Source organism: Lepidochelys kempii, chromosome 10 (assembly GCF_965140285.1).
Source record: "Lepidochelys kempii isolate rLepKem1 chromosome 10, rLepKem1.hap1, whole genome shotgun sequence".
In the NCBI taxonomy this organism is placed as follows: Eukaryota; Metazoa; Chordata; order Testudines; family Cheloniidae; genus Lepidochelys; species Lepidochelys kempii.
In genome coordinates, this window is record NC_136389.1 from 7,123,691 (window position 1) to 7,353,576 (window position 229,886).

The 229,886-nt window shown below is 51.0% G+C and overlaps 8 protein-coding genes across 18 annotated transcripts; 3 read left to right on the forward strand and 5 right to left on the reverse strand.

Moving 5' to 3' along the window:
- Positions 1-4,317: 4,317 nt before the first annotated feature.
- Positions 4,318-38,053, reverse strand: PRPSAP2 (phosphoribosyl pyrophosphate synthetase associated protein 2). 2 transcript variants are annotated; one of them, XM_073361794.2, is made up of 12 exons: positions 37,928-38,053; positions 27,921-28,040; positions 27,132-27,283; positions 25,563-25,615; positions 24,864-24,930; positions 23,696-23,868; positions 22,507-22,622; positions 18,283-18,338; positions 14,098-14,246; positions 8,032-8,102; positions 5,645-5,791; positions 4,319-4,995 (listed from the first exon to the last, which is right to left on the reverse strand). In XM_073361794.2, the coding sequence occupies exons 3-12, from the start codon at positions 27,248-27,250 to the stop codon at positions 4,837-4,839; spliced, it is 1,110 nt and encodes a 369-aa protein (XP_073217895.1). In that variant the 5' UTR covers positions 27,251-27,283; positions 27,921-28,040; positions 37,928-38,053; the 3' UTR covers positions 4,319-4,836. The 2 variants fall into 2 exon arrangements, with proteins under 2 accessions (XP_078710648.1, XP_073217895.1); XM_078854522.1 differs by lacking the exons at positions 27,921-28,040; positions 37,928-38,053 and having other exon boundaries at positions 4,318-4,995; positions 27,132-27,253.
- A 17,823-nt stretch (positions 38,054-55,876) lies between these two features.
- Positions 55,877-61,739, reverse strand: LOC140918112 (chemerin-like receptor 1). 2 transcript variants are annotated; one of them, XM_073361804.1, is made up of 2 exons: positions 61,511-61,739; positions 55,877-58,690 (listed from the first exon to the last, which is right to left on the reverse strand). In XM_073361804.1, the coding sequence occupies exon 2, from the start codon at positions 58,674-58,676 to the stop codon at positions 57,591-57,593; it is 1,086 nt and encodes a 361-aa protein (XP_073217905.1). In that variant the 5' UTR covers positions 58,677-58,690; positions 61,511-61,739; the 3' UTR covers positions 55,877-57,590. The 2 variants fall into 2 exon arrangements, with proteins under 2 accessions (XP_073217905.1, XP_073217904.1); XM_073361803.1 differs by having other exon boundaries at positions 60,412-61,739.
- Positions 61,740-61,894: 155 nt separating this feature from the next.
- On the forward strand, positions 61,895-76,976 carry SHMT1 (serine hydroxymethyltransferase 1). Of its 2 annotated transcripts, none has more exons than XM_073361800.2 (12): positions 61,895-62,043; positions 64,785-64,920; positions 66,059-66,204; positions 66,611-66,726; positions 66,969-67,129; positions 68,554-68,635; positions 69,332-69,544; positions 70,513-70,629; positions 71,908-72,030; positions 72,637-72,753; positions 74,881-74,991; positions 75,656-76,976. In XM_073361800.2, exons 2-12 carry the CDS (start codon positions 64,819-64,821, stop codon positions 75,826-75,828), a joined length of 1,461 nt encoding a protein of 486 aa, XP_073217901.2. In that variant the 5' UTR covers positions 61,895-62,043; positions 64,785-64,818; the 3' UTR covers positions 75,829-76,976. The 2 variants fall into 2 exon arrangements, with proteins under 2 accessions (XP_073217901.2, XP_073217900.2); XM_073361799.2 differs by having other exon boundaries at positions 61,906-62,015.
- On the reverse strand, positions 74,251-88,912 carry SMCR8 (SMCR8-C9orf72 complex subunit). Of its 2 annotated transcripts, XR_013636384.1 has the most exons (3): positions 85,842-88,912; positions 81,498-82,367; positions 74,251-74,509 (listed from the first exon to the last, which is right to left on the reverse strand). XR_013636384.1 is itself a non-coding variant. In XM_073361798.2 (2 exons), exons 1-2 carry the CDS (start codon positions 88,187-88,189, stop codon positions 81,914-81,916), a joined length of 2,802 nt encoding a protein of 933 aa, XP_073217899.1. In that variant the 5' UTR covers positions 88,190-88,912; the 3' UTR covers positions 76,834-81,913. The 2 variants fall into 2 exon arrangements, 1 of the variants encoding a protein (XP_073217899.1); XM_073361798.2 differs by lacking the exon at positions 74,251-74,509 and having other exon boundaries at positions 76,834-82,367.
- A 1,142-nt stretch (positions 88,913-90,054) lies between these two features.
- TOP3A (DNA topoisomerase III alpha) lies at positions 90,055-105,715 on the forward strand. 3 transcript variants are annotated; one of them, XM_073361795.2, is made up of 19 exons: positions 90,055-90,642; positions 92,684-92,743; positions 93,456-93,529; positions 93,827-93,902; positions 94,873-94,981; positions 96,015-96,158; positions 96,666-96,836; positions 97,143-97,243; positions 97,415-97,489; positions 97,616-97,698; positions 97,844-98,051; positions 98,937-99,122; positions 100,057-100,186; positions 100,700-100,813; positions 100,895-101,060; positions 101,485-101,628; positions 102,028-102,150; positions 102,431-103,155; positions 104,584-105,715. In XM_073361795.2, exons 1-19 carry the CDS (start codon positions 90,457-90,459, stop codon positions 104,766-104,768), a joined length of 3,060 nt encoding a protein of 1,019 aa, XP_073217896.2. In that variant the 5' UTR covers positions 90,055-90,456; the 3' UTR covers positions 104,769-105,715. The 3 variants fall into 3 exon arrangements, with proteins under 3 accessions (XP_073217896.2, XP_073217898.2, XP_073217897.2); XM_073361797.2 differs by having other exon boundaries at positions 98,997-99,122; XM_073361796.2 differs by lacking the exon at positions 92,684-92,743.
- Positions 100,194-118,684, reverse strand: MIEF2 (mitochondrial elongation factor 2). Of its 4 annotated transcripts, XM_078854524.1 has the most exons (6): positions 115,995-117,443; positions 114,514-114,667; positions 112,109-112,289; positions 108,184-110,074; positions 106,122-106,328; positions 100,194-100,338 (listed from the first exon to the last, which is right to left on the reverse strand). In XM_078854524.1, coding segments are annotated over exons 1-4 (1,407 nt in total). In that variant the 5' UTR covers positions 115,997-117,443; the 3' UTR covers positions 100,194-100,338; positions 106,122-106,328; positions 108,184-109,004. The 4 variants fall into 4 exon arrangements, with proteins under 4 accessions (XP_078710650.1, XP_073217903.1, XP_078710649.1 ...); XM_073361802.2 differs by lacking the exons at positions 100,194-100,338; positions 115,995-117,443 and adding an exon at positions 118,452-118,684 and having other exon boundaries at positions 105,951-106,328; XM_078854523.1 differs by lacking the exon at positions 100,194-100,338 and having other exon boundaries at positions 105,951-106,328.
- A 1,677-nt stretch (positions 118,685-120,361) lies between these two features.
- Positions 120,362-149,026, forward strand: FLII (FLII actin remodeling protein). Of its 2 annotated transcripts, XM_073361808.2 has the most exons (30): positions 120,362-120,512; positions 123,249-123,359; positions 125,481-125,552; positions 127,134-127,214; positions 129,161-129,246; positions 130,036-130,197; positions 131,023-131,126; positions 132,008-132,183; positions 132,678-132,835; positions 133,686-133,770; positions 134,844-134,991; positions 135,287-135,423; positions 136,153-136,365; positions 137,951-138,130; positions 138,404-138,486; positions 138,918-138,992; positions 139,650-139,733; positions 140,276-140,447; positions 140,571-140,675; positions 141,346-141,537; positions 141,794-141,982; positions 142,774-142,913; positions 143,137-143,383; positions 144,130-144,284; positions 144,414-144,474; positions 145,312-145,440; positions 145,676-145,782; positions 146,191-146,296; positions 146,648-146,713; positions 147,156-149,026. In XM_073361808.2, exons 1-30 carry the CDS (start codon positions 120,450-120,452, stop codon positions 147,288-147,290), a joined length of 3,822 nt encoding a protein of 1,273 aa, XP_073217909.1. In that variant the 5' UTR covers positions 120,362-120,449; the 3' UTR covers positions 147,291-149,026. The 2 variants fall into 2 exon arrangements, with proteins under 2 accessions (XP_073217909.1, XP_078710651.1); XM_078854525.1 differs by lacking the exons at positions 120,362-120,512; positions 123,249-123,359; positions 125,481-125,552; positions 129,161-129,246 and having other exon boundaries at positions 127,133-127,214.
- Positions 149,027-150,710: 1,684 nt separating this feature from the next.
- On the reverse strand, positions 150,711-223,437 carry LLGL1 (LLGL scribble cell polarity complex component 1). Its single transcript, XM_073361811.2, has 23 exons — positions 223,205-223,437; positions 208,187-208,284; positions 181,553-181,634; positions 180,911-181,041; positions 176,165-176,323; positions 175,163-175,325; positions 174,465-174,600; positions 173,260-173,314; positions 171,261-171,415; positions 170,965-171,182; positions 170,579-170,646; positions 168,140-168,293; positions 165,679-165,783; positions 164,515-164,807; positions 162,762-162,915; positions 161,960-162,113; positions 160,850-161,133; positions 159,867-160,131; positions 159,392-159,506; positions 158,947-159,041; positions 158,045-158,165; positions 156,739-156,818; positions 150,711-153,800 (listed from the first exon to the last, which is right to left on the reverse strand). The coding sequence occupies exons 1-22, from the start codon at positions 223,283-223,285 to the stop codon at positions 156,740-156,742; spliced, it is 3,165 nt and encodes a 1,054-aa protein (XP_073217912.1). The 5' UTR covers positions 223,286-223,437; the 3' UTR covers positions 150,711-153,800; position 156,739.
- Between the last annotated feature and the right edge of the window lie 6,449 nt (positions 223,438-229,886).

Sequence of the window (229,886 nt, forward strand, 5' to 3'; positions counted from 1 at the left end):
CAGGGAGTTAGGCAGTTGTTGAGCTGTGAACATGATTTCTGGCTATCTGCAATCAACAGAACGTAAACTGGCTCCACTTATGTCCACTTGAATTGCGATGCCCTGAGAGCGATAATCTTGGAGGCATGTTCCTCAGGTATTTAACCATGGGCTTTACTTTGCTGTTTCTCAAGGCAGAGCAAGATTTAGTCATTCTCTCCTTCTTCACGGTTTCCAAGGGGAGGAGGAAAGCTTATGTGAAAGAACAAAGGAGGTATTACAAGCAGCAATGACCTTATCTAAACGTGCCCTACTTTAGCTTTAGATCACTGGATCTGACATTGTGGTCCCGTTGACATACAGAATGAAACATTCTGGGCTGCTATGGGGAGCCGTAGGTCTCTGAGAGCATCTCACACAAAGTGATCCACAGAACAATAAAGTTTGAAACACAAAGTAGATAGAAAGGTTCCTGGCCAGAAGAGCAATGGCACTGGAACAACCAACCATCAAGGGTTTTGTCGAAGACTCATTTTTCAATGGGAACATTTCTGCTGATGAGCTAATCCCCTCCAGGGTATGATTGTGGGAGAATAAGTGTGCTAAGGCCAACATTTTCAAATTTCGGTGCCAACAGCTAAGCCTCTAAATAAATAGGCTGAATGTTATGGAGGTGGAGAACCTCTAGTTTGAAAACTTTGCTCTGTGTTCTGGGACCACACATTTCCCTCCAGCATTACATTCCGTGATTGTAAGATTTACCATGGGAGTAATTTTGATATCACAAAGGGCTAAAAGGTGAAACCAGCAGCAGCTGCAAAGACAACTTCTCTTCGCTCACAACACCCTGGCAATTGGCCATGGTAGGAAAGCAATACCACACATATTTCATGTGTGTCATAATTTCACTTGAAGATAATAAGGCCCTGAAGTCAAACTCTGTGGATTCCTTTGTCATAAAAGAGGGACAGCCAAAACAAAGCCAAGGGACCAGACACCCTAACAGATTCCTGAAGTCCAGTCTCCAGCCATCTTCAATTCTACTACAGAGCTGCAGCTTGAAGACACTATAAATGCCAGACACACACACACACCACTCCGTCTCCATTCTGCTCAGAGAGCTGATCAACTAGATTTCTGTGCCTCTTCTCCACTCCAGCTACTTTCCCCCAAGAGGATGGGGCTCCAAATACCAGTTGCTGTATTAAAAGGACCAGTCTTTCCATTTGATTCACCTTGAGCCTCATAAATGCATACAGTATTTTTCACTTCCTCCCCTGAACTGTTGACTACCACATTGCTGTGCACAGGAATTACTCATATAGGTGACTATAGTTTAGTGCTGAGGAATGCCCATAGATAGGGCTGCAAGATTATTAAGAGAAATGCTTGCTTTCCTAAATGTGTAATAACACTTATTAATCAAACTGTTTTATGCTTTGAATGCTTAGCCAACCTACTCCATTTTATTTAAGATAGTGCTATACATTATAATCACATATTTTAGGGTTTAATTAATAAAATGTAGAGCAGTTACTCATCTGAACAGATTATCAACCTGTCTTTCCAACATTTTGACATAGTCACTGAAGTCCCTAGGGTATTTGTGTCTCACTTCTGTAAATGTTTGTGTACGTGCTCTTCCTGTTGGACTAAATTTTAACAGGCCATACCCTTGCTGGCCAATTACTATATAACCTGCATTAATACACTTGGAGCCCATGTAAGTGTTACTATGTCAACTTGGTGTAACTAGTAACACCGCTAAATTGCTTAATAATCTATTTTTGTTAAAGTATAACCCAGGTACAATGCTGTATTTTGACATCTGCCAAATATTTCTGGACAGGAAATACAGAAGGTAACAACCTTATGAAAGATAACCTCACAGGGTTATCACTGATTGCAGTAATATTTGACACAAAGGGATTTCCAAGTTTAAAAGCAAATAGAATTTGGCTTTATATTGCATCTCATCTACTCAATATACCTTACAAGGCAAATGGTGATGGACTGACTGCTTGCAAATACAGAATTCTGACCTCAGCAAAGGCTCATTCATGCCCTTTGATGTTAGGAACGCATCTCTCTCTTTGCTGGAGTGAAACAGTGACAGCAAAGATGATCTTTCACTTCTCTCTGGCGTTGCCAAAGATTGTTTGCAGCCATTTGCAAGGCATAATAAATTAGAGATTGACCTGCAACAAAACCCCAGATTCCAAACTCATTCTTCTCTTACTGGTCAAAACAAGTCCCTAGATGCAAAAACAACTAACTTGGGAGCTCAAAATCCAGATCCAAATCCAAAATTTACCACCGCAGGTAAATCTATTATAGGAGGGCTGGTAGCACCACCTATTAGGATTGCCTGACACTTCCCATTATAAATCCCTATTTTTGGTTGGTTGGAAAGATTAGATTTTTATCACTAAATGTTGATAAATGTCAAGTTCACTGTAAACACACAAACCAATGAAAAAATCTCTTCTTAGATAACCATCATAATTAATAGACAGGCAAAGAAAGAAAAATGATGCCTGAGAACTTATTAGTGAGTTTAAGGATAGTTACTTTGTATATTTTGATGTGATGTTGACAATTTGTGTTTTAACAGTTCTAAAGCTTGAACTTTTTGAATCTCAATGTCTACTGTCATTATTGTCTGACCCCAGTGGTCTGATCTCCCCATAATTTCCCACAACTGCGAAAACTCAGATCAATAAAATTAGGAAAAAATGCTTTAAAATAAACAGGTATCTGTGGACATTATAAAACAATAAAAACTAAATTCTGATACTAATAATTTGGGCTGAAATTTTCCATGACTGTTTTTTGTAAGTTTCAGCCATAGCAGTTCAGCTGTTTGAGAACAAGGCTAGGGATGTTTATATTTTGCCCATGGTAAAAAATTCTTGAGAACTTTTCTTTCAAATGTTCTAGCATTCCTGTGCTTTGGAGCAGGGGCCTGAAGTTCGGTAAGGAGTGGCCTTTATGTCAGGGATGTGCCTTTTCCATCCCCATGAAAACCCACCTAAATTTGGCCAAGTTATAAGCTTTTTTAAAAAAAAATGCAGTTTGTACATACTCAGTAGAGACTTTAACAAGTCTCTGAAGATTGTCCTCACTGAGCATGTTCAAGCCTCTTACAGCGCCTGCGTGGAACAGGACTGAGCATGCTCCATCCCTTGGGGAAAAAAGACAGTATGTGATCATGTAATTAGTGACTATTATAATGCTTACCCACAAGGGGGCTTAATTAAGATTGCACAGGCAACCTTCATTCTGGCATTTCCTAATTTTTGAATACTTACCTTTCTAACTTGAATTATCTTGCAATGTAGTTTATTCCTGTGTAACTACAGACAAGAGTTTGAGCTGGGAACACATATCCAAAACTGGATCAAGTTTTCAAAGAGGTTATGGTCTTAATTCCCTCCTTGCCAGAACCAGTGGGGTCCTTTAAGCTCCATGACTCTCATACATTGTCTAAACTGACTGTGTATAAACTCGCCACTATCTTCCCTCCAGAGTATGCCAAACTTGCTCAAGGCTCCTGGTACCAGCACAATTCAAGGGCTTGGTGATTTAAGCAGTGGTAGAGGCCTGTGTTTCTATTCCATAACATAAATGGTCTGAAACCTAAGATTGAACCCAGTGCTGTTGCTTTGCGTGCCTGTCTCTGGTCCAACCCTCCTAGCACACTTGCAGGCTGGAAAAAACCCAAGGAAGCACTATTTTATTGCTTTTGACACGACTCATCCCTAATGAAGCAGAACAATATTTATTTGCCATTGCCTGTAAACAGCATTCAAAAAGCATACTCAGCAAATGAATGGCTCCAGACTGATCTAACGAAGCATGTGTGAAAAACACACATGTGGGTAATGGATGTTAAGGAAGGCCAAGCCTTCCAAGTTACAAACAGTTTGGTCAACAGCAAGACACGGAGCAGAAATTGATACCATGATAGTGAATAATAAATAATGTAAAAAATTATGATAGATGAGCCCTGTCTACTTGTCTGTAAAGTGCCTCGCACACCTCTGTTGCCAAATAAAACTACATACTATTGTTTGTCTATACAATTAGTGAAGTACGGCAGTTCAACCAAAAAGTGGTAAAATATTTGTTTCCTTCCTCCCCACCCCCTTTGTTCTTTTACAGTAAAGCAGCAACAATATAAAGCCAATTACCTTCCCTAACGTGTATGCTCGCTCAGCTTATATTAGTAAGGAAAATGTACCAAACCTTACAACTTTGTTCAACATCACACCTCCCGCAAATGGCAATTTTTGATAGGGCCACATTCTAAAATGCAAGTAACTTCTGAATAAACATTTTTTAAAAAGCTCACACAAAACAAATCTTTATTCTTTGTTGCAGAAAATAAATACAGGTGCATATTTCATATGCTTTTCTATAAAAGCACTTCTACAAAATGTCACTTAACTGCATACAACAGTACAACCTTTTTGGCTTTTAAAATGCAAATATTATACAGTCACTTCATTTTATCAACTTTTTAAAGCACTTGTAGCAAGCAGCTTTGGGGAAGGAATGTTTAGTTTATGAGCTAAATTCTTGCTTCAAGTGTTTGTTTTCCACACATAGTGCAACTAACCTAAAAGCAACTAGAACAACTTTTTTTTTTCTTTTTGGAAAACTTTTGGGTCTTTTTCAAAAACTGCAAAGAAAAATAGATCTTGAAATCTGGTCTACCTTCAAATTTAAACCGAGAAAAACAACAAAACAGAAATGACTCAATTGAAATATTAAGGTAAGCATGATGCTTCACAGCTTGTTTTCTATACAATTCCAGTTTGGCCCTTGGTATTTCTTTAGAATAAAAAGAAAAGATTAATCATCTAGTCCTATATTTCTGAAAAGGTAAGACATGGACTCCCCGTTATGGATTCTGCGAATGGCTTCGGAGAGGATCATACTGATATCCACTGTCTTAATTTTGGGACACTGGAGTTTTTGTATTTCATGTGGAATCGTGTTGGTTACAACAACCTAGAGAGAGAAAAAGAGAGAAACTGTCACAGTACAAATGATTTTTCCCTGATCTTTTCCCTTCAGTTTCTGATCTGCACCCTATCACATCAGCGTCTGAAAAGGCAAGTTCTTCCCTCCAGATCCCGAGAAAGTTAAATGGTTGATGCACAGCAGGATCTCCTTTTGTGACTGTTTATGGACAGGATCATAGCCTTGTGAAAGGTTATTCATTGTGTTGGATGCCTACCTACTCACCTATCTATGAATGCTAAAGAAACAGTCCTTCCTTGCCTTTATCCTGTCAAACACACACAAGGGGATGCACTCACTACTCTTCACTTAAGGAGAATCTCCATATGTTGACAATCCTTTACTTAGGGTCTTATTATTATGCTGCACCCATCACTAAAGTATTCATGAAGACTTTAAAAAATGGAATAATTATATGTTAAAACCTTAATCTGTACTGAAAAGTGAAGCCAGGAACAAACAGCCACAGTATTGTTCCTGAAATTTGTAATTGATATTGTAATTAGTAAAAATCAATATTAAATATTTTAGGAGCCAAGTCAGTGGGGATTTTAAAGCTGGCTGAATTTTCTGAAAAGTTTTCATCATTTTGGTTTGCTTCTGAACTTTGAAGCTAGCCCATCCTGCCCACACTTACTTCATCAATAGCAGACTCTTCTATCAACCTGGGAGCATCTGAAGACAGCAGGCCGTGGGTCGCCATTACAAAAATCTTGTATGCTCCCCTTTCCTTGAGCGTCTCTGCTGCAGCGAGGAAGCTGTCAACATCATCTATAATGTCATCCTGTCAAAATAGGACCAGGCCAATGAAGACTCCACACTTCCTCAAACAGGCCATGCAACAGAGGCAGACAGATCTAGTGTAATTCTACTGGTGTCAAGGAAGTAGATTTCTCTAGTCTACATACAAACCACATTATTAATTTACTGATAGTAACCCTTACTATCCTATTTGGGGGCTCCAGGAACAGAGTGTGGGAGAGGAGAATTGCCATGGCTCTAAATATGACACCAAAGACTCCCCTATAGAAAAAGTTACTCCAAACATTAAGATCTCAAATTAATAACGTTTTATATTAAAACCCCAAAGAATAATGCAATTTCTCAAGCGTCCTTTAAGACAACATCAGCCTTTATGTCATTGGCACGTCTAGATCTGCAGTGTTAACATTCATGAAACTTTGTTTCTCTGAAATGATGCAACAGAGTCCAGCTACCAGGCTTTCACCTTACGAAAACTCTCTTGGACAGAGTTTCAGGCGACCCATTCAGTAGACACTATCAGGGCCAGATCCTGCTTTTCTGTGTCTATCATTGTGTATTTTGGAAAATTAATTGCAGTATTCTTCACTAAAGCACAAGAGGATTTTTAAAACCTATACAGCAAGATTCAGTCATGTAACCAGGAGGGTGCATGAGGGAAGAAACCAAGCATTTAATAAAATCCCAGAATGTATTTACTAATAAAACAGTAATAAATATTCCCATATATTCCAATATAATAAATAGGACAGTTAAAAACCTGGAATAATTTTTTATTTTTGAACTTTGAAATTCAACAAGGGATAAAACATTTGATTTTAAAAAGATGTGGAAAGACTTCAGTTAAAAGACAAAATGGCCATTAATTCAAGATGATGTACAGGGACCCCAAAACTTACAGTCATTATGAAAAGCTTTTCCAAATCACCTCAATCATTACCCAAAGTTTAGTTAATATGGCAAAGAAACTGGTCCATCCTTTCTTCCATTTTATTCTGACACATGCTCTTTAGTCCTTTAACATCTTGAATGCAGCCCTGTTAACATCTATTAGCTGTGGAAGATCATTTCTAACCAGCCCTTTTTTCTTCACTCTGCCTTCCCCAACACACTGACATCCTCCTTGCTTTTAATACAGGAGCAATGCCCTAAGAGTGTATTAAAGTACAAGGATTGGATTAACGGGTCAGTTTCAGAAGTTCCACCAGAAGTTTTCATCAGTAAATTACACTGGAAGAGAGAGTTGGCACCATCATCAAGAACTAAAACAGCACTTAAGTATTTTATTAAAAAATAAAAAGATTTCAGAGAGATAGAAGGGAGTGATCCATTTTACTTTTAAACTCCCTCAAATGTCAACCTGTGTGTAATTGTTATTAAAAATTCTCTTGGTCATTTAAATTATGAAAGTGGAAAGAAAATTGAAATTAATGGCCTTAAATGCAATTTTTCCATTAAGACTGAGCAGCTTGCCATTTTGCTCAGCTGATGAGCCACTACACACAATTACACCAATATTCTGAGCACAAGCTTCAGAGAAATCCAATGTATTTTAGCAACATCTTCTACTCAATTATCTTCAAGTTCTTTACTAACCTTAATTAACCTCTCTATTCATGTAAAGTAAGCTGCTAAACTCATTTTATTGAAGGGGCACAGAAATATTAAGTCCATAATCAAGGAGATTTATACTGCAATTTCGGATGCTCTCAGTTAATAGAGCCTGTCAAGGATATTAGGAAACCTCAGAGTCAACCTAAATGTCTTCCTTATGCGCTTAGAATGTTCGTGTAGTGAGCAAACATCCAAACAATTCATGTTTTTGCACTAGTTAAAAGTTTTAAATGCCAAATGCCAACAGCTCAGCATTTAATAATGACCCTTCAACTAGACACTGGCAAGATTTGTGGAAGGCCATTTCAAGCTTATTAAAAAGAGAGAGAACTAGAGTGTGATGGGATTTTTAAAAAAATAACCAAACAAGTTGTTTTCAAAGATTTCACTTATATTTGGAAATCAGGAAATTAATTTTTGAGATTGAAAACCAAGATAGGATCTTCCACTGAATTCTTGCCCTGTGTATCCTTAATTTAAGACTAGAGTGACCCCAAGCTCTCTTACATGTCAGGAGTTTGACAATTTTAGCTTAGATACAATAGGAAAACCTTCAAAATTAGCCCTACTTTAAAGGATACCCACAAATATACACACACATTCCGAAATTCAAAGCTATCAGAGTTTTGATCCAAAATATCCACTCACCACAATGATGGCTATTCTTCCTCCTACATCTCCAACAACTGTGATGGGTGGTTTTTCCTTTGGAATCAGCACTGATTAAAGGATAAAAAAAGAAGAAAAATTGCACATGCTAAAATGAATGAGGAAATTCTTGCTTTGCACTAGACATCGTTTCTCATTTTTTCCATAGATAAAAGCAAAGCAGCAACTGTCTCCACCATCATTGCTCTGCTTCCTTGGGCAGCAGAGTCTCACGCCCAGAGCACTGAGTCTTTCCACATAGGATATTAACTATAAATATTTAGGCCTCGATTCTGCAAGTTACTCTGTATGAGTAAACACCTGCACAGAATCCCTTTGAAATCAGAGGGGTTCCAGATGGGCACAGTGATCCACCCATAAAATAACTTGCAGGACTGGTGCCTTAAAGGCACATGTTTGCTGTCTGCTAACTCAAGCCATTAAGTCTTGTATGCAGTGCAATTTGTACAGTAAAATTTAAGAATGACATTCAGTTCCTAGGGAGGAACTGGGATTTCTGGGCTCAACAATGGTGTAAAATGCGTATGAAAAAACGGTTACTTTCCTGCACAGTAACTGTTGTTCTCTGAGATGCGTTGGCCACATAATCATTCCACTGTAGGTGCGTGCGTGCCCAATACACTGGAATCAGAGACTTTTGCCAGCAGTATCACTAGGTAGTGCCTGCGTCCCCGCTGTCCTCTTGCTCAGAGCCGAAGGGGACATGGCTGCCACCTCCCTTTCCATTCCTTCGTATCCCCATCCAATACCCAAAGCAGCGGGGAACGTGGGATGGCCATGGAATGTATATGTGCATGACATCTCAAAGAACAACAGTTACTGTACAGATAAGTAACTTTTTTCTCCTTAGAGTGATTGTGCATATATTCATTCCAATGTAGGTCACTCATAAACTGTTCTCGTAGAGGAAGTGCGACTTCAGATTACTTGAAGAGACTGCAGCACTGACTGGCTGAAATTCACACTGTCCCAGGAACCCTGAGTGAGAGCATGGTGTTTGGAAAAGTTATGTACTCATGTCTATGTAGCAGCCTTGCAAATGTCCACTATTGGTATGTTACTCAGGAAGGCTGATGAAGTGGAACAAGCCCTAGTTCAAAGGGCCATTATTCTCAGAGGAGACACAACCTTTACTAGATCATAGCAAAGCTTGATACAGTCAGACATCCAGTGAGATATATGATAAGATTAAAGGGCAGCCAGTTACAGCCTATCAGAAAAGGCTACAAAGAGTCTTGGAGATGACTTAAAAGACTGTTCAGGCTATATAAAAGGATAGAACCCTTTGAACATCCAAAATATGAAGCCTCTCCTCAGCTTTGCTACAGTGAGGCTTTGGAAAACATACTGGAAGAAGAATAGGTTTGTTGAGGTGGAGTGCAAATTCTACCTTAGGCATAAACTTACAGTGTGGCCTAAGAGAAACCTTGTCTTTGTGAAAGAAGGGTCCTGCTAACACCACCTGAACCTCTGACGTGCTTCTCACAGACACAATCGCTATCAAAAACACGGTATTGACTGATGGCAATTACAAGGAATTTGTTGCTAGAGGTTTGAAGAGGGAACCCATTAAACAGGACAAAACTAAATTCAGGTCCCATGAGTATATGTGTAAACGAGGCCTTTTAAAACCCTAGACACAAAGGATGCGAAAAAACCAAAACTCATCTACTGGAAGTTGTATCAGGAGATGGAGCCCAGATACACCCTTATAAAACAGATGGAGAGATCGGAAGATTTCAAATGTCCCTTTTAGCTCCATGATCACCCTCAGAATTAGGAGGATGGAGGAAACATATATGAGAAGACCTGACCAAAGGAGAAGGAAGGTGTCTGTCAAAGAACCTGGACTGTGACCTCTTCTGGAGCAAAACTTCCTGCATTTGTTGTTCAGGGTGGTTGCAAAGACAGTGCTAGCGTCAGTGCTTCCAACCACACCCTGACTCGGCAGCAGAGAATTTGTTTTTATGAGAAAAGAAGTGCAGCCTATCAGCCTCGGAAGGCTTTGAGCATGTCGAGGAGGCCATAGGCAAGGAAGAAGATCTCACACAAAGACTGCTTTGGAGCAGAGGCTGCTGAAGGGGCAATCCCTGGGAAGCAATTCTCTGCTCTCTTGTGGTCAGGGTCAGGCTCTAAAGAGGGATGCATTGCCTGTTCCATAAGAGGAACCATAAGGTGGAAATCCCCTTCTCAGTCCTCCTGGGGAATGAGGTACAGATAGGACATTTGTCCCTCATGTACCACTCACCTAAATGAATTAAACAACTTTTGTGCCTATCTGTGACAGGGATAACAGACCTGCACATGGCACACTGCTGTGGAGAAATCACCTGGATTTAAACCAAAATAACCCCTGAAAGACTATAAACTAACTAATTGAACTAACTACACATACAGGAGAAAAACGTGTCTAAGGTGGATAACCACAGGTCAAGAGCAACGGGGGAGCTCCAACGCTCATCACAAGCGATAAGAAGGAACTGAGAGGGAGGTGGTGGACACATCCCTTTTATGCCCTCAGCTCTGAGCATAAGGACAGCAGGGGCACATGCACCACTTAGGAGTACCGCTGGCAAAAATCTCCAACTCAAGTGCAGTACTAAAGTGGACTGTATATGTGCGCAATCACTCCAAGGAGAACTTTATCAACCCGCACCACCCCACACACACACACAAAATCAATACAATATGAGATGTTAAGACATTTTACTTGTTTCCTTCCAATGAACTGCTAACAGAAAAGTCCCCATCTAACGACCAAGTATGCATGAAGCATGCATTCATTAATAAAGCACAAGACTATTTGTTAGGACTCCATACCTAGTCATTGTTTGTACAGTGTAAATGTAAAGTGACCTGCAAACGCTTTCCCTTCTGGATTCTCTCACAAAGACTTGCAAGGCACCTTGGAAAAGTCTCTGCCTCAGTTTCCCTATCTGTAAAATTGAGTTAATTAAGCCTCCCAACATCCAGTGTTTTAATGTCTATAAAATGTTGTAAGAGCCTCAAATGAAAGAGGCTGAAGTAGTACAAAGCATCATAAAGCAATATTTCCACACAGCATCACTTGCCCTTTTCTTTAGCTGCTTGGTTCAGTTGAAATGTTAGCACCTTTGCATTCTCTTCAAAGTTCTTTTCTGGATGTCTGACAAGGTGTAAAGAGGGCTATATTTCTGATACAGGCACCTAATGCTAATGCATACTGACAGATCTCCAACTTCTAAATGGCCATCAATCCTATGCTGTGGTGAGCAGCATTTCTGGAAGCAATGACCCTGACAAGAAAAGCAAGTGCCACCTTCAGAAGAGTGGGCTCAGTGTGGCAAGAGCCAAGAGCCCTGCAGTGACTGAAAACCATGCTAACTTTTAAAGCTGGCAGTTTTAAATAAGGCTGCTGCTTTGCCTTAATTTATACCACTCGCCCTATTGCAAAGCAGCATGGTATGTTCTTATGACAATTACCCATCCTTCACACAGGGATCACAAGAATTGGGAAGACTACAAGAAGGAATTGCTACATTTGAGACAGAACAAACTGATATATAAAGGACAAACAGATGTATAAATAAAAGCTTTCAACAATTACAGGATCATACAGTCAAACGTACTCTAATCATATCTGGGATCTTTACTTTTGCCATTTTCTGCTCTGTACATTTATATTTCCCTAAAACTTTTAAATCTCACTGACAGCAGTGACACCTGTTGGTGAATAAGTTTACAGTCTATCCTTTTGCTAAATCATTCTCAGGTCCAACAACTAGCTGACATTAAAGGTTGTTAAGGAATAAAATTTATCCCACAAAAGCAAGAAAATTCAAAGTTTTTTAAAAAACTGACATCCTTCATCTACTCAGTGCATTTTCATTTTTATTTCCCACAATTACAAAGGGAAGGGGAAAACACAAGCTAAAATAAAAATACAAATGTTAAAGTTAAACCTTATCACAGTGCTGGTTATATTTGTTGTAATTTTGAAGATAATAATTGCTACTCCATAGTTAAAGTTCCATTCTGAGATTAGTTTAAAATGGAACATACGTTTCTGTTTTTCCTCTATATGAGGTGGCCTTTCAGTGTGAAATTTTCAATGTTAAAAAGCAAAAGGGCATAAATACTGTCATTTTTATCCACAGATGTATTTCAGACCAACTTCAATCTTACTTTTTTGACAACTGGTATATTTTTTTTTAAAATTGGTCTATCTACACAAAATTAAGAGAAGAATATTTACTAGATCTGTTACGTAAGATTTTTTGCTTTCGTTTTTTTAATACATTTTTAGCACTAAGGTCATTTTTTTGCCACTGTTCATCGTAACAGAAAGCTTATACACAGTAGGTGACCAATTGACAAAGTCTTCAGCATACACAAAATCCTCTGCACAGATAAAAATCTTTTTTTATCAGAAGCTATAATTTTTCTATCAGTTTTTAAGTGCCAAGAAAGCATAGATGTTAATGGAGAAAGTTGTATGCAATGTTGTAGCCATGTCAGTTGCAGGATATTAGAGACAAGGTGTGTGAGGTAACATCTTTTATTGGACCAAATTCTGTTCGGGAGAGAGACAAGCTTTCGAGCTTACACAGTGGTCTTCTTCAGGCCTGAAGCTCGAAAGCTTGTCTCTCTCACCAACAGAAGTTGGTCCAATGAAAAATATTACCTCAACCACCTTGTCCCTCTAATGGATAACGTTGTCATTAACCACTGCTCTAGTACGTTTCCAGGAACACCACACCCTGGAGGTCCACTAGCAACACCTTTCTCACAATCTTGCCCCTCCACCCCAACTAAAACATTAAAAAGCCTAGGAAATTAATACACAAAAAATGTTGTGGAACTGTTACAGTTGCTACACACACCATATGACAAAACTACTTCAGCAAAGAAATGAAAAGTTAAGCCACACCACTTTACAGTACATGCCTTCTACTCTTCAATCCACAGGGATGCACCTAACCACTACCACAGCTACCATACACACAACCATAACTGTACCCCAATATGGACGGCAGCCTTTATCACACACCTCATTTATTAAACTGCTACTCTAACAAATATCCACAACTTGTAAGTACTGGGAAGAGTTACTTTAGCAGAAAGGTGTGTGCAGAAAGAAGAGCTGAAGCGCAGAATTACGGATGTGGTCTGGGGTGTTCTCTTGCTTTTGTGGTTTTGAGTCTAATGCATGGTGTATATGTAGAAACCCTACCTGTTACACACAATTTTTATATGAAATTAGCTTATAAACAACAATATGGAGCACTCCTTGGGATTAATTCTTTTCAGCCAGCAATCTTTTTAGCCAGGAAAATATCCATCTCAGCTGTTTAGTTTTCTCTGCACTGTGTGGCAGTTAACAGATACTCTTCTCACCATGAAAAATTTCATTTAATTATATTTGACTCTTACATAGCATTTTAATGAAACGAATCATGAGTGGAACCTGAAGTAAATCACTTGCCCCAGATCATACAGCAGGTCAGTGGCAGACAGGAATAGAATCCAGGTTTCCTGACTCAGAGTTCAATGCTCTATCTGCTGGACGATGCTACTTTCCTAAATTGATGTATTTACCTCAAGTGGAGAAGGGAAGGGAGAAGAGTTTTTTTGGGGGGAGGTTTATATACTGTTAACACAAATGAAATATTTAAATAAATCAAACCTAAACAGCCTTACAGTAATGTGTAAGATATGAGGTAATGAAATGATGAGGCAGAGGAACTCACTTGTCTATTTACCCAGGTCAGTGCAGGTATTGCAAACTCATACAGGACACACAGTCAGACCTAAAGAAGAGCTCTGTGTAAGATCGAAAGCTTGTCTCTCTCAACAACAGAAGTTGGTCCAATAAAAGATACCTTACCCGCCTTGTCACTCAGCCACACAGTTTTGCACTGCTGCAAATCATAGGCACCATAGGAAAAAAGGTATCTGTAGTAATTCTTTGCTAGTGTATTTCTGACAGCCACCCCTTTTTAACATCCTCAAATGGGTTAGAAAAATCCAAAATATAAGCAGTTACACACACACAAACTTACTTACTGGGTATCTCCAAACTGGGATGAATAGCAGCTACACTTTTGGCTGTAGGAGGTGAATGTCGACCATCCACCAGGTCAGATTCAGCATCTTGAGCTTCCCCATGAATCACAGCAATTCCTAGCCTCAAGCGCTCAGCGAATGACTGTGCCCTGCAGGAAAGAATACATTAAAGTTAAAATAACCCAAACACTCAACACAAGCCTATTTTTAACTTCTGAAATAGAGGAAAAATTGAATGATTCCTACAACTGAGGAAAAGAAAGCAGGGACTACTTCTAGAAGACACCTTCTAATCACTGGGTTTAGAAAAGCTTGATAGTCCTGACAGCATTTGCACTGGTCTTGCCAAAGTGTTTCAAGCCTTTGCAAGTAATAGAACAAGTGTTAATCATTAAGTTCAGATTACCATCTTGCTTCTTCCATTTTTCAGCTGCAACATGAATTAAAAATCAACTGTTAAAATCATATAAGATTATTGTCTTACACTCTTCTACTTCACTTCTGGCATGAATTTAAAGGTGCCACAGCGCTATGACCCAATGTTGCTAGAAATTAAAGCTGTATACCATTTGAAAACTAGGGATCTCAAGTGAGCTTTTCCAACTGTATACATCCCTCATTTCTAGTCCTGCGGAAGCCTGAGATCTTGGGCCTTAAAACTGACACTGGTCTCTCAGACTAGCAGGGTTTTTGACAGTGGTCCACAACTGACTGCAGCAGATTCAAGACCTCAGATTAATTTGCATTCCCTGGGTAAAAACTTTTTCAAATGGGAATAAATACCCAATTTAAAATTAAGTATACGAACATAAGAGGTGGACTAAACCGCACAGAATAACCTAGACAGTCTGGTTTGCAACTGTGGATATCCTACAGGAATAACAAAACTCAAGTAATCAGCTATTTAACCTATTGCCGGATCACTGGTTGCAAGTCAAAACCAGTGTTTTAGTAAACTTCCAAAATGAAAAAAATCCCTTACCATACACCATTTCTTCAATTGCAATCTTGAATTACGTAAAGGGTCAATATCAAGGAGTTTAGGGTACAAATTTAGATGTGTTAAAAATAAAGTTTTCAATTAAATTTTAAAATATCAGTGAACTGTTTGATTGCACAGGGGAAGAAAAGAAGGGAAATATAATTTTTCCTGCAGTATTAGCATCTCAAATGCTGAGTGGAGGAGGATAGCAAGTGAAAAACTAGAACTGACAAGTCCAGTTTCATCGTACAAGCCAAGTGAAGTGCAATAAATAAGGAAAGAGCATCACTGGCAAGCTAGGTTGGATTTAAGAGTCTTTCACTTACAATCTTTGGAGTTAATAAGGATTTTTTTAAAGAAATATTTAAATACAGCATATGATTTTTATTCCAACCACCTGCTTTTTTAATTAAAAATTCCAATTCAACAAACAAGAGTTTTACAAAGTCTAACTGGCAAAATCAGGACACCACACTAAACTGAATAAAGCTCAGGCTGTATGCAAAATGACTTTTACCTGACTTGTGCAATGAGACCAGAAACTGAACAAACATTCTGAATGAAAAGAGACTAAGCCATCTCCTGTCAAAGATAGGCATTCAAAAGAAAAACTGTTTGAAGCTGACATTTGTCTTCCTTGGTTATTTTTTGTCAAGAATTTATCTCCCCTGCCCAAACAATTAATTTTCTTACAGAACACTTCAGCTCTCTCAGATTTACAAATGACTACTTAAGAAACAGTTGTAGGAACCAACATTTTGACTAACAGTTGCCTTCAATATTTTCTAGGCCATACTAATTAGGCCAAATTTTCAGCCACAGATGCACATACAGAAACAGGAGTACATGCAACCCCTCATATTTTCCTGTGCAAATCTGTGAATTGTGGATTTAGGTTCTCTATTTGCGTGCACAACTAACTGACATGCATGAGCAAATGCAAGGACTTATATTTGCATTTTGGAAGGTATGTATAAATATGTCCCAATAATATATCTAGGGAACGGGGGAAGAGGATGCAGACACCCACGCAGGAACTAGTTGCCTCAAGAGAAACAAAAAGGCAGACCTCCCACCTTTCCTCAGCACCAGACACTGGAGCCAGCCAGTTCAAGAGAAAATAGGCATCATGTATCTCCTTAAGGAGTATAGCTGATATACTCTACACCTGCATGCCCAAAAGCTCTGAAAGACCTTGTGCTTCCTTGATGCACAATGGCTACAGGAGCAACCATAACAGAAAGGCAGCTCTGCCCAGCCTCCAACACAAACCTGTGACTAACAGGCATGATTAAGCCACATGAAACACTAAGGGATCACTTTACTCATCACCAAAATGCAAGCAGTTCTGGAATGGAAGGCCAAAGACTAGACTGTCTTCAGGACAGAAAAATAATCTTTTATCCAATTGCACTGTTATAGCTTCACAGATTTAGATGCATACTTACAATTCAGATAATTAAGACATCAAATTGATGCCAGAAACAGAATTAATATTTCACTGTGCTCATGGGCCTTTATGTATGATTCACTACAGGCAATAAGGAGGTATTCCCAGAACAATAAAGACACTCTAACATTCAATAAAAAAGATCCTGCTAATATTATTGTCAACAAGAGTATGCAGCTAAGAGCTTATATGAAAAACAGTAAAATTCAGAAGTTGAATTACAAGACAGGGATGCAATTGGGGGCCAGAATGATTATTTATAAACAACTTCTATTTTAAAAAAATAAAGTGCACCCGCTTATATAGCATCAGTCACATGGAAGTCAGATTAAAGAGGTATTGAATACAAGTAGTGGAATATTTAGTTCATATGAAGAATACTGTTAGATAAAAAACATGAAAGAGTTTTTCCTAGTACTCTGCTACCAGTTAGAAACTGTTCTGATTTATTACAAAACAAACCTTTCCTACTAACAAAGTCATACTACCCGATATAAAAGTCTTGGTAACACTTCCATAAGTAATCAGTTGTGACTGCAAAAAAGCCACCCTTAATTCTTAAACTATCATCCAACTCCTTATCAGCTTCTTAAAGGAGTGAAATTCCATCAGAGAGCAGAGGGATAGATAGCCATAAATAAACAAAACCAGAAATCAAGGATGATTACTTAACAAGCATGTTAACATGATAAAATACTAATCTCAGTGAGAAGAGAAAGCTTGCCCTGGACCCTGCACACTTCAGCCAGACTAGAGAATAAACTCTCTATATTTAGGATTTGGCCAGTCACTTTCTAAATCATGATCACATTAAGCAACCATTTTGGACCAAAGTTGTCATATTTGCCTTGCCATTGTTCTTCGTCCATAGTTGAAATTTTAAACAATGGATATTTAAATATAAATACATATTTAAATGTAATAAATATTCCTAACATATTTTTAGAATGCTAAACACTCTTTGTTCTTCCATTGTTGGATTCACTTTTTCATGCTTTAAATTTTTAAAAGACCCTCTAAAACAGCAATGAAGTTATAATAAAACTGGAAGAAGCTGAAGACCATATCTTAAATATTACAACAAAGGTACTGAGATAATTTCATGAACATTCAACTGACTGCTTGCAATATTTAAAAAAAGAAGAAGAAAACAGAATGTCTGAGAAACAGCACTGTGCGTTAGGTAGTGGATCAGTTATTTTTGTCCATACTTTAGTAATCAGAAAAATATTTCATTCTACAGATTTGGCAGAAGATGGAGAAGCGATGTTTTTAGCCTGCCAACCTTGACAGTGTTCCTTTATTTATACTACTATGCTTCTATTTATCCCCCTCACGTTGACTTCAAGTCCCACATTAGGACAGAGATTCAGATGTAATAAACATATAGAAACAGTTTCTATATATTCATACATACACATACAGCTCCACACATACACACACATTGGTAAAATTTCAAATATTTTAAATAAAGCTTCACTGAAAATGAGTCATTAAGGCAACAATGATTTTCCAAGTAGTCTATGCCCACATGGATCCAATGTTAACTGCACAGTGCTGTAAATTATTAGTATCGGCAATACTGACTACTGAAACAATATGGAAAGTTTCATGTATAAATAAATTGGTTATCTGAGTCCTTCATTTTGAGTCTCTCATTTCATATGCCAGTGCCCTGAATTTAATGCTAAAATCAGGAACTGTGTTAGTTACATATTCCTTGCTCCAATCAAAGAGAGTAGATCTTACTCACCTCTTTGCAGATGCAGGCGATTTGGCCACAATCACAGCATTCCTGTAATCTGGGATCTGTAGCAAACAACAGAGATCAACTATGTCATATCTTTTATGGAAATTTAAGCTCATTAAATGCCACATATAATTTTAAGAATTTTAAAAAATATCTGAAGTATCAAATACTTCAAGTTTAAGCAAATAACACTAGCTTTGAATGCCTAGATTTTACAACCTTAAAAATGTTCTTTTAATGTTGTTTTCTGTGTGTAATTTCCTACATTTTTAAAAACAAACTGAAAAAAACCTCAAATTCCATCCTGTGGCATCATACTGACACCCATATGGATCATCAGCAGGGGTGCGCAGACCACTACCACTTGATCAAACAAAATAACTGATAGCAGTAGTAGGTTGTCATCATAGTGGACCGGCACTAAAGGGGGATGGGAATCTTAACGAGAGGGTTTCACAGTTATTTGCTGACAACAGAGGAATGGTGAGACTCAGGAATCTATTTCAGGTTCTGGAGGGGAGCGTGATCTAGTGGGCACAAATTCTTCCGTTCACTTCTCCCAAGCATGACTACTCTAACTTGCCCCAGTCTGGTCTCTTCCCACCCTTGGCTTCTCATGCGAGTTCCACTCTCCACACTTAGCCAGTTCCAGTTCCGCCCATTTGCGATCTCTTTCTTCCCCCTCTCCCCATATCCCTGTTCTCCATCCCCACGGGCTCCCTCCTCAGGCTCCTTGTCCAATCTCAGTGTTCTTACCCCCACCCATGGCTCCTTGTTCCAGTATCTTTCCCCAGCCAGTCCTGGTTCCTCCCCCAGTCATTGAGAGCACAGAGGCTCCCTGCCCCACAGTTCAGGTGCCCAGACACCTTTGCAAGGAAAGTCCTCCTCAGCCCCAAGCTAGAACATGTGGATGGGTGGGAAGCGTAGACATGGTATATCTTGACTTTAGTAAAGCTTTTGATACCGTCTCGCACGACCTTCTCGTAAATAAACTACAGAAATGCAACCTAGATCGAACTACTATAAGGTGGGCACAAAACTGGTTGGAAAACCATTCCCAGAGAGTAGTTATCAGTGGTTCACAGTCATGCTGGAAGGACACGATGAGTGGGGTCTCACAGGGATCAGTTCTGGGTCCGGTTCTGTTCAATATCTTCATCAATTATTTAGATAATGGCATAGAGAGTACCCTTATAAAGTTTGTGGATGATAATAAGCTGGGAGGGGTTGCAAGTGCTTTGGAGGACAGGAGTAAAATTCAAAATGATCTGGACAAACTAGAGAAATGGTCTGAAGTCAATAAGATGAAATTCAATAAGGACTCCACTGCAAAGTACTCCACGTAAGAATGAACAATCAGCTGCACTCATACAAAATGACTGTCTAGAAAGGAGTACTGCAGAAAGGGATCTGGAGTTCATAGTGGATCACAAGTACCTGCCGGTACGTCCCTCAGCCCGCGCCGCTTCCCACAGCCCCCACTGGCCTGCAGCGGCAAACCAAGCCAGTGGGAGCCGCGATCAGCTGAACCTGTGGATGAGGCAGGTAAACAAACTGGCCCGGCCCGCCAGGGGCTTTCCCTGAACAAGCAGCGTTCCAAATTTGGGAAACACTGGTCTAGATAATACTTAGTCCTGCCATGAGTGCAAGGGACTGGACTAGATGATCTCTCAAGGTGCCTTCCAGTCCTATGATTCTGTGCCCAGTGCAAGCAGAATTTTTGTGGAATTTAGCGGCTAAAATCCAAGAAGCCTCTACTAAATATATTTAAATTGATTTTTCAAAGGCTTACATTACAACTTGGCCAAATTTGGGTGGATTTTCATGGCACAGCAAAAGGCACATCCCTGACACCAAGGCCATCCCTTGCCACATGTCAAATTCCTGCTCCAAAGCATGGGGTGCTAGATAAAAGGTATCAAGGTTTTAATATGGGCAAAACAATGTATTCTTCCCTAGCCTTGTTTCTGAAACAATGATCCATTTTGGCTAAAAACTTCCAAATTATTCAGCTTGAGGCAGACACCCAGCATTGAAAATGTTAACCCAAACAGTTAAGTTTGGCAAAGTTCTAAGCAACAGAAGGCAGGGTCTGACAACGGGAAGCGTCAGGCAACATTAAAATAAATGAGACTACTAGCCCTGCTTATAATACAAGAAATATGACCGGGAAAAAAAAGTGCTGAAGTTTCCCTTTCCCCCCCATGTAATTGTGCTCCTTTAAAGACCATGTAAAATTAGATAGGCCATATGAAAGAGGCATACAGTGCAAGATACGGACAAGGTAGGGCATGCCATTTAACATATTGAAGGCTTTATTTCTGTTCAAACAGGATTGTCTCACTTTTAACTGCCAAATCTCCAAACATGATTTCCATTACTCAGTTCATGCAAAAGCAAAGTCAACAACCTGGAACTGTTCAACAATGCCCTTCAAAACTTAAAATATGGGCACTGGCAACTCCTAGCAGCAGAGAATTATGATAAGTCACTAACATCTAATGTGCACACTGTACAGTGTGTGAAGGTGATATGAAGTGTTCTCTAAATAAGCATGCTCAGACATATACACAAACATGAAGCCCATGAAGGCTTTATGCCACATAGTATCCAACTAATGGGTATCTTGGGGTGAAGAAAATCCAATTTCATCTTCGATTCTCAAAGGATCTGGGTGGGAAATTATCATGGAATGGGCACCAGCAGCTCTCAACCTTTACAATTTGGTTTAATGACAAGTTTCAGAGTAGCAGTCGTGTTAGTCTGTATTCGTAAAAAGAAAAGGAGTACTTGTGGCACCTTAGAGACTAACAAATTTATTTGTGCATAAGCTTTTGTGAGCTACATGCATCCGATGAAGTGAGCTGTAGCTCATGAAAGCTTTATGCTCAAATAAATTTGTTAGTCTCTAAGGTGCCACAAGTACTCCTTTTCAATTTGGTTTAAGTTCTTTGTAAATAATCTCCATTCTTTGCAAGTTGAACTTATTTCACACTAGTCAATACATCCTATTAAAGATACCAACAAACATTTAGCATGCTGTAGTATTCAAAATACATGACATCCAGAGCATATTTGGTAAATATGAAATGCAGATGATGTATTAAGTTATTCCTGATCAGCGTTACATGGCAATTTTATGAAGAGATACACATATAACATAGGCCTCTGGATTGGCTAGAAGGCACTAAGTTTGCCCAAATCCTGGGAAACTAAGTATGTAAGGTCCTTTTAGTTAGCTTACTTTCCTGTAAGTCATTCTGTGAAGCAGAGAAAAGATTAAGGAAGTGAAATAAGAAAAACCCCTTCTAAATATCCACCTGCCAAAGGAGTTTGCCAGCTTCCAAAAATCTGCAGATGAGTTTTATACTATTGCCATCTTAGCTAGAGAGAATTTTCTAATGCAAATATATATAACCAGCTAACCATTGGCTGAGAAAAAATCACTGCCATAAATTTGCCAACTTCCCCACACCAGTTTAAAATAACGTCATAACAAAAGTGCATCATGGAGTTTTTAGTACAGACGAAAGCTATACCTATATAAAACAATCCCCTAGGTTGAAGAGTGCCCTCCATTTGACAGGTAGCCATGTGTCCGTTTTAGGGTGGGAAGCATTCATGTTCTTCCAAAGCACTGGGCATTAACCAATGACAGAAGCATGATGTTACAATAAATATTTTTTACTAAAACAGCATTTGACATCCACAAGTCTCTTGGCACTTTATAAAAGAGAGCAATATCATTTTACAGGTGGAGAAACTGGGGTACAGAAGTTCAGGTTCCCAAGATCCCACACTCTTAAGTAGGTAGCAGATCAAGGTCTCTTGACTACAGGTCATCTGTTCTCACCATTAGACAATGCTGCCTAGGTGACCTCGAGTCTGATCTATTATAATTTTATTAAAATGTCCTCAATTAACATTTGCACAATGCTCTGTACATTTACACTTTCACAATTAAAGATCCCTACTCCCAACTTTTTATTTTGGTGTCTATAGAGTGGGAAGAATGTTGATGACAAGAGTAGGAAAAAACAAAAAACCTACCATTTTAAAACTCTCAAAAAAATGAGATTCCTCCTCTCTTCAACAGACTTTTTAAAAAATTACTAAATTTCACTTGATAGTATCTTTACTGATGTTCTAAACCCAACAAACGTAGGGATAACCTGAAATACAACATTGAAATGAAAACTCTCATACACAGTAGTAGGCCTTGCTCACCTCTTCTTGAATGTACTGAAGCAAGAATGGAGACGCTCTCAAATTATCAACTGGAATATTAAAGAACCCCTGTATTTCCTTCTGATGTAAATCCATTGTAATAAGGTGAGTTAGACCTTTGAAAAGAGAGTAACATTTAAAAGCCACTGTATGAAAAACAAGCAGGACAAACCTAAATATTGTCTGTAGATACCAAATTTACTCCTCCTGTAGTTTTCACTAAAGGCTGTTTAGAACATGAATATTCTGTTGCACTAGAACAAAATAATATTATGGTTTTTATTGCAGTATACATCGGAAATAAATTTCCCATTAAGATTATGGGGTATCAAATAAATAGGAGTACTTTGCATTTCTATGGTACCTTTTACCAAAGTCCTCAGAGCAATTTACAAAAATTAACTAAAATTCTCAACACCCCCATACCAGAGATAAGTGCCACCTTCTTTCCACATTTCAAGAAATTAAGGCAGAGACTCAGTCATTTGCCTACAGTCACACAGTAAGATTGTGACAGAGCTAAGATTACAACTCAGAACTCCTGACTCCCAATCTCAAATTCTAATTACTCCCACACTTCTTCCCACGAAATGAGAATCAATATTTAATTAAACCTACAAGACCAGACTGCACAATTACACAGCATATCTATGAAGTGTTCATTATAACCATCCACGTGCTCCCAGGACAGGTGCCATGGGAAAAAGCAGGCAGGTGATTGCCCTGGAGGAACCAGGGGAGTTTATTCCATTCTCAGATGCCACCTTAAAAGTAGGTGTAAGTGGGATCACCCAACAGAGAGGCAAGAGAGAAATTGACAGAAATACAACTACCCAAGAGAGTTAGGAAGGGAGAGAAGGGACCCAGCAGCAGTATCACAGGAAAGGAACCCCACCTTCCAGGATAGTAGGAATTCCAGCAGATTTATCTCACCAACTCAGCTTGGCATGGACTCTGCAATGGATGTTACAAAGACGTGCTCGTTTTTAATGCAGCGTTTCACTCACCACTTTGTATTGCTTTTACATTGGATTTTCCTCTCTAGGGTTTAAAATTTCCTCTTGCTAAAAATCTTTACAGCTATTTCTTATTGAAGTTCCCAGTTTAATGCACACAGCTGTCTAGAAGTTAAATATGACATCAGAAGCCCACCATGCCCTGATTATTTCACAACATCCTACATTCTTACCAGCTTTGCACATCATCGAAGCCAGTAATTTAGAGACAATGGAGCCCCTTTTCCTCATCTTGCACTGCTTGCTGTATGGGAAGTAGGGAATCACTCCAATAATGCTTTTGGCACAGGAGGTTTTACAAGCATACACCATGATCAGGAGTTCCATGATCGTAGTATTCACATCCCTGGAATGAGAAGTTTCTAGTTCTGTATCCACGCATAAATATCCTTTAGCTGAATTCAGTGTGATACCTACATCTGCTTCAAGGGACTTGAAGAAAAACTGGCAATTGAAATATCCCTATAAGAAATCCAAATATGCACCCTAGGGAGGCCACTGCACTTGACATACTATTTTAATTTCTCACTAGGACTATACTTCATAATTTCTTCTCCCATTGCCTGTTCAACAACCTCATTGTTTAGAAAGACATTTTCAGGACCATATCAGCACAACATGTTGCTGCAATAAGGCCTACATTGTAATTTGTCTCCCACATCTTTGCACCACAAGATAAAAACTGAATGAATATATTTTCACTACGGACAGGACTAACAGTTTTAGATTCCCACAATACATTCTCCTATTATTTTGGCCAAAAATAGGCCTTGGCCAACACTAGGCTTTAAATATTTAGCAACTAACATCCTATCTCCTGTCTCTAAACAAAAAGATTTAGTGGTATATATTAACATGGAAGGACTGATCAGGCAAATCAGCCCCATCATTTCTGCTGCTGTCAGAAACTAGAAGTATGCCTTTGAATTGTAGAGCTCTGTATGTTCTTGAGAACATACAATTATTATGTTGCTTAATGAGTCACATGAGCCATTTGCTTTGAAGAGAGCGCTCCCACTTTAAAAGCATTAAGTGGTGCTGCACTCAGGGTAGTCGATCACAACAAGATTTTAAAGAGAACAAAGTAAGGAACAGAGTGTACATTGCAAAAGAATGCAGAAACCCATAGAGCAAAATCCAGATTCATCTGAATATAAACAAAGTAAATGGTCAGATTATAAGTCCCACATACACACCTTTTAAATCACAGAGACCAACTGGCCCATCTGTGAATCTCTCATATGTACAAAAAAAGAAAACCTAAGACAAAAGAATTCTTAAAGATAAACCATGTCAGAAACTACTCTAGTTTCTTTAGAATATGTGTTAGTTGTTACTCACTTTGAAACTGTTTGGATGATAAAGACATCTTTTCCTCTCACAGACTCTTGAATCTGCACCCTTGTTTCTGCCAAGAAGAGAAACATACAAAGATTTAAGAAACATACAACAGGACTTCATGGAATTACTCCACGAGGTCGTCATACACTATAGACAAATCTAAAAAATAAATAATTTCTCCATCTTCAAACTGAAAGAGAATAGCCATATTGAAGACAATATTCATGGTCAAATTTACAGACTTGTGTGCATTAGGTGCACAACTCCCACTAATGATAACATGAGTCATGTGGTAAGTTCCCACATGAGGACTTGAAAATGTATCCTTTTGTATCTAAGGAAGGTGATGGTGGTGGCTACATACATGAACCCTCTGACCAATAATATTGCATGACAATACCAGCATTTAATGAGGATGAAGGAACAATATAAAAAAACTAATTGGAGAGAGATAACATACAAGAGTGTGTGTGAGAGAGAGATGTATGCTAGTGATCACATACATAAACAGGTGGTCTGGAAGAGTGACAGTCCTCAGAAGGCAGCAAGACAAGAGGTGAAAGTTCACGTGTATGAGAGAACACAAACGTTAGAAAGTGCTGCTTCGCTTTTCTGTAAATAAATTCTAAGGAGGGTTAGGTAATATACTGTCTCCCACAGAGGCAGAACGAGAGGTTTATTTAACCATTAAATGCTCACCTCTGTTTGGCTCCTGATAAACCTGAACTTTGCCCATCTCTACCCCCAACCGTCTGAAGAAAGAGAAAAGCAAGAATCAGTACATTACACCCAAGGGAATGGAGACCAGAATAAAGAAGAAGCCCAACCCAATGTTCATAACACTGTACAAATCTATACTTCATAAATCACAGGACAAATGTTTTACTATGAGATTTCTCACAACTCTACATTTTACAAGAGTTACATTACTGGTCGATCTAAGCCTGTCCACAAATAAAAACAATGTTAAAAAAAAATGAACAAGAACATTAAAATAATTCCAAATTATGAAATTATGCAACAAGTTTCTCATCATCATCTACATGGTGTCACAGATGTGCATGAGGCTTTACAAGACTGAGTTTAAATAGGTCCTTTCCCAGGGAAATTTCCAATCAAGACTGGATGAGAAATGAAATGAGGGCAAGAGCAGACAAAGCTATAGTTAATAAGCTTTTGAAGGTTAAACTATGGTTTAATATGTCTGTATTAGCATAGAAAAGCCAATTACTAAAAAGGAACCAATTGCATGAATGATGCACAAATATCCCCACATCCAAACACTGTGTAACCTCAGCCCTCCCTCAGCACCCTTCTTGTCTGTTCTTCCTAGGTCACGTCTAATTTAGACTGTAGGGAAGTGACCTGCCACGTCTGATATTTCTAAAAGCATCTTGCACGCCTATGGTCATGAAGTATGATCTAGATTTATTCAAGACATAATAGCTCTACCAAAGCTATTAGCGCACTTTATACTAAAAATCCTCAATATCTAAATAAATTTGTACTGAGCAGAAAAGACAAGCCTTGATAACTAACAAAGCCACAGTACATATGGAATGAGAAAACAAAGGATTTTTCTAACATAAAGGATTATTTATCACTATCCAAATAAAAACCTTTGTAAGTTATGTCTCCTAAACAATATTAATGTGGCCTTTCACAGTTTGCAAATGAACAGGCCAAGCATAAATGTTTTCTTTGTTATTTGGTGAATAAATTACACCGTATCTTTTCAAAATTCAGCTACTGTAAAGGTTTTAGGTGAGGTACTGACACTGACTACCTACCGCTGGAAATTGTGTTTTCTAATTTGCATGTCCCACAGTAATGAAAAAAGGCTTGTCAGGGTCCATACTACCCTACATGTAGTTGTTAAATGCTATGGATGCCAGGACAAGGTGATTCAACAACAAACCTCTCCCAGCTTGCTATACTGAGCGTCACGATTAACGCCTTTATTACATGTAATACAGTCTGCCCTGGGGCACAGTTCCCTAATTAGTTCTTTAAAATGATAGCTTAAAACAGACATCTATAATATTTATTTTCAGAGATGCAAGTTTAGTTGATTAGGAACAAAGATTTATTGTACTGACTGTGTACCTTGTAGGTAACTTTATTTTTCCAAACAATGGAGCAGTTTTACTAAGTAACTTTACAAAATATTCTTATCTGCTGAAGACTGATCTCTACTCCCAACCCACCTGGACCAATGTCCTACACTGCTGTGATGGCAGCACAGACTAACCACTGGATATTACTTACTCAGCAATTCTCCTTGATAGTTCCGTGCATGATGAATTGGAATTAGCTGAAAACAGCACCAGCCCACCCTTTGTTATATTCATGATGGCTCCTATTTCAGTTGATGCCACACAAAACATCAAAACCTACTTTGTTTTTCCACTTCTAAAATACTGCAAAAAAATAAAAGACATATTAAGCATTACAATATTTACTTTAGAAACAAGTTTCCTTTGGATATGGGCTGCAGACTAATTCATCCTCCTGGATCCTCATACACAATTGTTTAGTAAAAACATAAAGTAAGAACAATACTACAGAGATGAAATCCTTACAACACTCCTTTGTGCTACATAAGCATTACTCTTTTTAAAGATCTGGGCACCCAGCAACAAACCACAAGGAGTGTGAGTGGAGCCAGTCTTCTCTACCTCGTCTTGTCCTCAGCACTCATGGTAGCATCTAGCAGAAAGGCACCAAGAATGGTTTCTTCAAACTCCCGTCAGATCATATCACAAATTCTACAAAATTTTTAATCATCTTCCTCAGTTTACAGCTGACAGGGCAGATCGTTAGCCTACCATTTTTATCTGCTTGTCTAATTAACTTTCTGCCATTGTCATTCACCAGCTGGGAGAAAAAACAAAAATTAAGTGATTTTTCCAAGATTACACCATCAAATTGATGATAGGACTGTTATTAGAATGGAGTTCCCAGTTCTGTGCTAAATCCACTACAACAGCCTCTATATGTATATACTACACATGCACTGTATATGTTTGCTTATTTTGCAATAAATTATAAACTTACAAATAAGGGTTGAACTTAAGGAAGAGTCCAATAAAGTTGGCAGATGTAACTAATGCCCTCTTGTACAATGCATCCACTTGGTCACGTAGCTGCTGTCATTCTTCGACGCTAGAATTGCTCCTATGGAAACACCACAGAGAAAACAAACATCAAGAGACAATTTAGACACTTTTATTCAATAAAGGCATACACACACACACAAAATCAATGAATCACATCAGGGTTTCTCCATACTCTTTATTCCAGTTTGTAATATCACATTTTCATGCCACAAGGTAATAGAACACTTAAGTGACAGCATCATGCTGAACAGCAGCCACCATTGTAGACATAAAATAAGTACCATCTTAATTAACAAAGTGCTAAAAACTCAGCAACTTGCTTTTTTAATATATAAATACTCCAATACTTTCAACTTACTCAAAGAACTGAACATATCAATACCAGCAGCATAACTCAAACAAAGGACAGGTTTCAGAGTGGTAGCCGTGTTAGTCCGTATCAGCAAAAACAACGAGGCCTCGTGGCACCTTTGGGTATATCTACATTACGAAATTAGGCCGATTTTACAGAAGTCAATTTTTAGAAATCTATTTTCTACAGTCGATTGTGTATGTCCCCACTAAGTGCATTAAGTCGGCGGAGTGCGTCCTCAATACTGTGGCTAGCATCGACTTACGGAGCGGTGCACTGTGGGAAGCTATCCCACAGTTCCCGCAGTCTCTGCTGCCCATTGGAATTCTGGGTTAAGCTCCCAACGCCCGATGGGGCAAAAACACTGTTAAGGGTGGTTTTGGGTACATGTCATCAGTCGCCCCTCCCTTCCTCCCGCCCTTGTTTTGCGCCTTTTTTCCTGGGTTACCCATGCAGACACCATACCATGGCAAGCATGGAGCCCGCTCAGTTCACCATTACCGTTGTGAGCACTGTAAACACCTCGCGCATTATCCTGGATTATGTGCAGAACCGGGCTAAGAGCAACCAGCACAAGGACGATTGTGATGAGGACATGGACACAGACGTTCCTGAAAGCACAGGCTGTGGAAATTGGGACATCATGCCAGCAGTGGGGCTGGTTGATACAGTGGAAAGCCGATTCTGGGCCCGGCAAACAAGCACAGACTGGTGAGACCGCATAGTGTTGCGGGTATGGATGATTCACAGTGGCTGCGAAACTTTTGCATACATAAGGACACTTTCTTTGAACTTTGTGAGTTGCTTTCCCCCACCCCAAAGTGCAGGAATACCAAGATGAGAGCTGCCCTGACAGCTGAGAAGCGAGGGGCGATAGCCCTGTGGAAGCTTGCAAGGCCTGACTGCTACCAGTCAGTCGGGAATCAATTTGGAGTGGGCAAGTCTACTGTGGGGACTGCTGTGATCCAAGTAGCCAATGCAATCACTGACATTCTGTTATCAAGGGTAGTGACTCTGGGAAATGTGCAGGTCATACTGGATGGCTTTGCTGCAATGGGATTCCCTAACTGTGGTGGGGCGACAGACGGAACACATATTCCTATCTTGGCACCGGACCACCTTGCCAACCAGTACGTAACCCGCAAGGGGTACTTCTCAATGGTGCCGCAAGCACTGGTGGATCACAAGGGACGTTTCACCAACATCAACGTGGGATGGCCAGGAAAGGTGCATGACGCTCGCATCTTTAGTAACTCTGGGCTCTTCGAGCAGTTGCAAAAAGGACTTACTTCCCAGACCAGAAAATTACCATAGGGAATGTTGAAATATCAATAGTTATCCTTGGGGACCCAGGCTAGTCCTTGCTCCCATGGTTCATGAAGCCGTACACAGCCTGGACTGTAGTAAGGAGCAGTTCAACTGTAGGCTAAGCAAATGCAGAATGGTGATAGAATGTACCTTTGGATATTTAAAAGCTCACTGGCGCTGTTTGCTGACTAGGTTAGACCTCAGCGCAACCAACATTCCCATTGTTACTGCTGCTTGCTGTGTGTTCCATAATATCTGTGAGAGTAAGGAGGAGACATTTATGGTGGGGTGGGAGGTTGAGACAAATTGCCTGGCGGCCGATTTTGAGCAGCCAGACACCAGGGCGATTAGAAGAGCACAGCTAGGCACGCTGTGTATCAGAAAGGCTTTGAAAACCAGTTTCATGACTGGCCAGGCTACAGCATGACAGTTGTGTGTGTTTCTCCTTGCTGCAAACCCACCCCCTTTGTTGATTTTAATTCCCTGTAAGCCAACCACCCTCCCCCTCTTCGATCGCACCTGGCAAAGGAAATAAAGTAACTATTGTTTTGATACCATGCATTCTTTCTTTATTAATTAAAAAAAAAAAGAGTGAGATAACTGACAAGGTAACCCAGGTGGGGTGACGTGCGGGAGGAGGGAAGGACAAGGCCACATTTGATTTGTAGTGTGGCTACACTAAGCAAACTGTCTGAATGACAGCCTTCTGTTGCTTGGGCCATCCTCTGGAGTAGAGTGGCTGGGTGCCCAGAGCCTCTCCCCCCACGCTGCACATTCTTAGGCGTCTGGGTGAGGAGGATATAGAACTTCGGGAGGAGGGCAGGCGGTTATACAATGGATGCAGCAGGGGTCTGTGCTCTTTTTGCCTTTCCTGCAGCTCCAACAGACACTTCATCATGTCCATTTGCTCCCCCATTAGCCTCAGCATCGCTTCCTGCCTCTGCTCTTCGCGCTCACTTAATGCTTTCCTGGCCTCTGCCACTGAATGCTTCCATGCATTAAGCTGTGCCCTATCACTGCGGGAGGACTGTATGAGCTCAGAAAACATGTCATTGCAAGTGCGTTTTTTTCACCTTCTAATCTGCGATAACCTCAGGGACGGAGATGGTAGGGGGAGCATAGAAATATTTGCACCTGGGGGGTAGATAAAAAGGGAGAGTAAAATTTACGATGATACATTTCTGAGAACAAAAGGGAGACTCTTCCATAGTGAATCAAGCAATTGGCAGCAGACAGCACATGCGCTTTAGGTACAAGATCGCATTTTGCCTTTTATATCGAGCGCCTGCCAGTATGGTGACACATCACAAACGGCTGGGCATCAGAATTCAGCTTCCAGGCAGCCATAGTAAGCCTTTTGGTACATGGGGTTGGCTTCTTATGCCTTCATAACATGTGGGAATGGTTTCAAACTGCAGCGCCATCCTTTCCCATAGCAAGCAATGCCGGCTGGGTTTCATATTTAAAAGAAGGGGCTGCGGTTTTTGGGTGGATGTGCAGCACACTCCTCCCCCCACCCCGCCGCGTGGCTATTCTCCGGGATGATCCCTTCACTCCTCCCCCCACCCCGCCGCGTGGCTATTCTCCGGGATGATCCCCTCACTCCTCCCCCCACCCCGCCGCGTGGCTATTCTCCGGGATGATCCCCTCACTCCTCCCCCCACCCCGCCGCGTGGCTATTCTCCAGGATGATCCCTTTTAGCCAAGGGCAAACAACCCAGCATGAATGGAGTCCTTTTACTGTTCCCTTACAAAAATTCTCCTATTTCAACCAGGTGACCATGAATGATCTCACTCCCCTGAGGCTAACACAGAAAGACAGACCAAACATTGCTTGAATGCGACCAAAACCCAGAACCATTCGCTGCCATGCTTTGTGCTGCAATGATTCCATACTACTTGCTACTGGCTTGGCATGGTAAAGTGTCCTACCATGGAGAACAAAATAAGGCAGCCCTCCCCAGAACCCTTCTGCAAAGGCTTTCAGAGTACCTCCAGGAGAGCTTCATGGAGATGTCCCTGGAGGATTCCCACTCCATCCCAGACACATTAACAGACTTTTCCAGTAACTGTACTGGCTGCAAATGCATCCCAATTCTTCAGGGCAAATCAAACATTAAACACTATTGCTTTTAAACACCGTACTGTAGTTACAAATGTGCACTCACCAGAGCTGCCTTCTCCGGCTTCATGGTCAGGGATCCCGCCTTGGGAGGGTATTGGCTCCAGGGTGATGAAAAGGTCCTGGCTGCCAGGGAAAACGGATTCACTGCTTGCCTGCTGCACATTCTCCTCCTCTTCCTCATCCACAAAATCCTCCTCCCTGTTGCGTGAGAATCCCCCTTGCAGATGTCCACAGACAGTGGTGGGGTAGTAGTAGGGTCCCCCCCAGAATACCATGCAGCTGATGATAGAAGCAGCATGTATGGGGCTCCGACCCGGAGCGACCGTTTGCCTCCTTTGTCTTTTGGTAGGCTTGCCTGAGCTCCTTAACTTTCACGCAGCACTGCTGTGTGTCCCTATTGTAGCCTCTCTCCACCACGCCGTGTGCAAGTTTGGCATACAGTGGAGTCACATCTTATGCGGGGGATAGGTTCTAAAGTCAGCATGTAAGGCGAAAATCACATATAGTCAAAAAGAGAGAGAGACAGAAGAATGAAAGAATAAAAAAGGGAGAAAGACAACTTCAACGTCGTTATGCACAAACCGGAGTGTCTCAGAATGGCCAGGAGCATTGTCTATGATCAGCAACACTTTAAAGTCAAGTCCTTTCTCTTCGAGGTACCACTTGACCTCCAGAATAAAACACTTGTGGAACAAATCCAGAAATAATGCTGCTCTCACCCAAGCCTTTTTATTTGATTGCCATAACACAGGCAAGAGATTTTTGTTCTTGCCTTTTAGGGCACAGGGATTTGCAGCCCTGTAGAGCAAGCCTGGCTTTATTAAATGCCCAGCCACATTGCCACAAAACAACACAGTCACACGGTCCCTAGCTGCTTTGAAGCCAGGGACTTGTCTTTCTGATTTCGAAGTGTAAGTGCAGTTGGGCATTTTTTACCAGAAGAGCCCAATCTCATCGGCATTAAAAACTTTTTCCGGAAGATAGCCCTTTTCTTCTATGATTTTCTTTAATTGTTCGGGGTAGGCTTTTGCTGCCTCTTCATTGGCAGATGCAGCTTCACCAGTAGTCTGCACGTTTTTGAGGTTGAAGTGGTTCCTAAAACTGTTAAGCCAACCTTGGCTGGCTTTGAATTCCTTCTCAGCAGAAGGCTGTCCCTCTTCGGTGGGAGGTTTGAACAGCACGTAGAGGCTGAGAGCCTTTTCTCGCAACGTGTTGCCATCGATAGGCACACGTTTACAGTTCATGTCTTCCAGCCATAAGTTTAATGCCTTTTCAGTCTTCACTAAAGTCTTATCACGCACCTGGCTCATCACCTTAGCAGTTATTGACAGGTTTCAGAGTAACAGCCGTGTTAGTCTGTATTCGCAAAAAGAAAAGGAGTACTTGTGGCACCTTAGAGACTAACCAATTTATTTGAGCATGAGCTTTCGTGAGCTACAGCTCACTTCATCGGATGCATACTGTGGATGAAGTGAGCTGTAGCTCACGAAGGCTCATGCTCAAATAAATTGGTTAGTCTCTAAGGTGCCACAAGTACTCCTTTTCTTTTTGTGAATACAGACTGAGTACTTGTGGCACCTTAGAGACTAACCAATTTATTTGAGCATGAGCTTTCGTGAGCTACAGCTCACTTCATCGGATGCATACTGTGGATGAAGTGAGCTGTAGCTCACGAAGGCTCATGCTCAAATAAATTGGTTAGTCTCTAAGGTGCCACAAGTACTCCTTTTCTTTCAGCAGTTATTGGAGCACTTGACGCCACGGTTTGACGAATTTCTCTCTCTCAAATCTTGATGGCACGGATGCTAGATTTGTTATAGCCATATTTATGTGCCACGTTGGAGACCAACATACCGACTCTTAGTAAGTCCAACACAGCCAGTTTTTCCTCCAGCATTGGAACAGATCATCTGGTGCTCAACCGAAGAAACAGCGAAGTAGTTGGCTTGCGTTTGGGGGCCCATGTTGTATGAAAAATAAGTATCTTTAAACACTAGAATCACACTCAGAGCTACAAGATGCTTACTGGATCGGCGGGCAGCAATTGATCCAGCAGGGGTCGATTTATCGCGTCTAGACTAGACACGATAAATCCACCCCTGAGCGCTCTCCCATCGACTCCTGTACAGTACTCCACCGCCACAAGTTATTGTTATTTTTCTTTTTTTTTGCCGAGCTCGTATAGTTGAATTCGCATAAGTTAAATCCGCGTATGATGCGACTCCACTATATATATTAGCATTTCTTCTTTTTGATCGGAGTTTGGCCTGCACAGATTCTTCTCCCCATACAGCAATCAGATCCAGTGTCTCCCGTTCAGTCCATGCTGGAGCTCATTTGCGATTCTGGGGTGACTGCATGGGCATGGTCACCTGAGCTGCTGAGCTCGCCGCACTGACCAAACAGGAAATGAAATTCAAAATTTCCAGGGGCTTTTCCTGTGTACCTGGCTCGTGCATCGGAGTTCAAAGTGCTGTCCAGAGCAGTCACATTGGAGCACTCTGGGATAGCTCCCGGAGGCCAATACCGTCGAATTGCGTCTGCACTACCCCAAATGCGACCCAGCAAGGTCGATTTTTGCACTACCCCCTCGCTGTGGAGGAGTACAGAAGTCGGTTTTAAGAGCCTTTTAGGTCGACGGAACATTCATTTTAAAATCAACCTAACCCAGCTAAATTCAACTTAACCCCTTAGTGTAGACCAGGGCTTAGAGACTAACAAATTTATTTGGGCATAAGCCTTAGGCCAATGTCTCCATCTCACAAATGTTTCCCAAACAGAGATTGCAAGCATCTAGCAAAGGTACAGAATCCATTTTAGGACTGTTAGTACACCCTCTTATTAAGTACTCTAAAACAGCATCTACAAAAATGACTGTGTATTAGTCACATTTATGGAAGCAGCTGTTGGATTCAAACACGGGACGGCTATATTAAAGCTGTTTTACCAGCCTTTGCAACTAGACCTACTCTTACTCAGTTTGTCCAGGATGCAGAAGCTATATTTGGCTCATCAGCAGTTGAGAGCCAAGAAGAGGATGGGTATTTCCTACAAATAAAACACTCCACCACTGTGCAGCACTCTGCTCAGTTCCTGTGAACCAAAAAATGGCTCATGATACCACAGAAGCTTTTAATAGGGAGAGGTTGCAACAGGTACAACAATAGAGCAGACCCCAGGAGTGTGCCTCAATTCTAACCTTCAAAAACCACCTATACAGCTAATAAAACAGATCAGACCCCAGGTCCTTGCCCTCTGCTTAGTCTATCAACAAGGAAAACTATCAGGCTATGTCTACACCAGCACTTTTGTCAGTACATCAATGGCTCCATGTCTAGTTGGCAGCCGGTGTCAAGTGGAGTGCCCCAGGGGTCGGTCCTGGGGCCGGTTTTGTTCAATATCTTCATAAATGATCTGGAGGATGGTGTGGATTGCACTCTCAGCAAATTTGCGGATGATACTAAACTGGGAGGAGTGGTGGATACGCTGGAGGGGAGGGATAGGATACAGAAGGACCTAGACAAATTGGAGGATTGGGCCAAAAGAAATCTGATGAGGTTCAATAAGGATAAGTGCAGGGTCCTGCACTTAGGACGAAAGAACCCAGTGCACAGCTACAGACTAGGGACCGAATGGCTAGGCAGCAGTTCTGCGGAAAAGGACCTAGGGGTGACAGTGGACGAGAAGCTGGATATGAGTCAGCAGTGTGCCCTTGTTGCCAAGAAGGCCAATGGCATTTTGGGATGTATAAGTAGGGGCATAGCAAGCAGATCGAGGGACGTGATCGTTCCCCTCTATTCGACATTGGTGAGGCCTCATCTGGAGTACTGTGTCCAGTTTTGGGCCCCACACTTCAAGAAGGATGTGGATAAATTGGAGAGAGTCCAGCGAAGGGCAACAAAAATGATTAGGGGACTGGAACACATGACTTATGAGGAGAGGCTGAAGGAACTGGGATTGTTTAGCCTGCAGAAGAGAAGAATGAGGGGGGATTTGATAGCTGCTTTCAACTACCTGAAAGGGGGTTCCAAAGAGGATGGCTCTAGACTGTTCTCAATGGTAGCAGATGACAGAACGAGGAGTAATGGTCTCAAGTTGCAGTGGGGGAGGTTTAGATTGGATATTAGGAAAAACTTTTTCACTAAGAGGGTGGTGAAACACTGGAATGCGTTACCTAGGGAGGTGGTAGAATCTCCTTCCTTAGAGGTTTTTAAGGTCAGGCTTGACAAAGCCCTGGCTGGGATGATTTAACTGGGAATTGGTCCTGCTTCGAGCAGGGGGTTGGACTAGATGACCTTCTGGGGTCCCTTCCAACCCTGATATTCTATGATTCTATACAATGTACGTCACTCACGGCATGCCCCTCCCAATGACATAAGTTACACCAACAAAAGAGTCAGTGTGGACAGTCCTATGTCAGCAGGAGCTTCATAGTTTGGGGGTTCTCAATAAAATGAGCCTAAAAACAATAATACTTAATATTTGTGCTATGCTTTTCAAACTTTGGCCCTGTTCTTATCCACTTTTCATAGATGGGGAAACCCAGGCAGAAGAGTTAAGAGATTTTTCCCCAAGGTTATGAGTTCCTGGCTTCCAATTTATAGTTCAGATCACATCTCACTTTTCAGTGAGACAGGAACATTTTCATGAGTGATTTTGAAGCTCCAGTTCTGCAGGTCATAGAATCATAGAATATCAGGGTTGGAAGGGACCTCAGGAGATCATCTAGTCCAACCCCCTGCTCAAAGCAGGACCAATCCCCAATTTTTGCCCCAGATCCCTAAATGGCCCCCTCAAGGATTGAACTCACAACCCTGGGTTTAGCAGGAAGTATACTGCAGAGGTAACAACTGGGCTACAGTAGAGGAGCAAATGATAGGTATATGCATAATACAAGCTCCAGGATGGTAAATCCAGAGGTAACATTGACCTGGTCATCCTAAAACAGGTGTTGGGGTTACCGCCAGCTCATTAGGCAAAACGATGAGTAAAGTCATGGCCTCAAAACAAGTGCATATCTATGCACACACATAGCTCAATGGCTTTGTCCAGACTGACCTTCCAAGTTTGGATCAGGTTTGAGAAAAGAACATTTACCCCAGATTGTCTTCCCAGTACCATCATACCCTCCCCACCTCTCCCAAGCCCCCAGTTCCTATTGTGTTGCTTTGGCTATGAAGTCACATACCACAGCCACTCAGGTACATAAGGAAAATAACATTGTTGGATTGAATCCCAGTGAAAACTGGCCCCGATTCACAAAAGATTCTAGACCCCTAGGATTTCAGGGCCCTTTGATAGAAAGAAGGGAATGGAGACAGAAAACACCCAAATATATCACAGCTTCCAGGGCATAAAGGAGATGAGCCATTGCCACCAGGTTCCGCCCTCGTTGCTCCTACATACAGGATGATGGACAGAGATGAACTTCCCACTCCCACCTCACCCACCCCAGAGGAAGGCTGGAGATTAGTCCCTCCCCTCATACACACACTTCCCCTCCCCATTTGCAGTTGGAAATATTTATATTAGGCTAGAACCCAAAGGTCCCAGTTGGGACTGGGAACCCATTGCGTACAAATACACAAAGGAAACTATCTTCCCTGGAGGGCTTACAATTTATTTCCTATGTTAGGAAAGGAAACTCCCCCACCACAGGATTTCCCCTTGGGAGAAAGATAATGGTGATGAACCCATCCCCCACCCCACCCCTCTTGCCCCGTGGAGGAGCAGAGCCGGGGGGGGGGGGAGGGAACAGCAATGAACCCATCCCCCACCTTACCTGCCCTGAGGTGGGGGGGGGATAGCAATGAACTCATTCCGCACCCCACCCCTCCTTGCCCTGATGCTTGGGGGGGACAGGACAGCAATAAACCCATCCCCCACCCCACCCCACCCCTCCCCTCTTGCCCTGAGGAGCGGGGGGGAAGGGAGGAGATGGAATAGCAATGAACCCATCCCCCACCTTACCGGCCCGGGTGGGGGGAACCGCAATGAACCCACCCCCCGCCCCACGCCCCGAGGCGGGGACAGACTAGACCCAGCCGCCCCAGCGGTGCCCACCTCCCCGAGGCAGGGCGTACGTGATGGTGGCCCCCCTCCCGCGCCAGAGGATGGCGCGCGCCCCGGGCGGAGAGGGCGGCGTGGCCGAGCCCCTTACCTGCCGTTCAGCGCCACTCCGGCCCCCCCAGCTGCCGGGAGAAGGCGGCGGCCCAGCCGGCCGGCGGCGGGAGGGGAGGCGGCGGCTTGGCTCAGCCCCTCGCCGTCCGGCTGCAAAATGGCGGCGCCGTGCGCGGGGGAGGGGCAGGGGCAGCCGCGAGGCGCGCTACTCCCCTCCGCGCCCGGGTCGGGGGGTGGGCGGCCGCAGGGCGATGCTCCCCTCAGCGTCCCCCCAGCTCCTCGGGGTGGGGGGGCGTCTGTGGGGCACTACTGCCCTCAGCGTCCCCCAGCTCCTCGGGGTGGGGGGTGTCTGTGGGCACTACTGCCCTTAGCTCCTCGGGGTGGGGGGGCGTCTGTGGGGCACTACTGCCCTTAGCTCCTCGGGGTGGGGGGTGTCTGTGGGGCACTACTGCCCTCAGCGTCCCCCCCAGCTCCTCGGGGTGGGGGGGCGTCTGTGGGGCACTACTGCCCTTAGCTCCTCGGGGTGGGGGGGCGTCTGTGGGGCACTACTGCCCTCAGCGTCCCCCCCAGCTCCTCGGGGTGGGGGGGCGTCTGTGGGGCACTACTGCCCTTAGCTCCTCGGGGTGGGGGGGCGTCTGTGGGGCACTACTGCCCTTAGCTCCTCGGGGTGGGGGGGCGTCTGTGGGGCACTACTGCCCTCAGCGTCCCCCCCAGCTCCTCGGGGTGGGGGGGCGTCTGTGGGGCACTACTGCCCTCAGCGTCCCCCAGCTCCTCGGGGTGGGGGGTGTCTGTGGGCACTACTGCCCTTAGCTCCTCGGGGTGGGGGGGCGTCTGTGGGGCACTACTGCCCTTAGCTCCTCGGGGTGGGGGGTGTCTGTGGGGCACTACTGCCCTTAGCTCCTCGGGGTGGGGGGTGTCTGTGGGGCACTACTGCCCTCAGCGTCCCCCCCAGCTCCTCGGGGTGGGGGGAGTCTGTGGGGCACTACTGCCCTCAGCGTCCCCCAGCTCCTCGGGGTGGGGGGTGTCTGTGGGCACTACTGCCCTTAGCTCCTCGGGGTGGGGGGGCGTCTGTGGGGCACTACTGCCCTCAGCGTCCCCCCCAGCTCCTCGGGGTGGGGGGGCGTCTGTGGGGCACTACTGCCCTCAGCGTCCCCCCCAGCTCCTTGGGGTGGGTGGGGGGTGTCTGTGGGGCACTACTGCCCTCAGCGTCCCCCCAGCTCCTCGGGGTGGGTGGGGGGTGTCTGTGGGGCACTACTGCCCTCAGCGTCCCCCCAGCTCCTCGGGGTGGGGGGTGTCTGTGGGCACTACTGCCCTTAGCTCCTCGGGGTGGGGGGGCGTCTGTGGGGCACTACTGCCCTCAGCGTCCCCCCAGCTCCTCGGGGTGGGGGGTGTCTGTGGGGCACTACTGCCCTTAGCTCCTCGGGGTGGGGGGTGTCTGTGGGGCACTACTGCCCTCAGCGTCCCCCCCAGCTCCTCGGGGTGGGGGGAGTCTGTGGGGCACTACTGCCCTCAGCGTCCCCCAGCTCCTCGGGGTGGGGGGTGTCTGGGGGCACTACTGCCCTCAGCGTCCCCCAGCTCCTCGGGGTGGGGGTGTCTGTGGGGCACTACTGCCCTCAGCGTCCCCCCCAGCTCCTCGGGGTGGGGGGTGTCTGTGGGGCACTACTGCCCTCAGCGTCCCCCCCAGCTCCTCGGGGTGGGGGGTGTCTGTGGGGCACTACTGCCCTTAGCTCCTCGGGGTGGGGGGTGTCTGTGGGGCACTACTGCCCTCAGCGTCCCCCCAGCTCCTCGGGGTGGGGGGAGTCTGTGGGGCACTACTGCCCTCAGCGTCCCCCAGCTCCTCGGGGTGGGGGGTGTCTGTGGGGCACTACTGCCCTCAGCGTCCCCCCCAGCTCCTCGGGGTGGGGGGAGTCTGTGGGGCACTACTGCCCTCAGCGTCCCCCAGCTCCTCGGGGTGGGGGGAGTCTGTGGGGCACTACTGCCCTCAGCGTCCCCCAAGCTCCTCGGGGTGGGGGGGGTGTCTGTGGGGCACTACTGCCCTCAGCGTCCCCCAGCTCCTCGGGGGTGTGTGTCTGTGGGGCACTACTGCCCTCAGCGTCCCCCCCAGCTCCTCAGGGTGGGGGTGTCTGTGGGGCACTACTGCCCTCAGCGTCCCCCCAGCTCATGGGGGGGGGTCTGTGGGGCAGAGACACATGTTGAGGTGTGAGGTGGTATAGGAGCAGTGACAGGGTCCATGTGCAGGGGTAGATAGACGGGGGGTCCCTGAGCTGTGACTGCCTGGGGAGAAGAGGTGGGTGGTAGTAGATGGGTGTAAATAAGGGGGTGAAGGGCTTGTGCAGGGGGCAGATTTGAATAGGAGTCGGGGAGTGGATGGCAACAGAGGTAGCCGTAAGGGGCCAGGAGTCAGGGTAGAATCGATTGCACAAGGAGGGCAGTGTGTTGGAGGAACATTACACTGAATGGAAGAGCAAGTGTAGGAGAAACCAAAGTTGTGTATGGTACAACCCCCTGCGCAGTGATGGGGCCAAATAATACCACTATTACAAACCATTTCCTGGAAATAAGAAGCCTCCTCTCTAAGTCACACTTTGGCAAGTCAAAAACACAGGGCCTAGAATCATAGGATTAGAAGGGATCGCAAGGGTCATCTAGTCTGACCCCCTGCCAACATGCAGGATTTGTTGCATCTAAACCAGTGAATTTCAACCTTTTTTCATTTGTGTACCCCTAAAATTTCAAATGGAGGTGCAGGCACCTTTGGAAATCTTAGCCATAGTCTGCGGACCCCCAGGGGTCCACAGACAGTTTGAAAACCACTGGTATAAGTCATCTAAGGCTATGTCAACACAACAGACCTTACAGCTGCCGGTGTGGCTGTAAGGTCTCCTGTGTAGCTGTTCTTTGCTGGCAGGAGAGAGCTCTGCTGCTGGAGTAATTAAATCATCCCCCTAGCAGCGTTAGCTATGTCAGCAAGAGAGCCTCTCCTGCCCACATAGCACTGTCCACACCAGCACTTTTGTCAGTGAAACTTATGTCAGCCAAGGGGGTGGTTTCTTCACACCCCAACACCCCAATTTTCCACTGCATGCGTCCGATGAAGTGAGCTGTAGCTCATGAAAGCTTATGCTCAAATAAATTTGTTAGTCTCTAAGGTGCCACAAGTCCTCCTTTTTGCAGTTCCTTCAGCTTTTGTTTATATGGCTTGCATTTCACCCGTTTGATCATCTTTGTCACTCGCCTCTGGATCTTTCCAGTTTCTTTAGATCCTTTCTATACATTGGTGATCAAAATTGGACACAGTACTCTGGCGGAGGCCTAACCAGCGCCGACTAGAGTTGTACTATCACCTGCCGTGACTTGTATGCTATGCCTCTGTTAATGCAACCCAAAATTTTGTTTGCTTTTTTTTGCAACAGCATCACATTGCTGACTCATGTTGAGGTAAAAAGAAAAGGAGTACTTGTGGCACCTTAGAGACTAACCAATTTATTAGAGCATAAGCTTTCGTGAGCTACAGCTCACTTCCTCAGATGCATATCGTGGAAACTGCAGCAGGCTTTATATATACACAGAGAATATGAAACAATACCTACTCCCACCCCACTGTCCTGCTGGTAATAGCTTATCTAAAGTGATCATCAGGTGGGCCATTTCCAGCACAAATCCAGGTTTTCTCACCCTCCACCCCCCCACACAAATTCACTCTCCTGCTGGTGATAGCCCATCCAAAGTGACAACTCTTTACACAATGTGCATGATAATCAAGTTGGGCTATTTCCTGCACAAATCCAGGTTTTCTCACATCCCCCCCACCCCCATACACACACAAATTCACTCTCCTGCTGGTAATAGCTCATCCAAACTGACCACTCTTCAAGTTTAAATCCAAGTTAAACCAGAACATCTGGGGGGGGGGGGGGGGGGTAGGAAAAAACAAGAGGAAACAGGCTACCTTGCATAATGACTTAGTCACTCCCAGTCTCTATTTAAGCCTAAATTAATAGTATCCAATTTGCAAGTGAATTCCAATTCAGCAGTTTCTCGCTGGAGTCTGGATTTGAAGTTTTTTTGTTTTAAGATAGCGACCTTCATGTCTGTGATTGCGTGACCAGAGAGATTGAAGTGTTCTCCGACTGGTTTATGAATGTTATAATTCTTGACATCTGATTTGTGTCCATTTATTCTTTTACGTAGAGACTGTCCAGTTTGACCAATGTACATGGCAGAGGGGCATTGCTGGCACATGATGGCATATATCACATTGGTGGATGTGCAGGTGAACGAGCCTCTGATAGTGTGGCTGATGTTATTAGGCCCTGTGATGGTGTCCCCTGAATAGATATGTGGGCACAATTGGCAACGGGCTTTGTTGCAAGGATAAGTTCCTGGGTTACAGAGGAACAGCCGTGTTAGTCTGTATTCGCAAAAAGAAAAGGAGTACTTGTGGCACCTTAGAGACTAACCAATTTATTTGAGCATGAGCTTTCGTGAGCTACAGCTCACTTCATCAGATGTTTACCGTGGAAACTGCAGCAGACTGGGTTAGTGGTTCTGTTGTGTGGTATGTGGTTGTTGGTGAGTATTTGCTTCAGGTTGCGGGGCTGTCTGTAGGCAAGGACTGGCCTGTCTCCCAAGATTTGTGAGAGTGTTGGGTCATCCTTTAGGATAGGTTGTAGATCCTTAATAATGCGTTGGAGGGGTTTTAGTTGGGGGCTGAAGGTGACGGCTAGCGGCGTTCTGTTATTTTCTTTGTTAGGCCTGTCCTGTAGTAGTAGCACTACACTGAGGTAGTGATCCACTACAACTCCCAGATCCTTCTGAGCAGTCAGCTGCTGCCAAGTCAGTTATCCCCCATTCTGTATTTGTGCATTTGGTTTTTCTTCCCTAGGTGTAGCACTTTCCATTTGTCTTTGTTGAATTTCATTTTATTGTCTGTCTCCAATTCATCAAGATCCCTCTGAATTTTAGCTCTATCCTTCAAAGTGTTTGGCAATGCCCCCATCTTTATGTCATCTGCAAATTTGCCTGCCTGATTCGCTATAGCCTAGTACTGCCTTTACGCTGCTCTGGTTGCACAAAGAGGCCCTAAACCTGATGGATCCAACCCCTGGAAAATATCCTGGAGCAGAGGAAATTTTAATGTGGCATAGTCCACATCAAGCAAGCATAACACACCTACATTACCTGCCTTCATCATCCCAGCATAGAGGATATGGTAGGGGCATGAGTAGAGAAAGAGGTTGTGGATGGAATACTACTGCGCTCTGGCTTTTCTCAGCTCAAGAATGGTCCTTTGAGGGCTTGACAGGCCCCAGAATATGTGAAGGCCTGTAAAGGTGTGGCAAAGTCACCTTTGCCCCCGACCCCACTCTTTTTTAGTCACTTACACACAACATAGAATCATGTATCAGAGGGGTAGCTGTGTTAGTCTGTATCCACACAAACAATAATGAGTTTGGTGGCACCTTAAAGACTAACAGATTTATTTGGGCATAAGCTTTTGTGGGTAAAAATCCATTTCTTATGCCCAAATAAATCTCTTAGTCTTTAAGGTGCCACCGCACTTAACACAGAATCATAGAACTGGAAGGGACCTCAAGAGGTCATCGAGTTCAGTCCTGTGCACTCATGGCAAATCAAACACAATTGCACTTAATTTTGAGTTTCTTAGCAGGACCTCCTGCATTCTTTATCTAACATTGGCTGAAAAGGTAGTCGAAATCCCCAGCTGCTTTGCAGAAAGAGGCAGAGTTAGCCACTCTGTCTTTAAGGCTCTGTGTTTATCACAGCCATGATTTCAATGATTTTCAGATTTTTTTATTTTTTTTTTATAAAAGTCATGGTCTTTGTCATCCTGCACAGCCTGTAAAAAAGTAAGACTGCTATGAATTTTCACACATTTGGATTTGTATCTTATATGAGGGATGGTTTTCAGTTTTTAAATGAGTTTAAAACTTTTTATTGTAAAATGGAGGATACGTTAGTTTTTTCAGTTTCGCATGATAAACAATGTTAATTATAATCTGTTTTATAATCAATTTATTAATTATATTTATATTAATATAATTATATTATATATATAAATTATATAATTTAATAATTATAATCAATTTTAGCTTTTTTAAAAACCAAATTTTTGCCATGACAAAGCTGTTGTTTTTTCCATGACAAGCAGCCAACCTCTATTTTTCATTGTGTGGCTGCATATATCGTTACTTTACAGGGCTCCTAGGCAGATATTCATATCAGTACTGAACCCTCCCCCTCTCTTTCATCCTTCTGAGAGCCTAACATAAAAGGGGAAGGGAAGTCAAGTGATATCCATTGCCTCCTGTCAGGCAAGTGGTCCTGCATTCAGTTTCATATCTATAAATTTCAGTTTTCACTAGCATGAGCTGGATTATTTATTTTTAGTCTGCATATAGCACTTATCACTCTAGTATCTCATGATTGCTCATTTCACTTAGATTCCATAACCTTTGCTTATATTTTTAAAACTTACTTCCTTCCATCAACCAGTTTATCATCTCTCTTCATATTCTGGTAAAACTGAATGGAGCTTATTGATCCATTTAACATGGGAGCACAGAACAGATTCCAGATGGGAAAATGTCATTTTTTTTCTCCACATGTTCACGCAGAACTAAAGCATTTATTTCTGTGTGAACAAAATAAGTTACATACTGTGAGCTTGATTCAGTCACACATTTTCTATTCAAGTAACTCTGTTTATTTCTGTGGAGTTACTTCTGATTTACACTGGTAAGTGAAAGGAAAAAATCAAGCCCTGTAAATGTATTTCTCTGTAACCTGATAGGTGTTTCCCAAGCTCACTAAGCCCTCCATTTCTTTAACTATTTTTCAGCTTCTTGGGTTGACTCCCTCCCTGATGCAGCATTGATTTCGCACCTAGCAGGAGCATCCACTGTAGCACCTCACTTCTAGCTGGCAGGGCAGGTCTGAAATTTATTTCAGAAATGATGGCAATAAAATGTCTTGGAGCATTTGACCATTGACACAATTGGCAGCTTTCCCTAGAAACATTTAGCTACCTTAGGACACCCAGAATCTGCTGGTTGAGGGTCTGATCTGGACTGCATTGCCCCAGTTCCCTGACACTATTGTTATAGGTCCAGGCAAAGATAGCAGCATTGTCCTACCACAGGGCTGGGAACCAAGAACATCTGACTTCTGATCCCTGCTCTGACTCTAACTGCTTTCTGTCACTTTAAGCAAGTCACTTTACCTCTCTCTGTGCCTCCTTTTGCAAATCTGTAAAATGGGAATAATTAACTCCTAGGGAGAAGAGGATTAGTTAATTTTACAACGTGCTATACAAGTGCTAAGAATTACTAATACACCTGTGCCAAAGGATCAGGCGTGAGCATGGTTCTTTTTGTTTTTGTATTTTATAAAATATAATTATTCAGTTAACAGTCATTTGAAGGCCTATGCAAGATATCTCAGTTGGGACGCAGCCCTTGGTGTAACCCTACTACAGTTCATACTGACTCACGTAGGGAAGTTTCCTTTTGGCAGTTGTGACAGAACTGGTGCCCCCCTGAAGTCCCTATTTGTTTGATTCGTGGGAGCAGTAACATGCACCAGGATGGGGGATTCTGCTAATTGGTTAAGTCGCCTCTAGAACCTGGCCATAACATAGACACAACAGTTCCCTTCTAACACCTGTCGTCTAGTCCACAGTATCACCGACCCCAAATGTTCAAAAATCATGAGTCAGGCTCACCAATAATCAGGAGATTGGCTTCAAAGTCATGAGATTTATGTACAAATAATAAAGTTGTTGGTGGTCTTATTTGCCTTCTCTTTTTGAGCCTTAAGGGTGAACTAAGGTCACATTTTGAAGCTTTCTTCACAGCCACATGGGCTAGACATTTACTTTTTCTTAAAGAAAAGAATGAAGGCTGAAATCAGCACACCTCCACTTGACTCCAGGAGCTGGGGCTTTAAGGAAAACAATAATTTTCATAAGACTCATGACAAAATCATGAGAGTTGGCAACACTGAGTCCAATACTTCCCCCTCCCCTGGCTACTGTCACCCAGCTGTCTTCCACCCAGCAAAGCTCAGCTGCATGTCTTTAAAGCTTGTTTATTAAGCAATCTTTTGATTAAGACTGTTGGCAAGAATGGAATACTACTCGAGAACCACAGAGGTACTCAGATACTACGGCGATGGAGCCATATAAATAGGATTAGTCTTCCCCTGTAAACTGGAGTTCAACAATGCATAAACGCAGCCTCCATTACAATGCATTGTCTCCTAGAGCCTGTAAGAGTGCTCTGCACTGCTCAGATACTTTCACACGGATGGTAGTTTTCAAAAACCACCATCTCTGCTATGAGCCACTATCAGCCTCTCCCTCTTCGCTGCCTTGTAAGTAATGGACAAGAAGAGCTGTTCCCAAGTCAGTGTAGTGGGAGAGATGGACAGTAGCCAGCAAAGGAGGCAGAACATATCAATGAAGCTATAAATACTGTTACAAGTCTAAGGGGGAGTGCAGCCAATGGTGCAATTTCCTCTTTCCCTCCCCATACTTGAAAACATTGTGGGAAACAACATTTCCCACATTCTGATTCTTGACAACAGCCTGATTCGCTAGACGCATGGAGCAGGTCTTATCTATGCTATGTTAAGTGTCATGTAAACATTATATAAATATTTTGTCAACAACTACTGCCTTATGGTGACATAATAGCCTAAGAGAAATAGGCACCCCAGCTATTTGTTACAGTCTAGTTTCTTCAGGGTTGGGTGGCTTTTCACTGACAACAAACCTTTCAATCGTTGTTTTCCTGTTTGCAGGAGTTCTCAGCTTTAGGGTTAGTCTGAACTGACAAACAGATTTACCATGTTTGCAGGAATTAAAATGGCAGCATATGTTATGGGCACTTGGCTATTCCCCCCCATCAGGTTTCAAGTGTTCGTGAGGGATGAGGAGCTTGATAGAGTATCTAGTCTCTAACTACAGGTTTCAGAGTAGCAGCCGTGTTAGTCTGTATTCGCAAAAAGAAAAGGAGTACTTGTGGCACCTTAGAGACTAACCAATTTATTTGAGCATAAGCTTTCGTGAGCTACAGCTCACTTCATCGGATGCATGCCGTGGAAACTGCAGCAGACTTTATATACACAAAGAATATGAAAAAATACCTCCTCCCACCCCACTGTCCTGCTGGTAATAGCTTATCTAAAGTGATTATCAGGTGGGCCATTTCCAGCACAAATCCAGGTTTTCTCACCCTCCACCCCCCCACACAAATTCACTCTCCTGCTGGTGATAGCCCATCCAAAGTGACAACTCTTTACACAATGTGCATGATAATAAAGTTGGGCCATTTCCTGCACAAATCCAGGTTCTCTCACCCCCTCCCCCCCCTCCCAAAAACCACACACACAAACTCACTCTCCTGCTGGTAATAGCTCATCCAAACTGACCACTCTCCAAGTTTAAATCCAAGTTAAACCAGAACATCGGGGGGTGGGGGGGAGGAAAAAACAAGAGGAAATAGGCTACCTTGCATAATGACTTAGCCACTCCCAGTCTCTATTTAAGCCTAAATTAATAGTATCCAATTTGCAAATGAATTCCAATTCAGCAGTTTCTCGCTGGAGTCTGGATTTGAAGTTTTTTTGTTTTAAGATAGCGACCTTCATGTCTGTGATTGCGTGACCAGAGAGATTGAAGTGTTCTCTGACTGGTTTATTAATGTTATAATTCTTGACATCTGATTTGTGTCCATTTATTCTTTTACGTAGAGACTGTCCAGTTTGACCAATGTACATGGCAGAGGCGCATTGCTGGCACATGATGGCATATATCACATTGGTGGATGTGCAGGTGAACGAGCCTCTGATAGTGTGGCTGATGTTATTAGGCCCTGTGATGGTGTCCCCTGAATAGATATGTGGGCACAATTGGCAACGGGCTTTGTTGCAAGGATAAGTTCCTGGGTTAGTGGTTCTGTTGTGTGGTATGTGGTTGTTGGTGAGTATTTGCTTCAGGTTGCGGGGCTGTCTGTAGGCAAGGACTGGCCTGTCTCCCAAGATTTGTGAGAGTGTTGGGTCATCCTTTAGGATAGGTTGTAGATCCTTAATAATGCGTTGGAGGGGTTTTAGTTGGGGGCTGAAGGTGACGGCTAGTGGCGTTCTGTTATTTTCTTTGTTAGGCCTGTCCTGTACAGATCATTGTGCATGCACGCAGATACACACAATGTAAGTCTCACATCTAGAACGAGAGCTGGGAGAGAGAAAAGATGTGTTATAAGTGTTGCCTTAAAAGTACAACCTTTAGTGGCTTCTGTTTCCCTCTGAACTGACTGATACTTCCACCTGCCCAGCCCCAATTCTGTGATTTAGGGAGTCCTGTCATTCTGCAAAATTTTTCAGTAACATTCGTTCAATTTGCTATTTTACAGCCACTTGTTGCACTCAAACTCATTTACAAAAGAGGGAAGTTCAGCTGGGCAGATTCACTGGAGTTATCGCATTTTAGAATAGGGAAACTGAAAAGCTGAGTACTAGTAGTCAAATACCCAGGCACCACTTAGCACTTAATTTGCGTCCTGCAGTGCCTTACAGCCACTGCTTCACTAAAAATGAGAGCAGGCAGAGGTGGGCAAACTTTTTGGCCCAAGGGCCACATCTGGGTATGGAAATTGTATGGCGGGCCATGAATGCTCGTGAAATTGGGGGTTGAGGTATGGGAGGGGGTGAGGACTCCAGCGGGGGGTGCGGGCTTTGGGGGGTGCCAGAAATGAGGAATTTGGGGTGCGGTAGAGGGCTCCGGGCTGGGATAGGGGGTTGGGGTACAGGTGGCGGGGTGAGGGCTCTGGCTGATGGGGTGGGCTCTGGGGTGCAGGAGGGTGGCACAGGGATCAGGGCTGGGGTAGGGGCACTGGAGAGGGTCAGGGGTGCAGGCTCTGGGCGGTGTTTACCTCAAGCAGCTCCTGGGAGTAGCGGCATGTCCCTGCTCCGGTTCTACATGGAGGCACAGCCAGGTGGTTCGGCGCGCTGCCCGGTCCGCAGGCGCCGCCCCTGCAGCTCCCATTGGCCAATGGGAGCTGCAGGGGCGGTGCTTGGGGTGCTGGCAGTGTACGGAGCCCCCTGGCTGCCCCTACACATAGGAGCCGGAGAGCGGACTGCTGCTGCTTCCAGGAGATGTGCGGAGCAGGGCAAGCCCTGGGCCCTGTTCCCAGGGAGGAGCTCGAGGGCCGGATTAACATGTCTGAAGGGCCGGATGCAGCCCCCGGGCCATAGTTTCCCCACCCCTGGATTAGAGGGTTCAGTCAGTGTTATGCCCTGAGTAGGCATTTGGTCAGTAGCAGTAAGATTTTCTTTCATAGGCGTTGGCATGGAACAGGCTGTAATTACTGATGGATATGCTAATCCAGAACAGGTTTGTATCTCAGCACAGCAAGAATCTATACAGGGGCACGAAATTCACACAACACAGAAAAAAATTCTGTTCATAGCATATGTAGTTGCACAAGAGGCAGGGTGGGGAAAGCAGAGCATCATTTACTGTACATCTGGCTCCAGGATGGGTCAGGGCAACCTGCAGGAATTGCATTACTGGCTGCACTTGTCTGATCCTTATCGGAGCAGTCCGCATATGTTTTGGCCTCACCACTGAGCAGCAGGCCACACTTCCTGAGGCCATGATGCACTGGCAGGGTAAATAGACCCCTTCCCTGCTGCTTTTGAACACCGGGTGGGAATCCGACCCTTCGCTGCGCAAAGAGGCAGTGGAGCCGTTTACATTCATCAGCTTAGCACAGGTCAAGCTCTGCCTCTAAGATTGCTGGGACAAGGTCAACAATAGTCAGTACCCTGTGTTATGCAAACAGAGCCGGCCTTCCGACTAACTAGTCCTTCTCTAGCCCAGCAGTTCTCAACCAGGGTTCTGGGGCCCCTGGGGGAGAGGGGGGAGGGCTGCCGAAATCAACCAGAGGGCAGGGCCAGCGTTAGACTCCCTGGGACTCAGGGTAGAAAGCTGTAGTGTGGGGCTACGGACAGGTGCCCGGCTTGCTACCCCTTAACGCCAGCCCCGGCTTTGAATCTCCTGGGTAGGCAGAAACCCAGGTGCTGTGGCACAGGTGGGCCATGGAGGTTTTTGTAGCATGTTGGGCGGGGGCTCAGAAAGAAAAAGAACCCCTGGGCTAGGCTGTCTCATCTTCAAGTCTCGACCACATCTCACTCATGACAGGAAACTGTAAGTCTACATTTCCTGCCAAATCAGCAGGCTCTAAAGTATGCTCCCTTTCAGCTATTCTCCAAGTGCCTGCATACGATGCTTTGTTTGAACTCAGAGCTGGGCTACTCAACCAGTCCATTTCCCAACCTAGCAAGGAGACACTTATTTAAAAGATTGACTGACCTGGAAAGTCTCATAGGAGGCAGCCTCCTATCTCCATTGCCGGGGGGGGGGGGGGGGGGGGGGGGGGAGGAGGAGGAAGGGTATTAGGTTTCACAAGAGGTTCCTCATGTCTGAGTCACCAAACAGCTTGAACTTCCTCCCCTGTCACATTGCCTCCCTTCTCCTTCACTTCCCTGGCCCTTCCTGTTCCATGACATTCAGCCAGAGCACCTTGTTCTCACCTTCAAGGCTCTGTGTAACTCCTCCCCTGCTTTCATCTTGGCTCTCAGTTCCTCTTATACCCTCTCTGGCTTCCTCTTACCTGTTCTGTGTCCCCCTCTACGCTTAGCTTCATTCCTTTCATGGATAGTCTCTGAAACTCATGAAGTAAATGCCCTCTCTCTCCTCCAAACCCACTTTTCACCATGCCTCCTTGATGGGTCTCCTCACTGATGCTCACACCTGCACAGTACCCTCATGCATCATCTTTGCCAGAGCTAGACTGGAAGCACTTGGGGCTAAAGACCCTGACTTAAGAGGTGTAGCACATCGTATACATTTGTGTCACTATAGCGCCATGATACATAAATAATAACCAACTGATGCTAAGAATATGTTTCACACTCCAACTTAGACCAGGCCTTAGCTTACCGGAAATCCCCTCACACCCTTCTCTTAGGTCCTGTCTTCATTACAGGAAGAAGCCCACTTACCCTACAGTTATCCGCCATCATGGTTATAATACCATTCTATTTTACAGTGTATGCCAGAGTGCTGGAGCTCTGCTCCGTCTCAGATTTTAGCACGGTTTAGGAAGACGGTTAGGCTCTGCCTGCAGTGCAAGATGTAGCTGTGTTTTAAATATGTCAGGACATAACTACGTTGTAACTGGACTCTTCGAGCCGTGCTTTTTTGCAACACAGGTCCAAAATCTACTCACTAGAGCCTGGCTTTGTAACAACATTCCTCCAGGTCTACAGTGGCCAATGAAACCGCAGTTGTTACCCTGCCCTCAAGAACCACACTCAAACATGGCTCAAGCTAACATAATTCCTGCCTAGAGGCTCACCATACACGTCTGACTCTACAGTGACCCTTCCGGCAAGAGTCACCGTGCAGCTATCTCCCTCACCAAGCTGCTTTTAATACTCTATTTGCCTTACTCAGTTCACCAAACGCTAACAGCTTTGCCAGATCCACCTCTCTGCTGCTAATCCATACTAAGGGGTCTTGCCTATTAAAACCCTAATTTATTCTTCCCATCCCCTGCAGAGGCTCATCCCTCACTCAGACCATTCCTAGCAATACTGCTTGCTCGTAGCCTCCTACAAGCCCCTTGAGCGATTTTACACAGAGATTTAACCCTCCACTTTGATCAAATGAGCTGCCTCATCACAGGAACCAATCAGGTTTTCATATCGGTGGGGAGAGCAGATTTAACACATTTTTCAGCTACTGCAAACAGTCAGGAGGAGCTCTCAGCCCTTTCTGAGAACACCTCCTTCTTCCCCTCCCCCCACCTGATTAAATTTAAAATCACCTTGAAAGTACAAGTGTATCAGTGGGAAGAAGAGGGGGGTCTATTGCCTGGACTCACTGGTCAGCTTTGAAGGAGTTTTATGGTTTTGGGGACTATTTTATGCTTTTTTCATAATTAACCTTTTCAAATGTTGTACCAATAAAATAAAAACCAGCAGGATCTTATTAAAGGGAAAAAGGCAAAATACCACATTTATTGTGAATACAGAAAGAATCATAGTAAGCAGTTAGTTATAGTTATAACATTCCATTCAATCTCAAATTTATTCTCACATTCATTCATACAAACACACACACACACACACACACAGGTTCTGCAAGGTTGTTATCATAGTTACCAGCCTTAGAGTTGCCCATGCCAAGCCACTGGCCAGGTGGCCTGGACATGAGGAGGGAGCAGGGCCTTGTCAGATGCTCATCTGATGCTCCTGGAAGTTGGTTTGCAGAATCAGACCCCAAAGTTCTCACTTTTTAGAGTCTATTTTTATAGGAATTTCTTCCTATGCCAGTCTATGGGAATTGCTTCATCATGCTGTTGCTGAATCAATCAGCAGATAGCACATTCCTGACGGCTCCAAGATGTTATCTTGTTCTTTGGTTCTCCCATTCTTGAGGCTGTTGGGCGGATTCCAGTCTGCCCTCCGGGGGTCCTCTGGTTATTTCCACTTGACGCCTTCTTCAGCCGATGGACACTGGATTCTTAGGCTGGCACCTCCCTGATCATTCAGTTATTATCCACACCCAGCATCCATCCACATACATCCTCTATCTCTATTTTAATCACAATGGTTAATACAACAAAAGGGCGGGGAGTCTCTGGGTGCTGTTTCTGTTGTTAGAGTATTGCTTTGAGTCTCTCTCTCTGTGAATTGCTTTGAGAACAGACTCTGTCTTAGAATGTACTAACACAGTTAGCAGCTTGCAAGTTTCACACATAGAGGGAGAGAAACAGCACCAAAAACCAAGAGACCTCTTAATTAGTAATACCCTGGAATTTAAACTCTGGGGAATCAAACTCATTTGTGATTTTAATACAGAACTTCTTTAATATGATCCAACACCAATAAGAGAGTGACAACTAAAGTGGACATGGAAGAAAATCAGTGGTCTTCCTTTGGTTACAAATGAGAGACCCTGTGATAGTGAGAGGGTCTGACATGGGAGGACTCCGCACAAAGGAAGATTTATGTTGGGACTGATCCTGTCTCCAGCTTCAGCTGCATTGATGTTACTGGGGTGTTCGGTTGCGTAAGGCCTATGGGATCAGACTATGATAGCACCTGTTCTGTCTCCAGAGTGTTCATTAACAGAGCCATGACGGTGAGCAGTTAATTACTTTTGTTAAAAAAAATCGTTAGTGCCCTTTCTGTGTGTGGGACACTGGCCTCAGGAGAGGGCAGTATATAATGGACGAGGGAGGGGACATGAGGGTGCTCAGCACCTATGAACAATCCTGGCACGTGGATATTATCACTGGTACGCTGTGCAGAACACGTGGTTTTTTGGAAGTTATTTAAAGATGGGGCACCTGGCAGGCATTATGGGGAAGCTTTCTGGGGCATACAGGGAGGCCTGAAAGAAGGCACCAAGTTCAGGGTGGGATGAATTGACAAAGAGGTCTGTAAGGAGGCATGTTTAGGCAGAGGACAGAGTGAGTGGGGGTTAATGAGGGCAAGAAAGGAGGTGGGTCAAGTGGGGACATAGAACTGGTAGGTAGAATTCCAGGATTCTATTCCTGACTCTGTGTGACCTTGGAGCATTAAAACCTTTCTGTGCCTCAGTTTACCCTTAAGATTTTAGTCTGCTATAGGATTTTCTATAATGCCTAACATTAACATCTAAGTTCCCGGGGGTAATAATACCTACCACACAGGGGTATTGTAGGGCTTGATTTACTAACATTTGCACACTGTTTAGAGACACACTGTATTTTCTTTCTTTCTGGGCACTATTGCATTACAAATAATAACTAAGCCTGACGACACCCCTGAGACGTGCTGCAGGGTACATATTATCCCCATTTTACAGGTATGGAAACCGAGGCATAGAGCTGTTGAGTCCTACATTTTCATATTTGGGCAACAAAGTTAGGCACCTGAATAAGTAGCCTGAATTTCAAAGGCACTGGGCACCTGCTGCTCCCACTGAAATTAATACAAATCTAGGCAATTAATTTTAGGTACCCACGGCTGCACAGTTTGACTGAAGCCATTTTCTCTCTGTCAGCTGGAGTCTGTGGTTCATAAAGGCTGCTTTGTGGTTGTGCCACGCCGTGGGACAAAGGGCTGTTGTGGGGGGCACCCAGAACCCTGCTGCCTAAATGCCCTCTGAAGTCTGCTCCCTTTTATGATGGGGACTCGGTCAGGGCCCAGAGGCCTTGGGATTGGGGCCTCCTCCTCTGGATTTCTGCCAAACGTAGTTTAGCTGGTCCAGAGAATCTGGGTCAGAGTCAGGATCAGAAGTGCCAAGGTCTGTGCTGTGAGAGCCACTCCTCTATAGGAATTACATGGACTTTGCAAACATAAGTAAAAAGCAGGGAGGTCAAAGGCTGGTCTGAACAACCTTGATACTGCAGTTCACCTCTGGGAATAAGTAAATACCCCCTCAGCTGCATGCTGCCGAACAAACAGTGCCCTGGTTGGGTGCAGTTTGATCTGGAGAACAGACAGCAATTTCTGGCAAAGGTCAACTCTCTCTGGTAAGCCCTGCAAGCGCTTACCGGAGTGCTTGACTTTGTGAACAGTCCCACTGAGTTCAGTGTGGTAGCTGTGTTCGTCTGTGTCAGCAAAAGCAACGAGGAGTCCTTGTGGCCAAACAATTTTGTTAGTCTCTAAGGTGCCCCAAGGGCTCCTCGTTGTTTTTACTGAGTTCAATGGAATTACTCACATGCCTAAAGTTAAACACCTATGTGGTACTGGAACGATCAATGTCTACATTAATTCTGTTAAATACTGCATGGGCCAATGGACCCCTACTGGCTCCCTACATGTATGTGAATAGGGTGACCAGATGTCCCAGTTTTATAGGGACAGTCCCGTTTTTGGGGACTTTTTCTTATACAGGTGCCTATTACCCCTCACCCCTGTCCCGTTTTTTCACAGTTGCTGTCTGGTCACCCTATATGTGAGTGACAGTTCTCATTCCATACAGCCACACAGTGTGTTCATATGTATGCGAACCGTACTGACAAGCAGGGGGAGCAGAGCAGATATAATTTATGCTCTTAGCTGGGCTTTTTTTTCTCACTTAGATTAACAGACTGGTATTGAACACTGGGTTTTCCAAACCTGCTAGGTGAAGGGCAAGGCAGCAGAGGACAAGTTACACAAGGACAGAAAGAAGAGAATGACAGTCTCCTATAACAGGTTTCAGAGTAACAGCCATGTTAGTCTGTATTCGCAAAAAGAAAAGGAGGACTTGTGGCACCTTAGAGACTAGCCAATTTATTTGGGCATAAGCTTTCGTGAGCTACAGCTCACTTCATTGGATGCATACTGCGGAAAGTACAGAAGATCTTTTTATACACACAAACCATGAAAAAATGGGTGTTTACCACTACAAAACATTTTCTCTCCCCCCACCCCACTCTCCTATAACAGCATCTCACTCTACGCTGAAATGCCTTTCCTGATCACACAGGTTTTCTCTTCTAAAAAAATAAACCTGGCCAAAGACTGATTGCTCTTGCTGAACAAAACCAAAATCCTCATCCGGAACAGCTTCCAATCTGACGCTCAAGCAGATACAGCCTGGAGGCATACGGGGGGTATTATTTCATCATTCTCAACCAACTGGTTTTCCAATGTATTAAAAGCACTGAGATTGACTCATAAGGTAGGAACCCAGTCTTGCAATTGGATCCACATGCACAGAACCCTGAGCCCAGGCTGGAGCCCCATTTACTTCAGTTTTGGCCCTAACTCCAGTGGTCTCTGAATTCCGGATTGTTTGGCTGTTTTGGTTAGTTGTCCCATTGCCCCAGGGGAACTAGCATGGTCAGTTGTGATCATTGAGTATTTCCATGTATTTTAGCACACAGTGACACGGCAGTAATTAGATCCACAGGCTGTGTGTTTTGAAATGTTTTTATTGATTTTTAACATTCATTACGTGAAGTACAAACTGTCAGGTCTCAGCTATTTGAGAGACAGTAAAATGTCCAACATTGAGAGCTGCCAGTCAGAAAAATGTGTATTTTATATCAAACTTGAGTAACAGGGCGCAGCTATTAGTCCATGTCCCAGTATATAGTGGGAGGAAAATTATATAGTTTTACTACCTAGAGTCCTGATCCTGCAAAAACACATCACCTTACTCACATGAGTTGTCCCATTAACTCAAAAGGGATTACTCCTGGGAGTAAAGTTATGCTGTCATTACACCCACTGAAGGCAAGGGAAGCCTTTCTATCGACTTCAGTACATTTTGGAGCAAGCCCCATACACAATAGCATCAACGAGGATAAGGACACAATGTGAAGAGGATCAATAACCCTTGTGGATCCTACAGTGTCTTCCAGCCACCTTTTTGCTGAGCAGGTTATTTTCTCCTAAGCCTCTCGTTCACTAGGACCAGTGCACCAGACATGAAAAAGGATCTGCACATCTGCTGGTCTAACTTATTTGTAATCAGGATTTATCAGAATAGCTTCCCCCTTTCTCCTCTTGTGTGTGCACATATATATATATATATAGGAGCAGCAATGCACCATGTTACCATTTAGTGGTGCTCAAGCATTTTGGAACCTCTGCAAAGAGCAGTTTGCAGCACACATGGCAACTGCTACAGCTATGCTCCTGCCACCTGATGGAAGTCAGGTGAAGTCAATGAGGCTACACAGCTGTAAATATAAGTGGGGTTTGGCCCTGGGTGTGTTGCATCAGAATCCACAAGGTCACCCCTGAGGTTACCCTGAATAGAAGACATTTGTTAAATGAGTCACTGTGGAGAGGATCCTAATACTTCTTTATGGGGAACCCTAGAAAGATAAGGAAGGTGCCGGGAGACCTGTCAGCGGATCAACAAAATAACGTAGTGCACAAGCCATTAGGCCTAAAGGGTTTGCTCTTCAGGTGCTGGATGTTTATACAGAAGGTGAGCAACGCTGAACTGATTACTGGTACGGTTTGACTGCTAGTAAAGGAAATCTGAAATGGCATCTTAATATTTTAAACATGGATATTGGGGAACACATTTTGCTAAGCACATATTAGGTTTTTTCCAAGGGAACGCTGCAGCGGGTATCAGTCAAGGCAGGGCAATAAAACAGACAAGCTACATCTCGAAATAACGGGCCAACTGCAGACTGGGTTTAACCCGGCTGGCATTAAATTCTCTGGGCCACATTCAGTGCTTATGTTTCAAGTTAAAAATGAGCAGAATGGCACAAACAGAGTAATTTGCACTGATCTGGTCCTCCGTGGGTGTGTCAAAATGAGTGCGACTTACACTGAGGGAAATGAAAAAGGTGGAAATAGCAGGAAAAGCAACAAATAGGAGAGTGTAAAGTGTACATGGCAGGGAATTGTTACTTTATTTAACAACCCTCTGTCAGTTGCTTTTCATTCTACAGCCCCACTCCATCCAGCTGTTTCACCTCCTTGGTGTGTAAGTCACCCTGGGTTTTGCACATCCAAACTGGAGCAAATCACACTTCTTTATCACCCAGAGCCCATTTCTGCCTTCAGTGACACAATACGACTCTGATTGAAATCCACAGGAACTGCACTGGCAGAGGACAGAACTGGGTCTCCTGTAACTTAACACTAAAATTTGGGCCATTAGCTACTGATTAAACCCCTGGAATTTCTGCTTCAGAAGTGGCTCTGGATTTTCTCTTGCTGGCCAGGGTGTTCAGGATGGAGTCCTCACTGAAGGCCCCCTCGAAGGCAGAGAGAATGGACTGTCGGAACTTCTCCTTGAAGTCCTGCCCCACAAAGACATAGAGGATGGGGTTGATACAGCTGTTGAAGAAGGCAAGACTGGAAACCAAGGGGATCCCTATGTAAAGGGCCATTTTCAGCTCCTGATTGGAAGAGTTTTTAGACATTTCAAGCAAGCAGAAGACATGGTACGGAAAATAGCAGAGGAAAAACGACACTGTGACAGCAACAATGATCCTGAAAGGCTTAGTGGATCTGGCTAGATGGCTCCTTTTCATCCTGACAACAATGATGCTGTAGCAGACGAGGATCACAGTGAAGGGGATGAGGAACCCACATAAGAATCTGGTTACGATCATAGCTTTGTGCCTCATTTTCCACAGCCGCCGTGTCTCCTCAGATTTATAGTCATCAGACAGGGCAAAGTTATTGTAACAGCTGGTAACGTTCTTCGAATTAGTAGCAGTGTCTCGAAAAACAAGATACGGAGAGCTGATGATGAAGGCTAGGACCCATGTGACCAGGGCAATGTTGGAAGCCAACTTTGGTGTCCGGTGGTTACGAGACCACACAGGACAGATCACCGAAATGCATCGGTCTATGCTGATCACCATTAGGAGGAAGACGCTAGCAAACATATTGAGGAAGGCAATGGTGCTGTTCAATTTGCACAGGAGCTTCCCAAATGGCCAGTGAAAGCCCAGGGCAGTGTAGGCAATGCTGAAGGGCAGAAAAAAGGTGAAGATGAAATCGGCAACAGCCAGGTTTAGAAACCACACGGCATTAACTGTCTTCTTCATCTTGAAGCCAGCGATCCAGATGACAAGGCCATTGCCTGTCACCCCCAGCAGACACGCAATGCTGTAGACCACCATGGAAAGGATATGCATGCTCTTTTGGAGGCCAGAGAAGTAACTGGACACAGTGGAGTTTTCATGCTGAGTGGTGGAGCTGGTCGAGAACAGTGAAGAGGAAGAGATGTTCTCCATCACCATCTGGGCTCCTGAAACTAGACAAGCACACTTCTGCTAGTATTTGCATCACATTTGCAAAGGTGAGAATCTTTGCCAACAACAGCGCACCAACAACCCATCAGACCCTGAATCTGGGAAATAACTAACATTTAGTATTGACAATGCTTATCTAGAGCTTTTCATCTGAGATTCTCAACAACAGTTTACAAAGGCAGACCTACGTTACAGATGGGGAAAGTGAGGCATAAGGCATTTGAGTACCTTGGCCCAGATCCCAGCAAGACAGTGCCACAGCTAGGCGTAGGGAAGAGCTGTGTGTGAATATTAGAGGGCGGAAACTGGTCCTAAATGAGCCCTGTATCTGGTGCCTGATTTTGTCCAGCAGTTAAAGTAAGATATTCAGGCGTAAGCCCAGCCGCCTTTGGAGCACCTCAGAGTCCCACTACTATAAATGGAAACTCTGAAATCCGTCAAGACAAAAATAATTGATGCAAAGACTCCAGAATGCCTAGAAAGCACAATACCCAACTCACAGGGAGAATCGCACCGGGATGCTTTTCTCCTCTAACAGAAAAAAGAAAAGGAGGACTCTTGGCACCTTAGAGACTAACAAATTTATTTGAGCATAAGCTTTTGTGAGCTACAGCTCACTTCATCGGATGCATTCAGTGGAAAATACAGTGGGGAGATTTATATACACAGAGAACATGAAACAATGGGTGTCACAATACACACTGTAACAAGAGAGTGATCACTTAAGGTGAGCTATTACCAACAGGAGAGAAGGGGGGGAGGGGGGAGAACCTTTTGTAGTGATAATCAAGGTGGGCCATTTCCAGCAGTTGACAAGAAAGTCTGAGGAACAGCGGGGGGGGGGCGTAGGGGGGTGAAGGGGGGGAATAAACATGGGAAAATAGTTTTACTTTGTGTAATGACACATCCACTCCCAGTCTCTATTCAAGCCTAAGTTAATTGTATCCAGTTTGCAAATTAATTCCAATTCAGCAGTCTGTCGTTGGAGTCTGTTTTTGAAGTTTTTTTGTTGAAGAATTGCAACTTTTAGGTCTGTAATCGAGTGACCAAAGAGAGTGGACTGTTCTCCAACTGGTTTTTGAATGTTACAATTCTTGACGTCTGATTTGTGTCCATTTATTCTTTTACGTAGAGACTGTCCAGTTTGACCAATGTACATGGCAGAGGGGCATTGCTGGCACATATCACATTGGTAGATGTGCAGGTGAACGAGCCTCTGATAGCGTGGCTGATGTGATTAGGCCCTATGATGATGTCCCCTGAATAGATATGTGGACACAGTTGGCAACAGTTCAGCCATTGAATGCGTCCGATGAAGTGAGCTGTAGCTCACGAAAGCTTATGCTCAAATAAATTGGTTAGTCTCTAAGGTGCCACAAGTCCTCCTGTTCTTTTTGCGAATACAGACTAACACGGCTGCTACTCTGAAAGTAGCAAAAAAGAAGAAAGCCACACACAAAAAGTCTCTATTTCCCTCCAAGCACAGTTGCCAACTTTCTGTTGCCAACTTGCTGTTACCTGGTGCTTTATGATTGAATTCTGTTTCAGCAAAGTGCCTTTTGGGATACATTTTAAGTATAATAATTTATTATAATCTAGTAGGACAGATTTTCTCCCATTTACAAGCAAATCCCCCTTTGAAGTCCCAGCCACCTCCTGCTTTTTTCACGGCCTCTCACCCCCATTTAATTCCTGGCACTCGGATTCACTTGGGAGCACTCACCGCTGCTGTATGCTTCTCACCGCTTCTCTGCTCTCAGCTTCTGGGCACAGCGAGCAGTGCAGCCGCTGGGCTTATGGTCAAGAAGCTTCTGAGACAGTGAGTGGCTCTGAGAATGATTCAGGTTCGCTTGTTTGGTCTTTCCATGGCCTGAATTCATGGGGAATTTACGGGGTATCATTTATTCCAACCTCTTGTTCCTCAATTTACAGGGAGTAGAATTTAACCCGTTGGCATCTCTGGCCATAGCCTGTCCTGAGATGTTGTCCTAAGCAATCACTGTGGTTGGCAGAATGAAAGACGTCTCAAAGGTGCAGCTGTGAAAATGTGCCAAGTGACCCAACCCCATCCCAAGTGGAAGCTGTAATGCTGGGGACATGTGGCCCAAATTCACTATTGTATTAGGATCACAAGTCAAAGAGAATTCCCCAAGAGGATCACAAAGGGACAGATGCCTTGAGAGACCCTCTGAGGTGAGCACAATCTGCCCAGAATGAGGCTTCACATTGTATTTGGGGGTTGATCCTCAGTGTCTATTCCTGTCCCGGGGTAAGATTGCCCCTGAGTGCTGAAGAAGTTTTCCACATCAGGGGAAGTCCACATCAGGGGAAGTTTTTTCTCCTGGCTTTTTAATTTGTACTGAGAACAGGAGGGAACCTGCTCTTACTGCTTTCGATCTCGCTCTGTCCTCTGCCATGTGAGGCGCACGGGCGCCTGCAGAAGTTGTGCCCCCTTCTAGGAGTCATTAATTCAAAATTACATCCTTAATGTTGTGTGTCCGCTTCCCTCTTGGCTGATACACTGGGGACTGAACCATTGACCTGCACAGCTATACAGCCTGTGCAACTGCAGCCTGAGCTACAGAGCAACCATTGCACCTGGGCTGTGCAGTGCCGATCCGAGCCCACTGGGGGCCCTAAACGAGCATATCCCCCCACCCCACATACTAATAATTAATAGGAGGTGGGGGGCAGGTGCTTGAGCTGCTCAGGGCCCTAAGCAGTTGCTTAGCCTGCTTATGCCTAGCGCCAGCTCTGGCTGTAATGACTCCTAGTCTCTGTGGACTGGCACAGGGGAGGGGGAGTCTGTAACAAACACTCACCAGTGGGTCACCGTTGCAGTAACGCAGGTGCCTACTGGGGGGAAGGCGAAGCCATGCACTGCGAGGACCCGGATAGTAAAGAGCTCTGGGTGTGAGCCAGGCCCCCAGAGGCAAAGCGCTCTCCCTTCCTCAGCCCGCTCCTGGCAGCTGGTGGGAGACCCCCCCTTGCCTCCCTCCGGGGGCGGATTTCCCCCGCTCCTGCCGGCGGCCATGCTCCCCTCCCGCTGGGCATCGGGCCCCTCGTCCTCCCTCCCACCCACGTGCTGCTCCGGGACAGGTAAGACCCAGCTGGCCGGCGAGCTCGGCCTGGGCCAATAGCGTGGGGCAGAGGGCGGGACGGATCGCACTCGTGCCTCCGATTGGTTGAGGCGATTCCGAGGGTTCCATGCGCGGGGACCGGCGGCAGCTCGAGCGAGGCGGGGCGAGTCTGAACGTTCCAGTCCCGGGGCTGCCCTAGGTGCGAGTGGATCGAGTCTGCTGCCGCCCCCGGCGCGCCGGGAGCCTGGTAAGGGCGGTGGGTTCCCGTCGGGGCTGTAAGTCTAGAGTAGCCCCTGGGCCAGGTTCACTGGGATCCGGGTAAATTTCTGCCGGGGGCGACCTCAGTTAGCTTTAGCTCCAGCACGTGGGTTGGGGGGGGGGGGCGCTGTCTCTCGCCCCATCTGCTGAACGGTATGGGCTTTGTGCCTTGGCTGGGCTGAGCTGAGCTGAAAGGAGTTTAGCAGCAGCTGCCTCTGCCTTTTGCATTGGGGGCTGGGAAAGCAACAGGAAGTTGGAGCCAGGATCTTGATGCTACTATTTTGGGGATCCCTAGAATCATAAAATATCAGGGTTGGAAGGGACCTCAGGATCTAGTCCAACCCCCAGCTCAAAGCAAGGCCAACACCAACTAAATCATCCCAGCCAGGGCTTTATCAAGCCGGGTCTTAAAAACCTCTAAGGATGGAGATTCCACCACCTCCCTAGGTAACCCATTACAGAATGCCTGCCTGTCTCTTGTATGCCCCTAGCACCTCGCTGGCTGGGGTGGCAGAACTGAAGTTGGAGGTAACATAGCAGAGGCTGAAGCAAAATCACTGTTGAGACGGAAAGTGATTTCCTCCCTCTTTTGCAGCAGGACACACAGATCTGGGGTTGTTGGGAAAGTGGGTTTCAAATGCAATCTAAATTTCCTCTTAAATCAGTGACTGAAAGTAGTTAAAGTTCTTGAAGTGGGAGGAAATAGTTTCTATACTCCCCTTCTATCTAAAACAATCTTTTCTCTGAGGCCTACTGCAGATGCATAGGAAAATTATAATTATTTTACTGATTGTAATATTTTATAATTTGAATGGTAGCTGTCTCCAGCCAAAATGTATAACACAGACGCTAGCTGAAGGGCACAAAGTGAACTACATAGTGCTTTTCCTGAAGCATCAGGTGTTGGCTACTGCCAAAGTTGAGATACAGGATCTGATGGACCGGTGGGTCAGATATGATCCTTGGATCAGGGACTGTATCTTGTTTCCTGTATAGCACTGAATAAATGATAAGCTCTTAACAGATAGCATGGTCCAGTGGTTAGGGCCCTAGAATGGGAGGGAGGGAGACACTCAATTCTGTACACCGGCTTCCATTTCTGCCACTTTCTTTGTGAATGTTGGCAATTTGCTTAACCTTGGTTTCCCCATCGGTGAAGTGGAGAGAACAGTACTTGTCCACCCACCTTCTGTAAAGTACTTGAGGATATACCAGTGAAAAATGCTATACAAGAGCTTATTTATTCATTAATGATGATCTGGTCTGGCGGGAGCTGGGATATCAGCCGGGATGGAATGGCCAATCCTACTTTTCCACTCTAAGCAACATCTCATTCTGACTCCATTTTTGCAATTCAGCATTTCTGATATGCAGAATTTACAGTGCCACAAAGAGGTAACAGCAGATTCATGGGGAAATGAAGGTACATTTAGAATTGCAGGGGGGAGGAGCTCTTCTAACCAGCTGTTCCTTTCCAAGCCAGGGCAGACAGATTTCCAAATGGACTTTAGTTATTTGGCATGAGCAAACAAATGCGATTGCCTAATTAGCTGTACATGACCTTTCACTAGCCTTGAGGAGTTAATGTTTAAAAGGAGTTTTTGTTTTTGACTAAGACAGAGGCTGTTCTGTCCCTTCATGACTCGTTGAGAGTTTATGCTTGTTAGCTTATGATCTCCATAGAAGTCACAGTGATGGACTTCGATTAGTGGATGCTTAGCTTTTTGCATTGTCAGGCCTGATTGTCATGTTTACTGTAAATATGGAGCTTGGCATGGATCCAGTGTTCCAAAGTGCTACTCAAAGTGGTGGTCCACAGACCGGTGCTGGTCCACGAGCCATTGGCTGCCAGTCTGTGCACACATTGGAAAAAAAAACTGCCAGTCCCCCACATCAGATAGCTTGAGAAGCGTAGCACATGCTCTGGGCCTTCGACCTGCTCTGCAACCTGTATTCATATTGATCAGGGCCTTGCTCATATGAGAAATCCTGTGGTCTCATATGGGACTACTCCTGCACGCAAGATGCTACTTGTAAATAAGGGTGCCAGAGACATTTATCAGACATGCTGAATTTAATATCTCTTGTATGTATCAAGCAGACTGTCCCTTTAAGTAGAGCAGCTATTAAAAAACAACATACCTCTGTCCAAAAATGTTTTTACTAACTACTGTTACAAGTAGTTCTTAAAATTTCTAGAACTAAGAGTTTGGAGGAAAAACAATGCTTTTCTCTCTTCAGTGTGATTTTAATCACACCGAGTGCTGGCAAATGCCCAGTTTTGCTATTTCCTGTGTAGAGTCAGGTCAACAGTTTCCCCGGTTGTATGTGTGGATCTCTGACCCAGGAACAAGCGAAAGAAAAAACAGCTAAAATAAAGTGATTGTAGAACCACAGCAATTGGCAGGGGCAGGGATAGTCCTGAAATGACACACTTTAAAAAGAAAAAAAAAAAGGACTAGATTTTAAATGGATGGGGTCTCTAAGAATTGTAGGGTTTTCATTATCAGCTTGGTCCAAACCGCACTGAAATACTTTCTTTCCATGGATTTGGATCAGGCCCTGTATTCATAGATTTACTGGGTCTTATAATTTATAAAACTTAATTCACTGCAGGCTGCAAACTGGAACATCAGATCACAGCCTGGGAAGGAATCTATTTAAAAACAATACAGGAGTGCTACAGGGAGCGTTCACCTCTGGTGGGTGGCTGTTTTTAACAGTGCTCTACAAACTGTCCCACTCTGTTCGTTTTCAGACCACGTTACACCAAGCAAGCAACCGCCCCCGGCATGGCTCACTTAACCAATGTCAATGGAGAGCTCCCCAGTGCTGAACTCTGGGTGTCCCATAACAAGATGGTCGTGGAGCCACTTGATGCCAGTGACCCAGAGGTGAGAAGGCTTTTTTCCAGTTTTTGTGGTGGGGAAAGGGTTGCGTGTGTTTTGGCCAAGGGGAAACCCAAGCAATCGCAGCAGGAGATCTTGATTCATCTTCCCAGCTCTGGGACCCATGCAGCCAAAGGGATGTTGATCTTCCTGAGGCAATGACTCGGGATGGCAGGTCAGTCCAAGTTTGGTCATCCAGTCCTGGGTTGCCACTTGCCTCCACTCACCTCATTTCCCATTCCCTCTGCCACATGCTGCAGCCCCAAGGGGGGTGGCAAAGGAGAATGCTTGGTAGCTCTCCTCACCAGTGTCTGGGAGCATCACCTCCATGGTATTCCCAGCCCCTGCTGCCGTGAGTCTGAAGGTCCCTCAAAACCCAACACTCCCACATGGTGGCCTATAGCTGTGCCACATAATAGGTCTATTCAGTGTCTCATCCCAGATTTCTCAGGCCCAGGGTCTCTTTCCTCTGTGGGATCGGATATTATTTATATGGAAATGAGCGTAGTGGTGGCCGTTGCATCTAGCACATTGTTACATGACAATGGAGCAAACGAGAAGGGGCGATCTATAGCCATTAGAAATTTAGATGAGCTGTTACGTTGTCTGTTTCTTTCTTCCAGCCAATTTTCACTGCCATAGTGCCTTGCTCTGTTCAATTTACATGTTCCTCTAAGTGCTCATTTTTGGGAAACATCTAACATGCAGGCTAATGTGTCCTTAATTTCATCGTGTTAGGCCTAGGTTATTCCCCCTGGCACCGCCCTAAATAACTTCTCCTGATCCTGCATATTTACATCTTTCCAGTATTTGTAGATTTGTCTCCGCCTTGTCTACATTCCCCTAGCCAAGTTCTATTTTTAACTGCAGAGAGTCAGCCTCCCTCCCCGGGTCTCTCCTTGCTCTTCTCTGCACTCGCTCCAGTTTGTCAGTATCTTTCTGATAGAATGATGCCCAGAACTGAGTCCAGGGTTCCAAGTTCAGAGCCACAGGAGAAAGGATTCTTGCCTCCCTTGTCCATGGCGGGATGTGTCTGTATTTTTCCATTCTACCATCTGTTGCTTTTTTGCCTTAGAGAGAGTGCCTCCCAGCATCTGATGCTCTGTACAGAACTGATAAGGATGGGGCTTCTTCTCTCTTAAAGGTGTACGACCTCATCAAGAAAGAGAAGCAGCGCCAGAGGCTTGGGTTGGAGCTGATTGCATCCGAGAACTTCGCAAGTCGAGCGGTTCTGGAGGCCTTGGGCTCCTGCATGAACAATAAATACTCGGAAGGGTACCCAGGACAGAGGTGTGGAATGTGGGGGAGATTCACATCCAAAGGGTGTTCTCTGTGGGTGGGAGAAAGTCCAACCCTCCCTGGCTTGGCTCACTGTCCTCGAGGAAGTGATTGCTACTCCATTACGGGTCCAAGCAGCCACCGGCTGTAAATTGTTCCTTTCCCAAGGCAGGAACAGACGCACTGCACTTCGCTCCTTGTAGAGTGAGGCCAATGTGGGCTGTCGCCCTGCAGCTTCCCGCGGTTCCTGCTAGGACTGTCACTGCCGAGCCTGAGGAGCATCAGGCGGATCTTCCACAGACCCCTGGGAGAGGGAAGAGGGGTCTGGTTAGCTCTTACTCTGCCACTGGCATTGGGGATGGAAACTTGTGGCATCGCTGATGTGGTAAGACTCCTGCTTTTCTCGTCCGTGTCGTAGGTACTACGGCGGGACAGAGTTTGTGGATGAGCTGGAGATCCTCTGCCAGAAGAGAGCTCTGGAGGCTTACAGGCTGGACGCGCAGAAATGGGGGGTCAATGTCCAGCCATACTCAGGTAACAAAGCCCAGATCCTCCCTGGGAGTAGGAGAAAGGGGATGGCAGAGCCATTGGGACCCCTGCATTCCCTAACTCAGTCATCTCTCCCTGGACTGGGTAGAAGTGTGAGTGCTCAACAGAGGGGACTGCTTTAAAAACCCCTTCCCAAGGTCACAGCCCGGACTCTTCCCCCCCCCCCCACCTCCGAGAGCAGCGGTACCAAGTACTCTGTGTGCTCAGGGGGCTGCCTTTCGTTGTAGGCTCCCCCGCTAACTTTGCGGTGTACACGGCCCTGGTGGAGCCCCATGGCAGGATCATGGGTCTGGACTTGCCTGATGGGGGGCACCTGACACATGGCTTCATGACGGACAAGAAGAAAATCTCAGCTACCTCAATTTTCTTTGAATCCATGCCCTACAAGGTAAGGGGACGCCACCCGGCTGATTGTGGGGAGATCAGTGGAGGCCAGCAATTGTCACCCCTCTTCCATGCAAGCGACTTACGCTGGCTTCATGCTCTGCCTGAGATACTGGGATTTCTTAGTGTGCCCCGTATTAGCAAAGAGAGGGTGTGCTATGATGGTGGATACCGAAAGGTTAAATAGTCTTCCTAAGACAAATGGTGATGCTGGAGGCTGATGGGCCACAGCACGAACACTCAGGGCCTGATCCAGGGCCCATTGAAGGTGGGCGTGGGGGGACGGGACACGTGTCTTTCTATTGGCTTCGATAGACATTAGCTCAGGGCCTTAACTCTCCAGAGCTCTAATGGCCTATCCAGCGTGTGCCAGCTCTACTGAGCCCTGAATAGGGCTCCGGTCTCAAGTTGGAGGAAGGAGGCATGCAGCGTTCCAACTCTGTGGCCATTGTCCCAAAGCGGAAATAGAACAGAAGCTGGGCCAGACTCTGATGGGTGGGTTAAGCCAGTGTTTGCACTAAGAACCCAGCTGACATGGGTGAAAACTTCTGCTGCAATTGCCCAAACTTCTCCCAGTAGCTTCCTCAGTGAGTTGGAGCTGCATCAGCAATGACTGCAGGATTATTTCAGCAGAGATGGAGCCCCTGATGAAACCAGCACTCACCTGGGTGGAAGTACGAATTAGCCAGGATCTTGCTAAGCTCACATTTATATTCCAATCACAAGGGCTGTGTGAGCTGAGCCTCCGCCCAGGACTCAAGAGATCTGATTTCTGTTGCCAGCTCCGCCAGTGATTCAGTGGGTGACCCTGGGTTAGTCACTTCAATACCTCAGTTTCCCCATCAAATGGGAACAGTGATATTTACCTTTCACAGGTTGGTTCCCAAACTGTGTTAACGTCTTTGACCCGCTCTGTAAAGGTTCCCTCTTATTAAACATGGCAAATTCTCTAGCTGGTGTGGTATTAGGGCTGCCATATTGAGCCTGAATGCCCATTTTGTTACTGTTCAGTAACAAATAGTAATAGTTACTAGGCTATTAATGACTGACCTTGGGCTCTGTGTTCTCAGAGAACAGATGGGGGCCAGTTGCTCCCTCCCGCACTTGGTAACGACTTGCTGGGTGAAGTCACGGGGTCCAACAGCTGACTCGACCTGTGGTTCTTTAATGGAGGATGCCAGGGAGATCAGACCATGGCTGTGCAGAAAGCCAAGCAGGAGATTCTCTGACAACCCCAGGGAGCAGGGAATAGCCACTGCAGACCTGTCATGGAGCCACCGTCATTAACCCTTTAACTCTACGAGGGCTTCACGGGAGAGCTGGGGTGGGCAGTGCTGCAGAGCGAGATGTAGCGGTCTCTCCTCTAAGGCTAGAGAGACATCACATGGTGCTTACCCTTCATGTCTCTTCTTGTTGCTCCCTTACCAGGTCAGTCCCAACACTGGCTATATCGACTACGACCAGCTGGAGGAGAACGCCCGTTTATTCCACCCAAAGTTGATCATAGCAGGTAAGCGGCTGGGGAAGGAAAAGCAGCTGTCGGAGGCTCTGGGCAGCAGGTAGAATCTGTTCAAAATCCTTTCCTCTAGGCTATTGAAAGATCCCAGCCACAGGGCTTAGTCACTGGCTAGACACTCGGGAGCAGTGTGGCAAATTTCAGCAAACACGCAGCATCCTGCCTTATGTTCCGAGCTGCCTCTGTCCTGATACTGCGGCGACTTGGGGAGGGGGCCTTGTAGTTAGAAGAGGGGACTAGGAATCAGGATTCCTGTATTCTGCCACCACCAGCGCATTGCGTGGCCACCAGCAAGCCACTCACCCCTCTCCTCCGCAGGGATGCACTGGTTTGGATCAGTGAGCCCAAGGACTCTGAGGGGCAGTTCAGCAGCTGCTATGTTGGTGACCCAGTGTCTGTCTCTCCCTAATGGGCAGTCAGGCTTTTCCTGCCACTTGTCTCACCCTGGCCTCTTACAGCCAAATCCTGGGCCCCGCCATGGTCTGGCTCCTGGACTTCAAAATATTTCCTCCGTGTGGTCTTGTGCTAGGAGAGCTGCCTGACTAATTACCCAGGCTTTGGGTGGGTTGTACAGCCATGCTGCCGCAGCTACGCCATTACTGATGCATAAGTTAGCTCCATTAGAACTAACTCAGGGGTGTCAATCACACAGTAGACACACCCTGAGGCTGGTGTTTTCTCCTGGCCTAGGCGTCAGCTGTTACTCGCGTAACCTGGACTACGCCCGCATGAGGAAGATCGCGGATGAGAACGGAGCTTACCTCCTGGCCGACATGGCCCACATCAGCGGCTTGGTGGCAGCTGGTGTGGTGCCGTCACCATTTGAACACTGTGACGTTGTGTCAACCACAACTCACAAGACGCTGAGAGGCTGCCGGGCCGGCATGATCTTCTATAGGAAAGGTTTGGGCCATGGAGCGAGCAGAGGATGAAAGGCTCCGGGCTGGGCCGGGTGGGCCATTGGGGACCTTTGAGCTAGTGCGGAATAGGAGCCAAGGCTGGTGCCTCTTCCCTCTGGCTGGCAGGAACCATGGAAGCAAAGCTTGCAGCTTTCAGAGAACGGGAAAAAGGGCTTGTCCTTCCCATTGCTGTATTAGATCCCCAAACGGATTTAACGAAGTCCCAGGCTGCATGTGGTTAGTGATGCTCCCAGGGTGGAGCTGGACAGATTTATCATCACCCTCTCGCAAAGCTTCTCAGTCTGGGTTCCTCGGCTCTGCCCAGCCAGGCTTCCCTCTCTGCTCTCTCTTCCCTCCACCCTGAGCCTGGCTTTGCCAATGAATCCCAATTTGCCATTCCCTTGAGATCTCTTCCATGCTGCCCCCTGCCTGGCCCTCCCTGCCTAGGCCAGCTCAGTTCCCTGTATGGGGCTGGGTCAGGGGCAGCAAGGATTGAACCGGGGGCTGTGGATTTTAAGGCTTGAGCCTCTATTGCCTGAGCTAAAAGATCTACCTTCGTCCGGCAAGGCTGTCGCAGGCTCATCAGGCTCAGGCTGTGGCCCCCGTCACCCCTTAAAGGGGCCAGAGCACCAAAGAGTGGGTTACACATTCACCTTTCCTCATTCAAATCCCTCCTCAGCTCACTCCTTCTGCCAAGCCCACCACCTTCCTCTCCCACTCCTGCCTACCACCAAGCTGGTGCCCACCTATTCTGGTGCGCTTTGAGTTTGCAAGTTCCACAGGCCATAGCAGGCTCTGCACAGCTCCAAGCACACTGCTGGGGCACAGTGTTGTGCTGTCCTGACTCCAGCCACGACAGAGTTAAAACGAGACTGATTAAACCCACCCAGGTATAGAACATGGGGGAAGTCGCATGAAGAACAACGAGTGAGTTAGGCCCCATAGACAGTGACCATCCCCCTTCCCTCCTAGGAGCTCGCAGCGTGGATCCCAAGACTGGCAAGGAAATTCCATACAACCTGGAAAGCCCCATCAACCAGGCCGTCTTCCCAGGGCTTCAGGGAGGGCCTCACAACCATGCCATTGCAGGTAGGGGCCCCGGAGGGCTGCTCAGTGGCTGAACTTTAGCGCTGCACCACCACGCAGGGCCGGGGGGTTTCTAGTTCCAGCCAAAGTTGCGGGGCTTGAAGCAGGAGAAAATGCACTTTTTGCTTAACAGTGCTCCCTGCAGCTGATGGCCAAAGGGATATTTGGCTCCATGTGGGAGTCCCAGCCGGGTCACACAAGCAGGGGAGGCAGGGCCCAGTGCAGGGTCCCATGGATGAAGTGTTAAGGATGAGTTTACAGCCCCCCTGGGACCAGCACCCAGACAAGAGTTTGGAGCCGCCCTGCTGCCCAATATTCTGCTGGTCTCTAGTACTGCCTCTTACCTTGTACCATCTGGGAGCTAAAACTCCAGTATTGAAGGTGATCAAGGCTGCTGGCAGTGCATGGGGATATGAAGGTCAAGGGCTGGCAACCCAGGGCTGACCTTACTTCCATAGGCAGGCCTCAGCATGAGAGTGGGGAGCCCGGACTTCCTGTCATTCTGGGTCAGATACCTCTCTGCCTCTTTCCTCAGCTGTACCATGGTCCCACAGTTCAGAGGGAGGGAGGATTAGTCAGTTTGCAGCGAGCTTTGAGATCCTCTGATAGCCAGCACTGAAGAACAGCAGAGTATCATCCTCTGGCTGGAACCCTTCTCCCCTGGCCGAACCCCTCCTGTTAATCAGCAAGAGCAGCTTTTTCTCTGTGGATTCCCACATTCCTGTCCCTATTGATAGAAATAGGCAGCAGGTGATTTTCCTTCAATTGGGAGAGTCCAGATCCACGTCTTGGTATTCAATGCTGAGGTGGGGGAAAGATACCACACATTCGAACCCTCTGGCCACTGCGCTGGAGAAATCTGAAATCCCACTGTAGAAACATCCCCCGGCAGTGGGCCCGTGACTCTGACCCATCAGACCACTGAAAGCTAGTGAGATTTTGGCAGCTGTATAATGGAATTAAATTCCACCGTGGGGTTCACAAGCCCTTGTGCCTCTCACTAGAACTCCTCGTAAGACACAGCTAGCGTAAACGTGGACTGTGCAGCACTGACGGCCAACAGGCGCTTTGTGTGGCGAAGAACAGCTCTGGGACATTGCATTGCTGTGTCTTTAAAGCCTTCTAGCCGTTATTCTAGGCCTGACTTGGGAAGGATCGTTCCTCAGCTTTCCAGGCCAGGGTTTCGTTGTCAATGCTCCAGGTCACTGCTGAGCCCAGGCACGGAGCAGCCTGGCTTCTTGATGCTAGCATAGAGACGTAACGCTTTTCCTTTCTGCCCAGGAATCGCTGTCACTTTGAAGCAAGCCATGACCCCGGAATTCAAAGCCTATCAACGGCAGGTTGTCGCAAACTGCCAGGCACTGTCTGCCACTATGATCGCACTGGGCTACCATGTCGTCACTGGTAAGGACAACTACTAGGCATCCACTGCATTTCCTCCTGAAAATGAGGCTGTTTCTGTTGCCTAGGGCCCGATCCCAACCCTAGTGAAGGCCACAGACTCCCGCTGACTCCAGCTCAGGCTGGATTGGGATGGTTATAGAAAGGGCCGGAGCTCTGTTATAACACAGCCTTTTAGGATACAAGTGCAGGGAGATCTTCCTCCGGCCACCCATCTGGGGAGAGTTTGAGCGCAGAGCTTGGCACGCAGAAATGATACAGGCGTCTAATACGTTGTTGTGGCCCAAGCCATAGACACAGCAGCAAACCTCAAGCCAATAAGGAGGACACATTAGCTACTAGGCCTGTTTCCTTTAGACTCCGGATAGTTCCTGTTCTCCTAGCCCTCCCTGTGCTGGAGCACTTCCCTGCCCCATGGCAGGCTGCTCCACCACCCTGTGGCCCAACTCTTGCTCCCCGCAGTCCCGGGCAGCATTGTGGTTGTAACGGCAATGGTCAGTGGGAGTAGGACTGAGCCTAAGCGCTTAACTTCCAATATCCCAGCCTCAGCGCCTTGACTTCCAACGCACTAGATTGTGTCCATTTCACGTCCTTGTATTCCTCTCCCAGGTGGGTCTGACAACCACTTGATCCTCGTGGACCTGCGCAACAGAGGGACAGATGGCGGGAGGGCTGAGCGGGTGCTGGAAGTCTGTTCCATCGCCTGTAACAAGAACACCTGTCCTGGTGAGGAGGTCCTCTCTCAACTGACTGCTTAGCCAAGTTTGTAGTTTCACACAGGTTGCAGCCTGCTTCAGGGCAGCACCCAGAGAGCTGGGGTTGCTCAGGATCCCTGGGGAAACGGGGCCACTTTGCTAAGTGCCAAAAGACAGATTTAGGAGCCTTATCTTTAGGGCTGCAGATCTGAGCGTCTTGGCTGACAATTGAGTGTTGCTGGCTTGGCAAGCTGTGTTTGGCCCCCGAGTGGCCACACTTAGAACTGTTTTAATCAGTGAGGGGAAGAGACTTCATTGAAGGAAGAGGTAGGGTCAAGTCAGACAAACCTCCTCTCACTTAAGAAACTGCCCTTGGTGGCGGGGCCAGATCTCTGCTCTGGGGTAAGATCCCAAGAGGAGGAAGGTCTGAGGCAGGCAAGAAGGTTTCCTACAGCGTAAGGACTGAAAAGGGGCCGGTGGCTCTGTTCTCTGTGTGTTCTGCTGAAGGCTGGAGACCCACCAAGGACAGCACCGGGGAATGTTTCTTCAGCATGACTAGGTTTTCCTTTCCCAGCGTTAACCCCTCACCTCCCTGTGCCCTTGGGGTTCTCACTTGTGGGCTTGTTCTCTGGTAAGCACTTTGGGTAGATTTACTCTGAAGTATTGTTGGTAAAGCTAAGATTTAGTCCTGGGTACTTTTAGTAAAAGTCATGGACAGGTCACTGGTAATAAACATTCACAGCCAGTGACTTTTACTATAAATACCCATGATGACTAAACCTCTGCTCCTGGGGCCCTGCTGTTCTGGGTGGCCCCTGCTCTAGGGGTGGGGGCTGACTGCCCCTGCTGGCCCGTTGCTCCAAGTCACCTAGGGACTGCTCTCCCGACAGCCCTCAGGGCTGCCCCCAGGACATGCTTGGGCATTCCCCGCGATTGCTGCCCTGGCTGCCCCTGGACCGTGGCTGCTCAGGCCGTCCCTGGGGACGGCTGTACCGGCCGCTGCTCAGGCCATCCCTGGGGCCGCCCAAGCAGTGGCTGGCCCCAGGGAGGGTCCTGGGGTCAGCTGCACCTGCAGAGGTCGTGAAAAGTCTTGGAATCCGTGACTTTCCACAGTCTCCATGACAGAATCGCAGCCTTAATTTCTGGATGAACCAGCTTCACACTGATGCGTTTGGTCTGTGGCCGCAGACCGTGCCGCAGTTCCATGCCTAGGACCAGTTCAGGAAGCTGAATTCAACTCTTCTTCTCTGCCTCCTGACCTTGGAAACACCCGGCCCCTCAAGTTCCACACCCGGCAGGGGTAATTTAGGCTTTACTCTAAGTTCTCTGGTGCATGTGCCAGGGGGGCATTAAACCAGCACATGCCTAGCTCCTCTGCAGACAATCCCATATTAGAGTACTTGTTTGCCTGCTGACCTCACCCCAATTACCCCTCTGCCCTCCACTGCATTGCGCTACACTCCACCCCTGAAGTGGCTGCATTTCCATGCTGGAGCTGCCTGTATAAAAGGGACTAGATAACCATGTACTATTTAAGCAGGTGCTCTTGCTCTCTCCATGTCTGATCAGTGTGTCAAACCAGTGGGATTGGGGGAAGCCTGTAGGTGCAGGAGCTTTGTAGGCTGGAAGCAGGGGCAGGCTTCTCTCCCAGCCTCCATGCTGCTGACAGCAAGTCTTAGAATGCAGCGGGGAGACTCACCTCACGGCCTTGCTGGCTGGAGACATTTCCCGTGGGGAGCATGGGGGCTGCTCTTCCTTTCCTTCTTAAGCTCTGGTTCATGCTGGGGCTGAAAGGAAATTGGCACTGGCTGATCAGGACCTGGCTTGCTGTTCCCACCAACCCAACGACAGTTAAATGTACCTCTTCACTGTTGCTTCCAGGCAATTGGCAAGGTCACGGCCAAATCTTGGGGCTGTAAACCTAGAGGCCAGTGGCTTTCCTGTTTCGCCATGCAGCCTCCTTATGAGAGCTGGGCAGAGAGGCGCATGTGGAAAACCCCAAACTAAGCCAGAGAGAGCTCTAAGATGAAGGATCCCACCCTCCTGCCTCTCCCCCCGAAATAACTCCAGCTAAGACCACTGGTCATGGGACTAAGCTTGCTCCTTCCAGTAGTGCTTGTGGGAGCATGGTTCTCCTGACAGAGTCCTTTTGACACAGGTGACAAGAGTGCCTTGCGCCCAAGCGGCCTGAGGCTTGGGACACCAGCTTTGACCTCCCGGGGATTCCGGGAAGAGGACTTCCAAAAAGTAGCTCATTTCATCCACAAAGGTAAGGCTGAGGCTGCTGCGCTTGGCTGAGCAAGGAGGAGCTGTGGCTCCAGCAGGTTCCAGAGCAAAGGTTTCTGCTGTAGAGGCCTAAGCCAGCTCCTCTTGGGACTCTGCTGATTACACTGGGAGTTGGACCACGCCCTGGGTGAACACTAGATTTCAGTGTGGCTCTACTGAACTGAAGGATCCTGGCCAGTCCCTGTGCTGTGTCCACTCCTAATCTAACTTGCCCATTTTCCAACTCCAAGGAGCTTTCCGAACGGTTGGTGCCACAGACTCCCCTTTGGGCCTGTAGTAACCTGGCACTAATGGTGGCTGCTGTGATGCACTCAGGCCTGCTCTCTGGGCGTCACCCTGTGGTGGGAACAACCACACTTCCGCTGAGAGCAGCGGATCCCATGCAGGCTAGGCCCAGCGTCCTCCTGACTCCTCCCAGTTGCATTTGCTAGAAGAAGGTGTCTTCAGCCCACCAGCATGGTGCACGGCAGCAGGGCTGGCAGAGCTTTATGGGAGCAGGATACAGCCTGCGCCATGCATTCAGACCCAGTTTACCCTCCAATGGCAGGGGCTGGAGAGCTAACGGGTTTGCGTTCCGTGGGCTACAGGGAGGGAACGACTGTCAGTCTGAGCCGCCCTCTGGCAGCATTAACCAATTGTCCACACAGGGATAGAGCTGACGCTGAGGATTCAGAACGACATGAGCCCCAAAGCGACGCTGAAGGAATTCAAGGAGAGGCTGGTGAGCGATGGGAAGTACCAGGCGGGTCTCAAGTCTCTGAAAGAGGAGGTGGAGACCTTTGCTGCTGCCTTCCCACTCCCTGGCCTGCCTGTCCTTTAAAACAAGGCAGCAGCTGCACCCAATCCAGAGCTACCAGAGAGCTCTGGGGAAGCAAACTGGGATTGCGGTGCATCCACATCCACTAGGAAAGCATCTGTTGCCATCTGACAAGCCAAGAGAACTAAGAGAAATGTCACTCCCCCCGCCCCCACTTCCGTTAACCTCCTCTCTCCTCCTCTTTGTGATTTGTTCCCACAAGGCAGATGGCTTTTAAAAAAGTTTTTAATTTTTTACCCGCCTCTCCCCCTAGGCTACCCCTGTAGGGCGCTGCCCCACACTTGTGGGCACGACCAAGGGGCTGGTAAGCCTCCCTTTAGGAAAGGGGTCCTTTTCTAGTAACTGTGAACGGTGCAGCACTTAACCCTTTTCAAAGGATTGAAATTGGCACCTGATATTTAATAAATCAGCTGCTTTTGTAATGAGGACAAACAGGATAGCTCTAAAGTCCAATTTTTGACAGATCTGCAAAAGGTGCTGATGCATCCCCACCTCCCACTGGAGTCAAGGGGGGCTGCAGATGCTCAACTTATAGCTAGCATACTTCCAAACTACTGATTAATGGAATGCATGAACAGGCATTGCTCTGAGCCAGGGATCTATGCTATATTTTAAAGAGAGTCTCAGCAACATAAGCTGTTATATTCAGATTTCCCATGGGAGCCACTTAACATACAGTCACATTTTGTATTTAAAGGTTGCAGTAGGAAAGCATCAGACTTTACTACCTTAAAATATGTCTTGCTAGTTTCAGAATAGCTAATTCAGCCTTCCACAATCCCCCTCTCCATGAGAGAGAAACTCTGACAAGCAAGTCTCCATTGTAATCATGATTGGCAAACATACTAGTCCAGGTGCAGTTTTGCAAGACTGAGCTACTGAAAGAAACACATTTCTGGTGCTTTTATGGCTCCAAAGCACACACCACAGACTTCTCCTATTCATCAACGTTTTCAATATTTCAAGCTACCACGTCCAGTCAGTTTTTCAAACATCTGAGCCCAAAGCTTTGTTAGGACCATTTTTTAATAAGCACAGTCAGATTAGAATGTAACCACAATGTATGACAAGAATAAGCTTTAAAAAATACAACCAACTTTTTCTGAATTTCAAAAATATCTGAACCCAAATAAATAATTTTTTTAAAAGTACATTTCTCCTACGATTCATTTGGTGTTAACATCGGTTAAGCTCTTGTGCAGCCACACCTACATCACTACACACATTACAATATGCAGCTTGGATTTCTTCCAGGTGACACTCGGTCTAGCTATTGATGCAGGTGCTCTGTACCCAGGTACAGACAAGGAACTTGACATGCAGTAATAAGATATGATGCTTTAAAATAAGACGAGAATTCATCACAGCCTACTCACCGCTCTCAAAGGCAGGTCTTAGCCCAGCCCCATTCATCTACTGACCTACCCTGCCCAGAGGCCAGATACCCTGTGCTTCTGCCTTCCAGCTAAAATGCATCTCTCAGCAACCAGTATGTAATAGGTTTATGATTTCTCAAGCTATGGTAGCAGGTTCTAGGCTCTCATTTTAAAACGTCTTGGCAGTCCAGTCTTTTCTCTGTCGCTGGCTGGCTAAGGCTATGTCTACACTTAAGACACTACAGTGGCAAAGCTATAGTGATTCAATGTAGACACTACTCAAATGGGAGGGGTTCTCCCATTGCTGTAGCTAATCTACCTCCCTGAGAGGCAGTAGCTAGGTCGACGGAAGAATTCTTCTGTCGACCAAGTAATTTTTCACACCCCTGAGACGAAGCTATGCCAACATAAGCCCTTGCGTAGCACTAATCACTCGGGGTCCAGTGGACTACAGGAGCTCTGTATTTCAGGACCAGCCTCCTTCACAGCTCACTGAATTTCCAGTTCTAACACTTGTTCTAGCTTTTCACTGGGACGGTTGGCTTTTGTAACTGCTGTAACCCAACAGCAGCCCCCTGCCATCCATTTGGGGCCCAAAGCTCCCAGGCACTGAGTCTGAACATGAGTTGGGCACTCAGTATCTTGCACAATCAGGCTTTCTGACCACACCGAGTCCGCTGCCTAATGAAAACTGAGAACATCATGCAATGCACAGTCCTCAGTCAGTCCTACAGGCTTTCAAACCCCAGCCACATGTCCAACCCCTTAAAAAGTGATCTATTACTATTGCCATAGCACAGGCAGAGCTTCCCTCTTCTAGTTTAAAGGCAAAACAGCTCTTGAGCTGCTTAGAAATGATTGCTACTGGCTTAAGGTAAATCTGAGCACTATTCTCGGAGAAACAGAGCTGGTAGAGAATTAACATCACCTCCCTCCGTATGGCTGACCATCCTAATTGTTGTATCTGAAAGCATGAGGCTAGGGTAATTAAGAGTGCAAGCCAACAATACATCTTCAAACATGGGAAGTTAGAGGACAGTAATTGCAACCTGCTGTCCTGGCTAGTCATGGAAGGCCACGGGAGACCTTTGCTCTGATGAATTCTCATGTGGGGCTTACAAACCACGTCTCCCTGACACAGACAACACAAAAATAGGAAGTGGACCCACAGCCAGCCATGCAACGTGTCGTGGGGTGCATGCTGGTGGCACTCACAGAAACACAATACGACACTGGGTCTGCAGGCTTTCAGAGGGAGAGACCTCATTTAGTAATGTACAGCAGCAGCCACTAGCCAGCAGGGTCTGGTACCACGCCCGGTCTAAAGAGTGTGGCCGACTCTCAATAGGCACTGGTGTCTTACCTTGGCCTTTGCAGCGTAAACCAGTTACTAACATGCATGTCAGGATCAGCAGTGGGGACCATTAGTATTACGGTCCTAATTAACGAATGGTTCCTGATAGCTGAAGATATTGAGGCAACATGGTTAAGGACCAGGTAAAGTCTTAAAGTGCCTAAGCAAGGATTCTTACAATACGGTAAGTCCATAGACTTTGAAAGTTTTCAATCAAGAGAGGCAACTTCTAAGAGTTGTCTCAACTTTCCAACCACCGTCAGCCAGTTCAGGCTTCCGTAGGCTTTCCCCCTCACTGTGGATGAAAGGAAAAAGGAATCACAAGCAACAAGGATCTACCAATTCAGGTTTAAGATCCACTCCAGCTGTGCCTACCTACTTTCAGTGGAACAGCCTCTGTTTCCTGAAGTGTGTTTATCTGCACTGCTCGCTCAACGTTAAAACAAATAAAAGTTGCGTGTAGCATAGGGGTCTCTCTTAATCAGGAACAAAAGGGGCCGGTCAAATGGTCCAGGATCACCCCCAAAGTGGGGGAAGATTCTGAAATTAAGAAGAATTGCATTGCGATAGGTAGCTCAGAGGAGCGAGACTGGTGGAAGCCCAACTGTTGCTAACCCCACCTTGCAGAACATTAGACCCCGATGCAGTTTTGCACATAGAGAAAAATGAGAATCTTCATTCACCACCTTAGGAGTCTGATTAAACAAAGTACAGATGAAGGCTGCTGTAACTAGAAAGTCCCATAATATTGTATCCTGCAATCATCACCAGTCCTGCTCCACTGCTCTGAGCTGTCAGCTAGGGAGAGACAAAAGTCTCCCAGGACTTAAGTATGTCTTACCCTCCTCACTCCCGATTAGCGTCAGGTTATTTTTCAGTACAAAGATGCGGTCTTGAGATGAATATATTTCCACTCGGTCAATTAATAGGCAGAGAGGTTAAGACAATCATATTACCTGCATTATTCACTTAAGATCCCAGCTGTTCTTTTTCTACTTGGAATCTTGTCTAGGCTTAAGGTTATTAAGACACATCCTTGATTTAACAAGCAGTGGCTTCAGTCACCTAGTACATTACAGTGTTTTTATACAAGCATAAAAATAGCTTTCACTTAGCAGACCCAGTTCACATGCAGTAGCTGCATACAGGCAGTCACATTTAGAATCTGAAAAAGAGAAGTTCTTTAAACACGCTTTTCAAATGTGCAAACAATTCTTCAGTGTGGTGTGCAGAAACATGTAAAGCTGACGTGACACATGCATACACTGCTCAACCCTTCAGCAAAAGGCTACTTTGCACTGGCTCCTGACGGCATGCTAAAAATCACAAGTAACCGCCAACTTTAGTGAGCCTGTGGTAACTCACTATTTCCTGTTTGACCTGGTCTCACTGTAAGCCATCAGTTGTGATAGTAACACTTAAAACAGTCGTCCCTCCCCATTGCTTCCCCCTGGCCTGCTTCAGTACAGCCTCAAAGACGTTTCTGTGTGTGACGAGGAGTCAGTGTTACAGCACTATGGATGCTAGGAACATTCAGTGCAATATGTCCCTAAGGAGCCTCTCTTTGTTTGGGATGCATGTTACATAATAGCGCAGCCATCGCGTCAAGTTTCAATGGAATCTAAAATACACTAACAAACCCAACACTCTGCATTGCAGCTTCCTCTGGTACATTAGAGAAATATACATTCAGTTTCAGCACTGTCTCACATAATCACATTAGACAGAGGTTTAAAAAATACACACACACACACACACACACACACTTCAGCTACTCTAGTAAAACTTATGTTCCCCCCGAATCAGATGAGAACAGTGCTAAAAAGAAATAAAACCAAGGGGATCTTTTCCACCAAGACTTTTCTCTCACGTAAAAGAACTTGGGGGGCTGGCATTGGATGTACTGAGGTACTCTCTAGCCAAGGGGTGGCAATGGAAGAGATGCATGACGAAAGCAGAGCATGAATCCTTCAGCACCCACCATAAAAGCAATATGAAGGTTCTGGCACAGTTTGCAATGTGGGTGGAGCTTTGAAAGTCCTCAATATCCAACAAATAGGCTCAGTGAAATGCAGTACTGCATGCGGCATCCAGAACTACCCAATGGATGCTATGGGAGAGGTAGTAGAGAAGTTGCAAAGGCATGGCGTTAAAAATAAATAAACTTGGAGTGGTGAGACAGAGCCAGCAGCAGCACTTGCTGCCGCCACGCCTACACTCATTTTCCTATCCAATGCAAATCTAGCCCCCGACACAAAACTACAAAAGATAAAACATTCATTCCAGATCTCTTCTGAGTGCCTGCCCTAAGAGGCTCCTTGTCCCCATCCCTCCCTTTGCGTGCAGCTTCAGATGAGTTGCACTATTCGTTCTCTAAACTCTGAGAGACCAACCAACAGGGGCCCTTATTGCTATTCAACTAGCATATTTCCTTCAAGGTTACACCACAGCAGTGCTGCAAAGTCTTAGCAAGCTTTAAAGACTTGTAGGTCTCCTTCCCCATCCCCAGGTCATCAAGAAAAGAGTATGCTGCAAATTAACAAGGCACAGTGCTCTACATTCGCACCGAAGGGGGAGCCTCCGTGCAGTCTGAAGACACAGAAGGACTCCTTACACCTTTTCGTCTTCCAGCAAAGCTGAGAAGTCAACAGAAGAATACATGCTTCGATCTCTAGCTCATAGGCTCAGCAACAATCAATTCCATGAACCATTAACGAGCACAGACAATGCAAAGGGGCACTGTAAATTATTTCATGTGGGCGGGTAATTTTTAGCCTCCATCATGCTTGGAAGCTTTAATATATAGAGATCAATATCACCCCCACACTTGGGCAAATGCATTTTGCTGTATATATAAAACAGTCGAAACCCCCAGGGCTCATACTTTACTCCTGTCTATGCACTAGCAACGCTGATGTCGCCAGGAAAATGCAAAGTTTTACCTTGAACATACAAGTTACCATGCACTGAGGGGACTGGACACTACTCGTCAGATGTCACCCCACAAGGATAGCCGACTTCTCCCACCCTCACTGCGTCATGAACATGAAAGGAATGGTGTTCTCAGTAAGGTTTTTAAAAGTTGACAGTGTCCCTTTAACATATAAAGATGGAGTGGCCAATATTTTTAGATCTCGTTTCTTTGCTGGGGTACAACACATCCAGTTCTCAGCTGCTGGGAGTCTCACAGAAATCAGGTTCCTTCAGACACAATGTTTTCTACACAGCAGACTCTTGCTTGCAAATATGTTGACTGCTTTGCATTCTTCCCGATATATCAGTTATTTGTAAATAGCCAAGTCAAGCACAGATGATCTTCATCAAAATCAGAGTCCATAGAAGGGCAGCCCAGATGATACTAAATTTTGTACAAAAAGCTGGGAACGTAGTCATATCTGAGCACAGGGTTAATACCCCTGACAGGTTCCTGAATGTACTGCAATTTCAGCAGCTCTGCTAGGTACTGTACCACTTTGACATCTTCATTCACAAGTCCCAGATGAAGTTTCAGAAAGTTCATCCTGCGAGACACAATGGATTCCTCTGTTTCTGTCTCGTTGATGGGAAGGTGCAAGTGATGGCAGAAGGCATACAGGAAGGCCTTAGAACACAGCTGAGTTAGAATACTTTGGACGTGCATATAGTAGGTGCTGCCTCGTTTGATCTGAGTGCGGTGATCAGCAAGCATGGGCACCAGGGTTCCTTTATAAAGGGGGCAGCGTAGAGTCTTACTGTCTGCATCCAGAATGCTGATGTACCGGCTGTATCGACTCAAGGAGTGCAGCATATTAACACCAGCAGGGGAAACCACTCTGCAAAAGAGAAGAGAGATACAGCATACTAAGGAACACAAGGGAAGCTGTGAAACACTGACAGATGATACAAAGACACGATGTTTGTACAAACTAGATTGAAAGGTTTCATGAACTACAGCACAATCATCTTTAAGAGTAAACTTGTCACTCGGATTTGGTAGCAGAGATCGAACGTAGAGGAGCCTTTAAAGGTGTCCACAGTGAACCTTGGCTTACACTGAAATACTCCTGTGGGAATTCTGCGCCAAAAAATTAAAAATTCTGCACCAAAAAAAAAATGATGTGTACAATATTTTAAAATTCTGTAAATTGTATTTGTCAATAAATAAATGTGGCTCCAGCATGGCAGTGGGGAGCACATGCCACTGGCTGCACTGACGTGGGAGATCACCCTGAAGCCCCCACCTCCCGCAGTATAAGGACTTGGCCGTGAGGCTGCACCTGACCCTGATACAGTGCAAGGGCTGGGCCTGCCCCAGAAACATCTCGGGGCCCTGCCCCTCTGTGCCAGGCGCACCTGTTGTGGGTGGGCAGGCTCAGCCCAGCAGGATCCAAGTGTGGAGAGGTTTAGTGGGGGGGATCCAGGTGTGGGGTGAGCGGTTTCTATGTGGGGCAGTCTGGGTGCAGGTGGCTCCGTGGGAGATCTGGATGCACAGGGGCTCATTGTGGGGTTCCGGGTGCAGGGGCAATTGGGACTCTGCAGGGGATCCGGGTGAAGGTGGTTGGGGCTCGACGGGGGGGTCTGGGTGCTGGCGGAGTGGGGCTTGATGGGGTGGCGGTCCAGGTGCAGCTGGTTGGGGCTCAGTGGGGTGTGGGGCTCATCAGAGGGGTCCAGCTGTAGGGTGGTAGGGCTTGTCAGGTTCAGGGTTTGATGGGCCTGCTTAACGGGGAAGCCACAGCTGCTGCCAAGGGGATACCGCATGCCGAGCTCCTGCTGCCCACCCATGATTCCCCTATTCCCTTTTCTTCTCCATCCCTCTCCGCTCACTCCTACATTCCTCTGCCCCTGTCCTGTTCCACCCCCCAGCCTTCCTTCCCACTGCCTCTTTCCCCCACCCCCTCGGTCCCCCCTTCCCTCATTTCCCCCACCTCAGGCACTCACTGCTGCACAAGAAACAGGAAGGCTCCCAGCACAGAAAAGAATTGCAAAACTAGCACTAGGACCCAGGAGGCAGCGTTCAGCTGCAGAGTCAGCGGAGCAGAGATGTAGCCTCCTTCCTTCAGCTGGGCAGCTCTGCACTTGCAGAAATGGGAGGGGACGGGGGGGGGGCGGAGGATAACCCTGCATGCCTCACCTCTGTTGAGGGGGGGCAATCCCCCCAAAAAACCCTGCACCTATGGTAGTCCCCCTTCCCCAGGCAGCTTTTTGGCAGGGAAACACAGGAATTCTGCGGGGAGCGGGAGAGGTGGTAGATAGGAAGTCAAGTCACTACTATCCAGGGGCATGCAAGAACTAAGAAGAAATTGCTGGTGAACAGACGCAAATACTGCTACAACTGTTCCCTACTGGAAGTGAAGGAATAGCCTTTAGGGGTCCCCTTTCCAACAGCGCCCCCTGTCCCCCAGAATTATTTTTACTAGATAGTTGCTTTGATATTGATGAAACTCTACTTGTAGAGAAACTTCTTGTAAACAATCCTTAGACAAGAGAGTTCCACTACAGAGTCTGGGCCTTTCTCGCGGAGATGCAAAGTCAAAGGACATTCACAACAAGCAGTCACCTAACAAGGACTAACAAGTGTATGTGATTTAACCAAGATAATCATAACCCTAAGACAACTCTGCCCAGTGCTCCCAATTCTGCATGGTTAAGGTCACCTTGTCAGGAGAGGTGCACCCCAACCTCATACCAGAGGAAAGAGTTGCTGATCTGTAACAGGGGGTACTAGCCATCCCTCCAAACTCTAATCTCAACCCAGACACAAAAGCCAGAGCACAGTAGTAACTGGTAGCACAGTTAAAGAACTGTCATTTTGACTTACATGGATGTTTGAATAAATGTACCATTCAAGATGATTTAATAATTCAGAGCTTCTGGGTAAAGCAAAAAAAGCACAAACAATTCACCAGGCAGATTTCTGCATTTTGATTTTTTTTTTATGCTAAAAAACTGCCTATTCTAGTGGAAATTATTGTAACTAAACTCTTAGCATTATAAACTTTGATCTATATTTTCTGTGGGCAAGAGTGACAGTGCAAACTTTCTAGAACACAGCTTCATTCTATAAAGGTAGGAAATGCAGCAGGCAAGAGCACTGTTGTATAGCTGGTTTTATATAGTAGCAAACAAAGTAATACCGTACGTTTTAAGAAGCGAATAATCAGATTTTAGAAATATCTTACAGCCCCAGGGAAACCCTCTTCCAGTGCTGCTTTTCCATAGAATATCTTCACCTACAGCTGAAGTTGCCCAATAAGCCAAACTGTCGTTTGAACCTTGCAGCACATGGAGCAATTTGTGCCTGTCATGCCAGTGCGGTTTCACCCTAAACACATTCCACTGTATTTAGACATCACCACAGGGCTCAGAACAGGACTTCTGCATCTCTCCCCATCACCTAACCCTAACCCAGGTTAGGTTGCTAATACACTGATACAAGCAGGCCACTTTCCCTCTAACTCAAACAACTGCTGTTGGTCAGATGTTCTAGCCTTTCATTTAATCGAAAGCACATTTCTAAATAAAAACGTAATGGAAAACTAAAGACCCATGTGACAAGGAGGACGGTTTAAAACAAACTTCAGCTAGAAGAAAAGCAAACTTTTACCCAAGAGGTTCCGACCCCTCTAGTGGGAACACAAGAACGAATTCAAAGGAACACCTTAAAGTCTTATGGCCCTGCTCCAGCAAAGCACTGGACCAATACACTTGCTTGAGTGCTTTGCTAGATGGGGCGGGTCTTTGGTATTTTAGCTGAATGATTTCCCATTGACTTTCAAAGGAATCTGATAGCTAACACCCAACAGAATGCACTGGAAGTTTAACACTTAAAAGGATTTCTAGGAAGGAAAGTATTGGAGGAAATACCACCCTTTACACCCGTGGTCCCCAAACTGTGGGGTGTGCCACCGTAGTGGGGCACAGAGGAACATTCTGTGGGGGGGTGCAGCAGGTTCGGGCCAGCCCCTACAGGGGGCGGGGAGGGAGCGCAAACCAACTCCAGCCCCAACCCCAGCTTCAGCTCCTGGCCCCCACTGCTCCTGGCCCCTGGGTGGGGTGTGACATAAAAAGTTTGGGGACCACTGCCTTATACAGACACACATGTACACCTAACAAACAGAATGTGTAGCAACAAACCCCACCAAATGAAAGTGACTACAGAGGCGGGAGGGTTTGCTTACAGTATCAATTCCCCTTCAATACTTCCTTTTTTAATGTAAGAGGTCTCAAAAAAGGAACTATTCGCTTGGACCTCTTAACATTCATCAGCCCACGAATCTACTGTTTGAAGGAGATCTCTGTTAGTTTACCTCTGCAGTCCGATCAGCTTCCACTTCTGAAAATCCATGATATTCAAAGGGGAAGTGACCCAGTGTTTCACAGGCTTGGCATACACCCCACAATTAGGAACAAAGATGGAGAGAGCAGTCACAAGTTTCTTTACCATTGCTTCATCTTCCCCCAGCACTATTAGTGTCCTTCCACTGAGCAGAGAATATATTGCAGGGTGAGCAAAGGGATATTGCCTAATGAACTTCAAGGCATTCTGGCCAGCTTTTTTTTTGTGCCTTTCATTAAAGTGACTGAGAGGATGAGCAGGAGAAGGAGTCTTATCAGAACATGTGGATGCTGCACTGCTCACATAGCTTGTGGAGTCTGAGTAGTCATCCAGGCTAATTCTACTGGCCTCTTTACTGCTTAAGTAATGCGTATCAAGTTCATATGAAAGGAGTCCTCCTGAGACGTCATCATGTGAAGAACAGTCTGTGAAGTTCACATGAAATCCCTGATCCACCTGCCGAAATGGCTGTGGTGGAATACTGACCACACCATCATCATCAAAATGTTTATGTGCGAGGTCAGGTAGAGGCTCTAAAAAGTTTGGAGACTCTTTCCCAATACAACAGGCAGAATCAACTGGCAATAATTTCTCCTGTTCAGAATTGCCTTCCATCTCTTCAACGTTAGACGGATTTAAACTTGGGCTGACGTGAATACCTCGGCCTTCATCATCTGCATAAGATTCTTCATTAATGGCACTTGGGTAGCTTGCTTTAAAATCTTCAGGGATTAAAGATTCCGAAGGACACAAGCTGAGGACTTCAATGCTGTCCTCACTGATGGTCCTTCTGCCGACTGCCTTGCTCCTGACCACTTGTGGACTTGGGTGGATAGGCAAACTTGCCTGGCTCTCAGATTTTGTCAGAATAGCAGCAGACTTTTCTGTTCCCAAAACCTCAATGCTTTCACCGCTACTAATACTCCCTTTAATGTCTGCATCAAGGTATTCCAAATTCTCCTGGTCAAAACCAATAGGTTCAGTCACTCCTGGTTCTTGGGAATCTTCAATTTCCTGCTCCATCTTGATAGGTACAGACTCCACACTAGATTTGTAAGATTCCAAGCTGATTAACACTTTAGGAATTGGAGATTCTTCCAAACACTTCGTGTTGACAGTGTCTTGATTAGATCCCTGGCAACCACTGTACTGTTTTTCAGCTGGTTTTTCATCTAAAACAGACTTATCTTCAAAAAGAAAGTTAGTTATACTTTGCTGCTTTAAAAGGTCCTTACAGATCTGATTTGTCAAAAGGTAGCACACATCACCTCTAAATGTTTTCTCTATTTGATTTAACTGATCAAGAGTTTGGGTGAAAAAATAAACATCACAGAGTTCCTCCAAGGTTTTCAGCTTCTTGTCAAAACATTTGGCAGATTTTGCTTTGATGAGTTTAGGGGTGTAAGATGGCATCCGTGCATAAAGATGCATTTCACCAGGCTCATCAGGGTTAGCGGTAGTAGAGTCTTGATCAAAGCTTGCGTTAGCTTGATCCAGTTCACACTCTGGCTCATATGGATGGAAATCAGAATTCTTCAGTTTTCTATAAGGATATGACCTGATTTGCTTTAACAGGTCTTGATGCTCAATAATGGACTTTTCAACACTTGCCAGTTCATTAGCTTTCTCAATGGCTTGGGTTGTATAAAATCCTTTGTCATTGGCTTTCTTCTGTATCTCTGTTTCATTGTGCAGTACAGTCCTGGTGTAATCAAGGTCTTTCAGTTTCTTTTCAAGTTCATTGGCAAAAGCTTTCCTGTTACCAGTCTTTAAGCACTCTGATGCTTTGGAGAACTCCGTAGAGAGCTCCTGAAACTGATGCATGATTTTGTGCTCGTCAGTTGAAATATACGCCATGCAGAAAGGCCTCACAAAGCCTCTAGCTTCAAGGTCATAAAGAGTTAAATGATGCACATAAGCAAAAGCCCCTTCCTTGGAATCTCCCAACACCACTTTGGAATCCTCCACAAAGTTTAGCTTAGGGTAGGAGCATCCAGGAGGGTGCCCCACAAAGGAGGCTTGATAATCCACAGACATGATCCGGAGGGAAAAATAGTTCAGATCAAAAGTGCCAGAAACTTTGGCATCATCCGGGATGGTCAACAAAGGCTGCGGGCCCACTTGCTCTGAGAACTCAGAGATGAGAATGAAGTCCTTGGTGAACTTGGAGCCTGAAAACTTGGACCAGGGGTTGGCACCATGGTTAGCAAAGGGGAAAAGTGGCACAGAGTACTCCTCGGGCAGGGATGGTTCATTGTATGACTCCTCTTCAAACTCTTCCTCTTTGGTAAAAGCCACCACATCAGGGGCGCTGATCATATTTATAGGTGGAATGAAAGGACATGGAAAAGGGAACCCTTCCCCCAACCCAAAAAATGAAAAGATCAACCAGAACCCATCAAGAGAAGGATCCCTTCTGCCACTAAAGGAACTGCCTCCTTTCCCAAACCCTGTCCAGGGCTAAGGGCCTCCCACCTCAAGGTCTCTGGGGGGTGGAGCAGGAGGGGAGGGAGTCAGCCCTCCTCATCCAAGGTGCCTGGCAAGTTAGTTCCCCATCTCTTTTGGTTCTCAGTCCCCGGGATCAACTATTCCTCAGCCCCAGCCACGCACTCAGCACCCCTAGAGATCAGCTTCACGCCGTTTTCCAGGTACCCCTAATTCCCGCAGTCCTGGGGGCTCAGTCTCAGCCTCTCCCCCCCACCCCAGGTTCTCAGTCACGAGCCCAAAGGACCGGGTCCCCCACGCCCCGGGATGCCGGGGGCGGGCCCCCCCAGCCAGCTCCTCGCTCACGCTGGCGGCCTCCCGCCCAGGGCCGGTTCTCTCCCCAGTCCGGACACGGGCAGGGGCCGGCTCTTGCCCCGCCAGCTCGGGCCCTCCGGGCTGCTCCCCCGGCCCGGGGCCTCCTCCACGCCAGGCGCTAGCGCCAGCCGAGCCGCCCCGGCCCGCTTCCCCCGGGCTGGCGCTCGAACCAGGAACCGCCACTTCCCTCACAGGCCCCCCGGCCCGGCAGCCATCTTCCGATCACATGACCGCCCGGGCTGTGACCCCTGACCCGGAAATGGTTTCGGTTTTTGTGTGTGTGCCTGCGGGTTGCTCTGTGTAGTGTTGCCAGTGTAACCCTCCAGACGTTATTGAAAGCGTCGGCGGCGCCTCGCGGGCGGGAGCAGAAGCGAATCACCGTTTTCAAAATCGAAATGACGCCGCGGGGCCTCTTGGGAGTTGTAGTTCTCGCCCGCAGCAAGCGGCGGTGTCACTTTGCGGCAAGGCGTAAAAATAGGTAAACGGCGCCCTTTCCCTCTGTCGTCACGACAGTGTGGACTGCGGCGGCGGAGTGGAATTCGGCGGGGAGCAGGGAAGGCGAAGCGTTGGCGGGAATCGTGGCGCCCTGGTCCTAGGAGACCTCAGCACGGCGGGGAGCTGAGCCCCTTGCATTAGGCTGAGGGGGGAGGGAGAGGGGGAGCCCCTGCCATTGGGCTGAGGGGGGAGGGGCAGGGAGAGGGGGAATCCCCTGCCATTAGGCTGAGGGGGGAGGGGCAGGAGGAGGGGGAGCCCCTGCCATTGGGCTGAGGGGGGAGGGGCAGGGAGAGGGGGAGCCCCTGCCATTGGGCTGAGGGGGGAGGGGCAGGGAGAGGGGGAGCCCCTGCCATTGGGCTGAGGGGGGAGGGGCAGGGAGAGGGGGAGCCCCTGCCATTGGGCTGAGGGGGGAGGGGCAGGGAGAGGGGGAGCCCCTGCCATTGGGCTGAGGGGGGAGGGGAAGGGGGGAGGGGGAGCCCCTGCCATTGGGCTGAGGGGGGAGGGGCAGGGAGAGGGGGAGCCCCTGCCATTGGGCTGAGGGGGGAGGGGCAGGGAGAGGGGGAGCCCCTGCCATTGGGCTGAGGGGGGAGGGGAAGGGGGGAGGGGGAGCCCCTGCCATTGGGCTGAGGGGGGAGGGGAAGGGGGGAGGGGGAGCCCCTGCCATTGGGCTGAGGGGGGAGGGGCAGGGAGAGGGGGAGCCCCTGCCATTGGGCTGAGGGGGGAGGGAGAGGGGGAGCCCCTGCCATTGGGCTGAGGGGGGAGGGGCAGGGAGGAGGGGGAGCCCCTGCCATTGGGCTGAGGGGGGAGGGGCAGGGCTGAGGGGGAGCCCCTGCCATTGGGCTGAGGGGGAGTCCCTGCTATTGGGCTGAGGGGGAAGGGGGAGCCCTTGCCATTGGGCTGAGAGGGGGAGGGTTCAGGAGGTTGAGTCTAGTCGGGAAAGGACATGGGTGATGGGGTAAATACTGCATTGTTTTTGGGGAGGGGACTGGAAATCTCTTGTAGCTCAGATATACATGCTGAGTTAGCATCTGCTTTAAGTTTTAAAAACACGTGAGGTGGAATTTACAGTGAATTGCCAGCAGACATCAGTGAGGAAGCTTGAGGGTCTCTAATTTCTGCCCCATCAAAATCACGCCGGGGTCCTTTAGAGTGGTTGCTCGCCTCCTGGAGGTGGCATCCTTACCTAAGACTTTTACTGATACCTGTTGGGTATCTGATTGCGGGAAAGTGGCAGCAGTGTGAGGAAACGGCAACATGTCTTGGCAAGTTGGGAGCTGCCCTCAGCTCTCAAAATGAACTTTCAGGCCAGGCTTTTTGCCCGCTGTGGGGTCAGGTTGTTGTCTCAGTCCTGGAGTCTCTTCTCCCAGGCTGCAGAGGATATGACATTCCGAAAGATTCAGAAGGTCCTTTGTGTGGCAGAGAAAAATGATGCTGCCAGAGGAATTGCAGATATTCTCTCCAATAGCAGAATGAGGCGGGTAAGAGAGTAAAAGCAACGGTTTCTTTTTGGGTCACTTTCTAATTGGGCTTTGTTTCTCCAGCTACATAAACAACTTGTTAGGTGGTACTTGCCAATCATTCAGTTGTTTCTGGGTTAATTCATTTTGTCTTAAAATAGATATAATGTAGTGGGGCTGCCCTATAGAGTCTAAATAGGACTACTGAGACTATTTAAAGCTGATATTATTTTTATGTGATCAGGCTTGCATTGTCTGCCTGAGCTCCCATTAAAGCCAGGAAATATGCAAGCTGCATCCTCATTTTAGTGCCAATTTAAATCAGCCCTGACCTGCAGCACCCTGTTTTGTTAGAACCGGGGGCCACTCTGCAGAGCTCTACTAGCTTGTGCTATTCCAGTCTCTGGCCTTTCCCAAACAGATTCCTACTGAAGATGAACTGTGCCAGGTTAGGTGAGGTGGACAAATGCATATTGGACAAGATGAGGCTGACAACACCAGACTCATTTCCCCTTGTGACAGAAGCAATGTTGGAATTCTGTTCTTTAGTCCTAATCTTGGTTTCCCGACGCACAGAAAAATGGACTGTGTCTTGTCTGTTTGCAGTGAGGTACTGCCTTGGTGAATTTTCTGCTGTCATTCCTAACTTGTAGTCTGTTGAATATGTGAGAAATATTAGAACCTGAAACAGCCACGGGCATCTTCTGCCATTTAATGCAATTGGTTTAGCAGGTCAAAAATGCTGCTTCTTGCAATGCTGTTATTGCTTATCAAATTCCAGTGGCTTAAGTTTTTAACGCAGTGAATATGATTTAATGGTTAGAGCAGAGACCTCAATGTTCTGTTCCTGCTCTGCCATTGATATAAGGCAACACCTTCCTTTGTCCCCTTCCTGAGCAAGCTATACCCCTCTATACCAATATTCCAGTCATGCGCATTATCCCACCTCTGTGATGCCAGCTGTGTCATCGTTGTGTTTATTAACTGGCATTTCAATTTCCTGCTTATTCCCCACACTTCTCATATTAACATACAGATATCTAAGATACTGATTTGATTTCCCCTGTATGTTCTCTTGTCTCTCCCTCATCCCTGCTATAACAGCCCATGCTCCCGCCAGATCCGACCCTCTTCCCAGGTCTCCATGTTTTTGACTTACCTATGGCCTTTTGTCATCTGCCTCTGTCGAACTTAGTTTAGAGCCCTCCTCGCTAGGTTAGCCAGTCTGTATCCAAATATGCTCTTCCCTTTCCTTGATAGATGGATCCCATCTCTGCTTAGCAGTCCTTCTTCCCGGAACAGCATCCCGTGGTCAAGGAAGCCATTGTTATGTGACAATGGTCAATTCACGTAACCTCTCAGTACCTCAATCTACCCTTATGTAAAATAGGTCTAATATCCTTGTGGCAGGGTGCTGGGAGGCTTAATGTTTATAAAAGTGCAGGCAGATCCTAGGTTGAAAGATATAATAGAAGTAAAAAAAAAATTGATTACTTGAGAATTGATGGTCTGACTCAATCTAGATAACGACATGCTTCCAAAGAAGATAATGTGAAATGTTTGGGCCCAATCTAGAAGCCTCTACAAACCTTGATAAGTGGAGGATACACTCGGAACAGTGTGTGCTAAATTATGTGTCGTTTTTGTAGGCTGACAGTTCATTGGGAACTTGGAATATTTTTCAGTCTTCATCCAAAGAGTTAAATCTCAGCTGTGCCACTGGCTAACTGAGCGACTTGTTCAATACAATCTCCTTGCACCTGTTTTCAATCTTACATATCTCTCAAGGGTGTTGTACAGTGCTCTGACGCTGTAAAGCACCATTAAGTGTCAAATGTTTCTATAAATGGCCGGTATCCTTTCCATCCAGCCTGCCTTTCCTCTAGATCTTATTTAAGTCACTGAAAAATGATTGCACACCTGAACACCAGCAGCCTGTTTTTCATTTGCCACGTATTTCCATGGTTTCTGCTATAACTGTTGTTTGTGAACGTTGATTTGGGTCGTTGGTTTTTTTTGTGGGGGAGCAATTTTTTAAACATCTTTTCCATTTTTTGCCTAGAGAGAAGGGTTTTCCAAATTCAACAAGATCTATGAATATGACTATCATATGTTTGGCCAGGTAGGGTTCCATCTTTTCTTCATAACGCTCTATAACCCTTCTGGTTTAGGGAAACACAAAATGCTGATTGATTATCTAATGAAAACATTAACCAAAATGGGACAGAATTATGTATTCAGTAATGGAAATATCTGTGCAAGGAATGTGTATATGAAGAATGACCAAATTACTGTGAAACTGAGATCTCAAGTTTTCATTTGAACATGTAGGGGAAATGTCTTTCCCACTATTAGTGTTGTGCTGTCTTTATCTCCTACAGATATAGTAAGGTTCAGTGGTTAAGGGCCTGGTCTAAGAGTCAGGAGATCTGACTTCTATGTCTGGCTCTGCCACTGATCTCCAGTGTGGCCTGAAGGCACTTTACATCTCTTTGCCCTGGTTTTCCCATCTGTAAAATAGCATTCTGATATCCACCGATGAAAAGCTCTGCATACATGCTATTAAGTCAAGGAGGCATTTTCCGTCTGATCACTCATATATTCAGAATTCCAGGATTATATATATGATAATGTGTGAACAATGCTCAGCTGTGGCTGGAAGGGAAAACTATTATGTCAGTAGAAGCAAGGCAGATATAATTGACTAGAAACTGATGTGTCTGATCTATCAAATGAAAGTGATGTGTCTGGAGCTCCTGGACACCAACATAAGCAGGCTTTAGCAAAACAGAAGCAACTGTTAGAAACTAATTGTCTTGATCCGTTTCCTACAGAATGTTACTGTGGCGATGACCTCTGTTTCGGGACATTTACTGGCTCATGACTTTAAGATGCCATTTCGCAAATGGTTAGTACCACTGATCTGAGAGAGCTGGTGACATGATGCTTGTCATCTTTTTTTATGCTGAGATGTGCAGTGCAATGAGCCTTTCAAGGTCAGCCTGTGGAACGTAATTTATGACAATTAATGAACTAGCTAATGTGTATGTGTACCAGTGATAAGGATAGTAATACTGCCACTGTAACCACCATTCTGGCACTTCATCAGTACACCAATAAGAGACAGAAATTACCAGGTAATCTCTTGTGAATATTTTGATTTATTTTGTACGTTAAGTCGTGCTGTTTATCATCTCTTCCCCAGGCATAGCTGCAACCCACTTGTACTCTTTGAAGCTGAAATTGAGAAATACTGCCCTGAAAACTTTGTGGATATTAAGGTATGTGCTTGTAAAAGGCTACCTGATACTCAAATATTAGTGACATGTTTCACAAATATTGATGCAGACAGAGAGAGGACTGGACCTCTGTCCATAACCTTTAGCTCTCTGGGACTGTAGCCAACATAAATATTTTCACTCACATTCTTCAGTCTATACATGCTGTCTGCCTTTGAACTTAGTTTCCTAGCCTAAGCACAATTAGTCAGTCAGGTCAAAGGACTGATTTATTTAAAGTAGAATCCACTCTGTAGGAATCAAGGTATTAATGGCCCCAGTTCCATCTAGATTACATTGGAAAGTCCTGTGTTTAATAAAACTTATTAAGGGACACAATCCAGATTTAGATAATGACTATTTCTGAATAAAATGGATGCAGATAAATGAGTATTTACTATAGTCATCAAAACCTGTTTGCTCACTTACTAACCTCGTGAGATACAAATCTTGTTCTCATAAATGGCCATGTGGAGCTTCTCTCATACAATGTTACTCCAGCACCCATTTACAACCAAGAAATTAGTACAATACCTGAACGCTCCCCTAATTAGCTTAGGGAAAATTAATGAGGTCCTACTCTTTCTGATGTGTTTTGTATGAATAAAATTATATTTTAGCTGAAAATCTGCAGAGCAGCCAATGCAGTTAATTTCAGCTATATGCACAACAGAGAGGAAAAAGCACACAAATGGTGGTCTCGTGTGCACATACATCTCTGCAGTCAGTAAGGTTAAAATAAAATACAGTAGCATTACTCTGCGATGTACCTGGAGGAATGGGATATGTTGCATGTAATAAAATGGAAAATCAGAACAATTCACTATAATAAATTTGTCGCTATGGATATGCATTCCATTTCAAGATCAAGTTAGACTGTTGACGTTGCTGTTGGTGAGTCACTCCTGGACTAAATTAGATGGCATGATAAGTGACCTGCTGTGTCTCATGCTGTGCCATTCTCTCATCTCAGAAAACCCTAGAACGAGAAGCCCAGCAGTGCCAGGCTCTGGTGATCTGGACCGACTGCGATCGAGAAGGAGAGAACATTGGTTTTGAAATAATCCATGTTTGCAAAGCTGGTGGGTGGAGGACTTACTGTTTCATTCTTTGAAATGCTGACTAAAAACATACCTTGTTCAGTAATGTAACTCCAAAGGCTGCTGCTGAATGTTTGCAGTAGATCCAAGTAGAATGCACTGGCTGTGGTGTTGACTGTACCAGGGATGTGTTAATGTAACACATCACCAGCAACCGGGCTACATTTACAGTCCATTGATTTTAATGGCATCTTGGTGGGTGGAGGCAGCACAACTGGTATGGACAGGGTTAACGTTAGTGAGGGTTTTTTGTCCAACACATTTATTGCTGTCATAGCCAAAATATACAGTTTAAGTTGGACAGAACTTGCAGTCAAGGTGTAAAAGCTCGTCTTGGCTCTCTGTGGTACTGGTGGGTATCAGAAGTGAACACAGAATTTTCTCAGCTGTATTGTAAATACATCTTTCTACCCATACAGTGAAATTCCATCTAGGCTTGCTTAATTGTCACTGGGCCTGTTCACTTCCCAGATGATGTAAAGAGATGAGACGGGGAGTGTGAATGTAGTCACATTAAGATGACCAGCAGGAGTAACTTAGGTTCTGCTCTCTCCAAAGAAGTAAATGAGCTTCTCCCTCTCTCTCACTGCTAGAGGCCTTGTAAGCATTTTTCCATTTATGTTATAACTCTAGGCCAGTTTTGGAAGCTGCAGACTGCACTTGTGAGTGCAGAAGGGTGTCATTGGAAACCATCATCTGGATCCTTTTGACGGCAAAGATATAAAAATGGCCCACACTTACTAGATGTGTGTGGTTTTTTGTTGTTTTTTTACTAGATTTACAAGAGTGAAATCAGTGAAACTTACTAGGACATTATAAAGCTTCAAAGGTCTACAAAGGACTTTATTTTTGGATTCCAGATCAGCCTATATATGTCGTCTAACTTGAATGGCATTACTTTGAAAGCTTAAACTGGTTCTGGTTCTACTACCGATAGTTTTAAAGGAAATCACTAAGTATTCAGTCTCTGCCATTGGGTTGAAAATCATGTTTGATCCCTCTTTCTGGTTGACAGTGAAGCCAAGCCTTCAGGTGTTCCGAGCCCGCTTTTCCGAGATCACTCCTCGTGCCATAAGAGGAGCCTGCGAGAACCTCGTCCAACCTGATCAGAACATTAGTGATGCTGTGGATGTCAGACAGGAGCTGGACCTTAGGATAGGTACGAAGCTAGGGTGGGCAGTAGCTAAGTGTTTGCTGCTCTCTAAATCTCTCCTTTAAGGGATTCTGTAAAATTGCCCTGGCAGGTAATTGATTTCCGGGAGCGTTCATTGCCTTGCTATCAATATATAGCTCAACAAAGTGGAGGGCTTAAAGTATCTAAACTCCTCTAGGATTATCGTGTTAGTTCCAGGATAAAGAGCAGGCATCAACCTCTCATTGTTTATTCTTCCAAAGCACAGCAGGTGATAGTGGTTCAAAATCATCCGTTTGCATATCCCTGTGACATGAGACAGAAATTTGCAAATGGATCATGCCTTCACTCAGTTGTTTCCAATAAAATAGTTGCTCTTTGAAGGAGCTGTTAGGTTCTTAACTATTTATGTAACACTTGCTGGGCCTCTGCATTTTGTGTTAGTTGAGTAACAGAAACCAAACTTGCAGGTAGTGTGATTACTTTATAAAATTATTATCCCAACTTTAAAATCCCTTTTTTGTTTTCTTCCAGGTGCTGCCTTCACCAGATTCCAGACCTTGAGGCTCCAGAAGCTCTTCCCCGACGTTTTAGCTGAGCAGTTGATCAGCTATGGTAGCTGTCAGTTCCCAACTCTGGGATTTGTGGTAGAAAGATTTAAAGCCATCCAGGCCTTTGTTCCCGAGGCCTTCTATAAAATTAAAGGTATGTTCTGGGACAATAGTGCAGTGCTCTCAGTGTCTGACAGGGTTCAGCGCTTTTGAAAAGGAAACGAAACACAGCTTTACTGAAAAACATGAATGAGGGAGATGCTTTTGTGTAATACACAAACATTGCTACAGATGTGTGATTTTTTTTTTTTCCCCCCTTCCCTTGCCGTGGTCATGCAGCAGTTTGGAAGGTTTCCCAAAAATATGCAAGTTTTCTGTGGCCCTCTTTCCTTACCTGTCTAGCCAGTGCAGTCTTACTTTGTACCATCTCTCTGATGTAGTGACCTCCTTTTCAATGCAGTGGCCCATGAACATGAGGACAGCATGGTAGACTTCAACTGGAAGAGGAACCGACTCTTTAACCACACAGCATGCCTTGTCCTCTACCACATGTGTATGGAGGTAGGAAACCTTGTCAAACATATAGGGTCCAGCATCAAACAAGCATTTCTACCTCTTTCCTTCTGGTTGGCAAAAGCATTAGACAGCAGCTGATGCCTCATGGGAACCTTTGAACAGCACTCCATATAGACACCTCAGTTTGATTTTCCTTTCTGCGTGCTCTGTGCTTAGGATCCGGTGGCCACTGTTGTCGAGATTGGGAGCAAACCGAAGAGCAAATGGAGGCCCCTGGCACTAGACACTGTGGTATGTTTGATATGATGATGCTAAAAAGATTTTTTTTTTTAAAAGGAGCATTGAAAATGAGTTTTAGTGACTGTTCAGGTTTGTGCGGCAAATATTCCCATTCTTCTCTGTCTCTTTATGACACAGGAACTCGAGAAGCTGGCTTCCCGCAAGCTAAAAATAAATGCCAAAGAAACCATGAAAATAGCAGAAAAGCTCTACACTCAAGGGTAAGAATTCCAGACCTGGATGTGCTGGAATTAAATACCTTTTACAGAATAGCAGACCTTTAATCAAAAATGGGACAAGCCCACAAGAGGAACGGTGACTGGTTAGCATCCAGTGTGGTTATTCGTTTTTCTTTTTGTCTCTAAGGTACATAAGCTATCCCCGAACTGAGACCAACATTTTCCCCAAAGACCTAAACCTCACCTCTTTGGTGCAACAGCAGACCCAAGACCCCAACTGGGGAGCCTTTGCACAGGGGATTCTAGACCGGGGTGGGCCAACCCCTCGGAATGGGACCAAATCTGATCAGGCTCACCCTCCCATTCACCCCACTAAATATACATGTAACCTGCAGGTGAGTCTAACACAGAGCGGAGTTGAGTCACTAGCACGATTTCTGCTATCGACAATGCACCTTATCAGTGACTGGGTATCATGGTGATTATAACAGACAGGGGCTTGCTGTGCATATATTAGCAAATTGAATTAGACTTTCCATATCTTCAAAAGTGGGTTTATCTCTTGAAAGAGCCTTTCTAAAATATGCTGTCCTGATCATAAATGTTTCTGCACAGAAACCTGGCTGGAAAATACTAGGTGCTATAGAAAATCGAAGCTGGAAATATACACCTCGTACCCACTTCCAAGCTTTGACTTTTGAAGTCCACATCAGATTTTCAGTGGAGGTTCTCTTTGCTTATCCTAAAACTGTTCACTGCCCCTAGTTACATTTCCTCATTAGTCCCAACACAGAGGAGATGCTGCTTTCAGTGCATACTGGACCTTTTCCTTATAGACACTTTTTTTTTAAAAAGGCATAGGGACCTAAACCACTTGACAACCTGAAGCAAGTGATGTTTTAAAGTTATGCTTTGTGTCGGGGCGGGGGGGGGGAGTAATTATTATAACACTAAGGTCCCTTTCATGGAAAGATCTTCATTCTTAACAGAGGTGTACAAGTACCTATTAGGTGTATTTTATGGGTGGGAAAACGAAAGCACAGAGGCTAAATGACTTGCCTAACAAGGTTAGTGGTATAGCTAGGAATAGAATCCACGTCTCTTGACTCTTAATCTCTTGCTCTGATCTGCACTTCTACTGGATTCCTCTTGATGTCTTCACTTCTGGTCCCAAGGGACTTGTGTTCTGAAAGAGGGCTCTTAAACCTATATTTGTGTGAGTGTGGTGTCCTTTATTTGGAGAAGACTCCTGACCCTCTTCTCTTCATGTGCGGTCTTAGGGGAATGAACAGCGACTGTATGAATTCATTGTGCGTCACTTTTTGGCTTGCTGCTCTCAGGATGCCAAGGGACAAGAAACAACTGTGGAGATTGACATTGCTAATGAGCGATTTGTTGCTCATGGACTAATGATCCTGGCCAGAAACTATCTGGATGTCTATCCTTATGAGAAGTGGAGTGACAAGGTAACCATCTTGATCAAAGTGTATGGGAGATGGTAAATTGGGGAGGGGTCATTACAAGATGCAACTGGGTTTAATGTTACTCAGTAGTTTAGCTTGCCTTGGCTCCATGCTGATGTGTAAACGCTTAAGGGCCAAATTCTGCTGTCAGATTACCTGCAGAACTTCCATTGAGAACTCCCTTGTTCCAATTGTTGTTCTACCCTGAGGTTCATCTCTCACCTGAAGACCTGCAGCTCATTTTGGCAGTTTTGATTGCTCAATTCCCTTCCCCCTCCCTCATTTGACCTCCTGAGGAAGGGACCGTGTCACGGGTCTGCATTCTGCATGAGGACCTGATTGTTTGTTTTTTTGCAAACTTGGTGCTTTCCCGTCACTTGCCAAAAGAGGTCACTGTTGAACAATGCTGGGCCCACTTTTTCTTCCCAGACGTTGAGCATGCTGCGCTCAAAATCTGGAGTAAAAGCTGTTAAGAAAGTTGAACAGCAGTATAACCAAGTGGCTGTGCTTGACCAGTTCGTTGGGAAGACAAGGTTGTTGAGAGAGGAATGTCTCCGTTCTAATTCTTTAAGTGAGCAGTCTGTGCTTCAGGGTCTAAGGATAAATTTGGTTACTGATGTTTCAGAGCAGAACAGTTGTATGGCTGAATGCTTAAGGATGTAGGGGAAAGCAAGCAAACTCTCACCCTCAAACTCTTTGGATTTGTGTGGTATCTCTTTAAGACAGAGTCCAGCCTTGGAATTGGTAGCAGTTATGAATCTAAAAGCTGGTGAACAGGCTCCTGTCTGTGTTCCCCAGGGAATGAGACATGAGCCTCCTGCAGAACAGTACAATGCAGTACCCCTAGACCCACGCCTGCTTTGGATTTTTAAATTCTATTAAACAAATGTTGCAGAAGGTTGTTTCATTGGAGTTTGTACTTCTCTCTGTCCTTCAGGTTCTCCCAGTGTATGAGAGAGGGTCTCGCTTTCAGCCCACCACAGTCGAGATGGTGGATGGGGAGACCAGCCCACCACAACTCCTCACGGAAGCTGATCTCATTTCACTCATGGAGAAACATGGCATCGGTCAGTATCTGCATCATATGGGACTGTGTGACCTCACGCTGTCTTTAGCAGAATGGAGTTGGTATACCTCTTCCCTCTTTCGTGGTCCTCTGTTAAATCTGTAGCTGTAATGGTCTCTCTCTTCCACCAGGTGGAGAATTCTCTAAATACAGCTGATACAAGATAAAAGACATTGTGTGGACACTTGCATTCCCAAAGTAATGGAAGGGGGAAGATCTAAAGGCCAAGTCTGGAGTCTATATAGGACTCTGCAGATTGCAGTTTAGCTCACTGGAGATACAACTTTACTTCCCATCTCAGTCTGTTTAGGGCCCAGTTGTGCCCTCCCAGGCTCCCTTACAATTGGCATTGGAGTCAGTGGGGGTTGAGGGCAGCATGGGCCTGCACTTGCCCATTGTGATAAATTTGCGCCTGTATTTAGCATCCCAAGTCACTACATTAGTAAATATCAGCTTGTAGAGCCCCGATGGTTTGTTCATGCCAGCTATTAAATGACTGCACAATGACTTTCAGGGACTGATGCCACTCACGCCGAGCACATCGAGACCATCAAGTCACGGATGTACGTGGGGCTTACTCCAGATCAGAGGTTCCTTCCGGGGCACCTGGGCATGGGGCTGGTAGAAGGTAAGGATGTTGATTGTAATTAGGAGGGCAAATGCCTTTGCTATCCCTTCCTTTCACTTAAAGCAAGGTATCGTTCCTCAGGCTACGATTCCATGGGCTACGAGATGTCAAAACCTGACCTTCGTGCTGAGCTGGAGGCTGATCTGAAGCTGATTTGTGAGGGGAAGAAGGACAAATTTGTGGTGCTGAGGCAGCAGATTGAGAAGTACCAGAAAGTCTTCACTGAAGCCGTGGCCAAAGCCAACAAGTGAGTATCAGGAAACCCCATGCTTTGTCTCTGCAGTCTCCCAGAACAGGAGCCAGGAAAGTAGAGGACTTAGCTTCATGTCTGGGGCTCTGATCACGTCAGAGCTTATTTCCATGATGTGCATAGGTGTTTCCAAGAGGAGGCATGGAGTCTGAATGCTGATGCTGTGTGCCTGGTGGGCAGCTTTGGAGCTGGTGTCGGAAGATGCCAGTCTGTGCTGACCTCTGGAGTTGCACCCACACCATGACTGAAATGGACGCATTTTTGTCCTCATGACGTTCCTAAATGGACTTACTGTGAAGTTCGCTAGAGCCCAGCTGCAGGAGCAGCTACTCGCCCACCATCTCCGTCGTATGGAAAATGGGAGCAAATGTAAATGCTCCTGGCAGAGGGAACCAATGCGACTGTGTGTGGTTCTTTCCAGGTTGGATCAGGCTTTATCACAGTATTTCGGAGAAGTAAGGGCACTTGAGCAGCAAGAGGAGATCTACCCAGCAATGCCCGTTTCCATTCGGAAATGTCCACAGTGCAACAGTGACATGGTCCTGAAGAGCAAGAAGAATGGCGGGTCAGTGATCTCTGTTAAGCTGACGACAGCTCGGTGTGTTGATGTTGTGTGGCTCCCTTGTAGCTCAGTGTAGGGTAGAGCACTCACCCAGCCCTTCTCCCCCTCACAGGGCATCTGAACTACAATGACAAGGGGTGTGGTTATGCCACTGCCCTGTGCCTCCAGGGCCCTGGGCATAAGGCCAAAGTTCAGATGCCATGAACGGTAAGAGCTGTGCATACCCAGTTGAGCCGCAATTCTGGAAGCACATGATAGTTTTTATAAAACAGCCTATTTATGCTTATCTTTAACAGTGGGTTGCTGATCCTTGTCCCATAAGGTGTGTAGCTGCAGGTGGAATGGCTGATGAGTTCTCTTGATTATTCTTCTTCCTCATACTAACCCTTTACTCCTCCACAGCTTTTATCTGGGCTGCATGAACTATCCTAACTGTAAAGCAGCTGTGTGGTTTCCTGAATCTGTGCTGGAAGTCAGCAAGGATGACAGTGTTTGCGCTGTGTGTAAACCCCATCCGGTTCATAGGTGAGTATCATTCGTTACATACAGACACACACAACTGTCCTGTCCCGTGATGGTCTGAGGAGGATGATTCATCTGGCTATGGTCGCTTTAAAAGCAACATTGACTGGCCTCCAAAGCAGTGCAGTCCATTCCTCCTAGACTGGAAGAATGATGGGTGCAGCACCAGGCCAGGAGGGCAGGTAGAATAGAATAAGCATGGTGGGACCTCCATGTCTTTGCTGGAACCTTGAGAATCAAGAGGGGGAGAACTCTGATCTGAGATACGGATTTTTTCATTTAGGCTGAAATTTAAGTTCAAGCGAGGTAGCGTTCCACCCCTGCTGCCACTGGAATTTGTTGGCTGTATTGGAGGTTGCGATGAGATGTTGAGAGAGATCTTGGACCTGAAATATTTACAAGGACCATCCAGACCGGTACAGTCAGTCAACCGGCCAGCTAACTACCTACAAGTCAACCAGTCCCTTAACCGCATGGCCAGCTATGAGAATGGTCACATGAGGCCTACCACAAACCCTGGTGTAGCAAGGGCACCCAGAGCTGCTAGTCATCCAGCTCCTGCTGCTGCTGAGAACAATGCAGTGGTGTGCAACTGTAGGGAGGAGGCAGCATTGCTCACGGTGCGTAAAGAAGGGCCCAACCAGGGCAGGCAGTTCTATAAATGCAGTGCCGGCAGCTGCAACTTCTTCCTCTGGGCCGATCAACAATCAGATGATGGAAACAGCGTAACCCACAGGAGCTTTGCTGCACCCCCCGATTCCTTGGGTGAAAGGCCTCCAGGAAGCTTCAGGAGCCTTGGAGGAGGAAGAGGTCTGGGCCGCTATGGAAGCAATGGTTTTGACTTGGGAGGAGGGGGCAGTGGCACGATGTGCAAGTGCGATCAGCCGGCTATCACACGCACAGTCCAAAAGGAGGGACCCAATAAAGGGCGTCAGTTCCACACCTGCCCAAAGCCGAGAGAGCAGCAGTGCGGCTTCTTCCAGTGGGTGGATGAAAATGTGGCCCCAGGTGAGGATGGGCTTGTGCTCGGAGTTGGGGTTTGGGTGGGATGTAATGGCTGGGGGCTGTGTGTTAAAGCTGAACTGAAGGGAGATATTGGGCACCCCTCAGGCACATTCTTCAAAAACTTCAGATAAAAACAGGAAAAGGACTGCAGAGCTACAGAACTTGGCAGAGGGACTCAGGCTGCTGTAAGGTAACTCGTCTGAAATGCATTAGATTTGTCCTTTAAAGAACTGTCCATTTAGTCTAAAAATCTTACCTGGTTCTTTGTAACAATAAGGAAACTCAGAATTCTGTCTTAAATTGCTGTCCCTTTGACTGAGCTAGAGCAGGGTATGTGACAGGTACCCCGATACAATTTAGCCCGGAACAGATTTATTCAGGTAACGGGACTTCTCACGGCTGGCTGTGGTAAGCTGCGTGGGTATTCAGTTCAAAGGCACAGTTCAAGGCACAGAGCTCTTGACCTTTCCTAACCTTCATAGGTTGGGGAATGTGCTGCCAGCTGGAAATACCTGTTTTCAGGAAATCTGTTTCTGAGTGGATGAGAACTTGAAAAGGGGAGTGGGCATCAATTTGGAGCTTCTGTGCCCTCTGCTGGCACTGGAGCTGCACTTCATCCCACCACCTCTGTTTAAGCTTCTTTAAATGTGGATCATCCTCCCTCTTGTATTTCTACTTAATGGGAAGAGCTAAAACTGCCAGGTAGAGCAGCATCAAACCTTCCTCAGAGGGACAACTGAGGGAATCAAATATTAAAGGGATACAGTTGGCTATTTTTAAAACTTTAAATCCTATCTGGAATCCTTTTATTCCTTTTTTATTTTTTTTAAAAGGAAGCGTTTTTTTCCTGGTTCCCTTTTATTCTTAATGGTCTCTTCAGCAACAGAGAAACTGACCGTATGGGGGGGAATGGTGAAAGTGACTATTCCTGGAGTGCTGGCAAATTACAAAGTAGGAGGAGCTGAAAAAAGATGTTTGTACAACTCATTTCACTTATAGTAGGTACAGAAAGTTTTTTTTTTTAAAAGGGACTCAAGTATTTAATGTGACCCTTAAATATCCAATTTTTTTAAAGCAAACTTAGGGGGGAAAAGTGAAATTAGCTGAAGTCAAGTCGACTGTATTATTTTTGCTGTTTACAGTTTGGACTTTGTATAGTTTAAACTAATTACTGAGGTAGCTTCCCATTTTGATCTCGTGCACTAGCCCAGAGCTGCAAGATGCTGCCCGAGAGCATATAAATCCAAACAGGACAGAAGCATCTTTAATTTCTTGAACACTTTTGAGTAGTGGGATTAATAAAACATTTAAATGGACCCAAATTCCCTGGCCATGTCCCCTGCACCTGGACTTGGCATTCTTCCCCTATTTCTGTGGCTCACATGATGTTAAACTGCTTAGAACCAACTGTCTGTCTCTCTCTCTCTGTAGGAACTGCTGGAGCCTTCTCTTCAAACCAATTCAGGAGCGACGGGCACTTAAGAGGGTCAGGAAGCAAAGCTAAAAGACCAAGTAATCTCTCTTCTGAAAAAGGACCTACTCCCAAGAGACAACGGACCTGTGGCATTTGCCACCAGCTTGGTCACACCAGGAAGACATGTCCTCAGAACCACTGAGGAAGGACAGTAGATGGGATGCTCTTGTAGGAAACGCTGAAAAAGCCAGTCCTGAACTGCTCCAGGAGTGGCTGGCTGTAGAGATGCAGTGGATTTTAAAAGTAGAATGTCTCTGGGGCTTGTGTTCAAACCACTTCCTGGAAATGTGGCTAAAGCAGGTCTGCTCTTGGTGGTGACCAGCACACTCCACTATGCCTTGGGAAGTTTCATTCTTACTTATTCAGACACTGGGCTATCTTCTAAAGGAGACTCAACTACTGCTGCCATTCCTTGGTCTAGTATTCTGTGGGCTATTTTGTAAACACAGGCAGCGTGTTTAGAAACCCAAAAGACTAGGTCCCTTCTCAGATAATGCTTTGGACAAAAATACAGCTGGTTGCTGGGGAGCAAGAGAGGCTTTTCCCAGAGCTGCAAACCCCAAATCTCTCCACAGCCACTATTCTCCAAGGCCCTTCTGTCTAGGAAATAGTGGGGGGCTAAAAGGAGTAGCACTGAAGGAATTGGGAGGAAACCTTTTACACACACTGCTGGAGCAGCTGGTGTGGTTTGTTTGCAGACCAGGGAGCAGTTAGGGATGATGCTGTCCAGGAAACCATCTCTGTTGATGGTTGTGAAACAGTTCCTTGCTTTTCACAGGGTGGGATTTGATATTTTAAGTTACCCTTCCAGCTTAGGGTTAGTCAGTCAGTATTTCCTTACACCCCTGACTCTCACCTCCAAAGGAGAATTAACAGCAGAGAAAGTAAAGCCTCAATCCCTTGCCCTGGAGAGGGAGCTTAGTGCAAGTGCTTGAACCTGAGAACCTTCATGTAGGCTGATACTGAATTTAGAATCCAGCTACTCCTTGGACACTGTGAGCAAGGGAACTTAATGAAGCTGCTAGCTAATGCAAATTGTTTTGGTCAGATTGATGTGCCTTTTAATAAAAAGGAGAACTCTTTATTTTACTTAAGCTCTGTGTTTTAAATTATGCCCAGGAATGGTGTCACTATCTCCCCCCTCCTTACTGCCTCTTGCCTAAATAAGTTGACCGTAGGCTCAGCTGAAAACTCTCTTCCTAAAAGCAGCTGTTTCCACCACTCCCCACCTCAGCTATTCACAGGAACAATGTGGCCACTTGCTGGGCAGTAAATCCAGGGAGCTTTATTTAGAAGTGATCTACAAAAGGAAAAAAGCCTGATCTTGTTCCCTGCTGGCTGCTTTATTGTGTTTTCCACAGTCTAAAGCATTAAACAAAATGACATTTACAAGCAGTTGAAAGTTGAATGAAAGGGGATTCTGAGTCAAACTATTCTTTCTTCCTTTCTCCAAACTGTTAAAAGGTGTTAAGTTTATTAGTCTGTATGTTATCACCTGCAAAACAAGAGTTGACTTGATATTGCTCAGGAAAGTAGGAGGTTTATATGCCTTTTTCTGCTGTGATGTATAAAGTCCTTTGGCATTCAACATGCAGCTTGCCTGTACCTCTGAAGACTCCCTCTACCCCCTCTGGTAGCTAGTGGATCTGTTTAGAAGAGAGCCTTGATTTCCCTTTCCTTAGCAGGCACTGCAAATGAAGCTCTAGAAATACAGAAAACAGGAATCCCTTTGTTAGTACAGAGTAGAGGCAGAAGGTTCAGCAGACAGGAAGGAAAAAAGCAAAAATACTTGCTAGACATGACTTGAGTCAGAGAAGCTGATCTGATCAGTTATAGGTAGACCTGGTTGCATTATGCTCACCCAGGAACTGGGGAGTAACTCTACTGAAACCCATGGAGTTCATCCTCAGAGAGCCAGTCCCATTTTAAAATGCTTGGGAATGAGGGCAGGGGAAGTGTCCTTCCTCAAACTGAATTATAGCAACTTCCCCACCTTCAGACAACTTTGCAGTAATTCTCCTGGGATCAGGGCAAAATACAAAGGAAGGTCAACAGAAATACCATGTAACATTCCATTTTACTTCTCTGTCCCTCACTCCTACTGTTAGGAGCAGCTGTGGCCTAAAAATACATCCCCGACCTGCTGGCTAAAATCAAAGGATTAAAAGAGGCTTTGTAGGGCAAGCGTTGAGCTGGCTGAACACTGTAGCAGAACTTTAGTCAGCACTGTTATAACTACGGTAGCAGTAAGCTGGCTGCAGCCTATTCACCCACAGAAGCAAGCCTCTGCTGCTTATTGCCACACAGCTAAAACACGCTCAGCATGATCTCTTATCAGTTTCACCGCACAACACAAAGTGTGGTTTAAAGACAGTGTCCCCATTTGGCCAGCCAAGTACTTCAATTGTCAGAGCACTATACACACATTCAGCTAAAGGGAACGTAAGAGCGAGCGCAGACCGTTTTGAAACCCTAGTAGCAAGTACAGGAATCTTGTTCTCCAGGAAAACTAAGGCAGCAAGAAATGCCTTTTACGCTACAGCTCATCATGAAGTAGAATTAAAGGCCTGAGTCCCTCAACTCAAACTGCCGTTTCCTGAGTGAAATCTCCCCTCAGGGTGAAATCTGTGAAGGGGCTGGGGGAGAGTGATAGAGTTGTACTATCTTTAAAGCAGCAGGGAGTCATCCTCTGGTAGCGAGGGCCATAAGTACCCAGATAGGCAGAGCCAATGCTGTTATCCAACACAAGACACCCATTCTGCAGTGAGGTTTTATTCTCGTCACTAACATGGTTTAGTGCCTACAGATCAAGTAGTCTTCAGATTAGAGGAAATCACAGTGCATTGAGAAATAGATTATTCTCCCCCCCCACAAAACACAAAATACCATCTCTGCAGAGAAAACTAAACACCAGTAGATACTCACATTAAAAGGCTGCAGGTTTATTTTCTACCCATAGTGTGCAAAACAGGCATGGTTCTTAATTCACGAGAACAGTCAGAAAATGTATTTCTAGTATTTGAAATAGAGCTGGTACCAAAGTAAATCTGTGAGCAGCACTACAAAACCAACTCCTTCTTAACAGGAAGACAAACATAAAACCACTTCAGCTCTTGCTAACAGGAAGCCTTCTGCTTAAAGCATCGTCCCCATCCTGCCCCTTTCTGGGGTAAGCGGAGTCTTACTGGTGACCTAGAAGGGGCAGGATTGCTAGATAGCAGCAACATATGCATAAAAACAGTTGAATCTGAAAAGCTGGAGTGGGGACTGTCAACATGATTCATTTTTAAAGCAGAGGGGAACTTGGGGACGACAGCAGTAGCTACAGCATTGTCCTAACTTGCAGCCAGGCTACCATCTTGTGTGTGTCCAGTTGTAGCAAGATTCAGGATCACTTAGTTCCATCTATACCGAAAGGCTTTGTGGAAACAACCCTGTAGGACCCATCTCTCTCCCTCAATCATCACCACCCTTAATCCCGCTGTGGAGCTCCCACTGAAGTTTGTAGCAAAAAGTGCATAAGGAGAGAGAGTGAAAACATAAAAAAAAAGACTCACAATCGCGTCCTGAACCCCTATTATTGGAGCTCACGTTAACGGAATGAGCAACACCGGTTAGATTTAGCTTGTCCTGTGGGGCAGCTGCACTCGTAACACTGAAAGTGCGTCAGGAAAAAGCAGATGGGAGCTGACTGGCTATGGCAATATCCTGTGGTGCATGATCAGTTGATACTGATTCTCTCCTCAGGCCTGTCCCTTCATGCTGCCAACATCCTGGGTTTGCAAATACATACCAGGTTCCAACACCGCCCCCCAAGAAGTTGAGAGCCTGGCTCTTTAAGAGTGAATCTTGTGCTCGTGAAAGGGGCTGGACTGAGAGCCCTGAAGACAAGTCCAGTTTATACACAGCCAAGGTACAGGACAAGCAGTGGCAGTGTAAGGTTCGCCTTGGTCTGCAGGGCCTATCTCCAGGAACAAGGGGTAATTCAGTTCAGTTTCCAGGCCCATTCAGTCCTGGGCCTCATCGTGCCAACTGTGATGGCAGTTTGGTAGGGACACTAGTTCACTAGGAACTGGAGGGAGACCAAACTCACTTCACCCAGGCCTCACCACTCAATAGATGGTACCTGACTTCTTGAGACTACAGCCATGGGCTGGATTGGAAGTGGCGAGACCTGGTGGTGCTGGGCTCCAGATCCCATTTCCCATCCCTTTACTCAGGCACCTTGTGTCGAAAAAGTGAATACTTCGTTCACTAAGTGCAAGGATTTCACCTGGTAGCGACTAGGAAGTGAGAAGCTTTGCAATCCACTCATCTTGGAGAAGTGGATGCAGAGAAGCACAAAAGACCTACAATCAGGATCTCCCAGGCTCACAATTCATTTATCGACACATTCCTGCAACAAGAGGTCTGGCTGAGATACAGCACTGTAGAGTGCATACCCCATCTCATCTATCTCCTCTTCCAGCAGCTCGCAGAACAAGTTAATCTGACTGTTGAAATAGCAGGGGAGGAAGCCTGTCTCCAGGTAGCCAACCAACGATTCGAGCACGTGCTGGAACCTCGCAGCCAGGGCTTCCTCTGCCCAGTCTGATTCAGCTTCACTCAGGTGGAGAAGGACATGAGTCAGGTGGCTGCCAGTCAGTTTGCTCAAGAAGGGATGGTTTTTACAGACGCCTTTTAGGATTTTGAGGCAGCACCGCCTGGCTCCAGAGTCTGCAGCATCCAGATCTTTAAGCTTGGAGACCTCAGACCTATAAAAGGTTTGTCGCCAGAGGTTTCCCACGAGTCCTTTTGGAGGCATGGCAAGAAGAACCTTATCCCCAGCTTCTGTCACTGGGCAGAGGGTTATGTTCAGCTGGGTCTCGTAATGTGTAACCTCCAACTTCAGCTCCTCAGAAGCCACCACGGGTCTGATGAGGCACTCCAACATGCTGCCTATGGCAGGCCAGTTGACGGAGGCCACCAGCATTTTATGAAGCACCTCATTGAGCACGTTGGAGGAGAGGTACCCGCCTACTATGAATCTGTCCCAAGGGCTGCTCCCGCGAGGGAAGTACTCCAGGTCAGTCCGCCTGATCATCCAGAACTGGGGGTCTTGTACAATGGTGTCCTCGCCTGGAATGAGGCTCCAGAGCGTGGTTTCAAATACCAAGGGCAGCATGAAGCAGACATGGTCAGCAGCAACAACCTGGAGGTCGTCGCAGAGGGAACCACTGAGGAACATGCTGCCGAAGGGCAGTTCTGGGCACTTGTTTTGCAGGAAGCTCTGCAGTTCAATGCAGATGTCCTTTGCCAGCTGCTTACCCAGGGCCACGTCCGTCTCTGGGATGGTGACATGGTTTCTGTAGTAAGAGAGGAGTTTCTCCTGGAACGTGAGACAAAGCAGAGTCCTGGATTCTTCTTGGGGAGTCTCCGGGGAGGTGGGATGGCCATGAGGCTCAGCAGCTGGGAAGGGAATAAAGAGATGTATTAGAGAGTCAATGCTTCCAGAGGGGGCACTGTAAGTACAAAAAATAATGATCACCATCATCGGAGCTGGAGACCAAATCTGTACTCAGAACAGCAACAGCATGAGCAAGGGCAGTGCCAGCTTCCCCCATGCCAGCTGCATCCGACACGTCTCATTCCTGACCTGGAAGGATCATCAAGGCTTTAGCTTGATATCCAGGGTCATCCAATCCTTGGCCTCTCAGCTGAGACTGCCAGCAAAGTACCAGTGAATGCTCTGCAGTTACACAGCACCTTTCACTCAAAGATCACAACTAAGCCCTACGACCATGCCGGGACAGGGATTACCCTCCTATGTCAGACTGAAAAGCCACAGTAGGAAAGACTTCGTGACTTGCCCTGGGTCATCGATTCAGTGCCAAAGCTGGAAATGAGACCCAGGTCTCCTGACTCAATCTGGTCCTTTAGAGACTCAGGGTACGTCTGCCTGCCGTAAGAGACATGCAGCTGGCTTGGGCCAGGCTGACTCGGGCCAGGCTGACTCGGGCTCACGCTACGGGGCTACAGAATTGCAGTGTAGACACTTGGGCTCGGCCCGGAGCCTGGGCTCTGGGACCCCCAGAGGGAGGACGGTCTCTGAGCCCGAACCTCTACCCTGCAATTTTATAGTCCCAGGAGCCTGGGTCAGTTGGCCCATGGGTCTTTTATCACAGCACAGATGTCCCCTCAAGTTCCACAATGGGGGCTCTCTACCCTGGTGGCTTTGATTCAGGCACACCCCATTACAAACTTGGATAAAACCACCACAAAAGCTCTTGGGGGCAGTCACTGTCAGTTCTGTGTTCGTACAGCACCTAGCACAATGGGGACCTGGTCTGTGACTGGGCTTCTCCAGGCTACAATACTACAAGTGAGTGAGGGATAGCTCAGTGGTTTGAGCATTGGCCTGCTAAACCCAGGGTTGTGAGTTCAATCCTTCAAGGAGCCATCTAGGGCAAAAATTGGGGACTGCCCCTGCTTTAAGCAGGGGGTTGGACTAGATGACCTCCTGAAGTCCCTTCCAACCCTGATATTCTATGAATAAGTAATTTATGGAAGCCAATGACAACACAGAAGCAGTGACTTGCAATCACTGCCAGATGGGCTGGCTTTGAACAGGCACCTAGATGAGAAGAGCTCCACATTCCATGACCACCATTCGCTTGATGCCTCAGAGTATCTTAGTATCTACACCGACTACCTGGCTGATGCTCCAAGCAGTCTAGACCAGCCTCCCACAATCTGGCCAGCTTTCTCATTTCTGGATTAAAATACGCCCCATCTGGTCTAGATGGCAAGGAGACTCAGGAGTGAATGTAACCATCTCTCCCCTGCTAAAGTGATGTGGAACCAGCTGTGAACTGTGCCATCCGCCACCCACTAGTCAGCCAGCTGTGTGGAACACACTGGGCCAAATTAATCACTGGTGTAACACCCCGATGCCAAACAAGAAGCCCATGGAGACGAGTCAGCGTGGCTAGCCGAAAAGGGTAGGCAAGGACTGGTCCATGACAGGAGACAGGATGAGTTCCCCAGGAGCCAGAGGATGGAGGAGTTCTCGTATGGTCGTGTAGTATGACTTAGGGAACAACAATCAGTACGAAAACAAGAGGTTGCCTAATGGCAACAACATGCAGTGAACACCTAGGACAGGTGTTTTAACCCTGTCTAGAACTTGGACACTAGGAGTAAGAATCATAGAATATCAGGGTTGGAAGGGACCCCAGAAGGTCATCTAGTCCAACCCCCTGCTCGAAGCAGGACCAATTCCCAGTTAAATCATCCCAGCCAGGGCTTTGTCAAGCCTGACCTTAAAAACCTCTAAGGAAGGAGATTCTACCACCTCCCTAGGTAACGCATTCCAGTGTTTCACCACCCTCTTAGTGAAAAAGTTTTTCCTAATATCCAATCTAAACCTCCCCCACTGCAACTTGAACCTCCCCCACTGCAACTTGAGACGCAGCAGTAAGGAGACGCAGCATTGATCCTGACCTTGGGCAGGAAGGGTCGCAGATGGGGACAGCGGAGACTTGCTAAGATCTGCCCGGCTTTGCTTCTTTGGAGGCTTTGGCACCGCCTTAATCAAGCTCAGATCTTGCCAGCTCTCCTCGATGGACTTCTGCTCTGCCTTAGCATCGTCCTCGTCGGGCGAGCTGGTGGCTCGGTCTATCAGCTGTGGGAGCAAATGCAAGAATGAAGGTTCACAGCTGCGTCACTGCTCTTACCAGTGGTCATCTCCGACGGATTCACCCCAGCTCTGCTGCCAAAGCATCCATCCGTCCAGAAGTGGATTGCTCTAGAACAGTTTTATTTAGTTTTCATGCAAGTTTTTACTGCCCATGAACTACTCTCAGCTGCCAGCACTACAGAACAAAGAGTATGGACGGCAAGCAGCAATGCAGCCCCCCGAACACTGCCCCACACCGGATGCAGAGGGAGCATGTCTAGACATGCAGAGGGTAACATGAGGACATGTATCATAGATTAATGGGTTGTGTAGACTGATGGGCTTGTTTCAGAGCTCAGCTGTTCTTCCCACTTGTGAATGTTACAGGGGATTTGCTGTGTCTTAGTCTAACTATAAGACATTAGAATTTCCACACCAGACGAACAGAGACGCTAGACAAATCAGAGAGCGCTTCTGTCGGCGGTGAACATGTAGATACAGCACAGTCTTTCCTCTCCCTTTGAATCCTCGCTCCTTATTCTCAATCAGAGTGGATTAAAAAAATGGATTAAAAAAAATCAGATTTTCCTTAGTTTAAATGAAAACAAGGATGATTTTTTTAAAATAAATCAATTTAAAACTAAATTTGAAATTGGCAACCTATGTTAAGGCCTAAACTTCTTATGATCATTTAAATTAAACACCATAAATAATATTAAGCAGTACATATTTGCTGCCAAGTTTTAAAAAAGGTCAATTCACTGCACTGATGGAAGTCTCTGGCCTAGAGCCAGAGTTTGATGAAGTGCTAAACCACTTTTGACAGCAGTAGCCTCTTCTACAGACTCAGAGAAAATATTTTCTTTATTTCAGTTTATTCAATTAGTTCAGTTCAATGATTAGTTCATTCAAAGATGAGACACCAACTGGAGCTGAAAAACCAGGAGAGCTTCAATCTATGGATGAAAACTAGGTGTGAGGACCTAAAATCTTGAAGGATGCAGTGGCCAGAAATAATCAGTTCAAGTCACTAACTACAGTTAATACTTCTTTTGTTTAATACATCACTTAATTTTAAATGCAAAATATGTATCCAGCACATTTACGGTAGTTTTAATTCATAAAAATTTAAATGCTGGTTTTGTGCATTTTAACTGAATTTGTATGTCAATCCAAATGGGATTGGAATTTGACCCAAACAACAAGTAAAAAGATTAATCTACTAAAGATGGAATGCATCATTCACCACTTTCTAACATACAAAATCTAAGTTATGCTATAGAATTGCTTAAATCAGTGGTCCACAACCTTTCTTGTGGGAACCACAAGACCGTGGTGGGCGCCGGACACCCCGCTGCCGAATTGCCGTTGCCAAGAAACGGCAACGCTTCTCGGTGGTGGGATGTCCTGTGGGCGCACAAAAAGTGCCCCGGAGGGCGCCACGGCACCCGCGGGCACCACGTTGGGGACCCCTGGCTTAAATAAATGTGTATAGATACAATGTATCCTCCTGGTTAGCAAAAAAACCCCCACTAAATATACCTAAACTGTAACTGCTAAATTTAGTTGCAAATCAACGTAAAAACACACAGTTACGAGCCAATGAGAATCAACTTTTCTTTAGGGAAATAACTAGACAGTACAAATGCAAACCATCATTAAAATCAGTCATTTAAATCTTTGATTGAAAACAATTCACCCTGTTCTAAATGAGAAAAATCTTGCAGTCCTGTTTTTTTGTTTGATGAGGAAACCAAACGGTTTTCTTCCTTTTAACAGAAAGCCAAATCGCCTTCATAGGCAGAGTTCAGCGATGTTTCAGGGTCCCAGGCTGGGAAGAATGATGGAGACAAGTTGCTTTCTCTCCCTTGCCCCTTGTAGTAATGCTCCTCCCTCAAAAAATACACATAACAGGCTCTGTGATCTTTGATCACATAGATATCACATGCAGAGCTTCTACTGGCCCAGATCACAGACTCTACTTAGAGGAGGCCAAAGACTGTTTGGAAAGAGAGACACATACAGAAGGTCTGCTGCATTGATGTGGCTAGGGTGGTTTTGGGAAGGATGCACTGCAAGGTCTTAATCCCTTGCAATCTGGGAGTGTCGCTCTTTTGTTAATAAGGGACAGCTACTTAAGTTCCTGAAGTCCCAATGCAGAAGTCACAGCTCGACAAGTGTGAACAGGACATTAGTCACTAGTCATGTTGCAGAGGGAACCCAGGCTTACCCGTTTCACCACCAGAGTTGCGATGGCCAGCACAGCAGCACCCCCCACCCCAAGCACCAGCCTGGCGTTGGCCAACAGGAAGTCAACAGCACCGCCCAGGCCGTTGTCGTCCCGCCTCTTCCCCCTTTTATGAACCAGCTCAGCCATGTTCAACCTGCAGAGGAGAAAGAAATATGCAAGGTGAGGAGCCCAGGCTGGGGTCCAAGGTGGCTTTGTGGAACCATTTGAGGGTAATGAAAATCAGGGAAATTTTTCACACAAGAGCATCTACTAGTTTGTGGAACAGCCTCCCCAGGGAAGGGACGGATGGTCATTGGCTGGGACATTTCATAGAATCATAGAAGATTAGGGTTGGAAGAGACCTCGGGAGGTCATCTAGTCCAACCCTCTGCTCAAAGCAGGACCAATCCCCAACTAAATCATCCCAGCCAGGGCTTTGTCAAGCCAGGTCTTAAAAACCTCCAAGGGTGGAGACTCCACCACCTCCCTAGGTAACCCATTCCAGTGCTTCACCACTCTCCTAGTGAAACAGTTTTTCCTAATATCCAACCTAGACCTACCCCAGTGCAACTTGAGACCATTGCTCTTTGTTCTGTCATCTGCCACCACTAAGACCAGCTGAGCTCCATCCTCTTTGGAACCCCCCTTCAGGTGGTTGAAGGCTGCTATCAAATCCCCCCCTCACTCTTCTCTTGTACAGACTAAATAAGCCCAGTTCCCTCAGCCTCTCCTTGTAAGTCGTGTGCCCCAGTCCCCTAATCATTTTCGCTGCCCTCCGCTGGACTCTCTCCAATTTGTCCACATCCTTTCTGTAGTGCAGGGCCAAAACCTGGATGCAATACTCCAGATGTGGCCTCACCAGTGCCAAATAGAAGGGAATAATCATGTCCCTCGATCTGCTGGCAATGCTCCTACTAATTCAGCCCAATATGCCGTTAGCCTTCTTGGCAACGAGGGCACACTGCTGACTCCAATGCAGCTTCCTGTCCACTGTAATCCCCAGTGCAGCCAAATCGAGACTAGAGAAAGAAGGGAACAGACGCAGTAGATCTCTTTAGTCTTTGATACCTTCTTCATACTCACCTTCCTGGGTCTACATAATCGCACCTCCATCTCCCCTCTTAGTTCCTCTTGCCCTTTGGCCTTATCAACACCTTCTTACCACTCTCAGCTCCATGCCCTCCCCCTGCCAAACCTGGAATTGCCCCCAAGTTGCTATAACAGCCCCAATAACCAGCACTTGGTGATCAGAGGAGAAGTCCTCCATTTAACATGTATCTGCTACAGTGAGAACATTGAGTCCTTCCTCTACAGGTTACTGAACCCAGCCCTGAAAACGTGACAGGGACGGGAGGAGAGATAATTAAACAAAGATGGATGTCAACGGATGTCCTCCCCTGTTTCTCTTACACTGAGAAAGGGAGATATTTGGTGCAACAGGATTTTCAGACTCTTGTAATGGAAACTTAACTGAGACTCACATTCAGTTTCTAGACAACATCTTTGCTCTAGGACGGTAGTTAGAGCAGGGGGCTGGGACAGGAGTCCAGAGCACTAGTGACTCATTGCAGTACCACGATCAAGTCCCGGGCCCCCTGTGACTCTGTTTACCCAGAGGTATGTTGTAAAGTGCTTTTCGAGCTACAGATGTAAGGAAGCAGGCATTACAGAGTATCATTATAAAGCATTGGCTGAAGCCCCGACAGGATTCCCTTAAAGATACAGTGCAGGGGATTGTCTAAGATTGCTCAAGCTGCTTAAAGTCCATTCAAGATAAAGGCACCTCGCACTGCCCTTCACGTGGAGATTCTGCTTCCTTCAGCCAGTGAACAAAACAAGGCTGAAGCTCCTCCAGCAGCATTGGCAATCAAGCAGCTGCCTTGTCCTATTTCCACCATGCCTTATGTCCATCCTCTTAGTTTAACGTTGCAATCCTCCCCTTTCCAAGCTGCAGGGCCACACGGGCATTATTTTCACCCCACAGCCAGCATTGGAGACCACTGCGCACATCCCTTCACAGGCCGAGCCCTACTCCTTTCCTACTGCTGCTTCGCCGCAACCAAATTATTAGATCCTGCAATACTGGGAGCGTACAATTCTGCTGGTGAACTCCACAGCGTAGACCTCCCCTCCCCTGTAGTTTGAAGCCCACACAGCGTCTGTGTCCATTGCTCACAGGGCAGGCACAGCTCATGAGTAATGATCCCACAACGGCTCAGTTTCAGTGTCACTATGGGAACAGGAGAGATGCAAATCAACAGTTTATGGGTGGCTAGGATCTCAGGCTATTAAGGGCTCAAAATCTAGTTCCCCGCCGCAGTTCCTGCTTCAGAACACACGCACCACAGGGCAGCGCGCCTACTGGCAAAGCGGGCGCTCCGGTGCCAAGCCCCTCATATCAGCATGCACCGCCCTCACCAGCAGGCAGTCACCGAATGCCAAGCGGGGCTAGATCAAGGAATCAACAAGGCTATGAACATGTAGCAGGCTCACCGAGGTAACCGGCTTAAAGAGTAGAAACGAGTCTATTAGTCCCTCAAATATACGGTGTTTATGGGAGCAGGCAGCATGTCCCTGAAAACGCTGGACGGAGCTTGTTTTCTACAAAGAAACAAGATCGCGGCCCCCTGCGTTTGGCACAGAATGTCCCCCTCTCTGTCTGGAGATGATCTGTCACAAGCTACAGGTGGCTGCCCTGAAGCATTAACCTGCAATTAACTAGCACTCCCCATGCAAAACAAAGTTAATATTAAGCCCCAGCATCGCTCCAGCAGGCAAGTACCCCCCACTCCCCCAATCTGCCTGCCTGCAGATAAAACAGGCACAGCAAGCCTAGGGGCTCAAATGCACACAACCACGGAAGCTGCAGAGCTAGCTACACAAGCCAGCCTTCCTGCTCCAGCCACTAGACTGCACTTCGGCTGGGAACAGCACAACCCAACCCTGGTGGGTGGCTGCCCACAGCAGGACTGACAAGTGCAGACGGTTTAAGACACCAGAGCAGGAGTCTCCAGGGCTGGGGGGGACGACATGCCACCTCTGTTAGCTCACAGCCCCACACCACCTGGGGGGAGGGATAGCTCAGTGGTTTGAGCATTGGCCTGCTAAACCCAGGGTTGTGAGTTCAATCCTTGAGGGGGCCATTTAGGGATCTGGGGCAGAAATTGGGGATTGGTCCTGCTTTGAGCAGGAGGTTGGACTAGATGACCTTCTGAGGTCCCTTCCAACCCTGATATTCTATGATTCTGTGATTTAGCCTCGCTGCTGTCACTCGGCTGGGCTGCCATTTTCAGCCACCACCCCCCTCCCCCAGCCAGAGCAGCGCCCCATTCACAGCCCGGGGTGCGGAGAACTACACAGGGGAGGAGTGAAAGGGTCACACCGCATTCCCCAGCCCCACTACGCAGCTGGAGGCAGAGTCACCCCCCACAACACCCACCCCGTAGGGCACGATGCGGTTTGGCCCCTCAGCTGTGGGCTCCTGTCCCCGCAGGGTGGGGGAGAGCGGGCCCAAGGCGAGCAAGAGGCCAAAGCTGCAGAGCGCCCCCAGCCCCAAGCCAGGCTCGCCCAGGGGGATCGGCCCAGCCTGGGAGCCGACGGGGACCAACGCCCGGTCCCAGGCGGGATCGGACGCAGGCGGCCAGAAACACCCAGCCCAGGCGGGCGGGAAGCAGGGAAGCGCCCCCCTTTCCCCTGCGGTACGCGGACGCACCCTGTCCCCTACAGCGGCCCGACCTACGCAGCTGCGGAGCAGGGACTCTGCTCCCGCCCCACGTGCCCTTGCCGTGTAAACCGACGGGTAGCGCTCACACAGCGGTCTAGATCTCCCCCGCCCCCTTTCTCCTCCCCGGGTCTAGATCACGGGGCCCCGCTCTAGATCCACACACCCCACACGTCTCCTTGAGCCCTGCCCCCGGGCAAGGCGCGCCCGCGCTCACCTTGCGCAGCGAGCCCCGCTAGGTCAGGGCATGTCGAGGCGGATCCCGGCAGGGCCCGAGCCCCGGGGGGCTGGAACACACCTCGGCCGGCCCCACGGTTAGGGCAGCGGCCGCTTCTTCTGCGGCCGCCCCGCCGCGAACGTTGGCGACAGCGAGATTCGGTCGGGCCGGGGCGGACCAATGGGAGCGCCCGCCCGTTGTCTCAGCGTTCCGAAACGGAACGACCGGGTGGGTTGTTGCCAATCGAACCCCGCCCCTCGCCCCCTGCTCCGGGCTCGTCACACGTGGGCGGATCCCGGCAGCTCTTCGCCTTAAAGGCACCGCGGGGCCAGGAAGAGCCTTCCAGCGGGCACAGGGGTTGGGGACATGGGGCTGGGCGGGGGGGGCTCAGCTCTAGCACAAGCACATGGTCCTACATACCGAGCTGACCGAGACTCTGGGGGGAAGCGCTGAAAACCCGCCCCGGGAGACACCCCCCCCACCCCGCCGCCACGCACTAGCATCCCTCACTCCTAAATTAGGGTTGCCACCTATGCTGGTTTCCCCGGGATCGTCCCTTTTTTGAGGTCGTTGTCCCGGGAGCGGGAGATCTGTAAAGGGTGTTCAGTCCACGCCGCCACCTGTCGACCTTCATGGGCTCAGGATCCTCCCGGGTGTCCTGGCTTTTGGGGAGCTCAGAGGTGGCAACCGTGGCTTGCCCCAGTCGTGGACCAAAAGGGGCCCACTGTGCTGGGTTGTGGTACAAACAACCAAAAGAGGTCCCTGCCCCACAGGATCTGAGGCAAGAGACAGCAAGTGGCTACAGACAAAAGGGATGGGGGGAGCACAATGAGGCCATTCGCATTGTTTTATTATTAATATTTGTTAGTTATTATTAATAGCCTGTCTCCTTTTGCCCACAAAGACAGCCAGCATGTCCGTGCAGACAATTAAATACACCAAAATCAATGAAAACAACGAGGGGTCCGGTGGTACCTTAAAGATGAACAGATTTATTTGGGCATAAGCTTTTGTGGGTAACCCCCCCCCCCACTTCCGGGCACTGCACAGCTACGTGAGCAGAGCTGAAGTAAGACCATAAGGGCTGAGGGCCTACCTGCTCCATGTTGATGCTGAAGAGAGGACTAGACTGGACTGGACTGGGACTCTGCAGACCTAGGTTCTAGTCCTAGCTGGGTAACTTTGGGAAAGCACCTTGGCTCAGTTCCCCCTTTTGTGAAATGGGGCTAATGACGCTGCCCTTGTTTGTAAAGCACTTTGAGGTCTGCTCTATATTATTTTCCTAGCAGTCGATGTTCGTCCCAGCATCCTTCACAAATACACCCCCGCTCCTTCACCGATTGCTGCCCTTCACCCCGGAAATGGCGGCGTTTTGGGAGTTTGGGGAGCGTTTTGGATCTTTCACGAGGACAGGAGCTATAATAAAAATGAACAAAGCACATCTAATGACTGCAAACAACATGTGTGCTCAATAAGGCTGTAATGCTAGTAACGTGTCTTTAAAACATTCCACATCACACATGAAAACACAAACAGTCAGATTGCCTCACAAGTATCCTCTTCTCACCATCACTGTTCCAGGGGGCTAGGCCGGGATACGTGAGGGTATGAAAATGATCTAAAAATCGTGCTTGGAGGAGCACAGCTAGGAGAGTTCTCAGCAGTAGGTGAGAATGAACCGCAAAGGAGAATGGGGACAGATTTCCCCACAGGGACCAAACAAAGGGGGCTTTGCACCAAATTGTGTGTCTGCACAAGACAGGCAGCTGCAATCACTTCTCCTCCTGGGGTGTGTGTTTAAAAGCAGGCTTCTCTAAGTCTGGGAAATTTGGTAGCGCCCTTGTCAATGAAGGGGTTAAAAGAGGGAGAGCCCAGCCTCCATCAAGTTTGGCTGTAGTGTGCGAAAGGGCCAGCCCCTGCTTCCTTTAGGGCTGTGTCAATGTAACACACCCTGCCAAGAGGATCAGCCAGCCCCACTGGCTGCAGCTGAGAGGAATAATGGCTGCCACTGGAGTGCTCCCCTTTATCAGGGGGGTGGATCTGAGTGGGAATGACTTCAAGGTAAATCAGGGCCCCCCTTGAACTGGGCTGGGTGGGGGGAGGGGAGTTTAATTCTGGGGCTGGGCTGTGGGCAAAGCCCAGGGCTGGGAGACAGACAGGGAGGTGGCTGGGCAGCTCCCAGAGTCTAGGCCCTGCCTGCTTCCTGCATGGCTAATTTTAGACAGTTGCTCACCCCTGTGGCTGCACCGTGGGGCCTGAGATCATGCTTTGAGCTACTGCGGTGGGTTTTTATCCTCCAGAGACCTCCCCCAGGGATTGGAGCTGTGCGTGCCTCTGTTGAGCTGATTTTTGAGAGAGGAGGAGAGGCTGTGTTTAGTTGTTAGAGATGCCTGGCAATTTCAGAGCCCCTTTCTGGGGCCTGGGGGGGGGGGGGGGGGAGATGTGAATGGATCCCATGGCAGGCTGAAAAGCACGATGTACTGTCATGTTGGTTCAGCTCTAGGCTCTTATTAATGGCTGCATTGATGAGACTTGGCGTTTGCCTAGCATTTTTAAACCAGGGCTCCATGCACTGAAACGAATTAAGTCTCCTCATGATCCCTGTAAAGGGGGCAAGTTTGTAAAACAGCGGTTCTCAACTGGGGGCCGCGAGCAGGTTCCAGGGGGTTTGCCAAGCAGGGCCAGCGTTAGACTTGCTGTGGCCCAAGCCAAAGCCCCACCATATGGAGCTGAAGCCCGGGTCCTTGAGCCCTGCCCCCCGGGGCTGCAGCTGAAGCCTGAGCAACTTAGCTTCATGGGGCCCCTTGTGGCGTGGGGCCCGGAGCAATTGCCTGGCTTGCTACCCCCTAACGCTGGCCCTGGCTTTTATATGCAGAAAACCAGTTGTTGCGACACAGATGGGCCGTGGAGTTTTTATAACATGTCCGGGGGGTTCTGGGGCACAGAAAGAAGAAGGGTGAGAACCTCTGATGCATCCCAGAGAGATGAAGTGACTTGCCCACGGCCACGCTGGCAGAATTGGGAATGGAACCCAGGCACTGTTGTTCCCAGTACCCTGCTCTAATCCCCCAATCGTGTTTCCTCCTTGGTAATGCTGCTCTTCTGAGTTATATTTCTCCGACCAGGGGTTAAGATGCTGCTGGGTGCTGCTAGTCCTTTGGCTTTGCTCGCAAGTCAACCCTGTTTCCCTGGGCCCATTACTTGCCCTTGGCCACGGGTGATTTTGCTTGCGTACGCGAGACATAAATGACTCCCCCCAGCTTTGCCCCAGTGGTGTGACATGACTGATATTTGGTGCATGCATAATTTGACTGTGCTACTAAGGAGCTTGACCCCTGGGATGAAGCAATGTGCTACATTTATACTGATTCCTACCCTCCGTGAAACTGTAACCAGGCCGGGCAGATAATGAGCTCACGCTGGCCCATGCCAGTCGCTGCATCTGAGGAGCGGGATTGCTGTTCTGCTGGCCCTTGATGGGGCCCACAGAGACTTTACCTCCTCCGAGGTTAAAATTCAGGCGCTTCCTTTGCGATTACCTCCCCCCCACACACACAACAACTGAGCCCTCCCATTCCAGTGTTGGCATACCTGACCTGGAAGGTAGTTAAACAAAATAATAGCCACTTAGGCCCTGATCATCCCAGCGGTTCCATGCAGGTTCCCGTTGGTATGACTGGGGACGGGCGCAGGGGTCTGTCCTGTGAGGTGGCTGGCAGGGTTGAGGCCTCCGCCTGTTGCTGGAAACCAACTGCTAAGCCAGCCTGTAAAATGCAGTTGCACAATCTGGGTTAAGCAGTTTGCACATTAGAGAGGCCTTTTGTTGCAGGTACGAGCCTCTGCCCCTCCCCTCCCAGGATGGGGCTCTGGAGGCTGGGTTGTTCTTTAGAAAGCAAATCCTCTTCCTGACAGAGGTGGCAACATGCCTGCTAAGGCCATGATGCTTCAGGGACCGAAACTCATGCATGACGTGTCACTCATGGGAGCAGCTCCCTCGAAGCCAGTGAGCAGGCTCTTGTAGAATGAAGTTACCCGTATGCTTGGGCCGCTGCAGAATCAGGGTCAGCTGGTGTCCATTCATGGGATTTATGCTGCCTCCAAGCCCTGTCATCTTGCGTAACCTGCCTGACCATTTCTCCATTCACACTCTGCCATGGAGATGTTCCCCTCCTCTGTGTCAATTCCCAGGGCAGATCCTAGCTGGGCAAGTGTGCACTGGGGTAGTTTCTCTAAAACCTGTAGACCAGGTACCTGTAGCCACCAGTGCTCTAAGCTAAGAGGGCAACCGTGATCCTCGGCTGCATAAGCAGGGAAATAAATCATAAGCAGGGTGGTGGAGGGGAGGGGTCGAGAGCCGCACAGGAGGGACAGCAGGGGGCTGTTGAGGGTGCAGGTCCCAGGGTAAGAATCCCATGAGGGGGCTGCAGGATGTTTGGGGGAGGGGGGAGCAGGGGCTGAGAGCCCTTGAGGTGTGGACAGTGGGGTGCGGCTCCGAGTCCTGTCCAGCTGTCCCTGTGACGATCCGATGTGTCAGCCTCATGGTAACTGCGATGTCCAAGTGCATTTCATTGGGGGTTTGTTACAATAAGGCATACGCTGTCAGAACGGCCTGTCGCCTTGGTATGTTTGACAGGGATCTTGGCAAAGAGGCCTGGGTTGGTTTCACACCTGGGGTGTGGTGGAGGGTGTTAAGAGCACAGAGGCTGTTTCATCTCAGGTGGATGAGAAACCTGGCAATGCCCATTTCTCTGTAGATCGGATGCCGCAACATGACTTTCTCTCCCCCTCTCCTCTCAGGGTGGCTATTTTCCTGACCACGTGAAGGCCATGACCAGCTTGCGATGGCTGAAGCTGAACAGGACGGGCCTGTGCTACCTGCCGGAGGAGCTCTCTTCCCTCCAGAAACTGGTAAGAGCTGTGCAGAAACCCGCCAGCCCTCTCTGCTGCACAGACGCTCCTCTTGGGAAGCTGGGCTTTGGGGTGGGGGTGTGAGTTGTAATGCAGGTGATCGCATGGAGCCGTTGAGCACCAGTAAACGGAGCTGGAAGGCTTCAAACAGAAAGTGCCATGGGCAGGCAGTCCCACCCAAAAGCTTCCCCTACAATCATCCCCATCATAATACGTAGTTTTTAACTCGTGCTTTTCATTTATACCGTCTCAAAGAGCTTTGCAAAGGAGGTCAGTGTGATTATCCCCATTTTACAGCTGGGGAAACCGAGGCACGGGGAGGTGCTGTGACTTGTCCAAGCTCACCCAACAGGCCAGTGGCCAAGCCAGGAATAAAACCCGTGCGGCTTGGTCTGGTGTCCAGGCGTGCGCGCACATACACTTTAAGGGTGACCTGCAAAGGATCTTCAAAACCTGGGCTTGCGTCTTTTCTTTAGCCAAAGTGCTCATTAGATGTTGGAATGAAACCAAGAGAGGAGTCCCCCGTGCAAGGCGCTGCACAGTCCTTCTCTCGCTCTGCTGGTGGGCTTTCACTATCTTGTGATAAAAGGAATGTGGTGGATTCACCATCCCTTGAAGTCTTTTAAGTCCAGACCGCGCATCTTTCTAAAAGATAACTTCTGACTGAGCTACAAGAGGTGGGCTTGATGCGTGAACTGCTCTGTGGTATTGTGAAGCCTGTGTTCTAACTAGATAATTCCAAGGCCTTGGAATCTGTGTCATAACTTCACTAGTTCTCCACAGAGCCTTCTTTAGTAGACAAGATCTGAATATCTAGTGGTGTGGGCAAAGGCAGCTCCTTTCCAGCCTGCTTCCTACATTATAAAGAAGCAAAAATGGACTCAAATCCCAATTATTTTTTTCTTTTTTTCAAATCACCTTTAATGGAATCCCGTCAGGTTAAAACTCTCACTTCTAACCACGCCCCCAATAACTCCCATGACCTGTGTGACTGATGCTGTCCTAGATGTTAGTCTAGCGGCTGCGTGCGTGGCTTGACCTCACGTGACTAGTCTTAGGGATGTCGATGCGATGACACACAGGGGTCAAGTTAAACTTGCTCATCAGTGTTTGCAAGAGGGAAGCTTTTGCTGATTAAAGTGGAGTGAATGTCTTTAAACCAAATTCACCAGTCCTTTGATTTCTGTTTGTAACCAAACTAAAAATAGTTCAGTCAATTTCACTTTTGTTCTTTGCCTATTCAGTTTGTAGTCAGCTTCACTTAGAGGTTCCCCTGCGGTATCTTTATACCTAGTTTTTAAATAGTGCTTTTTGTCCATAGAGCTCAAAGAGCTTTACAGAGGAGGTGCTTCTCTATCCAAGGCATTTATCTTAGCCGCCACCCCCCCACAGTCTTTTAATGTATTTATCCTCACATAGCTTAGTGGTTTGAGCATTGGTCTGCTAAACCCAGGGTTGTGAGTTCAATCCTTGAGGGATTTAGGGATCTCGGGCAAAAATTGAGGATTGGTCCTGCTTTGAGCAGGGGGTTGGACTGGATGACCTCTTGAGGTCCCTTCCAACTCTGATATTCTATGATTTATATTAACACACCTGGTGGTAGGGAATCTGGTAAACTGAGGCACAGAGACTGTGATGTGCCCAAGACTGCTCAGGAAGTCTGTGGAATAGCAGGGAATTGAAAGAACCTGGATCTTCTGAGTCCTGTTGAGGCCACCCTGCCGCTCAGCAAACTGCTGCAATGTTCAGGATGCAGCAGGGCGAATATTTAAAAAATAAATAAATCCCAGTTTCCATTGGAATGATAAAAGCAAATGCTGGGAACTCTTCTCTAGCATCAACCTGCCTAGTGGTGTCTAGGGCCTTTAAAAACAATGTTTTTCAAAATAAGCCGGACTGTTTGGGACTTGAACGAAGGAGCCTGCCTGTGTTCGGAGCATGTCAGTAGTAGACAGTCCCTGCCCCAAAGAGCTGGACAGTCTAAAGAGACAAGGGGCCCCCCAAGACAGGGTAAGGGGCAGAAGGCTCAAGCAGAGTGAACGGCAGCAAACGGCATGGCAGTTCCATGGTTTCTTTTCATTGTGTTTGTAACCAGGCGTTTGTTCTTTGCTTTCCAAACAGGAGCATCTGTCCGTGAGTCACAACAACCTCACCACGCTCCACGGAGAGCTCTCCGGCCTGCCATGCCTCCGGGTGAGTAACCCGTGCCGCGTCCCTCTGTCCCCCAGCACCCTGCTGCCCTAGGGGAGAGCGCTTCTCTGCAGATGCCCGGCAGCCAGCCCCTAGCTGCTGGCATCTCCTCTCCCACTGATCAACATGAACCCGCCCCGGACGTGTCTATTGGACAGATCCCAGATTGGAAGCCCAGCTGGGCCGATGGAAGAGCTTGGAGAGCTCCCCAGGGCTTCAAGTGGCACCCGTCCAAACAGGGCCAGCGAGCTCTTCAATGTGACCTTAGAAACTTGCCCCGCTCTAGAGGCTGAATCCTCTAGCTGCATGGAAATGCTCCAGGGCTGCCTCAGCAGGGGGGCTGGTCTTGTCTGCAGTTACTGGCTTGTCCTGCATGCAGGCGTCCTGCGCTGCATCTCCTTTCGCAGTTCCAAGAGCGAGCGCCGATGCCTCCCCGGGGCCTGTGAGTGGCCGCTGTAGCCGGTCCGCCTCGCGCAGGGGAGGAGGGATTGGCTGCTCCGTAGCCGGATTCTCCCCACCCTCTGGTTGGCGAATGTTTTGGATCTGCTGCAAACCCTGAAGGAGAGCTTAGTCCACAAAGATACACCCCCCCCCCCCAAATGCTTTGGTAACTTCCTGAACCACTTGCTGTTCTGTAACCCGGCCGGCTTCCTGGCTGCGGCTCCATCAAGGGGCTGGCACCCTGGGTCGCTCTCGGGCAGAGCGCCTGGCTGCCGGGGCTGCATGCCTTTTAAAGCGTCTTCTTGCCGGGGTCAGCAGAGCGATGCTGGGGCTAAATGGTTATCCCCCCTCCGGCTACCAGGGGAGAGGGGCTCTGCCTTCTGGGGCTCCCCGCCTGCGGAGGTCCGTTTCGGTGCCCATGTCGATACTGTCAGCATATGTAAGGCTTTAACCTCCAGATGGGGGTGTCACGTTACACTTGGAAACCCCTGTTAGCTAGTGGTGACGGGATGGATCACTTGATTCCCCTGTTCTGTTCATTGCCTCTGGGGCATCTGGCACTAGCCACTGTCGGAAGACAGGACACTGGGCTAGATGGACCTTTGGTCTGACCCAATACGGCCGCTCTAATGTGGCCCAGCATGGGGCACCTGTGGAGATGCAGCCTGGGGCTCTTCCCTGGGGGGGCGGGTGCCGGTGCCCTTCTCTGAGGGGGTGGGGGAGGCTGGACACCCTTAACACTCATTGGCACTGCTGGGAGCTGACAGGATTGGGCCCTTGGTCTGGTCAAAGTTTTGTCTGGTGGTGGGTCGGAGGAGATCCCTGGATGTAGCGCTGTGGCTGAGAGGCTGAATGTGCTGCTATCCACCCCCCTCCCCCAACCCACGGCTTCCCTTCCATATGGCAGGAGCTTTTCTGTTCTCTCCTCTGATCCCACCCAGCTTCTCTTCTGTCCCCGTTAGCCCTCCCTTCCACATGCTGCCTCCCTCTGCTAATCCTCCTCCTTTCGGCCCAGTGGGACCTGCTCACGTCTGGTCAGTCTTTGCCCCCGCTCCGACGCGGGTGCTGAGTCAGGGGCTTGGGAGGGCCCGGGCCGTGCCTGGATCCAGAGCCTTGACAATAAATCTCTCTTCCCCTTTTAAGGCAATTGTGGCTCGAGCGAACAGCCTGAAGAATTCAGGAGTTCCTGATGACATTTTCCAGCTCGATGACCTCTCGGTGCTGGTATGTGCTCCCTGTTCGCTCTGGTTCCCTCCTTGCTCTCCTAACCCAATCAGTGCAGTGCAACTAAAGAAGCAGAGAGATTCCAACAGCATCAGTGGGGAGGGGAAGGAAATCCTAAACCAGCATGCTCAATCAACCCAAAAGAGAGGTAGCATTGTCTAGTGATTAAAGCAAAGGGTGAGAGCCCGGACTGCAGGGTTAAATTCCTGCCTCTGCCACTGACGTGCTGTGTGACCTCTGCCAAGTCTCTTTGCCTGTCTGCACCACTTTTTAAAATGGGGATTGTACCCATCTTTCTGAATGGCTTTGAGTCACGCTTTGTTTTAAGGGCACATTCATGAATGGCTTAACGCTATACAGGCTCAATAAATCGGTGTTTCAACAAATGGCTGCTTGGTTGTTAAAGTCCAATAGCAGCAAAGGTCACTTATAAACGATGGCTTAGAACTATCTCTAACCCCACGTACTTATGTGCTTCTCCCCACCTATAGCGGGGCGAAGCAGCGTTTGATTTTTAATTTATTTTACAGTTTCAATGAAGAGTAATCAATGTTTGTTTTTAAGCATTTTTTAGATTATCAATTTAAATGATCTCAATTGTGTGAAATTATGGGGGGGTGGTGTCGGACAGAGATTAGCCAATGACCGTAGATGCTGAGATTCAAAAAGCTAAAGCCTTAGAACCGTGAAAACACAAATTGTTAACGTCCCAGGTCAATATATATAATATATAAGTAAATTTCCTTCAATCAAACTCCAGGTTCTCGAGCAACACTTTTCTGACTTTGCCTATCTGTACATTTTGACTGTTGGAAATAGTTTCCGGGTCGTTGGTGTGTGCGTGCGGTGAAATCGACGTTTACCGATACTTTCCAGTACTATCTAATCCTTCCACGCCTACCTAATACCACGTTCTACCTGATTGTTTGCAACATGCTTCTAACATCTATTAATCCTTGATTAACCCTTTACAAATGTACCCGTGCCGCAAAGTGTGACTGTTTGAGATTCCTGGATGTAAAGGCACCGTCCTGTTTACCGAGGGTGAGCCTGTAAAAAAGTGCCTAACTCCCATTGACTCTCCATGGGAATTGGGAGTGTAACTTTCTTTGGCAGGTTTCACGATCCTGGCCCTTATTAATAAAACCTGGCTGTTGTCGATAGGCCACACTCTCCCCAAGGAACCCAGCTACGTATACTATAATGGCTTTGTTCTTGGATCTTCTTTTTAAAGGGACAGGCTGTTAACTTCGGGGCAAGGCTCTTCCTATCGGTCTGTACAAGACCTAACACGATGTAGCCTAGATCCTGATTGGGACCTTAGGTTATCAGTGTGTGTATTATGGTAATGCCCAGTTTGACCTCTGATCAGGACCTTAGGGCATTACTGTAATGCACTTTACCATAACACACATCATAACCTGCTTGACCTCTAAATTCATCTCCATTTTAAAGCTGATCTAGTCTGCTCAGGAATATCCTTGGGGATTCCTAATCCTTCTTTAGTAAACATTATGCTCTAGCTGAGAAATAAGTAAACGCCAGATAAGCAGCCATCGTTTTGGTGTGAGACCCCAATGCACATGAGCTCCCCCAGGTAGTTGGCAGCTGCCGACTCAATTAGTGGCACTGATGCCCCTCTGAAGGGAACCGATGAAGGACAGCTGCCTCTGGCTGCCGCTGTGTTGGAAATGGCACAGTAAGGGGTGTCCCTGTGGTCCGCTGGGCAGGTCGCACAAACCGTGGCTAGGTTAAAAAGACTGGAGGCCGCGTCCTGGCTTTGGATGTACACACAGATATATCAGCAGTGTGGCCCTGGAGATCCTTGCGGTGGTGGGAGGGGCTGATTTTGGCTGGGGGGGATGGGGCTGTTGCTGGGTGGGCCTCTCCGTGCCAGCTGGGATGGAGGGGTTCTCCTGACAGCTCTCTTGCTTCCCTGCCCCCAGGACCTGAGCTACAACCAGCTCACAGAGTGTCCCCGGGAGCTGGAGAATGCCAAGAACATGCTGGTGCTCAATCTCGGTCACAACAGGTGGGTCTGGCTGCTCCGGGGTTCCAGCCAAGGCTGCGTGCAGGGGTTTCCTGGGCCGGCTGCACCAGCGGGGCACGCAGGCAGGGACCCCTGGCTCACCAGGCGTGGATTTCCCTGTCAAACAAACCCCCCTCTCCGGATCTAGGGGAGGCCTGCGCCTCTGGGGGCTGGGGACGTGTGAGAGAAGGGAGGCGGAACTGACGCGAGGGGCGCTTGGAGCAGCTGGTAAAGATCACTGTGCGCTTGTCCCATGCTGCTCGGCTCCTCCACGTAAACGCCTTCCCGCCCCGGGCCGGGGAAATCCTTGGTGTCCCTGTCGGAACCCGGGAGATCCCCGTTCTGTGCGTCGCCGCCAGGATCGTGCCCCCGGCTGTGTTGGGTAACTAGGCTGGGTCACCTCACCGTTCCCTGTTGTGCCGGGGAGGGAGCTGAGAGCTCTGTTGTCTCTGAGTGGGGATCTGAGCACCTGGGTGTGTGTCTGCACCCAATTGGCGGGGGGCGGAGGGGTGACTGCTGCAGGTGGAGACCTGAGCGAGCGCCGATAACCACAGCAGTGAGGCTGCACGACCCAGCCCAGGACCCTGGCTATGTTCTCGAGCAGCTGGCCCGTGCTGCTTCCCTGGCCGAAGCTCAAAGCCAGCCTGGGGACATCTCCACGTGCTGCGGACACGTCTGATAGGGTGTGTCGACACGGCAATCTCTCCGTACCCGTCCCAGCATAGGGTGGCGCAGCTCTTCCTCCCCCTCTCCTGGCTGGTAAACCAAGCGCGGCTCATCTTTCTTCTCCAGCATCGATAACATCCCCAACCAGCTGTTCATCAACCTGACGGACCTGCTGTACCTGGACCTGAGCGAGAACACTCTGGAGAGCCTGCCCCCGCAGATGAGACGGCTGGTGCACCTGCAGACCCTGATCCTGAACAACAACCCGCTGCTGCACGCCCAGCTCAGGTAGGGGGGTGTCCCGCTGCGCTGCCGGGCGGGGGTGCAGGCTGCCGGCGCTGTTGGGGGCGGGTCGCGCTCAGGAGAGGTCCCCTTTGGCTAGACGCTCTTTTAGCCGCTCTCCTGGGCCTGGCTGGGAAGAGCCTTGTCCAGCCACGGGTCCAGTTTCTTGCCTGGTTTCTGGTTGCATCGGCCTGGGGAGGTAAAGTAGCCACCAAAAGACAACCAGAAAGGCTTTCTCCCCAATAAACGCCTGAGAACCCAGCCTGGGGGGCCCCTTTGCTCCTTCTCCAGCAAGCCCTTTTAGAAGGGACACGGTCAGCCTTTTGGGGCCTGATCCAGAGCCCCCCAGGACATCAATGGAAACCCCACCCACAGCCCTTCCGAAGCTTTGGATCCGGCCTTTAAGTGTTTAAATAAGACCAGTTTCTTGGACCTCATGGTGCCAGCCACAGCCCTAAAGACGGGTCATCTCTCTCTGCATGGCTCTGGCAGGCACAGGTCCTGTCCCCCGCCTGCCGTGAACGAGCAGCTTGGCCTCTAGGAAGGAAGGGCTGATCCGGCTCCCACGGCGCAGTCCCCCCTTGGCCTCCAGCCGGGTGCAGGGATGGCTCTTGTGGAATGGGCTCATGTCCCTGGGGAGCTGGGCTGAAACTCAGCGAAGCGAGACCACGTTTAAACTAGTCCTGGTGTGGACAAGCTGCATCTTGCCTCCTCTTGAACCAGAGCTTGGGGTCCTGCTCTCCTCCCGTCCGGGATCTCCCCTCCAGTCCCTGGCTCAGCCCAGCAGTGGATCTCCCCTCACTGCTTCTCTCTCTCTCTTTCCATGTAAAGGCAGCTCCCTGCAATGACGGCTCTGCAGACCCTGCACCTGAGGAACACGCAGCGCACGCAGAGCAATCTGCCCACCAGCCTGGAAGGCCTGACCAACCTCGCAGGTGAGCTGCCCGTTGAGTTTCGCCCCAGAGTCTGGGGCTGAGGGGGCACGTGTGGGGACAAGGTGGGCATGGGGAAACAGCACCTCTCCGGACCTCCTTCCCACTGCTGCCGTGCAACAGGGCCAGTCCAGCGACGAGTGCAGCCCGGGAGGCCCTGCATTCGGAGAAAGGTGTCCCACTCCCAGCAAGCCTTTGGCTGAGCACACGCCACCCGCATGGCGGCTTGTGTCCGCATACGGTGGCTGTCCCCAGCATTGTGTGAGCCAGCCGGGTGCATCTCCCAGGACCAGGCCTGGCTGAACCCGTCACCCACAGCGGCATCTTCCCTGATGGCAACCCACAACTGTTGCATCGTCCCTGGTCCAGCTGCTCCTCCTCCCCCCTCCATCCCACAATGCAGTGCCTTGTGTCTGGGGAAATTACCCAGAAGCCCCTGTTCCCAGTCCCAGCATGGGCAGCCCATGGCATAGATTCTCCTGCAGTCCCAGAGCGCCCTGGGACAGCCACCTAGTTAAGGTTCCTCTTGTGAACACGAGCCACATGGCTGGGTGGGGCAAGCCGTTGCAAGGATGATGGAGGCAATCGCCTTGTGTGGCTGTTGGCCCCCAAAATGGTCCTGACCCCACTGGCCAGGCTCCTATTGGTGGAGATGGTCCAGGCTCTGACCCCGGGAAGAGTGCAGCTGTTAGATGGGCTGCCTGCCTCGTCCCTGTGAAAGTGGATGCATTTAGGCCGGGACCTGCTATATTATCCTGGCATCATGTCCATGCACTCACAATTACTGTGTAACCCAGCCAGAGCCCTGGGTTGTCCATGCCCGTCAGCTGACTTGGGCCCAGTCCGGTGGGTGGCTGCCCTTCCCTTCTGCTCTTCTTCCCCAGACGTGGACCTGGCGTGCAACGAGCTGAGCCGGGTCCCTGAGTGCCTCTACACCCTCTCCAGCCTGCGCCGTCTCAATCTGAGCAGCAACCAGATCTCCGAGCTCTCCCTCTGCATCGACCAGTGGACCCAGCTGGAGACCCTCAATCTGTCGCGGAACCAGCTCACCTCGCTGCCCGTACGTAGCGGTCTCCCCCGAGACGACAGCAGGGAGCTGCCTGGCTTCCCACGGCCAAGCTCAGGGCACAGTCTCCGTGGGACGGGCCTGGTGGCTTTCTCTGGACCTTGGTCCTTGGCTTGTGAAGCTGTGAATGCCACAGCGGCATCACAGACCCGAGGGGCTGGTCCCAGCATCCTGCTGGCTCCCCATCCTCTGACTCAACAGGCCGGTGCTTTCCTTGCTGGTTCAGGCCAAGCTAAGAGCTCCTAGGGCCCCCTTCCCATAGCTTCAGCGCCCCTTGCGGTCTGTAATGGGTTTATCCTCACAGAACCCCTGGCAGGCAGATGATGGTGTTATCCCCATGGTACAGTTGGGGAAACTGAGGCATGGAGCGGCTAAGTGACTTGTCCAAGCAGCTGGCGGGATGCCCTGGACAGTAGCCCCTGCAGAGCCCAGGGGCCCAGGCTACAGCCTCCCCCTGATCTGTGGTGCGTGTGTCTCTCCGTCCCCAGTCTGCCATCTGCAAGCTGATCAAGCTGAAGAAGCTCTACCTGAACTCCAACAAGCTGGACTTTGACGGCATTCCCTCTGGCATTGGCAAACTGACCAGCCTGGAGGAGTTCATGGCAGCCAACAACAACCTGGAGCTGATCCCCGAGAGCCTGTGCAGGTAAGCGACCCGCCTGCCACCCTGGCCTGGGGAGAGAGAAGCGGGATCCCCACCCCCCGCAGCCTGGGGCAGAGTCTCCCCCAGGTGGCTGCTGTGTGGGGATAGGGAAGGAAGCCGTTTGCTCGCTTTGGATCCGAGCGGCAAGGCCGGCTGGTCCTCTCCATCCCTGTGCGCCTTCTGGCTGCCGGTTACCCACCCGCCCCAAACACCTGCAAAGGGCTGGTCTGCCCAAGAGGCTGATACCCGCAGCCATCGCTGACCTTGGTGGGGACTCAGGACCTCCGACATCAGCCCTGCTATGTGCAGAGCTCACCTGCCGCTAACAGCGTCCGCAGCCTGGCTGCGAAAGACCCCGCCCCACCCCCTGCGAGCTCACAGCCCCCTCTGAAGCCCGGCCGGGGTGGATCCCTTGCGCTGAGCGCTTGTGACTCAGTCTGGCTTCTCCAGGGCAGTCCCACTCGGTGCAGATCTCTGAGCTGCCGCCCCCTTCCCTGGCATGTCTGGGGCGGAGGGGAGGGAGAGGCTGGTGGGTGCGTTCTGCAGAGGGGAAGGAAGGGTTCCGCATTTCTTGCGGTCCAAGCTGGGCCTGAGCATAGAGCAGCGTCCGGGTGGGACGGGACAGATGGACGACACGTGGAGCAGGGAAAATTGAAGAACTCGGCTCGGGCTGAGCCAGCGTCCCCTCCACGTCCTGCGTCCCTCCTTCCTCCCCTTCTGGGCTCTGGCTCTCCTGCTTGGGAGCAGGACTTTCTGGCTGTAGTTGATCTCCTGGTCCCCCCTGCCCTGCAGCTCATCAGCGCAGCGTGTCGCGGGGGCCAGGCCTCTCCTAGCTTCTTGTCTGCCCCTCCAGGTGCACGAAGCTGAAGAAGCTGGTGCTCAACAAGAATCGCCTGGTCACCCTGCCAGAGACTATTCATTTCCTGACAGACGTCGAGGTGAGGCCGTGGAGGGACGGGCCTCTGTGCTTTGCCGGCGCCCTCTGGGCAGATGTCCCAGGCCCCGTCCTTCCGTGGGAGCCGGTCCCTGGGGGGATCCATGCATCCCAGGGCAGTGTGGGCTGGTGTGCGAGCGGAGGGCAAGGCTCCGCTCTGGACCCCTCTGCGGAGGCTCACCCCACCAGCAGTGCCAACCTGTGCTCCCCACCCCGGATGGGCTGGGTCTGACACAGGGCAGCGGGGAGGCTCTCTACGCCCCTGGCCAGCCATGTGGTGACCTGAGTTAATGTACTGGGTCGGGATAATCCCACTGCACAAAGGTAGGAAACTGTGAGCCTAAACCCATTGAGGACGTGGGCCGGAGGCTCTAAGGGGTAAGACCTCAAGCCATGCAGCAAGGCAGTGGGACTAAACTAAGGCACTGTGGGGCTCGAGCTCCATGCCCAGTCCTACTGATCGTGCTGCCCCTCGCCCTGGCTCAGCACATCCCTGGCAGGAGCTGCTCCTATGGAGCCAGCTGAAAGCCCTTTGCTCCCTCTGCCTCCCGGCGGTTCGGTCTGGGGCGCCCAGCCAGGCCTAGTGAGCTGGTGCCATGCTGAAGGGGGTTATGCCGTGCAGCACGAGTGAGTGGGGAGATCCTGGATCACCCCTGCCTGGCGCAGAATCCCTGCCCGCCGGGCCTGCACTGAGGGTGGTGGAGAAGCCCCCCGCCGACGACCGGTGCGTTCGGCGAGGGTCCGTTTCCGGGGTTGTCTGATCTGTTCTGAATGGTGCTTGGCTGTCCATGGGCTCTCCTGGCTGGATTAAGCCTGTGCCCCTGGACGTGGTTTTCGTGTTGGCAGGGGAGGGCGTGGCATCCCAACCCCCAGCACCTGGGAAACAAGTCACGTTAGCCCTGCTGAACTGTAGCCTTGCACCATCAGACACTGACCCTAAACCCTGATGGGGCACGGGAGGATCCCCGCCCCCCACCAATGCCGCCTGAGCTCTCCAGGGCGAAGTGAGAACCAGCTGGTGCCCAGATCGCTCATGTGGCTGGTGTTGGATGACCTCTCTTTCCCATGCCCCTGCAGATCCTGGACGTCCGGGAGAACCCCAACCTGGTGATGCCCCCCAAGCCGGTGGACAAAACCTCTGAGTGGTACAACATCGACTTCTCCCTGCAGAACCAGCTGCGCCTGGCTGGCGCCTCGCCCGCCACCGTGGCCGCAGCTGCAGCAGGTGAACCAAGGGGCAATGGGGGGCGGGGGTGTGGCAATGTCGCATCCAGCTGAAGCCTGGCTCCTGGGGAGCTGGGAGGACTGGGAATCCCAGACGCTGGCAGCCGAGTCCCAGAACCCGAGGGCTCCTGGCCATGCGGTGGCATGTCTCTGCTGCCGCGGGGCCGGCACTGCCAGGCGATTCCCGCCTTGGGCTGAGAGCGCCCCGCGGGGTAGGGTCTCCCATCCAGCCAGTTGCCTAGAGTAGGTGTGGGTGATTTCTGGGCTGCGATCACACACGTTGCCCGTGTTCCCAGGGAGCGGCACGAAGGACCCCACGGCCCGCAAGACGCGGCTTCGCAGGCGCAAGGACTCAGCCGCGCAGGACGATCAGGCCAAGCAGGTGCTGAAGGGGATGTCGGATGTGGCTGAAGAGAAGAACAAGAAACTGGAGGTAGGAAGGGGTGGGGTGGGGAGGCGGGTGCCGTCTGTCTGTCTATTACACACACCCCTTTCTCCATCTCGGCTCCCTCCCTCCCGCAGCCCACGTGCGTCCACCCCCTTCCCGAGGCCAGTGCCGGCGCTCAGTGCCTCTGCTCGTCCGGCCCTAGCTCTCTCCCGATGAGCACCCAGAAATGGGGGCACCCGCCGGTAGAGGCCGCTCCTGAGAACGCAGGCCTTGCTGTCTTGCCCCCGGCCACGGGGGAGAGTCCACGTCATAGCCGGGATCAGAACTCGCAGCCTCGTGTATGGTGTGAGCGTGGGGTTCAGAACAAGGGCGTCCGTCTGCAGAAGGCACTCTGCCTGCCAGGCGTAAGGACTGACCAGGCCTTCCTGGGCAGCTGGGCTCGGGACTGTCCCGACCCAGCCACTCCCTGGGTGACTGAGTCAAAGCTGCTGGCGTCACTCCCGTGAGCCCTGGTGGAACCGACGCAGCGGGCTGGATCCCGCTTCTGCCTTGCGCGTGGCCGGCCAAGCTCCGGGCAGGAGCCTCGATTGCTGGGGACGGCGCCGGAGGCCCAGCGTGAATGTCGGGTCCCAGCCCCAGTTTGCTCCTGGGAAGATTCTCAGCGTCTAGGGACACTGTGTGGGGTCGAACATGGCTCAAGGTTTAGGCCTAGGGCTGTGAGTGGAGAGAAGCCAGGCCGCTCCTCACTGCCCTCTCGTCCCCCGCACCCGACAGGAGAACGGGGACATGAAATACACGGACCCCAAGACACGCCGCTGGGACCAGAGCCTGGAGAAGCCCCAGCTCAACTACTCGGAGTTCTTCACGGAGGATGTGGGGCAGATCCCCGGTGTCTCCGTCTGGCAGATCGAGAACTTCGTGCCCACCCTGGTGGACGAGGCCTTCAACGGGAAGTTCTACGAAGCTGACTGCTACATTGTGCTGAAGGTACCGGCGCTGCCCTGCCCTGCCCTGCCCTGCCCCCATGCCTTCCTGCCGGGTGCCTGGAGCGTGACCCAGGGCCTTGAGCCCCCAATCCCCTGGGGAAAGTGAGCATGGAGCAGCGCGGTGACTCGCCTGAGGTCAGGCAGGACTGAATTGGGAATAGGGCCCAGGAGTCCTGGCTCACAGCCGCCCCCGCCCAACCACTAGGCCATGCTCCCTCCCAGGTGCAGATAGTACACTGGTCTGCAGGGCGTCCTGATCTCCTGCTCTAGCCACGCTCCCTCCCTGGGTTCAAAGAGGTTTAATACTGTGGGCGGAAGATAAGACCAGGCAAAATCCGAGGTCCCAGCCTCTCGGGGCGAGTGACAGTCTGAAGGGAATCATAGAATATCAGGGTTGGAAGGGACCTCAGGAGGTCATCTAGTCCAACCCCCTGCTCAAAGCAGGACCAATCCCCAACTAAATCATCCCAGCCAGGGCTTTGTCAAGCCTGACCTTAAAAATATCTAAGGAAGGAGATTCCACCACCTCCCTAGGTAACGCATTCCAGTGTTTCACCACCCTCTTAGTGAAAAAGTTTTTCCTAATATCCAACCTAAATCTCCCCCACTGCAACTTGAGACCATTACTCCTTGTCCTGTCATCCGCTACCACTGAGAATAGTCTAGATCCATCCTCTTTGGAACCCCCTTTCAGGTAGTTGAAAGCAGCTATCAAATCCCCCCTCATTCTTCTCTTCCGCAAACTAAACAATCCCAGCTCCCTCAGCCTCTCCTCATAAGTCATGTGTTCCAGCCCCCTAATCGTTTTTGTTGCCCTCTGCTGGATGTTTTCCAATTTTTCCACATCCTTCTTGTAGTGTGGGGCCCAAAACTGGACATAGTACTCCAGATGAGGCCTCACCAATGTTGAATAGAGGGGAACAATCACGTCCCTCGATCTGCTGGCAATGCCCCTACTTATACATCCCAAAATGCCATTGGCCTTCTTGGCAACAAGGGCACACTGCTGACTCATATCCAGCTTCTCGTCCACGGTAACCCCTAGGTCCTTTTCTGCAGAACTGTTGCCTAGCCATTCGGTCCCTAGTCTGTACCAGTGCATGGGATTCTTCCGTCCTAAGTGCAGGACTCTGCACTTGTCCTTGTTGAACCTCATCAGATTTCTTTTGGCCCAATCCTCTAATTTGTCTAGGTCCCTCTGTATCCTATCCCTACTCTCCAGCGTACCTACGTCTCCTCCCAGTTTAGTGTTATCTGCAAACTTGCTGAGGGTGCAATCCACACCATCCTCCAGATCATTTATGAAGATATTGAACAAAACCAGCCCAAGGACCGACCCTTGGGGCACTCCGCTTGATACCGGGAATGGTTCCCTCATCCCAGTCACCCCTACGTGGGCTCCAGCTTCCTCCCATGCTGGGGGCCCCATGCTGTGCCAGGCTGCAGGGAGCCTCCCAGGGTCATGTGGGTAGGTGGGGCTCCTGCGGGTGGCCCAGAGAGCAGGGAAAGCCCCCCCACCCCCCGAGTGACCCACTTGGCTTCCTCCAGCCCCACCGACGGCTCTGCCTGTTGGCGTTTCCCCGCAGACGTTCCTGGACAACAACGGCTCCTTGACCTGGGAGATCTACTACTGGATCGGGCAGGAGGCCACGCTGGACAAGAAGGCCAGTGCGGCCATTCACGCCGTCAACCTGCGCAACTACCTGGGGGCTGAGTGCCGCACCATCCGGGAGGAGATGGGGGATGAGAGCGAGGAATTCAGCCAGGTGCCTCCCCCCTCGACCGACCTGATGACCCTCCCACCCCCATCTCTGCAGCTACCAGCTCCTCCGCGCAACCCCATACAGACAATCCACCCCTGTACAGACCCCCCCCCTTCCTTCTCCAGCTGTCCCAAGGCTGGAGAACTTGGCAGTTCCAGGTTCCTTGCGACAGGGCGCAGCCCCCTGCAGCCAGCCCTCGCCCTGGCGGGAGGGAGGCACAGAAGCCTTTTGCTGCGGGCTGGCTGGCTCCCAGCTGACCCCTTCTCCCTACCCTAGGTGTTCGACCATGAGATCTCCTACATTGAGGGGGGCTCGGCCAGCGGCTTCTACACCGTCGAGGATGCACAGTACATCACCAGGTAGGGGGGCCGCGGGTTGGGGGTGCTACCGGCCACAGCCACCCTCTGCGGCGCCATGATTACGTGGCGTGCAGACACAGAGAAGCTGCCTGGCTCGGGCACGCCAGTCCTGGACACATGCCCAGAGGATGAGCTTCTCCAGGCCCTCTCTGCTCCCCTCGAGCAGGAGGCCTTATGAATAAAGTGGCTGTCACCATGGGTGCCACGGAAAGGTCTAAGCCCATCTGGAATCCGACAGAGCGCTTGAGGTGTTCTATTATCTTGTGGCAGTGAGTTCCAGAGGCCAAGCCACCCCTTGATCCACTCTGAGCGCTTTGCTGCCCAGTCCTGTGGGGCGCGCTGCCACCCTGGTGCCCTGTGGGGGCAGGTTCTCCTCAGGCAGTGGGCTCTCTCGTGACCCCCCCCCCCTTGCGTGCTGCGTGTCCTTGCAGGCTGTATCGCGTCTACGGGAAGAAGAATATTAAGCTGGAGCCCGTGACGCTTAAGGCTGCTTCGCTGGACCCCCGGTGAGTGCGGAGGGGGATTGGGACGCTCTGCAGACACACGGCACCCAAGTCCGTGCCTGTGGGGCACGGGGACTGGCCTGCCAGGATAGGTGAGGGGACCTACAGACCCCTGTCCAGGAGTGGAAGCTGCAGGGATCGTAGTGATTTCACTTGCCGGGACCGGAGCCTGCAGTGTTAACACCAGGGCGGCGGGCGGGAATGCCACGTTGGGCCCCGTGTGTGTCAGCAGAGGCTCTCGTCACCGCCCTGGGTTGTGGATATTCGGCTCCATTCCCTCCTCTGCACAGGTTCCCTGGCTGACCATGGGCGAGGGCCTCTCTCGGCCTGTCCCGTCTGGGCAGTGGGCCTGCGAGCTCTGCCCTGCCTCCCGCGGGCTCGGGGGTAAACACCTTTGTTGCTGGGAGGGGCTCAGGTGCTGCGGTGACGATGCAGACCCCTCCAGAGCTCGAATTGCCCGCCCCTGCCAGCAAACCAAGCCATTGCTATGCTTGTCGGAGGCCACTGGCCCAGTTGCTCTCTCCTGTCCCCGCTGCCCCGAGCAGCTACCAACTTGGGGTCGGGGGTGTCTCTGCCACTGAGCCCCCCTCTCAGCTCTTGGATTCAGCCCTGCTTGGGGTCCGCGGTGCATCACACTGACCCCTCTTTTCCCCCACCCAGGTTCGTCTTCCTCCTGGACAACGGCCTTGAGATCTCCGTGTGGAGGGGGAGCCAGGCCACGCTGAGCAGCACCACCAAAGCCAGGTACCGTCCGCAGAGGGGCAGCTGAGGGGGCAAGGCAGGGATGGAGCCAGCGGACGCTGACACTGGGGGGCGCCGAGTGCGCTCTGCCCCCTTCCACAGCTCGCAGCCGCTGCTCCCGCTCCAGCAGCACCCGTCGGGGAGCAGGGTGATTGCCACACGTGCCAGCTGGCAGCTCGCCTGGCCGGACGGGGCAAAGCCTGCTCCCTAGCCGAGGGGATGTGTGAAAGGCACCCGCTGCCGCTCTGGCATCACAGGACCTGGCTGCCACCTGCCCTCCCTTTTGCCATCATGGGCAGTCGCAGGGCATGGCATCCCCCTGGCCTCCCACCTGCCATCACGAGGCACGTGACCTCCCACCACCTTCCCTTCCCCCTGCCATCGTGGGCCAGGTGGCCCTTCCTCCACACTCGCCTGCTGTCGCAGGCCAGGCCTGGTGCCCCCTGCTGCTCTGTGAGCCCCGCCTGGCCCCAGGAGCGCGGCTGGCCTGGAATCTAACTGGAGTCTCTCTGGCCTGCTCCTCTCCTCCGAATCGTCCCGCCCAGGCTCTTCGCTGAGAAGATCAACAAGAACGAGCGGAAAGGGAAGGCGGAGATCACGCTCCTGAGCCAGAGCCAGGAGCCGCCCGAGTTCTGGGAGGTGCTGGGGGGCCAGCCCGAGGAGATCAAGGCCAATGTCCCTGACGACTTCCAGCCAGCCAAGCCCAAGCTCTATAAGGTAGAGACCCCTTCCCGCTCCGCGTGCCCCCAGGGGGAGTCTCTCTGTGGCAGAGGGGTGCTCGTGCCCTGTGACTTGTCTCTGCCCACCCCCTCTCATCCCTCTCCTCTCTCCTCGGCTCAGGTCGGCCTGGGGCTGGGCTACCTGGAGCTGCCCCAGATCAACTACAAGCTCTCGGTGGAGCACCAGAAGCGGCCCAAGGTGGACCTGCTACCGGAGATGCGACTGGTATGGTGGGGCGGGGTGAGGCGGGCCAGAGGCGGAGGGGTCTGTTCCACCAGGCTGTGTGCCATACGCCGCACCCGGCTGGGGAGGGGCTGTTGCCCGCTAAGGCCACAGGGGCTGGGTACGTGGATGGAGGATCTGAGATTTGCCGGCCCTCAACCGCCTCCTCCCCCTGCCCCTGTTCTCGCCAGGCTCCGGAGTGGGAAATGGTCGGGAGTTTGGGCCCTGCTCGAAAAACTTCTCCCTCTTGCTTCAGCAGTGGTCGGAGCCCCCGAGCTGGAGAGCCGTTCCCTGGGGCAAGGGCCCGGGCGGCCCCCACCCAAGCGGGAGAGCTGTTCCCCGGGGCGCGGCCCCGTTCTCCATCTCCAGCCCAGTGGGAGGTGGGGCCTGTCAGGAAACCCCCTCCGTTTTGGGGCGGGATGCGGGGAATCAGGGTGGGAATCTGAGCTTGGGCCCTACTCCCAGCTGGAGGATGCTGCCAGGGCCTGGCCCCGAGGAAGGGCGAGGGGCCGGGCAGCCCTCTCTGTGAGGGAGAGTTATCTGAAGGTGCTGGGCTGGCAGCCTGCTTAGCCCCCCCCAGGTCCTGCTTTGGGTGTGGAGGGGGAGATCACAATAGGGGGCAGTCCCCCCTCCCCCCGCCCACTCAATCCCTCCTCTCCCGCTTGCCCTCCAGCTGCAGAGCCTGCTGGACACCAAGGCCGTGTACATCCTCGACTGCTGGTCCGACGTCTTCATCTGGGTGGGCAGGAAGTCCCCGCGCCTGGTGCGGGCCGCGGCCCTCAAGCTGGGGCAGGAGTTGTGCAGCATGCTGCATCGGCCCAAGCACGCCATGGTCATCCGCAACCTGGAGGGCACCGAGTGCCAGGTACGGGGGCTGCTGGGGCCCGGGCTCGCCTTGCCCCACGGGGGTGGCCAGCGGAGCTGCGCTGGGACTGGCTGGGGAATTCGGGTCTGGCCAGCTGGCACCCTGGAGTGGCCCGACCGGGCTGTGGGGTGGGAGAATCTGTCTCGCTTCCCTTCTAGCCGTGCTGGGAGCTGCCCTGCGGGGAGGCAGGGGGGCCGCGCCCCCCGGGAGAGGCTGAAGCGCCCCGTGCCGGCGTGTCTCCTCCCTCCCCCCGCAGGTGTTCAAGGCCAAGTTCAAGAACTGGGACGACGTGCTGAAGGTGGACTACACCCGCAACGCGGAGAGCGTGCTGCAGGCCAAGGGGCTGGCCGGCAAGGTGAAGAAAGACACCGAGAAGAAGGATCAGATGAAGGCTGACCTGACGGCGCTGTTCCTGCCCCGCCAGCCCCCCATGGCGCTGACGGAGGTATGACGCGGGGGTGGAGGGGTAAATGAAAGACCCTCAGGGGAGTCATCTGGGCCCGCCCTTCCTCCTGTCTGGGTAGGGGTGGGCTGGGACCTTCTCTGCCAATGCAGCTGCCCTAGGCTTCCCCTCCTGAGTCCTTGGGCACCAGCATTGTGCCCCCTCCAACTGGCCATGGGGCAGCCAAGGCTGGGGTGGGAGAGAGAGAGGGTGTGGGCTGGTCCCACTGCATCTTGCTAAGTCAGCGGTTCCCAAACTGGGGTTCGCAGAACGTTACAGGGGGTTTGCCAGAAAAATTTCACTAAGGGTGGCCAGAGGACCCCGGGCATTGAGGGCAGCAAGTGGGACCTGTTGCAGGGCTGGCGGCCCGAGCCCCGGCGGTCAGCGGGGCCGGGCGGTCGGGGCTGGCGGCCCGAGCCCCGGCGGTCAGCGGGGCCGGGCGGTCGGGGCTGGCGGCCCGAGCCCCGGCGGTCAGCGGGGCCGGGCGGTCGGGGCTGGCGGCCCGAGCCCCGGCGGTCAGCGGGGCCGGGCGGTCGGGCTCAGTGGAGCTCAGGTGACCGGTGGAAGCATTGGCCCCAGCCTCTGGGGCCCTGGATCTCCCCTTATTTGGGAGAGGGTGTGGGGAAAAGGACATTGCAAACCCCCCCCCCACACACACACACACACGCAATTCTCAGGACCAGGACTGGCCCCAGGGCCCCCTAGGCCGCCCTGCAGAGCGCTAACTGCCTCGCCAGCTTGCCACCCGTTGCAACGTCCTCCTCAGTGTGCGCATCTCTTGGCGTGGGGCGCAGGCAGAACAGCTGATGGAGGAGTGGAGCGAGGACCTGGACGGCATGGAGGGCTTTGTCCTGGAGGGCAAGAAATTTGCTCGCCTGCCCGAAGAGGAGTTCGGACACTTCCACACGCAGGATTGCTACGTCTTCCTGTGCAGGTAACACCCTCCCCTGCCGTCTCTGGGCAGCTCTTGTGCCCCCCGCCGCCTCCTTTCTCAGCTGTAAGAGCCCCCGTCCCTCTGGGCTGATCCTCTACCATCGGCCCCCTAAGCTCCTGAGTGGGTGTGACCTGGGGCTGGGAGAGCTCTGGGCTATGGTGGGACTGGGGCTGCCTCCCCCCCCCACATCACCGGGATTCCCCCCCCCCCCCCATGCCGGCAGGTACTGGGTGCCGGTGGAGTACGAGGACGAGGCAGAGGAGAAGAAGAAGAAGAAGAGTGGCGGCAAAGGGGACGGAGAGGGAGGGGAGGACGAGGAGGAGGAAGATGAGGAGGAGAAGCAGCCAGAGGAAGATTTCCAGTGCATCGTGTACTTCTGGCAGGGGCGCGAGGCCTCCAACATGGGCTGGCTCACCTTCACCTTCAGCCTGCAAAAGAAGTTCGAGAGCCTCTTCCCTGGCAAGCTGGAGGTGAGCTGGGAGCCTGATTTCCTCTGTCCCCAAGGGCCGCACCATGAGCTGGAAGCCTGAGCACCCCTCCGCTCTCAGGACCCAGACTAGGAGTCCCAAGGCCGCTGCCCTATATATGCCCTCCCACGGACTAGGAGTCCCCCTTCCATACAGCCCCATGGGCCATACCACGAGCTGGGCTGTAGCAGGTGAAATCCCATTCCCCAAGGCCATCTAGTCTCTCTGCTGCGTGGGGCACCCTACGGTGGGCGAGTGGGGACAGGACATTACTCGCCCTTCTCCCAGCTGCTGGGCTCAGCCTTGGTGCCAGCAGGTGCTCCCGTTGGCTGGGGCAGGCGATGCCGACCTGCCCTGGCTAACAGCAGAGGATCCAGTCTGGCTCCTGCAGGAGCCCGTGAGGGTGACGCAGGCCCAGCCCCGTCCAGCTGGGGGTCCAGGCAAGTGGCTGGAGCATACAGCTGAGCCTTCATGGGGTCAGGTGTGCTCCTGCACTCACCTGCAGGGGGCAGCCTGAAGGCAGGGTCCCCTTTGCCCATAGGTACCCAGGATGCTTTGCTAGCTGATGGCTCTCCGTCACTCTACGGGTCTGCACATGTCCCGGGGTCCCCTCTGCCCGTAGGTACCCAGGATGCTTTGCTAGCTGATGGCTCTCCGTCACTCGACGGGTCTGCACATGTCCCGGGGTCCCCTCTGCCGAGCATGAGCAAACTCCCTGGATGCCTCTAACGCCATCCCCTTGCACCCAGGTCGTGCGCATGACCCAGCAGCAGGAGAATCCCAAGTTCCTGTCTCACTTCAAGAGGAAGTTCATCATCCACAAGGGCAAGAGGAAGTCCAAGGACAACAACCTGCAGCCCAGCCTGTACCATGTCCGCACCAACGGGAGTGCCCTCTGCACCCGGTGAGAGCCGGAGGAGCTGCTCTGCTAACCGGAGCCGCACCCTCGGAGGGGTGGAATGGGCCGGCTGTGCTGGGGTTCGGGGGGGATCCAGGCTGGGGTGAGAACTCCTCCTCCTCTCGTCCCTTGCAGGTGCATCCAGATCAACACCGACTCCTGCCTGCTGAACTCCGAGTTCTGCTTCATCCTGAAGGTGAGCATCCCTGGGGCTAGTGTGCTGACCCCCAGCGCTCCGCTGTGGGCTCCCAGGGCTAGCACCGTCTCCAGCTGGGCCCGCTGCAGCGGCGGCTCATGCCACAGCCCAGGGTCCACACTGAGCGAGGACAAGGCGCCAAGAAGTGGGGTGACTAAGGCCAAAAGTACCCCCCCACCCCCTCTCTGCAGCTGGCTGCGCCTGTGGGGAGCCCGCTGCCCTCTCTTCTGGCACCACAGCAGCCCCTAGTGGGCAAAAGGTGTAATTGCAGCGCCTCCCCAGCAGAGTGGATTGTTCTGCGGGGGACATGAATTGTGAGCTTTTTTGTTTTAAAAGGGGGGGCATGCCCCCCCCCCCAGTTCCGGCACCCGTGAGCAAGGCTGACGAGGTGGAGTCCTTGGAAGCTCCCTGCTGCCACCTCTCTTGTCTTGACCTTGCTCCAGCACATGCCGCTCATGGGCATCCTTCTCGTGGCTGGTCCGAGGAGGTGCCATGCATCCATGGCTGCCCTTGAAGGTGCTGGTTGCCTGACATGTCCTCCCCACAGATCATGGGCAAGGAGCGTCTAAGGGGGAAGAGGAATGGAAGCCTAGAGCTTGGGGGTGGAGGGAGTGGGGCAGGATCAGGACCCTGCATAGACTGGCTGGCAGAAGAACCTGGTCCGGATGCATGAAGCCACATTGGGGGTGACCTTGGGAGCATCAAGCTGCTCTAAACGCCTGGTTTAAGCCAAAGCAGACTCCGTCTGCTCCCACGTCTCCTCTCCTTATGCCCGGGCTTCCCACCCAGCCCAAGGACTCTGCTTCTGCCACCCTGACCCACGCTCCCCTCCCCTAGGTGCCGTTCGAGAGCACCGACAACCAAGGCATCGTCTACACCTGGGTGGGCCGGGCCGCCGACCCTGAGGAGGCCAAGCTGGCCGAGGACATCATGAATCACATGTTCGACGACTCATACAGCAAGCAGGTAAGGCAGGGCGGAGCCGGCCCAGTGGCTGGTTCTCAGTGGCACTCCATGCCAGATGGGTAAGGCTGGTCTAGCCTGCGCCAGCCAGCCCCTGCCCTGGGGTGCAGCCAGGGGGAGCTCGGTCCTCTCCCTGCCTCTGATCCCAGAGCCCAAGGGGAGGAGACGACTCGGGATCTGACTGAAACCCTCCAGCCCCCGCCCGAGTGCACCCTGACCCCTCCGCTCTGTGTGCCAGGTGATAAATGAAGGGGAGGAGCCGGAGAACTTCTTCTGGGTTGGCATCGGGGGCCAGAAGGCCTACGACGAAGACGCCGACTACATGAAGTACTCACGGCTGTTCAGGTGCGTGCCGGCAGCTGCTGTCCCCGGGGCCCTGCAGGGAGGGAGCTGTCACCACGGGCAGAGCCTCCAGTGGCTAGACAGGTCCCCGGCTGGCATATGTTCGCTGGGTGCCTGTTCCAAACTCGGGCTCGCACGTCTCCTGCTCAGCCTGCTCCTTAAGCCACCAGGGCTGTCTCTTCCCAATTTGGGCTGGCCAAGTGGGGAGGAAACCCTAGGCACTGTGACATGCTGCCCACTGGAGCGGTAGAGCTTGGGAAAACGTTCCCCAGGGCTTGGCTGAGACCTGACAAACTCATGGCCACTGGGGGCCTGTCCGCAGTCTGGTGCCCAGGATTTGCCCTGGACAGGCAGGCTGGCCCGGGGCAGGGCACGCCCCCTCGCTAACAGCGGCTTGGCTCTCCACTGCAGGTGCTCCAACGAGAAGGGCTATTTCGCCGTGTCAGAGAAGTGCTCCGATTTCTGCCAGGATGACCTGGCAGATGACGACATCATGCTGCTGGACAACGGCCGGGAGGTGAGTTTCCGGGGCCTGGCGCCCCCCCCCCCCGGTGCGGAGTGGGGAGGGGGCTGTAGTCACATGATCGTCCTCAGTAACTCTTCTGCATCCGGCAGCTGGGCCGAGGCTCCCTGGTAGGGAACCTCTTGCTGGAACCCCAGAGAATCCGGTCTCTCCCCCAGACCCTTCCAGCTGGGCTCCCTGGCCCAGATCCTCCCACTTCCAGGAGGTGTTAGATGCCGCTTGGGGCCCTGCCCATGTGCTGCAGGGAATGAGCCAGGCCTGGGTGTTCTGCAGCGTATTTGCTCGTCCCGTCCCGTTCTCTGACCAGTGCAGCCCTAACCCTGCTGTCTCTGCTGTTCCCTGCAGGTTTACATGTGGGTGGGAACCCAGACGAGCCAGGTGGAAATCAAGCTGAGCTTGAAAGCTTGCCAGGTAAGGGCCGGGCCCAGGGCCGGGGATTGCCCCGGAGCGTCTCTAAGAGCTTCCCTGGCTCTGAATGAAAGCCGCGGTGCAAGGAGGGGTGAGGGGAGACAGGCTCTGAGAGCCCCCTAGGGGGTTGGGGGATTCTACTGTCCTGCACATGGTTCCTGGGGGGTGGCTCCAGCAGCTTGGCCCCTTCCCCTTGAAACGCTGCAGCATCTGCCCCTTGCCCTGGCCCTCGTTGGGGCACGGGGCTGTGTCTCCATCAGCCCCTGGGGGTGGAGTTTGGCCCCTGCTGGCACAGCGGAAGGCTTGGTGGTTGAGAGGCTGAAGCCCCCGGCTGCGAACCCAGCAGCCCTAGCTCCCCGGGGCCTCCTCCCAGTTCCTGCAATAGGAACGGAGCAAGGTCTGGCCTTGGGGGGCCAGTGCCTGAGGCCACCCCCCCCCCTTTCAGGTGTACATCCAGCACATGCGGTCGAAGGCGGCCGAGCACCCCCGGAAGCTGCGCCTGGTGCGGAAAGGCAACGAGCCCCATCCCTTCACCCGCTGCTTCCACGCCTGGGGCGTCTTCCGCAAGCCGCCCGCCTAAGGAGCCGCGGGGGAGCACCTGCCCTGCGAGGGCCGCCGGGCCATGGAGAGCACTGGCTCCCCCAGGGGAGGAACAGAAACTGCCTCTGCCCTCAATGGCGGTCTGCCCCACCCCTCCTCCCCGCTGCTTTGCTGCTGCCTCTCGCTCTGGGGCTGGTTCCTAGCCGTGGGCTCGGCCCCAGCCCGTCCTGGAGCTGCCCGTCTCCCGGAGAGACGCCCCGCGTTGCTGAAGCTCCGTGACTAAAGCTACCTGGCCTGTGTGGCTGGAGAGGGCTGCAAACTTTGCACCTCACCTGCCCCTGAAGAGGCAAGGCCCAGCCCCACTCTGCTCTGGTACCAGCTTCTGGGGCCGAAGAGGGGCTCAGGGCAGGATCAGCCTGTCGCACGGTGTAACAGACCAGGCGCTACGGCTGTAGGAGGCTGATAAGGTTATTTCTTCCCCTGCCAATGCGTGAGGGGCTTTGGGTGCTTTTGGCCAGAAGGCAGGGGCAGAATTTGGGGCGCAGTGCCTCCAGGGAAAGGAGCCAAGCCGGGGCCAAGGGGGGAATTCAGCTCGATGCAGCAGAGGCTGGGTGCTCTTAGCTGACTCAGTGGCTCTGGAGAAGTGGCTGGAGCTTCCTGCGGAGGGAATGCAGGTCAACCTGGGGCCTAGAGCCAGCTCAGAGAGCATGGAGGGGAACCCTGACCCAGGCAGCGGGAGCAGTGGGTGCAAAGTTTATCATCCCCAAGGGTACACAAGCATCAGGAAAGCCCTAGCTCTCCAATGGGAGGCTGCAGCTGTTTTTAAAATCCCAGCCCACCTCCCCCCGAAGTAGCTGGCCCCTAGGAGAGCAGTGGCCTGGGCCTAGCCTGTACCTCACACTTTGTAAGTCCCCTGCCTAGCATATGCTGCCTGCAGCAGCCTGGCTCTTTACCCTCATGCAACCAAGGCTGTGTGCTCAGCCTGCCAAAGGCACAAACCACAGTTTGGTACCAGCTGCCTATTGATTTTCAGTGGGCAGGAGGTGCCGTTCACCTCCCTTCACTCACCGCTTGTGCTCTAGGGCCTACGTGCCCATGGCCATGCCACTGAGCCTGGCCTCTGAGATTGCTGAGGGGGGAGAGGAGTGTTGCAGCCCCCCCAGCCCAAGCCTTAAAGAACCCCAGTGCTGGCTGCTACTGCTCATTCTTCCTGAGAGCAGGAGCCAGCCTGGGGCTCTGAGGGCCGCAAAGAGGCAGGCGGGGGCTTTGCTGCTGTCATGCAGCATGGAGTCAGGCAGCCAGACTTGGGAGTGGCTCCAGCAGGGATGTGCAAACAGGATCCATCCAGGCAAGCACCAGCTGGCACCCATGAGTGTCCCCAGCACCTGCTGGCCTAGTCAGCAGTGCAGCTTCCCACCACCTGTCTCCTGCCCCGTGCTGAGCCTTGAAGCCTGCTCTTGGGGTGGCCAGTGCAGGCCACTAGGGGGCACTGTAATACTACTGAGGACACCTGGGTTTTAGCACAGACCTTTCTGAGCAGTCCCTACCTGCTGCAGCTACTGGAACCAGCTGGCTGGATCCCTTACGCTAGGACAGTGGCACTTGCAGAGCCGTAGGAGAGGGTTTAAATGCCACCCCCCACCACCACCTCTTTGCACTCAAGGTCGAGAAGCACATTTTGCACTCAGAGCCCCCCCCTCACAGTGACTGTAAGCGCCGGCTCTGTGCCAGGATGCTGCGTTCTGTATCATATCAATAAAGATTGCACTTCACCAAGCCTGGCCACGCACTCCAGTTTAACTTGTGGAAATGGTTTAAAGACTTCAAGTTACAGAGAATCCACCATGTGCTGAGGCCGTCAGTAACTCAGCCAGAGGTCAGGGAACTGTTACAGGAGTGGGATCAGGGCTCTGCACGGTGCAACAGGTTACACCAGATCAAGGGTGGGGAGTGGGGGCTGCAGCTTGCCCCGCTCCAGCCAGTGAGCCACTCTGTGTGGCTCCCAGAAGCAGTGGCATGTCCCACCTCCATCTCCTATGCACAGGGGCAGCCAGGGGGCTCTGCTCTGCACACTGCCCCCACCCCAAGCACCACCTCCATGGGCCAAGAACCAATGGGAGCTGCAGGGGTGATGCCTGCGGACAGGACAGCACACACAGGCGCCTGACTGCGCCTCCACAAAGGAGTCGGAGGGGGGAACATGCTGCTGCTTCTGGGAGCCACTTGACATAAGCACCACCTGCAGCTGTGATTGTCCTCTGCACCACTTGGTCCCAGCCCAGAGCACCTCCTGCACCCCAACTGCCCCACCCCAGAGCCTGCACCCCCAGCCAGAGCCCACACCCCAACCCCAACTTCATGAGCAGTCATGGCCCACTGTACAATTTCTATAACCAGATGGGGCCCTCAGGCCAAAAAGTTTGCCCACCCCTGTACTAGATGGTCCCTTCTGACCTCAGCTGCTGTGAGTTGGTGAAGGCTGGCTTTAGCCATGCCCAGCTGGGCTTCCTAACCAGCAAGGTGCTGAACAGGGGGTGGGGATGGCTTGCCTTTCGACCGCTTCCTTTTCTCCACAGCACAGGGCTACTAGAAGGTTTGGCCACAATCCAAGGCTGCTGCTTACTGGGCATGTGGTTTTCCGTTTTAACCTGGGGGGTGTGCAGCATTGGGGGCTGCAAAGGGCCCTGCCTCTTCTTCCTCTGAGTGCAAACAGCAGCCTCGTGTGTGCAGGGCACATGCTCAGCCCCACGCCGGGCAGTGGAAAGGACCATGCATGCAGGCTCTGGCTGGGAGCCACCCTAGCCCCATGCCCTGCATCTCCCCAGCTGCTATGGCTTTAGCCAAGCCAGACAAACCCCTCCCCACCCCCCTTTGAAAGCAGTTGGTTTCCCTACTTGCCCCCACCCCGCCCAGCATAGAAGGGGCTGTGCATTAACCTCACCCCAGGGCTGCCCCAATGGCCCTCCCAACACCCGGCCTTTGGCGCCCAGGTTAGCGATGGACCATCTGTTCAGAGCAGGAAGATGAAGCACAAGGGAAAGAGGAGCCAGGTGGTGAACAGCCAGGACCAGCCTGGTGGGGGCAGGGACCAACACCCAGGTCCTAGGGCTTGTAGGTACAGAGGGGAAGGGGAGGAGGCAGCTTCCTGCCCCAGTAGGAGGCACTGCATGTCCCGGGCTGTGTTCTGGGGGGAGGGGGGCCAGCTGCCTCCTCCGGGAGTGAATTTTGCCTGGAGAACAGGCAAAGTTTAACCTTCTCCTCTCCTAGCACCAGGTACCTTGTGCTGCCAGGCTCCGGCCCAGGCTCGGCTGCTCCCCGGGCAGATCCCAGCCTCCTGGCTGGAGTGCAGCGACCCTCGAGCACAGGGCTTCTGCTGCCCACCCCCCCCACCCCCAGATCCCGCTTGTAGAGGGAGGGAAACGCTCAGATGGGTGGGAGCAGGGACAGGCACAGCCAAAGCTAAGAGATATTAAATGCTTTATTTTCAATATTAAAAACCAGTATTTCGTAACTAGACAATGCTAAATTCATCTTACCAAAAAGACACAGGGGGGACGTTCTACTGGGGCCACTAGAATCCCACAGGGCTGGGTTAGACTGCAGGGGACCCCATGGCACATGGCGACCATGGCACATGGCGACTACATTTCTCCCCCCCTCCCGCCCCCAACCCCCTCCCCAGATCTAGTACCAAAACAGCTGTACAAAGTATCAGTTCCAGCAGCAAAGGTCGAGTGTAGAAAAATACTATTCGCACACAGAGCCGGGTGGGGTCCAGAGAGTTTGTGCCGTTCAGATTCTTCCTCTGCCCCCAGCCCAGCCAGTTCCTTCAAAGACTCAAAGTATCAGCCGCTGGCCAGCCGAGCCCCCATCCCACCCCCGACACGCTGCCGAGTAACAGCGTTCGCTCTCTTGGTACCAGGCTCAGATTCAGGGACATGCACCTCCCGAAGAGCCGCAGAGAGAACCGGGGTGGGCCCAGAGCTGGTTTGGCACCAGGGGCCATGTGACAAGGCAGCCAGGTGCCATTCCCAGGCCAGCCGAGGGGAGATGGGCATTTGCTCGCACTGGTAAGAGGTGGGGCTGATGACCCATAAAGGCATGGTGAGGGGGCTGCAGGGGGATGTCCCCATCCCCAGCCCTTGTAACTCCTACAACAGCTCAGGTACCAGGGCTTTCAGGCCTCCGGGAGTCAGGGCCCAACAGGCCCTTTGGCACTTTGGAAAGCAACCTGGATCAGGCACTGACGGGGTATGGCATTCGCTCTATCCCGGGCCTGCCTTGGTCTCCAGCTCCAGGCCTCCAGCCCTTGCAAGGTGGGGGGAACAAGTGCGCACCCTGGACACAAGAGAGAGCTCGGCGGCTAAAGCTTGGTTCCACCAAACAGCTGACCTGGCTGCGAGATTCCCCCCTCCCAATGGGAAGAACAGAGCACAGCAGGGGATATTCCCTAGCCACGAATGGAGAGCTCAAAGCAGAGAGATGGCAGCCAACCCAGATTTTAGCCCTGGGCCCGGCTTGTTCAGTTCCGCTTCCTCCTTCCCAGCCCCGCGGGGAGAGGCTTTGCCATAACGCTCCGAAGGCTGGAGCGTTCAGCCCCAGGAGATCCCAAGCCAGCTGGCCCCTTCGGTGCCGGAAGTCACCTTCCAATCCAGTTTAGAGACAGGAATCCCGAGCGGCCACCGTGCTTTGCTCTACACCCCTGCTCAGAGCAACTAAGGAAACTAATACTGCTGGAAACGAGACCGACCCCTCAACAGCTGCTCAGGGTGAGCTCTTCAGAGCTGCCTCTGGGCCTCCCCCCGTCCCTCAATTTTAGGTTTGACCAAGTCAAAACAAACCATCTTCAACATTCACCGAGCCGCCCCCCGCCCCATCCAAAAGCCTCGTCCCACCCGTGCAGCGGCGCTGAAGGGAAAACAGGATCCTAAGGAAATGGATTAAAATATCCCCGCTGAAACGGGTCGGTCTGCCAGGAACAAGCCTTTTGATCGACAGGCACCTGTACTTCCGCTGCCTGAGAATGAACGTCCCTGACCGGCAGCCACCTTTCAGCCCAGTGGACAGGGAAGTTTCAAACGCCACATGGGGTTAAAAGCATAACTTGGGCCAGGGGCTGTCGGGTGGCCCCTGTTAAAAGCAGGCTGCGTGGGAAGCCACTTCAGAGGAGGCTTTGCCCCGAAGCGGCAGGAGTTGGCTGGACCCCTGTCTTATTGCAAAGCCTGGTTGAAACCAGAGGAAGGCACCCCTCTTCCAGCAGAACTCAGTCCCCGTCTCACACCGGGCTGAGGCGGTGAGCAGCCCGTAAATTCACAACTGCACAGAAATGGCCTTAAGTGCAGGCCAGCAAACGTCTCAAGCCGTTTTCATCCAGAGGCGTCGGAAACCAAAGTGCGTAATCGCTGGGACCGGTTTCCAGAGGTGGTGAGCTCAAGAGACAGCTGCTCAGCACCGCAATGAAGGGGCGGGAAGAGTCTACAGCCCCTTGTTTTGGCATCTGCCCCTTAGGCACGCCTGTTTGAAGGCACTGGCCTTGGGTCACCCACACCTGGATCAGCATGGCAGGGTCCCATCTTGGGCGAGCCGTGCCTGGTGCTGACTGACACTGCCCCGGTCTCCTTCATTTAAAGGTGTTCCAAGGGGGACGGGGGTGGGGGGAACCCAGCTGGAGCCAGCTGTGAAGATGGAAGATGAAGGCCCCTAGAGGCAACCAGGCCCCTAAAATAAAGGCTGCTAACCCAGAGCAGGAACTTGGCTCTCCTGCCCCCCAGGAGGAGGGAAAGGTGCTAGGAAGGGAGCTGGACCCTAGCGTGGCTGATTCACCTCCAGTGCCAGTGAGACACTCTGGAGTTTATTTGGGGGGGCCGGGGGGAGAAATGCCGTCAACACCACTGAGGAATCAATATCAATCCGGTATTGAGCAAGAGGGCCTCCTAGTGGCAGACGGGTGTTAAGGCGAGTCCAGCCAGCGCTCACAGACTTACCGTCTGCGGCAGGCCAGCCGGTTCCGAGGAAAGTCGAAGTATTGGAAAAGCTGCTCCCCCAGGCCAAGCAGTGTCCCTATCCCCCCGCCCCCCACCCCAGACCAGAGTCCTTCTGGGAGCTCAGCAGAGGAGAAGGGGAAAAAACAACCCCAACCCAGACCGTGTCCGACTCTCCCCCCAGGCGTCCGTGTGAGGCCGCGCTCCAGCAATGGGGTCCCTGGAGATGGATGCATTCCCTCCCGGTCTAGGCCAGGCGGAAGCAGTGATCTCACCCCGCAGCCCCAGGTCCGGTTTTTGCTTGGGGGGGGCGGGGGGCGAGAGCTGTAGTGTTGCAGTACGCTGGGCCCGCTGGCGGAAGGCGGCTCGGCCCGGCGGAGAGAGAACCTTCGAACCGGGGCGGAGCGGTGGGGGGGTGGCGTCAGGCTCCAGCTTCCCGGCCGGATGTTAGAGAGGAGGCGAGTCTAAGTTACGCGGAGGGTCTCTGGGGAGAAGTGGAGCCGACAGCTTGGCTCAGTCAAGTCTCGTGTCCGTGGAATCCAGGCGTGGGAGACGAGCCGGCACGGTCCCTGCAGAGAGCACGTGCAAATCAGTACAGCACCCCAGGCGTGATACTCCAGGGCACTCCTGTCCATTACACTACCAGCCTGGGTGCAGTTGTGTGTGTGTGGGGGGGGGGGGGGGGAGTGAGCAGGCGACGGGAGATGCCCCCCACCCCCTGCCCCGGGTTACAGGCAGCTTTCAAGCCGTCTCACCCACCCTCCGTTTAGGGTTGGGGGCGGGGGGGTCGGAGAGTTTGCTGTACTATGGGGTGGCGGCATGGAAAGGTGAGCGCCGCTGGACCACCTAGTCTCCAGCCATGTTTAAAATGGGGCAGCACCAAGAGGCTTTTCAAACAGCGAAACAACTGCATGAAACTCAGTCTCCCCTCCAGGGTTTTCGGTCAGCTGTGGTCTGCCAGCTCTTGGTCTTTGTTCTTCCTTGAGAAGGGGAAGGGGGGAAAAAGGGGTTTTGTTGGTTTTTTTTTTTTAACTGGCAAAAAGTAGGGGAAGTTCTCAAAAAAGGGCCACTTCGAACCTTGAGAAGGGAAAGGCGGCTAAAAAAATAAAAAAAAAAACAAAAAAAAACACCAAGCCAAAAAGTTTCACCAGCTTGACTCATGAAGTGGCTAATGCAGGACACTGCCCTCTGCTGGATCCAATCAGAACTGGGTCATAAGCCCTTTACTGCTGGCCGCTAATGGGGATTCTTTCGCCCCATGGCAGCATCTCTGCTCTCGGTTCGGTTCGGTAGCAAGCAGCAGAGTGTTGCGTAACCCACCCAGCCTAGCACGTTGCCCCCCTCTAGTAGTGGCTGGGCCATGGAGGCGAGGAGCCTCCTCCAGGAATGGAGGACGGAGCTGGGTTGTTTTTAAAGATTCAAGGTTCAATCCCCACTGCCGACGACCCACCCATGGGCATAGCCTTAAAGTTCTCCCAGGAACAGAACAAAGGACTGTGCTGTCCCCAGGCCTGCACGAGTGCAGTACAAGGCTCTCCAGCTGAGCCCTGCCTTGCAGGGCTCCAGAGAACCAGGCCGGAGGCTCCCCCAGAGCGCACCATCCCCCTCCCTGCAGGAGCACGTGCTGCCCGTTATTAAACCTAGAAGATCCCCTGGGGGCCAGCCATTAAATTAACACACTGCCTTTAACAACGCACTGCCCAGCTGCCTTTATTAAACGAGGAAATGATGCAAGACACAATTGCAGCAGCTCCCTAAACTACATTAAGGCCCTAAATGGAGCACTGCAAACTGCCCCATGGGGGCAGCAGAGGCCCCTTGGGAGTAGGGATACCTGGAACTGGGTGCAACATCTCAGCACACTTGAGGACCTGCATTGCTCCCATTTCACAGCTGGGGAAACGGGACCGAAGAAGTCTGGCCAGGAACAGGACCCAGGAATCCTGATTCCAAGCCCCATGCTCAATCCACTAGCTTGCAGCAGCCCCGAGGGGGCCAGTGAGCAAGTAGGGGCGAGGGGTTGACTCACGGGTGCACAGAGCAGATCAGGCGTTTCCTAACGGAAACGTTGAACGCCAGCGATCCCCAAGGGACGGGAATTCTGCCTCTCGACCCGCTCTGTCACTGCAGTCATTTATCCAGGCCAGTCCTGCTGACCTGGGCCCCTACAGATCCCATGCTGCAGCCCGGACACGTGGTAGGGGGTTGGGGAAGGCTGGAGGGCCCCCGCCTCATGGCAAGCACCCCTGCATCAGCACATGGGAACAGAGCAGGATTTCAGCTTGGAGGGGCGACTGGGTGATCTGGAGCACAGGCCTCCCCAGACTGGAGCAGAGCCGCCGGCCATCTGGCCCAGCGCCCTGTCTGACAGCATCAGGCAGACGAGGGGTAACCTGCCCCCAACCCTCAGTAGAGTAGGGGAGGCTATTGCTTCCCACAGGCTGCACCAGAAGTCACCCCTTACCCGGCTAACAATTGTGGGGGGGAACAAATCCATGGCCTTTACACGGACATTAGCCGACCCCTCACCTCTACCACACTGAGGGCAGTAAGCATGACCCCCATTTTAGAGGGGGAAACTGAGGCAGGGCAGTTTAACAACTGGCTCCAGAATACAGAAGGAATCTGAGCATGGACTGGGAAGCAGGAGTTGCAGCCCAGCCATGTGTTCAGGCCACACCTCTAAGTATTGCGGTGTGCATGAGGCCCTCTGCTGGATGGAATCAGGAGCGCTCAACTCATGGTCATAGTCCCTATACTGACAGATTCTCCCTTAGAGAGGTGGCTGGAGCCTCAGAGTTCTAGCCTTGCCACTGCCTTGCTGCTCCCTCCAGCAGTTTGGGGCCTGGAGGTTTTAAGGGCAGCCCCCAGCCCATCCAGAGCCCAGCGCAGCCCGGCTCTGCTGGTCAGCCACTGGGGTCTGGCGCAGCCTCGCTCTGCATGGGGGCAGGGGAGGAGGCTGCCAGCGCCTGGCGCAGGTTGGCAGGCAGCTCTCCCGAGGGCAGGCCAGGCCGGGCACACAATGGAGCCATTCACCAGGCTCACGGGGCACCAGGTTGGGGACACCGACTCCGCTCCCGTGTCCATCGTCTGGGTAGGAGCCTCCCTAGCTGCAGTGCAGACGCTGGGGCCCGGCTTCCTACAGGGGGTTCCAGCGCTGGGCAGCGCCATGTGCCCAGCTAACCGGGCCCCGCACCCCAAGGAGATCCAGTACAGCTGCCTCCCAGGGGCAACCGCACAGCCTCACCCGAAGCCCAGCAGAGCCCGGCCCAGGTTCCCCGGCCACGGGTGCTGGAGGGGGACAGACAGCCAGGCTCCACAGCGAGCAGAACAAGCCAGGCGTGGGGCTCCAGCGGCCCGGTGGAACAGGCACCACCAGCAGAGGCTCCCTGAGCGAGCTCTCACCAGGGCCTAGGGATTCAGGGCGCGGGAGAGCGTGGCACCAGGTTCCACGGCACCAAGCCCTGCCACGCTCGCAGAGCAAGAACCCCCTGCCTCCCCGCACACCTCATTTAATCAGGATCCCTGGAGAGCGGGCCTCCTCCTCACTCACGTTCCTCAGGTTCCTCTCCGCTTCCTCCGAGGAGCTGGAAGACAGACTCGCTGACACAGACCGTTCCGGTCCCAAGCACGGTCAGGAGCTGGCCCAGAGACGCCCCCCAGCCGCTGGGCCAGCACGGCCAAGCGAAGAGCTCCTGGGCTCCGGACACCCCCCAGCCTCCCGGATGTTAAGGGCAAGCCAAGACAATCCATTGCTCCCGCTTGGCAGGGGATGCTGGTCGAATCACCCATCTGCATGTGCCCCACCAGAGTAGGACAACGCAGGCCCGCATCCGAGGCCAAACGTGGGACGCGCCAAGCGGCTTCCCCGTGAACGGAGACAGCTGGGTCTGGGGACAGAGTCCAGCTGCTTGGGAAGGTCCCCGCCCCCAGTCGCTCCCGTGGACGCCCGCTGGAGAGGCCGACTGGGCAGGATCGCTGAGCTGCCCGCAGAGATGAGCTCTCCGGGTCTTGGCTGCGCACTGAAGCCTCTCATCTTAAGGAGCGAGGCTCCCGCAGCACTGCGTGCAGACAGCGAACTAGCTCACGAGCGGGTCCAAGGCCAGCCATGTTGTTGGCCAGGGCTGATTCCAGGCTGTGGTACGCACAGAGCAACCCTGGCTGGGGCAGGAGGCCGTCCAGCATTGCACAAGCCCAGCCCCATGGGGGGAGGGAGGGAGATGTGCACACATGTGCTGGGACCCCCTCGACCGGCCTTATCTCACAGGCTCTCCATGCGCCTGGCCAAGGGGCTCCCAGCAGAGAGGCTGCATTGTCCGTACAGCCCGGGTTTGACCAGGGTGCAGGACCCTTATAGCTAGGGACCGGGGAGGTGGGCCCTGGGGAAGAGACCAGGGTGAAAATCCTCTGCCACCCTCAAGGCGCAGCATGGCTAGTGGTTTCACCACCTCTCCCATCCAACACTGCAGAGAGCTCTGGCCTCAGGGTGGGCAGCTCTGTGCATGCACAGCGCCCCCCGGAGGAGCGCAGGCGTCATCTCACCGGATTCCAGTCAAGCAGCTTGCGATAATCAAGTGCACGCTTCGATCCCTCGGCACGGCCGGGGGGGCTGCGTGCGGGGAAGGTGAACAAAGCCACTGGAGCCTGGGAGACGGGGAACTCCTCTATCTCGTAAACATCCCCCAGCCTAGATGGTGACTATGCCCAAGGAACAACAACGGCACAGCTGATGCTGCCAGGCCCCAGAGCGGAGCCCTCCAGCCGAGAACACTCAGGCTCGTGGCACCAGTGACTTCCCAGAGCCCAAACTTACGCCAGGAAATCTTTCACTTCCTCCACAGTGATGTCCCCGGTGGTGTCCAGGGGGCTCTCCGGGCTGTTCGGCGAGTCGGTGGGCGCCAGGGAGAAGGCAGCCTGGGGTTCCTCAGGCGTCCCTGGAGGAGAACACACGCAGCACTGGGGTTGGTTCCAGGACACACCTCATGGTGCCAGGCCAGCTAGAGGGCAGGCCGGGCATCTGCACCCCAGGCCAGCAGAGCAAGGAGCTGACGGCTCCCCTGGACAACACCCCCTGCCCTCAGAGACAGCACATCTGGAGCCGTGCCAGTGATGCCCGTGCCTCTTCCTTTGCCAGGAGCGTGCCGACTGCCAGCACCCATGGGACGAGCCTTCCTGCGGGACCCAAACTGTCCCAGCAGCTGTTCAGACCCGGGGCAGCGAGGTCCCCGGTCCACAAGACGGGGTGTGCTTTGGGCCAAGTGGGACGGCTCACTCTGCCGGGCTGCACTCCGGCCCCCTGGCTATCAGCAGGGCACCCAGTTGCCAGCCTGTCGGAGGGGTCCACTTTGGCAGAGGGTCTTTGGGCTGGAGATGATGCATGCACTGGAGAGGGGAAGATATCCACCACCCAGCAACACTTCATCCCACCACAGGCCAGGGAGAGACCCCGTCCCCTTAGGCAGCTAGAGTCCACTGTCTTCCCATGGGCTTTAGGAAGGAGAAGAGCAGCCTTGCAGCAAAAAGCACAAGCACCCTCCTCTGCCATGATCCCCACAGATCTTAGCCGAGTCCCAACCCCCCTATGCCTCAGTTTCCCCATCTGCATCACCGGGCAGCAGAGGCCTGGCTGGCTGGGAAGGCCAGCTCCGCCAGCAGTACACCAAGCCCCTCGGCGGAAGGCCAGAGCGGTTCAGAGAGTCAGAGCAGTTTCCTTACGGGTGCCGTCGCCGGGGGAGCCGTTCGCCTCAGAGCCCTGCAGCACGGGAGTCCCGTTAGCCTGCGTCAGTTTCGGTGTCCCGGTGAAACTGGGGCTGACGAGCAAGAAGAGAGCGTTATTTCTGTCACCGCCAGTTCCCAGCCTGCTGGGGGGAGGGCAGCGAAGTGGGGAGAGGGGGCACTTTGCTGCAGGGGACCGAACTGCAGACGGGCCCACAGTCAACCCCAGCTCGACAGAGGGCAGGGCCTTTGGGATCTAGGGGCAGTTAGCCAGACCGGCCAGCTGTTCAGAGACTCAGAGGGGCCATGACACTGGCAGCAGCCAGTTTGCTTCGGACCAGCGGTGCTGGGAGCCTGCTCACGCCCAGCATTCCCCACCAGCGACACCCTGCTTAAGGCAGCAGCAGCTTGCAGTTGCTGCAGCCCGGGCGGCCGGCTGGCCTACCTGAGACAGGTGGTGCCGTGGCGCCGGACGAGCTCCAGCGAGCAGAGCGGCTCTGTGATGTTCCGGGCACTCAGGGAGAATCGCTCAAACTCGGAAGGCGAGATCAGGTAGAAGCCTGGGGAGAGGGAGCCCAGAGAGACTCAACAGCGGGTCCACTGCCCACTGGGACAGATTAACCAGGGCGGCTTACGCTCTCCTGGCATCTCAATGTACCAGCAGGATCTCAGTGCACCAGCTCCCCCAAGCTGCCCCGGCTCAGCAGGGAGGAGATCAGGGCCCCACTGCACGGACGGAGAGTCCCTCCCAGCCAAGAGATGAGAGGGCAGCTCCCAGGTCCCAGCCCAGCGCTCTACCCACTGCACAGCACCGTCTCCCACACCAGGGTAGCCTGGAGCCAAGCGAATGGAGCCGAAGGAGCCCAAGCCAGGAATCCATGTCCCGGCCACCGCCAGTCCCACCAGCGCGGCGCGCTCACCTTGCCCGTGCTTGGTGAAGACACAGGAGGCGATGCCGCTGATGTCCTCCTTGCGGATGCAGTCGTAGTGGACCTGCGGCCGCAGGCCGGGCACCGTGAAGATGTGGATGTCCCCCAGGTTGGTGAGGCACGCCAAGCCGTTCTCCGTGTAGTCCTCGCACGCCAGGCTGGTGAAGCTCACCAGCGCCACCTTCCGCACCCGGCAGCCCTCGTGGGCCGTCAGCTTGAACTTGGTCTTGGCGCTGACTTTTGGCAGCGTGAACACCTGGGTCAAGGCGGAGAGCAAGCCGGCTCGAGAGCGGAGACCCGGTCCTGCCTCCCCACCCCACTGCTATGGGGCAAGGGACCCATGTTGTGTGTGGCCACAAGCTTCATAGGGGCCCTGACCACAGGCCGGCTGAGTCTTACTGGCAAGGATCAAGGCCGGTCAGGTGTACCAGGGCGCTAGCCATCAGCAGCGGCAATGGCTGTGTGAGTATGCCATGTCCACGCCCTTCACTAGCCCACAGCCACCAGCCTAGAAGCCTAGAGAGCCCATGGCTGGCTTAAAGGGATCATTCTCCCAAGGGGGAGGCCGCTGCCCTGCTGGGTTAGGAAGTGTGTTCCCGAGAGCCAGGCCCAGCTCCAAGGGAGGTGTGGTCTGTGGAAAGGCCCGGGCCCTGGACACCCACTTCTTTTAGAGCTGAAATGCCCTGCACCAAAGCCGGGGCATTTCATCTCTGAAAAAGTCACAGCTGAGCCCTTGGCTCCTGCCACAACGTGGTTCCACCCAAGCCAGGGTTTGCAATGTCCGCCCTCCCCCCTGCCAGACACCCCTTTCCCTTGGGAATGGGAATGTCCCCGCGGAAGAAGCCAGCAGGAGGCAGCGTCTCCCGCTACCGACGCCACCCGGGTCAGAGTAACGGCGGCAAAAGGCCGCAGCTCGGCAGGGTTCCCACGGCGGACAGCGCGGGACGCAGCCATCGGCCCCTCCCCTCTCTTACCTTGAACTGCTCCTCCGAGGCAATGAGCACAGAATGGCTGCCCTGCATGTCAGGGGCTTTGGCCAGGTCCCGGGACACCTCGTAGGGCTCCGGGAGAGGGTTCCCCCGCCCGTCCAGGACCGCGATCGACACCACCGGCGCCCTGTGCATCAGCTGGATCTCCTTGCCCAGCACCGCTTCCACCGAGCGCTCCGAGAACTTCTCCTGGGACGGGACCTCCAGGGCGTAAGCGAACACGGAGCCCGAGTTGGTCCCAGCCCACATGGTGGGCCCGTGGTGTGCGGCTGAGGAGCAGGGGGAAAGCAGCAGCATTAGCAGGGCTGCGCAGAGGTGCTGGGGGGCCTGGGCCCCCCCAAAAGCCAGACTACTGAGGGGTGGCCCCAGGGCGAGGAAGTACTGGAGACACCTCACCCCACAGCAGTGTTTTCTATCCCACGAGGCTGGGCCTGGCTCCCCATTCCGGACATTGCAACCGGGCACACGGGGTCACAGTGCCGCTCAGCTTTGTACCGGGCCGTTCTGTTTGGGGGCCCTCGCAAATGGGGGACTCCGGAGCAAACTGCCTCCCCCCAGGCAGCCCTGAGTATTAGCATATCATCAACCCACACCAAAGCCCCAGAAGCAACCCGGGTCAAGCTGCGCTTTCTGAGCTCAGGGTCTTTAGCACTGGCCAGTCTACCAACCAAAGGAAGAACTGCACAAGGCAGTGCTAGCCTGGGGAACTCTCTGCCACATGGTTTTACTGAAGTAAGCAGGGTTTAAAGATTAGACCTTTCTATGGAGTAGGAACTCTCTCTCTGAAATGCTACTAGACAGCATAGCTAGAAACGATATTAATCCTCATGTCTCAGGGTGTAAGGTGAGAACCAGACAAGGTTAGGAAGAAACTACCCCTGCTTCTCAGTACAGTACTGCACCAGCTGGGGATCAGGGGTGTTGAACGCCTGCCTCTTGGGCATCTTGTATTCAGGGCTGGTGGAGACAGTGGGGTCCAGCCAGAGGAGCTGTAGGTCTAGCTCAGCATGGCAGGGCTTGTGCCAACAGGCCTCAGGGGACTCCCTTCCTGGCTGCCCGGTTGTATTCCCACTCAGAGCTGCGGCCAGGCCTTACCGTCTCGGAGGAAGGTATCAGCGAAGTACAAGCAGCGTACCACCCCCGAGAGCGAGTCGTCGGCCGACCGGGGCTCGATCCGCCTCTGCACAGGGGTCATCTCCACGTCGGTGGGGCCGGCCTGCTCGGCCAGCTGGGCATTGGCTTCCTGCACCTGGGGGAGGAGACACCAGTTCTGTGAACAGCCTGGATTCCAGGGGTCAACTTCCTCCCTCCGTCAGCTAGGGAGCAGCCCCGCAGGACAGCCCCTCCTGGGGTCCCTGAGGGAGAGCAGGGGACCCTCCGGGTTCTGGGAGTTAGTGCTAAGCTATGAGGCAGGACAGGATAGTCAGGGCACTAGTCAGAGACGTGGAAGGTTCAATTCTCTCCTCTGCCACAGACTTCCTGTGGAAACTCGGGCAGGTCACTTAGCCGCTCCGGGTCTCAGTTTCCCTTTGCCCAGAAGACGTGCGTCAAAGAAAAGCATGAGCAGGGACTCTGCTTGGTTTATACATTAGAAACTCAGGCCCCACCGGCCCTGGGGGGACGCTACTGAGTGGAGGCGGCAAGGAAGCAGCTGCAAGGGACAGGGAAGGGGCAGTTTTATTTTTAAACAGTCTGACGAACGCCCTGCTCCGTTCACATCTCACCCCAGTGCTTCTTCGAATGCACTCGGGACAAAGGACGTCTGTGTCAAAGAGCCAACCTGCCGCCCCGGCAGTTCAGGTACGAGAGGTCACCGCCCCGCTCCCGGGGACGCCCCCACCCCAGGGGGCAGGCGCAGGATGGGACAGTCCCCCACCGTGCCCCGCCCTGTGGTTACCTTGCTGGAGGAGCTGTTGGCAACGACTCTCTTCTTGCCGGAGACTCTGCTTTTGCGGATCCTGCGGAAGGACTGGCGCAGGGACTTCTTCAGAGACTTCACTCGGGAGAGGGGCCCCTCCATGGCCAGGGAGTCGTTGGGGTGGAGCGTGCACCTGCGGGGGCACGGACAGCTGCTCGGCGCCAGCCAGGGCCTCGCCGCGGTCTGGGGTGCAGGAGTGGGGAGCCCCAAGGACTGGCCATGTTCACAGAGGGGAGACTTGTTCCCGGCCTTCTCCCCAACCGTGCCAATGCCTAGCTCTGCCCTGGCGGCTCGGCAGGGCCTGCCATGTAGACCCCCCGCGAATGTCACTTGGAACAGGCAGTTATCAGGTAACCCACAAACACGGGGAACTGGGACTAGAACCCTCCCGCCTCAGCTTCTCCGAGGCCTCCTCAGTAAGGCCCCTCTGTGGGCTGTGCCCACCCGAGGGCACCTCTCAGCCACCCCATGACAGTAGGATCGGGCGTCCCCAGGCTAGCCCCTTTCATCCCAGAGCACTCAGTGACGTGGCTGTAGGGGGCTCAGCCCCGAGCAGCCTGGCTAGCGGATGCACCCTGGGTCCGGCTGGGACACCGTGTCTAGAACACGCTCCACAAGCGTTCGAGCCAGTCAGGACCCCCAGGCGCTCCCTGGTCAGCACCTGCTGCCCCCCCATCAAGGAACTGCTCCATCGAGGGACCCTCTTCCTGGCCACGCTCCCACAACGGGGCACTGCCCCATGCGGCGCTCTGCCCCCCGGCTGCAGCAGGAGAAGGAACAGCCCTCCCAGTGCCGTCTGGAGAGGTTCCCGACACAAGGACGGAGCAGCGGCCGCCGGGCGGGGGGAGATGGACAGCTCTGCCCTGGGGAGTGACAATGGGGGGCGTGGGCCCTGCCGCAGAGTCACCCCCCCCCCCCCCCAAGCAAGCCCAGACAGCCACACCCGCTCTGCGGGAGGCAGGAGAGCGGCAGCAGAGGGGGGTGAAACCCCCAGGGCACCTGCTGGTCTGTTCCAAGCCTCGTCAGCACAGTAATGGGTCGGGAGATCCCTCAGCCACAGCCTCTGCTCGGCCGAGAGTCAGGATATCTGGGCTCCCCCACTGGCAAGCAGGGACACTGCTGGCCTACCCAACCCCCCTTCGTTCCACTGCAGCGGTAAGGAGCCCAGAATAGCTCCGAAGGCAGGAGATCAGTACGAGCCGAGCACTGGACGACTGCTGGGGACCACCGGCGGCACGGGGACAAGCCAGCCGGAGGCTGCAGCATTGCACGGGACCGTCTGCTGGCAAGCTGCAGCACCCACTTCGCTGAGCCGAGTCCCCTAGGACTTAGGTGTGCATGGGAAAGGGACCAGCCTCACAAGGTTTAAACCTCCCTCCGCCCCACTCACGGGTCAACATGCCCCCCGCCAGCTCATATCTCAGCTTCTCCCAGTACAGCAACGGGCTATGGCCACTACCCCCAGTCAAAGGCTAAAAGGGAGAATCCTTGGCCCTGCTCCTTGCAGCGGGGAGTAGAGGGCTGCTGTGGGACAGGACGGTGCCCCTCCCTGAGCACAGGGGAGAAAGGAGCCGAACCTCCCTAGAGCCCGGCCCTGCCCGTCTGCCATGGGAAGGAGCAACAGGGTTTGTCGTGTTTGTTCGCCACGCAACTCGGTATCCCAGTGCCAGGACCAAGCTGGACGTGACGTGCTCCATGGCTGGAGCCGGGCCCCTGGGGAGGGTCCCCCTACCTGGCCAGCACCGGGTTGCGTCGGTAATAGTCGAAGAGCCCGAAGCCGTGGCTGGTGCCAAAGGCCACCAGGTTCCACTCGGCATGCAGGGTCACGGCGGTGACGGCAGCCGGCGGCATACACTGCACCAGCATGCTGGGCTGGAAGCCTGGGCTGAAGGTCAGGGAGCCGTTCTGGGGGGTGAGTCGGTCATGCCCCTTCCAGGTGAAGCCCTCCCGGTCCTGCAGCAGGTCCACCGTGGCCACGTTGATCATGTGATTCGACTTCTCGTCGCTCAGCTCCATGACGAGCACCTGGCAAGAGGCAGACGTGGCACTGAGGGCCAGTTCCACCAAGGCATCTCCCCGCTACCGGCATCTCTCTCTCAGGGGAGAGCTCCTGGCCTCCAGCTGGGAGCCTGGTGCCCGTGACAGCAAGGCACCAGCAGCCCCGGGTCTGGCAGACAAGTGCAGGCCCGAGGCTCTTCCGAAGCACCCCTCAACTGCAGCACCCGCCCTTATCCCAAAGCCAACGCCCGCCCCGGCGCCAATGCTCAGTGCCCCTGCCCTCCCTACCCCGTCCTGCCAAAGCGAGCTAGGGGTAGAGGATCAAGCAATGGAGTCTTAAGTGGCAGCTAGGCCAGGGAAACCTCTCCTCTAGGAAGCGACTGGTACATTCCTGCCAGCGGGGCTGGCTGGCCAGTGGGGCACAGCACGACAGCTGGTCCCTAACAAAGGAGTTTATCCCTGCTCAGATGGACCCCTGCAACTGGAGGCTCCCCAGAAGCAGGAGACAGAGCAGACACTCCACAGCTGATGGGAAACGTACGAAGCTTCCCCTGCCAAGTCAAACCCACCCCCAGCAAGTCTGCCAAGCCCTGGGGAGATGCCACCAGCCAGGGGGTGCTACCCTTCACCCTACAGGCCAGGTCACTGGGACAGCTGAAACACATGCCCTGGCATCAGCTCTCTAGTCCTGGGAGAACCGCTTTTAAGAGGCAGAGCACCTACAGCCAAGCAAGAGCATGGCCTGAGAATCCCACCCTCCCCACCAAATACTTGGGCTCTGCCCCTGGCCCCCGCACTCCCTTCCCCCTCCCCAAACTTTGCCCCTAAGCAAAGCCCAGCAACAGTACAGGGCTGACTGGCTGTTCCCCCAGAGCGTCGCCCCCCACAGCCGCCCTACCTGCCCCGCAGTCCCAGCCACCACCATCCGGGCCGTGTATTTACACAGTGCAATCTTCTGGATGCCCAGCCGCGGGTCGTCGCTGTACGGATCAAAGCAGCCAACCTGGACGATGGGAAGAGGGGGTCAGGAGCGCGAGAGGGCAGGACACCGCTTTCGTCCAGGGCTCCGGCAAGCCATTGCACACACTGACTCCTCCCAGTGCGGGCACCCCCCCTCAACCCTCTCCCTTCAATGGTCTCAGATCCTATCTTAACCCCCTGCCAGGACTGGCCCTTGCCAGGGGCCCCGATCTGTGACACTGGGCTGGATTATTGGACAGCTCCCTTCTATTTGCATTAGGGATGGGCCTGGACAGACACCCCAGGACTGACGCTCTCGTTGACAGGTGCAGATCTGATACAGGCACGGCTGACAGGCCAGCGATTCTAGTCCTTCACGAGATGGCCAAGAGCCAGCAGGGTTCCTCCAGCAACTAAACTTAAACCCACCGCACTCGCATGAGAGCCCTGCCCCAGCAACCCAGCCAAGGATGCCCAGGAACTAGTGAGATGCCCAGCGCTGCCCCAGACACAGGCAAGAAGCTGCGTGCACCATATCAGAGGTGGGGTGGGAAAGACTGATTCTTTGACACCTTTATCATAAGCATCTTCACGCTGGGGTGGGGGGGTGTGGGGAGCAGGCAAGCCCAGCTCTCACCATCAGCCTTGCCTCCTGACCACACTGGAGACATGGCCAGTGTCAGGCCATGCTGCAACTGCATTACGGGACAATGGGAGGTTCGTTACTAGCTGGTACCAGACAACCCCTTTCCAGCCCTGCCTACGGGGCCTGGGGGATCCATGCCTATGTGACTTGTGTGTGCTCTTCTCCAGGATGCTGACAGCAGGGGCTGCCCTCAGACTACTCTGGCCCCCTCCCCCAGAATCAGCACACACACAGGGGTATTGAGGGGACCCCAGGCGGTGCGGTCCTGCCGTAGCGCACAGATGCTGAGTCAGATGCAGACAGCAGAGCTGCAGTGGTTGGAGATTCCCCCGGGAATTCCCCTTGGAAACCTCTCTCTATTCTGGTCCCTCGTACCCAGAGAGCAAGCCTGGTACCAATGTGGCCAAGTGCAGCTCCAGCCAGAACGGTCTCTACCCCAGCAAGGGCTCCCAGCGGAGGAGCAGGGAAGGAACGCAGAATAGGGATCACCAGGTGGAGGAGATCCTTGGACGCCAGGGTTTCTAGCCAGCAGCAAAGATACATCCTGTTTGTCTAATGCCCATAAACACCTGGCGATGATCAAGCAACAGGACAACGCTGCCACTGCTGTAGGTCTAGAGAACTTAACCTTCCCTGGACATCCGCAGGACCGTCACTCGACAAACGGCTGGGAGGAGCTCACAGCCACCCATTCCCACGGGGCTTGGAGCACGACCAGCACAGATCTCCTGCAGGGACAGGGCTCGAATCTCATTCCTTCAGGGATCAGGGGGCCAGGCTGCACTCACTGAACTGCAGAGGGACTCCCGTGAATCAGCGTCACTCCAGATTTACACCAGTGTAAAAGCACAGCGGGCAGCATGGCTGGGCTCAGGAGCCGGGGCACGAGGAGACTGGGCCTTATACCAGGGCATGCACCTGCCTTTGAGCAGGGGAATGGTTATGACGGAGAGTGCCCCTTTAGAGCCCAGCTGGCCAACCGTGGGGCACTGAGTCGGCCAACCGTGGGGCACCGAGTTGGCCAATCAACGCCATCCTCAGCTGCTTCCCTGGTCCTCCCCAGGAAATTTTCAAGGCCAGGGGCTCTTGCCATGCAGACTCTGGGCTGCCATTCGTACCTCTGGGACCAAAGGGGTTTGCAGAAGAGCATCTGCCCCAAATCCCAGAGGCATCCTCATTCCTGCCTGTGCCCACGGGGCTGGAAGTAGGAGGCGGCACTTGGCAGCAGCACTGGCCTGGCCCACGTGGGGAGAGTCCGTCTGAGCCAGCCTGACCCTGCCCACACTCGTGGCATTTCCACAGCTGGCAAGAGGAGCCCTGGCAATTGAAGGCAGGTCCCGCCCGGACAGCAGCAGGGCATGCTCCCCACACAGCCTGTTCCAGCCCTGCTCAGAAGGCGAGAGCAGTTTATGGCCCATGGCCTGGCCTCTCTCCAGAGGCAGCAGAAGGGTCCCCTGGGGTGGGAGGTGGTCTGCGATGGCGGATGTGCAGAGCGAGTCTGGCTCTCTGGGCTCCCCATCAGATGGCAGCAACTTGTCACCCACTATGGCCCTGGGCTGCATCGAGCCACCCTGGCATGGGGGAGATTCTCCGATCCACGGGCCTCCCTCCCGGGAATCCTCAGCCAGCTGGGCCCGGGCTGTGACATGGCAGAGCAGGGACACTCCTGGAGAGGCCCAATGGCTCCTGTGAAGGGGCCCCACACGGAGTTGCCAGCACTGCCCCGGGGATGGGCAAGGACTGAGGGTGGTACCTTGCGGAAGGGAGGCCACTCCTCCTCGCTGGCCTGGTTGAGGCTGTCGTTGTGCTCACAGTCGGTCTGGAAGATGTTGGCCGTGCCCAGTTTGTACAGCGGCCGCAGGGACACTCCCGAGGCGTCCCAGAAGCGGACCGTGCCGTCCTCGTGCCTGGGGAGGGGAGAGGGGGAGACGTGCCGCTCAATGCAGAGAAGCTGCGAGAGCTGTCTGTCCCTTGCCCGGGGTCCTGACTCCCCATATATGACCAGCTAAGCTGCTCCATCCAGGCCAGCCCCTAGCCTTACAGGCTGCCACAATGCCCTGGCCTGCCCACTTCTGCAAGGGAGAGGTCTAAGAGGGAAACAGACTCTCCATCGCATCTGTTAGCACGGAACTAGTTTTGACTCCCGCCCAGTGGTTCTCCTGCTCCCCACAGGCATCAGGGCTGATCTCCGCCTGCTCCGATTTTGGACCCTCCTCCCTACCCCAGCCCAGAAGCTTAGGAAGCAGGCGGGAATGAGCTCAGGAGACCAGCATTCACGCCCAGCTGGCTCAGGAGGGTGGCGAGGTGAGGCAAAGATCTCCTTGGTCCACAGCACATCTGGATTCTGGACTCGGTCCTTGGGCCACAGACCAGGCGATCTGCCGCTGCGGCAATGCCCTCAGGACAGAGCCGTCGCAGAGCTGGATGGCTCCGGCAGGCCGGGGTCAGGAGGGAGGGACGTGGCTGCACAGCCGGCCCCACACTCAGCTTGGCTTAAGCCAGCCGCACCTCAGTAGTGCTAGACCTTCCCTCGATTGTTAAGGGAAGCAGTTCCTCAGCAACAACTAGCCAAGCTGACATTTCCCTGCCGACGTCAGGGCTAGAAGCCACCCAACAATCACTCCGTGGCTTCGCGGCGGCTCAAGGTGGGCAACTGACAAGCCATAACCACAGGCCGCTAAGCCCTCGGAACAGCAAGGGGTGTTCTGCGGTCGGCTGTCCAGAGCACAGCTTCCGGCTGCTTCCGGCTCCCCGTCCAGGCGTTCTGTGCAACGGCCCAGCACAGCGATGGGAGCCAGCTCCCGAGGCAGGCCGGGAGCACATCAGCCACCACTACCCAGACGTGGCTCATCTGTAACGTATCAGCCCCTCCGACGCCCCATCCCCAGCCTGCCCCATCTAGCAGCGGGCGGAGCTGAGAGGGCAAGAGCAGATACGGCCAAATCTGCCCTTGCCAACTCCGCTCCAGGCCGGGCTCCCGGTCAGCAGGCCAGCGAGCCACCCAGGAGTCCCGAGGTGGGCGTGCGTCCCAGCGGGACAGCAGGCTCCACGCCCAGGATGACCATGTTAGTCTCAAATTTTCCTTCGCCCCCACCTCCCCTGCTCCAGCCTCAACATCTGCAGCCGCTAACAAGCCCTGCCTGCATGTTCGGAGGAGCCGGTGCAGCGCTCAGCCAACGATGCATTTGACAACACGTCGCCAACTTGGAGCCAGGATAAAACCAACACCAAGAGCGAGGAGAAGGAAAAATAAACAGAGTGATGCATCCTTGCCAGGCTCAACAGGGAGGACTGTTAGCTAGGCCACCCAACAACTGAGGAGGGGCTTCCCCCACCTCTCCCCTGGCATCCGTCCACACTCACACCTCTCGCCCGGCCTCCTGGCTTACATACCCCACTCTGCAATTCAGCAGCATCGAACCTAGGTCTCCCAGCCCCCTGCTCTAGCCACTACACAGTGCTACCCTTCTGCAGCGGCAGAGAACACCCTTCAGGACCGACTCTGGCCATGACTTTCAGTCAGCTAGGGAGAGGTCTGCTCTTGGGGTCTCTGTTCAGCCAGACCTGAGCCCGGAAGAGGCCCACCCCACCACCCCCGAGATGTGGCTCTCTACGCTGGAGGAGGGCTGGCAGAATCCCTCGCTGGCTGCCTCTAGGGCACGACGCAAGCCCCAGCCATTTGAAGGCCCTGCCCCAGTCCCTTTGCTGCCCCTACTGGGCAGTCTGTGGGAGGGGTGGCTGCTAGACAGCCATGGGGCCAGCACCTGCCAGACAGCTGGATTCAGGTTGGGTAGTTCTGGGTTTCCCTGCTTTGTGCCAGTGTATTTATACCTCACGCCCGTCTTCACGAACATCCACACTGCAATTAAAACTCCCCCGTTGGCCCATGCCAGTTGACTTGGGCTAAGGGGCGGTTTTATTGCCATGTAGACGTTCGGGCTAGGGCTGGAGCCCAGGCTCTAGGACCCTGCTGGGGGGGGTGGGGGTGTTGTTAAACTGCCCCTTGGCCCGAACCAGGTGGCATGGGCCAGCCATGGGTTTTTAATCCCAGTGGAGACGTACCCTTCGATACCCCCACACGCTGCTCCCTGGGACACCTGCCAGGGACCAAGACCCAGTGAAAACCCCAGCACTGGCCAGCTCTCTGGGAAAGATTAGCCATTCAAACGGCTGGTGGCCGAGCGGTACTTACCCCGTGAGAAGAAGGCCCCTCTGAGTGGGTTCTTGGGCTAAGTTTTTCCCTCCGCTGATCGGCCAGTTCTAGAAGACAGATTCCACCCACGCAGGGCGGGGGACGTTAAGCAACAGCCCATTCCACAAGCCCACTGGGGCTCTCACCCACGCGCACCCCTCCCGCCCTGCTGCTGGCATCCAAGCCAAATCGAGATGGGTTTGCACAGCCCAACGGGACGCTGCTCGAGGAGCCAGGAGATCCGCGTGACAGCTCCCCACAGAGGCTCCCAGTGTCCTCAGCCAAGTCAGGCTCATTGTGCCAGTCGCTGTAAGGACCCCACCCACCTTCTGGCAAGACCCAGTTACAGCTCAGTGGCTTTTCTCCAGCAGGGGGCGTTCCCCTACCCCAGAAGAATGCCGGGGGCCCTGCTGCTCTCCAGCGCCGATGATTCGCTCCCACAGCTTCAGGGGGACGTTGGAGATGTGATAGGCGCAGGTGATGGCGGAGGAATGGAGGGGCGCCAGGTAGGGGGCAGGAACCGTAGGCCAGCCGGGCGTCTGCAGGTCGAGGACCACCAGCTCCTCCTCCACCAGGACCACCAGGGCACTCGGGTTATCGAACTCTAGAAGGCAGAGCAGCGAGATATCAGGCTGGGGAGGGAGACAGAGACGTGCTCGGTTCCGAAGAGCGGGCCGCCTACCCTCCTCCGGCTCCGTGTGGTGCACGGTGAAGAAGTCGATCACGCGCGAAGTGAAGTCCAGGGTGACCAGGCTCTGGCCCTGCAGGATGCTGACGCAGTGCCGGTCCCCGTAGCTGGCCCGGGGCATGCCTCCGCTGAAGATGATGAAGTGATTTCTGCAGGCAGGGGAGAAGTAGCTGGCTATTGGCATGTTTGCTGCTAGGATTTCCCCCCACCCCACCCCACGGGCTGGGGCTGGAGACCTCACCGGCCCCTACGGGAATTCGGTGCCCCACAGAAACGCAATGGGAGTGGGGTGCCCAATCCCTTCAGGAAATCCCCAGCCAGACCCACCTCTGAGGGCAATAAGCCAAGGCTCCATGGGCCTGGTAGGACACCAGGTAGCAGGGCACTTTGGCCAGCCCCGGGACACCAACACACTCCGTTCTCCCGACGGGCCGTGTGATGCCCGAACATTAGCTGCCTGCACGGTACAAAGGGCGTCACCTCCAGGGAGAGTTCTGCTCGAAGGTGCTTGTGGATGGCATTTTGAATGCGGAGCTGCGCCCGGGAGGGCCTGGGTCAGGCACGCTCTGTTCCATTCAGAGGAAGGAGAGCACGCCAGGTTGGGGCACTAACCTAGGCACGGGGAGAGCCGGGTTTGACCCCTGCTCTATCCCAGGCTTCCTGTGCCATCTTGGGCAAGTCACTTGGTCTCTGGGACTCGGTTGCCTAGCTGTAGAATGGGGACATCAGCCCTACCTCCCAGGAGCGAGGAGGAGCCCACATGAAAAAGAGCGTGAGGCCCTCAGACATTATAGCAATGCGGCCACGAGCAGAGTGGTTGCATAAAGCTAACATGCCCCCACGCCCCACGAATGAAGCCAGTTACCCCGAGCCCAGAGCCATTCCTCACACGAGCTTCCTGCCGGTGAAGGGACCATTCATGCTATTCCCCCGTCCCCGCTCTGCAGAGCAGCTTGGCCAGTTCTGCTGAGACGTCCTACATGCCCCCCACCACCCCACACAGGCTGGGGGGGGAGCTAGATGAATACAGCAGATGCAGGACACGGGCAGTGCTGCCCAGTGGAGCCCAGCCTGCCCCGAGGAAGAAGCAGATCACAGCAAGGCTGGTCGAATGGACGTTTCTCCAGAGCAAGGGAACGCCTGGATTAACGGAGACGTGACGAACGGAGCAACAACGCTCACTCTGGGTCTGCAGGCCCTCCCCCGCCGACTCAGAAGGCTGAGACGCTGGCATTGTACGTGCCATGGCTACTTGGGCTGGATGTACGGCTTACATGGATTTGGGGTCAAGACAGGTCAGGAGCCAGACTTCCCTGCGTTGGAGTCCAGGGTTTTCGATTCAACCCCTCTACAAAACTTCAGACCCAGATTTGGATCCCGGAGCTCCGGCTTGCTTGGATCCGGGCTTTGGTTTAGGGCCCCCCTAGCTCCACCTTTCCAACCTTCCCCCTACTTGGGTCCTAATCCTCATCACAGCCAAGCAGCATGTCCCCTGCCCAGCATATCACCTGACTGCAGGTGAACGACTCCAGTAGCTTCCCCAGGGCCACGTGCTCTACAAACTGGCCACTAACTTCAGCTCCTGAGCAGCAAGTGGGTGGACCGAGCCCCCCTTCCTACTTTTAGGGGCTACCCCACTTCTGTCTTATTCAAGGGCACCGGGGGCCACCGTTTAGCTAGTCCACAAGTTTACCTGCCAGCACTGAAAATGTGATTTGCCAGGTAGTGTCAGCTGTATTTAAGAATGTTTAAAACAGGAACTTGGGTGCCTGTCCTGAAAATAAAGTCTCCGGCTTCTATTAAGGGCCCTCTAGTCATTCCCCCCACATACCGCTCATTAATTCGAGCACTCCACCGCAGCCCGGTGGGACAGTCCCCCGCGGACACAGCCCTTTGCCACAGGGGCTGTGGCAGAGATAAGCACCCAGCTCAGAACCAAGGTCAGACCTCTGGGGAGGTGGCAAACATTCGCCGGCGCCGGCAGGGGACATACCCAGATTCACAGGTCCTCCACAGGATTTTGTTGATGGCTTTACAGGGAAACGGACCTGGAATGAAGGAGGAGTCACCACATTAAAGCCATCCTCCCTGCTCAACACCAGCTCCTAGGAGGGGTCGCCGTCTTAGCCCCTGTAAATCAACCCACTCCCATTTGTATCCCAGCAGCTCCCCCAGCAGGCTTGAGTACATTTTCTCTCCTGTCCACCTCAGCTGGAGCCTGGTTGAAGCTCCCAGATATTCCTTTCGGTATCAGGATAGATGCTCAGCGCAGCACTCTGTGCTGACATACACAGCGTCTGGTTTCCCCTCCATTAGAGCAGCCTTCACAGCCCAACTTGGGCAAAGGACACAACCGTCACGAGCCGCTCCGGGCTAGTCTTTAACGTAGCTTTCAATCGAAAGTTCCTAGAGATTACTGAGCAGCACTTCCAGCAGCCTCTACGTAACCCTTCCCTAGCCTGCTAGAGTCCGCAGGGGATACAAACTCAGGCCTCCCTCCCCACCTGCATGCCACGCAGATGGGGTAGGGTTCTGCCCACAGAAGGAGCTTCTGGGGAAACGCCCCGGGGTTGGTGATGCAGGCTTGCTCCATCCATCCAGGTAACAGGACAGTGGCCACCTCCCGAAGGAAGCTGGAGAGCCAAGTCATCCTAAGTTAGAGGGATCACTGTCCAGCCACAGTATGCGACTCCATCTCGCACCACGTAGGAGGCTAAACCTACTGCTTCATGTTCCCATCTCCAAGGGCCCAGAGGGGAGCCTCCATTGCCCTCTGTAGGGGGGCTGTTTTGGGGAACTCAACGCTGCTGGGATCCTCAAGATGTAGCTATAAGATCCACGGACACGTCAGAGCCCAAGTTAAAGCAGGGAGCCCTAGCAACTCAGACATTTGCTGGCAAGCCAGGTCTGCAGGCAGTTGTACGACGCAGTAACCCTCTCCCAAGCCCTAGGCCATCAGTGGTCAGTTTCACAGAGCACCCTGTCGAGAACAGCACGACTGACCACGTGAGTTAACGGCTCAGTCAAGAGGCTCCTTGTGGCACCATATCTACCTCCCCTCCAACAAGGTATCGGGAGCAAGCGTGAAGTCAGAAGTGGTGTAATGACAAACTCTATTAGAAGGTAAAACTGCCCTTGGGCCCACTGCAAGAAGGCAAAGGAACAAGGCGGGTGGGTCCCGAGGCAAAGCAAACTCACCGTAGGGGATAGTTGACATGAGTGGCTGCAGAGTCTTATGGCAACTACTGTTGATGGACCACACCATGTAGCCTCCATCACTGTGCGAACTCACCACCGTCCTGCCGCTCCGCTCCCAGCCAAGGCTCTCCAGCTGCTGCAAGGAACAGATGTGGCCAATAAACCCAAGGTGGAGAGAGACATGGGGCTACAGGAGGCAGCTGTGCCATCTCATCCCCTCTATGCATTCGCAGCCTGGGCAGAATCTGGTTTTGCCAAAGGGACATGGGGAGCAAGGCACAACACTTCAGAACCGAGATGGAAGATCAGGTCAGTAATGGAGGTTTGGGGACCACTGCAATATTCCAGCTGTAAGTTAGAAGAGTTAAGTCAAACGCATTGAGTTCAGTTTGGCCACAGGTTGATGCCTGCGAGTCCTCCTGTCTCCCTGAGGAGAGAGCCTGGTTGCAAGTGTGATGGACTCTGCAAGCGTAGCCTCATTGAAGAGGCCAGCAGCATTCTTCCAACTCCGGGCCACCAGCTTCCAGCAGGTGAGTCACCAGGTATGGCAGAGCGCGGGAAGATGGCTTAGAGGGAAGCCACAGAAACTCATCAAGCGCAGATGGCTTGGCCAAAGCTCCCGTGTTCGTGCGTAAGCGGGACACTCACGGGACAGCACACTGTGTTCTCGGCTCTCCATAAAACCCCATTCAAGGTACCTGATTGCCCAGGAAGAGGTGGTGGACATTTCTGGTGCTCTGGTCCCACATGATCATCAGCCCCCTGCTATAGCCAATCAGGATCTTGGAGGAGTCTTGAGGGTGTTCCTGCAGAGACTCCACTGGGCCAAGAGCCTTCCCGCAGCGGTAGTCGTCTGGCACGCTAGCATGGAAGCAAAGGGGTGGGGGAACACCAGGCTGGTTAACAGCCATGCAGCCAAGTACCTTGTTTTCTCCTCTCTAATCCCTCCCCAGCACTGCGGGAGAGACCGCACAGTTCAGCTGTTCTGTAATGGGGAGGAAGAAGATGGTCCTCTCTCAGCCCTGGATCAGGATATTAACATCTCTGACAGCCAGTGGGGACAGAGACCGACCAGCCTCTGTAGCTCTTCCCTCCAATGGGCCAGGAGGAATGCAAGCAGAGAAAAGCATGTTAGGGAGCCCCTTAAATCAAGGGACAGGCTTGAAACTGAACTTGAACTTCACTGATCATCTGTGCTGCACAAGGATACACCTAGCACGGCCAGTCCCCAGAGTCCTGCCCCAGCGGGCACTAGGCTCCATGTAAGACCTGGGATGGATTCTCCGCTTTGGTCTTTCGCAAGTCCTGCTCGGGAATCTGGGAGAGGATAGGGTATTGTAAAGGTGGAGAGGTACTAGATCACCGCTATGGGCAGTGACCTACACAGCTGCTACCCATCGGTCATGGGGCTGCAGCATCTCCAGAAACATCTCCAAGGGAGCAGCCTCCAGGCATCTTAGATCCACCTTAAGAAGCTGCTCAGCACAGCCCTCTGAAGAGCTGCAGACTCTCTACACTTGCCAGGCAACGTCCCAGCTTTACAGCTAACATTTAACAGGTACAACCGCAGCCAATGCAACCCTGGGTTGGATGCCTCTTTCCACTGCCCCCAGCCAGCAACCCGCCCCATCTGCTGTGTCTCTTGGTGCCCACAGCCATGAGCTAATCTCCACTGGCACCAGTTCTCCAGGCCAGCTCACCTCTGCATGATCTCCTCTTGATACAGGGTTTTATCCTCCAGCAGCGTTAAGCCAGAGAGCTCCAGGAAGTACACGCCACCCCCTTCCGTGCCCAGGCAGGCCACATCACAGGCAGATTTCAGCAGGATCACCGTCACCCGGGTAATGCTGGGAGGAGAGCTACCAGGAAGACAAGATTCAGACAATGAGAGCTGCGCCGGTTTACAGGCTGGACATTTACATGCGAAGTTGCAATGGCTTGTTTTGAGAGGACTTCCCATTCCCTCCCGGAAACGCACCGGCTGCACCATGGGTCAAAGAGGAGCGTGGGTTGTTTTCCTACAGCCAATATTGCGTGGGCTTACGTCACTCCCTTTTATGGACCCCCCAGGGCACGAGACGCCAGAGGGTCCCGAATGAGGAGCAGACTCGTTCGGAGGAGACGCTTGGCCACAAGCAGAGCCACGTCCGTTTGGACCCAAGCTGAGAGATGCAGAGCTCCCTCAATGCCTAGGACTTTGGCTTCAGCACATCCTCCGATGACCCAGCCCTGCCCCAGCTACTGGGGCCCAGCAAGAAGGTAACAGACCCTAGACTGTGCACAGACATTCCACCGCAGTGGAGATGGACCGTGGCGCTCGGGAGTCTGGGGAAACGAAGCCAGGGAGACCTCATACCTGGGGGTTTATAACTGGTTTTCGACCCAACGTGGGCTATTGTAGGCCAAAGAGAAGCAAGCAGTTCTGTCTATACCCGATTAATAAGCGGTTTAGGACAGGTAAGTCACCGCAGACACCTGGGAGAGGATCGCTACAGCCCTGGACAGCAATCGCCTGGTCACTTAGATTCTAGCTTGTGCGCTCTTTAAGCTCCCGCGTATTATGAAAGGAGAATCAGACAAAGCTCCCTGCTGTGCCAGGCTGGGGACCGCCTGGCTGTCAAGCCAGCAGAGGCAACGAGGCGAGGAAGGAGTCATGGAACCCAGTAGAAGTAGCCATTTGAGGGTCTAACAGAATCTCAGCATTGGGGCAATTCTTGCCGGGTGCCTGCTGTGCCCGGCCCCCAGCAGCCTCTGGAGTAAGTTAGCTGGTGCGGTTCTCCCCAGCCCACCCTCCATCACAGAAGCTGAGCCTATCTAGCCAAGCAGCCTCTTGCTCTCTATTAACACAAATCCTGCATGGGCATGAGGGTATTTTAAAAGGGGCGCTGGTCTTCGGCTTCTAGCCCTGGGCCTGATTTTAAGAGGGGAATTCAGTGTAAAGCAGCTGCAGCAGTGGCATGCAGAGAGAGACTCCAGCAATAAAATGACACGCTCCAACGGAGGGTGTGGGTCTGCATGTCAATTAGTCCTGAAGACCCCTCCTCTGCCATCAGCAGGATCGCGCTGGGACCTCGTGAACGAGGGCTGCTAGATGCAGTGCCAACGCAGGGGCAGCAGGGGGCAGCATTGGCTAGCATGGAAGGAAGCCAATAGGCCATTCTAGCCAAGCCCCATCAGTATCTGGGCTGACACAGTTGTTTTATTGGAGATTTGGCATGCCACGGGGCGTGGAGTCCCCGCCTCCCTCGGAGGCACCAGCTCACGGAGTGAGCCTCCACAGCAGCAAATGGCACTCAGGGAAGTACCCTACGCATGGCCTAGAGCTCAAGAGACTTCCTGAACCTTTCCAGGCCGTTCAGTCTCAGACGTTGCCTTTTACAGTCATCTTCCATAGCGGGCGAGCAGCATCTCTGACCTGGAAATTTGTAACCCTACACATCCCACCTCATTAGTCCTCTTCAACCGGGCACTGCTGCAGCAGCTGGTTCTCTGACTGCAACGCTTCACCCCCACCTCACCCCCAAACAGCCTTCCCTCGTGGGATTTGGAACCAGGAATTAAGCTGTCTCCATGGAGCCCGCTCAGCTCACTGGAAACCGGAATGAGACAGGCCTACTGCCAAGATCAGTCATTCCAAGTTGCCCATTATATAAGCATTATCAATAGCTGGGCCAGTTTCTATACCCTGCTTCTAAGTACGTGGGGTCACTTGTACCGCTCTCCTTAGGAGATCTCATTGTCCAGGTAAGTGATCAGTTAACCTTTGCTCCTAGTTTGTATTGTTCTTGAAAATCTGAGATCTAAATAAAGCTGGCCCCAGGCAATGATCCAGGCAGTCTCTGTAAACCCAGATGCTGCACTGGCAGGTTATGGAATTACAGTACTGAGAGGTAAATAGGAACAAGCAGGTATTTGTACCTACACTAGAATCCTGGAAGAGCCACAATTGTAAAGCGATTCTCACATGCTTTGTGTGCTTCAAGTTTCCACAGCCCTCTTCACTGGGCTTTCCACCCAGATAATGAATAATGCCACGGCCTGCACTCCATGGTGCAAACCCGCACAAGAACAAAGCCTTCATTTAAGGAGACAGTTACACAGGAACAGGATCTTGCATCTTCCAGAGCTAGCCAGCATTAAAGGGACACAAAATTTACCCCTTGACTTTTAATACTGTGATCCTCTCAGATGAGTAGCTGTAGGTGCAAAATGCACCATTTGAGCATGCAATTGTTGCAACCGAATACTCGAATGAGTAACTCTTTGCCCTGAGCATCTGCACAAGTTCCACACAAAGGGATTACTTTCAGAGATGCTGAGCATCCACCAATTCTGAAAATTGGACAGAAGGGCATTGGGAGTCCTGGCACCAGGTGTTTTTAAGAAAACACCTTTCCTTGCTGGCATTTAATTTTAGAATTCAAAAAAAAAAAATCAACTTTTTTGAAAATTTTACCCTTCAATTTTTGCTCTTCATTTAGTGCCCAGAAACAAAGGGTCTAATGAATTCTGCTCTGGTTATCGCAGGCTGTGCAGCAGTTTGAGGCTTGCTGAAGTTTGGGAAAATATTTTCCATTATCTTTCCAAAAGATTGCAGAAGCATATCCACCAACAGCAGGCACTGCAAAATTTAACTCCCGACAGCGTCCATTTAAAAAAAGGAATGAGTGCTACCTACCTAGAAGAAAGAAAAGGAGGACTTGTGACACCTTAGAGGCTAACAAATTTATTTGAACATTGGATGCATCTGAATCACTGAATGCATCCAATGAAGTGAGCTGTAGCTTACGAAAGCTTATGGTCAAATAAATTGGTTAGTCTCTAAGGTGCCACAAGCCCTCCTTTTCTTTTTGCGAATACAGACTAACACGGCTGCTACTCTGAAACCTACCTAGAAGAGTTATCATCAACTTTAGCAGAGTTTATTTGGGCTACATTCAGAACTGAAGAGCAAGATCTGCAGTTGGAGGAGTCCTTAAAATGAACTCAAACCATGTTTGGTTTATACTGATGATTGGCCAAAAAGATCCATCCCATCCCATCCCATGAGAATTAGGCTTGTTTGGTCATTCCCCACCCTTGTAAGTAAAAAGAGGCCAAGCAGATTTAAATAATTTTTATAAAGAATAAACTATTGCATCTGGCAACGCTGGAGCCAAATTTCACCCCAGCACAGAGATTTGAGAATAAACTCTGGCAGACCTTTCGCGAGAGCTGCACTGCTATCCTGGCTGCTTGCTCGGGAGGGTTTTTGTTTAAATTTAAAGACAAGAACTTGCAGAGTCCAGCAAGAGCTGAACTCAGACATCAATGCATTGCCCTGTCAGTTACTCATCCATACTTCCTTTCCCCATTTATAAGCAGCAGTGTCTGCAGAGCCAACCCTAATCTCAGCTAACAGGCTCTGTCTATTTTCTCCACCATTGCAACCATTCCCATGGCAACCGATTGATAGGCAAACTATACCGCTGTGTACAAAAGGGAAAGCTTTGCAAGCCACAGAGCCAGGATAGAGATTCCCAGAGGGGAGAAGGAATGAAACTGCATCTTGGGCAAAGTGATTGAACCAGATGGATAAAATTAAACGGGGGGGGGGTGGAGGGGGTGCAGCCTTTTCAATACCCTTTGGCTGTTTCCACCGAGTGGCACGAACAGGGCACGGACTGGAATTTCGATTCAGTTCAAATAGCCCAAGACTTTTTACGCTGAAATCCGGGCTGTCTGGACAGCCTCACAAGGCAGAGCAATTAAAGATTTCACAGCTGGCGTTCCAAGCCCGTAAGGAGTGCTTTAAAGCAGCACTCCGCGACTCTACCACCTGTCCCAAAAGGAGCAAGGCACACAGTCAGTGGTTTCTGCCTCAAGCTACTCCTGGGTAAGGTGGCTCCGTTTGCACTGCAGCTGGCGAGTTACTGGCCCTGCAAACGCAACCTGGGATCTGAGAGGCCCATGCCGAGCTCTGTCTTGTTCGCCCATCACCACCAGCAAGACTCTGGCAGGTCAAATCCGGCCCGTGGTTTCCCCAGTGCATGCGAGCTTCAAACTGGTGCCGGAACTTCCTCGGAGGGTTTTGTTTTTTGGTGGGTTTTTTTGGTTTTTTTGGGGGGGGGGAGGGGCATTTGGATGATGCACAAAGCAGAACAGAACCCAGCTCCCTCAGAACTGAGCCGACTGCAGCACTGCCAGCAGCAAGGGGCGGTCATGGTCATGGTGCCAACAGGACACTGGCAATGCTGGGGGAGGAGCTGCACAAAGCAGCGGGGGCCCCACCCACGGACCGGCACAACCTGAGCCATGGCAGGGCCCGGATGGATTGCCGGGTCAGCGAATCAGGGGAATGCACAATTCAATCCTAGGAGCACTCGGTACCCAGCAGAGCCCAGGACCAGCCCCTGCTACAGTGAAGCCCCAACTCCCCAGATCAGCGTGAAAGAGGCAGTGAGTACTTAGTGCTGTCGAACCCTGGTCGGCCCGGGAGGATGAAGCTGCGGGTCTCCTCCAAGTGCGAATAGCCATCCTTCTGGTCAATCTCCCACAGGTGCAGAGTGTTGTCATCCAGCAAGGACAGCAACCGACCCTGGGAGAGACACCAACACACAAGGAAACAAAGGATGTCACGGGATTACGAGTTAAGCCTCCCCCCCACCCCCACAGCAAGGCCCCCGCTCCGGCAGTGAGCATGCTGGACTTGGCCACACCAGCCCATCCATCTGGACTAGGACACTGGGGTGCAGGTACCTTTATAACCATCCCAATGGCACAGCCTTGCATCCACTTACTGGCTCATTGGCCAGACCCACCCACCCCAAAGCAGTTGCTAAAAAGTCTTCCAAGGCCCTTCCCAGCAGAGCTATTGGAAAGGGGCAGGAGGTCTCAATAGGGGGATCAGCGGGTCAGGAGGAGTCCTTGGGAGTTAGAGACGTTGGCCTGCCGCCTTCCTTGCCAGAGAATGACCAGGTGTCTGGCTAGTTCAGAGGATGGGCTGCTGCACCCTGGTGACAGCAGGACATGGGTTACTCTCCTCCAGAGGCAACTGCACCTGACTGAAGGGAGACGCGAGGTGACGAGAACCAAAAGCAGCAACGTACCTGTCCAGGCAAAAAGTGTATCTGCGTGACGGCAGCAGTCTCCTTGTGCAAGCCAGTGAACTCCACTCCTGGAGCGCCATATCTGGCACGGGCTGAGAGTCAAGGAGGCAACGAGGGGACAGAGACAACCCCGTACCGACCCCCCTGCCCTCCACCCCAAAACTGACTCTGCCAGCACCAGGGTAACTCTGCCTTTTAGCGCACCAGCAAGTAAGACCAAGGTTAAAAACTGGGGACTAAACACTTAAGACCCAGCTATGTCCATTTTGGTGGCATCTTGCTTGCCACCCAGGTATCCATGCACCTATGCTGGTAGCTGGCCAGGAGATTTTAAGAGCCTGGCACTGCCATTCTGTGGGTAGGCATTCCGCCGGATTGGTCAACCTCCCCCAAAGCACTTGAATGAGGCATCAAGGTTTACGAGGTCCTCAGACACCTCCAGAGAGTTTCACACCATCATCTGCCTGCCCGGTCTAGGCACACCTACTCCTGCCCCAGCCCAGTGCAGCTGGACTGCACGACACACACAAGGGGTGGTGCCCACCAGAAGATGGGTCCCAGCAACCCTTTTTGGGGAGCTCAATGGGCAACAGGAGAGGGACTGATTATACCCAGTAGTGGATGTACTGGGATGGGAGGCTAGGAACTAACTGCGCTTTCCACGTCTGGGTTGGGTAGGGCAATACAGAACAGGGTTAGACTTGTGAAAGCAACACATCAGCTCCCACAGCTGCTCCACTCCAGCATCTCCGTCCAGGATGCTCAGAAAGAACTTTAGGGTCTGTCTACACTGCAGTTAGACACCCACAGCTGGCCCATGCCGGCTGACTCAGGCTCGCAGGGCTCCGGGGCTGTTTAACTGTGGTGTGACGTTTGGGGTCAGGCTGGAGCCCAGGCTCTGGGACGCCCACAAGATGGGAGGGTCCCAGAGCTCAGACTGCAGCCGAAGCCCAAACATCTACACAGCTGTTAAACAGCCCTTCCGCCCGATTTGGCTGGCATGGGTCGGCTGCAGGTGTCTAACTACATATCTGGGGGTGGAGGGCCACAGAGTGGCTGCAGTTAGAGCATGTAGGTGGGATGTGAGGCCCCCCGCACCGATGAAGCCAAAAAGGTACTAATTCTGTCAGCAGGATTAGAGTGCAGGAATTCCTGATCCCCTCACACAAAGCCCCCTGGTAAGACCGGCTCAAAGTCCCACACTGCAGCTGACAGCCTGTGGCGTCCATATTGGCTCTGTGGGCACACAGCAGGCCCAGTCTTCTGCAAGGAGTCAGGCTGGCAGGAGGGGTTCTTGGGGCAACCACAGATCAAGGTCCGCAGACAACAGCCGATGCAGTCCAGCAATGTGGCAGTTCCACCCCACTGTCCTGGTCGTGGCTAGGCGGGGCAGGGGCTGCCCACCCCCACCCCATTAGGCAGCATGTTTACCTGTTGCAGACAGGCAGAATAGGGCTGCCCAAGGACAGGGTTCATGCTCCGCACTGGTCTGGGCAGGGTGAGTCTAGACAGCACTGTCATAGCCCAGACACCCCACACTCTGGCACAGCCAGCAGCTGTTCTGGCAGCTTGCCAGGTATCCCAGGGCTGTTCTTCATTTCCATAAGGCAGAGCCGGTTTCCACAGTCCTGATCTTTAGAGAGGCTGCTCATGTCAAGGCCTGCAGCCTTCCCAGGATCCCCCCTCCATAGCGGGGGGACCTCCAGGGTCTGCACTGGAGAGCTCAGCCTTCCATGGACAGCCATCTGCAGAGGTTGGAGTTCACACATGAGTCTGACTGTAAAGGTGCATGACTGTTTGCATCCTTCACCCTCAGCCCCACTGCTTCACAGCAGCCAGTGTAAGCACTCTACCTTTCTCCTCCGGGATTTGCATCTGCTAGAACGGTAGCTCAATTTGTCTCACTGCAGCCAAGGGGAGGAAGCTCCTTTTAACATCCTTGGGGACGACAGGCAGCTGGAACCCAACGAGCACTTCTTAGGGGGCTCACTAGCTCAAAAGCCAGCGTGCTGGGGAACTGTACCTATCCAGGTGGGGAGGGGCTGGGGCAGATGCCTCTGCAGCCCCAGGTTTGTCATCAGTCTGCCTGGAAAGCCCTGCCCAGCTCGGTTTCTGCACCTTGCAAGAGGTTAATAGGGTGGAGGAGATCAGCTCATGGGCCCACAGCGCTGCATTCTCCATCCTCGCAGCATCCAACTTGCTAGTAAAATCCACCCAGCTGGCAACTCGGGAGACCAGAGTCGGCTAGCCCCAGAGCAGGTGCCAGGACCTGGAAGCAATGCCAGATAGGCCATGCTGCCCTGGTATGCTCTAGCGAGGCCAGCTCTCTGGACGAGTGAGTATTTCAGCCTTTAGACCCATTCAGTCCTTACCTGCGCTGCCAAGGAAGTGTCAGCTGCCAGACCGTCACAGACCTGCCCATGCTCTGGGGTGAGTTTGGATAAGTCGACCCCTGCCTCAGGTCGGCTAAGACTGAGCCTCTCAGGGAGGCTGTCCCATTGCTCACAGTGGATCTCCCAGGAGCACTGCAGGCGGCTTAGGTATAGAGAAAGTTGCATTGAGACTGTTCTGCCCCCTCCCTCCCCCCACTTCTAATGAAGGCTCAGTGCACTGAGAGAGCCCCAGGACACCTGGGTTCTACTGGTCTCCATCACATTCTTCTGGAGCCCCCGGTCACAGCTGGCCATGTGCCACAATCCCATAGTACCTCAGCTCCTGGAAAGGAACAGGCTGCCCCCTCGCTACGCAGCAAGAAGCGGGACTGGGAGCCATCACCGGCCTTTGTATTCATGACGAGATTCCAGGCTGCAGGGACAAACGTCCACCCTCCTGGCAGGCAGGGTGGAGCGTAGAGGTTAGCAAAAATTCTGCACTGCAGCCTGGGGCAGGATGGAAGGCCCAGCCCCACACAGCCAAACCTTCCTCCTCGTCTGCAAAAATCGGCTTTCAGCCTCATCACCTGGGGGCTACTGGCAGGGTTATTTCATAGTTAAGCTGGGGCCCTGTTGAACCGCTGCAGGAGGCAGTGGCCTCCAGGCTGTTTTCCTGGACGGATAGTTCATGCAAAAGCACCTCCCGGGCAGTCCAGTCAGTCCTTCGGGGAGACTGCTTTGCCAGGGCGCACCTTCCACTTAGTCCTCTCCTGGGCCATCAGGGATCGGCAGGAGGAAACAGCAGCGTGAGGGCAGCACAGATGAGCCAGCATGGCGGGTGGACAGCGCAGACAATGTGACTGAGATGCCTGACTTATAAGCCCTGCTCCCCCCGTTACTGCTGCTCTTCCTAGCGGGTAGACGTCGCACTGAGCCGCTGTTTTTAAAGTAAATAATTCCTAGATCCCAGAAAGATATCCTCTCTTGGTTTAAAAGTGGCCTCTGATGGAGAATCCATCCTGACTGCTGGCAAATTCATTCTAATGGTTAATAACCCGTAGTTAAAAATTTACATCTTATTTCCAAGCTGAATTTGTCTAGCTTCAACTTCCAGCCACCGGAGCATGTTATACCTTTCTCTGATAGGCTGAGAAGCCTACCGTTAAGTATTTCCCCCATCAAGTCACCCCTTAACCTTCTCTTTGTTAAGCTAACCAGATTGAACTCCTTATGTCACACTGTAAGACATGCTTTCTAACCCCTTCATTATGCCCACAACTCATCTCTGAACAATTTATCAACATCATTCTTGAATTGCAGTCACCAGAACTGGACATAAGATTCCAGCCGCAGTCGAGCCAGTGCCAAATACAGAGGTAAAATAACCTTCTCCTCCTCAAGATTCCCGTTTACGCATCCAAGGATTGCATTAGCCCCTTTTTGCCACAGCGTCGCACTGGGAGCTCATGTTCAGCTCATTATCGATCACAACCCCCAAATCTTTCAGTCTCCGCTTCCCAGAACAGAGCCCGCCTCCCCATTCTGTAAGCACGACCTACATTCTTTGTTCCTAGATGTACACATTCAGCCACATTGTTTGTGCCCATCTTAACAAGCAATCCAGAGGACTCTGTATCAGCCATCTGTCCTCTTCCTTATTTACCATTCCACCAATTCTGGGGTCATCTACAAACTTTATCAGTGATGATTTTATGTCTTCTTCCAGATCACAGATAAATGTTAAATAGCAGGGGGTCAAACGCCAATGCCCGCGGGACCCCACTAGAAACACAACCTCTCAATGCTGATTCCCCATTTAGAGTTAGATTTTTGAGACTTATCAGCCAGCTTTTAACCCATTTAAAATGTAATCTAAAAAAGATATCTATTTATCAAGCTAATGTAACAATTTATTTTCCATAAACTCAAGTTAATTGGAATTAGTTATATTATCCTCCTTTAAATTATTTATTAAATTCCATATCAGCCACTCCATTATCTTGCCCAGGTTTGATGTCAGACTGACACCATAATTAGCTGGATCATACCATTTACCCTTTTTAAATAGTGACACAACTTTAGCTTTCTTTCAGTCTTACCCGTGTTCCAGCACTTACTGAAACTCATCATTAATGGTCCTGCAAGCTCCTCAGCCAGCTCTTTTAAAACTCATGGATGCAAGTTATCTGGACCTGGTGATTTAAAAATGTCTAATTTTCATAGTTACTGTTTAACATCCTCAAGAGATCTAGTGGAAAGGAAAGTGTTATATGATATGACTACATCATCTGTATTTGGGGAAAAAAAGAACAAATATTAAACATCTGCCTTTTCTATATAATTGCCAATTCTACCATTTTCATCTAACAATTGACAATGCTTAGGATTCTTTTTTGTTCCCAATATATTTTAAAAACTCCTCCTTATTGTCCTTATCGCTGCTGGCCATAGAGTTCTACTCGTGTCCTTTTGCCTCCCTTATCAATTTTCTACAATTCCCTGCTTCCGATTTATATTCATTTCTATCAACTTTCCCTTTCTTTCCCTTTAAACCAGGTCAGGTGGTGGTGTCGTTTTTTTAAACCGGTACAGCCTTCTTCCTCAATTGTGAGATTAAGGAAGCTGTTGACTAAGTAGCCAGAAGACAGACTGCTATTCCATTCACTGCAATGAGCCTGTAGAAGTCTGTTTTGGGTATTTAGACTGCGAGCTCTTTGGGACAGGCACTCACTATGTATGTGCAACGCCCAGCACAATGAGGTCCCATTTTCAGTTGGACCAGAGATACAAACAGACCAGTACCTACAGAAGCCATTATAAGGGGTGCTGTGCTAACAGAGCGAACCTACAGTTTGCAGCAGGGACACTCCAGGATTATCATCAAACATTGCAGTCTCTCTAAAGGGCTAAGGGGAACAGTAGCCCACATGGCTCCCAGAGGATCACCAAGACATAAGCAATCGCTCTGTCCTGGGAGAGAACTATTGAGTAACCAAACTGCCTTTTGTTGCCAGCAGAGGCTTAAAGTTTAATCCCAGAAAATTTGCTGCCCTTCCAATCTGAATTAAGAGATCCCATGACGGTCTGTCACTTGTTTCCAGGGACATTTCTTGCAGGCTTTAGCGGAGAGCAGCTTCAATGTCTCTCCCTTGCAATTCTCCTCTCTCCATAGGAGCAAAGCACCCTGTAAGGAGTCCCCTACTTCTCCTGATGCCTCCCTTCTTTTCTTTTTGGTTTACCATGGCCTCCCAGAGCTGTATTCTCTGGAATCCCTCACTAGAAGGTCACCAAGCAACCAACTGCCTGCTTGCCCGTTGCTCAGAGCAACCACCTCTTCTAACTCCAGACTCCACGCTATGCTTATTCAGCAACTCTCCAGCGCTCGTTTCCTGTCCCAGAAAAACAAAAAGAACTTCTGAAAACACAAGGAAAGGGAACGTGAGCAGAAAAAACCAGCGCATCCGAGATGGGGATGCAGCAGCTGGAGGATCTGGGCTCCTTCCTCGCTCAAGGGCCAGGAGTGCCTTCTTTGCTATGAGGGTCCCCCTCTAGAAGTTTGGGCGTGGGTACAGATCAACTCAGGGCCATAGAACCTGGGGTACAGCTGATATGGGAAAGCCACACCCCTTGAAGAGGATCATGGTATTGCAGAGGCTTAGTACAACACAGAATTTCAAGTGTAAATATCCCCAGTGCTTGGAGGAAGATTCGGACAGATCCTCACCAGAGACACTTTCCCCAGACAAGATTCGAACTAGGTCGACTCAGTGAGTCTGATGTGGGTTTATACAGGGATGGAGGGGACTTGAGCCTCCCCCTTTGAAGTTGACCAAAGGGAAGGGACAGGCTGGAGTTACAGGCCGTGTTTGGATTCGTTCCTCGGACCATCTGCACTGTCATGCGATAGTCCTGATTCTGTAAAGCAGCAGCTGCCGTGTCCGCAATGCAGCAGGAGCATGGGGAGGAAAGAGGGTGACATGATGAATTTAACTCACTTTCATAAACTCGTTTCATTGCCCAATTAAAATCCCAAACTGCTGGCGCTCCCGAGATGGGCAATCCGATAGGCTGGGTATGTCTGCAATTAGCTTTGCTCCTTTGGGCACAGATAATGGCATTAGCGCTCATGCTCTCTAGGACCCTGAACTTTCCCATGGGTTCATTCTTCCAGCTCTCCTGCTGCAGAGGCCAAGCTGCAGTCTACCTGCGCAGTCAGCTGCCGGAGCCATGCTACTGCAGACGCAGGAAGGCAGATTAAGAGGGATTAGTGGCACAGGACCAGCCTGGGCTGGCAGGTCTGGGTTCAAATCCTACCACTAGGGTGATAGGATCAGCTATGGTCCTGGGAGACATTAGCCCACGTGATAGCAGGACCCCACAACTCAGCCCCATCAGTGCTACCTCAGCCCATTGCAGGACAGGGCTGAAATACACTGACACAGCCCTGCCTCCTACAAGGCCAGGCTACAGCAAGACACCTGAGATCAGGGGTGGGCAAACTACAGCCCCGGGCCGCATCCGGCCCATCAGACATTTTAATCCGGCCCTCAAGCTCCTGTTGGGGAGTGGAGTCTGGGGCTTGCCTGGCTCCCGGAAGCGGCAGTATGTTCCCGCTCCGGCTCCTACGCGTAGGAGCAGCCAGGGGGTCCGCACGCTGCCCCTGCCCTAAGTGCTGTCCCTGCAGCTCCCATTGGCCGGGAACCACGGCCAATGGGAGCTACGGGATCAGCGCCACGCACAGAGTCGCCTGGCCGCACCTCCACATAGAAGCCGGAGTGGGGACATACCACTGCTTCCAGGAGCTGCTGGAGGTAAGCGCCACCCAGAGCCTGCACCCCTGACCTCCTCCCAGGCCCCAACCCCCTGTCCCGATCCCCCTCCCGCCCTCTGAAGCCCTCGATCCCAGCCCAGAGCACCCTCCTACACCCCAAGCCCCTCATCCCTAGCCAAACCCCAGGGCCCTCACCCCCAACCGGAGCCCTCATCCCCACCCCCACCTTCTGCCCCAGCCCAGAGCCCCCTCCTGCACCCTGAACTCATTTCTGGCCCCACCCCAGAGCCTGCATCCCCAGCCGGATCACCCCCCTGCCGCACCCCAACTTCATGAGCATTCATGGCCCGCCATACAATTTCCATACACAGATGTGGCCTTCACGCCAAAAAGTTTGCCCAGCCCTGCCTTAGATCCTTATTCTCACGTGCACTGAATTCACATCCCTCCTTGGGTAGATGGGAGCAACACAGCACTAACCCTGGACCAGTCACCGCCAGCAGAGGCTCCGAGCCCCAGTGCAGAACAGATTACTTCCCAGGTCCCAGCCACACACTATGGTCCCAGCCAGTTCCATACATGAGTTTAGCCAACCAGAGACGCCAGCACCCTGCTCAGGAATCTGACAAACAGTTTAGGTTTTGCTCCGTTCCTGATCACGGCCACTCAGGGCCGAGCTCAGCTGAAAAGCCCATTGTACCACGCTCCAAGCTCGTGGTGCTGCTAGGCTTATTAGCCTTGAAGTCTGGGCTCTACCCTGCCAGCCAGAATGTTTGGGGACAAGGGACTCCCTAGATTGACTGAACTCGGGTTTGTGTTGGTTATGAAGCCCTAGACGGCTCCAGGCAGATTGCTGGGGCAGCCTAGAGGCCAAGCCTGCCAGCTCATGCAGGCCTAGTAACGGAGATTGCTTCTCAGAGCCGCCAGGACTGCTGCAAGTGTTCAAGACTGCTACAAGACTGAAAAGGAAACCCACCGGCCCCTCCCGACATCAGCCCGATAGGAAGGATGAGAGCGAGCATGCATCACTCCATTTCTCAGTGACCAAGTGCTGGTACCTTCACAAGCCTGGAGAGGGTGAAGGTCAACATTGACAAGAACACCATCCTTCACCCTACAGGCAGGTCCTTCAGGTCAGAGCTGGGACATGTTGAAGCTACGTGTGAGGAAGGGGAAGCCTGTCCTGCACTGGGACAGCAAATGAGCCACTGTACACTTAGCCTGACTGAGTCACAGACCCCCCATGGCACAGACTGGGCATGGAAGCAGAGGGAAAGTGAGAGATTCCCACCAAACTTGCCAACGCAACTCCCCCAGCTCCCAGGAAGACAAGAGCTTGGCTGCCTCCCTGGCACATGCCATCCCCAGCCCTCCCAGTTCAGCACCTCTAATCGGCACTGGATTCCCATTCCCTGACACTGGACTATTTCCAGGAACACACCCCACCCGCTGGGCACTCCATCTGCCAGTGGGCAGAATGGAGGATGGCGCAAACCAGCAGCACAACCGTGGGCTGGCAAAAGGGACTCGAGGCTGAAGGCTCAGACGGCTGGGAGAGTCAGTGGAAATTAAGAGACTGGCCCGTGCAGAGTTAGAGAAACTCCCGTGTATCACTGAACAGGGGTCATTCCCGGCCTGGGGCAGGGCCGGGGCCCTGTGGATGGGACTTGAAAGCAGGGGCCAAAGTCAAGGTCAATGCTGCAGAGTTTGTCCTGCTTTAGGGAAGCTGCACTTTGCCTTCAGCAGAGAACCGGCTTCGCCTAGCAAGCTCCCAGAGGGGCGAGGAGCTTCGTTCTAAGCTCCTCCTTCGTTCTAAGCTGGTGCCGACATGCTGCCTCTGGCAGAGAAGCATCTCGTCACCCTGGGGACACAGGCACTCCACCCACTGGCACTGCTGCAAGGCATGGGCAGCCTGGCACCCATCATGGGGAAGATGTGCTCGTTGACTGTCAGCATGCAGCAGGCCCACAACGCATCCCCAGCATCCCCTTCCCCCACAGCCACCAGCCCCACACAGCGCCTTGTGTTCCACACGTCACATAAAGCCATCAGCTCTTCTGACAGCAACAGGGGCCCAGCTGATCAGTTCTGCTTGGAATCAGATGCCCCTTTGTAAACAAGAGGCATGAAGACTTGATTCAGTGCACTAGAAAGGAGGCTGTCACTGACCTGGGACAGATCCCCAGGACAAATTCACTAGGTCTCTCTACTGACCATTTTCAATGACAAGCGGCTGCTTCTGGCCAGTTCTACACTAGTCCATCTCCAGCAGCCCTGGGCTCCTAGCTCCCACGCAAGGGAAGGAAGCTGCTTTTGCCAACAAGTGTCAGACACTGCTCAGACAGAGCGAGGAGCAGATGGGAGGAGGGAAATCTCATTGCCTTAAGCAATTCCCTCTAGCTCTTCCTTTCAGAGCAACTCTAAAGATGGCTATCCCAGACAGGGGCCGCACAGAGCCAGGCTCAGCACTATGCTATAGCCAGGAGCATTGGACAGCTCAGCACCTTACACCACCCAATGAGGTCACTGAGGCTTCAGCGGTGCATCCCAAGGACAGCTGAATTCGGGCTCTGGCTCTGATGGGAGCGGTCCCTCATCTGAGAATGCCCTGCTGTGCAACCCCAGGAGTTCAGACCATCTCTGCTGCCCAGGGCTGAGGTGGCTGCAGTGAGGTACAGGCTGCTTCATATGCCCCTAATGGTCTACAGCGCTGCATGGAGACCCGGCTTGCATGGATGGGGCAGTTATCAGCGGTGCCCCGAGATGGGTGCACGAGGGTCCTATGCTCAACGCAGCGACTTTGGAGAGAGGACAGTGGGAGCTGGAATCAAGATGCCGAAGAGTATGCCACTACCTTAGATGCTGCTGCAGGAGGTGAATTATTTCAAGTTAGAGGGGGGAAAGGGGCCACATCTCAGTGTCCCACATGGCTAACAACTGGCCTAACAGAGGTACAAGCACTAATGGGTCCCGAAAGCAGCCGCCTCCCCCACCGCCCCAACTCGCCCCCTCTTTTAGCTCAGTTTTGATCAGCCTTGTTTTACTTTGCAAGCAAAGCAGCCCCAGCCTCTCAGTGTAAGTGCATCCTCCACTCCTCCCGTGCCCAAGGCCAACTGGTTCTGCAAAGAAAATACTGACAAACCTGTCAGAGTTACGGAGTGCTTGACCCTCGGAATTTGGTTTCCTGCATCCAATCACCGAGCTTAGAGGCTAGCAAGACTCTAAGGCAGTGGGGCAAGAGAGACGTCCAACAGCGCATCGGGGCACCTTTTCAGCTGGCCTGGGGAGTTCCCAGAGGCCCGGAAGCGTCATCACGGCCTAGGGTCAATCAGAGGAAGGTTAGCGACTCCTTTCCCTTCTCCGTGATTGCACAGGATAGCCTTCCCATGCATGAAGCTCTCAGCAAGGGCTTCTTTCACCATTGCAGGTGGACCCTGTGGAATCAGCTGCTGTCAGGAGTGTTCCTAGAGACCTTCTCCCCAAGCCTCGGAATTTCGATACGCTGCCCGTGACTTGAAGGTTTAATCGACGGGGCGGGACAGAGGAGAGAAGAGACTGGATTCACCTACTATTTAGCGTTAATTCAGCTGCCTATTCCCACCCCACCCCTCCCGTGGCAGGCTGGAGGCTGCTGAGCTCAGGTTTTAGCACCTCCGAAGCGCTTCCTGTGGAGAGAGAGGCGGGATCCCCACAAGGCTCAAAAACAGACACTACAGAACGGCAGGAACGCATGCCCTTGGCTGAGCCGTATGCACTGGTTAGGTTCTTGTAGGCAGAACCCCGGGTCACTGTGATAGCAACCTGTCGAGTCCTGAGGATCAAGAGACTCCAGCCACGTCCCAGCAATTTTACAACTGCAACAGCAGCATGGCTACTGTGCACTAGCTAGGTGGCTGCAATGCCGTAGTGCAGACACACACAATGGCGAGGGAAGGGGCTGGCCCCTTTGCTGTAGTAACTCCACCTCCCCATGCCGAAGACGACAGCGGCTTTAATGAGCCTGGCCGCAGCTGGAAAGCCAGGGTGACTGGTTTTCAATAAGCTGCCTATACCTTGTAATTAACCACTCAGTGAGAGGAAACAGCCCTGCAACTCCCACTGCTTCACTGAAGGGTGAGGGGAAGGAAAGTAGTCCCAAGACCTGGAATAGAGGAAAAGGGGGGCATTCAGATTCCCCCACTCAGTGCAGTTTTGTGCGTGGGTTTCAAAGCTGATTAGCAGCCAGAGAGCAAGGAGGAGCAGCTTTGATTTTTGAAAGAGGGTTGGGCCAGTAAATGTTTAGTGGCCCAGAGCTCAAGCACTTCCCAATTCCCTTAACCTGTCACACCAAGCCCTTCCGACTCATCCAAGCAGCTGTCGTGGACGGAATACAGACGCCTGGAGTCAGGAAGTTCCCTGGCTGGATGCTTAAGCCTGCTGCAAGGCAAAGTGCTCCAGGTAAATTAGTGGTCTGAGCCCAGATTCCTCCTCCCTGCCACCCTCTTCTCGCTCATGAACTGCTGGAGAGCCAGTCACCCCTGGGTATGCGCAGCAAGGGACCCCAGAATGCTAAGCAAGTGCCTGGTCCCCCAACAAGTATCTCTGCCTCCTACCCACAGGAGAGTCCTGCACAAGGAGCTAGTCCAAGCGCTGCAGGCTTGGGCTGACTTGCAATGGGATAAATATGCTCCATCTGGGATCACCTCTGCAAAGCTCCCAGCTTCTAGCGGCAAGTGGCCAGAGCCAGACGGGAACCCCAAAGTGCACAGCCAACCTAGTACAGCCGAAGTATGGTAAAGCATTCCATTCTTGGGGGGGGGGGTGTCACCGCCCTGGCCCTTTGTCGCAGCGTCCTGCTCTCAAGCAAGATCAAGCAAGTCTGGTAGGTTTCACCTCCTGCCTCCCTGGGAGTTTGATACAAGGTGCGTTGGCTGGTGACGCAATAGAAGCACGTGTAGCACAGCTGTAGGCATGTGTGTTTTGGGAACAGTGACTGGTACAGCCATTTCGTTACCGTAAATACCCAGAACGGCGTAGCAAGATCCCACGCTCGTTCCAGCCAGGCTGGGGGACCACAGCATTGCACAGGAATTGGAACGAGTCCACTCTGCTGGCAGAGACACATCAGACTGGCAGGCTGCTGGTCCCGAGAGGGCATAACGCTGGTCAGGAGCAGGGATGCAGCAACATCTCAGCACTGCCTCAGTCACACCTTCTGCCCACGGGGGAGGCCAGGGTCACCTCGCACTGGAAGAGCCAGAGTTAAGCAAAGCGTATAATGCCTACCTGACAGCCAGGCTCTAACCCGCACCAGCCATCACTCCCAGGAGTCAGTCATGCATGAGTGGGTGCCCCACATGGCAGACTGGGAAACACAGGCAGGTTCCTAGAACAGCTGCCAGCTCGGTCAGCAGCTTGGTACAATTCAGGAGGTTGCACGTAGCGTCAGATTCACAGATTGCAATGCCAGAAAGGACCAGCATGGTCATCTCGGCTCACCTCCGGTATAACACAAGCCACAGAACTTCCCCAAAATAATTCCTAGAGCAGATCTGAGAAAAGACATCCTATCTTGATTTTAAAAATGGTCAGTGATGGAGAATCCACCACGACCCTTGCTGAGTTGCTCCGAAGAATGAATTACTCACTGTTAAAATTTTACATCTTCTTTCCAGTTTGAACGTGTCTAGCTTCAACTTCCAGCTATTGGAGCAGGATAGACTTTTCTCTGCTAGATGGAAGAGCCCATTATTAAATATTTGTTCCCCATGTAGATACTTATAGACAAATCAAATCACCCTTTAAACCTTCTCTTTGTTAAACTAAACAGATTGAGCTCCTTGAGTCTGTCACTATAAGGCATGCTTTTCTAGTCCTTGCATCATTTTTCATGGCTCTTTTCTGAACCCTCTCCAATTTATCAACATCCTTCATTAATTGTGGACACCAGATCTGAACACGGTATTCCAACAGTGGTCGCACCCGTGCCAAATAGAGATAAAATAACCGTTCTACCCTACTCGCAATTCCTCAGTTTATGGATCCAAGGATTGCATTAGCCCTTTTCACCAGTGTCACAGAGTCTGTGTTCATTTGATTATCCACCATGACTCCAAGTCTTTTGCAGAGTCACTGCTTCTCAGAAAAAACAACGAGGAGTCCTTGTAACACCTTAGAGACTAACAAATTTATTTGGGCATAAGCTTTCATGGGCTAGAACCCACTTAATCAGATGCATGGAATTTTTCACTCCATGCATCTGATGAAGCGGGTTCTAGCCCATGAAAGCTTATGCCCAAATAAATTTGTTAGTCTCTATGGTGCCACAAGGACTCCTCGTTGTTTTTGCTGATACAAATTAACACGGCTACCACTCTGAAACCTGCTTCCCAGGAGAGATTCCCCCACCATCCTGTAAGCATGGCCTGCATTCTTTGATGTATAACTTTGGCCATATTAAAATGCATATTATTTGCTTGCACTCAGCTTACCAAACGATCCAGATTGCTCTGTTTCAGTTTCTTGTCCTCTTCATTTACCACTCCCCCAATTTTTGGGTGATTTGGGAACTTGAGTGATGATTTTATGTTGTTTTCTTCCAGGTCATTGATAAAGGTGTTAAACACAGTAGGACCAAGCAAGCCCCAATGCCTGCAGGACCCGACTAGAAACACAACCACTTGATCACTCCCTATTTACAGTTACATTGACACCTACCAGTTATCTAGTTTTTAAATCCACTTAACGTGTGCCATGTTAATTTTATATCATTCTTTAATCAAAATGTCATGTGACACCAAGTCAAATGCCTTACAGAACTCTAAGTATATTACAGCAACACTATTGCCTTTATCAATCAAACGTGATTCCTTTTTTACAAGTTTGGTTGACAGGAGCCATTTCCTATCAATCCACATTATTAATAAAAGGCGGGTAACTAACTCCAATCAGAGTCCCATATCAACCACTCCTTTATCTTGCCCAGGATCCATGTCAAACTGCCAAGCCTAGAATTATCCAGATCATCCTGTTTACCCTTTTTAAATATTGGCACAAAATTATCTTTCTTCCATTCTCCTGGAACTTCCCGTTTTCCAAAAACTTATTAAAAACAAAACCCAAAATTAACAGTCCAATGAGCTCCTCAGCCAGTTCTTTTAAAACTCTTGGATGAAAGGTATCTGGACCTGGTGATTTAAATATGTCTATCTTTAGTAGCTGCTGTTTAACATCCTCCAGAGGTACTAACAGCACCAAAAGGAAAGTGTTATATGGTACAACCACATTTGTCCCCCAGCCCCGCCCTAGTACAGAACAGAAATATTTATTGAACACTTCTGCCTTTTCTGCACTATTGCTGATTCTACCATTTCCATCTAGTAATTGACCAATACCTTTGTTAGGATTCTTTTTGTTGCTAGCATACTTTAAAAACTCCTCTTTACCATCCTTATCTCTGCTGGCCATAGATTTCTTCTCGTGTCGCTTTGTAGAAAATTCATAAGGAAAGCAATTTCTAGCTTCTGATTTCTATTTGTTACTATCAGCTTCCCCTTTCTTCTATGATCCGTGATCAGTTCCTCTTATCTATCAAGACAGGGTTTAATATACAACTTCCCTATGTTGGATGCAATATTGTAATTTAGGAAATTGTCATCTCTAATATTTGGAAATATTAAGTAACCCACACCTTCACACTAAGCTTTATGGTCAGGAAGGTGTGGAAAAGCCAGAACTGAAAAGCAGGCTGCAAAGTTTTAAACAGAAACAGCCCTTCTCAAAGGGAACCAGCCAGCCACTAGCCTGAATAGATGCAGCTCTCTGCAGCATTTTGCAAGCATCTCTGCAACGCGGAAGAGACCAGGCCCCATGAAAAGCCAGGCTGTGGGCTCCAAGAACAGCAGGCACCATAATTAAACTTCTCTTTCCTCCTCTCAGTCTCTCCCCTCCATCAGGAAGGCAGCAATAAATTAGTGCAACCCCTGCAATGCCATCTACATAAATCACCAGCAGTCACCCACTGGTGCCACAACACAGGGCCAGACTTAGCCCCACTGGATGGGTTTCTGGACGGGATGCAGTTGCCAGAGGCCCCAAGCAGAAGGGTGTTTGAGGAGTTGCTCAGCTAGGGGAAGAAGCTGTTAGGAAAAGGCTTATGTTGTTCATTTTACAGTGTCTGAGCAAGGCAAATTCACAACAGACCTGCCACGGCTTTAAAAGTCTTGTTCTTGGAGGAACATTTTAAATGCAAGGCTACCTGGCAACTGGATTTGCCACGCGGGCACATGGTCTCCAGGATGGGGAGTATGGAGAGGTTTTAACCAACTGGTGCAGAAACCCGAAGATAAAAGCCAAAACACGCAGGCTTCATTAGGAATTTTGCAGCTCAAGTGTAGGCTTGTCAGAGGGAGCTGCAAAATAAAGTCCTGGACCCTTTCTATTTAAATTCCAATGAGAGTTCTGGACACAAGTATTCCCTCCTCCATCCACCCTGCTACTGCACGAAGCAAGTGCAAGAAAACTCGAAAGTGAAACCCACCAGTCTATTGTCAGTATACCAGACAAACAAGATGTCAAAAGACATTCTGCTTAAGTCAATCTCTTTCAGTGCCGTTTTAAAAGGTGCTTTAGTAACAGATAAGGCAGCATAGGAAAGACTAGCTCAGTTTGACAGGTTTCAGAGTTAGCAGCCATGTTAGTCTGTATTCGCAAAAAGAACAGGAGTACTTGTGGCACCTTAGAGACTAACCAATTTATTTGAGCAGTTTGATAGTGTTCCTTCTCTAAAGGCATTTCCTCACTTGTTTATCTGACCTCATTTCCGGGGCTCAATTCACAGCATCCAAATGCCTAACCACACAGGAAAATACAATTGGCAGAAAACAATTTACAGAGAAGCTAATGCAAGCAGTGGATTATTTTTTTTTTTTTATACCCAACAGTTTGCAAAATCTACTATCTGGCATTTTATCACTTATCAAGAAATCCTCTGCTGTGATAAACTCAGGGAGTCAGTGAATGGAGAATTTGCTATACTGCAAGTGTGTCAAACGCTTAAGTATTATGCATTTGACATCATCTGTATCTTTTACAGAGAGAAGCCTGTAAAGCTAGTAATTTATAAAGGCTTAGGCAATGTACTTGTGTTATGTGCTAATTCGATATACACCATCTCACTTTCAGTCTCTCTAACAGGACGGCACCAGATGCAAGGTGACTGCCCCTCTGCTCAAACTCGTTATCGTAAGCCTCATTATAAAAATCTGCCTATGCGCTCGTTAAGATCCTGCTGACTCCTACATGAATCTTGGCTGGAGCTGCGAGCAGTGCACCAGCGTTAACCAAAAGCTACGTTTCAGTTGGAAGCTTACAAAAAATTCCCCCCCAATAAAGACCCTGCACGTTAGCAGGAGACATGATCTCTTCAAGGGAGACTGCTCACTCCACAAAGGCAGCCTTACAGTAAGGGGATGCTTGGAGTGGATGCTTCCAGACTACCACAGCTGGAAGTCCTATAGACGCCACAACAGCTATTAGAGGCTGCCGATGGGAGGAGTTTAATGAGTCCCACGCTGGCAGTTAGCCTATCTGCACTCAGGATCACCGAAGAGCCTTCTGTAGCAGGAACTGGTGAGCTCCCTGCACAGACAGGAAACTACTAATGCCCTAGTTGGGAAGGTGACATTACAGGGAAAAGGCTGCTAGGGTTCCAGGACCAGAATTGAAGCCATGTGAGAGGAATAAAAATCCGGAAGTAATTTGATCCTCAAAAGGCAGCAATCCCATAGCAGCACCTAAAGGAGCATTTGCGGTCTGAACTCGACAGCATTCTGTCCAGCCACTAGGATGAACGTTAGAGAACCTTTGGCACCTACTTTCCAACGCAGCCAGGGACAGTAACTAGGGCCACAAGGATTTCGCTCAGCAGTGCCGGAGAGCAGTGCCCTCCATCCACAGAGCTGGTACAGAATCAGTGCAGGCTTCCCACAGGAGCGTACTGGCAAAACACCACACCAGGAACCCCAATGGCAAGAGATACATACTTGTGCCGGAGCGCAAGCGAAGCGCTCGTTAAAAGTGACACGATCAGGGAGATTGCCTTATGCTCTCATTATAAACAAGGTGGATTGCTTTGCTTTTCAGCCGCCATGCTGGCTACTAGTTGCACTTCCCCCAGTTTGGCTGAATGTTGCTTCCAGATTCTCGGGCGCATCCCTGCTTTGTTTAGAACTTTGGCTCCCTCATTCCAGTTTTAAGTCTTAGGTTTCTTTTGTAAAGTTTGATCAAAATCAAGGTCCCTCAGATACACAGGAGAATGGAGCGGGGACTACAATGAGCAAGAGCTATTCGAGGCCAGTTAAGAGCAAATCTGGTATATAATAGCTTCTCCACAGGAGACTGCAGTTTCTTTCTGCAGACATCTAGAGAGCAGTGAGCCAACAGTCAGCTGTCACTTGACCATCTGCACAGCTCTATTCCACCGGACCATGGACGCTGGCAACAATTGTGCTGGAGCAGGAGGGTTGTAGACTCCCTCCAAAGCCAGGCCGAGCACAACAGAGAGAAGACCGTTGCATAACGAAAGCTTTTTATTGGCTACTGCCGCACAACACCACACACACACACCACGCTTTTCACACCTTAAAACCAAAACACATTGAGAGTCTCATTTACTTTTGCACGTCACCCAGCTTAAGTAGGTAAAACAGACGGGTCGGTTTCACTGTTACTCCTATATGCAGTTCCAGCGGCTCATCTGAAAGCCCAGGGCCAGGGCCTACAGAAACACAAAACACTTTTCATGGTAATTGTGTCTGGGGAAAGTTTCCGTGTTCAGTATTCTCTTTTGTCAAGGGTAGGCACACACGCATCCTGCCAGTACTGTAATGTCTGGGGGGGGGGGGGGAGTGAAGAGTTAACAATAGCAATGCCTAAAAAAAGACCCACTCAGTACTATAGCTAAGCAGTAATACAGGGAATTTAAAGCTTTTAACATTCCTGGGGTAGATCCTTTGAATTCACCATGCACAAGTGCCCCACAGATCCGTGTACACGAAGAGGTGAGCTATTAGCTCTCCTCCCTTCCCCCCAGGGTCAACATTACCCACAGCAGTGCTCGTTTGCATCACGCCGTGGTTTGCGCAGCTACTGTTCTACATTTCACAGCAACCCTGGAGCCAGTTGTAGGAGTTTAAAGACAAGCTCAAAACAGTGTGAGAGCCGCCTGCCACGCTGCTGCTAATTCTCCAGAGCTGTGTGAAGTGCTGAAACCACACCCCCAGAGCGGCCCTTTTTACACTGCGAGGGTTTGCACTAGCTTCCCCCCTCCTGCATTCACCCACCATTTCATTTTTCCTCCGGCAGCTTCAGTGGCAGCAGCTCAAGAGCGAGCCTCCCTATGCCCTGGGTAAGTTGAGCCATAGTGGGTACGACCACCAGCGCCCTTTCTACACTGGTACGGACAGTGGAGAAGTTAAGTTACATGCTACCGTAGAGAAAACCTGCACTCAAATATAGGGGGTTCTGACAGATAACCAGGATGCCTAGGGACCACCTCAGATCAGGACTATTCAGCAAGTGCCAAGTATTCTTGCTGGACCAAGCCAGCGACACCTGCTTTCAACAATAATATTTATCCACTGAAGCTGAATTAGCAGTAAGATGCCAGCCAGTGAGCTGAGCCTCCCAGACAAGCCCAGGTGTGATCTCCGGTAACAGGGTGCAATAGGCGTACGATACCCAGAAGAGCTGGGAAAAAAGATGTCATTCCTCCTCCCTCCCCCACCAGTCAGGGTTATGAGGGGTTAACACCAGACCTGTGACAAGGGCCAGTGTTTGCCATTCCACTAGTTACTGCTAGTGAGCCATTTGGAGCACCTGACATAGGTTTAGCCCTCAGCTACAGGACAGCCGTGGTGTGTCACCAGATCAGGAGGCAGCCAAAGATGAGGGCATCCATCAAAGGTCTGCTTCTGTCCTCACAAGCAGGCTTGGACAGGTCACTAACAGGTACCGCTGACTGAGGCGACTGAAGTCTAACCTCCCTGTGCCGATGGACACAGCTGCATTGTTCACTTGGCTACACAAGGCTAAGAAGTCCTCCAGAACCTCTATCTACACCACTGCAGTCCCAGAAGGAGAGCCGTCTTCTGTAAACCGCCCCTGGAGAAGGGAAATGCCCTTGTGCACTGGAACGACAGGCTTCCTTAATTGCCCACGGCAGCTCTATACAAGGTTCAGATGGATATCCAGATTCACTGGAATTTAGCAGCCTCCTGACAACACCTCAAGCCACTGGGGGTAGAAACCAGCCTTGCCCAGGCCCCAATAGGAAGAGGCTGATTTAACCTATCTCTGTCTCCACGTAGAGTTGGAGAGTCATCCATAGGACCCCCATAGAGGGCTTTCTCTCCGAGTGCTGAAGTCACTGCTGCACGGCCTTGGGCAGAACACTTAGCCCTAGTGCCTTCAATCCCTGGATGCCAGCGATGAAGCGTTGATCCAAACACCCATTCCCCAACCGCGACCGGGGGAGACTTCGTTGCCTCTCTCTGCAGAAGGAGCTTAACAGTCATCCAGGGGAAGGACTGTGTGTTTAGTAACTGACAGAAGCCGTACTGTACCATTGTCTGTTGTCAGTAGATATCCCCACACTGTTGATCTGAACTTGTCTATAGAGAATCCTACAGATCACAGCCTATTTTGAGGCAAAGTTGTCTGGCCATGAAGGCGTAAATTTTCACAGCAGCGTGCAGGGCTTCAGCTGCACAAGATTTTGCTAAATCAGTGGTTTTCAATCTTTTCATTTGCAAACCCCTAAACATTTTCAAATGGAGGCATGGACCCCTTTGGGAACCTTAGGCAGTCTGCAGACCTCCCAGGGATCCACAGACCACAGGCTGAAAGTCAGTGTGCTAGAGAATTAAAGTCACATGGCCGAGGCAGCACACCCCAACTACAGTTTGCTCCTTTCACATGCAACAGCCACCAGAGTTTATTCAGCAGGCAAATTAAGGAGCTAGACAATCTATGGCCTCTCCAACAAGCACTGGGATGCAATTAGCTTGCCCAGTTCCAGCCCTTCACTGGAACCCTGCTGGAAGATGTAGAACAGGGGCTGGCAGCCTTCGGCACATGGCCCGTCAGGGTAATCCGCTGGCGGGCCGCGAGACATTTTGTTTACATTGGACCGTCGGCAGGCACAGCCCCCCGAAGCTCCCAGTGGCCGCAGTTCGCCATTCCCGGCCACTGGGAGCTGCGCCTGCGGACTGTCCAACGTAAACAAAATGTCCTGTGGCCCGCCAGCGGATTACCCTGGCAGGCCGAAGGTTGCCAACCCCTGATGTAGAACAAGCCCTTGGAGGAGTCTGTGGCAGGGGGGCTGCCGCTTTCTAAAGCGGAGTTGCTGTGGGAGGAGGGGAATCCGGAACCCAAGTCTCCTAGGGAGCCAGTCCAAGTGAAAACCAGACCCCTGCATTTCAGCATACGCAGCTCGTTGCTTTGGCAGACCCAGGAGGAACAGATGGTTTTGGAACCAAATCGGCCAATTAAACAGCAACAAGTCACCAGGACCAGATGGGATTCACCCGACAGTTCTGAAGGCACTCAAATATGAAATTGAAGAACTACTAACTGTGGTATGTAACCTATTGCTTAAATCAGCCTCTGTACCAGATAACTGCAGGACAGCAAACGTAATGCAGATTTAAGAAAAAAAAAAAAAGGCAATTACAAGCCAGTAAACCTATTGGTACTAAGAAATTGACTGAAACTATAATAAAGGACAGAATTATCAGACGTAAGATAACCACAATTTGTTGGACAAGAGTCAAGAGTTTTTGTAAAGGGAAATCATGCCTCACCAATCTATTAGAATTCTTTGATGGGGTCAAACATGTGGACAAGGGTGATCCAGTGGATATGATGTACTTGGACTTTCAGAAAGCCTTTGACAAGGTCCTCCACCAAAGACTCTTAAACAAAAAGTAAGCAGTCATGGGATATGAGTGAAGGCCCCCTTATGGATCAGTAACTGGTTAAAAGATAGGAAAAAAGGGTAGGAATAAATGGTCAGTTTTCACAGTGGAGAGAGGTAAATAGCTGCATCCCCCAAGGATCTGAACTGGGACCAGTGGTGGTCAACAGATTCATAAATGATCTGGAAAGAGGCGTAGACAGTGAGGTGGTAACATTTGCAGATGATAACTATCTTGAGTAATTTTGTAAGTCCAAAGCTGACTGCTAGGAGTTATGAAAGGGCTCTCTCAAAAATGGGCAACAAAATGGCAGACGAAATTGACTGTTGCTAATTGCAAAGTAATACACATGGGATTATTTTTTTCCAAAACTATACATACAAAATGATGGGGTCCAAGTCAGCTGTTACCACACAAGAAAGATCTTTGAGTCATGGTGGAGAGTTCTCTGAAAACGTCTGCTCAGTATGCAGCGGCAGTCAAAAAAGGGAACGGGATGTTCGGAACCATTAAGAAAGGGACAGACAAACTAGTACATAAAATGCCACTGTATAAATCCATGGGACACTGATGCTTTGAATACTGCAGGCAGACCTGGTCGCCCCCTCAAACTGGAAAAGGGACAGAGAAGGGCAACAAAAACGATCAGGGGGATGGAACAGCTTCCATAGAAGGAGAGACTGAAGAGCCTGGGACCATTCAGCTTGGAACAGACAACTGTGGGGAGGAGGGGGGAAGGGGCTGAGATAGAGGTCTATAAAATCATGACTGGGGTGGAGAAAGCAAACAGGGAAGCATTATCTTCCCCTTCACATGACACGGGAAGCAGGGGTCCCAATTCAATTGATAAGCAGCAGGTTTAAAACAAAAGGGAAGGAAACAGACAGTGCCGCCTGTTAGTTAGGATCCTGCTTCCGCCAGTGGCTCTGAGCTAGCAGGTGCTGACCCTCCCGGACCGAGCTCTTGCTCCCGTGGAGAAGTGGGCTTGGAGATCGGGAGAAAGGGGAACGGGAAGCCACTCACTTTGTCTAAGTTATCCACTGCCACTGGTTCAGTCTTACCCAACTGAGGCTATTCCTTGCTGGGTACAATCCACCCAGCCGATGCTAAAGCAGCTCTAGCCAGCCCCGTCAAAAGCAATAGCTTCAGATACAGGCTACATGACCTGGCAACACTGGCTTTCCTCAGGCAGTGAAGAGAGGCGCTTCTACGCTGCTATCATAACCAGGATGGAGCGAGAGGAAAAGGCACTGTTACTGTGCATCACCCCACAGGGGTGCACGGCACAGAACAGAGACGGTCCCTGCCCCAAGGCGCTTACCATCCCGATGGCTATTTGCATGCCAGTCGGGCAACTGCCACCAGTACACGTATGGTTAACGTGGACCAGCCCAAGTACAACTCCTGAGGAAGGGAACGTTTTATTCCCCCATCAAGTAAGGAACAACTCAGGCCAGGCCAGAGGAGTTTCTACAGAGCTAAACTCTACCTGTACAAGCATCTGTGCTCCTAGGTCAGTTTTGTATAACTGGGGCATGGGATGGGGGAGGGAGTTGCCAGGGCAGCAGATTGGTGCCAACACACACACAGAGTCTGTTGTGCCTGTCAACTAAGCTCTCCGCTGCGGGGACAAACAGAGCCATCTTCTGGGCTGCGTGGCCAGTGACATCGCAGCTGGGCCGGCATTCAGACCTGGTGAACAATGGAAAAAAATGCCAGCTTTGTGCTAGGACGCTGAATAAAGGGAGCCCCTCTCGGGTGCGCACACAGCGCCTGGCTCTTCGATTTCCTCCCCCCCACCCCGTGCAGAGCGGCCCCATGGACACAGCCACCAGCAGCGACGCCGGGAGGAGATTCTACAGCCAGGACAGGGCCAGCTCTGCACCTCGCCCTGTCCGGCACGTCCGACCGATTTCCGACAAACGCCCCCTCGCATTCCTGCGGAGCGGAGCCCGGAGAACAGGGCCTCAAAACCCCTGGGACAAATTGATTCCTGGCCTGCAGCCAGCGAGCCCTCTGAAGTCTCCCCACACAGCTAGCAACAAAGGACGCTCTCTGCCAGGCCTCGCAGAACTTGCCAGCTCCCCTCTCCTCTGAGTGCCTTTGGCTACGTGGAGCAGATTGGTTAAGGATGCCCTGGATACAATGGGGCAGCTCCTCCCGCCCACCACAGCTCAAGACAGATGCTCGATTCAGGGGCAGCCAGTTGGCCTTTCCCAGCTCCGAGGCTCCTTTCCCAGCTCCGAGGCTCCTTTCCCAAAGGGTTCCCTATAAGGCTGCGTCCTGATTCCCTGAAAACACCAGCCCAAGTCACTAGGCTGCTGTCCAGGGCATACTGGTCCATTACTGGGGCTCCCAGACAACAGTAATAAAAACAAACGCAGAGCGGCATCTCGCCGAGATGCGCTGGTAGACCGCATGCAGACACCCCATTTCTAAGCCTGGGGTTTGGGCCCATGTCTTGCCTCTAGAGAGGAGTCTTTTCTCTGCACTGGAGAAAAAAAACAAACCAAAACAGCTTATTTGCTAAGAAATGTTGTCCGAGCCCGAGCGGGCCTCAGCATTTAACTGATTGAAAAAATACATGTACGTCCAGCTTAAACTGCAGAGAGAAATCCAGCTCCTAATTGGACATATACTCGTACGTTCCATGCATGGACACATTTATTATTTGTATCAGTGTAGCATTTATGAGACCGCCATGGGTCAGCACCCCACTGTCCTAGGCCCTGTACAAACAGAACAAAAAAACCCCCACAGTTCCTGCCCCAAAGTCCTGCCAATCTATGTAGAACCCAGAGCTCCAGCTCAGTACCTTATCCACCAGATCTTGCTGTCTAATAACTCTGCCCTATTTGATCAGGGGGGAGGGACCCCTACAGCTTCTAGTAGGCCCACTTGGCGGGCTAGGGTCCCCATTCAAGGCTTACGTTCCTCACTGATTGTTTGCAGAGGTGGAAGAACAAAAAAGGCAAACACCAGTCAAGGAGCTTTAAACACCAAACACCTGGCACCCCAGACAGCAGCTGGCCCAGTGTGTGTCCACCAGCCCTGCTCTCCCCAGCCACCTCTGCAATTTGCCATCCTCAACCTGCAGTTTGTGTTCCTTAAATAAACCCCTAGGCTGAAGGTTTGTTGGAGGAAGGAGGAGGAGGAAGAAACACACACATCTGCTCCTTCTCCCCAGCCTGCATCACTGCTCAATCCCGACTTGCCATTGGCAAGAGGAAATGAATGGTATCACGGCAGCGCGAAGAGAGCTGGAGGCAAGCGGCGAGGAAGCCTCCAGCAGAGGAGGAGCGCGAGCATGTACGCTCTCCCTATTGCAAGCCACCAGCAGGATCCGGGAATGTCAGTTTCCCCGGGGCACCGCTCCATGGTGAGCTATGACACCATGTCTACTAGGAGCGGAGGACTCCCCCCTTCATAACTCACATTCCGTATTTTTTGAAGATTGAGCAAGTTCAGCTGTTTCCTTCCCCACCCTTTGGAAACGAGGAGTTGGATTTATCCTCTACTCGGCCGTCCAACACACACTCACACAGAGTCAGACAGCCCAGCTGCTGCAGAGATCCATCTTGGCACTGGATTTGGCTCTCCATGAAGAGATCCCTGATGCCCAGGACAAGCTATAACCAGGTCATGCTAATGGAGCAGGCTTGTGCTTGAAGTGAGGGGCCGCAGAGAGGCGTTTGGTTTGCCACGCTTGAAGGAGATCCAAGAGCGAAGCTGCCCCTTTGGCTCACAGGGACACTGTTTTACCCCGTCCATTAAAGGCAGAAAGTAGCAGCATGGTGGGAAAGCCACTTCCACCACATTTGTAGGCAGATGCGCTAGCCTAGCAGGAGGAGAGGACAGCATGGCACAGCTCGGGTGAGGCGAGGCTCGGCTCACTGGTATCAGATGCGAGGCTGCCTTTTGGTCACTGCCTCCACGTCTGCCCCTACCCACAAACTCGTTTCTAGAACCACTTTGCCAAGCCAAGGCCCATATGCGGCCACTGGGCTATTTATCAGAGGGCCAGTTGCGATGCACTGAGTCGGAAACATCACCCACCCTGCTAGATGAGGAAAAAGCTATGCTCCTGCTGAGAGCTGGAGGATCAACTCTGAGTCACTGCTCCGCACAGGCAGCTGATTGCAGAGGCTGGAATCTTGGCAAGACCTATTTTCAGCAACACCCATGCAGGGAGAGGGCAGGCGCTCCCACCCACGCACCCTCTCTGGAGCACAAGCAGCCTTCCCCACCCCAACCTCAAACTTGGCCCATGCAGCCATGACTTCACTTCCCATCCCCAAGGTGTGGTGACTAACCCTTATGGAACAACACCCCTGGGAAGGAGGTAAACACCATCATCCCTGTTTAACAGATGGGGAAACTAGAGGCACAAGCGAGGACCCATGAATGAAGGGATCTGTCAGAGCTAGGAGGTCCTGGGCTCCAGTTCTGTGCTCCAACCACTATCTCCAATGTAGACAGCTGGAGAGGTAGTAGGTTAAGATCTACACCCTCTCCACACATATGCCTTACCCAGATACTGGCTGTCCTCCCACCCACCTCGAGCCACTCTGCTCCATCCCCATCCCCTCCACGCTCACCTGCCAAAAAAGGTGGGAACAGAACAGCACCCATGTTTTCCAAGTTTTAGATATGTATAAACAACCCACACCCACAAGAAGCCAGGTAGTAGCAAACTCACATGTACAGCAAGAACACACCCATTCGCAGTGGGTTACAATGCTCAAGACACAGCCTAGCCATGCTTCCAGGAGGGCTATGCAGAGTCCTTCAGAACTACATGCTCTGCAGCCTTCGGCCCTGGGCGGGCACAGAAGGGAAGCAGTTAATCCAGGCCTTAAGCTTGGTTGCAATCATGGCTGTGAGATTTTGCAGAGACAAGAAAAGTAACTGAAAGTTCTGTGCCATAAGCCTGACTTTTCACTCTCCTCTGGACAATGCAGTCAGCCAGGGGCCGAGCCCCAGGACATCCGCTGGGAAGCTCACGCTACTCGAAGCTATTTCATGGGACAAGAAACCACGCTGTCCCAACCAACACAACAGGCTTTCAGCCAGAGATTCCAGTTTTCAAAGCTGCAGATGAGCTACTGTGACGAGATCAGCTGCCATACTGATCCTGGAACCGCAGTGGGCTGGGCTGAAATACAGCCCAAGCGTAGAATGGTCCCAACACCTTCCCAAGCCTGTAAGAAATGCTTCTATCTGCGCCAAGGCTGGATCACCGCCCCCCAGGTCCCAGCTGCTTGGCCGGCAAGGTATTTTGAGACACCATATGAAATGCTTAGTTAGCACCTACCAAGGGGAACAGGGCAGACCAAGCCAGCGTCCACAATTAGCCAAAGAGTTTGAATGAGACCAACACAACCCCGGAGCCATGTGCAGCAGCCATATCAGGCCCGTGCGTAGCTGGATGGTGGCCCACGAGCTACAGCAAGTTTGCCCCCCAGCTGGCAGGAGGCGACCTTACCTTCCGCCCTTCTCCAGAGAGTCCCACGAGAGAGAGGCCCAGAGAGGATACATTTTCACAGCTCCCGATTTGGTGCCAACGGCCATAATTCGCAGCTTGGGGTCGTAGGCCAGAGAGCTCGGCTGGTTGGGGAACCCATGTTCCACAGTCTAGGAGGAAGACGAAGAAACGGGACAGCGTCACACACCACGGAGTTCAGCGGTGCGAGACTGACTCGCTATGAGCCCACGGAGACGGTGGCGGCTCAGGGCCCATCCCAAAGCCTTCGCCCGGAGCTGCCTCCACGGGCTTGGACAGCGCGCGCACAAAAGACATTCCGTGGCATCCCTATTTACGGGGCCCACGAAGATCTCGCAATTTACGTGCCACCCTTCCCTGCAATGCTGGGGAGAAGGGGGAGGGCCTCACGCTCACTTGCTGCTCGGAGACCGACTCCCCCTTGAGCACCTGCCTGAAAGTCTTTTTACTAGGGTATGGCAGCGGCGCCAGGCAGTTCTGTTGCCCCATTGCCCCGGTGGGCTGGGCAAGGGCCACATGGGCTACAGCCTCACCTAACATTCCGAGCCCTTGGCCAAGCCTGAGCCGTGGCATTGTCTGAAAACGGCCAGATGTCGCCTTCCCCACTCCTCAGAGAGGGACCTGTGTTGTGACGACCCCTACAGGGCTCAGCCAAGGATCAGGGCCCACTGGGCTTGACAGGGTCCAGAACGTGGGAAGCAGGCCTTGCCCCAGACACAGACTGGCAGGACCATGACAGGGAGACAGTAGGTCCAATCTCCCCACAGCTTGTAACCGGCAGCCAAATTTAAGAGCCACGGCTCAAGACTCCTTGCAGCTACCGAGTCCCGGGACGTCCCTGGTGGTGGTGGGGGGGGGGGCGCTAATCACTGTGCGTCCCACTGACTTCATCGAGGCCTTTTGAACGGCCTGCATGCGCTGTAACCGGGAGGCAGCGCTGGATTCGCCGCGGCTCCGGCCCCAGCCTGATCTTTGCAGCGGGGATTCCCAGCACTGGATAGACAGCACCACTCCTTAGACAGCTGGCAGTCTTCTATTGCTGGCCACAGCTTCCTTTCAGGAAGGTTAATAAGAGTCGACGCAGCCCACACAGTGCAGGTGCAGCCTCCCTTCGCGTCGCTCCCACCCCAGCGGCCTCCTGGAAGGCCATGGTTTTAGGAGAAGTGGAAGGGAGGAAGAAGAGAAAAGACTAATCAGGCTTGGCTGGAAGAGCCGCCTGGAGCAACCGCTCCCTCCCACCTCCCCTGAGCAGTCCCAGCAGCGCTCCATCCAAGGACTGGGTTTTTGTTTTGTTTTTTTCAGGACCAACATGCAAGCATCCGAATTCCAGCTATATCTCTCAAGTGTCAGGGTCAATCTGAGCACAGTACAGGAAGAGAATGAATCTTAGATCTCACTCAGCAAACACTCCCCGCTTCCCCTCACAGCCACTTGGCAATCCGTGTGCAGCTCTGAACGCGACCACCCAGGGAATATATTCCTTACCCACAGAATGGAGTCCCCTGCAGCCAAGCAGAGGTGGGCAGTGGGATATGGGCCTTCTACTAGGTACCCGCAACCAGAGCTAGGGGACAGCCCAGCATAAGGGCTGGCTAAAGGGAGGACTCCTCTTAGCAACTGGATCTAGATTATTGGATGAACTTCAGTCACCTGCCAACTCAGAGAAACAGAGGATGTTTTTGCATCAAAAGTGTTCATAACGGACAAGTTATCCAGGAAGCGATGTCAGCAAGAGACCCTATTACAGGCGCAGCATACAGCCCGGTTAATTCCTCCTACCCCGAGTGAAGGAAGCTCATTCTGCCTCCAGCACCCCTTTCCCTAATGCTCACGGGCAGGACCCATCTCACCAAGCAGGGGCATTTAATACTTGGCATTTCCAAGGCACCTCACACAGAAGGCTCTCCCCAGTGCTTCGCAACTGTCTCTAGGACTAAGGCCATGCCTCTACGTACAGTGACACTGCAGCCAGCTATGCCACTGCGGTGCGTCTGGTGAAGACGCTCTATGCCGATGGGAGAGAGCTCTCCTGTGGGCATAAAAAACCCACCTTCGCAAGTGGCAGACGCTGTCCCACCGACATGGTGCCATGCACACGAACGCTTATGTCGGTGGAACTTACATCGCTCGGGGGTGGTGGCATAGTCACACCCCTGAGTGACATACGTTTTGCTGACATAGTTTGTAGCGTAGACATAGCCATACCACCACCATATGGCCTGTAGGATCTTCCCAACTGCACCTTCCACACACAGACTCAACTCTTGCGTTCACTTAGCAGATCTTAATCGCCTGCTTCCTCGTGGAACATCTGTCACCCACAGCAGCCAAGTGCCCCTTTTAAAGCAAAAGTATTTTCTCCAACAGTACGTAGCGGGGAGTTAGATGAGGACCAGACTAGAGGATGCTCTTGTACAAAAGAAAGGCCAGAAACGTTTTTTTTTGGTAAACTTACAGTCCAAGAACAACTAAATTTTTAAATACACGATCAGATTATAACAAGGCAGCTTGAGAGGTAGTGGGAGAAGTTTACCAGAAACCTGTCAGAGGATGGCTTGGCAAAAACCCTTGAGAAATCAGTGATCAGCCCCATCTTAAACACACCACTTGTTCTGAAGACCATGCCCTGCACAGACACCAGCTGCAGCACAAGCAACTAGGTTCCCCGAAATCTCAGCCCCACATGGTTACTCTGCAAAGTAGCAACACAGAACAGACTCGGGATCTCGTCATGGTAAGTACGAATCGTAAAACCGCTGATTTGCTAGTGGCTGCTGGGCCTATTCTGGCATTTAGAGACCCACAGATCTCCTTACGTGCAGGATATTCTGAAACAGCACCACACACAAGGTTAGTGGAAAGACTGAAATGCCATGGGAACAACTTAATGCTCTAGCCCGATGAAGGCCAGGTTTGGGGACTGGGTCTGTATGCCAGCAGGGGCTTCACACCCTGGACAAAGGGATACCTTGTCACCTTGCTCTTGAGGATGCACTGGACGTGATATCGCCAAAATTCTCCTGGGAACAGGGCTGGGGCCAGCACTAAAGTTTGCCACATTCTCAAGTGGAGAGTTCCAGTGAACAGCAGTCAGGCAAAGGCGATCCAGGGAGTAGGACACATGTGCCCTCTCTCCCACCCTAAAAGATAGCAATCAGATAGCTTCGAAAGACTTGGGTGCCAATGTTACTCCTCCTGTGGGACACATGTGTACAGTTAGCCTGTCATCACCAAGCCAGACAGCTCTAGGCTCCCTGCTGTCAAGCCACCCCGATTTCTTAAGCTAAGTAGAGCAGGGCCTGGTGACTGCTTGGATGACACCAAGGAAAACAGATTCTGCAGCATCAGCTATTAACATGGTTTCTGCTGCTAGTGCTCAGAGTCAGTACTGCACCCACTGTCCCTAGTGCTGGCCTACGCTGAAGACACAGTCCATGGGAGGAAGAAGGGGACAGGAGTTGTATCCTCTGCAAGCCAGAGGAGTCACCGAGTATGAAGCAAGGGTTTGGAATGCAGGCTCCTTGGAGCTAGACTAGAGCCAGCAGACCCGCCATTCAGCCCCAGGGCACTGTACAAACCACACTCCCTCTGCACCTTCCATCCAAGGGTCTCTAGTGCTTTGCAGCTATCAGTTCGCCCCCAGCCCCTCTGGGATGTGGGTCTCCATTCTGTAAATGAGGATACACCAAAGACGGGCTAAGTGACTTGCCAAAGGTCTCAAAGCGAGTAAGTGGCTGAGCCAGGACAGTCTTTAACTACTCAACTGTTTTGCCAGAAGAGGAGCTCAAACACATGGGCTGGAGGTAGCCAGTGTAGGACACCAACGAGCTACTCATAAGTAGCGAGTGACATTTACAGCCCTCAACACCCTTTCTCACAGGGGAAGCGTCACCCACCGTCTAGGTCGGGAACAGCGGCGTAGAGAGGAGGTTGACGTGCCCAAGGTCATAGGACAGCATGAGTGCAAGAAATTCAACCCAGCTCTCCCAAGTCCCTTGCACAAGGAAATAATTCATTGTTCCCAACAAGACACGGCACAGTCACAAGGGGTGAATGGAAGGGAAACATTCACAATTCTCCTACATCAAGGGCTATGGGATCCCCTGAGCCCACACAGGACAGAAAGGATTTGGTATCACCACTGAAATAAAATGGGTATGCAGTTCCCTCTGTAACCAGAGGCTTCACCTCCAACTCCCCTGGAGGGGAATGGCACACAGTGGTTAGGCCCCAGAAGACCCAGGTTCAACTCCTTGCTCTGCTACAGACTTCCTGTACAACCTTGGGCAAGTCACTTAGCCTGTGCACCACCTATAAAATGACAGGTTTCAGAGGAGCAGCCATATTAGTCTGTATCCGCAAAAAGAAAAGGAGGACTTGTGGCACCTTAGAGACTAACAAACAAAGCTCATGCTCAAATAAATTTGTTAGTCTCTAAGGTGCCACAAGTCCTTTTCTTTTTACCTATAAAATGGTCATTAATATTTCCCTACGTGCAAGGACAGATGCACAGAAGACTGCAAGGTGCTCATATATGCCCCTAAGATACATCACTGCATAGAGCAGGGGTGGGCAAACTTTTTGGCCTGATGGCCACATCTGGGTATAGAAATTGTATGGCTGGCCATGAATGCTCACAAAATTGGGGTTGGGGTGCAAGGGGGGTGAGGGCTCCGCCTGGGAGTGCAGGCTCGGGGTGGGGATGAGGGGTTTGGGGTGCAGGAGGGTGCTCCATGCTGGGATCGAGGGGTTCAGAGGGCAGGAGGGGGCTCAGGGCTGGGGCATGGGGAACAGGGGGAGTTAGGACTCCAGTTGGGGTGCAGGCTCTGGGGTAGGGCTGGGATGCAGGAGGGTGCTCCAGGCTGGGATTGAGGGGTTTGGAGGGTGGGAAGGGAATCAGGGCTGGGGCAGGGGGTTGCGGCACTGGAATGGGTCAGGGGTGCAGACTCCAGGCAGTGCTTACCTCAAGCGGCTCCCAGAAGTAGCGGCACGTCCCCTCTCCGGCTCCTACACGGAGGTGCAGCCAGGCGGCTCTGTGCGCTGCCCCGTCCGCAGGCACTGCCCCTGCAGCTCCTGGCCAATGGGACCTGCAGGGGTAGCTCCTATGCGTAGGAGCCGGAGTGGGGCCATGCCACTGCTTCCAGAAGCCATGCGGAGCAGCCCCAGACCCCGCTCCCCAGCAGGAACTTAAGGGCCAGATTAAAACGGCTGGAGGGCCAGATCCAGCCCACTGGCCGTAGTTTGCCCACCTCTGCCATAGAGTATTCCCAGACAATCAACCTGCCGGGCCAGGAGACAACCTTTCCCTTTCAACCTAAAGCAGGACATACTGCAGATGCATATAGTACTTCCTTATGTTTCTCTGAGCTACAACGAGCAGCAGATTAGTATCTTGCCCCCTACCACACACACATTGACGTTAGCCATCTCTCATTTTATGTTTCTCCCAGCTCCCAAAATCCAATGCTCCCACCTCTCAAACCGCCTCCCACTGGGAGCTGAAGATTTGGTTTATTACGAGCCATCAGCAGCAAACACACTTTATTTTTATCTCACGCTCCAGCTGCTCCGAGCTCTTCCCTTGCACGGGTGTGCTCTTTTTGGATGGGTTTCCACAGACCAATTAAGTGAGCTAGGTATGGCAGGTGCACGGCTGTTTGACAGACATCTGCATGTCTCACCCTGGTTTAATTACTCAAATCTCAGATCACTGTCCTGGGATAACTAGGAACCCAGGAAGCAGCCAATGGGTGGGGCCTGCTGCCTCATTTCCAGCTACAGAATTCCTTACAGAAGCTAATTAATTAGCTCTTCCCCATTTTCCTACAGACACCAGATTCCCAGCCCACCCTGTTTGGAAGATGAGTTCATGGCAGCCACTCAGATGGCTACTCCCCACTCCAGCCAGAGGAACAATAATGATAGGGAGGGAACATCAGCTGCATCTGGTACTGAACTCAGACATCAAGGCAGGAGATGGAGCTGCTACATTAAATTCCTGGCCCTGTCACAGATCTGTACATGACCTGAGGAGGGTGTGTAGACCTGTTTGGCCCTCTGAGTGGCGATGGTGTTTCCTCAGCTGGAGGAAGCTAGAGTGCTTTGAAGCCCTCCAACCAGGAGGAACTATGAACATTCCAATTAATAAAGAACTTGTCGAGGCCAAGCATGCAGTTGGGATTGTCCCCATCTGGCCAGGGATTCGTCATTGTCAGAGGGCCAGCGGGTCAGATTTTCTGTGCTGTCAGCCAGCTTGCAAACAGTCCTCTCGTTCCATTTTTCTCAATCTTTTTGATACCTGGGACCTGTTTGCTGCCTTCCTAAACGGTGTCAGGGAGATCTCAGGAAGCAGCTCCGGTCCACAGCCTGGTCATTGAGAAACACTGCTCTAGTTGGTCATTGAGCCACTAAGGGGACGCAACACTGAACCAAGGGTACAATACTTTGTGCATCTTTCTAGGGAGCTTAGGAAGAACCATCAGGAGGGCTAAATATTCGAGCACTTTACACATCTGAAGAATACCGCAGCACCAGGACAATCCATGACAAGTCTGGAGAGAGCTTACCAAAGCTCACAGGCCCATCCTGCTCAAGCAGATCCAGTTCTCACTGTACTTGTCACCACGACACCCAAGGAGAGTCCGATTATAACTACTCCAAATATTACAGCAGGAGTCGGGGGGGGGGGGGCCTCACGCCTGTAATTAGCATGGCCTCCCCCATTCCCCTTGTCTGGTTTCATACAAAGCCTTTCAGGGAAAGAGCTATTTCCTCTTGTCTGGTTGCATTCCACAGTTTGTGTTCCTCTGCCTAGTTCTGTTCTCGAACCATTCTTTGTGGTCGCTTTTACAGCCAACAACTGACAAACTAGAGTCTTGGCACAGGGCTGCTGCCATCACCAGGCCCCACTTGGACAAGATGCAGTGCATTCTTCTGGTCAGGAGTTACCCATCTGCTTGAAAACGAGGCATTGCATTTCTAGCTGCTTTGGAGCTGGGTTACTTTGAAAGAGGATCTTCAGAAATTCATAACTGGCCAGAACAATCATATCTCCCCTTGGAAAAGAGACAGCTAAGGGGAGATATGATTGAGGTCTATAAAATCATGACTGGTGTAGAGAAAGTAGATACTGTAACTACTTCTCATAACACAAGAACTAGGGGGTCACCGAATGAAATTAATAGGCAGCAGGTTTAAAACAAACAAAAGGAAGTATTTCTTCACACAATGCACAGTCAACCTGTGGAACTCCTTACCAGAGGATGTTGTGAAGGCCAAGACCATAATAGGGTTCAAAAAAGAACTAGATAAAATCATGGAGGAGAGAGTCCACCAATGGCTATTAGCCAGGATGGGCAGGAATGGTGTCCCTAGCCTCTGTTTGCCAGAAGCTGGGAATGGGTGACAGGGGATGGATCACTTGATGACTACCTGTTCTGTTCATTCCCCTGGAGCACCTGGCATTGGTCACTGTCAGAAGACAGGATACTGGATTAGATGGACCCTTGCTCTGACCCAGTAGGGCCATTCTTATGGGGGTTTTTTAACAATTTTTCAGAACCAGAACGGAGATGAAGTTCTGACAACAGATCCCTTTAAAGTACCTGCTTACAAGTGGCCATCACTCCATCCTCAAGACATTCCTTCTTCCATAACCCATGCACCATTCTCTAGACTAGCGAGTGCACCAGGATGAGCGGCCACCTCAGAGTCATGCCGACCCTTTTCATTCTGTTGCCAATTAACATGATAAAGAGCTAGTTCCCCATAGTCAGGCCTCCTTTATAGGAGCACCATTGCTGATTAAGCCATCTTGAATATAGGTTCAAAAATATAGCAGAAAATAGCTATAGGGCTCAAGTCACTTGCTTCTCACCCCGGTGTGATGGAACAACACTGGGGAGTCAGATTACATCACTCATGACTTTGTGGGAGCACGGCCATGAGTATGACCTAGGGCAACAAGAAGGACCAAAGCAGATCAATAGGTCCGATAGGAGGGAGGTGAGCTGACAAGCTAGAGGATCTACAAACACCCCCCCGCCCCGCCCGATACCACACACACTGAGACACCCAGTGCCACCAACTCCCTCCCCAGGTGTCGGCATCTGTAGTTTACTTAGCCCAAGCTCTGGTGAGTTACAGATTTCTGGGAGCTGTCAAGCACCCCAAAGGGACTGAGCCGGTCTTGTGTTTTGACGAGGCTAAAAGAGTTGAGCCACTGGGCCGTGCAGAAACACAGCTTCTTTGGGAAGATCACTGGTCCTACAGCTGGAACCAGGATCTGTCACTGCCCGTGAGATGCTCTTCTCCCCACGGATCAGGGGCCCACCCCCCAACTGGTATTGGAAGGGTAGGTCTGCAGTCAGACAACTCTGCACTTCTCGGAGACAGCGAGAGGAAGAGGAGAGCTGTAGGCATGGTGCATGCGAGTGCCAGCAAGGAGCCGTGGGTGCCAGCGGAACGGCTATCAGAGGTACCTGCCACTCCAGTGCCCGGTCTCGTGCACGGGCTGCCTGAGTTATGCAGTGAGCGTGAGAGTCGGTGACCTCGAGGGATCAGATTCAGAGGCAGCGCATTTTACTTGTTAACTGACAGGTCTCCAGGGTGAAAGGTTAGTGAATTAATCCTGCTACAAGCCTCCACTATTAACACGCCCCCTCCCCAACATCTTCCTTCTGCCACTAAATCCACAGAGAGCTTTCAAACTCCTCGTCGGAGCGACAGCTTAATGAGCTATTCTCTATGACCCAAGCCCATATTACAGCACATCCCCTCCCTCCCGGCCACGCCAGACGACGTCCCCAGGAGCTGTATCTGGCACGCAAGCTCTGGGCCTAGTTACAGCAGATACAAGTCAGATTTCAGGCAAGCTGAGAAGGTGGGGAGGGGGGAACGTCTTAATAGAAGTCAGGTGGACGATCCTATCCCAAAGCGCTCAGCGGATCAGAACGCAGCTCAGAGCTGCTCCTCAGCAAGTTCCTGCTGCAGCACAGAGACCCCGGCCACGTACAAGTCCTGCACCCACAGCAAGCCCGCAGAGCGACCTTGCTCTCGCCATGCCTCCCCAGCACAGGACAAAACCACTGCCCAAGCACAGGAGTAACCGCCCAGGGACTCAAGAACGGCACCATGCTCCCCCACCCCTGCAGCTTGCAACAGCCTTGAACGTCTCTGGTTGAATACCAAGGTAAAAATCACACCCCCAATCCTGCAGACGCTCCTCCTGAGACGAGCCAAGCAGTAAGTGCTATGACCAGAATCGTCCGCAGGATCAGGCCCCGTGTCACCAATTACAGAGGCCTGCCTATACCACGGGCGAGGCAAATGGCCACACGACACAGGGCCAGCCGCGCTACAGCTGTCTGTACACAGCATGGGTTGAGTCAGCACTTCAGCATGCATGTGGAATGGGACCACATCAGTGGCCCCCCCTCAGCCAGGGTTGGGAAATATTTAGCCATCTGCTTCCACCAGCCATCCCAGAAGGCGAGCAGGCCCCTGGAAACGGGGAGGAGACTTACCTTCCTTCGTCAAGCACCTCGAGATCTACTGATCGGCGTTATGTCATAGCTAGGTGGTATTCCGTCCACCGTGGACAGGGCCGGCTGGCGTCCAACGTGTGACGGGGCCATAACATGTTATTAGCCACACGTGCTCCCAACCAGACTATCCATTTGTACTCATCTCTTACTTGATAGAGGGAGACAAGTTACTCAAAAGTGAAGGAACGTCTCTTTGCCCTGTAGTTTCGCAGAGCAGGCTGCATTCGGCCTCCTGCAGAGGTGGCATTAAGCCGATGGGAGAGCTTTCTCCTGTGGGCTTAGAGCAGGGGTTCTCAAACTGGGGGTCGGGACCCCTCAGGGGATCGCGAGGTTATTTCATGGCGGGGTCGCGAGCAGTCAGTCTCCACCCCAAACCCCGCTTTGCCTCCAGTATTGATAATGGTGTTAAATATATAAACAAGTGTTTTTAATTTATACGGGGGCGGGGGGTTGCAGTCAGAGGCTTGCTGTGTGAAAGGGGTCACCAGTACAAAACTTTGAGGACCACTGGCTTAGAGCATCCTCACAGCAGCGCACCTACACCACTGTATCTTTGTAGCCCTTATTCAAACTGAACAAAGGTCTCCGTGCCCTGCGGTTTCCACAGAGAAAGCCGCATTGGGCCTCCCAACTAGACATGAGCAAGTTGATTTTTCAGTCGGGTGGCAGAATCGAACAAAGTTTTCCTTTGGGTCAAACCCAGCCTGGAACGTTTGGGTTTTTCAGCAACCAAACATTGTTTGGGTTGAGCGAAATGTTTTGTTTGACCCAAAAAAGCCACCACATCTACCCTTAAAAAAAATTAAACCAATCTACTTCCATTTCTACATACCAGTGTTTCAGAGTGAAAAGTTAAACGCTTGGCTGGCAAAGTATCAAAATGAACTGTTGTGATTTTCTTTTTTTTAATTCAGCCAAAACTATTCAAATTCACAAATAGTTTCAGTTGCCTGGAGCGTTTGGGGGCAAATAAGCTATTTGACTGAAAAGTTTCACCCGACTATTTCCAACCCTTTAAAGCTGCAAGAAGAACAAGAAGAGCAAGAGTGCCCATGCCTAGTTTGCATTTAGCAATAACCCTAATCCAGGCACCCGAGGTCAGCAACACCAATGCGGCTCCGAAGCACAGCGCCTGGGTTTGCTCCAACTGAGCCAATTGGCATTTGCCTCAATTACAAGTGAGAGTAACCCTCACGTAGCTCTTCCAGCACAGCCCTGTTCACGTCCTTGCCTGCACTTCGGGGTCAGCACTGGTGCAGCTGTTCCATGGGCAAAGTTGGAATTATTCCCATCTGCAGCCTTACCATGAATACAAAGGTTCTGTAAACACAAACTGATGTCAGGGCTGCAGGATGGGATGATATAAACTCACTGATTGTCCAAGCGGTTTAGGATGGGTGCCCGAGCTCGGCCTCAGAGTCATCTGGATTCCTTTACAGATGTCTGCAAGCATTGATGAGTCCAGGCCTCTCTCTCTAATGCTCTGGGCCCAGCCCCGAGAGAAACTTGCCACCGCTGACAGCCCTTCTTCCCTTTTTAAGCCCAGCACTTGCAAGGAGCCTCAGGAAGGAGACAGCCTCAGTGAGGGACAGACCTGGAGGTTGTAACTCTCAGCCAGGATTTTGCAGCCCTTAATCCAGTGACATCCAGTTCAAAACCCTAACCATGAAGTGACCTCCTAGGGTTTGTAGCTTAACCTGCTTGGGGAGGGGACTAATGGGGCTCCATGTACAGGCAATGCAGACATCTGTATCCGCAAGGACTGGTCAAAGTTCAGGACATCACAGACCATCGTGTGAGTAATTCAGATCCCAATCCTGCAAGGTACAGAGCCCTTGCCTGCTCTTCAGTGGGGATGGAGAGACCATCCCACCCCACGGGATCAGGCTCTCAACGTGAAGGCAGTTAGCATACCAAGAGACCAACTGCACTGGCCACATGGCTTCTTGTGCACTGCTCTGCCCTGCATTTGACCCACAGCTCTGCCCCTGACCTACAGCATTTCCTGGCTTCTGTAGCAGAAGCTACCCTTTAGGGAGGTCGCTGTGCGCCGGCGACAGGTATCCAGGCCAAACTGGTTTACAGCAGCAGCCAGAACTGTCCCCAGGTCTGCAGAGACAGAGAGGCTGGGCTGACCCATTTCTGACATGGACAGTGCAGCGTCTAAAGCAACTGGTTAGTATTCCATCCCTGACCACGGTGATCTGGCAGAGACCCTGGCAGATCTAATCCAATCCCTTGCAAATACAACAGCTAGCATAATCAGTGCACGAGAGATGGCCATTGTGCATCTGTTTATGAAATGTGAATCTATACCATCTCCGTGAGCCGCCTGCTGGCATTGGAATTCTATAGCTAGCTCCGGGCAAGCAGCCCATTAAGCCTTCCTATACTAACAGGAATGGATAAAACCAATATCTGCTTACAGCTGTCAGCATGCAGCACCACAAGAGGAGTCCCTATCAGTTCAGACCACGCTCAGCTTCATACTCGCGCTCCCCGTGCTGAACGCCTGCCAGTTATCATGCTGGCCACGCCCTCCCCAGATCAACCAAGCTGGCCATGCTCCTGGCCATTTAGAGACACCCCCACATTCCGGAGCATCACGCAGAGTGGAGCTTCCCCTCTTTCCTGAGCTGCTGTTTACTGCGACTCCCTCCAGATCCTTCATTCAAGGCAGGTGGAAACCCACCGGCAAGTCAATGGGCGTCCAGTATTTTGCTCCTCTGGGGGCAGACCCGAATCTTTCGGGGCTTTGTCCCCAGCCCCACTGGGGAGACCCACATATTAAGGAGGGAGCTTTAGCAAACAGCGGAACAGCCAGCAAATTGGCTACAGGACTCAAGTGCTAGTAACATTCCCAAGTCCAAAACACACAGCTAGCTGGTTTGGGAGACCTCTGCATCACTACACCCCTTTGAATCCCGGTCTCCAGTTAGACCTATGGCTGTTCTTGAGCCACCTCTCCAAAGCCGCCTAAATTCACATGGAGCACTAGTGTGCTAAGCCACTAGTACAACCCCACAGCCTGACATGGGACGTGTGGGGCCACCAAGCACAGAGCGGGTGGCCTGGCCATTTAGGCAGCCAAGCCTCATGGTCTGTGGGTCCCCAGAGCTTGCTTTCTCACATCCCCTATTTCATTAGGCAAGTTACGGCTTCACTTTGGGAACAGATTAACACACCACAAGAGAAGATGGTCAAAACCCCCACAACCCTACAGGACGAGCCCCAGGACAGGGGTGTTTGATCCCCATTTCAGCCCCACTATGAGCTTTTCAAGGAAAAATCTTCACCACTAAGGTCCAGATCTACTTCCATTATGGGGCAACTGAGAGTCCTGCGAAACATACAGACAACATGCAAGAGCTCTGAGGCCCATGGGAGGTGGACAGAGCTCCGGACCGGGATTCGGGTCCTGGGTTCTATTCCCCAACTCAGCCACTGACCTGCTGTGTGCCAGTGGGCAAGTCATCCCCTTTCCGCTGGCTTCCCCTTTCCACTCACCCTGCAAGCTCTCTGGGGCCGGGATTGCACACTGGGGCCCCGCTCTCTACTTCACTATTACTGCAATCCATGAGACACCGAAAGACAAGCACTAGAGAACAGAGCAAGGCTGGGAAGAGAAGGCCAGGCAAAGTCATCGGGTCAGAGCTGCCAGGTGTGACCTACAACTCCAGGGCAGCCTAGCAGCAGGCATTCTTCCTTCTTTCCACTGAATGCATCCTATGAAGTGAGCTGTAGCTCACAAAAGCTTATGCTCAAATAAATGTGTTAGTCTCTAAGGGGCCACAAGTCCTCCTATTCTTCCTTCAACTATCCCACAGCCTGTCAAGCCACGAGCACGGATGTTTGCACAAAGCAAGTAGGGCTCCTTCGGCAGGATCATGCCGCGTTCGCTTCCAAGCTAAACAAGCGAGAAAGTGTAACTGACCTCCCTTCCTTTAGTGTGCAAGTGACAGGACGGAAAAAGCATCAACCTTTGATGCTCTTGTTCGGGATGGACTCCCAAGCGAGCGGGGAGATTTTATTTATCTCCATTAAAAAAACCCCAGAACACGCAGCTGTGCCGAGGCGGTGCCGATCGGAAGTGCAGGTGTGTGCAGCACCAGGGCAGGGATCACACTCCACTTCCCAGATCGGGGAGCTTGAGGAGCCCCTAAAGCGACCCAGTGAGAGATGCAAAAGCGGAAGTGCAGCCACATTTACAGCATTTCTACAGAGGCGGCTTCTGCCTGCCTCGTAAAATGTGTTTGTGGCCAGGAGACCAAGGACCGCGGAGTCCTGTTTGGCCGTAAAGGAAGGAACAAAATGTCAGTAATTTTCAGGGAGAGTACACGGAGCACCGCCTGCTCCTGGGATCCCTGGTCTTCTTCTGTATCACCCCCCCCCCCCCCCCGTCACTTACCAGGTTAATTTAAAGATCCCAGCGGGCTTATTAAGCCTGCACAATAAAGAGACAAAAGTCCAGGATGAAACGGGCTATAAATCAAAGGGACACAGCTCTCCCCCTTCAAAGGGGAAGCGAGCACACAGCTCAGAGGGAATTCGGCATTTTTAAAGCCCCCTTTGCCGAGATGCAATGAGAACTCGCCGCAGAGCTTCGCCGCCAAAAGCCCTGCCACTTGGCAGCCTCTGCCCCAGAGGGAAGCTCAGGGGCTGATTTCCATTTCAGCTCCATCTCCTCCCCTGCAAAAAGCCCCTGAGCCGGTTTCCAGACCACGTCCGAGGGCAGGAGTAACTGAAAACTAACTGTTTCGAGCCCGAGCCCTCCCCGCCCCAGGCTCGCCTGTTTCGCTGGCAAAACTGGCCCCGTAAATCTGCTGGAGGCCGAGCGCGCCTCGGGCGCCCCGCACCCCCCTATTGTTCCGCGCCAGCGTGCAGGGCACATGCAGAGACTGACGCCTGCAAGGGGAGGTGGGGGGGGGGCGGGTGGCCCGCGGAAGAGGTGGACAAGTGGGGGGGGGGGCTCGGCTTTGGTCACCAACGCGGTACCGCCCCGCACCCGAAATTCAACGGTGCACACAGGCAAACGGGGGCAAGTCGCGCCCCCGGGCCAGCCTCAAGCAGCCGAGCTCAGCCCCGCAGCGCTGCGAGAAAAACACTCTTGCAACCAACTCCAGCCCCCCCCCACCCCCCACCCGGGGCCCGCAGGCAAAGGGGAGGGGGAGAGAAGCGATGACAGACGCCCCGAGGGGGGGGGAAGCAAACGCAGCCCCCCAGCGGAGCCCGGCTCAGCCCGGGGAGAGGGCGCGGGAGCGCAGGGCAAGCAGCCCCCGGCCCCGGCATGCGCTGGGCTCCCAGCCAGCCCGACCCCCCTGCAGCCCCCGAGCCACGGCTCAGCGCCCCCCCCACCCCCCGAGCGCCCCCCAACAAGGCGGGGATGGAGGCGCGGGGGGGGGCTGCTGGCTGAGGCCCCGCACGGCGGCTCAGGGCACCCCCGGGAAGGGCCGGGCGGTGGGGAGAGGGGGGGGGGGGTCCTGCCCCACGCCGCCCCCCCGCCCACCTTGTTGAAGGCGAAGAGATCCAGCTTGAGCTTCTCCCGCTGGGGGTCGTGCCCCTGCCTCCGGAACCGAAACTTCATCATGGTGCCGGGCTGGGCGCTCGCCGCCGGGCTCCCCGCAACGCCAGCCAGGCAGCGGGCTCGCCTGCCCCATGCACCCGGCCGGCCCCGCGCCGCCAGCCCGCAGCCTGGACGCGGCGGGGCTGCGGGGAAGGGGCCGTTCGGGAGGAGGCGGGGGTGGGGAGGGGGGGGTGAGCGACGCCCGGCCGAGCCAATCAGCGACCCCGGTGGGAAGCGAACCAGACAATGGGGGAGAGGCGAAGGCCAGCGGCTCGCGAGTCCGGCCTCTGCTGGGAGCATGCGCCGGGGCGCGGGGGTGCCTGGGAGATGTAGTTTTCTCTCCCGCACCCGCCCCAGGTCTGCCAAGTCTTTGGAGTCCCAGCCGGGGCGGGGCGGGGCCCGATCCTGAGGGGGGCGGCTGGGCACTCCTGCCCTCTGAGTCCTCAGTGAGTTCTCAGCCCTGTCTGAGCCAGTGCCCGGAGAAGAGGTTTGGCAGCCGGACAGTAAAGAAGGTGGATTCTGATCCCCGCCCCGCACACCCACGCTGCCCAAAGGAAAGGAGTATTTGTGGCACCTTAGAGACTAACCAATTTATTTGAGCATGAGCTTTCGTGAGCTACCGCTGATGACCCAGATGTTCAGGGACCCACGCGCTCATTGCTCCTAAACCTCTGCTTGCCCAAAGAGTGCGGGGAAAATAAAAGCACTTCAGGGGTGGAGAAAAGGAGCCGGGAAGTGGTATTTACCCCTTCACATAACACAACCCGCAGGGGTCTCCCAATGAAATGAGTAGGCAGCAGGTTTAAAACAAACATAAGGAAGCCCTTCTTCCCGCAACGCACTGTCAACCTGTGGAACTCATTGCCAGGGGATGTTGTGAAGGCCAAAAGTGTAACTGGGTTCAGAAAAGAATTAGATGCGTTCATGGAAGATCGGTCCATCAGTGGCTATTAGCCAAATTGGTCAGGGACCCACGCGCTGATTACTCCTAAACCTCTGATTACCAAAAGTTGGGACTGGCCCACTATGACAGAAGATGGATCATTTGATAATTTGCCCAGTTCTGGTCCTTCCCTCTGAAGCATCTGGCACTGGCTGGCCACTGTCGGAAGACAGGACACTGGGCTAGATGGACCTTTGGTCTGACCCAGTCGGGCTGCTCTTACTCTGGCCTAATCCCGCTCATGTAGCTTTCCTTATCTCACTGAGCTCAGTGTAGTGACTCACATGCTGGACTGTTGGCACGTGGCAGAAACAGGCCTTGCCTTGAACACATCAGCCCCTCCAGCCCCCCAACCCCATCAGGCTCAAGCCTCTTGTCCTCAGCCCCTCCCTAGCTCCTGCACACAGGGCTCCCTCTTCTGTCACTTACACTGAGCATGCTAAGCAGAAGACTGCGACAGTCTGTGCCCGGTTTTCTCAACATTTTTCTTTCTTAGCCTCCTCTCCCCCCCATGCTATAAAACCTCCCTGGCCCACCTGTGCCCCAACACCTGGTTTTCTGCCTACCCAGGAGATTAAAAGCCAGAGCCGGCGTTAGGGGGTTGCAAGCCTTGCAGCCACAGGGGGCCCCACGAAGCTAAGTTGCTTGGGCTTCAGCTTCAGTCCCACACGGAGGGTCTCGGGCTTCGGCTTTCTGCCCTGGACCCCAGTGAGTCGAAAGCCGGCCTTGCTTTCTGGTTTATTTTGGAGGACCCCCTGAAACCTGCTCTCGGCCCCCCCGCTCCCTGTTGAGAACCTCTGGTCTATGCTCTGAAACGCCAGGGTTGCACTCATACGGTGGCTAAGTTATCACCATAAGCAGTATTATTATACTAAGCAGCCCTCGCCTACATTCGGCAGGGTATTTCTTGCTGCTTTTTGCAACTCCCAATCTTGTACAGAGCTGCAAAAATAAGGGGCGTGCCTTGTAATAAGGGACTGTTGGTGACCTTACCCGAGGGCTAGAAACCTGAGCTTCTCGTGCAGTCACCTCCAGGAACTGGGGCTTTAAGCAAAACCCCAGCTATACTGAGTCTCACAGGAGATGCCAACACTGGTTCTATCCCGGAGCAGTTTGTGGGTTTTGTGTCATGGGTGGTGGCAGGGCTTTGACTGAGCTTGTAAACGCTGCGGAAGAAGGGAGCGCAAAGGAAGGATTGTAGCTTAATCTTCATAGAGGCTCAAGCTCGGCAAAGCATTTTAAGCCCATGCTTAAACCTCTTCTCCTTAAGCAAGTGTTTGCTGACTCAAGGCCACAGGGTTCCGATGCGTACGTACAGACCAATGCACAGAGCACCGGACTTCTGGAGTTTCTTTCTGTGTTTCAAGCACATGAACAGTGCTCCGAAACCACCTTTGGGTTTTCCCAACCTCTCTAGGCGTCTCCCTGTCCAGATTAGAAATGGGGGCCATGGTGGCAGCTTTTAAAGTATCTCACGCACGCTGGAAGCCTTCATCAGAGACATGCTGATAAAGAAGCCCCTCGCAGGGCATTCTGATGCTGCAGAAGCCGTGCTGCCAACTCTCAGGCTTTTGTCACGAGTCTCGTGGTAATTATTGTCTTCCCTAAAGCTCCAGCTCCTGGACGCAAGTGGAAATGTGGTGACTTCAGCCTTCATTCTGAAAGAAAAAGAAAGTTTCTCACCCTCCCGGCTGTGGAGAAAGCATCAGAATGTGACCCCCAGGGCACCCTACAGGCTCAAAAAGCAGCAGGCAAATAAAAAGAACAGCAAATCTAGTACTTCTGCATAATCTCATGACTTCAAAGCCAATTTCAGGATTTTGGGTGCACCTGACTCACAATTATTGACCATTTGGGGTTGGCAAACCGCTGCTGGCAAACCGCTGCTGGCAAACCGCTGCTGGCAAACCAGTGCAGAGCTGAGCCGAAGAAGTGCCGTGCTATTTGTACCGGCCCGCAGAGTACAGGTCATACACCCAAAGGCACGCTGAAGCAAGCGGGTGGGTGGTGTTGCTTGCACCTTTGGGGCTATTGCACCAGTGCTGGCTGACACAGTGTGGGTAGAGCCTGGTACGGTGTTCCGGGTTCATTCCAAGGCAGCTTATACAACACCCGCCTCGTGCCGCACAGGGTTTTGCTCTGGTTGTTGTAAAGGGAGATGCGGAAGCTCACTCGTGTGGGTTTGCTTTGATTGGATGTTCCAAACCTCTCTGAAATTGGCACAGCTTGACAGACCTATTTCTCCAGGAAGTGTGTGGGAAGCTGAGGGGGAAAGCACGGAATAAAGCCCTGATCCAAAGCCCTTTGAAACTAACCCATTGACCCTTTGGATCAGACCCTAAATGTGTCAAACTGCAGGCTTCTGGATGGGTCCTGCAAGATGCTGCCTGTTTTCACAGGCCAAAGTGGGAGCTGGGGGTGTTAACACTTTGCAGGATTGCGCCCCATGTTTAGGGAACTGGGTTATTTTGAACTGGAAATAAGGGGGGGGGGGTTGATTGCAGTCTCTAAAATCATGTATGCTATGGACAAAGTGAACAGAGAAGTGTTATTTACCCTTTCCCACACTACAAAAACCAGGGGTCACCTGGTTACATTAATAGGCAGCAGGTTTATTACAAACAAGAAGAAGTATTTCATCACACAAAACACAGTTAACCCGCAGAACTCATTGCTATGGGATGTTGTGATGAACAATAGTATAACTGGTTTCCAAAAAAGAACTTGATAAATTCATGGAGGATAGATCCATCAATGGCTATTAGCCAAGAGATGGTCAGGGATATAACCCCATGCTCAGGGTGACCCTAAATGTCTGACTACCAGAAGCCAGGAGGGGAAGACAGGGTAGATCTCCCCAAAGTACCCTGTTTTATACACTCCTCCTGAAGCTGTGGTACTAGCCTATGTCAGAGACAGGACAGTGGGCTAGATGGATTGTTGGTCTGTCCTAGTAGGGCCTTTCTTATGAAAGGGATAAAAAGAAACATTTGCATGTGGAGCTGTCTCAGGCATCCGGAGCACTACACAATTCCAATTCCCATCCCTGGGGTCGTTCCATTAGGGCCAGTGTCACAACGTGGATCATTAACTTTAATTAGCAAAAAGAAAAGGAGGACGTCTGGCACCTTAGAGACTAACCAATTTATTGGAGCATGAGCTTTCGTGTGATGAAGTGAGCTGTAGCTCACGAAAGCTGATGCTCTAATAAATTGGTTAGTCTCTAAGCTGCCACAAGTCCTCCTGTTCTTTTTGCGAATACAGACTAACACGGCTGCTACTCTGAAACCTTTAATTAGCAAATGACTGCACAGCACTTGGAAACATAAACTCCCCTATAGCTGCTAAATATGATCATAAGTGAGTCACATTCACCCCTGGGGTAAAAGCAGTGGTTTGAGTTAGCCCAGAAATGATTGTGGCCCACAGTAGGTGAGGAAGAGAGAGTTAGCTGAATGCTAGGAAGGGAAATTGTAAGGTGAGAATAAAGGCAGCATTTTCCAGTGTGGCTAGTGGTTTTAGGTCCCTCAGTTTTGGGGGAACTCAGCCAGACCCCAACAGCCGAACATTCAGAGGTGCTGAGCACCTGTAGCTCCCCCGCAGAGGGCTATGGGGTTATGACTGACTCTGGTTTGGGGAGGTGTTAGAGCAGGATGCAGGATTGCACTGCATAGTTTGGGGGTGATTTGCTGGGTGTGGGTAGGAGCATCCCCCTCTGGTACACTCATTGATCTTTGCTTTCTTTATGATCTCTCGTGAGTTTCACTTGGAGGAGGTGCCACCAAAAGTCATTTAAAAGATTATGGTTTGTATCGCAGTAGCCTTCAAACCCAGCTCAGGCTCCTACTGTGCTGGGAAGTATACAGCCCCAAAGTGAGAAACCCGAAGTGCCTGCAGGCTAATTGACAAGACAAACAAAGGTTGGGAGGGGAACTGAAGCACAGAGAGTCAAAGTGATTCACCCAACGTCATCCAGCAGGCCAGTGGCAGGGCCAGGAATAGAATCCAGCTCTCCTGATTCTCAACCCAGGGCCCTACCCACGTGACCTCACCACCTAATTAGTGATTATTGTTCACATGAGGATGCCAGAGATATGAAACAACATATCACAAGCACATAGACCAGAAGGACAAGACGGTCTATTGCCTCATGATTGCTCCTCACTCTACTCTGGCTAGAGGCCAGCTCGCCATACGTTCTAATTCACATCAGCCACAAATTCAAACATCCCAGGAGTTCGGCTCCAGGGTTTTGATTAATTCCATTGTAGAGATGACGGGAGCTAGCTGAAAAATCTGGATTCAGATTTTGCTTCAGATCCCAACCTCCTCAAAGTTCTGCAGTTATTCAGACCTTGGGGTTGGGTTTCGTTCCAGCTAGAAAACAGATACCAGGAAGGTCAGGGATGGCTTGAAGGAAAGATCTGAGAGTAGATTTTCACAGTTTCTTTGGGCAGTTGGCTGTCCAATTCCCATTCAAACTAACCAAAACTGGGTGTCCAAATCTCAGTCTGGGACTTACGTCCAGTGTTAGCCCTTTTAACGAGAGCCAGAATTCGGGATCTCGCACGTTGTTGCCATTCGGAGGAGAGAATAGCGATGGAGTCGGGTATTTCGCTACTGCAACCCTGTTAATTTACAAAGAATGTACATAAAGCCCTGTTTCCCTGAACCCAGTGGGAATCAAAGAGCAGGAGGCAATTATTTACTCACAGCTGCAAGCCTCTTCCCAGCCAGCACTCTACCCACAAGCTCTTTCTTTAAGCTTTTTCTCAGGGTCATGCTACAAATGCTTATGGGGCTGTCATGGGGCTTCCTTGCTGCCTTCTCTGTGTGCCTCTGTGGCATTTGCGCTGCTTCTATCTCTCTCCCACTTTCATTCAGTCATGCACATGCACAGAGCTGAAATCCAATCAATCCTCTGTCCCTGCATGTGTCATCAGACCCCCAGGAAATCCCTTCGACCACATGGCCCAGCCACTGCCCCACATGGTCTAGTCCTTGGGCGGTGATTTTCCATTGTTTCAGCGATCACTAAATAAAAGGGCATTTAATTGTTCCATCACTGAGCCTGCCTGGAAGGCAGCTGTCACACTCGACAGCTTGAAAGAGGACCATGACCACCCAACTCCCGATATCGCACCCATAATTGAAGGCATGATAGAATGAAACGCTTTGTGGCTGAGAAAGGAAGATTTTTTATTCTTGCCACCCTGTCCCTTGAGCCCTGAGCACAATTTGTTCCCCTAACAAGGTCTCATCTTCAGATGCCTCCGTCAGGGATTTGAATCCTCCGGCTGCAGATCCCTGGTGAAGCTGCTCCTCCGTGGCTTGATCTTTGCAAACCCTAGCACATTCTGCAGACCCTCCCTGCCCCGAGAGAGACGGTACCCATAGCGGGAGCTGGCTCCCAGTCCTAGAAACACGCTCGCTCACCCTCGCCAATCACGCTGCTGAGCCTGCCGGGAACCCGCTTTTCTGATTTGAGATACAGCCAGTTCCTCAAACTGACGGCCCCATGGTGCACAGAGGTAAAGCGCCACACAAGGGAGAAGAGAGTCCGCCTAGGGGCAGAGGGGCTGCCACCTGCCCTCCACCGGGGAACACCCAGCTTGCCAGCACAGCCCTCAAAGTGGACGGCACTGGATGGGGCGGGAGCCTGTGTAGGCTAGCTGGGAGATG

Coding starts and splice junctions, on each gene's coding strand:
- PRPSAP2 (XM_078854522.1), bottom strand. CDS start 27,250: ATGTTTTGTGTGGCATCAACTGAAATAGGAGCCATCATGAATATAACA. Junction 25,616..27,131: donor CTATCAAGGAGAATTGCTGA/GTAAGTAATATC, acceptor CTCTTTCTTCAG/ACGGTTGGGGGTAGAGATGG. Junction 5,792..8,031: donor GAAGAATAGCCATCATTGTG/GTGAGTGGATAT, acceptor CTATTTTGACAG/GATGACATTATAGATGATGT.
- LOC140918112 (XM_073361804.1), bottom strand. CDS start 58,676: ATGGTGATGGAGAACATCTCTTCCTCTTCACTGTTCTCGACCAGCTCC.
- SHMT1 (XM_073361800.2), top strand. CDS start 64,819: ATGGCTCACTTAACCAATGTCAATGGAGAGCTCCCCAGTGCTGAACTC. Junction 66,727..66,968: donor CAATGTCCAGCCATACTCAG/GTAACAAAGCCC, acceptor CTTTCGTTGTAG/GCTCCCCCGCTAACTTTGCG. Junction 74,992..75,655: donor AGCTCATTTCATCCACAAAG/GTAAGGCTGAGG, acceptor TTGTCCACACAG/GGATAGAGCTGACGCTGAGG.
- SMCR8 (XM_073361798.2), bottom strand. CDS start 88,189: ATGATCAGCGCCCCTGATGTGGTGGCTTTTACCAAAGAGGAAGAGTTT. Junction 82,368..85,841: donor AAGCTGATCGGACTGCAGAG/GTAAACTAACAG, acceptor TCTCTTTTGCAG/AGTGGTTTCCCCTGCTGGTG.
- TOP3A (XM_073361795.2), top strand. CDS start 90,457: ATGAACTTTCAGGCCAGGCTTTTTGCCCGCTGTGGGGTCAGGTTGTTG. Junction 94,982..96,014: donor AATCCATGTTTGCAAAGCTG/GTGGGTGGAGGA, acceptor TCTGGTTGACAG/TGAAGCCAAGCCTTCAGGTG. Junction 97,490..97,615: donor CCCTGGCACTAGACACTGTG/GTATGTTTGATA, acceptor TTTATGACACAG/GAACTCGAGAAGCTGGCTTC.
- MIEF2 (XM_078854524.1), bottom strand. Junction 112,290..114,513: donor CAACTCTGGTGGTGAAACGG/GTAAGCCTGGGT, acceptor TTGCTCCCACAG/CTGATAGACCGAGCCACCAG. Junction 110,075..112,108: donor TGCGACCCTTCCTGCCCAAG/GTCAGGATCAAT, acceptor TTCCCTTCCCAG/CTGCTGAGCCTCATGGCCAT.
- FLII (XM_073361808.2), top strand. CDS start 120,450: ATGGCTGCCACTGGAGTGCTCCCCTTTATCAGGGGGGTGGATCTGAGT. Junction 136,366..137,950: donor ACTGCTACATTGTGCTGAAG/GTACCGGCGCTG, acceptor GTTTCCCCGCAG/ACGTTCCTGGACAACAACGG. Junction 145,783..146,190: donor AAGTACTCACGGCTGTTCAG/GTGCGTGCCGGC, acceptor TCTCCACTGCAG/GTGCTCCAACGAGAAGGGCT.
- LLGL1 (XM_073361811.2), bottom strand. CDS start 223,285: ATGATGAAGTTTCGGTTCCGGAGGCAGGGGCACGACCCCCAGCGGGAG. Junction 175,326..176,164: donor CAAGAGGAGATCATGCAGAG/GTGAGCTGGCCT, acceptor CTTCCATGCTAG/CGTGCCAGACGACTACCGCT. Junction 161,134..161,959: donor TGATACCTTCCTCCGAGACG/GTAAGGCCTGGC, acceptor CCTGCTCCTCAG/CCGCACACCACGGGCCCACC.